This window comes from Anarhichas minor, unplaced genomic scaffold, assembly GCF_050575085.1.
Source record: "Anarhichas minor isolate MPS153535 unplaced genomic scaffold, ASM5057508v1 ptg000049l, whole genome shotgun sequence".
NCBI classification, from domain to species: Eukaryota; Metazoa; Chordata; class Actinopteri; order Perciformes; family Anarhichadidae; genus Anarhichas; species Anarhichas minor.
The window spans coordinates 3655360-3886438 of NW_027466495.1; the positions used below are offsets into that span (position 1 = coordinate 3655360).

The 231079-nt window shown below is 43.6% G+C and overlaps 5 protein-coding genes across 5 annotated transcripts; 4 read left to right on the forward strand and 1 right to left on the reverse strand.

Moving 5' to 3' along the window:
* The first annotated feature begins 2905 nt into the window (after positions 1 to 2905).
* On the forward strand, positions 2906 to 5153 carry LOC142971772 (DNA damage-inducible transcript 4-like protein). The gene is made up of 3 exons (XM_076112431.1): positions 2906 to 3011; positions 3197 to 3347; positions 3883 to 5153. The coding sequence occupies exons 2-3, from the start codon at positions 3257 to 3259 to the stop codon at positions 4371 to 4373; spliced, it is 582 nt and encodes a 193-aa protein (XP_075968546.1). The 5' UTR covers positions 2906 to 3011; positions 3197 to 3256; the 3' UTR covers positions 4374 to 5153.
* Positions 5154 to 10725: 5572 nt separating this feature from the next.
* Positions 10726 to 28251, forward strand: spag17 (sperm associated antigen 17). The gene is made up of 49 exons (XM_076112305.1): positions 10726 to 10821; positions 11157 to 11297; positions 12063 to 12122; positions 12225 to 12353; positions 12517 to 12682; positions 12775 to 12990; positions 13121 to 13305; positions 13500 to 13646; positions 14074 to 14149; positions 14260 to 14378; positions 14498 to 14695; positions 15530 to 15634; positions 15818 to 15968; positions 16070 to 16282; positions 16393 to 16424; positions 16541 to 16657; positions 16808 to 16965; positions 17161 to 17270; positions 17354 to 17424; positions 17777 to 17974; positions 18168 to 18282; positions 18478 to 18618; positions 19205 to 19315; positions 19537 to 19661; positions 19851 to 19971; positions 20249 to 20412; positions 20518 to 20632; positions 20741 to 20895; positions 21110 to 21254; positions 21415 to 21869; positions 21972 to 22157; positions 22298 to 22434; positions 22612 to 22742; positions 22951 to 23084; positions 23177 to 23365; positions 23613 to 23726; positions 23941 to 23992; positions 24444 to 24534; positions 24630 to 24680; positions 25201 to 25294; positions 25467 to 25578; positions 25765 to 25804; positions 25916 to 25980; positions 26326 to 26462; positions 26761 to 26939; positions 27139 to 27199; positions 27319 to 27466; positions 27827 to 28001; positions 28086 to 28251. Exons 1-49 carry the CDS (start codon positions 10726 to 10728, stop codon positions 28093 to 28095), a joined length of 6441 nt encoding a protein of 2146 aa, XP_075968420.1. The 3' UTR covers positions 28096 to 28251.
* A 630-nt stretch (positions 28252 to 28881) lies between these two features.
* On the forward strand, positions 28882 to 42214 carry LOC142971765 (transmembrane protein 151A-like). The gene is made up of 6 exons (XM_076112423.1): positions 28882 to 29162; positions 38400 to 38747; positions 39544 to 39678; positions 40043 to 40182; positions 40291 to 40330; positions 41042 to 42214. Exons 1-6 carry the CDS (start codon positions 29094 to 29096, stop codon positions 42212 to 42214), a joined length of 1905 nt encoding a protein of 634 aa, XP_075968538.1. The 5' UTR covers positions 28882 to 29093.
* A 47414-nt stretch (positions 42215 to 89628) lies between these two features.
* Positions 89629 to 220917, reverse strand: LOC142971688 (pyruvate carboxylase, mitochondrial-like). Its single transcript, XM_076112307.1, has 17 exons — positions 220834 to 220917; positions 219381 to 219563; positions 141845 to 141989; positions 141190 to 141279; positions 135682 to 135903; positions 130247 to 130403; positions 127237 to 127477; positions 124817 to 124984; positions 124310 to 124391; positions 116946 to 117103; positions 116117 to 116203; positions 106250 to 106429; positions 101929 to 102103; positions 100974 to 101047; positions 92883 to 93023; positions 92421 to 92522; positions 89629 to 92254 (listed from the first exon to the last, which is right to left on the reverse strand). Exons 1-17 carry the CDS (start codon positions 220915 to 220917, stop codon positions 92105 to 92107), a joined length of 2439 nt encoding a protein of 812 aa, XP_075968422.1. The 3' UTR covers positions 89629 to 92104.
* Positions 175974 to 193106, forward strand: LOC142971766 (leucine-rich repeat and fibronectin type-III domain-containing protein 4-like). The gene is made up of 6 exons (XM_076112424.1): positions 175974 to 176553; positions 176631 to 176793; positions 178341 to 178511; positions 179741 to 179902; positions 180631 to 181356; positions 191557 to 193106. Exons 1-6 carry the CDS (start codon positions 175974 to 175976, stop codon positions 192869 to 192871), a joined length of 3117 nt encoding a protein of 1038 aa, XP_075968539.1. The 3' UTR covers positions 192872 to 193106.
* Positions 220918 to 231079: the final 10162 nt, after the last annotated feature.

The following is a 231079-nucleotide window of genomic DNA, read 5'->3' on the forward strand; positions in this document are numbered from 1 at the left end:
CTGCCTCAACAGGGGAAACAGGAGTTGGCACGTGGAAGACATTCACGAGCAGATTTCGGGTTGACTCGCCTTAACGATGCGAGAGTGAAGGTCAAAAGCAGAGGTGCTTCACGTTACCTCGTCTGGCCCGGTCTTTGCTCTTTTACACTATATTTTATAGCCATGCTAACGATTTATTGCACTTTTATTAACAACTGAAATCCAACCGAGACCACACGTTCTTCGCCAGTGTGACTGGAGCACAGGGAAACAAAGGCAGATGGGCCTGCAACGTGGAAAAAGCAAAGTTAGAATGGAGGCAGAATGTAATACAGAGGAATGGGAAACATCTTAAAGCACTGGCAACAACAAATGGATTGATCTTCCAGAGAGCTGACAGTTGCTGTTAACGCCGCAGGTCTCCTGAGCTTTTTAGGTGCACAGTTCAGAGATCATCGAGGCTTTCTTTCAGTCGCAACTTTGGGACCTCAGACTTCACTGAGCTGCGCTCTGTATCTTTCTCGTTCTGCACACTTGTGGTTTTCTTTGCCGTATTCTCGAGATATCATGTTGACCTGCTCCCAAGTGATTTTCCTTTCCAATCTGCTGCAGTCTGTCACTTCTTAACATTGGGGAGTAAAGTTGCTCTAAATATGAACATTTATTTGCCCTGAATTTACTGCTTTATATTTAATTGATATGCATCTGCTGCGGACATTGCTGTAATTAATGCAGGACTATATTTTCAGCCAGTTAACCCACATCGTTGCAAGTTATGGCAGCATCTGCAGATAAGTGTTGGACACATATCTGCAAGAAGAGTATTTTCCTCTTCTTAAATGTTTCAGTGAAGCTCCCTCTCAAGATTCTGGATTTTACAGGATATGGAAAATATTTAATCTGACATTATTTTTAGTTCACTGACCTGAATACATGTTATCTTAAACAGTTACCAAGTCTGTTTCTGCTTGTTATGGTACAGTGCAAAATCTGGGCTACCGGGTGCGAAAGATAGCGCTCTCAGCAACTGTAGTGACTTTGTACATTCAACATAAATTTAGGGCCAAACCTCTTTAAAACCACGTGATACTGAGAGCTGATGCTGTGCACTTTTGAACTTTGGTCTCAACGCCTGATTCAGAAGCATGTTCTTTCTTGCGGCTGATGGGTAATCAAGTAGCCAATATTGTTTTATTGATTTTCTTTCAGTGTTTCACTATTTTAGTATTAACACATATTTCAACACAGTTTTAATAACAACATTTTCCAGTATACCTCAACAAACTCTTTCACATTTCATATTTTAAACCTTTGTCCCAAATAAACTGTTAAGATAAAGCAATACATTGCTCAGATTCCCACTCCAATATAAAATGTGTCAAACTAATATCAAAGCCTTTTGCACATAACTTAAACAGAAGCCTTGCTCAACCAGCCCCTTTACACAGTATATGCCTGCATCCACAAAGGTAACACTAGCTAAAGCATGTGACTTTTTTTTCTGAAGCATATCTAGTTCTCCACCATGTGACTGGGGGAAAGCACTCTCTCTTTCTCTCTCTCTCGCTCCCTCATCCACTGGATTCCATTACCCTTTGGCCAGCAGAGCTGCTGGGGGGGGGGGGGGGGGGGGGGGGTGAGAGGGGCAGATCCAGTTACTGGGAGAAAAACTTCTGTGGAGATGAGGGATAATCTGCTGACGAGGTGAACAACTGTGCTCAGTGTTTACCTGCCAAATGTACCGAGGCATACACATACAAATACAGTAAGATGTAAGTGAAGCTGGTCAAGCAGCTGCTTCCTCCTTCCTTATGTAAAAACAGGCTACATATATGTCCTGATTTGTTTCCAGACATTCATTTGGGAAACATTTTTTGCTTATTTTGCACATAATTACGTGCCTGTCTGATGTGAAAGCAAAGTATAGATTTCAATCTCTGGGCTTCTCTACTTTTGGGGTAGTTTTTCACATGGCAACCACTAATAAGGCTTCAGCTTGCTGCCGGCCCCTTTTGGATTGGAGTGTGAGGGTTTCTAAGCTGGAGGTCAAACTCCGTGTTTATGCTTCGGCCCCTTATTTCAACACCAGAACCGTATTTGAATGTGTTACTGAAAATGCCGTAATGCTAAAAAATGCTGTTGATTTCTGTTCTGTCTATGATAAAACCCAACAAGTATCTACTACAATACTTGGTAGTAAGAAATAACTCATCATCTTTTTAACAAAGATTAAAAAGAAAATGTATTATTTCCTAAGCATTTGACAACACCACTATTTTAGCATTCTTGTGTTCAAAGAATATGAACTCTTGCTTGTGCATCTGTATTATTATGACTGCACGGTTGTACTCCCAAGCTTTACTAAAACCAACACCACAAGATTCAAATGTTTCTTTGGCCATCATTCCACAAAATCCCCAAAATATTTAGGTTAATTGTGGCTGAAATAAAGTCTAAGGTGATGTCACTTGTGTCTAAATGCACCGTGTTGAATATTGACAAGGAATACTGACACAAAGACTTTTCATGAAAACCCCTTTGATACAATCATAAAGAGATTGGTTGTCATTCTGTATTTCAGTGTGAAAGTTTCGGTCACTTTTCATCCTGTCAGTATTAAAAATCCTTCACAACAGCTGTTTGGAAATAAAAAGCAGGGTTGAGGCAGATTAATCCCAGAAAAATCCGGATTTCAAAGCAAATACAAAACTTCACTGACCAAACTTCATCTAGAACGATCCCTCGTCCAAGAAGCAACACAGATATTCCCCCCAAGTATTGGTCAATTATTTATTTCAAGAGCTCTTTCGCGGCCAATCAGGGAAGGGCTAGGTTTCACGTCGAGAGGCGTGCTCTGATTGGTCAAACCCTCGGGTCAGCTGACTTGAGCAAGGTATAAATATTCCTCAGAACTTTTGTCAGATGCAGTGTTTGTGTGTCTGAGTGTGTCAGTGTGGGAGAAAAACAGTGTATGCATTTATATATGAGGAAACGTCTAAACTAAATTATCTTTGCACTAAATAATATTTAAGGTAAGTCATTTAGTATATCGGAACAAATGGCTGCGAGCTTGAAATGAACAGCTAAAGTAGTTATGTTTGTTTAGTGGGGGGGCGGTTACGTTGTCTTCTTAGTGGCTGTGTTCACATCATGACGAAGTTAAAAACAACCTGCTTCGACTGTCGCACTGACGCTGCTCCTTTACGTCGCTTTGCAGGCTGCTTTTGCTCAAACCACAGGACAACAGCCCGCTCCTGGAGACGCCGAGACTGTCAGCATGGTCGCCACAAGCACATTAAAGACCAAAAGCAGCGAATGCATTTCCGAACTGGTCGACCGAAGATATGACCAGGCTTTCATTGAGAAAGGTAGGCGCGCGAGCTTTTTCCGTGTTTGTTCTTGTCTGTATAGATAGCCTGCTAGTTGCTGGATACTTGTTGTTTATGCCTGTGTGGTGCATGGCTGCAGCAGGGGAGGGAGGGGAGGGAGGGAAGTCAGTCAACAGAGGATGAAGTCATCCCTTCAGCTCCTCTTCACAACAGCAACCTGTGTGTAATAGCCAGTCCGAACGCATTTATTTCTGTCCAAAGCTGATTTATTGTGTTGTAAAACTCACATTGGGATTGGTTTGGTTCATATCTTCAGGTTTTAGATTGTTTAGCACTCCCTCTGGGATGTATATCCTTTTTGCTCATGTGTTAACTCATAATCTACCCACTGCAACCAGAGGGGATGTAAAAGCAGATCAAATCCCTCATCTCCCATTGTATTTTAGGATTTTAAATAAAAACCTTATGTGATTTATGCATGTTGGCATCGTGAAAGGGCCCTTTATCGACAGGCTCTTAGTATGTTTAAATGATGCATTGGTCCCCAAATGTTAAGGTTGCATTTTTTTCCCAGAGCTGGATTTCTGGGACCACTGCTTGGCTGAACCCCAGAGGAATGCAGATGTCACTGAAGACCAGAGCTGTCAGCAGCTGGCCAAGATGTTTGAAAACTGCCTGTCTCGGGCCAAGAAGACGACGCTCCACTGCTCCACTGTGCTGGTACCGGAGAAGCTCACGCGGAGGATAGCCCGCGAGGTCCTGCGGCTGGCGTCCTGCGAGCCCTGCGGCCTGCGCGGCTGTGTCCTCTACGTGGACCTGGAGCTGGACAAGGGCTGCAAGCGGCTGGAGCGCATCGTGTACGATTCCACCGTGGTGCCCACGTTTGAGCTGACTCTTGTGTTCAAGCAGGACGGCACCGCCTGGCCCAGCCTACGGGACTTCCTGTTTATGGGGACCTGCTTTGCCCCGACTTTCAGGCACGCACTTAAACTGAGTCCGGGTTTCCGGCTGGTCAAGAAAAAGCTGTACTCCTCCTCGGCTGGTACCGTGGTAGAGGAGTGCTGAACTATGGGAGGGGGGAGGAGGAGAGAGAGTGGGGGATCAGGTTTCCTGTGGGTAAACGCACCTCTGCCCAAATGTAAATGACACTCTGGTGGTGTCATATTTTCTACAGTGTTTTTTGTACAATACATATTTGTCAGATTAACTACAAGTAGCCAGTCAGTCCAGTTGGGAACTTGGGATGTAAAGTTAAAAAACCGTATATGCATATTGCCTGCTAGTTCTGTGTCTGGCTTCAGTGTTTCTGAGTCCATTTTTATTTAATTTTTTATCGGCACAATTGTAATATTCTGGCTGGTTTTTGGTTTCCTAACCAGAGCGTTTGTTGCTCGCACACAATTTTAAATTGTACATTTTGCAGATGAATGTGAAACCATGTGCACGTCGACGTGTTTGAGAGGGACACGCTGTGGGTACACTTCAGTTAACGACACTCGCCACTTTGTTGATGCGTTTCCAGATACATTGAATGTGTTCAGCAGCAGGAAACGCACTTGAGCTTGAAGAATACGAGACGGAAATCTAGTCTTTTGGGGGGGGGGGGGGGTCCATATGTAGCTTGTTGTGTAATGCTGTATTTGCTGCTGTCATGGTGTATGCTCCTCACACTATAGGGGAATGCGGATGCCTTAAATGTCATAGAAATGTTCTTTTCTTTTCACTCGGAGCTGTGTGTACGAATGTAAACGTTTTATTGTATTTTTATTTTCATACCCCCTCTCCTTCAAGACTTACTTTCAATGGAGAGCCTTTATAGAATATTAAAAAGATGGTTCACACAAATGTAAAGGCTTGTTTGATTTTATGGAACTTGTTGACTCGGACGTGCAAAGAAATTAGCGGAGGTCCAGCTTATAATTTGAGTTTTGTTTTAAAATACCATTTAAACTTCCTGTTGAAGGAAACTGTCTCGTCTATTAGACAATAAAAAACCGTAACCATATTTTACATTTGAAGACTTGAGTGCAATTTGTTCAAAGTCAGACTGGTTTAGTTCAGTCACACAGTTACTGTGTGTATTCTGGAGCCGTGACCAAACCAGGAGTGGGCAGGCAACAGTGGTACAATGCGGGCTTTCTAAACTGGGACAAATAGATCTGTAAAAGAATGCGTTTGTCATGCATCCTCGTGGCTAGTATGACACAAACAGTCACTGTACGACTTTATAGCCATCATGTTAGTTTCTATGACTTAGTTAAGCAAACAAACACACTTTGGCAATCACTTCAACTTTTCCAGCTGATTCAATTTCTGCTCTTGGCATTATTTTTTTGTATAATTTGAGTATTAATTTATTGATCCCATCTGTTCCTACAGGGCTGTTGAGAAACATTGTCAGGTAAGATTGCACATAGGAAGCCGTTTGTGCACAGCCTCTGCTGTAGCTGTTTGTATAAGCACTTAATCTGCTTGTGGTGCGAACCTGCAGAGTTTGTGTGGCATTTCTCTCGCTGTCTTCAACGGAGGAGTCTCCATAGTGGTTTTGTGAGAGCCTCTCGTTTGTCAGCTGTACAAATGAGATTCTGAAGATTGTGGCACTTGTGTGGGACATTTGTGGTCCTAATGCATGATCTGAGACCAGTAGTGGTGTACAACACGTTGATTTGCATAAAGGTTTTACCAGTTATACGGTCGCGTCATCCACGCACAAACAATTGAACTGGGTCCCCGTGGTTACTGTAGGTTAATGACAGAAGCACATGACCTTGTGCAAGATGCATCGCCGTCATTGTGAAGGGACAAAGCACCAGTGATCATTTACTCGGCGTCACATGTACCCAACATCGCTTGACCCCTTCTCTCTGCTGTGCAAATGTGGGTCAGCAACACGAGTTGGCATTGGGGGGCCCATAGCATGAGTATAAGGTCTGTCTATATGGCGAATCAATGGTAAATATACTACTATACTATACTGGGTATCACAAACTAAGCTATGCAGAATGTGTGTGTGTATATATATATATATAGATATATATGGATATAGATGAGTATTTGTCAGACCACCTTTTAAAAGTACTTCATCAAATTCATAGCCTGTATATCTGCAGCCGGATTAGAAACATTGGTATAGATTCCTTGACACCCACGCTTGGCCTTCTGTCAACTGTTGAATTTGGCAGAAGGATCTTTAATTAGACCATTATTCAAATGTGACATTTACAATATATTACATTTTTGGCTTTTGCTGTGTGTACAAAGAATGGCAGCATATGCTCCGACCGAGACACACACCAACATGAATAATCTACCCTCTCGCCCACCCCCATGGAAAAGTACTGAAGGCTGCTGCAACCAAAAGAATCTGAGCCACTGCACTGGCTGGGCAGCTCATTCACTGAAGCTCGTGAATCCATTGGCAGCACTTGAGATTCTGGGTGTCGACGTGATTCATCTCAAGTCGCACAGCGTAGGTTTCAGTCGTTGCGAAAGGGTCGCTTGCCCGCCACAGCTGCAGAGTCAATCACACTAATCAGAATGATCGTACCTGCCCACTGCCTACACAGCACATTGTGGAGCCTTGACAACCTGCAGACGTTTACCAGCTTTGAGTCCCTCTCCATCCCCAAGGGGGGGTCCATGTCACTGGATAGGCCTGTTTTGTTCCCCCCGACCATCTGGGTGCGATTCCATGTTTCCTTCTGACCCACCAGTGTGATCCAGATATGTTTATCCTTCTTCGTGTTTATATACAATCTGTAAACAATGCTTTTTGGCTTTGCATTATCATGTTTTCTTTCTGTTCATTTACAGGATATTCCCCACCAATCTCATCAGACCTGGCTGTTTTTTGCATACGTACCATATGTACCTTTTCATATATATATATATATATAGTATAGAAATAGATCCTTGTTTACTCATTCACTATTTCCATTTGGCATCAGGTGGCGAATAGGGTCTGATTTTGGACAGTTTATTGCTGCCCTGTGAGACCGTAGGCCAAATGTCCCCACATTACACCAGGGAAAAAAAGGAGGCCAACATTTTTATGTAATTACAGTCAAAATTCAAATGTAATTTTCCTGTCAGGTATGGTCACTATCCAGTGGTCTTGAGCCACTCTGACAAACACACATCCAGAGAACGCTGAACTCCTAAAAAGGTGGGGCCGGTAAACATGACCTTGCTCTTTACTGACATTACATCCCATGATTTCTTGGAATTGAAATTCAAATCTTTCTTATTCTAACACTGCTGCAGTGTGACTTGGCACCATGCAATGTTGGTGAGTGGAATTTTAAATCCACTTTGCATGGCCAAGTGGCGAGCAGAGGTAGTAAACACCTTAGCACTGAGGGCAGTCTGATACAGTAGGAATAGTTCATTGTTCACCGTTATAGGCATCAAGTATTGAATTGAATCCAACAGGAACGGAAAACATTGTAGGATTTCATTCAAGTTTAGATATCTTTTTGGTCATTTTGTTAATGTTAACACGCTTCAGATTGTTATCATAATACACTTCTTAAATACCATGTAATAATAGCATAGCATGTTAGCACGCTTACATTAGCATGGTGGCTAAGGCAGCTAGCATGATGCAATTCCATGAGCCTTGGTCCATGCTATTTTGTTATTGAACAAATGTCTGACGGGGTATGTTCCTACTCTGCTAGCATACTCTCCTAGCAAAGCACAATACTGTACCAAGCCATGAATAACCAGAACAATAAAAACACATGTGTGGTGTAATGCAGTACAAAAGAATCTTAACAGTCATTTACATTTTTGTTTTTGAGATGAATATAGTCTGTGAGTTGACTTGGTTGTGTGGCATTTTCAGTCTGAGGCTGTACTTTGTGCTGGTGTTAAATTGGACTAATACATATTTAGTATTCAATATTTAATATTCATGTAATGGTTTGCATTTAAATGCACAGATAATTCATCTGGTCATTCAGTGTGTTTTCCTCATAGCCTCTTGGCCTTCGCAGTTCTTTCAGCGTTTTATGCTTTACTGTTGATCATCTTGATATTTGAAAGAAGTCCGACTCCCCATCATCTATATCCAGCATTGAAATGTTTGCGAGCACATGATTCAGAATTGATTGCTCAAGTGGTCATAGATACCTTGAGGTCCTGGGAGTTGCATCGTGTAAAGTACGGGCAGTGCCTTCAAGGAATTTGGTGTCTCTTTTTATTTTTTATCTTAGTGACTCATGTGTTTTCCATGTGAGGATGAGCACCTGGATTGATCATTATTCAGCCATTTCTCTTGGGATAAATAGTTGTAAACCTTTTTTCTCCTATCCTATATCTTATAATAACTTGAATAAGACACATTATTTAGAGTAACTACGTAGAAAGGGGATGGAGTTCTTAAATAAACTATCACGACAGAAATGAAACAGAATAGCCACAACAGACACACGATACACATGTTTAACAGCAGTGTATTCCTAAAAAAAACAAAAGATATTTTGAGATGTTGCTATGCTATTTGCAGCAGTGTGCACGGAGTGTTATTTAAGTGTCACTACAGTTTTTTATCTGGCTTATAGTTTGACCTTTGTAGAGCGCTGCCTCTGGAAGGGTTGGAGCTGACAACAACCCAATAACGTGGATCTCTCTGGCATCTTGCAAGTGGGCGTTGTCTCACTTTTGACCTTTAATGGGGAGCTGCTGGAAGTAGCTTGCTGCCTTGATGAAATCACTGTCATGACAATGGCCCCTTGTATTGATGAAACGACTCCAATGGGATTGATTGGAAATCAAATCATGACATGCAGAGATGCTGTGCACGAAATTCTTTATGATACGCTCTGATAAATAGAGCAAAAAGCATTCCACGAATTCAGTGCCAGTGAGTCTTTGTCAACAGAGGCCCAGTGTATTTATTGTATTGAGTCATAAATATTTAATTGGAGCATTTTTCCTTGCTCAAATAGACCTCATTGAGACAGCAGTCCAGAAAAGCTTCTATCAAACAAATGGAATATATTACGTAACTACTGTAGTAAATGTATGTGCCAAGACGAACCCCTCAGGAGAACATAAAATGAGCAGCTAGTTTGACGATTGATGTTAGAGTGCATCTCTGGTGTCAATCTTTCAGCTGGGTTGCAAAGAGACTCTGAAAGTAAAAGAGGAAATGCTTTAGGGTGACTGACCAGGTTTTCTTTTTTTTCTTTTTCCAGTAAAATGTAAAATTAAAGTCTTTCCCAAACACAGTTTTCTTTTCCATTTCAATAACTAAATTATAATTGCAAACCTAATAAATGAAAATACAAATTATGATTAGTAAGATATGTTGTCACTCATTTAATTGTTGCCTGAGTGGTGAGAGTGTGTGGGAGTGGTGAAGTGGCCACGACCCCTTTCACACTTCTCTCTTCATTATCATTAATTTAATACAGTAGCTCTTTATATTCATTCCACTTCAGTATTCACCTAATTAGCATTCAAAATGTTCCTCTCTTTGAATAAAACCTGGTCAAGGTTAAATCTAGTGTCATAATGCATGCATCATTACGGTTCAAAATTGATTTATATTCTACTTAAGATTAACACAGTGTATCAAAGTAGAATTAGAGGCTCTTCTTCTTGGTGTTGCCATGATTTAACCTCCTCCTTCTTGTTTGGCTCATCTTGTGGATCAACACTTTTATCATTCATTATGCAGATGAAATGGCACTGAAGTGTCGGCCTATGTGTTCCAAAATGCCATTCTTAGGATGTTTTCTGTCTTTTTTTTTTCACTTATTCTGGCACCGAAATCAGACCAACTGTCTTTCATAATGTCATTCAAAGTGTTGTGTCTCAAGTGCTTCATTCAATGACTGGAACAAGTAGAAAAGGTTCATTTTTGGATTCCAAATGGTTGCAATGTATTGATTATTCCCTTATGGAATGGCTGCACAGTGTACTATGATATGGATAGACAATAATTACAATTTATATGAAATAGTGAAATAGTGAAATGATGTGCAAACTGTTATTATTTAGGGATAACAGACCGGAGATTACACTGCCATCTAGTGGAGAAAGATAAATACTTAATATGTTGCCTACAAAAATGGATTTATATTTAAACTAAATTATTCAATTGTTGATGAGGGATATTCCGTATCGAAAAAAAGAAAAGAAAAAGTGAAATCATTTTACTATAGATCATTTAAATGTGTTTTACTTTTTTGACAATTTAAAGGGAAATGCTTTTGTTTTGAAAGTTTACAGGACGTCACTTTGGGAAACTTGATGCTGGTGTGGATGCGGTTGCCAGGGGCAACACAAGCACCAGACGATTCACTTGTAGTTTTAACTTCCTTCATTTGGTGTTTGCTCGGATAACTTTAAGAGTATTTTCGCTGTTCTGTGTGTTCTTTTTAATGTAGGCTGTCGTCACTGAGTGTAAATGCCACCAAAAGCAGCTAGAAGGGGCTCAGCCAAGAAGCCCACTGTTTTCAACAAGAACTGGGAGGCTGGTCTCACCAGAGCTCAGTTTGAGGAGGTTTGGTATCTAGCTAACTGACTTCTTTCTTCGGTGTAACTTGATGTTTACTCTTCATTTCAGTTAACGTTAGCGAGAATAAAGTATTTAAAATGGGTAGCATATCCTCCAAACTGCTTTTTAAGACAATTTTAGTACCGTCTACAATGTCACTACCATAATTAGAAGTGTAGAAATTACATTGAAAATGGTAAACAATTGAGCTTTTATTGTGAAGGTAAGAAGTCCGAACCGGAAGTGTTAGTTATTAGGTGGAAATCGATGTGATTATTGACTTGAATGGTGAACGTGTGTTAGTATATTTCATCATTATCCTGGTTTTTAACGCCGTTTAGGAGTCATGGCAGGCCTGTGTGTCTTTGGTGGTTGGGGGACGTCCAGAGGATGAGGAACTGACCCAGGGTCTGTCTTTGGCTGTACACAAACCAACACGCAAACTCTTCAACCTTTTGACCTATGACAGCACCCTTACAAAGGTATTCTGAGTTTGGTTCAAGTTTTTTTTTATTAAAAGTGTCTCCTGTATCTGTATTGAGCGCTACATGCTGTCACTGCGGTACTTAACTTGTTACTAAACTGAAAACTAATGTAGTTTACTAATTCATATGAAATCTTGTGTGAATCTGAATAGCAATGTAACCAAATGTAAGCAGCTATAATCACTATTTTAAAGTGATTAGTGACTCGTCTAGACCATTTAAAAAAGGAATAACTTCAATAGAATCATTCTATACAATGTAGCTTCTTTACATTCTATTAGAATGTAAAGAAGCTACAGTGTTGCCTTTTCTTTTCTTTTCTTCCCACAAGAATGTAATTTTGTCAGGTTGATAAAAAAATGTCACTTTACTTCCTGACATTATTGTTACGTCTAACCCCTTGTGTGTCTATGCAGCTTTCACATCTTTGAGCTCTTGTTTAAACAGAAAATAAATTAAAATTCTCACATTTTCTTCTACAATCATTAGTTCCAAATTCCACTCTACATCTCCACACTATATATTCAGTATTCCACAATTATCTGTTTCAATTAGATCTTAGATTTTATTAAATAATAATCATATTTGGTCGCTCTTCTCACTGTATTGACGATATAATGAATGGCTAATTGAATGAATACTCAATACATCATTTGTAGTCATCTGATCTACTGAATGAGGTACCAAAAATGCTGTTAGTGCAACTCTAACACCTTGTATTTTTTTCAAATGAAAATGTTCTCCTGTCCGACCTCGTTACAGATCAATGAACTGGGGAATCCCAAAGCAAAAAGACCCGATGACATCCCCACGTTCTATGAGGTAGGCTTGTCAATGAGGGTTTCTGATGCGTTGTGTGTCAGTCTGCTCTGATTGTCTATACGAAAGCCTTTGTCCTTCGTGTGCATGTGTGTCTTCGTGTAGGTTACAGAGTCTGCTAAGGTGCTGCTGGATGCAGGAGAGGAAATTGCTTGTGACTTGATGGCAAACATACTGAAGTTCCAGCTGCTACACATCAAAGCCAATGATCAGCAGAGGAGGAGAGCCGAGCAGGTCAGTGATTCTTCATTAAATGTGATTATTTGTGTTCGTTTAGTGACAGTGTTGAACTGGAGCGGATTTCCCCCCCCAGAGCTAAATAGAGGAGAGGTTAATCTGATTTTATCAGGGTTTGCTTTTGTGCAATTTTATTCCTTTTTGTCCACACCTGTTTAAGGCTGAGGAGGAGAAGTCAAAGAGCGGTCGTCAATCTGCCAGCAATAACAAAGGAGGGGCCAAGGTCTCTGACAAAAAGGGAAAGACTCCGCATTCACCTGTGCCACCTTCTAAGGAGAAGACCAAGCTCAAACGCAGGGATGATTTTGACCCACCGAAGTGCATTGGTAAAAAAAACTCAAATTGAAATTGTGTGTTCGTGTGTGAGAGAGAGCAATAACTCACCCTGTGTGTTGTGTTGTGTACGTCTGGGCCACAGATGACGAACCACAGGATGGTCCTCAACACTACATCTTGCTGCTGGGCTTCTACCAGCCCCAGCTGATCGGGGCGCTTGATGCCATCGGTGTACATGTAGCCAATGTCATTAAACTGTGTTCTGAGCACACGCACACGTCTGAGGGACAGCAGCAGGAACAACACCCCTGTGAGGCCGATGGGCAGAGTCGGAGGGCCTCTCTGGCTCTGGATGCAGGTAAAGGGGCCTCAGTATGCGGTCCATCAAAACAATGTAATAGCTTTTACATGTACTCAAACTCCCCGGCATACACTTTATTTATATGTTGTTATCAACATTACAGTATCTTCTCCTTTGTGTGTGTCAGAAGCAGAGGTTCATGGCAGTGTAGAGCAGGCTGAGCAGGCCATGAAGTTGGATCTATTCTGGTCAGGTCTGAGAGCAGTTTTGGACAGCGGGCCACCAAACTCCAAGCTCCATGATGCAGTTCAGCTCAGCTACACCGTCCCAGATCTCGGGCCTCCCCTCCACACACAGGACCCTGAGGCTGAGGTGAGTTGACAGATGTTTTGTCTCGTGGATCTATTCTCATGAAGCCTGCTATTCCCTTTTTTGATCATTCTCAAGGTCCCTCTCTGTCCGTCTTTCTCAAGGTCTCTGCCCTCTTTGTGTTTGCTTATCAGTCAGTTTCACTTTTTCTTTTTTGTGATTTGATTTTGAATATGAATCCTAATCTGTGTGTCCAGCTGGAGATGGGGAGCCGAATCTTTGAGGGCGTTGCCAAGCTCATCTATGACTGTCTGGACTGGCGCAGGCAACATCAGCACTACCTGAACAACATAAATCTCATCAGTGTACCTACTGTTGTTGGGTTGGATCCACAGTCTGCAGAGGTACACATATACACTCATGCATGCAGTAAAACTTAACAACAGGGCTGCAAATAAGGTGTATTTTCATTATTGATTAATCTGCTGGTTATTTTCAGTGTGTTCAAAAGGTCAGCGTTAAGGCCTTTACAGAGTCCTTGAGCGCCCCCTTGTGGACAAATTTAAAGAAATGTAGTCGACTGAGAGATCCTGTGCATCCGAGAGACCACACCACACACACACGTAGTGTACACACACACACTGACACAAATAAACAAACCAATTAAACAGCATGCCCTCTCTGGAGCCTGATTCTTTAACTTGAATCATTCCTTTATTGGCCGCCTCAACCAGCGGAATTTAAAGTGGACCTCCACGGTACCCATTGAACAGTAATTATGTGGCTGGATATCGATGGAAAAAGTATTACTTTGTTGTGTATTTGTGCCAGGTTGTGCCGACCCTTCCGCTCCTGACTCCACGCTCCAAAATAAAACCAGTGTGGGAACAAAGGCCAACAGACCAAGGTATAACCTTCTTTTTTCATGTATCTTTGGCACATGCTTGTGTGTGTTTTTTTTATTTTTTATTAGATATTCAAAGGATGACAAACCTCCCTTCTCTCCTTTGTGGACAGAGGCCCAGCAGCCTCCTCTCTCTACAGATGTGGACATGCGTTACTATTGCAGCCTCCTGGACCTGGTTCCCCCCGAAGCCTGCTCTGTGCCTCTGATCATGCACTGTATGCTGGAACAGGTCTGTGTGTTGTGCAGTGTGTGGTCAGACCATGATTTAATGTTTGAAGGTGGTCCCTCATTATCTGTGTGTGACATGAGCAATCTTCCCCCCCCCCGTCTGTGGATTTGTGTGTTTAGGTGGTGATTTCAACAGAGCCGTCTGTGTCCACCCTGTCCTGCGTGGCTGAGGCCCAACCTCACAACGACCTCGGGTTAGACTATCAGCTGGTCAGCTTCATGCTCCAAAGCTTCCTGCCTCTCGTACACACAAACGCGGAGAGAAGCCACATGTTAAATAGTCTCCTGACAACAACACAGAATGAAGAACACAAGAAGGTACAGTGGACCTATGCAGGTAGACGACCCAAAAAAATACATGTACTAAAAATTAAGTTCAGTTCAGTGGTCAAAGTTTCGCCTTGCAGGGGGGGGGGGGGGTGTAGTACTCGCCTTCATGCACTTGGAGCGAGCATGTGAGAGGAAGTGGGTCGGCTCTGTCTTTGCTTTTTTTATGTTTTATTATACAACACTAGAGGGCAGCAGTAGTCCTTGGAGACTTGGCTTGGTCAGCAGAGGGTCGCCGGTTCAGGTCCCCACAGAGACCAAGTATTGAGCATGGACTGGTAGCTGGAGAGGTGTTAAGTTTAAGTTTGCCTCCTGGGCGCTGCATATGTGCCCTTGAGCAAGGCTCCCCCTCTGCTCCAAATACTGGGATTGAATAAATACAGAGGTTACATTTCACTGTGTGCTCTGAGACAATAGAAGTTGATTTACATTTTACAAATGCTTTAGTTGGTTAGTTAGCAACTTTACCAAGTGAAGTTAAATTTGACAGTCCAATATGAGTGCTGAATATATCAGCACCAACATTATAAGGACATAAAAGTGTCCCTTTGCATTTAATAAAAAGTGATCTGACACCACAGATGTGACAGGAGAGATAAAAAGAAACTTACAATGATGGATTATGACAGAAACTGAAACCTTCTGACTGAGACAACTGCTGTTACTAGGACAAGTTACGTTGTATGATATATTTTCCTTTCTTTCACTCGTCTGTCTTGTCTCCAAAAAGGACGTGTGGTGTGTGTAATGTGTGTGTGCACCTTAATGACTCCGGAGTGTTCGGACACACTCATTTGTCTCTGATCTATTCTCTTTTTTTGTTAGAAGCTAGAGGAGAAGTTTGGAGTAGAGGAGACGCAGATGAAGTCTGAGCACCCTCTGGTCATCAGACACCATGATGAGATGGCAATGCGCTTAAGGGATATCAATGCAAGTAGATTTGTTGTGTATAAATTATTAATTTTTATTGTCCATGTGGAATTTGCCATTATGGTTCCAAATAGTCTGTATAGTTTATGTAGTCTCGGCCTCATTCTGACCTTATTGTTATTAGAAATGTGTTTGTTTGTGTGTGTGTGTGTGTGTGTGTGTGTGTACATGTGTCCCTCATAGGCGGTCCAGGGTTTTGATCCAGCAGAGGTGGAGCTGTCCATGATGAGGAGGTCTCCAGTGTGGGAGCTGATCCAGTCTGTAGCTCGGCCGAGAGACAGCAACTCCTGCTGGATGGCAATCAAACAGCAGCTGCAACACTACTGCACCGATGGTCAGAGAGCAGCTACTCAGGATTTTCATGGCTGATGTCAACGGACTCGTTGTTCTGTCTCTGAGAGTTTTATATTATCATAATGTTATGAAATCCCACAGATATTGTGTCATGGCTGGAGGTGGAGCGTTTGATTCATCAGAGTGTGTTTGAGAGTATGCCTCTGACCAGGCTGGACCCAAACGGTGTACTGCAGAATGCTCCTGGACCACTGGGACCACTGTACCCAGCACAGCAACAGACACCCACAATAATCCCCTGGGACAACCCACTGTCCTACGCTAAACAGCAGCGTGATAACCTACGGAGTAAAGGTCTGTTTCTACCATGATTAATTCAATTACTCTGACTGTCTTTGGCTCGCATATAGTATATTACACAATGAAACTGACTTAAGAAACTTGATCGCTTCTCTCAACTGTAGGGCCGATGTTTCTCACTGAAGATCTCTCAGAGGTATTGTTTGTTCATACTACTGTAACTACTCACATTTCTTTGTGCTCCAATAAAAAGACAATGAACATTTGTTCAGATTCTTCTCCTAATAAGGTTGCATGTTGATTTTTCTCTAGCAGATCAGAGGGAGAGCGTGTTGCCAGCTGGACTTGCATGACATTCAGAGCAGTCGGCTGAGATCTCTGTTTGACTGGCACTACACTGAACACCACAGTGCCTCCATCTTCCCACAGGTGACCTGTCTAATCTTGTCTTTCAAGGTTAAAACACCATGGCAATGTTATTCCACCCAAAAAACGCAATTTGTTGAATTGAAAACCCCCTCGCATTTTTCATGTTCTTTCAATTTTGCACATACAAATTCAATTTTATTTTATTTGCAGGTACTCCAGTTAGCCTCAGAAGAATACCGCTGCTTGGACACTTTCAGAGGAAGTCATAACAACATCCTGTACATCTTTTGTCACAATCCAATGAGCCCTTATCGCCAGTGCAAGGAGTTCTGGGATGTAGCCCGGCTTCACACTGATGTCAAGTTCAGGTCAGAGTGCAAGTCCACATTTTCCGGCGTTTTCTTCTCACAGGACATGAATAGTAATCTACTTTTTTGATATATGAGAAAGCAAAATAAGACTTTTTTTTTTCATCAGTCCGTAGCATATATAATCTGACTAGTGGAATAGTGTATGTGTAGAATGTTACATAGACTTCAAATGTCATTGTTATCTTCGGATAGGAATTACCTGGAGCACGTGGCAGATACCATTTCAGATTGGACTAAAGAGGAAGAATTAAAGAGAGAGGCAATGCAACTCAGAGATCTCAGCCCTGCTGAGGCTCCAAAAGGTAGCTTGTCAACAAAAATCTCTTATCAATGTCACTCGACTTACCGCCATACAGTTACAGTGTTTGTTTTGTTCCTGGACTAGAAGAAAAGGCGACGGATTCTGCAGAGGAGGAGGACATTCTGGAGCCAGTCATCAAAAAAGGCTCCCTTAAAGTCAGTATAACACGTGAACATTTGCCTTCACGGTTTGCTTTGTTCTGGCCTTTCAGCAGTAATGCAGTAACTCTTTAGACCCTTTACAGAAATCTGCTGAGACGGCTAAATTAAACCTGACCCCCTCTTACGTGGTGATTTAGTTTCCTCAAAGAGCTGTGGAGATATTCCTCGTCAGTAGTTACAGAATCTCGTACCTAAGCAGGATTTAAAGAGCTGCATCCAACCATCATCTATAACTACTTATCCTTAGATGGTGGCGGGGGGCTGTAGCTTATCTTAGCTGACCTCGTGCAGGAGGTACACCCAGCGATGGTTCAGTGTGTATATTAACGTGTGCATGATGTTACAGGCCTGGAAGTTGGAGCAAGAGCACCTAAAGGAGGAGATTGCCAAGAAATCAAAGAAGGAGAATGGACCGAAAAGCAAGCAACAAAAGGGGGAGTCTACTTTGTCTTGTGGCAAGAAGAGCAGAACAGAGACTGCCGCAAGCTCAGCACTCCCTGTGGAGGAAAACAAAGACCTGCATCTGACAGAGGAGCCCTTCGATGTGAGGGCATACACACAAAACCATTAATACATTTTATTCTTGCTTTAGTTCTGTCTGACGGTATTTAGTTTCCAATACCACCAATTTGCCTGTCTAAAGGCCCGTGTAGGAGTTAATACCTGCACATCCAATCAAAGAGGGATGCTGAAAAATGATCATACTAACACTTTGTGTGTCTGTGTGCGACGTGAAGGGTTTCACAGGCTACAGCATGGATGGAAGGTTGATCCATGTGTCAGGTCGTTGCCAGTACCTTTTCCCTTCAGACGGAGGACACATCACTGTGGAGAATGTCAGCTATGTTGAAGGTAATTCAGACAAAGATACGGTTGTAGAAAATGATCAAAATCTGCATGTATCTGCTGTGCTGCGTAATTGGGAAAGGCGGTCACTGTAAGTGAGACTGTGCATGAAAAGCAAAGTGCGCCTCAGTTATTCCTCACTGATACCGAGTGGGGATTTTCCCACATAAGCCCATGCATTCTGTACTGTTGTCACTCCAGGTTCCAGCCTAGTGAAAGTGGCGGTGAAGAAGGATGGCCACCATTTCTACACCCACATCAATCACGTTGTTGTTGATCCGGCAAATCCTCTCCCTCAGCCCCAAGACAATGAAACCAATGGTAGAAGAGAAGATTTGAATGGTAACGATGCTACAAGCAACACACTGTAGGGCTCGGCAATATATTGATATAATATAAGAGATGTAAGACTAGATATCTATTGTTTTTTGCTGATGTTAAAGGTTGCATTACAGTAAAGTGATGTAACTGTTCTACCTGCTATGTTATTTGCCTCTACCCACTTATTCATTATATCCACATTACAGATGATTATCTAAAACATTGTGAAATGTTTTGTGAAAGCACCAACAGTCAACCCTACAGTATTGTTGGAATATCGATATCGGGGTGTTTGGTCAAAAATATTGTGATATTTGATTTCCTCCATATTACCCAGCCCAAACACCCTGTGCCCAGAGGGCCTGTTTTGTCATTTTAGTATTCTTTTTATCCATTCTTGCAAATGTTTACGTCATTAAATAGATAATACTTAAAACGAATGAAGAAACAAAGATAACCTGAGACTTCCCTCACGGTTCCGTCTCAGAAAAACACCAAAAAACCTGAGACATGAACCGAACCGTGGATTCTGAGAATCGTTACACCCATACCTGAGAGTGTGTGGTGTGTGTGTGTGTGTGTGCGTATGTGTGTGTGTCCTTTTCAGTGTCGGAGCCTGTGGAGATGAAAAGAGTGAAGCAGGGCTCCCTCTCAGCAGTTTTGGACAATGGAATCCACCTCTCATACAGTTTCTATGGTCCCGCGGGAGAATACAGAGGTTTTGCATTCATACCACATAAGATTTTAGCCTTTGTGAATTTTAATTTGTTTTTAAATCTTTCAATCTTTACTTATATTTGGAAAACAGGTTGAATATGCTTATACACTGTTCCATCTCAGTTCTCTGAATATGCTTCTTCTTATGTGTGGATCAAACAATATTTACATTTCTTCACAGTGCAGGCATCTTTACTTTGGTTCTGTTTTGGGATGTTCTAGTGGGTCCCCAGGAAACAGCGCTAGTGGCCCCAGCCAGCCTCACCAGACCTCCAGAGTCCCAGGTTCCACATACGGACATGGATGCACAAAAGAATGCAGCGGGGGAAACGAATACTCAAGCAAAGGTTTCTCCACCAAGTATTAGACACATTTCAGTAATAATAGTCAATACTTTTTTCCTGTCTTATTCCACTTTATTGCACATCATTTGCTGTATGGATTGGGATGTAGTTTTATCTTCTACTTGTGATGATTATATTACTGTTATTAGTGCATTGCTCATACAGTATGTACATGTTCATTTCTCTGTGTAGGATTGTGTGCAGTCTAAGGTGTGTGAAGGCCAGCCAGCATTGATATCAAGTCCATTCAACAGTCTCAACCTGTCTGTTCCTAATGGCCTGCTGCTGCAATTTCTGAGAGAAGATGCACAAGGTCAGTGATCCGCTTTCTCAGGAATGTATGTACACACTCATCCACAGGTGTGTGTGTGTCTTCCCGAGTGCAGTTTTACAAAGCTTCATGTGCTGCTGTGAAGGGAGAATAACATCTCCCACACTCACAGATTTACCTGCTCACACACTTTGGCAGAAGAGGACTTTGAATGTGCCCTCTTTGATATTTGAGCATGGTATTCCATAACTGCTATATTCCCATGTATGACTCATTCTCAAACATTTATTACGTAAGTTCTGTGTGTTTGTGTGTCCAGGAGTGTCCTCAGAAGAGCAGGGTATGTTGGTGAAACAGGGCTTTCCTCTTCATGGTAGGGGAGCTGTAGGGCAGCTTCAGGACCCTTGGCTCTCCAAGGAACTGTCCCGCATTGTCACATGCCAGGGAGCTGTGATCCGACACATGAGAGACGGGTCCACAGAGGTAAACGTTCTGTCCACACATGTTCATACATAAAGGCTCAGATTCCAGCAAGTTAATGACTTCTTACTCACTCTTACGGCACACAAAATCACACGTGTACTGCAGGTTCTGTTTGCAGATGGCTCGGTCAGTTTCAGCCAGGATTCTGGTCCGGTGTGGGTTCCTGACTCTGAGGTTGAGGAGGAAAACACCTCTCAAGAAACTGAGGACAACAGCAATGGTTAGAGTGCAGCACCAGCGAATACAAAACACCATCTAATGAACACGATGAGCCCCCTGCTGTGAGGACAAGTAAGCATCGCTGTCTTTGTATGTTGTGTCTAAACAGAGCAGAGCTTAGAGAAGGAGCCTGATAATCAGAGCGGGTGTTGGTTAACTACGACTCCATCTGGAGTTCGCATCCACACCGTGGGGACCACACACAAACACATACTCACCACGCCTCTTCTCGTCTTCAAGACTACAGACCCCATCACCCATGAGGTAAGAGCGCAGTATTACTCCTGACAGTCAACGGGTTACCAGTTGTCTCCGCTGTAGTCTTATTCAAGTTGTTTTTCGGTGTTTCACAATGAATTTGACAATGTTATTTTGATGTCAACGTTTCAATAGGTTTGTGATAGAGTCTCAAAAATTGTGCGTGTTATCGCTGGGAGTTAACCAGCCGGCTTTATCTTGGCATGTGTCGCTGTGTCAGGTGATGCTGAGCCGAGAGGATCTGGTGGTTTCTGTCCAGAACACAGACGGATCTCTGAGTGTAGAACATGCAGACGGAACCAGGATCACCAGTTTCTGCAAAGACAGACCACCAAGCACACCGCAACATATACTGCTTCACACAGGTGACCAGCATACAGTGCATACACATTAAATACTTGGCTCCCATGCACATACAGCAATCAGACAGTCCTATCTGAACATGTAGTAATGTAGCGCAAGCATCTTAATCTTTAAATTAAGTTGAATTATTTGATCTGACCTGTGTGTCTGTTAACTTTCCAGGGGAGCAGCCTGAGAGTGTGACCTTTAAATCAACTTCTGAATGTGCGTGCGGCTGCACTGAGTGTGTGTGTGTCACGCGCTGTGCGGACAGCAAGAACGAGGCCGTGCACTTCCGGCATACTTGTGACAGTGGAGAGGAGATTAGCGGGGACAGCGCAGGGAAAGCGCGTGACAACGAGGGTGCTGGACACGCTCGTGCAGAGTTCCGTGAGTGTGAGCATGTGTGCGATGAAAGGGAAAGCGGTGAGAATGGTGAGGAGAGCGTGTTTGCAGAAGAAACTGTGGCTGAGAATGCTGAGAGGAGTGCATGTGCAAGCACATCTGCCAAGGAGCGAGTGGTGTTGGTGGAGAGGGACGGCTTCCCCACAGTGGTGATGTACCCAGAGCGACACACGGCTCACGTCCTTTTAGCTGATGGAACTATCGTCAGTGGGAACAACCAAGGAGCCTATCAGGTGGGTGGTTCACAGCAAAAGTCAGTTTTTTAAGTAATGTGTAGATTAATACAAATGTGTTTGTTTTGCGTGTGTGTGTGTGTGTATCCCTGTGCATCCAAGGTGTTTCCATCTAGTGCGGGGCTCCTACATATCCAAAGTGATGGCAAGTGTGTGTACTCGTCTGACCCACTTGTAACCCCAAGTCCGAAAGGTTGCACTCCCACAAACCGACCAGGAAGCTACACCATGAGTCATGCAGACATAGTGGCCTGTGACGTTACAGACCCCGATGGCAACCACTTCCAGGTTTGAATTATAAGAAGGGTTGGTGTTGTGCGTGTTTGTGGCGAGCACTGAGAAACATCGAGAATTTAAAGAGACAGTCCTTCATAGTCTCAGAGAAGCAAGGCCTCATAGAGACTTTTGTGTGTGTGTGTGTGTCACAGGTGATGGAAGATGGACAGTTATCAGTGTTGAACTGTAGCCCTGCTCCGAGCACTCTTAAACAGGATGAGGAGCAGCCAGAGGAGGAGGACAGAGAAATGGTCAAGATTAATGTAAAACACAGAGAACATTCTCCCAGGTGGGCCATTATTCCACTTTTTATTTCTCTCTTATAGTTGCTGTATGTACAAAATAGAATGTGTTTTGCATGAATACAAAGTCAGCAGTATTGAGACAACATTTAAACATTAACTTTGCATGGCGTTTTTAGCTGGCAACGTCGCAGAAACCCTGTAAACATCATCTTGTGTTCCAGGCTGTTTGTGGTGCATGAGGATGGCTCAGGTACTGAACTACTGAGCTCTCAAACTGTAGAGGAACTGCTTTACCAGGCCTATTCTGACCCGACCATAGCCCTGCTGAAGGAACCACTGCCAGACGCACAAGGTGCACTGTTGAATATCTCCGAAATCAAGAAAAATAATACTCAACCAATAATAATAATAATTACAACAGTTTTATTGTTTGATCGAGCCATATTTCAACTAACAATGTTCCATTTGAGCGCATTGTTCTCTCTCAAATATCTTTCAAAGGAGGAGCAAAGGCAGGGAAAGCCATCTGAATCTCCATGTGACATTTTTGACTGTTTCAGATGAGTTTGGCATCACCATGTTGAAGCCCAGCCACCAGAGCGTGTGGTCCCAGTGGCTGCTGGGGAAGCAGAACCCTGACATTACCCCGTCCAACCTCAGAAACCGCAGCTGGCATGACTTCCCTAGAATAGAGGTACAGGTGTGAACAAATACACATGTCGTACAAGTACACTCGGGGCCAAACGCTGACGTTTTCCTACCCTCTGCACTTTCTCTCTATTCCAGAAGAAGAGCCCAGGTCCTCCGTTTGGTGCTGACATGGGACGAGGTTTGACTCTGAGAGATGGGTCCGCTGCTTCTGCAGCACAGCGGCAACCTCTCAGAAGCTGCCCTAAAGTCCTGGAGATGAGGGAACTGTACCAGCACCGACCATTCACCGCTCCACTCAAAAAGACTGTCGACGCACGACTGAAGGTAAAAACAAACCCACGTTTTACAGCTCTGTTTTTTAAATACTGAAGCAGCCCGTATTTAAAACCAGCACGACATGTAACGAGACCTCAATTGTTGCGGTAATGTGATTGTTGGCCCTGAAACATGTTGCGATACTTCTGCTGTGAAAGGACGATATACTTGTGTCGTGTAGTCTGCTTTTGAGCGTGACATCACATTTTGCAGGATATTGACCAATGTTGAAAGTTGCCTTTTGATTTGATTGCAGGAATACATTGAGAGTTTGATGGTGAGGGAGCAGCGATCAGAGGAGATGGAATTCAAAGACCCTCGCACTGAGGAGGAGACTGTTCATGCCAGTGATCTGCTCAATCTGGTCCTGGTGAGTACACACACACACACACACACACACACAGTATAATGCACAATTGGTATATTACCAGATGCCTTTACTTTGACTGGTATCGTACAACAGACAAGAAGATGTTAATAGAAGGGGCTTTCCCCACTGCATACTGAAATGGAAAACTCTACAAATAACAAATACAATCATTTTGTACAGTATTAATGTTAATTATTAATGTTGTACTTTAAAGTCTTTTGCTGAAGAAGAGGATGCAGGTCACATCTTTGACGAGAGGACTTCAGGTGGGTGACTGCTTTTTGTTGTTTTGTAGGCTGTGTTTGAACAATGTGTCCTGTTACGAGTCTACTGAAATGAAAGTTCCATTTGCAGTTCCCTGGTTTCCTTTATTTCATTTTAACTAATTAAGCACACCTACCTAGTTGTGATTGTTTTTAATTCGTGAAAAAATTCAAATTGAATCAGTTTGTAGGAATGTTTCCAGTCACCTTTTGTGGAAATAAATAATGGTGTGTTGGAGGGCTGGATGAAGTATCAGATACTCAATTAACATGCAATGAATTGGTTGATTTCTGTTTTACTGAATGAAGATATAGTGGAGGTTTAAAGTTAAGTATTTCGTTGTTAGAGTTGAGCACAGTAGTTCATGTCATTTTAGTTTTGGTTTCGTGTTACGGGCTCAGAACACTTCGCCTAAAGTGAATCTCTTCCAATTCCTTCTGTATGCATCCACAGTGGACTTAGCCAATCTGTACAGCCAAGGAGTTGGAGACCCAATTGAGCAGTCGGATGTTTCAGAAGACACAGCCACAGCAGCGAGTGACAGGTTGGGAGATTAAAATGGCATGCATGAACAGATAATGTTAACGCTCTCTAAACACTGTGTCATGTATTTGTATAATACACTATTCTCTTATCCAGTTGTACTAATGGAAAGGAGTCAAGGTGGACTGAAAGGCTGACACAGCACAGGTAAAGGTCTTAATTTATGTAAAGGAAAATACAGAATTCAGGCGACAGGTGATAATTCATGATGGGGGAGGGAATATAATGCAGTAAGGCTCTCAGGCATTCTGTATTGCTTTCATATATTTACTCTCGCGTAGATCAACTTCTCCCTGCTGAGTCAGCACACGTGTAGGCATGATTTACTCTTCTGTTCTCTATTGTGTCTTTTGTTGGGGGGAGTTTATTTACAAATGCATGTCTATTAAATATTGAGGGGGACGTGTTCCCTGCATCCTGACCGAAAACCTACACATTTGTTACTCACATTGGTGTGAGTTAATTGTGTAAATGGCTTTTCGCTGTCATGTCTTTGTATGGATGCAGTGATTCTCGTTTGAATTATTTGGAGTGAAAATACAGCAGCTTCTGCAGTCCGACTAAAAGGTTTGGATAAAGGAGAATAGTGGGAAATGATGGTACTACCACGGCTACCTGTACATTTGCACTAGTAGCCGTCAACTTATCATTTATTTGTGTGCCTCAGACAGGAGAAATGTGAAGAGCAGACTAATAGAGAGGCTCTGAGGAAGAAGTCCGTTGTCCCTTTTTTCCACCCAGAAAATGTTCCATTATACCAGGTACTGTATGTGTTCTCTTCAATTTACTATACATATATTTAGATACATTTTCTTAAATTATTGAGTCAGCATCATTTAAAAAAACAACATTATAACCCACGTTGATTCGCCATTTCTGACATTACATATAAAATGTACAGAAGGAGACACAGCACTGTTGCTTGTTTTCCAGACTCTGCGAGAGCACCAAATGCCAGACATGAGGAGTTTATCCAGGGATCTCCCTCCGTTCCCCAAGTCAGGCAGCACTGAGGCTTTCCTGAAAGATGCCCCACAAGAGAAGAGTAAGTTATTATATTGTCAAGGAAACTCCATTTTAAAGGCGTCCTGTTGGAAATCCGTACTGACAAACCTGGGGACAAATGGACAGGAACTCTTAAAGCAACTGTAGGGGTGCATCAAAACCGCTAACTGTTGATTCAATAACATGCATACTATATAATATACCGTGTTTGTGTTTGCAACTGCAGCCCCACGACCCTTAAACCCAACACCCTCTCAATCGGCAAGGTAATAAAGAGGATGTTAAGAACTATTTATTTGTTTGATTTTGCTTGTCTAAATGATGTTTACATTTGCTCATGCAACCCATCCTGACATCTCCAGTTGTTTTGCTCTTAGCCATGCAGGAAGAAGTGACCGGATGCTTGAAAAAAGGCCGACCAACCCCACGCCTCAGACTGCCGGTTTGTTCCCCACCTTCCTCTGTTGTTTTATATTAAAATGAATTCCCTCATCAGGAACTACATCTGAATATTGCAGGGACATTTTGAGGGCATAGTCTGGTTTCTATTTAAAGCACCATCAGGCAAGTGAGTACATTAACCTGTCCCATTTCTGGGCGGCATGGTGGAAAGACCCACGATACTAAAGAAAACCTACTTTTCTGGCTCGTTTGAGGCTGTATGTGATTCACATTGATTTTTCAGGTAACTTCCAAGTTGGTTGTTATGCCGGTTAAGTCCGCTGAGCACTTTCAACGGCATGAATGGATGAATGACGGTGTCTTTGTGTGTGTATGTCTGTGCCAGGTGAAAGCAGTCTGAGGGGTTCAACTGGGCAATGTAAGTCAGTGCAGGTGGATGTGACTGGAAAGCCCAGGAGGTCTAAAGTCCGACTACCAACCTCGATCCTCGGCTCTAAACCTCGCAGCGTGCCAAATCAGCAGGTAGCCAAACATTCACATCATACTATTATCTAAAAACTTAGATCTATTTGAGCTTTCTGTCTAAAGGTGGTAGTTCTGTATACTGTTGACATTTTCCTTGGTTTGACATGTTATCTATGATTATTAAATAGTGTCCTAAAGTGACATCTAGAGGTGGTGAAATACCACTGTATCCTGTAATCCTGCAATTTAAAAAAAACACGGTTTCCCGTACACATGCTTCTCTCTCTCTACCACTCTATCACACACATTCTGTTCACACATGCATTCATCACTTCGTCTGCGTCGCCTATTCCAGTTCCTGGCAGTGGAAGAGCCGGTGAGGAGGAAGTGTCGAACTATTTCTCTGACTGATCCCAGTGTCATAGCGAGGGGATTCCAGCTGCTCCCGTCCCGTGTTGACTTTGGCACACTGCAGGAGGGCACCTCCTCTGCCATTTCTGTGGTGATGAAGAATGTGGGTGTCGACACCTGCAGGTAAGACACCAGAATGTGGATAGATGAAAGTGTGGGTACATAAATGCACAGGCAAATGTAGGCTTTGAAACCAGGAAATAAGGGAAACAAAGAAAAGAGTTCTGTGGATGTGTGCAGGCGGTTTATGGGTCACCTTCAAGTCCAAAACTATGAGCTGTAACTATTGGTGGTTTGTTTTCGATCTCTCTCTCGCTGCAAGGTTCCTTGTGAAACAGCCTCCTCCTGCTACAGGCCTCCGGGTCATCTACAACCCTGGGCCTGTAAGTTCCCCGCTGGATGAAATAGTTAAATGCATGTTTAAATTCAGTGAGGAGAAGGTATCATCTCCCACGTAAGTGTTGGAAAAACTACATACGCAGTGTGCTGTATGTCTGTCCAGGTGCCTGCAGGCTTGCATGTTGACCTGCAGGTTCAGCTGTTTGCCATGTGTACGGTCCAAGCAGGAGAGGCGGAGCCAAAGACAAACGTCTCCCAGGACATCATCATCCGCACCGAGACAGACATCCTCTACCTGCCTGTCACTGCTAATATCCTTTAAGCTCATCAAGAAGTGTTTTACCCTTGAAGAAACATTTTGATATATAGTCTTAGTTTAGAGAAGCAAGTAATCAAATGTTAGCATATATCAATGTGGTCTGGCTCATTTTCAAGCCTTGTTTTCAGATTTTTTAAAAATAAATCCTCCACTATTTATTTAAAGAATGACCTGTGGCTAAAGACTCCGGCACGTTAACAACTGGTGACATAATAGAGATAATTACATTTCCTCAGCGGAAGGAAACAGTGAATTAATTAATGTGTAATTGAAGACCAAGTGCAGTTGTTTTGAGGCTCAGCCAGGTCTATAAACGGGAACATACAGCGAGGTTGGTCTTTAACAATATCACCCGTCCTTCCTGAGAGGTTATACGACATTTGGCTTCAGGACCACATCGGTACACATAACAAGAAAGGCTCCAGGGTCCGTCAACTTTCTCCTCTCAGCCCACCAGTTGGACGGGGGGACCGCTTATCCCCACGGACGACCCGTTACCCTTCTGACCAGTCCTTCAGCAGGCGAGGGTCAGTATCTTGTACTGTAGAAATTCCACATGTGGATAGAAAGCAATAACAAAATCTGAACCAGTTTGTGTTTGTACGTTTCAGGACATCTTAACCACTCCTCTGTGAGCGACAGGGTACACATCCCATCAGATTTCCCATAATTCAAACCGTCATCCCATCATCATCCGACTGCACTCAACTCTGCACAAAAATGAATAAATGAATTTAAAAAAATGTTTAATGGATATCTCTCTGTTCCAAATAAAACAATTACAACACTGAAATAATTGTGAATTTGCGGCTTTTGTGAAAACATATTTGGTGTGTGCCTTCAAGACATCAAACCAGACTCAATAAATACCAGTTGGAGTTGGATGCCTGCCTGAGTGTGCGTCTATCTCCACAGGGGAGACTCGCGCCTGTGCGTGTGTGCTCAGGTGTATAGATGGGGAGGTGGGTGGGGGATGTTGGTATATGACGTCAACGGAGACCCAATGCAAGGTGCAAACCACGGCCAAACAAAGTTAAATAGTGACGGTCACCCTCGCCGTCCTTGTATTCCGATGTCGTGTATTTGAACCTCGACTACTCTCGCGCAAACCTGATATCACGCGCGTCAGGTCCGCGCTCATTAGCGTCTTCCTCCGTTCGTGTAGCTGCAGCTTGGTCCCGGTTGGCTCCCCCCTGCGCTGTCGGTCACGCGCGCACACGTGCGCATACGCACACTCGCAGCTGAGCATCATTGAGAGGCAGCGGCAGCGAAAACGGTTCGGACGGGGAGGGCGACGAGGCTTTGACTTCGGATTGCTTAGTCACATTTTTACCGTGACCGGAGAGGAAGGATGGCGCGGGTGGACGGGAAACACTGAGCGGCTCGGCCGGAGAAGACGCTGGGGAAGAAAGCAGGAGGGGGGGGTTACCGTAAAAAAACTGGATTAGATGATGCTCATTTGCTGCAGGCCCCGCCATCGTGAAATTGGTTACCGACTTGCGGCGGATGGGGTGACCGAGCTCGCTGCTCCGCCGGGGAGGTCCCAGCCTTCGGACGTTACCCGGGTGGGAGCTGCCTGTGCCCGGTTCTAAGGAAGGAAGGAGTGGCAAGAGGGGAAAATGCAGACGGAGGAGGAGACGGCCACCGCAGAAGAGCCCATTTTGGAGGAAGGGTCAGGACGAGAGCAGGTAAGGACATTTGTGTTTTTTTTCTCCTCCTGGCTCCTTTTCTGCACAGTTGTTAATGCGTGGATACAAAGAGTCCACTTAGCTTAAAGTTGCGCATATTTTGCCCCTTCAAGAACCACCTTCTATTTATTTATTTATTTATTTTTTACATCAGTGCTGCTCGTTCCCAAACAACCCGTGACTTATCCATCATTAATGACCTACTCCAGGCAATGTCGACTCCTGCTCGTTCATTGACAAACGTGTATCTGCTGGTAACGTAAGGAGTCACGTTATATCCTCTGAAGTCCTTCATGCCTTGCACAAGAGCAAGGACACGGGACGGGACCTTGGCTGTGAATGGAGACGAGGCTGTGGTTTAGGTAAACAGAGGGGGGGGGTTCCAAAATCAAACCACATTGTTCTTTTGATACTCTCCTGGGAGAGAAGGTTTAGTTTTTCTAGTAATGTAGAGTATGTTCATTTAGCAGCTGACACTGAAATACAGTAGAGGGTGACATCACAGTTTAGCCACACACACACACACACACACACACACCCTAACCCACACAGACACTTTTCAGCCAAAATAACACTGACACAATGTGAATGGTGAGAACACAGAATAACAGCTCAGAGCAGTAAGCTCATTTTGTTTTCACCAAACAGTGTTTACAGGGCTTTCCTATTTATAATAGCATATACCCACTCAACAGTGTGTTTTCCTGATATTATCCTATACCGACCACCTAAGGAGACATCGCTGTCTTTATACACATCTCCCCAACATCGACTATACCATCTCCTACCTCCTTCCTTACACATGCAGGGAAGTGGCATCTTGTCCAAATATTCCTGTTCACACATACAGTGTGACGCCATGTATCGGTCTCCCTGTTTGAAACACCACCTTGCTTCCCCTCCACCCCGCTCACACACACGCTTCAGTACGTGACCTCTCTTACTCAGCAATTCACCACCTCCTCTACTACTACTCCAAGACGCAGCATCATTTATTGAAACATGTCATCTTTTATAATGAAAATAAAAAAGAGAAATTGACAAAACATTACGCCAAATAGCCGTGGATAACTAAGGATGTGGGCACGCTGTGTTCTCACCACCGTTCGCAGCTGCACTACTCAAGATGATGACAACCTATACCACCAGAGGAAGAGCAGAGTCGTGTATGCATGTGGTCTGATGGGATGAGAATGGCGCTATACTGCAAAGAGGGAAGTGACCAATATCTTGCGAGTGTTTCAACGCAGGTACCAGTGGCGATTGGTTGCAGGTACCTGTTCTGTTGGCTAGGAACCTGGTCACACCTTAACATCTTCTAAATGTGAGCTTTCAGGGCTGCAACTATTGTTTTCATTGTCGTATTATCAGAGTATTTATCATTTCATTACATTTGCCTTAAGCCGCAAGAAGCAGCAAACCCTCACATTGGAAAATGCGGAGCCAGCGAATCATTTTGTTCTGGCAGCCATTCATTCTGTTGATTGAATTGATTGTTTGACAATATTTTTAGCTCGAATGAGCTTTAAATATCTTGCTTGAGTGACCCCAATGGCTATGAAACTCCAATTTTCTTTAACAGACTCTTGCCACTAAGAGGATTTTTTTAATTTTTTTAAAATCTTTACTTTTATTTTTTTTAAATAACATACGACTGGCCTACCCAGGAATGGCTAATAACACATACATAATTAAGCATTAACCAGTAGGTTACTGGTAATTTAAAGAGACTGGCACATAACATGTAGAGTTTAACTGATGCCTTTCACTTTATCCCACCATTCTCGTCCCACCTCCATGCCTGCAGTGCAGACAATGTAATGCAATGAATTCAGTCATCTGTTCTCTGCCTCCATTGATCTCGCTCATCTTGCCCCCTTGGTCTCCTTCCTGTTTTAGATTTGCCTGTCATGGAGTATACGGCTTCATCCCCCCTCTCTCTCTCTCTCTCTCTCTCCCCCTCCCTCTTTGACGCTCCCTCTCTCTCAAACATTTGCACACTCACGTCTCACTTAACTTTATTCACTCCTTGGCCCACATGGGTATGCATGTACACTCACTCAAGCATTATCGCATGAGAAGAAGAGCCGCTTGATTTAATATTAAGATGATTGATTCATATGTACCTACAGGCACGGATTTCCATTAGCAGAGAGGTTCTGTTGCATCAAACCAAGCCATCCTAATTTCTTTGCACGACAATACGGCATTCCTAAGCAAACTGTGCACAGGCAGAGGGAGGAAAAAACAAATCTATCATCAATCTAATGTGTGTGAGATGGAAGTTTTAGAAGAATAACAAGAACAAAATCTGAATTTAAAAAAATAGACATCTGGTGATGGAAGAGGAACTCTCATTCTGACTGAAATATTGTAAATACAAACAACCAAAAAACAAACCAATTGCAGGCTGCAATAACAAGAAATTATAACGGTACATAAAAGCCTGCCTGGCGTCCATCATGAAGCCGGCCAACAATGTGAAGACCAGCCATTAGGCTTAGGGGTTACTAACACAGGGTTTGTGTTCCATGCGATAAACACGGGTTAGATTGCTAAAAAGGAGAAGAGTACAGAACAGCAGACGGGTTATGCAAACCGCTGGTCTCCTTAGGAAAATATGTTTTTAAATGATATTCAAAGCTAAGCTTCAGTATAGCAACACTTGAATGTTGCAATAAATGTGTCACTCTGCTTCACAGATGTTCTGAAATTGAAACTTAATCCACACCTGCTACTCATAAATTAGCAGACTGCACTTTTTGTGCCGTGTCCAATGGATACTAACATGAAAGTATCATCTGACATCAGTATGAGATATGGTTTATTTTCTTGTAATTCTTAAATTTAGCTCCTAATTTTAGCTCTTAAGATGCTCTTGGTTTTTATTTTGCATTCTTATCATACTGTTTATGATACATTGGCAAAACTATGGGCCTCATTCACCATTATCTTCTACGCATTATCAAATATCTAAATTCATTCTTCAGTTTGTTCTTGAGACAGGTTCTAAGAAAAGTCGACGTCAGATTCATGACGTGTAATAAAGTCTTTAGCTTCTCTTCTGTGTCTGAATATTATGTGTAAATATAAGTGATACTGTGGTGTTTATTTATTTATTTATTTATAAAGACCCTAATGCTTTGTAAAATACATTTAATGAAAATAATTATTACAAAAATATTATAAATGAGATAAAAACAAATATTGAAATTTTAATCCTATATTTTATAACTTTAGAAAAACGCAAGAATTCATATGCACAAGCATTTCAAATATTCAGTTTTTACCTTTTAAGCACAAATCGCAAACTAGAAAGCTAGAGTAACTGCCAAAATGCATTTTAAGAAGATATTTCTTCTGAGAACAGTTGGTGAATGAGACCCAACGACAGTTTGTAAAATACTGATCAACCTGATGAACAGTAGAGTAGGAGATACTTCTGTTCACTTTGGCATCTACGGTGAAGTTACTGGCACGAATTAAAGCCGACTGCTGCTTTCAATGATATTTCATTTAGGTGACGCACACCTTACATGCTGATAATTGATGCTGCTGGATAATCGGTCTCAATTGAACACACTCAAACAAATCATTTGTAATGGAGCACTAATGTGTTTAACACAGTGAGAGTATAATGACACACCAGTTTTAAGTGTTGTTGTAGCATAGGTAGCAGAATCCTGACTTTCTAAATTGCTCTCCAGTCGTGTTGAAATGACGCATCATTTTTCACGGTGTTCTGCAGGCATCAACAGCACATTTCCCTGCCCTCACTTCCTTTCTTCATTTGCCACCCACATGCAAGTGTTTCTAATTATAGCTGCTCCAGTCACACCTAACCAGCTCAATCGGTATGAGCAGAGACACGGAGAGGGGGAGGATCAACGAGACACCTCAACACATTCAAAAGGTTTCTGCACAGTGCGCACATGTAGAATTCTCAATGTCATTGTTCCATTTATTAGAAAGCCGAGGTGCAACGGATCATAAAACTCACAGCTCGGATCAGAGTCACGGATCGGATCACAGATCACGTATCGGAGTCACAGATCGGACCAGCACAAAAGAAAAAAGGGAGCAAGTCTAACTTTTAGAGATCCCTGATCATGTTTTTGTGCCGCCGATACTAATTTTCCAATCATTGATGATCCATATTGGCAGATACGGATCCCTTTGTTGTTTTATTATAGCAGCTGGTCTACAAGGCTGTAGATTATTTGTCCAAAAAAATAATTTCAACTGCTCTGAAGTCAGTTTAAACCATCAAATATTCTAAATGTTCTTTTTACCTTTTTACACACAATTTAAATGATAAGCAAATACAATATTGTATTTTTATGGATTAAAACAAACCTTGCCATCAGTAGTTTTAATGATGTATTGTAAGCTGCTTAGAGTTTAGGGTCATACTTCATCTCTATTATCTATTTATGTTGTTGTGAAAACATCTCCTACGAACAACTGTATTTATTCAAGTTTCTCACTGACACTGCATTTGACGAAGTTACATTTGAACACATCATGGTGCACTATAATTTACCTTCGCCCAATACTCATTTTCACTGAACAGAGCCTGAACGCATCATGATGTAACAACAGAACCTTCGTTCTCTTCCTGTCAGTTTAAACACGGATTAGTTGTTTACAATGTAACATCATCAGGGATCGCCGACTAGAGATGCCGATGTCCTGATCGCATATTTTACTGAATATTGCCGGATAAAAAACTTTATTGCACATTGTGACGGTTTACGTTAAACTGTGTGCTGAATGAGGGGGGATCCGTACGGATCACGGACCGACAATGGTCCCTTACACCACTATTAGAAAGTGCTTATAGGTTGGTAGGATGGGTGGGAAGATCATCTTCACATAAGTAGTACTCTAGACAAAACACAGCCTGAGCTATTTCTACTATTTAAGCATAATGTTGACTCCTAAGTCGAATTAAATAGTAAGAGATTTAAGTGTGATGTGTTCAAAGAGCCAGTAACCAAATATGTGTGGAGTTACAGCACCACATTACGGCGAATGCTACAAGACCAGATTATAGAACATTGATTGAATTCAGAGACATTTACTGGCCGAATTAATGACCGAGCTCTGTCAATTGCAGTTTCAGGAGAGGCAGCGAAGACCTACAGCATGCACAGGAGTCCAAGCAATGCTCTGAAATGCCTCTTTAAATACAACAGAGGTGTGCATGATTACATGTCCAAAAGAAATGCCAGCTATGTGGGCTCTTCTTCTAGCGGCTGGCGCTAGTGACTGTGGATGCTAAGGAGTAGCATCCAGCCACAATTTTGTCAAATTCTGATGCGTTTTATGCAAATGCAGGCAAGTTATTAATGAAACATTCATGAAGAATTTGTCATGTAAATACCACCCTGTATAAACCCTCTTCAAAAGAGCTCGCAAGAAAGGGGCAGTGCCAACTTCAAGTACGACAAAAATGAAAGCCGACACCCTCCAGACGTGGCTGTATAGATTCCTTTTCATAATGATTTCAGGGAGAGTGAGCTTTCCCTTTGATCTCTTACAGCCTGACACAAGAGCTGAAGCTCAACGGAGGCAGCTGAAACACAAATTCATCATGACACAACCAAAAAAAAAAAGCTGCAGAGTTTTGCACCGGGAGGGGCGTTGATTTCATTAGAAAGTACTTATTCAGCCCAAAGTGCAGCCCCCATCGATTGGTCGCTACTGCGTGAGGGAGACACGAGCCAGGAACTGAGACGAGTGGGTAACCTTGACAAGAGACTGTTTCTAATGGGATGCGGTTGTGATCCCCCTGTTGATGCTTCAAAACTCACTTAAAATGTGTCAAGACGGAGCCATTTTAGGGTTGTCCATCTCAAGAAGTTTCTTCAAATTTGGCACAAACGTCCACTTGGACTCAAGATTGGACTAATTAGATTTTAGTGATTAAAAGTCAGGGTCACAGTCCCCTCACGTCCGTCCCACCATCGTGAAGGCGATATCTCAGGAACACCTGGAGCAAATCTCTTCAAATTTGTCCCAAACCTCCACCTGGACTTGAGGATGAACCGGTAAGATTTTGGTGGTCAAAGGTCACTGTGACCACACAAAACATGATGATAATGATGACACGATGACATTTTGTACACACGTGGGTATCAACTGCTACTTGACTGGGTTGCGGAGGCATACAACCACCAGGCGCTGGCTCTAGTACTTCCTCACCCGTCCTGTGCTAATTGAGAATACTCGCGCCACGTATTCACCACGTCATGACTAATCCACAGTAAATACAGTTTCTTTGTCAGTTCCTTCATAGAAATTCTGCGCTCGTTCTCATTTACATTCATTCAGTCGGAGCGGGCTGCCAATTCAGGGATTGCTGTTGCACTCGATACTTAAAATTATGCCTTACATAAAAATGATCCCAGTGAGTCACACGAAGTGACGTGTACAGATGTTACATTCTATTAGTTACTGTGCAATAATCAAAATGGCCCCTCTGGTCTCTCTCATCTAGCAAAAGTCTTCTTACTGTAAACTGCCGGCATCATTTAGAGTAGACGATGGACGGAGAGCTGACGTTTCCTCGTACACAACATTAAGGAATAACAGTTTACCCTGTACTTAACTTTACTTTGCTCTACTGTGCGTGGTGTCTCTGTAGTGTATGAGCATCTCCCGGCTCTGTGTCTCACTGACGGAACATTTTAGTCAGGCCTGCTCTTTACCTGTGCGAGAGAGAGAGAGAACTGCTCGTATTGGCAAAGAGTGATTGGCATAAGTGCATCCAGGAATAATTTGACTCCTGTCTAAGGGGTTGCCTTTCCTCTCGCAGGGCACGCACCAGCTGCAGAGACTCTTTTGTTATTGCAAGAAAATCTTCTCTTTTTTGGCAACATTTATTTTCACAAGGTAAGAGGAAAAGGAAAGAGAAGGATGCATTTTGGCAGTGGAGTTCCTTGGAGAAAGGTGCAGTCTGTCACTGCTGCCTTCTCTTTAGTCTCTCTCACTGTCATTTTGCCTCCATTCATACGTGAATTCAGGAAAAGTTCATGACCGCTTCTCCGTCTCTCTCACGCTTCCTCACGCACCCTCTCTCCCTCTCTCTGCACTACTCTTTCATCCCAATCAATCCACTTAGAGACATACTTTCAGAGAGGATGTAACGGAGGAGACGCGAGGACGAAAGACGAGGAGACGGCGAGGTTGGGATTGGGGGAGTGGATGCTTAGGAGGTGGGAGGGAAGATTCGGGGAAGGAGAAATAAGATTACGTAAGGAAAGGAAGGAGGATGTGGTGATAAAAGGCAAACAGAAGGCAATATTTTGGCAGTTGGATGTTTTTTGGGGGCGTTCGCAGAGTGGGGGCTCCCTTCACGCTGCCTTTCACTACTTGCCCTTGACGTACAGTGGTAAAAAGAAAGAAAGTCGGTGTGTGTGTCGCAGCCAGCCGAATAAGCTAGTGGATAGCAAATTACAGCTGCATTGGAGGAGTGAGAGATAAGGTGGGGGGGGAGGTAGCTACGTGCTGACAGGACAGGCAGACTTGGCTGAGAGGAGGAGAGAGGACACTGGTGTCATCCCATCGTCTTTCTTCTTTTTTTGTCATCTGCTTTGTTGCTCTTTTTCCTTGTCGCCTTCAGTGCGAGCCAGAGTATAACAGCATGGAGAGGACACATGCAAGTACAGACGCAAATAAACACGACCAAAAACACATCTCTTTTTATGTTCGTATGATATGCGACATACATAACACACAAGCTTTCTTGTCTTTTGACATAAACCCCTCGATCTCTCTATCCGTCCCTCAGTCACGCACACAAACTGAAGCGGCATGTGTTACGCGGCCGATGTTGGACTGGAGTCGGTAAGCTGGAGAACAGTCTAGAAGTATCGCTCTCATCTAAATTATTCACACGCTCTCCGCTGGCTGCATTACAATGCCGAGCAACGGGCAAAGATTCCGCGTGCGCGGTTAGAGAGAAGAAGAGGGCCACATTAGACCGTCTATGTCTGTGTATCTAATGCATACGTGTATGTTTGAGTGCACTGTAATACGATGTCTTCACAGTGCAAATGAGGCTGTGTCAAAGTGTGCACTTAGAGAGAGGCATAGACTGTGTGTGTGTGTGTGTGTGTGTAATATGCAGCACTTATCCTGTGATGGGTGAGGGTTAGTGTGATGCACTCCTTAGTTCAAGACCTCGGCTTGCTCTGAAGTACAACACTATTTACCAAACGGGAAGATTATGATGATTAAAAACTCACTGGGGGGGGGGGGGGGGTCCCACCAGGTATACCAGATCTGTGTTGCCTCTATGACAAACATTTTCTATCACCCACATAGCTGCACTCGTCTTCACCTGTCAGACATTATTACAGGTCCACTCCGTGGAGCAAGCTGCATTATTTATTGTCGTCTTGACTTTCAAGATGAGGAAGTAGAAATTTGTCACGTCTCGTGGCACAGCTCAGACTGGTTTCACCACGTTTGTGGCTTATTTTAGTGTTTCAAACAGCTTGCCACGGATATTACACATCTCTTACAGCCCGAGGATAGAATTAGTAAGAAGTGACTGTGAATTACATTTAGTCATGGAGCTTAAAACTAATTTTAAAGTAATAAATAGTAATTACCTGTACCCAAGTAACCTAACAAGTACCATTCAAATTGAGGCTAACCGGTAAGTGCACAAAATGTACAAACAGAGTACTTGCTGTTGCACTTGCATCATTTTAGAGACGCAGAATAAACAAGTTTACAGCCATGCGTGCGGCTCTGAAGTTGTACTCGGGCACAGTGATACTTTGAGCTTAATGTTAACATCTGCATCACAATGTTAAGCAGGTGTAATGTTTACCATCTTAGCGCGTGTTAGCATGCTGACATTTTTTAATAGGCACTAAATACAAAGCATAATTAGCCAAGTAGTAGGACAATGGGAATGTCATTAGTTTTGCAGGTGTTTCATATTAATTACTGGACAAATTGATATTTTGACTTAGCTAGACCAAAGTCATCAGGATTCATCCTGTGAGGCACGTGATTGAACCAAATGTCACAGCAATCCATCCAGTATTTGTCAAGACATTTCACGAAAACCCAAAGGCTTGAGGGAAAGTCAGGGGATCAATTAAGTCATTAGGACCTTGAACAATCCATCCAGCGGTGTATATATTTATGAATGGCTTCCTCAGTGTGCGGTCAGTAGCATCTCAACACCTTTTCTCTCCTCTCCGTCTGTTTCCTCAGCAGCGGCCGGTCCAGCAGTCTCTGGCCTCGTCCCTGTGTCGGGAGTCCCATTGGAAGTGCCTCCTCCTGACCCTCCTCATGTACGGCTGCTTCGCCACGCTCGCCTGGTGCGCTCTCTGTCGCGTGCCCGTTCTCGGCTCCTCCTCCTCCTCCTCCGTGCCTCTCGGTGCCGACGACGACGCCACCTCCGCCGCCTACTACAACGACATCCTGCACCTGGAGAGCCCGTGCTCCAGCGGCTACGTCTACATCCCCTTGGCCTTCCTGGCAATGCTGTACGTGGTTTACCTGGTGGAGTGTTGGCACTGCTTCTCCAAGACGGCGATGTTGGCTCATGCTGAATTCCAGGTCCGTGTGAAAACCGGTTTTAGCAAGGGGGTGTAATATCTTGGGGAAAAGGCCTTAACCCAACACCCAACAGACTGTGGAGTCTACTGCTGCAATAGGAGTCTAGAAATGGGTCTCTGACCTTGACTGACCTTGAGCAGAATCTGTTTACTCATTGAAGCTTGTTCAGCATGATGGTGTCAGCAAAATGCTTTTAAATGTAAAGGTTAAATAAATATGATTATGGTGTATTAAATGTCTGCACAGACAGTTTTAATGCAGTTTAATCAGACATTGTAGCATTTCACAAAGAGAGAGAATAGTTTTACTCTGTTTCCTACTTTCCTAAAATAACACTTGCCCGCTCATGTAGAAATGAGCTGACCTGGGGCGTCAGTCTATTCTAGTCTGCTGTGTCTGTTATCAGGAATGCCAGGATGCACATTGCTCCAAATGCACATTACTCTTTGTCTTTGCTTTGTGCCGCTGCCAAAACCAAAATATTGTCTTACATTAGTCCAGACTGTCGGGGGCACATATGCGAAACAAACCTTGGCAGGGTCTGACTTGCACCAGATTGCACGGACTTAACTATACTGTTATAATAAGAAGAAGAAGAACTTCATTGTTCTGCTTGTATCACCATTGCAAGAACTGCTCAGGCAATGTTGCGTCGTTATATTTTAGATTGTTAGTCCTCGTTTTTGACAAGTTTGTTTAGAAAGTCTTTACAAAAAATGAATTAATAAATAAATAAATCTGCAGAAAATTGAATTTCACTTGATTTCTTTTATCATTCCTTCATTCTTTGACACAGGAAGTGTACGAGCGTGTGCAGAGACTTCAGCAGGCCACACCCTGCATTTGGTGGAAGGCCATCAGCTATCACTACGTGAGGAGGACCAGACAGGTGACGAGATACCGCAACGGAGATGCATATACGACCACACAGGTGAGGGGAACTCTCCTCCACATACATCCTTCCACTTTCTGTCCTGTTTGCTCGTTTCTTTTCATGTTGCTCATAGTTGCACTGCAGAACATAAGTTCTCATTCCCTACATTTTTTTAAAATATGCTATGCAAATCTTAATTTCTTCAAGTGAAATATTGCGGGGCTGTGCGCAAACAGCTGTGTGCAGTAAGACAAATACCATTCTATTAAGTAACCGTGCTTTATTGATGATGACACATATATGACATGTCTTAAAAAGTTCAAATGTCTTCCCAATAACTTGATTCTTTCTTTCTCTAACATCCCATCTGTCCTCCTCTCCCGTTTCCCCTCCATCACACTCCCATCTATGCCCTCCTCAGGTCTACCATGAGCGGGTGAACACACACGCCTCCAGTTCAGAGTTCGACTACGCCCGCTATGGTGTCAAAGACGTATCAAAGGAGCTGCTGGACCTGCAGCGGCACCCTGCTGTTCGCCTCCGCTTCACCAAGTGTTTCAGGTTAGACGCCCACCACTGGTCAAAAGACATGGGGGGGTGGGGGGGGGGGGGGGGGTGTAAACATGTTAGTAACATTTCATTTCTTTTTTTTTTTTTTGTGCTCTTTAGCTTCTCAAGTGCACGTGCAGAAGCTGCCTACCTCACCCAGGTAAGATATGATATAAGAAAATGACTATAAATAGTTAATTCTGTTCAATTTGATCAATTCAACTTTTTATCTATAAAATGTAAAAAAAAAAATAAAGACAGATGCCCAACCCAAGTTTCCAGATTACAAGCTGTTATATTCTAATTGATCGTTTTCCCCATTTTTGAAACAATCAGTCCTTGATTTTTGGCAGAGATAGACAAAAGCAGGCTTCTTATTTTGAGCCAGCAACCACTGATTTTTTTTCCGTTTGAAATTACAACCGTCGCCGGAAGATTGAGCTGTAGCTAGCCAGGTAATTAAAAAACATTAGTCCGTTGAAAACGTTGTGTCCAGCAGGTGGCTTTTTAAAGTTACTGTAAGGAACTTTTAACTGGTTATGAAACAGTCCCAATTTAGTACTGAAACATGACCTACATAAGTACTTTAATGTTTACAGCCTATTATTTTTTGGAGAACTCAAAAACCTTGATGGCAGGCAATAGGTTAGCCTCCTCCCCAGCTGATGATTCATTTCGAAGGCATGGAATTAAAGAAACAGCATTGTTCTCTCTTACCAGGTCTGGCAAATCCGTTAATAAAAGCACATAAACAGTAACCCCACAAACTACTTTAGTTAGTTAAAGACGTGCTCCTTGGCTTTGGAAGACCCGCTCTATCAATTGTTCCGTTTCTAATTGATTTACACATTCTCTTTCTGTTATTCCAAAGCGAGCGCGCTTCTTCGGGGAGAACGAGGGGCTTGACGACTACATGGAGGCCAGGGAGGGCATGCACCTGAAGAACGTGGACTTCCGCGAACACATCCTGGCGTTCCCAGATCCCGCTCACCAGCCCTGGTTTTCTCGGCACAGGGTGTTCTGGCTGGCTTCTGCTTTCCTCCTGTCGTGGCCGCTGCGGGTCGTGTCAGAATACCGCATAGCGTATGTACACTACCATGTGGAGAAGCTGTTCGGGGAGGACGAGGATGGTGGAGGAGGGCTAGGTCGAGGGGGAAGGGGGGATGGAGTTGGGACTGGGAATGGAATCCACCCTGGGATTGGTCTAAATGGGACGAGTTACAGAGCCATCTCTCGGGTCAACACGGTGGACATGACAGAATTGGAGTGGCACATTCGCTGTAACCAACAGATGGTCCCGAGCTACTCTGAAGCCCTCCTTATGGACTTGGACATGAATGGGGGGACAAACCCCACCGCCTCGACGCCCATCTCTGGGCCAGCAAGCTCCACCCCCAGCCAGGGGACCAACCCACTTTCTCTTGCTCTGCCTGTTGTGTTCAACTCGGCTTACCTCCTCCAGAGCTGCCCCCGATGCCGGAGGACCACGTCGAGTTCCAGTCTTCCCTCCAGGCTAAGGGCCCCCATGGGAACCACAGCCCTCCTGAACGCTACCGTGGCAGGCATCAGGGCAGCAGGGCAGGGAGGCGGGGCTATCGGGGGCAGGTTGGTGCTCAGTCGGAGTGGATTCTCTCTCGGGAGACTTGGAGGAGGGCGCCAGAACAACCTGTTTCATTCAAGAAGCATGGGAGGGGGGCTGGGAGGAAGTAGGGAAGATGGAGGGGGAGGTAGTGGAGGAGGAGGTGGAGGATTTCTTGGTTTAGGTTCAAGACAGGACAACGAGGAGACAAGAGGAGTGCTTGAGGGAGAAGGGGATGATGACGAGGAAGAGGAGCAGCAGGAGGAGGAGGTGAGGAGAAGGGAACAGGTAAGAGGGAGCAGAGAGGGGGATGAAGAAACAGACCAAGACAGTGGAGGGGGTGGCGAGGTGAGGGAGGGCGACGGGGGAGGGAGGGAGCGTCCTCCATCCTACCAGGACGCGTTCTTCTTTCCCGTCCTCATTATACACGGAGAGGAGAGCTGCCACGCCGGAGATGACATGTGACGATCCGCAAAGCAAACATCAAGAGCACGAAGGTCTGGGCAGAGGACTGAGGGAGATGAAAGAAGACAAAGAAAAGGATGGATCACAGAGGAAGCGGATGAGAGAAAATGAGATACGATGGAAATGAGGGATGAATGAGATGAGAACAGAATGAGGTTGAAAGAAAAGCGTTTGTTGACGGCATACCAACCACAGAAAGATGAACGCATTTAAAAAAAAGAAAGCATGGGAGGTAAGAACAGCTGTGTGATGGACAGGATTACCAAGGAAAGTTTAGTGGTGGTGATAGATGGACGTATGGTAGTCCAAAGGGAAAAGAGGGCATGAGTGCATAACGTAAAAAAACACACTGATGATACGGGTCTGAGAATGTGAGCGAAGTCAAGAAAATCCTTGTAATTGTAGACTTTGGTACACAGAGACTGAGAGAGAGAGGGCGCCGATCGCATGGTTAGGAGGAACGGAAAGACTGAAAACACGGGAATGTCTATTTCCAGATATATCTATGCAAGAGCAGGAGTGGGAGGAGTAACAACTCTAAAGATAGCAGATTGGAGAGCAGTGGAGAGGCTCCAAACCAGCTGAGTGGTAGTGGGTATTTTTTTCAAAAGAAACAGAGGTGGAGGAATGGCAAAAAAAGGATTGTATTTTGAATGCTCGAAGCTTTGGTTTTGATAAAAATCCAAATACATAGAGGAAGACAAAACATACGGATTATTAAAGAGACGAAAGGAGAATTCCTAGATTAGATTTCAAGAAACCGATCAGATCACAAAGGATTACAAAATGCAATGTAGAGAAGTAAAGCGAGAGAAACAAAGACATGCTTTTGGCAAGGTAAAGACAAATAAAAGGAGGAAAATCCCCAAATATTGGAGCACAGAAACAACAGACAAAGAGAAGAAGTAGAATACAAAACTGCCCATGACGGACCAGATTACACTAAATCTTGTCTTCCATCTGACGGAGAATTCATGCAGAAAACAAAACCGAGATCAACTCAAGAGGAGAAGCCTCCCTCAGCAATCCTGACCTTATATCTCATCAGGGAATCAAAAAAACATTCAAATAGTTTCCCAACGTAACTTCTTTTTCAGGGCTGTGAAGAGTTCCGATACAACTCCTCACAGCGTTCGGCCGGCAACCATAACCGTAAAACAGAAAAAGCATATTCATTGATTTCCTTCCTCCTCTTCATGCTGCCTTCCTCCTCACTTCACCATTAGCTTCCGCACCACTCTCTGTCCATTACTGATATGGAGTTGATAGAAAAAAACCCGTAAGATGAAGGGCTTCCTCTCCTTCTCGGGCTCCTCTTTTCCCGATGCTCCCGTCTGCTCTCCTCCCTCCATTTTGTCACCTCCTCTGTTCTTCTCCTCCCTCTCTCACTTCTCTCTGCACTGAAAACCACAAGGCACAGAGGTGTAACTCTGCTTTTTAAAAAGCACTACTATTTAGACGCAACATCTTTTCTTTTTTTTTTGCAATTAGCACATTTTGTGTTATGAGTTAGAGGGCGTTGTACCGAAATAGATTCGCCGCATCCGTCATTAACTTCTCCCTCCTCTATTCCCTCTGCCATCTTCTCTCATCCGCTCCTCCCTCTCCTCCTTTTAAAGTGGTGGTTATGTGATACACCTCTCTCTCTCTGCTCCTCGGACCAGTTTTCATCTCCGCTCACTCCACATAGCTCATCTCCTCTAGACGTGAGGTTTCTCCTCCAGGATCACATTTTATACGTCTGATATTTCCCACGTTACTTCTATGACCTCTCGCTGTGTTTGTGTACTGTATTTATTTACCCGATGCGCATAGGAGCAAAAGATGGAGACAGGATTGGCCTTTTAAAGATTTGGAAAGGTTGCCAACACAAAGTGAGAGTCAAATGTTTAGCTGATTTCCTCCACTTATGCCGGTGTAGTTGCGCTCTAGTTTTAAACATTTGTACCCAAAGATAGGCTTGCACAATACGAAGAAAAAAAAAATAGAATAACCAGTAAACCTCCTCCCTCCAATATCAATATACTATATATCATAATACTGTATGTGTTTAGGCATGAAAAACCACCTCGTTATCTCATTTATGTCCATAATATGGGACTGCATGGGAAGGCAAGCTAGGCTCTGGCATCCTCCTAATAAAGAAAAGCAACACACAAGAAGAAGTCAGACTTTAGATTGCTTTGTGCGGATGATCCCAACGATCGGCCCTGTGGTAGAATACGTCTGGCTGTGATTGTGCCATGCTGCTGCCTCCTCTTGAAGAAATAAGTACCGGTGCTCTCTGAAACATCGCCTCGCCATTTTAAATGCGTAACAGTTAGCCGGCGTAGAGAAGCATGTAACTTTAATAACAGCTGTTGTGCAGGAGCTGTGTAGCAAATATGCAGTGCCAAAAAAAAAAGCGGTGATCCACCATCAATCGACACAGATTTAGATAATTTCGACACATGTAGACAAGAGTCCACAGGGAATAACTCTGCAGGATCAGTCCAGGGAGAGACAATTGGCTTAGACATCGGTGCATATATTTTACAAAGCACACTTAACCTGCTACAGTAGCACGAAGCAGTTACAGTAGTTAGCGGATCTTTTCCTAACCTTTCCTGCACAGCGCCCTCCACTTCAGCCACATGTTGGAATGTTGGAAGGGGTCTCTTCCCCCTCGTGTCTGCTTCACCTCGGACACGATACTGAAAAGCACACTTACTGAATGAGGTCGGGGTAGAAATCTCCTACGTGAGGAGATTCCTGGAAAAATAGAGCAAAAGAAATGATGAGGAGATCCACATGTTGACGGAACGTACACACACAGATATGGATAACGTGACGGGCAACATCCGACCCGGATTCAGCAGAGGCGGCAGGATAAAGTAGAGCATGAGTGCTGACTTGGTTTGGTGGACGGGACACACACGCACACACACACACACACACACCGATTCTGGCTCACGGATCTTCGCTATCTTTGGGGGACAAGCTGAAGTGGGCACGAGCTAACGAATGGACGGAATAATTAATGGTAGAACAGCTGACGGAGAAGATGAACAGCAACAAGGACAAGTGTTTCTATGCGACTGGAGAAGTGGAACATGACTTGCTTAAAACAGCCGACGAAAAGGAAGAAAATGTGAGATTTAAATGACAATTATTTTTACAGCTATTTAATCGTTATCTCAGACTTGTGGATCAAATCGTCTCCATTAATGTCCCTTCACAAAAAGAAGCACTAAAACGCACTGACAGCACTTCTGGGTTCATTTGATTGTGTTGCTTTCACACATTGTCAACCACCGTTTGTTCTCTGTGTATGTTTTGGTCTGCCACTTTGAATTTGAAATCACATGTAGTGAGCTCCAATTTCAAATCTGATTGCTTTTACATTTCTGTCCAAATAGAAATAGAAATGCAGTCTGTTATTTGCTACTTTTATATCATCTGCATACTTGACTTTGTAAGCTTCAGAGATTTCTCACGTCGTAGCTCTTTATTTTTCTTTTTGTTTTTTTCTTTTTTGTAAAACAATGCTCTTGGCTTCCCAATGAGCTTTGATCAGCGAGCCTCCGGTTCTGAGTTGCGTAGGGCGCTTAGACCCATTTTTACTCGCTTGCAAGTCTGGTGTATTTATTTATTTCGACACAGACGAGCGTGTTTCACTCATATGTGATGTCACTGGATATTTATAACTGTTTTATTATCTCAGAGTGTGTCAAAAGTGTGTCCTCAGCCGCTTCAGGTGTGCCAAGAGAACTTTTGTGCCCATGATGTCTTACACAAACACACACACATGCGCGCTTGCATGCTTATTCACAGCAGTAAAGCAGCCATTATAACAGCTTCTTTTAGACTAGACATTTACCCAATACCCATAGTAGCCCCTAACATCCAGAGTCTTAACACAAACATGCACACACACACACGCACTGTAAGCATGGAGCTGTCCTGCTATGTTGCCTTTGTGTCCGACGTTGCCAACTTTTCTGCTCAAAATTTCAGTTTATGCTGCATTCCTGTGTCACCACAAGCTTCTCACACACATAACATCCATCATGCCAAAGCAAAATAATAATAATAAAGCCTGAGCGTACACACATGCACGTAGACAGTAGCAGCTGGGACAGGTTAGTCCACACATTTACACAAGGTGACAAAAGGGGGTGGGTTTACTGAGGAGCAAAAACACGAGGTCGGCAGAATGCACAGGTGCAGCTCGCGTAAATCCACCCAGAATGTGTCTTCTACGTTGTGGCGTGGCTAAACCTTGCAGGCTGGTGTTTTTGTCCACTCGGTTGCGACAAAGCCTTACGGATCGTGACAGCGCAGAGCTGTGTGTGGTGCTGGATTTAGAGGGCAAACTTAACAGTGAATCAAACAGGGGTAGAAAGCAGCTGCAGTCCTCTCTGTGGGGTTTAGCACGTTCCACATCTGCACTGGTCACTGATGGTTTAACGTCATCTGTTCTTTGGCAGCCGATAACAAAAAGCGCCTCCTATGATGTCACTGATGGAGGTAACAAACCCAAAAGTGTAAAAAAAAACAGAGAGCAGTGCAGGTCTATGTGATTGTGCATTTATCGTCACTGATCAATATTATCTTTTCTTTGTCAATGTGACTGAATGTTTCTGCAAAGCAATGTTGCCGATATCCCTGCTTTGTGACTGGACTTTGTAGATGTTCGCTAAGCAGCTTTCTGAACTTTATAACCACGAGCAGCGGGAGCTTCGGGCGTTGAAATGACAGCACTGTTAGAGAAAAGGCGATTTGCATTCTGTGACTGAGCCTCCATTTTCCCTGCAGAACTCATTACCTGGCTGCGTTGCCCTATATGACACGAACCACAGCGGACCGTGTTTGGTTCGTGATCAACATTCGCTATTATGAAAAAAGAGCCCACATGCAGCTTTCTTTGTTTTCAGTGGGCACATATAGTTCTGCTCTCGTTTCCCACCTTTTCATCAACATCATCACCTGACTATCTTATAATAATGCTTATAGCAATTACGACCGATGTATTGTTGTCAATACTGTTACTGTTTCTCTTGTGGTCATGGGATGAGTCGAGCAGTCGTACCGAGTTTGTCAACACTGTACAAATAACATGTTTCGTGTTGGTTTGACGTGAAATCACATGAATTCCAGCGGCATTTTCCAGTTTTGATTTTCAGAAGCACTTGACTGAGTCTAACGTGGATACTACGAACTATCAGGTAACAAATAGATCCATGGACTGTGTGTAACTCACAGTTATTGTAATTGACCAAATGCAGAATTCAGGTTGTTCTTTTGACTTCTGACCTCAGACACTTTAATGTGAATATTTGTGTGCATTGACGAGTCTTCCTCAGAACTGAAAACAGCAGCCGGGATCACAGTCCGGTATCAGCCGCGGGCACGTTAAGTGCTGCGCTTTTATACATCATGAAACGTAGCAGTTTTCCATTGTGCAACACTTGTGTTGTAGCTATACTGAGCCTCGTATCTGTGTGATACATGCATCGCCGCCCTTTTGTTTCTGCACTGGAATCACGAGCAGCTGTGTGCTGTCACGTAATCCTTGATATATGACTGTGTGTGTCAGTAGGAACTCTTCTGAGTCCAAGGCAATACATTAATAACAGTATAATTAGCCTTCTGATATGCAGTGTCTGGGTCAGCACTAATTCTATGATCAGGGTCAAGTTATTTTCTTTGCTTTAATTTGTGCCGTGTCACCTGACTGTTGAGTATCTCCATTGGACAGCAAAAGCTGCATTCATGGTAAAAACCGTGAGCCCTAGAGGTCGCTCAGTTCCGGTGATGATCACGTCACGCGACATTTCCCGGATGCCCATTCTCTTTCCCGCTAAATATCTAAATGCTGCTGGATTACCTGTGAGCTGTCAAAACAAACGAGCTGTCACCACAATTGTAGTTGTTCTGTACATGCAGCCTCTTGTGGAGTTCCAAACAATAATGTCACCTACAACGCGTTATTGTCTTTACGCACAGTCGCGCGTAAAGCCAGGAACGGGCTTTTCCGTTCAAGCACCGTCGAGCAAAAAATGTCTAAGCTAATTAATATGTAACTGATAACGAGATTGTCAATATCACACCGGATTATAGCTGTTGTCACTGGCCTATTTAAGAGAGTGTAATTATTTCATTTTGAGCGGACGATGACAGTGAAGGTAATGGAGCTGGTGGCAATAACACTGTTAACTGATGCGGTCCTGGCGATGATGATGATGGCAATTAATTAACATGGAAGATTCAAATAAAGTCAATCTGCTTGGTATACCAGGGTTTGGTGTTGTGGGATTTCTTTTAACGCATTGTCTACGATTTTGAAGATATGATGTTTATACAGTACATGCAGAATATTCTTCAATAATTCTTACAATAGATATTCTTGTTTTGTCAAAATGATGGTTAACCATTCCATGTGTGATGTATTTGTTGCTTGCTGAAGCAGATGGTTTGCTAATATTTGTTTTAGAAAACAGAATATTAATTGCAGAACAGATCTGCTGTGTTATCCTGCCGTGTGTATTCATGGCAGATGCACTAGACAGCTACTGCAGGCTGATCAATGCCATTTTGGTGTGTGTAAATAATATCATGTGAGATCAAAATAAAAGCAGGGATGGGAAACGGTACCAACAAGCACTGATTCATTAAATAAATCACGATCACAAGTTCACTCGGTACCATTTCAGCCCTGTAAAATCTGACTTGGGACTAAAAACATATCTTGTAGAGTTTAGTAACTTCACACACAAATCACATCTTGGATGTAATTTCTAATATCACTCAAAAGATTTATATTTCTCTATAAAATGTACGACTTATTTCGCCATCATTCACATCTTAGTTCTTGTCATATCACATTGCAACAATAAACAACACTATAAAGCTGCAGCATGGGAAATGATAGGATCCAGGATTTCTTTGGCGCTTGACTTGATAGGTTTGATAATAGATGATTATTAGGTGCTAAAGCTGCTTGCTCAGCCTTTCTCCGTCTAGTGGGTTCATCTGCTGCATAATAAATAATCTGCAAGGCTGTTGTGTGTGCTACTGATGTGCCTGCAGCCCAGTAGTGTGCCATCAGCGTGTCCTTGTTTGTAGTTTTGGGTGTCTGATATATTGTCAGTCATCAATCTCAGATTATACTACTGCACATACAATATTCATAAAGCTTATTATATTGTCTGCCATTCCCAGGCTGTGATATACAGTATATTGTTCATGTATCTGCAGCTGTTTTTCTCGCACTTTTGATCATGTTAAACTGATTTGAGTAGCGTTGTGTCTTCGATTTGTTTGCCCCCTTTTATCATCTTTGTGCACGCTGCTTTAGAACAGCAAGTCAGGAGGGAGAGGAGTTCAAAGCACCATCTGTTTACCCCTAACACTGTACATCTGAGCTCTTCCTGCAAAGCATTTGTCATCTGATTTGTATTCTATAGGTAGCGACAGCAAAGTAGTTCCAACAAAAGCGTATGTCAACTCAGTTATGTGCAGAGTCAGAAGGTAGAAGATGTTTACTCATCCCATGGGACGATCTATAGAAATAATCAAACAATAAAGCCGCTCTGCGTCGTGTCTATTGAAGCCAGGAGGTGAGTCCTAGAGCAGTACTCATCAGACATGACTTGTTTCAGAAATCAATCTGCTGCTTCATGTATAGAGAGGACTGTTGCAGGGACAGTCATCGCATCCGACGTCACAGTGCAGGCTCGTATGTTAGACACTAGAGGGCAGCAGAGCCTGTGCATCGCTGCTTGTTTCTGCATGAGGTGATTTTAAAGTCCCCACTACGTCATAAAAAAACCCAAAGTGTTTTGCTATTTGTTGCTCGACTTGGATGTTGGGCCGTCACTGTGCAGGATAATGCATGTGCATACATTGGAGGTCTGTTTTTCACATTTTTTGACGAAAGGGGGGGGGGAAGAGTTTTTCTGCACCAGCGAGCCAATTGTGACATCACCAACTTCACGCAGTTTGCAAACTTGAAACTTCCTCATCACCATCCACTAAGACGAGGCTTTTCAATTCAAAACATCTCGCGTTTAAACGTTTGGAATAAAACACATTTGAGTTGTAGTTTTATACTGTAAAGCATTTAATTATGTTCAAGTAATGAAATATTATGAGATTTCCTGATAGATCATAATTGGGTTGATGTGTTTTCGGGCCTCAGTTGGAACAGCAGCTTAAATGAGTTTATGAATGCCTTTTGGTTGCTGTTGGTACCAGTCATCTATGCCTGTGACTTATCTGCAGATGAATCATATTTTATACTGTTTATGTGGCATTCATTCATGAACTAATTTGAGAGCATCTATCATTCCAATTCAGTGAATTTAGCTTATGTCCACCTTGCTTACTGCCTGGTTCAAAGTAAAAGCAGCAGTGAAACTCTTCTTTTATATCAAGCTACTCACTGTGATGTTCAAACTGTGTAATTGAATACAAGTCACACAAACGTTGAAGCGAGGAAATCATTGGAAACACATTCTACAGTGTCTCTGGCAAGCTAGCATGCCCAGCAGGGATATTCTGACCAAAAACAATTGAAAGGCAACTGTTAAAATAAGTATGAAGTTGTTTATTTGATCAGAATAATACCATAGCAGCCTCCCTGCACGATTGGCTACAACAGAGGCAGATCTATCTTCCTGCCATCCAACATGGCAGCAGCACAAACAACCATCCACACCCTCTCTTATCGGCGTTGGCTCTGATGTCAGAGTCTGTTTTTCACCGCTATCAGCTGCCGGTGTTGACGGTCTTCCCGGCGCTTGATGTTCCTCCACAGATCGGGCTTTGTTGCCTCTGTCTCGCTGAGCTCCTGGCTACACCTGCGGCCCGTTTACCCTGCTTCTTCTCCTGGACTGTGGGGGAGACACCTGAGGAAACCTGTTTACTGTTGGAAACAGGTGGAGGTAAAGCGTTCTGGAGGGGATGGGATGTGGAAACACAGCACGTGTGGGGAAACAAGGCATGCTTTTCAGGCACAATTCGACTGATTAATCCTAATTTGCTGTCCCCTCTTGTAAAACGTTACATGACATTTACATTGTAATTAGCATTTGAAGGTCTAGTTCTGGTTTACTGTAGAAACATGACAGCCGGCTCTGTGAAGATGCTGCTCCATATGTAGATATAAACGGCTCGTTTTAAGGTCAGAAAAAACACAATTGAAGGAAACATACTTATGAATATTATATTCAATTTCTGCTAATAGATCCCCCTGAATTGTTCACACTGTTCCTTTGTGTGACATTTCTAGTTCTCATAATAAGCATCATGAGCAGGACTCGGCTCACAGAATAAACTTTGCATGATAGTCTAACGTTTTTACCAGCTTGGACTCCTTTGACCACTTGATGGCACAGTTGTTCCACAGCTCTAAACAAAACCCTTCAGACTCAGTTGAAATCAAACCTTAGACAAAAACAAGAAAATCACTGGAGTTCCACTTTAAGGCTACGGCTCTTGATTTCTCAGAAACACCCAAAAGACAAAACGGATTAGTAGACATTTGGAAAAGTTGATTTGAGTAAAGCTCACTTATAATTGGTAAAATTAAGCCTGATTTAACAGGCATGGGTCCATAACAGTACTCAGTAAATGGGGGGGGGGGGCGCAAAATCTCACCTACAGTATCCTCTGTGAATAGTGTAATTTCTATATTTACATATACTGTATATATATATATATATATAATAATATATAATTTATAGTGCAGAGTCTGAAAAAACTGAATTAATTGCATTAAATCTCTTGGTGGTGAATGTTCAAAATTAAATTAAAAAGTAATTGACACAAATGTGTCCTGAATTTAATGCCATGTTGAAAAGACAGTCAAAGTGATTTTCAGACAGATTCAGCTTTGTTGCATGGATACGTTTCTCCTGTTACTTTTGCTCTGAACTTTCATTCAAATGCATTCAAAGCATGAGGGTAGCAGTGGAATTGGTCTGGAGTCAAAGAACAGCAGTCGATTCCTGAAAGAGGAGCGAAACGAGGGGGAGGCAATGGAGGGGAAAAAGGGGGTTGGATGTAGAATTGTACTTTTAGCTTCACAAACACACAGACAGACTGGCGGCAGCAGCAGCAGGCTGTGGAGTCTCTTGCTGAGTGGGGCTGAAGTCAGTGGAGCGAAGGATGAGGTGGAAGGAAGGAGGGAAGGACTGAGCAGGGAGGGAGTGAAAAAGTGAGGAATCCATAACAAATCTGAAATGGCATAAGTGGACATGCTTTGGCTCGCCACGAAAGAACACACTGATCTCTTCCTCCTTTTTATCCCGTCCGTCTGTTACTATATTTTACTCCTCTAGTTTGCTTACAAGTTTGTTTGCTTTCTTGAACCCCAATCTTGCTTAACCTCTTTTTTTCCCTTTCCTTTCCTTTCCTTTCTTAACATTTTTTTTCCTTTACAGAATCGCCATCCAATAGAAGTTTGCATGGAGCCGTACAAGCATTCATGCATTTATCGTCATCCTCAAGCTTGGTAGTGGTACTACCCCCCCCCCACTCCCCTCCAATTCTCTCCTCTCCCCCTCCCTCCTCCTCTTTCCGTTCCTCCCTCAAGCCCCCATTGGTCTACCTCTCCTCTCTGTCTAATAATAGCCATAATGTGTTATGAGTATGCGGTCTGTCTGGCTTGCAGCAGCTCTGCACTCCCCTCTCCATCCCTCCCTCCTTCTCTTTCTCTCTCCCCCCATTTTCACTCCCACAGCTGGTATGCTGACTTTCTCGCCTCCCCTCCATCTCCTGCCTCTCACATTTCTCCTTCCTCTTGTCTTTTTTTACATGTGTTGGTTTCATCGCACCCCCTTTCCCTTTAGTCAACCCCCCCCCCCCCCCATTCCTTCACTCGCTTACCCCCCTCTTCCTCTCTCGCTTCCAAACGTAGCATGGACATTGTGTGAACATATGTCTTCCTCCTCACCCCTCCCACTCTTTGGCGTCTTTTACCTCTTTCACTCTTTCATCCCGATACTTCTTCTCCTGCCTGCGTGGGCTGGCTCTTTTAGCCGTGCGAGTATGTGGTCCTCAACTCCCCACCGAACCTCTATCCATCTATTTTCTCTCTGTTGTTCAGTCTCTATCACACACACACCATCCCTCCCTGTGCACCCCCCGCCTCCCTTTCTTTTGTGGTTTTCTGCAGGAGTGTGTACTATGCAGGCTGTCTATCTTTCCTCCCTCGTGCTTGCCGTCTCTCTCTCTTTCTTGCTCTCGGAGCTTTGCAAGCCTGTCTCATTATATTTCTGCATGTGTTGTATGTGTGTCTATGCATGTATTTGCTGATGTGTGCATTCTTTTTTGGAAGTGTGTGTGTGTGTGTGTGCACATTTACCTTGCCTTAACTTGCCTGCCTGGTTTTTGTGTTTCCATAATGTTAATGTCATTGCACCACTCAACACTGAGAAGTACACATACATATACACAGTAGGTATTAAACCAAAAGCCAGGAGAGGAAATGTCTTCTTTTTGTTCCTTTTACCTATAATCAGCTACACACACACACACACACACACACACACACACACACACACACAGATGAAAGCAAAGACATTTTCTGGGTAAATTCTCAGTGTTACTGTGTGAACCTCATTACTGCACCGAGATAGAATATGAAAGAACAGAGCAGACCCACAAAGGGAAGGGAGGAGGGATGTCTTCCTTTTCACACAGTTAGACAGGCATGCAGACAGACAAATGGGCTCTCAGACAGACACAGACGTGCTGTGACAAATATGACAGTCTGGACCCCCCCCCCCCAAAAAAAACCCCAGTAAGACAGAAAAATGAAGCCATGTGAACCAGTCTGTTCTTAAGACCATAACATTGTTTTTGTAGACTTGTTTGGTAAACTGTGAGCAGCATACATGAGGCTGGGGCCTGCCACTCATCCATAGCTGATGAAATTAGTCTTAACTAAATGCATTTTTTTTAATGATATTTGTGAGAACATGCCATTACCTCGTGACATTTTGGAGATGCAGACCAAACACCAAATATCAGAGCATTTATTCAGATGAAACTGAGCTCCAAATAACCTTTCAAATTAGTGAAATTAGGAGTTGCCAAATTTGCACAATAAACCATGGAGGCTGTTAAAATTGTTTGACAGACAAAGTCATCTTTAATTAACCCCGAACGCGAACCTGTCTTACAATTTATGATGATTAGGGAGAAATTTTAGCTCAGGATCTATTATCCTATTCCCAATTATGAAACTCTAATTTATATTGAAAAGTTATGAAGAACTCAATTAACTCGGACTTTAAGCACACTTTGTAGTACGGCTTATTTTGCGCATAGACTGTGTTGAAGTGGAAAAATAGAGCGCGAGGCGCGTGACATACCTTCCCTTCTGGAACTTATATCCAACGCACCTTTTGTGAGTGGGCGCGGTTTATTCAAATCGTCACAGCGTCTTGTCGCAGCTGCACGGTGTTCACGGTAATCACCTGCCCCCCTCTGCCATTGCTTCACCCCCAGCAGGTAAGAACTGCTTATGCTAACATGCAAATCATAACTGGACGTTTTGGCTCTGTTTCAAAGGGTGCTGGCGGTTTTATTGGTGTCTTGCTTTTGTGCAAACTTTGAGCTACTTTATGCTACTTTATTTTTGGCTCTTACGCGCAGCCAAGTGTATTTTCATAGCTATGGGTTCTTGCAGCGGCTAAGCTATATTACCTTTGGGTGCTGTTAGGAATGTGTGACGCGACGCTTTGGGGATCAATGCACTGTTGAAATATGTTAGGCCTTTGTGTAATGTTGTGTGTTGGATTTTGTGCCATGGCGCATTGTTGCTCTGTTATTATTTGGGTGGTTTGTTCAGGCTTCATATTGTCCCAGAATATTGGCTGCAGGGGGGACAACATGTCGAGCATAGCCCATGTCCCTGTAATATTGGCTTAATGGGGGAACTCGAAGGCTTTTTTTCACATACAATAGTGATATTCAATATTTCTGCACATGACCTCATATTAAGCCAAACATTACAGAATACCTCAGTTTGAACCAATGCGGTACGTCTCTGCTTAGCTCTGGTTGTCTGCGTCATGCTGATCCTGCCATATATGTTTAACCCCACTTATTGTCCAAAGTCATATCCAATGTGTTGATGGTTGTGTGTTTTTATAAAGGCATCTTCTGCTGCAGGATTTTAATTTATCACGTTGAGTGTAAACCAAACGCGTCTCATCTCTGCCTCGTTGTTGTTGTATCAAGTGGATTATTTTCACTCGCGCAAGCAATGCTGTGCTAACCTTGTTGTGTCCTTGAGAGGAGTGATGGGTCCAGAGTGCGCATGAGTGACTAAATTAGTTATAAATTCTGAGTGTTTTCTGCCTGACCTGCTTTGACCCGGTTTAGGCAGTCAACTTGTGCGCACTGCTACATGCATTTATGATGTATGCTGTAGTAACGTGCACACTTGTGTTCTCGCAGGGAGTGTTGAGGTCAGAGTATAGACCCCCCCCCCCCCCCCCCCCCCCCCCTCCCCCCTCACACACACACACACACACACACACATACATACATACACCTTTCTGTCGTTGTGCATGAATGGACATGATGTAAGATGTTTTGTTATTATAATGTTAGCAGTGCACTCGGCAGCAATGATCGCTATGTTTACTTGCTCCTTGTTCTGCGTGACATTTTGTTGTTAATTGGTTGTCATTAATTAGTTGATTAGCACAGTGTGCTAGTGAGACAAAGTTAACTAATGATATAGAGTTAAATTCATTCCTATAAGGCATCATCTAGTTCTACATTCTGAGTGTTTTCTGCATGACCTGCTTTGACCCGGTTAAGGCGGTCCTTTGCCGGTAAGTTGCAGCGTTCAATCAGTTTGTGTCTGTTTGGAACCGGCAGATAACTGGCCAGGCGATGGGCTGTGAACACTGATTGTATTTTGGTATTCTAGAGAGACAGACAGTCACAGACATAAGTAATGTCGAAGTCATTCAGCACTAAAGACATAGGGCCTTCCTTTTCTTAGCAGCTATCTTGTTTGAGTGCATTTGCACGATAACTGTTTGGTTGAGTGGTACTGCGTGTCCATTTACAGCGTATCAATATTTTAGCAGCAGCAAAGGCCGTAACCTCCCACTTACTGAGCTTATTAAAAAATAAATAAATTGAAATGTTTTATATATATTTATTTATTAGTCAGCCAGTTTGAATAGCTGCCGTCCAACCATCTAAAGATACAGAAAACTCAGGCAAGCTGGAGGCTTGTCTCCCCTTTGACGTTTGACAAATAAAGCATCTTTAGGCTGGAAAGCATGAGGTGCTGCTAAGTATTGATTTTATTCAGAGTTAATTCCTAATTGGATATTGGGCAGATTAAACACTCCTTGGTCTTTGCAGTGCTGTTAAATATCCAATTATGTATGTTTTCATTCACTTTCTTATGGAAATTTCCAGGAATGGGCTGGCAATACTAAGCACATAAAACAGCTCTGGTGTGGCCATCATTTTTTTTTATAGAAGCCGTTTTCCCCTAGAGGAATAAGTCGAGTCCTTTCCACCTTTCAAACAGACTTTTCAAAAGAGTTTGCTTTCCACATGGTCTTTCTAACGGGGGGGGGAATGTCAATATAAAGACGCCATGATGGGCTCAGATCAGAAAGAGAGGCTGAAGGGATTCAAACAAATGCTCTGAAGTATTACTAAGGTGACCCACGGTTCCCGTAGCTCACTGGAGTTTTCTGTGCTTTTCTTGTTGATACCAGAGATTGTTTACACAACATTTTAGGATAATGCTGGGGTTGACATTATTTCATAGTTGCATGTATTACACTGATTTGCATTGCAAAAAAGGTCACTGATTTTTTTTTTTTGGTCAAACTCAGAGGTTTGCGGCCATCTAATGTCATAGTGTCAGCATATTATCTCTTGCAATTTCTATGCATCTGTTAACTCTCTGTGATTGATTGCACAGAATACGTCTACCATGTAAAGCATGTTTTTAAGTCACACAAATCCTTGACCGTGCTAAAGGAGAAGCACAAATACGTCATTTAGTGTCAGTGTTGTTGCGGGTCAGGTGTCAGAATTCAGCAGCTTTCCTGCAGGCATAATGGACCAGCAAGGGTTTGCAATCCACACTGACTGCGTCGGTATTCATGCGTAGCGAATAAGAGGGACTCATCGAGTAGAAAAGGATGTACTGGCCTAACCAATCCACGGTACAGACCGAAGCACCATATTCTTTATTCTTTTTCTGACAATGCAATGTGCACAAAGCACATGGATGATCTTTAAATTCCGCTATAGAAATGTAATTAAAAAGAAGACATCACATCTTTATTCAGTCCTTTCTCTTGTATGTTTTCTGTTTGTTTCTTGTATCAGTAATCTGTAGCTGCTCGGCTGCTCTTGTGCTCTTTGCATGTGAATGTTTCATCTTGTTAATCTTCCAAGATCTAGATTTGATTGAGACACATTCGGTCTATTCTCTGTTTATTTAATGCAGCTGTCAAATGGTATCAAAGTAAACCACAATGTTGCTCATAAAATATACAAATCACAAACTTTATGCTCCCGGAAAATGAGATCAAACTGTCACATCAAACCTGCTATAATTACTAAAAGCAGCTTATTCCTCATTAAGGTGTTGCTTCCAGTCTGGTAGCTGCTACAGTCCAACAGCTATGCCTGCTCTATCAAGTGATTTGATTATTCAGTTAGCTGATGGTAATGATAGCTAATAAATTCGAAGTCATAGCCTGGGAGAGTCTTTGATCCAGTCTGATTCAAATCTGTGCATTTCTTGGACGGTCTTAGAAACCCTCGGTAGCACACAGGGAATATCAATCTACGTCTGCTTGATCCTCAGAGAGAACCAGTACAAACACGGCACCAGAGCGCAGCGCCAACCGGCATCAATGCATCCTTGGAGTCCAGCGTCTTGTGTATTACTTCCTATGAAGTTGCTTTACAGAGCAGATGAGTGATTATAAATTCTGTCCACCCCTGCTCAACACAATTGCGTCACTCTCAGCTACGCCTAGCAGACGTCGGGAGAAAACAACGTTAAGTGTTTTGGGGCCATAGTAACCCAAAGCGGTCTGCGGTGCATTTCCATAATGCGGCTCCAATATGTGTGCAAATGCTTCATATTTACATTTGCTAATGTGGCCAATCGGGTGCTGTTCGGATGCATATTCAGATGGATTTTAATTAAAAAATTTTTTTGGGCTTAATCGGACTTGATCCTGCAAATGTAATCTCCAAAACGATGTCACTTTGCTGCTCAACGCTAAATGTCTCCACGTGTCATCGCTCCTTCCTCGATATTTGAATCATTGAACACGCACCTTTTTATACACACGACTGACACATGAGCGTACACCTCAAGGTGCTCGTTGTGTTCTCTTGTGAAGTAACACTCGCCGGAGCGGCATGTCTTCAAGCACAGCCTCGCAGGAAGAAAAGACGAATGGAAAGTGATTAAAAAAAAAACCCAGCAGAGAGTCGAGGAGATAGATAACATGAGAGGCGACAGGATGACAAATGGAAAGCAGAGTGTGTGTGAGAGAGAGCGAGAGTGACCATGTGTCGCCATATAGCTATTCACTGGATTGCACCACAGCCAGAGAGGAAACGAATGCACTGTGTGTGTAACCCTTGAGATTTCCTGTTAACATTGTATTTGTATATTGAAGCTAAAGCTATTCCAGAGCCACTTTTGAACTCCTGAATCTGCCCTGGCCTGTTTGTCCTCTTTCCTGCTCCTCACCTATACCTCTTATGTCCCATCTTATTGACTGCCCCCTCAAGTTTGCTGCAGCTCCACCTCTCTGTCTCCCCCCCCCCCCCCCCTTTTCATTCCTCAACAATGCCGGCCCTCCCACGCACTCTGTATTTGCGATTGAAAACACCTTGCGTATGCCCTTTGGAGAAGTGCACATAGTGTATATGCACGACAGCGTGGACGTGCAGTGTCTTTCTACTTTTTAAACCCAAAATCTGAAGTTAACAAGGACGATGTAGCATCCTATATTGTTTGTGCAATTTCGGATGTTATTTTTCTCTCTCTCAGTTCACTACAAGGAGAGTTTACATGACTTATTTAAAACGGTTTCCACATCAATGTGCACAATGGAGAAAACAAACTGGTACATTTGAACTATTTATATTTTAGAAAGAGTGCAAGAAGAAAAGGGTCCTTTTTAAACCATGTTCTAGGGGTGTGATAGCGAGTGGGATAGAGAGTAGTCACTATTTATGCAACCAGATTACATCTATAATGTTAAACTGAAGATATTTTGATGGTGTAATACTGTTGAGACACACTTTTGCTGTTTGACACGTCTTCCTCCTCTCTGTCTGAGTGTTAGCAGATGTTTTATTAACTTGATCATTTCATCATCCATGGGCACCCAAATGTCAACTTTCATCCAACCCGAGCCTCTCCTGCTAATATTTGTTTTATCACTGCTGCAGTCATTATTTTACTTCTCTTCCACCCTCACTGCTCCCTTCTTCCCCAAGATGAAAAATAGTAAATAAAGGCAAGATTTCATCATTCACAACACAGTATAGATTTACAGATCCTTTGGAGAATATGTGTGTTTGGGTGCATGCCTCCTCCAAAATGTACCATGCAGCATTTATACCATCATTATTAGTTATGGCTTTAGATGAATACAACAAAATTGTAAGTAACTGTGTATAAATGTGAGCTTTATATGTGATTACAGAGTTTGTGTAGGTGGTTCATGAATGTTCAGTTTGCCATTTACTGTGTGTGTGTGTGTGCGTGCATGTATGCATGAATTCTGTGAGCACTAACCAAGTGGAAATGACAGTAATTAACTAAACGAGCTACATCTGCACCTGAGGGAAAATCTGAAGCTGCTTCTGTAAGAGAAGGAAAATGAAGTGAAAGGGTGATATGAATATGAGAGGGATTGTTTTCACGGAAGACTATGGAAAAGATGTCGACGAAGAGACACCAACGTGAGACTGAAGCTGCAGCAAAAACATTAAATACTGCAGAAATGTATATGCTGTCTTCTTCCTTCCATTTACCAAGTGTCCTCCTCCTCTCGTTTCCTCTCTCCTCGCTCTCATGAACCACAAGTGAGGAGAGGGAGGACGGCAGGCCTGATGACACTATAACTCAGAAAGAGTCCTCCCCTCCCCAGGTAAACAGAACTACAGGGGCCCCAAGATCAAGGCCTCACTGCTTCAGGAAAAGCGTAATGTATCACAGCCTTAAGTGACCTAGAAACAAACTCATCAAATGGAAGTAATTCCTCCTCCAGCGCTGTAATGTTTTGTTTCCTGACATGGTAGTCTATGGATTCCAGTGGAGAAATCAGTAATGGAATGCAACATGAATTTATATTTAATCTTAAATCCAGCAGACTCCCCTCTGTTACAAAAGTGCTGCTTCAAAGGCCAGGGTTCGTAGTTCAGCCAACCTGCTGTTACACTAAATAAGCTCGTGTACTCAAGTTAGCATCTGCATAATTAGCAACACAATAAAATGCACAGAAAAGAGGATGTGCCCAATCTCGCATACAGTGTGCTTCTGCGATTTGGGTTGCAGCTGCTGCTCCAGAGGTGAACGCTAAACTTCTGCAGCTTTTTTTTTAGTTGTTTTTTGTACTGCTGATACATTTGAGATTAAGCTTACTTTGTGAAACTGAAGTGCAGCACAAGAGGGGAAAAAAAAAACAAGAGCCCTTAATGAATAATTGACCTTGTAGCAATATTCAGTCATGATGGTGCAACGTAGTGTAACAATGAAAATGAGGAAACGACTTCACCTTTCTCTGTTACACCCCGTCTACACAGGAGGTGTAGTTTGAGCAGCACTTTGGCAGAGCAGCAGCCCCATGTGTGTCTACACGGGATGCGTCAGGTCACCTGTGTTTTGGCAGCGCCTTGTTATGTTGAAAATGTCTATGTCGGACTTATGCTCAGTTTTGGTGGAGGCTGCAAGTGTCCTGATCGGTCTGCATCCACCCTGGCAAGAATACACCGCTGGGGGTAGCACGGAATCGCTGCGATCATTTGGGATTTTGAGCAGAGAAACTGACTAAATTAAAGACGACTATTGGCACAATTCATTATCTCTTCTCCTATTTCTAAATCCCATCAGTGTAACGCTCGTAGAGGCAGTGAGGGCTAGCGAAGCAGATTGATGGTGAGGCATGAATAATGCCTACACATTCCAGAGAAGACAGTTTTTTTTTCTCTGTGTAGAAGTAAAGTAGACAGGTGATAATTGAGCTCATTATTCTAAAACAAACTCCCACACATGCCTTCTTACATGTTTAAATACTAACTTCTCAAAGTGGATCTCCGAAATTGTTGAAATGGTTTGAAATGACCAATAAGTGTTGATAGTTGTATAACGAGCTGTCGATATTCCGACAGAATATTATGTCTGCATGTACATGGGTGGAGACGGGCTCATTTACTACGCTTCCACTAACCCTGTTTCACATGTCAACCCAAGTGGCCATTCAGTTACTGCAGGTTTAAGAGAGCGAGTTCTTGCAGATGCTTATTGTCAGTGAAAGGACCAGTGTTTGCTGGATGCTAATATAATGCGTGCCAGGATGGTGTGGGATTCAGACGATTGCATCCACCTGTTCCCTCCTTTGTCTCTCTCTGTGTGTGTTTGTTTGTGTGAACAGTTGCAGCTGCTGTTTGGACTGCCATGAGATCTATTTGTAAAGTTGTATGATTAGCTGGGACATTTGGAAATGATGATGCCGTGATTACTGCAGTAACAATCCTAAACAAGGTTTACACGAGCTTGTTTTTCTTTTAATTATAGTAATTCATTGTTTGAATGGTTTTATACAATCAATCAAAAATGCATGAATGTATGCCCTAATATACCCTACAAGTTAGTTTGAAGTACTTTGATGCAACCTGGTCTCTGCTTAAAAACCCAGAAAGGTACTGCGGTGAACCTGACAGCTGGCTTGATGAAAACATTTAGGACTTGGCACCCGTGAGCTCAGCCTTCCAGGCAGCACCTCCTTTCAGGTTGTCTATAAATTCCGCCTCGTTAGCAGCTGATCACCAGTCTCGTGGGAGTAGACACGGCCTCAGTGGCACAAGAAAGTCCTTTTATAAACTAGACTATGGTCCAGTTGGTGGATGTGGGACCTTGCACAATGATATGTTATTTTCTTATGTTATTTAGTGACTCGGCTGAGAGCAAAGTGTTGCAGGAAGTGGGTAAATGCAAACTGACCAGACCAAGCTTCTTTTTTTTTTTTTCACTTTACTTTCTGTTTGTCTGCTTCAAGTGGCTTTGTCTTCATCCTTCAATCTTGTGATCCATTTGGGTTGCTGAATGGTTGAGTCAGGCATCCGCTTGTAGTCGAGTCAGTAAAGCGTGAACTCATCGTGATTTTTTTTTTTTTTTATTACCATTGATTCATGTTATCTTTTGCTTGTCATGCCCAAAAAGTGAAGAGATGTAGGTCAGGGCAGAGTGGGAGAAGTCTGGCACCTGATAAGTGTGTATAGAAGTAATCTCCTTTTATGTGTGTGTGTGTGAGGCAGTTTACAGTGCTAGTTGAAGCCTGTGTGTAGCCAGGGTGAATGGCAGTTTTCAATTTTCTTTCAATAAATAAATAGTGTAGTGTGAGTAATATTAGTACAGCAGTCGCTTGGGGAAAATTGTTCAAGGGCATACATGCAATATGCACACATACATGAACACACACACACACTTAAAACAAGACTATAAAGAAAACACACACAGCAAATGAGCCAGAGCAAACATGCTACACTTACAGCAAGTGTATATAAACAGCTACTACAAATACACATAATCAGAAAACATGTAAACACAGTCCCATTATGGCTTTGCTGCTGACAGACATCATAAAGCTGAATCAACACAGATCTGCGATATCGGAGTAATCCAACACACTCACTCACATCAGCAGACATGCACATAAATTAACATGTGCACATCTCACTGAGAGCCCCCCACATTACCACGGAAGTTGTGCACACTCTCACTAACGCACACTGACACACACACACCCTGCAGCTCACTGCACAGTAATACACATGCCAGCAAGCTTATGGGAGTGGAATGGCTTTACTCCATGTCTTATGTGTTGGACTTCGGCCCACGAGTTCCCTTTGATTTGACCCCAGCAGCTTAAGAGTATTGAGAATTTATTCGTACAAATTTAGAAGAATCATCCGGACACTTTATTCCTCAAAAGGCCGCCTTGGAGTCTGCCTGATCAGTGCCATGTTGGCTTGTGCTGCACATCAAGATACATGTTGAATATTGCATAGAGTGTTTTTGTTTGAACTCCTCCACAGATGCACTTGTATTCAGGTTACCGGTCTTAGGAGATGTGCAATGTGTACATAGTCTGGATTTAGTTAGCAACTGGGGCAGAAGCACGGATAATTGGAAGCCTTATGGTTCTCAGAAATAAAACCTTATTTCCCACAAACCCCGTTTTTGTCTGTAACAGCCAGAATTGCGTTCTTTGGCCCATCACCGTGGCTGTTAAAGCACTTTAAGTTGCCAGGAGGTGAAGTAACCGGGAACACTTATGCAAATATGTCAAAGTTTGGGTCATAGCAGGTCATTTCTTTTTCTTTGTCTTAGTTGCAGTTAGGGCTGCCACTAACAATTATTTCCATTATTTATCATTCGTCAATCTTTTTTTGGGATTAATTGATTAATTTAGCCCATAAAATGTCAGAATAGTGACAAATGCCAATCACGGGTTCCCAGGGGTCAAGTTGACATCTTCAAATTGCTTCCTGTCCAAAGAACAGCTCTGACATTGAATTTACAATGACATGAAACAGAGAAAGGTAGCAAGTCTGAACCGTTAAAAAGCTGGAAAAGGAATGACAATGAATGACTTCCACAATTAATGGATTATCGGAATTGTTGTTGACTTTCTGTCAACCTAGCCTAATCCACTAATTGAATCGTTTCATCACCAGATTTGTCTCAGAATAAACATGCCAACGTTTTGTTGATTAAAAACATGCTACATAGAGATATTTTGATATCGGTAATGGATACTTTTGTGTGTGTATGTATATGTATGTATATGTGTATAGTCAAAACTGGCAGCCAAATAGGCTTTATGTTATGGTGCATGTCTGAAGGAGAATGTTACTCTCTTCTCTGTCGCTTTCGTATAAGTGTTTACACCCAAATGCTCTCTCCTCTTCTTGCAGTGCAAACACATCTGAACCATGAAATGTGACTCTGTCTTTTCAGTGTTGGAGGAAAGCGCTGCACGACATCCCATGCTGGGGAACAGACTCCCTAAATTGTTTCTGGCTTACCGGAGAGACTCACTCCTACCTTTCAACCACAGTGCTGGAGGTCCTTATAAAATGATTTGTGCACTCTGCCTCTTTGTTTCACAAAAAGCATAAACGTTGAACCGAGGAACTCTGGGTATATTTCTCTTCGTCAACCCAGCCCGACCTCTCCTCGCTCATTATTTCGACGTCTACCTCTGTATTAATCTTGCTGTCTTTCCCATCACTCCTTATCGTCTCACTCTATCCGTCTGTCGCCTCTCTGCATTCCTCTCTCTTGATCTATCCGTCTGTCAAGGCGACCCTTCCTTTGCGACATCTCTGTTTCTATCCATCTATCTGAATCCCTCCCTCTTCAGGGGACATGGGCCCAGTCAGATCCATCACATCACCCCATCCATGTCCCCCTCGCAACACACAGATCTCTCTCTCTCTCTTTCTCTCTCTCTCTCTCTCCCTCCTCCTTGTACACCTCTGGCTGTATAGACACGACCATCCATCACTCCCTCTCTCTCTCTCTCTCTCTCTCTCTCTGTCTCTCACATACACAAAGACCTTATTTTGACATACAAAGGTGTTCTGCACTGCTTCTGTCCACTTTGTCTCTTCTATCCGTCTTTTGCATCACTCACTTCTTTTCTTTTCTGTCCGTCCGTCTATCTGTCCATCCGTCTGTTTCGGTCCGCCTCAATCCAAACACATCCCCGTGTGCCGATTGTGTTTCCAAGACGATGCCCTAATACAGTTGCGCTCCATCCCTGTTGTCGTGCATGGCAACGCTCCGCTGCTTCATTACCACGGCAACAGGAAACTGTCCCCTTTCATTACAGAGCTTATTAATGCCACGTGCACGTACGAGCGCGCACTTGCACCGAGTCGAAATGGCAGGAACAACATGCACACAAACACAGCCATGGCTACTTGCAGAGGGAGAGAATAGATCATTGGACACACACACACACGCACAGATATAAATTAAAAAACGGACAAAAGAGTGATGCTTAGACTCGAGCATTAATATTAACTTGCTCTATAATTACCTGGCCATATTAAAATTGGGGGCACCTCCTCCAGTATGTTAGACTTTCCCCATACTGCAGGACACGCGCTGCTGGGTTTAACTCAACAGCATTAAGTGCACTTCACTGGCTGACTAGGGCCTCAACACACTGCATGCACTGCTGAGTCTAAACTAAAGGCACAATCCGGTGCCTAACCACAAGCTGAAGCAGCCCTCACACAGCAGGCAAAGCACACGAGAGCATACGACACTCTTTGTTCTTTTTGTTTCAAGCGGCGTAAGAAAACTCGTTAGTCACCGAGAATGATGTGTGTCAGATGTGTGTTTTATTCTGGAGGAGGTGAAACTGCTTCAGGGTGTGTATTAAGTTGATGATGCCACTTTTAGTGAGCGGTCAAGTCAGTTGTCACTTTTTTATGTTCTTGCTTGGCTGGGCAGTATGAGCCCTGCCAACGGAAATTGGCTGCAAACCGTAGCAACAGAGATTACAGGTGTCAAACTACCTCAGCTGGCTGACAACCTGTAACAAGCAGGCTGTCAGGGGGAGCTAAGGCTGCCTTACATCACCCCTCTGCATCTCATTTATGAAGCGTTAGAGTGACTCCCAGGTCCGACAGGACAAACACCAGGCTATACCAAATGTGCAACATACAGACGGGTGGCAAATCATAGCAGCAACCTGAATATATGAATGGAGATGTATACATGCATCCACACGGGGCACAAGTGTGTTGAATAGTGTGTCTGGAGATGGTGTGAGTCGTGTGCTATGGCCTTCAGTCACCAGATCCCAACCTTGGAAGAATGTTGTTCTTCCATCCGATCGAGTTCCACAGACGTTTAGAGTCTGCGCCTGTGTTTTGGAGGCAGGTTTCATACTAACTCGCCAGTGAGGGGAGGTCACTTTGAAGATTAGGTGCTAAGATGAATTTATATATGTGCTTACCACCTCTGTTCTATAGTGTTACGAACACATCTCTTATCTCTCCTCCCCTTTTTTACAATCAACACAAAGCATTGTAGAAAAATCATTATTAGGGAGCTTTTTATCTGCTGCAGGCATTACCCGTCACATTAGCTACAATTGATTCTTGAACGCCTGTCTGGTTAGTGACTGTGCACTCTGCAAGCCTGCGTCTGTATTCATCCAAATAACAAGGAAGAAAAAAAAAAAATTATTAATCCACAACTGCAAGTGATCAGCAAGACCAGCAGGGTCGTGACTCTTCTGGAGAAAACATTTGATGTCATGTCAATTTTAGGAGAATATCCGAGTTAAGCAGTTATGCGTAACAACAATACTTTAAGATCACCAACTTGATAATTCTGCATCCAGCATTTGGATGAAGTAGTTAATGAAAAACAAGATATCAGTGAGTCAGCTGCACGTCTCATTTTCACGTCAACACATTTATGAATTTATAATCTCAAAGAATACCTACAAAGGCCCAATACGCCGTCGTCATTACTACTGTATTTTAGATTTCATAAAGGAACAACTTTCTTTTCCACCCCGTGTATTTCCATCCTTAAGTTGGCTTGCTAATGTTTAGTTTTATGCATCCCAACATCAATGCACCTGCCCGCCAATAGACCTGCACATCAGGGACCAGCTGTTCAAACAGACTCTGATACAAAGGATAACAGCATGTGGTGAAAGGTGCTCTCCTTTCTTTTCAGTGAATGTTTCTCTGGTATAATGCGTTACCTGATACACGGTACAACCTTGAGCTAAAGAATGGCGTTTGAGATTGTCGAGATAAGACATTTTACTTCCTGAAAGAAATTGTAATCGATGCTGACACGGACTGATGGAACCTGTCTGCAAGAAATGAATCCATTTACACCACATCTCTTGGTTTTTAAACTGTGATTAGTAACACTCAGGGGAAAAAAGAAGCTAACTGGCCACTAGCAGCAGTATGGTTTCATGAAACTGAGACCCACTGCGGGGCAGGAGACTTTCCAGGTCGCCGGTTGAAGCATCTGGGTCATGGGCTTAAACCATTCAAGTATCCATGTCAAGAAAAATCCCAGACTGAGGCTTTAATAGTAGCTTTTGTATCACTTCCACCCCAGTGGCCGACCGGGGCTTCATGCCTGCTTCCATTCTAACTGGATGTATTCTGCATCAGTGGATTGCCTGCATTGACAAACATCTAATATGGCTGTTGCATGGCTCCAGCCTGGATTTTTCGGAGGTTTATCTCACATCCTCTCTGCTGTTGTCCTCCCCGCTCTGCGGTTGGAAAGGCACTCGTGCTATGTTTTGTTTTCCAGCTGGGTGTAATTCAACATCGATAGCACTTATCTGTGCTCTGCTGTTATTCCCTGGCACTGGGAAGCCAACGGGATAACCCCTCTCTCGTGTGGCACTTCTTGGCAGGCAAACTTCTGAGCTGATCTCAGGAAGAAGTTTTCAAAGTTTGAGGACACAGACCAGGAAGAAGTGGCAGGGGAAGGTTTGGCCCAGTCCCCAATTAAATCCAGTGAGATTAAGGCTTTTTTTTTGTAGCCGTGTTATTGTTTAAGTATTCCCAAAGCAATGCACCACACGGCAGACTGCATGTTGTTGAGGTGTTGGTGAAATTACTGTACAGTGCCTTCTCATTTGTAATTTCTGTCAAATAAAAGTTTTCTGCTGCGAAGTTAACAGTTACAGCCGCACTGCTTTAAATTGTTGTTAATATTACATGGCAGGTGGGAAGAAACCCACACTAGCCATGAGTTAAAATGAAAGTATAAGACATTGGGATTGCACAATTATGTCTAAAGCACTGCACTACTAGCTTTATTATATCCATGAATCATGTTTATTATCCTGTTACAAACCATATCCTAAAATTTATTTTTGTAGTGCTTTCTCTCTCACACACACACACGCGCGTGCATATTTTCTTTCCTTAGCTGTTGATGCCGTTGGTGATCGTGTTGTATGCGAATGGACATCTGGCTCTAGGAAGGCGTTTTAGGACAGCGGAGAGAGAAAATGTGTGTTTGTGTCTGAGACGGGGGCCTGGTAGGTGGAGGCGTGGGTGCAATGTGCTAGCAGTATAGCCTTGCTAGTTACCGAGGAACAGCTGGCCACGAAAAGGCATTTTGGAGAACATTTCTGGCCGTGCATTATTAAGCAAGAAAAGTGTGTGTGTGCGTTTTGTGTGAGAGAGATGGTAACATCTGAGACGGTCCTGTAACTGTGTCATGTGGGTTTCACCACTGCCCCGCCCCTTTTAGGATGAACTCAGGACCTGCACCTATAGTCTCCTCAAGTGAACGTGAGCACAGATTATAACTATAATTATTTTGCCTCATAGTCGCCAAAGTAAATATTGGACGCATTTTCCGCAAGGCACATATCCTCGGAACATTCAGACACTAAAATGGCATGGGTGTGGTGTGTGTAAACCATTTCACACCATCCTTTGTTATAGAGCATCTTTGTTCTACAGGACAGCCTCAAGATGGCCTCATCAAGTCTCCTCTTCCCACCGCTCATCAATCACACGCTTCATTTCTCACGCCCTAGTCTTCACGTTGTGGTCTCTTTCCCCTCTTTGTCCCTCACACACCCTCACACACTTCCCTTCATCGAGCCCCAGCTCTCCTCTCCACCTCCACGAAACACCCGGCTCTCGTTCCAATCTATCGTCAAGGAGTTGAGAGCATTGTATCCAATACACACATGAGCTGCAGATGGAACAAATAATGAAAGGGAGAATAGTTGGTGGATAAAGAGATGGACAGAGAGAGGTTTAGACGTAGGGATAATTAAAAACAAAGATCAGCTCTGTTTTCGTAAAATCAATTGTTTTTCTTGTTAAGGAATCTTAATTAGATTAGATATATACTAATATCAGAAAGATTATGAACTCTACACAAACTGAAATTAGATTTCTGTTTGTAGCGGCGATGACAAACTTTAGTCTGTTCCAGAGAAGATACTCGATGCTCGTGAAACGGTTGGAACACTTCAATAATTCGGTAGACGTTCGCAGCTGATGTTTTGTTTTGGGTAAGTGCCAGACTCCCCGAGGGACGCGAGCAATCAAAAATGAACATGGCAAAGCAACACTGCTTCAATATTGATGCCGTCTGCTACAGGGCTTCTTAATTCCACAGCAAAATAAATTCACCACTAAATTAAAATGTAATCCTCTAAAATGTAAACGGGTCGTACTATTGAGGAAAATTTAAGATCTGGCATTTGGTTTTCATGTTTTGAAGCAGCATGGAGGGCCCAGGCTAGCACCATGTAACACTGCCACCTTCAATGTCTGAGTACATGATACAGTATTTGAGAAAACTTTGTTCTCTGTTCACTTTCAGAGGTGTTATTTCCCGGAAGGGTTATCTTGAGTGCCACTGTAAATGCTTTTGAATTCAGCCGGTACTTTTCTGTGCATATGTCTTCAATAGTAATACATGTCGGCTTTTTATGACTCACTTTGGCGCTTTAAGATTTGTGGCCTCTTGCACTGCAGTTCAATTGTCCTTGTTTTGACAGTCGGCGCATTTAACAGATGGATTCTCCTTTTCTGTAGCTCATGAGCTATTAAGAGGAGTCTGTGAACCTAGAGAGACATGCTGAATAATGTTTTGATTGGTCGATCATTTCCTATAAACGATACCGGTCACTCTTCCCACGGTTGGAGGTTAGACAGCTTAATGCTTTTTATATCTTATTAAATGCATGTCTCATAAAGGTTTGGGTAAGATTCTGTATCATTTTCTAGGAGAGACTCCTGGCTTCAAATGATGCTGATTTTAATCGAAATAGTAAGCTCCAGAATTGCTTTCATGCGCGTTGGAAAGTGTTGATGACGTCACAGAGCATCGTGCTAACCAAAAATCCAGAGAATATGGCTGGATGATAATAGTTTGATGTGTCATTATTGTGTGCATGCAGAGAAGTTTCTGAGTGGGTGTGGGAAGAGAAGGTCAGATACAGTAAAAAAAAAAATTGAACACGCTGTTTATGACGTGCAGTAAAAATTCAAGTAGTTGTGTGTTTTCCGGCACAGCGGCAGGTTGATGCTTTTTACCGAAAGCCACAGTGACTTCTGGTCATCCAACCAGAAGAGGACCGTTTCTGCGTCAGTCATCAAAAACCTATAAGTCTCAGTCATTTACCTTTTTACGTCTGTCCTGCCAAGAAAATCACAGCATCAGTTGTTTCAGCAAATGCCCCGAAACAACAAATGTTTACGCTCAAGTGACGAAGCCCTCGAGTCGCTATAAAATGTGGCTCCTCAGGAGCGAAGGAGGAAATAGTGCGAGGTTGCTATAGAACAGAAAACACTTCTGTGTCATCTGAATGGAAGTTATGCACGAGTTTACAGTGTTATTGTATAACAAATGTTAATACTGGTAACTTAAATCATTTGCATCTAGCTGCGTTTTGCCATTTCTGAATGCATAAGTGGCAAAACATCAAAGCAAGTCCTCAAATTATGTCAAGTTGTTTTGACATTTTATGCTGGAAATGTCTAATAATGTTTTTTATTTATGGGATTGTTGAGACCGTGTGGTCTATGTGCCAGACAGAAATTCACAACAAAGGGAACCATGTAGCTAAAAGCTGCGTTCAGCTGCAGTTGAGTAGAAAGTAAATAATACAAGTCAACCTTTCACATAACACGGAGCCAGTTTTGTTCATTAATAATGCATCAGCTACTCATTTCGTTTTTTTGCTAGAATGAGATGTTTTGTCTCAGAGTGGGAGTAACACCAGACTGCCTCGTGCACCACACTCACAGACCCTAATGACCTGCACCCTATACCTTTTATTCACTGGTCATGTGGTTATCTTAGTGGGGGGGGGTTAATTCACCAGACTCGACACTAGCCTGCAGCCATCCATGTCTGCATGTGCTGTTGCAAGTAATTGAACATGTGAGCCCGCAACAAGCGTGCGCAGAGGCATCTGTGTGAAATTCCGAGTTAAGTGTGAGCAGAAGGGATTGGCATTTGTTGGCATTCAGAGTCCTCCCAGGTCACGTGAGCTATTGCAGCTAAGCAGTGATGGAAAATCAGAGTTTCAACATTTGACCCTCAACTGGCAAATAAAATAATCTGGCTTTCCACATTTCAACAGAGAAAGCATGAAGCCCTGCTATGAAAAGACTGATCCACCTGAATTCTTCACCCAAAATGCTTAACCACCATGGCTGCAGGTTTTTAACATTTCACATCTCCAGGCATTCAGCCCCTGCAACAGTAGAGAATGATTCACTTCTTAAGAATTGAACGATTTTAAACCAAAGTAAAACCTTTTGTATGCCCTAGAGTAACAATAATGTCAGGAGGTAAAGTGACATTTTTTTATCAACCTGACAAAATTATGTTCTTGTGGAAAGAAAAGAAAAGGCAACACTGTAGCTTCTTTACATTCTATTAGAATGTAAAGAAGCTACATTGTATCAGAATGTAGCTTCTTTACATTCTATTAGAATGTAAAGAAGCTACATTGTATAGAATGATTCTATTGAAGTTATTCCTTTTTAAAATGTTTTAGACGAGTCACTAATCACTTTAAAAGAGTGATTATAGCTGCTTTAACTTACAGACATGAGATTGATCTTCTCATGTCACTCTCTTTATACAATGATATAAATTCATCCCCGTTTTATTGATATCTTACGAAATATTACTCATTTTGCGTGCGTTTTTCCTGTAAAAGTCCAGCAACATGAGTCTGTTTTTGCTTGTTACATGCATACTGTCTTTTCAAAATAAACTTCCATCTTCACAGGAAACAACTAAGGTTTAGGCCAGGCATGTCCAAAGTCCAGTCACACATGAATGCTTACATTTGGTTACATTGCTATTTGCTGTCATTGAAAATAGAATGATTAAATAACAATGTATGTATAGGCTACTTGTATTGTTTAAAATAATGTCAGCAGGGACTGTTGGCCCTTGGGCATTTTCACATTATCAAATCTGGCCCTCTTTGAAAAATGTTTGGACGCCCCTGCCCTAGTCCTACTCTAACGCTATATGTCCTTGTTCAGCGTGCGGGCAGGTAAGGTTGTGTCTGGTGTCAGATTGGGCCGCCACTGGTTGTTAGTGTTAGAACAGATTTTACAGCGTATTCTGAGGCTACATGGTTTTTTGCCCCTGGCTCCATGTCTAGCCCTCTAACCCCCTTCAAGCCAAACAGCACCCTGACATCTTTCATCCACAGTCATGACTGAGGACCGCTCCTGTGAGATGGATTTCTTATTCAGTCCTCCTGAAAGTTATCCTCTCTACGCCATTGGTGGGTTGCATTATCAAAACCCCACATCGTTTAATATCATTGTGAAATGGTGTGTGCTATCTTATTAGTTTGGATAGGATACCATGGCTGGCTTAAGTAATTGTGTGTTGAAGTGTTTCATAATTTGTAGTTTATCACACTTTAAGCTTTCCAATAGGTTCTTAGTGGGTTTTGTTTGAAACGTAATATTCTAAGAGCACGTGTGTTTTCATGCTATTTATTTTGACTCACTGTCTGTGTCGGCATGTTGTTGCTGCTAATAGGACGGGGGGGGGATGACTCACTTTTTTTCCTTTTCCAGTTTTAGCAGCAACTTGTTCCTCTTCAGGCAGTGATACTTGACGTCGAACCTGCTGATCAGAGCTGTCATAGCGTTCCCTTAAAATGAGTGTAACCTTGAGCCATCACTGTGATCATTATTTATCGCCATGCTTGCTACAAGTAGTCACAATATTATTCAGCAGTGCAGCCACTGTGAGGGAAACCATAACGACATTATGCACAACAAGAACTCTTAATTAGATGCAGAGGTGGAGGGATCGGTTTCCACAAAGTCCGAATTCGATTATAAATGTAAAAGCAATCATTTACAGGGCAAGAATCTGGATGTTTCATTGGCTGGCGTTGTGTTGATATGTGTCACAGTTCTCAACATGAATGAGGTGTGGTTACATCATCAAATATTGAGACCCTGCAGGCAGAAGCTTGAAATATGCTGTTGCTATTCTGGATAATCACAGCAGACACCGGTGGCCATACTGTGTGAATAACTGATTGAAATACACATCTGCGTTGTGTGTGTGTGTGTGTATGTGAGTGTGTGTACCTGAAAGACTCGATGTCTCCCTTATCAGGTTAGATCATCAGAACTGTACGACTCTCTTCTGTTAGATTGGACTAAAATCCCATAATCCAATAAAATACAAAGGAACTGTGACTCATTAAGTCACAAAATCTGATTTATCTTAAAATCCTAGAAAACCAGCCACACTTTACACACTTGCTACAGGAAAAGTACGCAGCAATTTCTTATGCCAGACTTTAGCCATGACCCCAAGTCCACGCTAGTAAGGGCAGAGTTTAGGGCACAGAGTTTAAAATGCCCCGCTCCCCTTTAAACGTAGCAGAATGCAATCATAAAACAAACGCGTGTAAAGGGCACAACGATTAATAGTTACTGCAATGAAGGGAAATGTATTGCTGTCAGGCAATGATGAGCCCGCCAGGCAGCCATTAAGATGGAACGTCCCATTCAAATGAAGGTTGTCTTGACAGAGTAGGCCAAACGTTTTTGTCCAGTTCTTTCAGTCAAGTGTAATGTACAAGCAATCTGTGGTGCTGATGAGGCCTTCTTGGGAGGTATTTTGTGATGAAGTGTTTTAATTTCCAGTTATTTTTGGATCCACTTGAGTCTCACCTGCTTCTACTTAAGTTGTTGCTCTCCCGGGATGACTCGTGGCAGCTCTGAGAACAGTTGTGAATGTCTTCTATCCAGCTGTGGATGAATAGAACAGTGATGGCTCAAGAGTTGTTCCAGTCTAAAGAGTTGCAGCACTCAGAACTGGTACTGAAGCTCTTGATTGCTGAATGTCTGTAGAAAAGAAGACCTGGTGCAGTGATTGACGAGGTACTGACACCAAAATCCAGACATTTAATCTGAATGTTTTTCACAGCCGGAAAAAATCTTCTGATGAGAAACGCAACTTTCGCTGTATATGTGTACACATCATGCTGTCAACGGGACAGCACATTTTAAGAGAGCGCTTTAGACCAAATAACGCTTTCAAACGTCTGTCATCATTATATTCTCCCGTGTTGTGACATCATTACCAGAAATGATTAAGTGTTAGTCCTCAGATGCACGGCCAGGTGGAAGGTTTATATACCTGATTGCTGTAGTTCATTGAATGAGGCATTTTTTCCAACCAACAGTCCAAAACTAAATAAATGTAATACAAAAACATCTAAACAATAGTTATTTTTATATAGTTCTGTTCCGTCACCACCGTCCCTCCATAATTACGAACTATCGAGGCTGAACTCACAGTTCCTCATTATAGTTTTGTTTGTGTCGTCCGCTAAGTCCACGCGTATATAAAACAGTGATTTTTTTTATTGCATCTAAACAATGAATGAATATGTATTTCAAGATATAATCACACACTGCTAAATGCTGGATAAGGCTGGTAGGTAGAGCGAGCTAAACGCAGAGTCGTCACAGTGAGGATGTATAACTCCTCTCTTTGTGTGTGATAGAGTCAACTCCAAAGTCTTGTATATAGATGGATGAAGTCTTCTCCGTGTTTTGCCTGAGCTACCACGATGCTCCAGTCAGGGCACCATTTTTGGCTGTTTTCAAAGTTCCAGCTTAGTTGAGCCTTCTGGGCCTTTCAGTCTGCTCGTGTGGGGCTGTGATTGTAGACGCTGATATTTGCCACAGGTGGAGCTCTCAGGCTGCCTGCACAAGTGTGACTTCTCGCACGCTCAGCCTGGATTACCAGGTGGGGCACAGCTACTGTGAATCACTTGTTCTAACGCGGATAAAGACGACGTCTGTGCTCGACTTTAATCGTCTACGCAAGTGACTTTCAGCCCTGGATGTACAACCGTCTTCCTCTACGCTTGTGCGTAAGACAGGAGACGGAAGAAGATTTTGCTCTGACGGTTTTGTTCATTTGAAACATTTTCAATATTGCTTTTGTTCCGAACACGCCTGTTGCCACGGTAACGGTGCAAAAATTCGGACAGCAAAGGTGGTGAATGTATATATGCACGAAAACCCATCTGATGATTGGCACCACGTCTCTGACGCACATGAATAAAAAACAAAAAAAAATCAGTGATTTCGCTCTCCGTCTTTGATCCTCTCCCTCTGTTTGCTTTCTAATTCCTTAATTCCTGTTTCGGCTGTGTGTCGCAGTCTGAGCCCCTCTCCTCCCCTCTCCTCTCCTCTCCTCTCCTCTCCTCTCCGGTAGCTCGCTCTGCCTCTGTCGCATTGAATCCTCCCTGCCTCGCTGTGTGTGTGTGTCTCTGTTTCTGCTCTTCAGCTTCCCTCTTATATTTGCTGCAGTGCTTTGATTCGAGCTGAAATGCTTTAAGCTCACAGTGGCAAGGAGAGGTCACACTTTCAGACAGACACACACACACACACACACACACACACGAACACATGCTTTAAAGCCTCTGTGTGTAAAAAATAAATAAATAAATAGAAGGAGCAAAGTGCCACAGTTGTGTACGTGTGTGTGTGTGTGTGTGTGTTTTGCCCTTTCTGACACCTGGGGCTAAACCAGTTCTGTGGAGCAGTTTTGGTACTTAATGAGATGTCTCATCACATACACACAAGCAGTATAAACACTCTTTATTTCTCTTTTCCTTCACAGTACGTCTCTGAGACACACACCTGCATTATTACAGCGTGTCAGTGGCTGTAGCATTAGAAGGGCTTGGGATAGACTCTGGAGGGGTGATGGGAAATGATCCGCGTCCCGCCTAGCTACCGGCCATCATTTGATGCATTCATTAGAAATTGAATTTGTCAGCACGCAGCATCGATCTGTCTGGTTGATTGATGTGTGAAATGTTTACTCATCACTTGTGCGGTGGCCAGTGGCTTTGCGATGTGCTGCTGTTCTATTAATAGTGTTTACTGATGAAGTTGAATCTGGGGGGGGAGTTTCCTGTTTCTCGCTTCTCGTCATTTAACCGTGTTCATAACACTCGGGCCTCCCGAACGCTTGGTGGCATCATGCGCCCCTGCAAGTTATGAGATCATCGCATTGGAGAAACTGGGCAAAGCCAGATGCTATAGCGTGACACGAGATGCGCCTTCAGGGACATTTCCGTGTGCACATGCAGGGTGGAGGGTTTTACCGCCCTGCAAGCCCCTGGTCTCTGATTCTCAGACAGGTGGGAAATTGTCCCCACAAGCAATCTTTGAATGGGGAGTAATGGAAAAGGAATGGAGACGGCAGTGGACCACATCTGCCGAGCAATCCCTCATTTGAAAGTGATGTGTGTTCGATGCCGTGCTGCTGTATCACTGGGTGTTTTTGACATCGTAGCATGTCCTTTAATTCCTGCTTTTACACCATGATTATCAGTTTCTATTCATTCTTTTCAAACATCTGACGATCGCATTTGCTCAGCATTATTTAGCATCCATTTCATCTCTTATTTTCAACGATTAGAATCATTCAGTTTGATATCTAAAGCATTGTTTGTGGAGAGTCCAGAGACTGATGGATCAGATCCTCCTGGTTGTGCTGATTGAGGGGAAGCTTAGGGAGCGACGGCGCTGTCCATCCCGTCAGTCTGAGACACTTTGTAGACCATCCTCCTCGTTTATTCTCGCTTTATTCAGGCAGGATTACAGCGAAGAAAGCAGCAAAGCAAGCACTGAAGGGCTTATCGAACAGCAGCAGAGGGATTAGAGGGGAACGTTGCACCTCAACCGAGCAGAGAACCCCTGTGGCCCATGGAAGAGACTCGCAGTCACAGGTTAGAAAAAGTTGGCACCTCAGCTTTGCCAGAATTCCAGAGCTTCTTCAGTAGGTGCTTGAAACACAGAGTTGCCAAGACTTCATGTCGCTCCCCAGCGGGTGTTTGCTGTTCATTTGGACAGTGGAAAAGCGGACAAAGGAACGAGCAAAGAGAAAAGCCACAAAGGGGATTTGAACTCTGGCACTCGTATGGATTAGAGGCAGGAGTTATTAAACGGCTTCGGTCTGGGATCCAAATGAGAAATTTGTTGTGTGACCTCGGGACCCGGTGAAATGAACACGTTTGCTTCTGTTGTGATGTTGAGGCTCAATCAAAGTGTGTTCTTGACCTATTTCAGGGCAAACAGTCAGTTGAAGGAGGCAAACGCTACAGAGAAGTCGTGGTTTTATCTGGCAGTGGCCAAATGTTGACACACAACACTGCAAGTCTTTCCTCGGAGTAGCCGGCTGGATTGCGACTTTTAATGTAACTGGATAATCTCGCCGTCACCATGTTGAGAGCCGTTGAGAGGCAATCAGAATGCTCCCACTCTGGAATCCTTCATCTTTATTTGACGTCTACATTTCTGCCACCTGCAGACGGTAATGTAATGTAATTAAAGGTAATGTGTAATCTGCTCCAGTGAAAGAGGATCAAATAGCTATTAACAATGCCTCTGCAAATGATTCAAATCACATTGATGTGGTGATTCACTTACTCATCGGTCAGTTCCGAGGTTGGGAGCTTTTCGATTGCTTCCATTAATGACCGCAGTGCGGAGCGAAGGCCACTGGGGCACGCTCACGTGCACTAACATGCACTAAACGCATGCACGGCCGGCCCGTCTGGTTAAACCAAGTAAGGTGAAGCTCGGAGAACATCATGTGTTCACATAGCAAATAGTTGTTTGCTGCTATATCAATGTTGCCGATGTTAAATACAGCTGCCGTAAGGCATTCATCAAGCAACGATCTCAAAGGTCTCTTCTGCTTTCCTCTGAACTCAATTTCAAATTGGATAAAGCAAATGATTAGTCAATTAATTGATTAGTTCATTGACAAACAACTGTTGCGGGTTTGTTTTTGTACTAGTCAGTTGTTTCGGTTTACAAGCGAGACGTCCTCTAGTTTCATTTTGTCAATTGTTGAAATGTGCTATTTTTCTTTGCCTGAGGTGATCGTGTACTAAATATATTTAGGTTTTGGACTGTTGGTTCGACAAAAAGAGCATTTCAATGTCGACCTGCTCTCTAGGAAATATTGTAGACTAGATGGATGATTCCTCTGATGGAGAAAATAATCAATGCATGCAATGCATTTCATATCTGAAACCATTAATCCATCATAATTCAAAACAGTGAATCAATGGTGGAAATGACTGTTCGTAGACCTTGTTTTGAGGTTGGAAATGCAATAAACCTGCCTGTAATACTTTAATGAAATGTTGACTTAAATAAAAGAGTTTGTTTACTATGAGCGCTCCACAGGGTACCTTTTTAACAAGAGCAGGTGCCATCATTAAGCTGCTAAGCACCCGATTAGGTGCGCCAAAAGGTGATTACTGATGCCTATAGAGGACCAAGCGGCATGCAGCTACAGCGAGAGATAGCTGAGCCTTGTTTTAAAAGCCAATTACAGTCTTCTTAAGATTGTGAATGTCACTTACTTTGAAGTTTTGTCCCACACATCAAGTGATGGAATTAAACAATAACAACAATGAAATGTTCTCCCAATATCACATCCTTTATCGCTCTGTTGGATGGAGACAGACTAATCTGTTGTAGATTAATAAACCTTCCATGTGATCATTACTACAGAATGAAGATAAGGATGCCACCAGAGGCCTCATTAACAAAGAACTGAGGACTCTGTTGTTGTTGAAAGTGTTTTTATTGCACACCAATGTTGGATAGTCTGCATCTTGCACACCGCGCGGCAGCATGTGGAAGAGGAATCCATTGTGTGCTTGGATTTAATATCTCACTTGACTTTTAAGTAATAATTAAAGCGAGGGCACAGAAATAAGTTGTACAATGATTATTTAAAAAAAAAAAAAAAAAACGTTTAGTTGAGGCACTTGAAAAATGTTTTGCTATGTCCGAACAGGAAGCTGTGATATGACTATGAAGTCAAATTACTCTCAAAACGGTCTAAAATGTGGAATGACATTATCTACAAATGACAAATAATCGTTAAAAGTATTGTTGCATTATTTTGTATTTATTTACATATTGTGATGCATTGATTAAATGTGTGCGCATGGATCAGGCACAAATAAATGCTGCGTTTAAGTGCTAGTGGAAACCTGGGACATCTGGGTTTTTAATAAAATTGTGTTTAATTTCAAAGTGAGAAAGAAACTTTTCATCAGCTCTCGATTAGAACAGATATTTACCAACTATATACTTTAAACAGTTGGATATAAATGGAAATCTATTGTTTAAATAAGCTCTAGGTGGTGTACTTGGTCTTCTGCTGGGAAGTCCGGACGAAAAGATGTGAGCTGAACTAAGCCTGAAGCAGCGAGGGTGGGCGCTACGCTACGGTAAACACAATTCAGCTATTGCAACCGGTTTTAACATTTAATAGTTAGACTGGATGTGTATTGCAGATATCCCTTATTAAATTATAAAAAAAGAGCATCTCAGGATTGTTCACAATGACATTCTTCCTTGGACACGTGTCAGTTTTGCCATTGATGTGTATCGGGCTTTCATTTTCAGATATGCACAATTGCATTATTGATATCTAGAATCAACATGTATGCCTGCAATACAATTTTTAGGAAAAACTTACATTTTTATAATCCAACTGTTATTGATTGCATAATTGCAATTTCAGACATCCAAAGTACATTGTGACTCGTAAAAATCTCAGAACTGATATCCACAATTGTTATTTTAAGTAATAAAAATACAATTTCAGATACACACAACGTTATTGTGTGTATCTGTTCCAAAAAGATAATTATATGCCAAAATTGCTTACTTCAGTTGTTGCTAGTAACGGTCGGATTATAGAAAGCCCAATACTCATCCATCTTTCCAGGAACCTTTGCCATTTATATCTGAAATGTTGACTCGGAAGAATAGAATCACTCAATCATTGTTAAAGCAGGGTGCAATAAGCTGAACTGTGTTTCCCGTAGCGTAGTTAAGTTCAGCCGTCATCTGCTTGTTGCCACGTTTACCACCTAGCAGAAGCTTATATATTTACATTTATATTCATAGGCTACTGTGCAGAGTATGTACTGTAGCTGGTAAATGTATGTTCTACTCTGTCTATGTATAAAAACGTTTTTCCACCAGCACTTATACGCAGCATGCATTTGTGCCTGAATCCTGCGTCTCAGGCGATCTGTGCGCACACATTTATCAATCTGTAAATAAATACAAGAGACTCACAACAGTTTTAGACTTTATAATTGCTTGGTATGTGTGTGTAGATCGGAACATGCATCTGTGAATACCTAAAATTACACACAAATCCTATTTTTCATTTGTAGATTATGTAATACCACAGTTGTGACCATTTTGAGACAAACCCCCCCCCCCCCCCCCCCCCCCCCCCCCATTACAATAGCTGTCTTCATTTGAGAAATCTGATTGAAAAGCACATAAACTGAAGAAAACATCAAGTGGGGGATTTGAGGAAATAACCGTGATAATATCCACCAAAATGGTACCTTTTGGATAAAAATTCAGATTTTCACTTGACTAAAATCCTGTTGATTTTTAAAATTATGAATTTAGTGACATATGCCACCATCTGTTTTGTTTCTAAGATCAGCAAACCAATCAAGGTCATAGCAGGCAGACTGTTATCTTCCACTTATCAATTCACACATGCAAATGTGATTGTGTTATTAATAATCAAAGCTGTCACTCAAGTGAGATGACAATTAATTATCAAGCTATTCTTTCATCCCGGCACCACAGCTGCGTCATATTACACAGAATATTCTGTATTTTGTATCTAAAACCGCCCTCATACAACTGGCCACAAAGTCTATTATTGTTGGAGTTGTAGGCAGACACCAACTGAAAACACTCTTTCATACAAGCACCATTGTATTGAAGTTATTAATTAAAGACAAAATACACAGAAACGGCACGGACCATTTATCAATGCAAGTATCCACTTTTTATTTCATACTCCAGGTTGGTTTGAATGTGAGCAACATGGTCAACTCATAATTCATTCTGTTTCCTCATACAGGCTGGCTGGTGTTTACTCAGACCGCAGGAACTACGGAGGAGTCTTCAGGTTTGTCCACACATGCTATTCTCCACTTTCACTATAACGTTTATAAAAGTGTATCATTGTTTTATGGTTTTCACTTAAACTGTCAGTTGTGTTGCATGTTATGACGAGTGCTTTTACTTACTGTCGCATACTTTCAGACATGCAGCCTCAATGGATGACATCTGGCAGTACGAGGAACATTATACAGACCAACTGATGGAACATCTTCTCTGTGCTGGAGCCCTGAGGTACGAATATTCCTTCTCATTTCCAGCTGAGTTGTCTGTAGTGTTGAATATTGGAAGTGTGCAAAATATTGTAATTTCAGTAGCCGCTTTCGCTTCGTATGGACTACTTCAAAATTGATGAATGTGGTCTGTGATGGACATGGACAGTCAGTGAGATTTTACACTTCCTGAGAATATCATTATCGTTGTCCAGTGGCCCTTATTTTTAAATTGTCTTTCAGGATTATGTTCGTTGTATTGGGTTAAATTATAATCTGAAAATTTGGGTATTTCAAAGCCTGAAGATTTGGATTCAGAGTTGGTAATCCAGTCCAACTTTTGGATCAATTTGATGCCAATATTCAGGATTATTTTGATCCCATCTCAGAGGTTGAATTGATATAAAATAGCCTAGGCTTCACTTCTTCCAAATAATGTTACCCAAGATGTTTAATATGCCTTTTAAAAAAAAGTTCAGTTCTAACAGAATAAAGTAATGAAAAATATGATAAGCTACAGAAAACAAGTTTAATAAAACAACCGAAATGTTTCCAAAGACTAGTTTCACTTCAAGATTCTTACTAAATTATTTACACCAAAATATCCAACATGTGTTTTTGTTTGTGGTCACACAGCAGGCTAGCGGAGACAACAGGAATGAGGGGTTCAAACAAGGTTTTAATTCTGCTTTTCATCGTTTAATAAGGCAACACCACCAACAAACAAGTACAACATAAATTGGCCTTTACATCATGGGTGCTGAAGCAGTCTGCTCCTCAGCCAGGAGGATGTTTTGCAGCCATGTCTTTTGTTCTGTTCAGAAATGACAGAAGCTGCTGGAGGAGCAGCAGCAGACTGGATGCAGAACAGGAAGAGGTGGACCCGAGGAACACAGCCACAGTGAAATGACTTCTATATTTGAATGATTGTGTGTTTTTCAGAAGCAGCTCGGCCGCCTCCAAGACCAGCTGTGCATGCTGGATGAACTCGGGGTGAGGGAAAATATTGTCTTGATAACTTTAATGTGACATTTTTCTGAAACAGTCAGTGTGTCTTTAAAAAGGCTGTAGTACTGTAAAACCTAAATTAAAAGCAGAGATCCAATTAGATGCCGGGTCTTACCGAATGTGACTCTTTTTAAACTTTTGAAGCCTTGAATGTTTAACATATTTTATGTTTGGTGCTGTTAGTTTGCAGCAAACTGGAGATCAAACCGTTTTTTGACCTCAGTTAAATATTTCTACAGCCTGCATGTTTAGCCTTTCATAAACAACATTGTCACTAAGTACAAATATTGCACTTTTAACTTCACATATTTAACAATATCGGTTGCTAGTTTGGAGATTCTAAATACAAAATGTAAATCAACTACTACACGATGATGTATATTAAGTTGTTAAAATTAGCTTCACCTTTTCCAGCTGAAACATTTAATCGATGAACACATCAATAATTATGATAAATATATTATTTGAAATGGGCCACTGTGCATACTAAGTATACATTTGGTAAACTATTTTAATTATATTTGACGGCAATACTTTAAACTGTTTATTGAATCCTAAACACAATGGTTGTATAGATATGACTGGTGATGACACTGCAACAAGTCCCACTCACAAAGCATGTTAAACGAGACGGTTGCCGACATCACCACAGCTCAGTTAGCAGGGGGAGGGGGAAGCAGCAAAGGCTGCTGGAAAGCTGGAGTTGCAATCAATTTAATTTTAAAGCCAGTCGTTGCGCCCCGGACAGAAGTGAAACATAGGCAATTGTCACAATATACATGTTTTCCTGTGCATGCCGGCACAGATGTGGGTGGAATTGATGGTGTCTTTTTCCTTCCCAGATGAGCAGTGTGTGATCATCCACTTCTATTATGAGGTTTCAGGACATGCTATACTTTGACTGTTTTCCATTTTTACGACATGTACTATGACTTTTTTCCACATACTATTAATTTCCTAAAAGTTGCAGCGGCCCTTGAGTCAATCGCCTAAGCAGACTTGCCGGACCAAACGCAACCCAACAGCCGAAGGTAGGAGAGCCGAGATGGAAGCTAAGCTAACCCAGCTAGGACCTGTTGCAGGGGTGTCAAACTCGCATCATTGTATGTGGCCCGCAAATCAGCCAGCAACAAGAAAAAAAAAGTTAGACTTGACAATAAAAATATCCCAACAGTCATAGAAGCAGCTCTTTGACATGAAATGTATTGTGAGTACATTGAAGACTACTTTAAACGTGGGATTGTGCAAACGCACCCTTGAAAGGATTTTAAGCATTGAACAAAGATATTGTAATAACATGTTTGATATTTGTCTTTGCTAGAGTAATGTGGGTTTCTTAACCCTAAATTAAAGGGATTTAAGTTATAATAACAAATGTGCTTAAATATATTTTTACATTTATATAACCATGTACAATATTTTCACACTTGAATAAACAATAATCAAATGCAGAGAGCTATTTACCGTTACATTTACAACTGGCCCTTTGAGGGCGACCATGATGCTGATGTGAAAGACTCCCCTGCCCTACGCCTCTACCACCTAAATTACTCTTGGCAGTCTGATGTTCAGTCGCAGGAAAATAAGACTTCAGGCAAACCCAGCGACAGGAGGTTGGTGTCTACTGAGCCCACATCAAGTCTCACTCAATGGGGAACTGCAAAACAAGTCTACGGTGGGACAAGAGGTTGACTGTGTTTACATCAATGGTCAATCATGGTGCTGAAACATATTGTAAAGTTGATGGAAAATGTTTTTCCGATATCGACATTTTAATGTTAAGATACCAGCCATATTATCTGTCCAGAGAATTGTTTTTGTGTTGAAAATGGGCTACAACTGCATTTGATTGTTGCATAATGACAATAAATTATCCTTCAATTCTTGAATATGGCTCTTTTTTCAACGTGCTATACTATGACTTTTTTGACTGTTTTCAACATACTATAACTTCTATTTTTACGACATGCTATACACCGACTGTTTTCGACATGCTATACTATGACGTTTTTCTATTTTTTACGACATGCTATACTATGACTTTTTTGACTGTTTTGACTGTTTTCAACATACTATACTATGACTTTTTTATATTTTTACGACATGCTATACTATGACTTTTTTGACTGTTTTCAGCATGCTATACTATGACTGTTTTGACTGTTTTCAACATACTATACTATGACTTTTTTATATTTTTACGACATGCTATACTATGACTTTTTTGACTGTTTTCAGCATGCTATACTATGACTGTTTTGACTGTTTTCAACATACTATACTATGACTATTTTCTATTTTTACGACATGCTATGCTATGACTTTTTTCCATTTTTTATGACATACTATACTATGACTTTTTTCTATTTTTTACGACATGCTATACTATGACGTTTTTATATTTTTACGACATACTATACTATGACTTTTTTGACTATTTTCAACATACTATAACTTCTATTTTTACGACATGCTATACACCGACTGTTTTCGACATGCTATACTATGACGTTTTTCCATTTTTTATGACATACTATACTATGACTTTTTTCTATTTTTTACGACATGCTATACTATGACTGTTTTGACTGTTTTCAACATGCTATACTATGACTGTTTTGACTGTTATCAACATACTATACTATGACTTTTTTATATTTTTACGACATACTATACTGACTTTTTTGACTATTTTCAACATGCTATACACCGACTGTTTTCGACATGCTATGCTATGACTGTTTACGACATGCTATACTATGACGTTTTTCCATTTTTTATGACATACTATACTATGACTTTTTTCTATTTTTTACGACATGCTATACTATGACTTTTTTGACTGTTTACGACATGCTATACTATGACTGTTTTGACTGTTTTCTATTTTTACGACATGCTATACTATGACTGTTTTGACTGTTTTCAATATACTATACTATGACTGTTATCAACATACTATACTATGACTTTTTTATATTTTTACGACATACTATACTATGACTTTTTTGACTATTTTCAACATACTATAACTTCTATTTTTACGACATGCTATACACCGACTGTTTTCGACATGCTATACTATGACGTTTTTCCATTTTTTATGACATACTATACTATGACTTTTTTCTATTTTTTACGACATGCTATACTATGACTTTTTTGACTGTTTACGACATGCTATACTATGACTTTTTTGACTATTTTCAACATGCTATACTATGACTGTTTTCTATTTTTACGACATGCTATACTATGACTGTTTTGACTGTTTTCAACATACTATACTATGACTTTTATATTTTTTACGACATACTATACTATGACTGTTATCAACATACTATACTATGACTTTTTTATATTTTTACGACATACTATACTATGACTTTTTTGACTATTTTCAACATACTATAACTTCTATTTTTACGACATGCTATACACCGACTGTTTTCGACATGCTATGCTATGACTGTTTACGACATGCTATACTATGACTTTTTTGACTGTTTACGACATGCTATACTATGACTGTTTACGACATGCTATACTATGACGTTTTTCTATTTTTTACGACATACTATACTATGACTTTTTTCTATTTTTTACGACATACTATACTATGACTTTTTTGACTGTTTTCAACATACTATAACTTCTATTTTTACGACATGCTATACACCGACTGTTTTCGACATGCTATGCTATGACTGTTTACGACATGCTATACTATGACGTTTTTCCATTTTTTATGACATACTATACTATGACTTTTTTCTATTTTTTACGACATGCTATACTATGACTTTTTTGACTGTTTACGACATGCTATACTATGACTGTTTGACATGCTATACTATGACGTTTTTCTATTTTTTACGACATACTATACTATGACTTTTTTGACTATTTTCAACATACTATACTATGACTTTTTTCTATTTTTTACGACATACTATACTATGACTTTTTTGACTGTTTTCAGCATGCTATACTATGACTTTTTTGACTATTTTCAACATGCTATACTATGACTTTTTTCTATTTTTTACGACATGCTATACTATGACTTTTTTGACTGTTTACGACATGCTATACTATGACTGTTTGACATGCTATACTATGACGTTTTTCTATTTTTTACGACATACTATACTATGACTTTTTTGACTATTTTCAACATACTATACTATGACTTTTTTCTATTTTTTACGACATACTATACTATGACTTTTTTGACTGTTTTCAGCATGCTATACTATGACTTTTTTGACTATTTTCAACATGCTATACTATGACTGTTTTCTATTTTTTACGACATGCTATACTATGACTTTTTTGACTGTTTTCAGCATGCTATACTATGACTGTTTTGACTGTTTTCAGCATGCTATACTATGACTTTTTTTCGACATGCTATACTATGACTTTGTTCACTCACTCAGCTACACACAGATCCACAAATGATTAATAGGGGATTTGGTATTTGTGTGTAGCAATGTTGTAGTACTCAAGACCGAGGACTCTGGATTTATAGTTCAAGACCGGTCAAAAGCACAACTGAGGGATATCACTAAACTGCCTGTGCATTGTCTGAGTTATTCATTAACATCATTACTGTGATTGCTCATAGAAAACAAAGGAAAATTAATTCATAAAAATCACGTCTGCAATGCCTTTTGATTATTTCATCAACACATTTCTCATGCTACACTTTTAAATACACAGTATAGAGTATATATGGGTGTTTTTATGGGAATATGGACCTTTCAAATCAATGCAATAAACATTTGTGACCATTTTGAGATCAATTTCACTACGTACATAGTACACTCACATTTTTAATGACATTTATATACTATATTTATAATGACGTTTTTATGAAATACTGTATGCTGTAACATTTTTAGAACTTGTTTATGGAATACTTTATTGTAATATTTTTTACATTTTAAGGCTAATACTATAGAATTCTAACTCATTTGTGGCATACTGTACTTTGACTATTTTATGACATACTATATTGTGACATTAGTATGACTTATGACATTTGTATGGCATACTATACTATTATATGTTTTGACATTTTTATGGCATACTATACTATGACTTATATGTATACACACATACACAAAAAACTCTTCTCTCACCCACTTCCAGTACCTCCTACTGGCCTACTTTTCCATCTCCTCCAACCGGCCACAGCTCTCTGATCGCCGCAGGAAGCCGCCGGACAAGCACCAACGCTCCTCCACCAGGTGTTGATCGTGATCTTTCCCCAGAGGGGAGACAGTCTTCATGCTGGCACCTCTCTTAAGTAGTCGTACATCTTAAAACATGATTGTACGCGTCTTTTTACTCGAGAAGCTTGTGTTTTCTCCGGTCTCTCCTCTCCTCTTTTAGCGGAGGCATGGGGCGTTTCGGCCGGGTCCAGCCTCCACAGCTGACACACCTCACAGAACGTTTGTTGGCATTTTCAACTTGTTGTGGTGGTCCCTTTAAAAATATATAAGAATAAAAAGAGACAGATGTGCACTACCCCGCACATGCAACTAACAAACAAACTGCTCACGTGCATGTGTCACACCTGTTCCTGGCCATTCTTCTTCACCACCTGCCTAAACCACCACCGGCCTCACGAGCGCTCCCTATCGACATATGTCGTTAATTCTGCATCTGGACCGGACCTCACAATTCCTGCAATATTGTAATGTCATGACAAACAATACGATAATATTATTCATGACATTTTTATGACATACTACACCATGAATTTTTACATTTTTTTATTATATACTATATTTGAACATTATACTCGCATATTAGACTATGGCATTTTTTTTATATATTTGGACATTATATAACATTTTGACTTTATCATTACACTTTAATGGCATAGTATACATTTGTACATGCGTTACTGTACTGTGACGTTTATATAGCTTACTATATTGTGATTTATTTTTGGCATACTATACTAAGACGTTTTATGGCTTACTACATCAGGGTTTCTTATGTACATTATGACATACTATGCTATGACTTTATGGCTATTTTTTGACTTCTATTGTTGAAATCTAATTACTAATTGGATATATTATTGTGAAAGAGCTGTGGTTTAACGGGCTGATATGAAATATAGATTTTACTGTGGTCAGTACTAAGCTGATTAGTTTGCTTTGTAGTGAGACCTGAACAGACAGGATCTTATACGTCATATGTTGTGCTGGTGACATCTGCTTTTGAAAACCATCAACTTAAGGTGACCTTTATTTGTGGGATTGCTCAGGGTTGATCGGTGTATAATATTGAATACACACCAACACAATGCAGATTCAGCTATAGTTAACTTTATTTGTAAGTACAGATAGAACAAGAACAATTATCGCTTTTATATTATTGGTTTCCCTTTTTTGTGCCCTCCAGCTCATAGTCTTTCCCAGCACTTAAACATACATACTCGGATCTTTACATGTGAATTGCCTTAGTAAATGAAAATGATTAAACAGAAATGTAAATTTCACAACTAGGATGATTTACAAATAAGAAAAGGAAAGAAAACTTTACCACAAGTGAACATTTTGATAGAAATTCCAGGGAGACATTCTGAATCTGCAGTCATGCCTGCTGTACTGAGAGAGTAAATAAACAGTTTGTTTGGTTTCATAAAAACACACAAAAGGACAGCAATTGAATGGAAAAAGAAAGATCCTATTTTTATACTCTGCAATAGTTCACCTCTTGATAGTGTGAGCTCAAGAACAGGTCAATGTTTTATCCCCCTTTCTGAAACAAATAACATTTTCCTGCTATGTTTACTTCTCTCAAATGTATTATGTTTCCTCCCCAGACACTAAACAGCAGTACGTCGTTATAAATCACTGCTGGCTTAGACAGAGAAACACTGCGGTAAAGTCTGCATTATTGCATGAGCTGATGATATCTTACATGTCACTGTCAGTTTACACTGTTGGGAGGGGGGGGGGGGGGGGGGGGAGTGGAAAACATGATAAAGCTGGTTGGATAGAGGGATGAGGCAGGAAAAGCAGACAAACGAGGAGAGTCAGTAAAGAGAGGAGGAGGGAACTTTACATTATTGTGCAACAGCTTGTCGAAAACACTCATTCACACAATCTCACCATTTCATCTCCATCTCTTTCAAAGGATTTCAAATACAGATTGATAAAGCCAGGCGGTGCATTGATGCATGGCAGTGGGCTGGGGAGAGCGAAGAGACATGTAAGCTGCACAGGCCTTGAGGAACAGTGAGTTGCTGTTGGGTCTTTTCTGGCTCGCTGTCTCAAACACTTCATGCTGTGACACTTTTCCGACTGTAATTAATACGTTTTTTCGGTTCACCGTCTACTTTCGCTGGTCGGGGTGAACATTCATAGATCACTTTCAGGTTCAAGACCTTCACAGACATTAGTGGCAAATTGAGTTAAAATCTTGGACGTTTAATTCACCCGCATCATCTGATAGCGGAGTAAGGTTGTTGCTGCATCGCTGTTCAATTTTTAGGATACAGTGTTACTAGACATAGCCACGCCACTGTGAGGTGCACTTGGTTTTCTTTTTATCCAGGCAGCACTCGGGGGGTGGGAGTGTTAACGTGAATATGTTTGCATCAGTGCGTGCGCATGAATATTTCATCCCTTTTAGAATGTGCTTTCAGCTCTGGAGGTGCAACATTATGGGTACTGGTTGACTCTCTTAAAATTTGCACACACACACACACACACACACACACACACACACACACACACACACACACACACACACACACACACACACACACACACACACACACACACACACACACACACACACACACACACACACACACACAATAAAGCCAAGTGCTGCTGCTGGGAGTCTCCAGAGTCTCTTATTAGTCCGGCTAATTTCACATCATTTGACAGAGAATTAATCAGCTGAGACTTAGAAAATAACACCACATGTCTTCATGTAATCCCATTTCCACCTAGCATTAAAATCCCCATGCAGCCAAAAGACCATTCACCAGCGGTGGAGCCGCTGCTCTGACAACTTCTCCATTACATTCCAATATTAAACCAGAGACTAAAGAAAGGCCTCAAATGCCGACTTTAGACCTCTAAAATGATCCAGCAGATAGAGCTCAATTAGTGTTAGTGGGCAGCTGGTTTAGGATTTAAAAAGCCGCATTTCAACCAACCATAACAGAGGTACTTTGTAAAAATCACATCCCTGATCCTATTTGGGTGTTTCCAACATGGCCGACACCTTAACGTCAACCATGTTTCTATAGCATGCTTATGAATTTGGGATTTTAAAGAGATTTTAAGTGTGAATGGGGAAACATTTTCAACACCAGTACAAGATCTTTAAAAAAATAAACCATCTACTGTTACTGATACAGTAACAGAAGACATTTTTCACTTTGGTGCAACATTGGACGTCTCTCTTGCTTTGTTGCACTTCTCTTATTGTGAAAGGGTTTGTCACATGTCTAAAACAGGTTGGACGAATATATTGTGATTTCTTTCCTTCAGTTCTCTTGTAAACCCCCAGTGTGCTTTGTTGTCTTTAAAGTTTATTTAAGTACAAATGCTACCACTCCACGGTGACCAATGTCAGTGAGCAATGATGTCATACAAAGGCAAGCATTCGAAAAAATGATTTGGTAATACCTCCTTAAGTCTATCCTCCTTTGTCTGATCCCCCGCTGAGTACTAGGAAAAACATTTAGTCGTCATTAACATAAAGTCTCACCTATCACTTTGAATATATTAGGCAACATCAACAGCATAGAAATGGAAATTGTGGCATTTAATTGCAAGGAGATGTTCCGACCCTGTTAGTGTTACACATTGTTATTTTGTAGTACATCACATTTAAGACTAGCATTTAAGGAATGGAATGTATCACAATTCATTTGTATGTATTTCAAAAAAAAATCTTATTCTCCACAAGTTGACAGGACATTAAGAGATGTATTGATGCTGATTTTAGACCTAATCACCACACCTACGGGAATAACTTTGCTTTTGGGAGGGTTAGATCATTTGATTAGTGCTACAAATCAATAAGGAATCAAATTAATGTATTATTTAAGATTATCACATTATCTACTATTTACACCCATGCGGTGTTTGGATATGTGTGGAGCTGTGCTTCATTTTCCGTAGTGTAACCATCAGATATGTACAAATCAGGGGCAGAAATGTCCTGCCAGAGATGCAAGTGTTTTCCCCTTCCTCCTTTTCTGTAACCTTCCCTAGTCCTCCACCTCACCATTTCCAGAATCAGATGATTTAACTCCCTCCTACTCCCCCCCCCCCCCTTCCCTCCTTTCTGCCCTCTCACTCTACTCCTCGATTTCCAGTATCAGGTCATCTCCCTCCAGGGAGGAGTCGGTCGTGACATGAACCACCTTAACGGTACCGGCCACCGGGGAGTTGACCACCGTCTCCATCTTCATGGCCGAGAGGACACACAGCGGCTGACCCTTCTCCACCTTTCATGATTGTAGAGAGAGTTCACAGAGCATTAACAACAGGAGTCAAATGTGCAGCTCACTGAACAAGCACTGCAGTCAAAGGATAACCACAAAAAAAATACCGGTCACATAAAAGCAAAGCTATCTGCAGTATAAGGAGAAAAAGGGTCAACAGTAAATTTACCTTGGATCCCACTTCCACTTTGACCTCCAGGACCTTTCCAGGCATGGGTGCTCCCACCTGACCCTTGATAGACTTCAGAGCCTTAGGATGGAACTTCATTTCCTGTGTGGAGGGACAAAGAGACATTTCATGCATCCATCTGTCCATCCAAGCCATCTGCACACGCCTGCCTCCGTTCATCCACTCGTGCAGCCAACGATCCATCCATAGAGCCATTGGACCCATTGAAACCTTCCTCCCTGCTAAGCCTCCATCTACTCCTCTCAGCCATTTGTTTCTATGAATAAATTCCCAAGTGCACATCAGTCACGCTTAGATCCAACATCAGTTTTTATAAGGAACTTTCCCTTTATCCATCCATTCATCATTAACCTGCAGACATGTATCCTCCTCTCAAACCATCCCATCTATCCCTCATCCATCATTTATCTATACCCCGCCCCCCCCATCCCTTCTGTGTACCTTCATGGCAAGAGTGTCTTTAACCAGCACAGATCTCAGCTGTCCGTTCAGCTCAAAGAAGACCTCTCTCTGGCCGGCCTTGTTCAGGTCACCCAGTGCCAGCGCCTTGATGTGCAGGATCTTCCCCCTCTCCAGCTCCACCTGAGATGAAACGAAGCCGGAGACAAGTAGAGGATTGAAGAGAACGAATGAATTGGAGTGAGAGTGTGAAGGAGGTTGGGACAGAAATTAAGATCATGCTAGAAAATAGAAATGAAGACATGGGCGCCTTTAGCTGCACAAGTCCAGCTAAAGCGTGAAAGAAATTTGCAGAGCTTGGTGAAATGTAAAAAAAAAAAGCAAAACTTATTGAAGCGAAAAATGCACAATGTTTGCTTCTATTCCTCGTTTCTTTTTAGCCTCTCGCTGGGCTGGAATTTTTCCAAGCATGCACTTGGTGGAGGGCTGAGACACACGGACAGATTCATGAGAGGAGACTCATTAAGCCTCATTGTAATCAAACAGCTTCATAAATAAATCAAAGAGCGTGGCATCTTATGAATGTTGTATTCTACACTAATGCACGACATTGAATCAGCAACTGTAAGCACTGCACATCTGTGTTTGCAGATCTTATGGTCGTGTAAAGTCTGATATATCAGCGTGTCTCAGTTGTAATTACGACTTGGATATGTTAATATGAACGCTATATAAAAGTCTTTCGACTTGTAAATACAATAACTCTGATATGAACTCAGAATAAACCAGCACGCCAGGATCCTGAAACTGAAGTAGCTAAATGGAATTCAGTAATCATTAATTGATTTCTACTGCAACAACTGATTAAACATGTCATTGTCTCTCACTTACCTTTTATAATAGGACACAAGCCTAAACAAACCAAACTTAAGAGACAAATGCACCAAACAGGTCGGGGGATGAAAGCAGCCTAAGAGTTTTACACCAGCACTCGACCTTTTAAGACACGACTCGAGGGTCTTCAAAGTTCAGCTGAAAGGACATTTGACATGTGTTTATAAGATATTGACCTGTTGAGTGTCATTTTAAGACAAAGACACGACTATCTCTCTTTATCTCCAGACGCACTCCCTCCTTCTCATATCCATTCTGCTCACTGCCGCGTTCTGTCTCGCTCGTCTTTCCCTCGACACCAGCCGCTGCACTTCTTCATTTATCTCACGCCTCTTCTCAAATATCCCATCTCACCGGTCACAATTTTTTCCTTTTTTCCGTCTTTCCATTTGTCCAACTTCCTCCATCTGGCTTTCAATCTCTCTGTTTGTCAGTCCTCCCATGTGTCGCAGCTTTCAATTTTGCATTGTTATTTTTGCAAGCCCATATCTGGGGCCTGGCTCCGTCTCTCATGCCGTTGTTAATTTCCCTCATCTGCCTCTTTTGGCTTCTCTTTACTTTGTCTGTCTTTTCCTCTGCTTTTACTCGACCCTTCCCCTCGCATCCTTTTCTGTTCCTCTCATCACCGTCTCGGCTGTTGAGTCTCCATTGATATTCCAAACTAAGTCAGTCGGAAGACGGAAACACGCGCTGCTGCAGGTATGTATTGATCTCAATTTTACTCTGCGTCTGTCTTTCTCCGACTCTTCATCTGCTTCCCTCGCTCTCTTGCTTGTCCCTGGCACTCAATCTTCACCTCTCCGTTTCTCTCTCCACCCTCCTCTACGCTGAACTTCTCTCCGGCTTGTGCCGTTTTGTCAGGCTCATGGCAGCACTTTGCAAAAAACAAACTGCCGCCTTCCCCTTTCCAACTGTGTGGCTTCAACACTACGCCTCCTCAACTGTTCCCCATGAAAAATACAGTATGCTCACTCTTTGAAGAGTTGCACAAGATTTATGGACTCTTTTGAAGATGATTTTGTCTAAGATGTAACCGTGTGTGTATGCCAAAGTTTTACACAGAGTTAGACTTCAGTGCACTGGGTCGATATATCGAAAAACACCAGAGATGCATTAAGACGTTCACAGATTAATCAGACAAGCTCACACACTCACTGCTTACTCCTACCTGATACACACTGACCTCCCCCCTAACAGTCTGCTTTCATTGTTAAACCAACTCCAGGTCATATACCAGGGCTTATTATCTTCGTGCCCAACACAAATGCATCCCAATTCCACCCTACCACCCCTATCTTTAGACAGTACGGTATGAACTCTATATTCTCATTGTCTATTGTTACATTTAGTGTATAAAAACTTGCACTTTACTGTTTTTGTACTACTGGAAATGATGCAATACATGCACTGTGCTACATTAATCAAAGTGTGACTTTAGATTGCCACTTGTCAATTAAACGTGACAAATAGAGAGCTTGTTCTCAAGAATTTATACTTGTTTTTTGTTCTCAGAGATCTTCCTCAAGCCGTCCCGCCACAATCAACAATGCGATGCATTTATACCAAATCACCGCCTGCTGGAACATCCGTCTATGAGGCATCTACAGTGAGCGCTACGCGTCAACTTGCCGGTGCAATCAGTTTATCGTGTATGTATAAAAGAATACTTTATACAAAAAGAATATGTTTGTTTGAACTCTGAAGTTGTGTCCCCAAAACCCTCAAACACACGACATGAATGGTTTCAAAGTTCTATCAAACCCAACTCCAACCACCCAGCCCGCCCCCTTCTTTTTGTTTCCTATTACCATACATGTGATAGCATCTCTCGTGCATTATGTATGCTCCATATCTCAGTGATGCATCTGCTGTGTTCTCATCTATATGGCCCTCGCATGCATTCAACACAGCACCCTCAAGCACAGAGCTTCTTCTGTCAAATTCAACTGCGTACGCATTCGGTGCTAAAGCATCTCTGACACTGAAACAAGTTTCACAGTCTGCTTCACGTCATGTCTCAGATATGACTTTATTACTGACAGTGACAGTGAATGAGATTACTGCGGCGAACACGGCTCCGTGTGTTGGTGTCTGCGCACATTAGCACTGACCGGGTGTGTGAACGACTGGCTCCGTGTTTGTGCAGATCTGTGTTTATATTCCATCAAACATGATTAATACCACAATGAGTCATCAGCACATGCCAGATAGGTCGAGATCTTTGTTTGTGCTCTACAGCATGCGTGTGTGTGTGTGTGTGGGTGAAGGACATGAGCGACGGGCAGAGCCGTCACCCATGTGTATCTGAGTGTGTATACTATGCGCTCTAAATGGCCTTCAGATGCTGTTCCACAAAGTGGTCATTTGATTTAAAAAAATAAAAGACGATGATGTAGGACTCAAAATATTTACAGAGCATTAAGAAATTATGCAAAATAAAAAAGTGGGGAACAAAGCGTAGTCTTTGTGTCGTCCCACCACGTTCACTGCACAAAGAGAAGTCTTGCCGGCTCGCTGTTCACTTTTTGGCTGATAAAGAGCTCCAACTGGATTCTCAACAGGCTTGAAATGAAGTGCTTAACAATACCAAATGAATACTGTGAAAGACTTAATATCTACTTCGCACAACATCGACAACTCTGGGCTTTAGGTCTAAGTCGGCGCTCAAAGAGATTTGGTGCTTGAATCGGTTTTGATAAAGATTTCCGTTGTGTGCCTCACACACACACACCAGCTGCCAAGAGCTCACAAACAGATGTTGTTCCAAATATACAGGTAACAGTGTGGTGGCCAAAGTTCAGCAGGAGTCCTCTGTGATGGACACTGGCCGTCTGTTGCTGCTGTCCCTGTGGATTCACCACAAATGCCAATAAAAGTCACAACCACAAGCTGAAAGGTTGATGCCTCACAGATAATTTAACATTAAAAAACACATTTTTCTGCAACTATGGCATCCTACTGTATTTGTTGCATCAATCCTGTAGTTTTCTGTTTATTCAGCGCTTTTAACAGGCATATGTCTATATAGTGGCCGCTTATATAACTCTATATACACATGCATTCTGCAAACAAAGGTGTACCAGAGCTTTCTAGCTGGAGGACTGGGCTGGGGTATGCATGCTGGAGTGCATGAGTGCTATTCACCTCAGGGCTCATCTCTGCCTTAACAGTGCCGGCTATAGTTCTACAAAGCAATCAGCATGAGCACAAAAATAGATATGCTTCTTATGAGCACCGACTAATTACCATTTGTGACAGGCTGACACTCTACAACACCCACACTACCTGTCCGTGCGATTGACAACAGCAGTTTCCCTCTTGATTTGTATCTCAAAAGGTTGCAGCAGCAGTCAACCTGCCTCGTTCGTGTATAACACTCGCATCAAACCGGCGTGGGTATCACATGCACACACCTCATATCACCCAAAAAAGTCAACTTGTCAGGAATTGAGGCAACTCAATTTCCCCCAGCGATGTCTATGTTTTAATAACCCAGATATCAAATACAAGGGAGATGTGAGACCCGAGGACAGTGCATCCAACGGTGTGTTCTTATTGTGGGCAGAGGCATTATTAGTTTCAAGATAGCAACACTTCTGAACAATGTCTATACCTACACACAGTGAAGTATTGATTCTGAGACTTTCATCAGACAAACTTTTAAGGCCTCAGCACTGAGGTGTTGTGAGTCTCGATGCTGTGATTATGTGTGGGAGCGTTCCCATATGTCCTGTAGGTCACCTCTCTATTGATACAAAACAAGTGATTACCACAGTACTGTGATATAAATGGATCTGCCTCAGCCTACTTTCATGAACATCACTTCTGAATTGGTTAAATTAAATGGAATAGTAATGACAACAGCGAAATCAATTGTTCCGACAGTAATAGGCCCCGTCCTGTCCCTCTACACATCTGCCTGAGACACGTAATACATAAACACAAAATGCAGCACTAATATTATTATGTGGATGTCACACAAATGTCTTATTAGAAAAACAGTGAAGGAGGCAATCAGTTAGTATCTTGTCTGTCAGAGATAAAGTGCTGGATGCCCCGAAACCTTCTCCAGCTAAATGAAAACAAATCATTTTGGCCATCCAAAGTCTAAACATCTTGGCCTACAAATGTAAAAAAGTAAATCTTGTAGAAATGTCAATCCTGCAGCCAGAAACCTGGGGGTAATATTTGACCTTTCATTTGAAAAAAAAAAAAAAAGTTTAAAAAGTCATTCAAATCATGTTTTAATCAATATGAGTAGCATCTCGAAAATCAGTCTTTTTCTCTCTCAGCCTGATCTCAAGAAGGTCATTCATGCTTTTATATCATCTCGGTTGTGCTTTTGTCATTCATTGTGTTCAGGGTTAAGCCTCAAAGCGCAGCTGCTCAGTTCTTCACAAAAATTCTTTCACAATTGAGTTTTTCCACTTAGAGGGAATAAAGAAAAGTGAGTCACTGAAAGCTAAGACGGGTTAGATACAAGGTTACTCGTTTTAAATACGTGACGGTTAGAAAATCGCTACAACTACCAGATTGGAAGATGGATATTAAATCTATTTATCCTGCTCGACAACTGCAGCCTTTTGTTGGTTATTTAGCCATTTTTGTTGATGAATATTGTAGGAATTAAAAAAAGACCAGCACAGACCAAACGGTGGCTTCTAAACAAATAAACACGCTGAAACAAACTGCTGAAGCTGCCAAGGCTCTTAATCAAAACATCCAAAGGACTTGTTCTAATCAGTGGCTCGTGGTCTGACTCAAGCTTGTCCTGCCACATTTGTGACCATTGCTTCAAATGATACACACCCACGGGTGATTAACGAAGAACGGAGGGTGGGGTGGGGGGGGGGGGGGGGGGTCTGCCTGTCTCGGGGTCAATCCTAGATCAGAACAATCGATGCAGCTCATGAGTCTTTGCTAACAATACAACAGCAGAGCAGCAGTGTTCCCCACGTCCCTCGTAATATAAAAATCAATTAACAACAAGCCTAGAAGCGTTCTGCTGCAGTGAGCTGGAGCAGTAATTAAACGTGTTTGCCTTTGGCCGCTCTGAATCAGTCATTTAAATCTGTGTGTTACTCATAATGAGAGAATCAAGAGAAAGTATTGAAAGGATCAAAAGAAGAGGGACGTAGATGGAAAAGCTGATTTGCAATAGATGAAGTGCATTAGGGTTTCACTGGGGTTATGATTGGAACTGATGGAGAGAGGAGAGTGAATGACGCAGAGTAGGGGTGTCGCAAAATACACTGATATTGACTGTAATTGTGATATTTTAAAATCGAATATTGATACCATGGTAATAGTACACATATGATAATAGCTTGTACATAATCCAGCGACGCTTAAATTAGTTAATTTATACAGTTTGGGTTACAGACTCTCTCTCCACCTCCCTACACTCGTATTGTGAGTGTAAATTATCCGTCAAAAAAGAGACAAAACACACAATAAACAAAGTAAAAGATGAATTTCACTGCTGGCATTATTATTATCTTCTCGCAATAATATCGTTATCCTGAGTTCTTTTGGCCGCCATAACTGTGTAGTAGAAAGTTGATAGTGTGACGTTCCTAATGCAGAGTGTATAGCTTTAGTGAAAATGGTGACCAGATGGCTGGAGGGAATTGAGATGACCTTTAATGTTGTTATACAAATGTTTTATGTCCGAAGAAAAGGGCTCGAGGGGATTACTTAATTGAAGCTATGGAAATACTGAAGATAAATGAAAGCTAAAGGGATATGAAGACGATGAATCAGCTGTCCCTGTGGTAGCACAACACTGATTTCTTTCAATACAGAACTGTAAATGTCATCGTGGAAGTCGATTTTAAAAACACCTTGAACATGTTTTGGTCTTTAAAAAGGTTGAAATTTGTCTAAAAAAAACCTTCTATGGTCCGGAACATTACCACAATCCTTCTGAAACCCTTTATGGACAGTAACCATGAAAGGGTTGTTCTCTTTGGAAAGGAAAACGGTTTCAGGCACCTGATGTACCACAGTTTAAATTTCCATTCTGCACAGGAAACTCTTATGTTGTAATGTTTAAATTTACAATTCAGGTACAAATAAAGCTCAAATCTAACAAAACATGTCTTTACCTGATCACATATAGAGGGACTGTCTCTAGTTCTCTTGTACCAGCACAGCAGACATCTTGAAATATTTCCGCTGACTGTATATTCCCGTACGTTATAGTTGACAGGAAATGGTTTGCTACTTAGATGCCGATATATTACGTGGCAGACAATCATCATATCCTCTCACCGACAGCTTGTTACATTCCCGTGCCTCACTAATTTGATTGCATGCAAAGCAATTCAACTCGTGAGTTTTATTTTCTTCATCGGACGGCATGTTCAGCTGCCTCCCTGTTGGAAGATAAACAGTTGGTACAAGCTTTAGAAATGTGTAACTGTTGTATTTTTGTCTGCGATACGGGCCCTCAGTGCCTTCCACTGGCCCGCTCTCAAACATCATACGACAAAATGAATCTGTTATTTCTGTGCGGGAAGGCCAATACGATGGCCGTAGGGATTAAAATGCAGTTTGTTGTTCCCTTGATATCGTGTTAATATCTCTGTCCTCCCCCACTTCACTGTGACTCTGCACCAAACTGTATCAAACCTCCTCCACCTGCAGTGACGGAGAAATAATTTCCCTTTGATGATGTCTGTTCTTTATGGAACCGCTGTTACATCACAACTAATGAAGCAGCTAAATGGACAATTTAATACGTTATTAATAGTGTGGACTACGTTTTCATAGTATTAGTGACAGTTTGTGACTGATACATACATGTCATCACACCATTGATTGGGATTTTCCCCTATCGTTCCCCTATCGTTTAAGTATTCCTATAGTTCATTTCTTTATCTTAATTTTCATAATTACAAATGCACTATAAAAGTGAAGAGAATCTGTAATAGATGTCTGAATTGTTGGACACTGCTCAATCAGTTTTTCATCCTTCTCGAGCAAAAAAAAAGAAAAATAAATGCTAATGTTAGAATGGCATCAGTACATGCGATTTAGTATTGTACTTTCGTAAAATAGTACGTACAAAAAAGAAAAGGTCAAAACATGTGCCGCAAAGGCCAAGATGCCCTGACTTTTATCACCAAAACACTGCTTCCCACACCTCCCACAATGCAACAGTGACCGTCCATGTCTGGTAGATGCCCACATTATGGTCTAACGATCTTAAACGGTGTGTAATATTTAGGCGCGTACCTCAAACTCCTCGGCGATCTTGGGTCCATCTAGGAACAGCCTGGTGCTGAGACAGTCCACTGGACCAAAGTTAGCTAGAAGAGAAACAGAGCTGGCCTTAATATCAGCAAACATTACTTTATGATTATGACACTGGGCATGCAGACAAAACTACTTCAATACCTGCAGACATCAGGCTATGCCAGCTTTAAAAAGGGAGATCGTTTTGGACCAATATTTATTATCAGAAATAGAATATTCAATAAGACTGAGGGGTAAGTGGATTCAGGGGTCTGTTCACTCTTAAGCTGAAGTAGTGAAGGAACAGCTGTACACAATTAAAGCTCCTCATAAAAAGGGCCCCACCAGTTCAATGCCAACACTTCCTCACTCCTCAAAGCAGCAATTAAGCTCGTGTAAATCCAGGCAGCTGAATGCTACTGTAGCTCCTTTAAACAACTTCCAGTCAAGTTTTAAAATGCGACTGCTCTAGAAAGATTCCTATCAAACGTCCAACATCACAGCCTTCCCCCAGAACCATGCTGCTGCTGACTGCATTTACTTCAAACCTGCTAAAGAAATGCTGTTACTGCTGATGCTGATTTCTCCCTCTGGCACCAGCTCTCGCTGTTCTGGTTTCGTATATGTGCATTATGTAAATTCACCACCCGAGACAGGTGAGTGTGTTGCCCCCTGAACTGCCAAATACAGCAACTGCAAAACTTTTCTACCCGATGGTTGAACTCGCATGTTCTCCGAGTTAAGAATCGGCTGCTAATTTCAAGCCCCAGTAATAATACAAATGAGAATGTGAGCCTGTGTGTGCGAGAACGAGACGAAATGCCATTCGGTACAACAAGATCCAATTTGATCAAACGCACAACAACAACAAAAATTGTAATAAACAATTTATTGATGCCTCTCCGTAATCGAAGTATCTGAATACAAAGATCCATTATGAAGTCGGCCCACTCACCAGTGAACTCCTTGAACTCCTGGAACACCTTCGGGTACATGGCGGCTGACATCACATCCTCAGGGCTGATGTCATCACCGTGGGCAGTTCGGAGCCCCTCCTCCAGGACTTTGAAGTCCATGGGTGGCAGAGAGGCGCCTGGACGACCCTCGATACGTTTGAGGGACTTCAGCACCTGGGAGAGGAGGTTAAAAGAGAAGAGGAAGCGAGGAAGTTAAAGGAGAGTAAACAAGAGAAGAGAAGATAGAAGGTAGGAGGGCGCGAGAGAAAGGGGAAACAAACTGATTGCTAAAAGTTTTATTTAAAGTCATATATTCTTCATGAATGCTTCCCCACACATAGTTTCCCCATGGGAGTCTGAACCATGTGGGATGTATTAAGTGCTGGTAAAACATTCACAACTCTAGGTCTGGATAAAAGCTGCACCCTGTCAAGGCACTGACGTGACAGAGAGACTAAAGGAGGAGGAAGATAGAAACACATGGGGAGCTGTGGTGGGGGGACGGAGAAAGGGAGGGAGAGAAACACTTGAATTGGAGAGAATATCAAACTCAATGCGAGTTATATTTATTTCAAAATTTGCATAAAAGTGACACCGCTCTTGTATTAAGATCTGCAGCGATATCCGCTTTTATGCAACTCAACTTTTCCTCTCCATTCAAGTGTCATCACAGATGACTGCAGTGCTGCCGCACATGTGACACATCATCCTAGTCTTCTTCTTGCAAACGGCAGAGGAGAAAGACGAGAGGAAAGACGGAAAGAAAAGGGAAACTAAAGCACCAATGATAGATATGATATCGTATCTGCCCACACAGGTGTTGGTATCTGACACAACTTGTAGAGACATCGATCGATCTGAGGCCATGATGGTGTCAAGACACAGGCGTTTGACCTAAGGGCTGCGGTTCTGTTTTTATTGTCCCTGGTGTCTTCAGCTTTTGGTGACACAGTCTACATCTACACACACACACACACACACACACACACGCACGCACGCAGAGGGAGGAGACCCTCCATCCACACAATTAGCATATGTAGTCTGCTTCAGCAAGTGTTTCCTAGAAGTATACAAACAGAAAAGGTGAATAGCAGAGCTTCTTGTGCTACCTACCTCTGAGTGTGTGTACCTATATTTATTTCCGCTTAATTCAGATCAAAACAATCATCGCCTAAGCGCTGCATTGGTAATCTGCATGTGTGTTTTCACTCCTCCCAGCACTGTGTGCACCAACTAAACCCTCAGTTGATCATATGTCTCCTGTTTGCATACATACTGTGCATAATGTTATGTTTGCAAATATGTGTGTGTGTGTGTGTGTGTGTGCCCCACCGTATTATAGTCTTTGTGCATGTGTAACATCTCGGCACATTTATGAGTGCATGTGTGTGTGCCTTGCAGGAATCTCCAGACAAAGGGGCCCGGTGCAATGCTATTAGTCACAGAGCTAACAGTTCAAAGATAGCTGACTCACTTGTGTGTGTGTGTGTGTGTGTGTGTGTGTGTGTGTGTGTGTGTGTGTGTGAGAGAGAGAGAGAGAGAGAGAGATAGACTTCAAAGATGGCAGGCCAGCTCATTAACATTGCATCCTCTGAGGATGTCTTACACTTAGACATAGACAAAGAGTGACTGAGTGAGTGAGTGAGTGAGTGAGTGAGAGAGACTGTGTGTGTGTGTGTGTGTGTGTGTGTGTGTCTGCATTAGGAAATGAAGGAAAGACAAACGCTTCGTTCAAGGTTATTTGCTCTTTCTCCACATTTCTCTTAAAACCACTCAAAAACACACTCCCACTCTCTTTTTTATTGTCACAGATTTTTTTTCCCTCTTCTTTTCTTTCCGAGTGCGATGCCTTTGAGGGATGTGCTGGATTTTTTGACAATAATCTTATTTCTTGAATTCACTTTGTGTCTGATGGCCTCCTTATTCTCTCCCTCTAGCCCCATCTCACCATCTAAGCTCCCTCAGTCTCCCTCTTTCCCTCCTTTGCCCTCCTGCCTTTCTTCTTTTCCTCTCCCTTGACCATTCTCTCTGTCCAACCACGCCGCACATGAACTGAGCGGGACAGAACTAAGACGAGGAAAAGTTTTCCCCATGCATACAAATGTGCATTTTTGCAGGATGGGACTGCGATCAATGCACATGAGAGCATGTGATATAATGCATTCACACACAGATATCTCACGGGTCTTGCATGCAGCAATGGAACAGGGTGTATATGTCTATGCTTGCATGCGAGAACATTTACAGCAGCTAACAAATGAGCTAATTACTCAGGAACTTGCAATTATAGCCACATACAGACACAAGCAATCCACCATGAGTAAGATGAACTGAGTCAGTGAAGTAGCAGCAAATTATGGTCAACGCCTGACATAAGACAAACTACTCCAACAAGCAGTTTTAGGAAAATAATTCAATGAATAAGGCAATGTTTTACTTTCTTCCCTTTAAACAACATTTTCTTTATCCAACTCACAGGAGCTCGACACCAATTACTTTGATTTATACTCATAACGTACTGTGAGATATTCAGCGGGTGACAGTGAAATGTATCAGATTCATCTCAAGCTTACAGCTTGCATGTAAACACAGGCGCACACAATAAGCAAGAATAAAGACACTGTGAAAGGAAAGCAAAATTCATTTGGACCAAAGCCGAGCTCTGAATCTAACTGAATTAGAGTGATGGAGAGAACGAGCTCTTCGGTAAGTTGTGTGTGGGAAAAAAAAAGCCTCCCGGTGTTTGTGCAGTAAATATCGAGGGTGGATTGCAGAAGAAACGAGCCTCTCGCTGCATAAAGTATTCCAGTGCCGACTGAAAATAAAAGCAGATCATTAGAATAAACAGACGTTATCCACACTATTGTGTGTTTAATAGGAGCGACTTCCATGCCACAGTTTGGAGATACAGACCGAGATACTGACAGAGAGGCAGCGGTCCCAGCGGCTGTATAGTGTACGTCAAAACTGAAAACTAACTTATTGGCAAGGGTAGGACTGGCTGGGAAGCTAAATGACAAATATTTGATCATATAATCTCCCGCCTGTTCACCAGATTACAGAGACAGGGAGAGAAAGGACGACCTGACGATAAGGGTGACAGGACATCAGGAGGTAAACAAAGAGGAGGAAAGATGTGTGGGAGCAATAGTAACTGGGGAGACGTAATAGAAGGGTTATGAAAGGATCAAATAGCTCAAAATAAAGATGAACTTGACAGGCCAGGAGAAAATCAGCATTAGCTGAATTTAATTAGTTGATCAAAATAATAGGGCAGAAAATAGATACCTAATTACATTTGATCTGTCCGGTAATTATATTTCCGGCTCTGCAAAAAATGTTAACAAATGCTCTGTAGCTGCGTGAGTTCACACACACACGCAGGCACAAAGTGTTACATTCTCAGCCACACATGGTGACATAATGAGTGTCCTGTGGAAAAGTGCAAACAGGGTCTCGCACACAATATTTCACATTTGTGGCGCCAGCCGGCTCACTGATAATACATCATAAAAAATATGTGGCTGCGACTGAGGGGGAAAGAAGTCTCCTTTAATTTTTTTTTCTTCTTTAGGAAAAAAAACAACTTTTGGCAAGAAATGTCAAGTATGCCAATATGTCAGCAGGTTTCTGTGAGAATGTGACAAATTTGCCTTTATTCAAGCGTGTGTGTGTGTGTGTGTTTGTGTGTGTGTGTGTTTGTGCGCCTCTCTCTCGGAGACTTGAATCTGTTGGCCCCTGATGCACATGAGAGTCTCTCCATGCAGACAGGAGACAAGAGAAGTAGACAGAGGTAAAGAAACAGAGGAGGCGAGAGGACAGACCAATATCACGGTTTTCTTCATCGTTTGCAACTGTCAGTTGTAACCAAGCATGTGACAGAATTTGAGTGTGTGCGCGCGCTCACTTGAATACACATGTGCCTTTAATGCTTGTGCCCCTACAGGGACATTGTTGGGCTTTTTGATTTAAAAACAGATCATTTTGGCTGTGGTCATGCATATGGCTTCAACATCAGCTCCTATAATGAGTCTATAATGAACTGTGTAGCCAAAATAGAGGCACTCGGACACTTAAGGACAAAAATGTCCCTATTAAGACCCATCAAAACCCCGTTGATCCCACGGCCACTACAGCATGCATTCTATTATATCAGGGTTCAATCCAGAGCGCTGGCTTCAGAATTGTAGTTTTTTACTATTTTCTAAATGAATGTTGTGGTTGTATTTCCCTTTTGTAGATGTAGTCCTCAGAAATCCAGTTAAACTACAGGAGGACAAGAATGGCATGTATGTGTGTAACGAGGACAAACTACTGTACCTTAGATCTGAACGGCTCTGGGAATCCTCCATGTGGTATCCCGATGTATCCCTGCAGGAACTCGACCACAGACAGGGGGAAGGACAGCTCGTCCGCCCTCTCCTCCACTTCTGCCCGGGTCAGGTTGTTCTGCACCATGAACTGAGCCAAGTCACCCACGATCTTTGAGGACGGAGTCACCTGTGAGAGAAAGAGATAGACGTTTGAGTACCAAACGTGTGTGTTGAATCTCTACTTCTGTTATTAAGGAGAAGAAAGGAAGCGGATGATAAAGAAAAGAGCTAATCTCAGCTCAGTTTAGCCCTCAGTAACTTATTTCTATTTCTCCACGGACTGAGCACAAGATATTAGATATTAAAGTGCACGCAGATGATATCTCAGTTTGCTCGGGCGGAGGATAGGTGATATTATTTCTCTCTGGCCTTTTAATCTAAACCAACATAAAAAAAAAAAACTCACACAGAGAATATATTCAAGATGATATTACAGTTTTTCATGGTGAAATCTTGCTTTTAGTTTGATTCCAAGAAGCAGAAGTCGCAGCAGCTGTTGGTCCGACTGCACCATTTCTCTCTGTAAAGTCCTGCTGTGTGGTTTCCTGTCAGCGGCGAGCAGGTAGGAATGCACATCCGCAGTGATTCCACCAACAGAGACAAGAGGTGACAGAGTCTCTGCTTTATTAATGAAGATGCTGTCTATTAAGATTAAGTACTGAATGACCCCAGAGGGGGGAAAAAGGAGGTGTTTGGACAGCAGAATGAGAAATGAGTAGATGTTTACATCTGTACAGTCTCTTTAATCATTTGATGATGGCAGCCATGAACTGAACCACACAGGTTCTCTCTGTGGAAACAGAGTGAACCGGAAAAATAAAGAGGGAAAAATGCGGAAAACATTTATTTAAGTCACATGTATTTATTCTTTCATTATTTATAATGGCATATCATTATAGTAATAGCGATCCCTATTAGCATAATGGTGATAAGTGGAGTCTGTTTTTGACGGCGAACGGGACACAAATATCAAATTGCACATATTACTCTTCTATCGTAATGAATGGAGACACAGATTTAAGGCTTCCTGTTCCAACTCCATTTGGTATTCAGACCATTAAAGAGAGAGAGGGGTCAAGTAATACGACCCATCGATAAATGAATAAAACGAATAAAACAACGTGAAACCCACCTTTGGGCAACTTTCGGTCTCTCACACAGACATTTCTGTACTTCATTCTAAAATGACACAATGAGATAAAAGAAAGACTAAAGGGAACAGAAAACGCAAACTCTCTGATCTCGGGACCCAGACTCTTCAAATACAAAGCCAGTCTCACATGTCGGAGCCACCAGCAGAGTCCCATGGTCTGTATATTAGACTGACTCGTAGTTAGAAGGAGCTGTAAGCTGAAGCATTGACGTAGAACTAGAGAAAACAAAGAATGGGCCCACAGTCACTACAAGATGCCTATTTATGTGGCAATTAGTGCACTCTGTTGACAGATGGCAGAGAAAGAAAAAGTAACATATAGATCAAATTTACATTCCCCAAAGAATTTCCCAACACAGAACTAGACACTTATTTTTTAAGAGATAAGATGCCAAACTGAAGCACACACACACACGTGTGCTCATTCACAAACACCGCTCTGGGATTACCAAAACCCCCCCGGGCTTATATGTTCGTGAGGCTGATCTCCTGAGATCACTTTAGTCTTTGAACAAGCGCAGTCTAACTTGTGTGTTTTCTGTAGGTGCCTTTGGTCTCTAAAAATAAAAAACACCTTATTCTAACCTCGTTGTAAAAGTGCCAACACATCAGTGTTAATGAACAGAATGCTACGCTGTAAGATAAAGTTTGAATCAAAGCATGTTCTATGTATAATATTGTCATTTGTCCTTAAAGTAAAAGTGTAGCATACTGCCTCGGCACCGAGACTAAAAGAGAACAGTAGCAATTAGTGTCTAAAGTTTATTTTTCTCTTTTTATAATGTAAAATTGAAGCGGCGGTGGCTGTAATATCCTGACGTTCAGTCAATAATATGGATCATCAAGCTCCTAAAAAACAATCAATCCTACACTTCCAATAATGCACCTCGCTAGTGCCCCTGACTTTTCAAACTCCGTGCCCTCATTCTGTAATCAATTCAATTAGTTTCACTTTATTTCACCGAAAAAGATTCCCTCAGTACCAACACTAATTAACAGGAAGTCCTTGGCACATGTAATGTAATTCTATTTGATGACAGTTTCTATTCAAGTCTGAAGAATAATTGTTTAAAATGATCTTGTCATGGCCAACATTGAGACATAATTAATATACTAGGTGCACAGTGAAGAACCGTTACACTTCCTCCTGGTATTGATGTTGGCAGATTAAAACATACCACGGAGGAAAACAGAATACTAGCGCGATTTAAGAATAAATCAATTACGTTTTCCATGAAATGGCTCAACAAAACTGGTGTCTTGTACAGTGTGTGGCTGGACATAGATGTCTGAATGGCACAGTGGTGTACTTGTGTCCCTTTGAAAGGACTGTAGACTAATGTGGTCCCTTGGAGACCTGAGAACAAAGCATTTTTGGATGCAGGGCTTTCCAGATGATGTGACCCCGAACTCTTGGAAGCCTTTGCTGCTAGACCTCGACATTGTGCTCCTTAAAGTCAGCATATTTTATTACTTCCCCTTATTTCGATCATTCTAGATCATTAAACACATGTCACACAAGAATACTTGGACCGGTTCGGTAACATCTTATAGGTTTGTTATTGCCTACAGTTTGAATTATTTTGTTTTCCATACTTAGGCACAGTGGACAGCTGTAAATACTACATTACTAGTGAGCAGTAGGCATTTTGTGAATGTTGGGGGGGGGGGGGGGGGGTGGACTTGGCTCGTTTCCTTCCGCACCTATATAGTTTAGAGAACCAAGACGAAATTGAGAGAAGTGGTCTCAGAAGAAAAAGTCACAATTGCATCCATCTACTACTTCAGCACCACGGACAGCACCACAGATGTATTGATACTCAGCACTGTTAGGCTTCAACCCCTCTGCAAAACACTTTCTCTGCTCCAAGGGGATTAGAGGATGGCAGGTTTATAAGGGGGATGCATTTTGGCTCTTTTACTTACAAGAGGGATGGTGGCCATCCCCCCTCAGATCGCCCATGAACCGTGGCATGAGCATTGCTAGGGAGTAGGGGCCAGTCAGAGGTGTGAATCAGAGCGATAGCGAATATAAAACACGCTGCCATAGTTCTTGCATTCATCTAACATCAAACCAAAAGTAACAACTGAATTGTTTAACCTGTAGATTGTTTTTCACATTTCTCAATATCAGAATTATTAGCTTCCACCTGCCGAAGCTACGATTAAATGTGTCAAAATGCACCTCAGGAGTTGTAGTTAACGTCTCACTTTATGTTTTAATGTATGTGACTGTGCCTTCCATAAAGGCACAGTCTTTATGGATTTCAGAACCATTCAAGCAGGCTTTTAAAAAAAACAGCCCAGGATACGTGTTAGAGTCCACAACCACCGATTTTCAAAGGAGCCTTGCAAGCAAATGAGCACTTTCCCAGCACGATTCAAGAAGGAAATGCTTCCTGCTGATGGAAACAAGTGTGCACTTCCCTTTCAGCATGTCCCTGCTACGACATATAAAGCTCGGTCTGATTGGGTTTGTGGAAAGAGGCGATAATGATCCATTGCTTTAACAGAATGACTGTTTGCAGAAAAGCTTAAGGGATTTGAACGGGCTGTTAGAATCCCTGGAGAGCCCATTAACTTGCTATACAGGTGGAACAAAAGCTCACTGCTGAGTCACTCAAAATCTTAAACACAAGAAAGCAGCATGACTGTGCATTCCTGGTCTGCCTTTAGCCATTCTCCTGTTCTCCATCGTTTCCTCTGTCTCCAGAGGATTATTTTTTTTTTGCTGCAAAGTTAAGAAATTGTTACTCTTCTCTTTATTCCCCGTCTCCATGAACCATCCTTCTTACTCCATCCCACTCTAACTTGTGTAACTACTATCTTCTGTCTTCACACTAACAGCCACAATGCTGAGTCCTCATGAATCACCGCTATCCTGTGACCATCTCTCTTATCTTCCGTCCCTCTGCCAAATATTTACTTTTTTCCTTGATCCACGGTAACATCAAGGTTATATATATATACTCTCATTATCTCAGTTGATGAATCCCCCACCACCAACCTTCTGTGGGTGCCTCACACACAAGAAAAGGAAATCTCATTTCCCACAATGTGTGAGCTGAACATGATGAGTGAGCTTTTCTATATTTCTAGACGAGGAGTGAGGTAAATCACATCCTGGTCGCACGGGGTTAGAAAATCGGATTTCCTCTGTTCCTGTGTGTCGCTGAGCTCAGACTCTTCACTGCTGAGCCCTCGCAGGCTAACGACACCGATAGTGTCATTCTGTCACAAGTTCACACCTTTGTCTTTTAGATACAGGACACACCGTCAACCATGTAATTACACGTTGAAGTTCAGCTTTTGAAATGTGAGATGTAGATGCCTTTTTCTCTCTCCAGCAGCAATGCTTGGACATTTTGGTGCAGCACAAAAAAAAACTGCTTAATTTACTGTGTTTTCATCAGCTTGGACAAAACCAAATCCATCTGATCTTTAGCAGTCACGGTGAAGAGAAACAATTGGCTAGGAGGTTGGTGTCAGAATAAAGGTCTTTGGCAACCTATATCCTTCTGGGTTGTGTTCAGCCTGCTCTCACCCAATGGCATACGAGTAAAACCTCAATTTGTAAGTAAAAAGCCTACATTGTTTAATAACGACATGCAGAAATGAAGTTCTATTTACACGCCATCGGGTTGGGTGTGTTAGGTAGTTAGTTTGCGTGAAGAGCATGTAGGCAGAAAAGTAATCTAACATATAACTTGTTCGATTTCGTATAGGGTGAGCAAAGATGTGAAAAATACAATACTTACAATATTAAACTAGTTACAACATGTATTGAACGGCCTGTCGTATCTGTACAGATCCAATATCAGTGTTTTCATCAATTTAAAGTGACACAAAGTAAAGCTTAGGCTGGGAATGTTCTACGTTTTGCAGATATTTGGTCATGAATTAAAGTAATGTACAACTTGACATTTTGACCTGAAAATAAAATAGAAATGCTTCAGATGACTACGCTGGTGCCGCTACAGGGCACTAGAGGAAAAACCACAAAAGTGAGTAGAGTTCATCCTCTGGGGAACATGACTTTCTGTACCAAACTTTGTGCCAATCCATAGATAAAGAGATATTTGACTGAGAAGACAATCTAGACTCCCTGGTGGGAGGAAAATGAAAGAGGCAGGGGGTCATCAAAGTCATTCGGGCTTGTGTACAAGGCACCCTGGATATCTGTACCAATCCATCCCGTGGTTGTTGACACGTTGTTGCACTGACTTGATATCATCTGTACTGCTGTATAGCTAGAGTGTAAAATCATCTCCAATCATATTTACTGGACAGATATTTTTCAATCTTGTAGAATATCCAAAGCTTTTGAATCTCTGAACAATAAGATTAAACTACCCAGTGTCATTATCCGATTCTCAAACAAGTCTTTGAAGATGACGAAGATACCGAGTAAATGACCAAAATGTCTCTTTTCAACTCCGCTTTACTGATATGACATAATTCACATGACAGAAGCATCTAAAACCTTTTTATATTGGGTGATGTTGCTTGTTCCCCTCAGCATGCAACAGCACTCAGCACTCTGATCCCTCCGTGTCTCTCCCACCACCACTTAAACTCATGTGTGACCTTACGTAGTTCCTCAGACAGGCTCATATTATCACACTTGACACACAAGACCTGTTCCACCCTCGTCCTGCTCCATCTCCCCACTTTGACCGGCTCTTTCTATTCTTACTACCGCCATGCTCCTTAGCTCTCTCACACTACACTTCTTTTGCCTTCTGTCCATCTTTCTCACTTTCACTAATGTTCAGCTTTAGCTAAGTGGTCCTGCATGACTCCACACTCCTTGCAGCAGAAATCTGGTAGAGTGGAGTGTGTGTGTGTGTGTGTGTGTGTGTGTGTGTGTGTGTGTGTGTGTGTGTGTGTGTGTGACAGCATGCCAGTGTTTCTGTGTGTGCTTGTATGCCTGTGTGTGACATCTGTCTGTGTACTTTGCTTGAATTTGTTTTGAAATGCAACTCTATCCAAAACCTGAACTCCCCTAATGGGAAAAAGGATTATATCACCTGGAACAGTGCGTGTGTGCATCTGCGCGAGTGTGTGTGAGAGAAGGCAAATACAATAAAACACACACATGAACACACTCTATAACGCTAGCCAGCAAAGCCGGGAGCCGAGTGAAGAATGGTACCTGTCAGGAGAGGAAGAGACAGGAGAGAGGAGCGATAACAAGAGGCTCAGGGAGGGGGGAGGGGGGGGAGAAAGGATAGAAGATTAGGGATACATGAAGGAAGTCTAATCGAAACGAGGGATGAATGGATGGTGGGGTGGGGGGGGCGATGAAGGAGGAGATGAGACGAAATGAAAGTGGAGAGGGAGAGCAGGGAGAGAAAGCAGACAGGGTGATTAAGAGAAAGACGGGAAGAGTAAGAGAGAATGAGAAAGAAAGGAATGGACAGATGAACCGAGGGGAGGACAGAAAGAGGCGAACAGACAAGAGGAATGGACATCTGCAGCCCCACAGGCAATACAAGGAGGTGCTCCACCTCCAAGTAAGAGACACTGCACGTGTGTGTTTTAGGACTCTGGAGGTGAGCGAATACGTGTCTGTAATTGCAAACGGAAAGTGACAGAGTGGGTTAGGTAATGGAGAAAGACGGAATATACACACAAATACAACTTGTCCTTCTTATATTGAAGAGCATTTTGCGACAGATGTAACTCGACGAGAGAGAAAAGGGGAGGAAAACAGAAAATAGGAGCACGAGATAAATGCAGAGGAAGAGAAGAAAAGAGGCATCGGAGAGCCAGATGAACTTCAGTTCCAGCTGTATGCATGCCCAGGACCGTTTCAGGTCTGTCGTATAACTGAACTGAATTAGACTGGTTCATCATGTCCAAATAAATAGAGATGAATCCAATTAGTTAATCAGTAGAACATTAAATGGAACATTTTGATTAATTTCCAGCTCCTCAAATGTGAATCAGTCTTCAATGAAGATGGATTGAATATCTTTGGATTTTGAGCTGCTGGTGAGACAAAACAAGACATTTAAAATAAATGTGCACCATTTTGAGAAAATGGCTGCAACTCTCATATCTATCCGTGCAACATACATCTGCAGCCAGTTAGCTTAGCTTAGCATAAAGACTGAATAAATGATACAGACATACATACTGAACAGCTAGCTGGCCTCTGTCCAAGGAACCCCCCCCCCCCCTACCAGCACCTCTCAAACTATACAGTGTAATCTACACTTTTTATCTAGTTAGTTTAATTATTAAAAAATACTTTTGTGAAAAGGGAAAAATAACAAATTGTGGTTTTACGGGACCTTAAGTGCTGGACACTTTCTTGACTCGTGTCTTCTCTGGTTGCCTGGCATTCTCACGGCAAAGGCTTCACTTCAGGCACTTCAGAGAGTGGGCTCAATCTCCTCATCTTAATCACAGCATGGTCGCGCTGTATCCCAGAGCTACCCAAAATGTCAAACTGTTCCTTTAAAGATATCAGCAGCAGCTTGCGATAGATATTTTTCACTATTGCTGACATTTTATAGACCCTACGGTGATAAAAAAAATAATCTGTAGACTACCTGAGATTGAAACCGATAATAAAATAGGTAAAATAATCATTGCTTGCGGCACTAAAATAGTATACACACACATAAATATATATATATATAGACTGCTGCAAGCAGGGCTGCAAGGCAAAGCGTGTGGCCATCGAGAGTGGCTGCAGAGGTTTGGTGGAGAGATAGCCATCAAGAACATCACAGAGGGCAGCGGTGAAAGCCTCGAGGTGGATGTGGATCAGGAGAGGAGGTCCATGGGGAGGAACAAATGCCCCCCGAACACAAGTCGTGGTCTGATCAAACATGGCTGGGTCGCCTGGGTGAGGGCGTCTGATGTTGAAAGAGCCGAAGCACTCACTGACCTATAGGTTACGTCACCGACGATGTGTTCAGGAGCGTCGGAGAGATGCATTCTATCAAAAAAATGTTCTGTACGTAGAAAATAAATAAGTCCCTTCAGGATTAGAAGAGATGAATTATTACGATTATCATGTGAAAAAGAGTTGGTCAGATTTGAGGTCGTACTGGTCGGGCGGTATTACAACAGTGTGATCTGTGCAAGAGCACCACTACGTGTCCGGGAGGACGATGAAGGGGAAAAAAGGACTGGCAGGTGTGCATCAGCCGATGGGTACAGAATACATGACGGGGTGTTTCAGAACATTTGTCTGCAGCTCACCACTCAGCTGTGTATCAGTTGTTCTCTTCTAATTTTCAAAGGTTCCTTTACCAGAGAGACTTTTCAATGTTTTCTTGAATTTGCACTCGCTGCTCAGCAATGCAGTGTCCTTCACCCACAGCTCTGAGCTTCAAAGATGCAGCCTTTGGTCAATGTATATACCTCGGTTGCTCTGCTTAGCGCCTGCGCAGTGAGTGGTCCGTCTGCTTTATATCTCTATCTGACAAGCACACCCGCTTCTCCCTTATCGGCGAGCAAACTGTGTGAGAGACGCGGCCATTCTCGAGCTAAAAGGATACAACAGAGAGCATAGCAGGACCCGGAGGCACATTAAGCCAACATTGCCTTGTGCAGCGAAGCCCACCGAGTGAGCGTAAATTGAATTGATAGAGTTTGGGGACAGGAATTGATGAGGAAAACTGAGAGGGGCAAAGAAAATAAGGGGAGAGGGGACCAGAGAAGGAAAATGGGAGAAAGAGACACAGAAAGAATTTAAAAAAGAGAAAGAGAGAGAGAGAAGGAGGAGGTAGAGTAATAGACAATCCCAATCCAGAGAGAGCAAAATAAGAGAAATGTCTGGGGAACAGATGTGTGTAAAGTAGCAGTGGAATGAGAAAGAGAAAGGTGGAAAAGAAGTGCGACAGTGCGGCTTGAGAAAGAAAGAGAATGCAAACTAGGTAACCAAATAATTACAGAGCGAGTGTGAACACGGTGAAAGAGGGATGAATCTATTACTCAGCTGTGGTGGTAAATAATGAAGGGAGAAGAACATGGGAATTAATGAAAGATAATGAAAAACAAAGAAGCAGGATGGAAGTGAATTTGGGCTGAGAGTGAAACTGTTGACCGCAAAATTGGCAATAGAGCTCCCTCTCCACGACTGGGATTAAAGTGTCCTTCAGGAGATCAACCCAGAACTAGTCCACTGGAGTTTCTACACAAATTTACATAGAGCAGGGCAATACAAAGAATACAACTCAGTATCAGTGCTGAATAAAATGATCCTGCTGAAATAAAAGTCAAGTTACAACTCCTAAACCTGACACAAAATATGCCAGTTTACTGTAAAGATGTCTAACGAAAGGGAAAAACTATGAAACGACGGGTAGATAAGAAATCACCCACAGAAGTTGAGGAAGCCAGGGAAGGTCAAACAGACAGTGAGGCTGAAAGTGAATCCAAACTGCACAGAATGGTGGATGTACCAAACCTTAATCTGGGATTGTTTGACTCAGCCAAGCAAAGAAAGAGGGCCAGCTCGGCAGAAACAGTCCGCGTGAGAGCTGCTAATGGAGCAATATCAAATACGTGCTGGATACGTCTCTGTACTGCAGTCTGTGGTTCCTATCGCCAGTGAAGACTGGTAAAAACGGACCGACTAATGTGCAGACCTGGATACACTTCTGAAAATGAAACAAAAGGAGCTCTGTCTTCATGTCTCACCTTGATGAGGTCCCCGAGTAGTTTGTTGGCTTCAACATAGGCCTTCTTCACCAGCTTGAACTTGTTTCCGAGTCCCATGCTGTGAGCCTGCAATCAGCCACAGTGAAAGAAATAACAGTGTAAATTAGAAAATAACTATATTTTTATTACTCCATTAGAGGAAAAAGTCAAGGTATTTTGAGTAAAACCTGTGATTTAAGGCTATAATTATGGTCAAGATGCCAGATGGGCCAGTATGATAAACCACTGAAAACTGTAATTTGGTACATAGCGCATTCGTTCACCACTCGTTAATATAAACGGGTCACAACTGGGGTACGGCATGATGCCTCATCGCTGTGAATTCAGTCACTTTCAAATAGTCTGTGACACATTTCAGAGTGTGACTCTGCACAGTGCAGACACTGTAGAATCTATTTGTACTGAACGTACGATACAGAATTAACAAACACCAAAATAAGTTGTTCACGCTACATTTTTAGTCAGTTTCTGAAACAGTGCCTCTGATGACTGCACTTCCTCGGTTATTAGTCACACTGCTGACATCTGCAGTGGCTTTGAACAACCTAATATAAAACATGTTACTCGTGTCGGAAGTAAGGGAAAATAAGTATTTTTCTCCAGAATATTACTTGTTTTTAAAATTATAAGACTGTACACAAGAAAAATTGGATTGAACCATGTTATTTATGTCAACAGTCCATAGATGAAACAGTCAAATTAGAATAGAGGGTGCGCAGACGCTTTCATCCCTAAGGACCTAAAACGTGGCAAAGAGCGTCACTTACACAAAATACAATAAAAACATGGCCAGAATAGGTAACTGTACCTGGAAGTGAAGGTTGGTGTACTGTCCTCCCGGTATCTCGTTCTCATAGACATCAGCGTTGCCAGATTTCATGGTGGCAGTGCAGTCGAATGGAGCGTACAGGCCTCTGGCTACTTCCCAATACTCGCTGTAGTCGAACACCTTCTCCAGAGCAATGCCTGAAGCAGAGCGGAGCAACATGTCATCAAATCAATGGCCACCACGCACATCTTCTATTCATGAGAATTGACAAAAATGATCTACTGAGCTTGTTATTCGTCTGAAGACAACAATTTAGCAACTAATGCAAGTACATTTTGGTAATATTTGTGTGTCTTTATAGAAATGTAAAGCATGGGATATGGAGAGATGTGGGGGAATTTAATTATATGCTGTATTGGCCACGATTTATGTGTCTCAAAACAAAGACGTTGTGACAGCAGTTTATGCTGTTGATTTTGATGTATGGAAATATAAACATGATGTAAAACTTGTCAGAGTTTTGACATTGTGCTGAGTTTTTTTAAACATACAGTACTTTGTTCAGGAGAACAGGTCCTACCCACCTCGTTTTTATGCTCTAGTATACCACGGTCCTATTTCTCAAACCAGTCAGCAAGAGAAACCAAAATGTCAGCAGAGACATTTATAATCTGCCAGGAGTTCACTTTTTGAGTCAGTATAAATGTGGGACTTAAAATGGGTTACAGGCCGGAAAAGATTTAAAGCTCACTTATTAGCCTGTAAGAGCGCATTTTCATCTTGCCTTTGGCGCTCATTAAATCCTTGTCATATTTTGTGATCCTAAAAACAACAAGAACAGAATATCTGTTGCTCATATTTATGACATTCTGCTACAGCCATGCTAAAGCGCATTACCTTGAAAGGACAAATCTGTTTCAATGCCATGACAGAGATGGCAGTACGCTGAGCTTTTGGCTAATGACAACAAAATCAGCCGCGTTAATGAGACAAACTTAGCTCCCTTACATCCACAACAACAGTGTGACAAGCTTGAATTTCCATGATTCAAAGAAAGTACTCCAAAAAAGTGTTTGTGTGTTTCCACTGTGATCTTGGCGGGGAAATGGAGCTAGTGTGATATTAATGTGAAACTAATGTGCATGTTGTTGCTCTTCAAATTCAGCTGCCTGCCAAAGCCAGGCAGTAATTAGGTCCATTTCCTTCTCTGCTTGAGAACCAATTCTGTAGCTTTCATTTTTGTGTCCATTGTGAAATTACAGCCTCAATTTACAAGGGGAAGTGATGTCGAACGTGACAGCATCCACTGATTCAAATATCAGCTCCGGTGAAGTTTCACCTCTTTCCAGTACCAGCTACTTCTACTCCACTTCCTTTACCAATAGCATATGTAAGAGTATACGCATGTACAATATGTAGTCGCAGCAGTGAGTAAGTTCTCTCAGCTGACAGCCACCGTCACTGACGTGTGAAACAAAACGCTAATGTGGGATTCCTTTGTGATGGATTGGTAAATATTAGGGTAAAATGAAGATTCTTTAAAATAAGACGTACAGTAGCTTTCTGCCAGTAACTGACAGATGAACTCTACTGAGGCTGTGCTGGAAATACCTCAACATGACATAGTACACATTCGGCCTGATATGGTAATCAGGAAAACGCATCAACTTGGCAGAGTGCAGCCAGGGTGCAAATTGTTGTTTTTTTTAGGTGGATTTTACTGAATTTGCAGATACACATTTTCATCATACTGTAAAAATAAAAAATGGTGTATTCTTCAGAAAATGTAAATCTACCCTGGCATAAAAAGGATTTTCAATCATTAAAGGAATAGTCAGACATTGTGGGGTCCTTTATGCTAAGCTAAGCCAACTGGCCCTTCGCTCATACTGAACGGACAGATATTAGACTGGTATTGATCTTCTAATCTCAGGCACCACGAGAAGACAAAAAGGCGAAGTTAACCAAAAAGTGAAACTATTCCTTTAAGTACAAGATTGAAATACTCCTATTTTAATCAAGTATATCTATTTTATGGCAGAAGATTTTACATAAAAAACAATTGATATTATAAAATACAATATATTGCTCAAGATTTAGATTGTCTAGTTAGATAGATAGATAGATATATACTTCATTCATCCCCAGGTTGTATGTTACAGCAGCAAAGATTTCAGAAAACGAAGTAACAGAGTAAAAATATTAAGTATGAATTGAGGCCCCTCGTCATATTTCAGATATCTGCAAGTTGTTAGCAGTTTCATTAAAGAGACATTTCACCACCACATATCTCTGTGATGCATTGGCCCACAGCGCACAGCAATAATAACTGTGACTGTAATTAGACTATGAGATATTACCTTCAGAACGATTTTAGATATCGGTCACAGGGGCCATTTTTCTGCAGTACCTGCTGATGTACTTTTACTTCGGTAACACTTTGAATGCAGGACTTTTTCTTGTAAAGGAGTATATTTAGATTGTCGTATTGATACTTTTACTGATGTGAAGGAGTTGTACACAGGGAATGAAAAGAGCACCTGCTAAACAGAGGGTGAATGCTGGCCGTGGCAGGTAAAACGTCCAGGTCACCGGCCTACATGGCAGATATGTTTTCCTTATATGAAGAATCATTTTCTTTTTGAAAGCAATTTCGAAATGAAAATGAGTCTGGCATTAAGCTTACATGATGTATTCCATATTTGTCCCGTCTGCTACCATAGACTTCAGAAGTGGCAGACAAAAAACTGAGTGGGTGGCAGACATGTTCAGTGACCGGCCACAGTGGCAGGCAAGGAAAAATAACTTTATTTCAGATCCTGCTTGTAAATGTATTCTAGAGTGCGGTTTGAAACCCGGGCCTTTTGGTGCGGAGGCAGCTGACCTACAGCATCTGCCTGAAAAGATGTCCACAAGCAAAAAGGCAAAAATCAGAAAGAGAAGTTGAATCTTCAATTACCAGGAAAGTGCTTCGGCGAGGACTGATGGCAGGAGCGTGTTTCTCAACCAGCCGGAAAACTCAACATAATTAAGCGAGCACAACAATATTGTGTTTTATCTTCATCATTTTCTGCTATTGTGATGACCTAACTTGCCTTCTGGGATGAAAAGGTGTATTTCACCCTGTATTCTATAAATATGAAGCACAGCTACAAACGCTGTGGATTTTGACATTTGCTAAATCACGCTGGAGGGAAATACGGCATTGTTTTCTTCTGGGCTGCTGGTTACATCAATCACTCCACCACTTTACCATGTGTGTATATATACACCACAGACACGCAGGTACACGAGCACATGCAGACACATATGTCATTCAGATGGCTGCTTGGCGGTGACAAAGTGCCATCAATATACAACTCATTAGCAGACATAAACAGACAGAGACGCACACATATGTGCGTTGGTAAGCTTCATACGCGCATTGTTTACACAGACAGATGTAGAAAGACAGCCACACACACACACACACACACACACACACACACACACACACAGACACAGTTTGTGTTTGCTGAGACGATGAGAGCTAACCAAGACGAATAGATGAAGACAGATGAGCATGGGAGAATTCATGGAGAAAAGACGGGAAAATTGAACGCTGACAGATGAAGAAAGAGAGAGATGAGGGAGGTGAACAAGAAGCTTAATGCGCTGGCTCGCCTGCTCCGCCGTCTGGGGTCAGTGCTTGGCGCCTGCGTATAGTAATATCCATGCTTTGTGTGGTTCGTGTACAGCCCTCCGTGTGCCTGATGACCACTGCGTCTCAGACTGCTACATTGTTGTGGCAGCTGAAAATTCCACATCAATAAAATCCACGCATGATGCAGTAAATGCCGCCTCAAATAAACACAAGGACCAATTAAATGTGTGTCATTCAACAGCATGCGTGTTGTTGAATATGTATGGCTTTTGAAATGCACGAGTGTGTGTGCACGCACACCGTGTCTGACTGAATAAATAAAGTGACAGCTTAAAGACAAATGACTTAACGGGAGAAGCGCCGTTTCTTCGGGACAAAGGGGTATTGTGGGAGACGCTGGGGGAGTGGAAGGGAAAGAGCAAAGAGTGAGGGAGTTTTGAGGCATGTAAAGTGCTGTTAATTGCTTTGTCAATGAGTGAGAGGGAGGGAAGAGGGAGGAGGATGGAGAGACAATGTGAGAGAAGCGGGGGTGATAGGAAAAGGCAGAGCAAACTGCACACCACTGATTACTGCTTTGTAACAGATGGGAGAAAGTGGGGAGGGGGTGAGGGAAAGCAGTAAACAGACTAAGGTCAGACTAAGGAAGGTGTGGAAGTATCCAAGTGCTCTGCTTGATTGCAGAAGTAGTGCGATAGAAAGATGGAGGTGGAGGGGGGGGGGGGGGAGCAAAAAGAGAGGCAGAGATGAAAGGAACAGACGAGCACAAAAGTTAAAGGTGGAAAGGAATTTGGAAGGAGTTTGTCGGCATGTGTATGCATAATACATGTACCAAGGCCACATCAGGACACACTATAAGTATGCACACGTGTGTGTGTGTGTGTGGGAGACATCCTCCCGATTTCAGTCTCAAGTGAGTAAAATTGAAATTCCATGAATAAACTGACAAACTTGAAAACCTCTTGCTCTTGATGACCTTGTTTTTCTCTCGCTCTCTCTCTCTCTGCTGTTTTTTTTTCCCCGGGAACTGTAGGCACATAAATTGATATTCCGTCACTAACTTGGACAGTGTTTAAATGATGAGAGAGTTCCTCTCCCTCGGATACTTTTGATGCTTCATAGTTATTTCAGAAATGGCCCACAACAATATCTGCCAGCTCGAGAGAACGGGCGTGCAGCTGCTGCGATCACCTGAGGGTTAAATGTGAAGTCGTTTTCCTTTCAAAGCACAGCTCACACATCACACTCAAAACACAACTTGTCTTGTTGGCCTTCTTGTTGTGTTGCTTTGTGGCCTATTACAGAATTGTCTTGCTCTTCCGTGACACATTTCCCCCCCCCCCTGTATGATTGTTTCTGCAGCAGTATTTAGCAATGAGCCTCGAAAAGAAAACAATTCACTTTGAAGGATGCCCTGAGAGACCATCAACACTGATGTTTACTCTCATCCTCTGCTTTTCCAACACCACTGTAGCTGCACTGCAAAATACAAATGTGACATCCTATTGTCTTTCTGGCCACTCATCCACGGATATTAGGCGCTAGCAACTAAAACTGACCCAGAAATACAAGGAGCATTGCCTGTTTTTTTTAAAGAGAAACACCTGCTGAAAATCTTGTTTTTGTTGACCGGTGGATTAACTGCACACCTCCTGATACCGACCCACCCTTTAACGTCTGGATGAGATGCACCGGGCTCTCAAATAACTCCAATGTAAACCCATCTGCGTCAGCATTAGACCTTCAGAGCAAGTGACGTAGTGTAAAGATTGAGAAGGTCTGCGTCGGGCGGGTGGGAGTGGAAGCTGTACGAGTGTGAAACCAAGACTACATTGATTGATTTTACCTTACTTCTGTTACGTAACCTATGTACGTAACAAGCGTTCTTACTTACATAACAAACAGTTAGCCTTACAGCCTTTAACTTCTGTTACCTAAACCTAACCGAGTAGTTTGTCGCATCAGTAAAAATGAAATACATCCACATTGGAAGTTTATTTTGAAAAGACACTATGCATGCAACGAGCTAACCCAAGCTTCACTATGTTGGACGTGAGGATGTGTTGGCTGCAGTGATGTAGAAGTGTACTCCAGGGTGTGTCAGGACACTATGACATCACTGGTGGGTGTGGTTACAGGTGGTGCAACAGCAGACACTTCTGACCCAATTTCATTACATCAGCCTGGAATTAAAGTTACTATTTAAACCGTTTCAATATTCTGAGGTTCGATGACGACGGATACCAATTTTCCCATTTATTATACCAGGACCGGCAGAAACCACTCCAGACTGTGTGACGTGGTTTCTATGAGAACGCATGAATAAACATGCAGAGGGTGTAAAGAGAATTTGGGAATTAGTTTCCTATAAATATTTTACCATGGGACACAACCAATCATTGACAGGCTTTAGTGAGGGGTGTTCTCTAAAGACAACATGATAATCAAAAACCGAGCTGAAATAATGTCTCTCTGATGGCCAGAGGCAGGAAACTGTCTGAACACAAGGAGGACATCTGCATTTAGATGGTACTAAACAGCTTATAATACAGATAGTGTCCTGCACTACAGCCGTAGACTGTGCATTAGCTGTGTAGTTTGAATGTAGCGTGTAGAGAATTAGCAGGTTGCTATTCCCGCGTAATGGAAATGAGCCGTCAGATCTAGTTAGTAGAGCCGAGTCGGTTTTCCCAAAAGCATTACTCTACATAACTATGTAGCAAACCACACATCAGTTTTAATTCCTTTAGCCTGTTTCGTGTTCCTTTCATTTCTAACAGCGGTTTCTCATCTTGCTGCTTTAATATATTTCGCACCCATTGCTGTGGGAGGCCGAGGTCGCTGAGCCCGGCCGGCTATCAGGAGGTGGGAGAGACAGATCGGGAAAATTACATTGAGCAGAACACACTGGACCACAGCAAACCCAAAGGGGGATGAACATGCTAAATCCATCTCCCACTTCCATCTGTCGACCTCCTAAGAAGGTAGAATAAAGCTGTGGAGGGCCAGAGTGCGAACGAAAGATCTCTGATAGAAGCTGGCAGAATGTGGGTCGGGGAAGCAAATGAATAATCAACAACCATGTCAAGGATGTCTTGGGGAAAAAGCCCCTAAAATGCTCCGTGAAGAACTGCTCGTTAGTCAAAATGCTTTTGAGCATGCCATGATGAATATAAGACCACATTATTCATGGTTACAACCAATATTTCTTTGTTTTGTTTAACAGAGCATCAGGTTTTAGTGCCCACGTCTCCCTTCAGTTTCCATCTTCCTCTCATAATTGGCTGTGTACATTATCACTGAGCCGGGCTTTCTGACTGAGGGCCATAATTAGTGATGTGCTCTGTCATTTATTGATTTGATGATTGATTTTCTTTCCCCCTTTAATGTGAAGCAGGAGAGTCTCAGAAAGACACTAAGAAATCTTCTGAGCGAACCGTGTGATCTAAGAGACGTTCTGTCTCATTAACAGTTCGACACGGCAATAAAAAGCACCGCGCGGTGTTGTGCCAATTGATAAACTTGCATATTGATTCTTCCTTTACTTTCACAGAGGATATATGAAGGTGGTTATTCCAACAAGTCTTTCTAATCGGCTCTTTACAATTTTATTAAAATGAACTAATGAGACGAGAGAAATAACATTTCATAGTGTTCCTATGCCCCCTTTAAGTACCACAAATGTGTATACAATACAAATCCTTTCTTCTATGGGACCCTGTGATACTGTTGGTGCTGGCAGGTTGGTGAACGCGGTGCTTACCGGTGTCAAGATTGGTCCCCTTGGTGCAGGCCACCATGGCTCCCATGCTGGGCTGAGAGGTCATCCCGGCCATAGAGTCGACCTAGAGAGTGATATTCAATATGAATACTGTTTGACTAAGAGCCTTGATCGTTGTAAAAGTCTGCTATGTGGGTCCACGGCTTGGTGGATCAATGCTATATACATGGTTGATGATGATTAATAGGAAGAACGCATGAAAACATCAATTTCCCATCGAAAGAGACAGCGAATGGGGCTGATACACAAATATGTTTTTTAGTGTCTGATCCACGCTCAGTTGTTTCCTTCATAAAATGCTATAAAGAAATGAACAGCAGAATGGCCCAGAACTGCAAATAGCAGCCAATTGTTGTAATGTAGCTCCCAATGCCGGCAGCATGCGTCAGTGAACGCAGTAAGAGTTGTTCCGTCTTTGTCTCACTACATTACACAATGCAAACTGCAGCAAGTGGTAGAAAATGTCTATGTTTATGATGAGTAACTCACCGCCACGTCCACTACGTCGGCTCCAGCCTCAGCACAAGCCAGCATGGCGGCCACGCCGGCTCCAGCTGTGTCGTGTGTGTGCACATGGATGGGTACATCCGGGAAACGGTCTCTCAGAGAGCCAATCAGAAGCCTGCTGGCCTGTGGCTTCAGCAGGCCGGCCATATCCTGGCAATGCAGAGATTGAGAGGGAGACACAACGGGGTAGGGGGTAAAAGGATTGAAGGAAAAAGGAAAGGGGATGTTTGACATGATTTGATATACACATATGCTAGAGGTTCCCATTTATACGTTACCAGGTATTTTCTCTTTCCCATCATTTAAACACTGCTAAAACAGGTTTGCTTGGAATCCCTGACAGGGTATAAACTAACCCAGGAGTAGACCCTTTGCCAGATGTCTTAATCCTGTTTTTAAGTGGCTTTCTGTAACAAATCTCAGTTTTGGATATTGAGTCCTGGACTTGGTTGAACAAGATTGATTTCAACCACCTGTCTTAGTCTGCATTAGTGAGAGAGCGTGCACACAGCACAAGCCTGAGGCTTCTCATGAAAGCTGGAACAGACCACAGAGCGCCCATAATCTGGTGGAAACGGATGAGTAAAAACAGCTCCAAAACAATGGAAGCAGAAAGGAACATGTTCACAAACACAACACCAAAATCATTTAAGTAATGACAACTCATAAAGGACTACTTGCTGTTGAAACTCTCCAAATAATCATTGTGTCTTTGCTGATAAAAAGCTGACTTCTGAAGATAAAACTGCCACTTTTTGGTGTTAATTGAAGCCGTTTAATATGTTTAATCAATTCTACTAAAACGTTACTAACAACTACCTAATATGTACTGAGAAATGATAACTTGGAGCACAATAATGACACATGTGGAGGTTTTAAAGAGACACACTTGTTTGAGGATGATTATAAAAATAAAGCTTAAATGATATTAACAGAAAATTCACAGAGAGAGCTTAGATGTTTAGTTGCGCTCCCTCTGGTGATCATTGCACTCCATGAAGTTATAATTCATGCTCATTTCCTCTTTTAAATGTTAACCTCATTAGCTGTGCAGGCCTTTTATGAGATTGCCACTGCTGTGTGATGGTTCACACTTTAGTAGAGCGGGAGTTTATCATTTCACGTCTGAAAATATTCTGCCATGCATGAATAAAGAAATTAATTCAATGCGAGTATTATCAGTCTATTCATTTAGATAAGAGGCTCAAGCATACACGTTATTTCAATAGGAGCAAGAAACAAAATACTTTAGCGGTGTTCATCCAATGAGCAATGCCAGGTCTGAATTTATTCAATTTAAAATACTCTACTGGAGACCTGTGAGAATAAAAAGGGCAGCACTGAGCCATTCAAACCTCTGCGAGAACAAGGTGATTGTGTCCATATGTTCCTCAATTGTCCTAGCGTAGCCTTATTAGCAGGGTGTCGTGGACAAAAAGCTTGCATATTGGTGTTGGTCTTACCCCTTTGCTCTATGCTTCTTGAATAGCCTAAAAGGACATGAGAGAATGGGTGGGAAGAAAGCTTAAAGGTTGCTCTCACCTCAGCTAAGAGGGTCATACTGAGGCACTCGACATGGGGGAACGACCAGACCTACTCTGAGTGGTTCACAGCCCTATCAGAAACTGCCTCCTATGAAGGGCCATACACACAGTAGATGGGAAAAATGTTGAGGTGCAAGTGCATAATAATGTAATAATTGAATATATAAATAACCTTTCCCTCCTTGTTCAACAGTTAAAACCTGAGGGTTTTTTTATTAATTAAAATGCTTATTAAAATGCATTTATGTGCTTTGTGTAAAAGGGATTTTCTTCATGATACATTGGTGGAGTTGATTATTAAAACGCCAGTGGCTGAATGTCAGCCAACATTCTGGCATTTTAGTAGCAGCAGCACCAAAAGTGACAGTTGAAACATAAAAAGAAGTAGTACTGGTAGTTGTTGCAGAACAAGTGGCCACACTCTGCAGCTCGCTTACGCCATTAAATAACCGTAATCGCATCAGGAATTTCATCAGTCAATTTAAATGTCTTACCTGCCGATGCCGTTTCACCTTAGATTAAACCAACCGCAAACAAGAAAGTGTATGTGTGCTGCATTAGAGTGTAAACAGCCAGTCTGTTAGTGCAGGCCCTGATTATGATGACATACATGTGTAGAGGACTGCGTATACAAGCCTGATCAGAAAAAAAACACTTGCAAAGATAGCTTCCAGCTGGTTGTATGTGATTCTGGTGGCAGATGGGCAGGGATTTCAGAAGCAAACAATAAGTGCCAGACTCTTTAGATTATCACAGGGAAGGAAAAATATTGGCTTTTTTTTTTTTGCAGAACTCGTAGCAGTAAACAACTCTCAGAGCACACACTAAAAACACTAGCTCCTAGCTCTACTTCCTAACCTTGATACAGAGGATGTGGGTTCCGGCTTTGACAAGCTCGTCTGCCAGGTTCACGTAGTAGTCCAGAGAATACTTCTGCCTCATTGGGTCGGAGACGTCGCCCGTGTACGAGATGGCAGCCTCCACTACGCCACCTGCTGCTCCGGCAGCCTCCATGCCCAGCAGCATGTTTGGCAGGTAGTTCAGGGAATCGAACACGCGGAAGATGTCCATGCCGTTCTCCTTGGCCACCTCGCAGAACCTGGAGGAGGGGCGGAAGGATGGCAAAACGATGTGAGCCAAAAGCCCATACAGTCGTGTACATAAAATCCACCCTCAAATCAGAGTCAGAAATAGAATAGAGACTGCTGAGACTGCTCACACTCTCTCTCTTACTCTCACACATATAATGAGTTTGTCTCCATGCACAGTGTATCCCACATAATAGTGCATATCCGGGGTTGGGATAAGCTGTTTATATCCACCTCCGTATCGCCACTCATGAATATCGCTGTACCTGCGTTAATACAACATCCTCGCTATTTCCATGAAAAGTGAGCTAACACAGCCTGCAGGAGCCCACAATGACTGGAGATGAATGTACACCCGCCTCATTATCCAAGCTGCTCGTGGTAAATCCCTCCTATTATTGCCTCGGCCTCGGTATCTTAATCAGGTTTTTCATAACTGGGGCGAGTGCTTACTGTAGCTGTGTTACTGTGAATACAATATTTACCCACACACAGAGCTTTTGTTTTGGCAAATAAACAGACACACTTAATGTTGTGCCACGAGAGGATTACCAGTCCAACGTCTGCGTGTCCGGTGTTTATTTAGCACTACAATGCGAGTGCTCTCTCATGGACGCTGGTTGGCACCAAATCAGAAACACTGTACTGTCCTACATATCTGACTCAGCGCTGATGTAATCATTATGTGAATCATGTTTATCAGAAAGTTGTTTTTCCGTCAAATTAAGTGACAAGAAGATCTAGCTCGCGATCGACCAGCCATTTTAGACATTATAAAATTGTACATCCCCCTTGCTGCAGAGTGTACTGCACTGTGACCCTGTGACATGCACTTTAAATCAATACAAATAAATTAAATGACACTTTGATTTGATTTAGTTGATGAAGACACTTGGGCCACTTGGCAGCGGGGTTCTTGCTGCACTGAAAACGTCGAGGGTGAGAGAGTGACGGAAAGAAGGGAGGAGGGAGAGAGAAAGAGAGAGAGAGAGAGAGAGAGAGAGAGCTGGGCCAGCAGATCAAAGCCATTAATCACAATCATGTGCGCATTTTCGATGGCGCTCCCCCTACGGGACACAGAGTGAGGCGGGGTGGAGAGGGAGACGAAGAGCAGTCGGGATGGAGAGAGGGAGTTAAGAAGAGGGGAGGAAGTGTGTAATGCGGTGAGATGAATGGAGGCATAAAAAGGGAGTTATAAGAGTGGGGATAAATAATGACTATATGATAGGAGAGGGGGAGCAACAAAATAGGGAGGATAGGGGAGGTCTGTGTGCGTGATTCAATGGGAAGGAGGGAGAAGGGGACAGCTGCATTAGTCATAAAGCCACTCCTAATTTATCTGAGGTGAGGGGAATTGCACTGTGCATGTGTGTGTGTGTGTGTGTGTGTGTGTGTGTCCGTGGAACTGCATGCAGGTGTGTGTGTGTGTGCGCTTTTGTATACACGAGTCATCCACATCATCGAGGTAACTTGTGAATTCATTTGGAAAAGTTTTAAAGGCGTGTGTATGCATGTGTGTAGGCAGCGGGGTATTTATGGCCCTAAACACATTTCTAGTGCACATCTGTATCAATGATGTGTGTACGTGTGTGTGTGTGTGCGCGAAATGTGTGGAACTCACCGAGCGTGGTAAGAGGCAACAGGAAAACGTCCACCGAATTGACCTGACTAAATGTGTGTGTGTCACTTGTGTGGTTTGTGGGTAGCTGCTGTTCAGAACATTTAGATATACAGACAAAGCAGCCGTGTGGGCTTCATGTGTGGTATAAATAGAGACCGATAGTTAGAACATAAGTGGAATGAAAGGAGAAGGGGAAATAAGCATTTCATTTATAAGAGTGAATATCAGGATTGATAGATTTCCTACACCACACGGTGTCCAGCACATATGGACTTTCATCACATCACTAGACAACAACAATCACTTTTATGATCATGTAACCGATAATGATGTACACATCCAGCTCTTTCAATGCATTTTGCCAAATCACCTCATCAAAACAACAATTCCACATATTACCTTCGGACAACAGTTATAGTGAGGAACCAATATCTACATTATTGACATCAGGGCTTCATCAAACGTCTTTTGCATTAAATGCTTCTATTGTGGTTTTCGAATGAAGCTTTGAATGTCTGTCATCATATTTCATGACATTATCACCCTAAAACAATGGAGAGAAATATGATTTTGTGTTATTGTGCTTATGTAAATGTCACATATGGTGCTGTTAGGTTGCTGCTAGACTGCCACGGTAATACAGGTGCGTGCGGGAGAGTAAACCATGTGCAGAAGCTGCCTTCAAGACAATGTTATGCAAATTGGTGTTTTACAAAAATTCCATGTTTTCAACACACAAAAATTTGCGGTGTTGTTTTATGTCTCTTGTTTGATCTTTGAAAAATAGGTTTTGAATCTCAATGGTAAATGTTCTAGTAAAATGAATAAATTATTAATAATAAATTATGAAGTTGACTGTATTCTACATACTAAACACTACACTCAGCGTACATAGTATTCAACGCATGCATAGACAATGCAGATGAACCTATTGTGTGCAGTGACCTACATTCACAGCTCTACTTTGTGTGTGTCAGCGTGTTCAGTTCTAGTGGAGAGAATGTATGGATGTGGAAGCAAATACAAAATCAGTTGTACATATTCATGATAAGACTCTCGGTGTTATGCCTGATAGCCCCTTAAACATCTGATTTGTTTCACAACTGGATTAAGATTTTAGAAAATGGAAGTATGAAATGTGCGTGTACGAGTGACTCACTTAAAGACGGCGTTGTCAGGGTAGTTGGTGTAGCCCACAGCGTTGGCCCCACGCAGCAGCATCTGGAAAGGAACGTTTGGTACCAAAGCTCTCAGCTCCTGGAGTCTCTTCCATGGACACTCTGACAGGAAGCGCAGGGCCACATCAAAGGTAGCCCCTACACACACACACACACACACACAGGTAGCAGTATATTATTAGCTGTCATCTGAAGTCTCATCCGTCTTCCGAACTTTGATCTAAATTTTAGACTCCAAAACGAATATTTCAATCTCATCGCGTTACCCACACACACACACACACACACACAAACACACACACACACACACACACACACACACACACACACACACCCAGAGACGGCACACATAATGCACACTAATGGGCGCTCAGATGAAATGTCTGATGACACTTGCACATTCATTGTTCATTCTAGCACTTTCATCATTTCATTCTGAAGTCACTATAAAATCGAAGAAATCTTTCAGTGGGAGAGGCGAAAAAAAACCAGATAGCAATCTCTTATTTCCCTTTCTTGGGGGAGTAGATTAGCGAATCTCATACCCGTTTATCATATCAGCCAGAAATATGGAATCCTCCAGTGATTTTCTGCTGATCCAACACTGTCATCATTAAATTTCATTTGCTGTGCACTCGTACAGTTGGACACAGAGAGAATACTAAGCGCAATTGCTTGCTCCCTGCTCTGGGAGGAGCAGGAATGCCCTGGTCTGGATACCCTCCCCTTAAATCAATTATAATTTCCTCCCCCCCCCGATTTAGATTTCAGGCAGCGTCAGCATCTCTTACACCACTGATTTGGAGCAGAAATGCCTCCAAGCAATCCTATCTGATGTTAAACATAGTAGTACTATAGCATGTGAGATATCAAAAACGTGATGCTGAACAAAGAATTCAGCAGAATTTGCTCTAATAATTTGATAACGGCAATGAGGGCCGACAGCTGGCCCCAAATATCGGAACATTAGGCAGGAGCACCGGGCAGATAGGCAGCCGACAATCTGTCACGAAGATGAGCTGAAATAAATCGGGGAGAAAGACGGTAACAAGCCCGTTACGCAATGCCCACACTTGCAATGAATTCAACACCCCGTGTAATGTTTAACGAAAGAAAAGAGGAAAAACCTGGAAAAGGTGCTGCGGGAATATATACGCCTGTAACATCTTCTGTAGGCATGGTAGGTAAGAGTACACTTTATACAGAACTCAATAATAATAAACACTAAATGCTCTCATATTGACAAACTCTTTACTTCATCCAAATCTCCCCTGGTGGAAAAATAAAGTTCTATAAAACTGCTATCTCTTGAGCCAATAAAGGAAAGCCCATGATAAATAAAAATCATGAACATCTATAATTTAAATCATTGAGTTGCACACACACACACACACTGCAGTTATCAGCATTTTTTGCTTAAGTGTGCAAGTATGGCCCTGATGCATCAGACAGTTTATCTCGTCGGATCAATGTTTATGTCTCTGCGATTCCAGTTAATCGCTCTGGATTGGTTGATTTGCCGTTGCTACCCGTGCTGGTCAGGCTTGGCGTGTTTAGTGTCCACTGCCTGTGCCGTACCAGGAAACAGCTCATATTCCTTAAAACATGCAACGGTTCTGTGAAACACTGATTACACAACGGCAGGGCACACACACACACACACACACACACCAACATGTGATTAGGAATCTGCCGCATTACCATCAGATAAATTTGCCAACTGTGAAATATATGTTAGGAACCATATAGATACACTATGTGACCCAATTAATTTCACTGTATCGTCCATGGTGTAGGGAGGAACACTATATCAGGAAGGGACTTAATCCTAAAAGAGCATTCACAGGCCTAACATCTCCAATGACTCATTCTGCCTCTATAGAAGTGTCATTCTTGCATAGGGGTAACTGTGTTCAATACTCGCATGGTCCTCTCCCTTAGCAATTCACTTCGGGGAAGTGATTCAAGCACAGCCGAGTGTAATGTTCTCTATCTCTGATCACTTTGTACTAAAGGTGTATTGTATAGGGACGTCCTATCAAGAGAGGCATGGTAGTTAATCCTCCTATGGCCGTTGAGTGATTTATGAGGAGCTGTTTAAAGGTATTACAAGCTGTCCTTGTGGGACAGTGTGTACTAGAGCTGAACCTTTCCACTGCAGCGTCATGGTAGTCCGATTCGTGTTTCACAACCTGAATCAATACCGTGCGAGAGCGTGGCTGGCAACTAGTGTGTGTGGGAACGTCGGGGGAGGGAAACAAACGGTCTGATATTCACACATTATACTGACGGGACGGTAAAAGATTACAACGTTGTCTTATCAAAGAGGCACTCCTATAATTTCCCCTCACGAAGTATACGCTCCACAAGGGGAGTAACCACTCATCCTGTGAAAGCAGTATTGTAATGCTCTGGAGGAGCCGTGTGAGAAAATAACACCCGATGGTGTGTCCGATTGGGCCCGACACTTCAAAGAGAAAAAAGGGATGGAAGTAGATAGGAGACTCGTAAAAGGCAATATATAAAACCAAGGGGAAATAAATGCATAACCCACGATGAAATGTATTTCGTGAACACTGGTTTGGCTTCTTTTAGAGTAGAAGAGCTGCTGTAAAAAAATAACACGGATTATGTTTGTGTGTAAGAAAAGCGAAAAACAAGCAACTGAGCTGAACTTCGTGTTAAAAGGCCGGGTGGCAGATGCAGGAGGGATTCAGAGGGATCATATCTCAAGAATGAATTCCGCCTTTAAGTGTTTAGATCATCGTGAACGTACTATTCTGTGCTCTCTGACTCATGATCACATCATGTAGGAGGCACCGACAGCTCAAGAGGATCCACTAGCATATTACATTTCTCTTCGCTGATTCACTCGTTCGCTCTCTTTTTAACATCGGCCCATCACAGAACCATCGTGTCAGGAGGTGTTTAAGCGTCTGACTCCCGTTCCTTCGCGTGATTTCAATGATGTACTATGGCTGTCGTGGTATAAATGGGAGAGAGGCATGCATATATTCACTCGCTCTGACTTTTTTATGAAGACAGAGCACTGTTTGAACTTCAAGAGCTTTCATTGACGGAAGATTTTCGAAACTCGACTCCCACCGCAATACACACATCCACAGCTTTATGAGAGCGTTTAGACGGAAAGACACAAAAGGAAGATGTATTCAGCGCGCTCTCTCTCGTCGTTTTATCATAACTGGATTCGATTCGGGGGCCAGACTGTTCTACGGTGTTTACCTTGAGCTTTCACTGTAGCAAATGCCCACATTAAGAGTCTTTACCATATTGTCAGCTCAGCTTAGAATGATCATGTGCTTGGCAGAATAGTCAGTTGAAGTGAGTGGTGACATTATGGCAAAACCGTATTAAATGTATCTTTGGAATCATTGATGTTGAGGCTTAGTTGAGAAAATCTTACCACACTGCATCTCTCCGGCTTTTGTACAGTTCAATGGGCCATTGGTTTAGGCTTTCAAAGCCCATGAGAGGGCTCGGTTTAGCAAACAGGAAGCTCATACTAAACTAACATCTTGAACGCTCAACCATGAAGCGGTCTCAACGCATGCTTTCTATCAGGTTTGGTTGACAGTTTCCTGTTTCTCACACAGATGAAGAACCTGATGGAAAGCTGAGTTTGTGCTCTTTCATTAGTAAAACATATAGACATGAATTACTGTGCTATGAGATTAACTATCGGCCCCGCTGGACTGTGTGTAGACGCAGGGAGACGCTGTCGGAGAGTGATAGGATCCTCAGGAGCAAAGCCCTCAGAGAGGTGCTGTTATTGCTGCATGACTGTAAATGACGGTAAACAACATTTTAATGTGTGCTGAAAAATGGTGGACGCAAGTCTTTTTTTTAAAGTCTTCAAATATAAGATAACAAACTGTTAAAAAGGAATGTATGTCCCTTAATGGAAGCCCTTTCCCCTTTCAGAACTGGCTCGCACAGTATAATGAGACATGCAGAGAGTAGAGTGGCACCTTTTTAACAATATCCTGCAGAGTGAAGAACCGAGTTCACCGAGAGGTTTTCACGGGCTCTCTTCAAAGATTTACTTTTAATGTAACTCCTCAAACACGGCTAACCTGAACCGGTGTCATCTTTCTCTGGTCAGTCTCGTCAAGACGGCAGTCATATCCAAATATCCTTCTTATCTGTTTAAACATGAGGTGAGTAGAGAGTTACTTGATGTGACTTGTGCTCAATATGCTCTCCCACAGTAATGAACGTGTGTCGTGATCAGCTAAGCAGGAGGAATTCAACCTTCGAAAGCACTGAAAAGGTTTCACTGGAGAGTTTCTCTCCTTGCATTTTTTGTTTTTTTTCTCACTTTGTTTAACCATCTAACGATGAGCACCAGTCACTAGAACAGAAACCCTTTTTACTTCAGGCCTTTGTTGCTCGGTTCTTATGTTTGTTCTTGTGATCCACTGAAAGCACTCCAAGTAAAATAAGCATAATCGCTCTGAGTGGTTTTCTATAATTGAGCATTAAATTAAATGTTTCAACCTCAAGAGGTTCACTGGGCATATCTCTTCCACAAATGTGAGTATCCTAAGGAGAGCTGAATTTACTCTTTGAAACCAGTTCATAACAATTGCACTTCACATCGGACCATTATCAAGAAGTGTTGATAATTGGTCTCGTCGTCGACTGTTCAGACATGAGGCACGTCGTTTTTGTTCTCTGGCCAATTTCAGAGTAATTGCAAATTATGAAGGGACTCTATTGGACTGTTCGTGCCTCACGAGGTTTCAATAACGGGTGATTTTCTCTATTCATTCAAGAGCAAGGCAAGAAGTACTATCATTGTCTGTTGAGGGAACTCGCTGAAGACCGACTTGTGGGAGAGAGGCGATGGAGGCACGAGATATGCTTTCAAATGGCACATGATTTTCACAGCTCAAAGAAGAAAAACAAAGAGGTACAATCACTGTCACAAACGAAACACGGAGCGGATCTACAGCGAGAGTGGGAAGAGAATGGAGAGGACAGGCATCGCTGTTACGAAGCATTAAAACGTGGGAGCACATACAGAAAGAGTTTTAATTAAAATGATAACCATCAGAAAAGGGAAATTCAGGCTTATCATGACTGCTCGTATGAGATCACATATCGTGGGTCTTTCCTCATTACTAGGAATCTTCCGAGTGTCAAATCGTGGTGTTGCTGCAGGTTCTTGTATCTATGTAATTTGATACCACTTTAATGTTTCTACGCTAAGAAATAAAGCTGGAACAAGGTGACAGTTAGCTTAGCCTGAAGACTGGAAGCAGTGGGAAACTGCTGGCCTAGCTCTGCCAACCAGCACCTTCTGCTTAATCGGTACTGAAACAATAACTTGTGGAACTATTTCACAGCGATGAAAAGATTCCATATGTTGTCATTCAGCACAAAAGACACCCACCTCCCCAGTTCTCCACGCTGAAGAGGTTGCTGAAGTTGTGGCTGACGAATGGCGAGATCTTCTTCAGGTCGTGGGTCCGAACCCTGGTGGCCAGGAGCGATTGGTGGGCATCCCTGAAGGTGGTATCCATGAGCAGCAGGCCTTGGTGGGCACGGACAGCCTTGGCGAACCCCTCGGGACCGTCACGCAGCAACACGTCCCGGAAACCTACTGGAGGGTCGCCTATTAGCGAAGGAGGGAGAGAAAGGAGAATTAATGTCGAGAAGAAGGATACAGGGGGAGAATGAAAGGGAAACGGGTTATATGTGAAATAGCAGTTTGTGAGAAATCAAGAGGAAATGTTCAACTAAATTCTACCAGATTTTGTTGATAATTGTTTTGACCAAGTGCACAAGATGTTCGAGTAGCCCGGACGAGCAGGTAAGCCAAGTGATTTACACAGCGTTCTCTTTTAAGTTGTGCTTTTGACAACACTTGACTCAAGTAGATCAACTAGAAAATTAAACGAGAACTCAAGCCCAGCAGCCATCTTATTAGACACACCACCCACCGATTTGTAAAAATGGATTTCTCCTGCTAACAGTGACTCATTCGGCCATGATGTTTCTATTTAAAGTAAGCAGCTACTGTTTAGTGAAACAAAAGATCCCAGTGACTGAGCTCGGTACTCTACGTTTGCCACCCGAAGGCAAACCGGATCCAGAATGGCTGCTATTGCACTTTTCATGCGTCTCTAATTTCTCAGCCTTATCAGGCCTGTGACCCTGTTTTTAGGTCCCAAATTTACACCAGCAATCAGAGAGCTGCTGTCGTGATGACCGTATTTGAGCATGACATACGTTTATGTTCTATTTTCAAGTGTGGAGGCAGCTCCACATGGATTACATTGGAATTCTATATTTTGTACCCTTTAAGAATCCATGTTCTTTGGCATATTGATATGTTTTATATATCCCGATATAAATATATAAAACATGAGTCTTAAAATTGTCCAACGAGTATGTCTGCTGAATATCCCCAGACCCAAAGCCTACAGCCATGCTAGCTCTTAGTCAATGCACACTAACAGCTCCTAATTAGCACTTAACACAAAGTATACATGGGAAGGTCATTCGTTTTGCAGGTACTTGGTATCGCAGAAATAACATTTTGACCTGATGATGGCACAAAGTCATTATGATTCGTCCCGTGGGGAACGCTTGTCTGTACCAAATGTCATGGCAATCCATCCAATCCATCCAATAGTTTCACTGAAAACCACAAAAAGTGAAACTCAAACGATAGCACAAAAAGGACATGTCAGGTAATCACAAAAGTTATTATGATCAATCTTCTGGAGATCCTGGATGTCTGTAAAAAAATGTCTTCCAATCCATCCTGTTGCGATATAATGGAGAAGTGAAAATGTTGACCTGCTGGTGGCGTCTATATAAAATGCCAGGCTTATCCTCTGGAGACCATGAATGCCTTATAAATAATTTCATAGCAATCCATCCTACAGATAATTCAGCCTGGAACAACGTTGATGGATCAACATTGCCATCCATGGAGCCATGCTGCTCTAACAAAAAGACAAGAGCTATGCAAGCTTGTGTATGAGCTAGAAACGGGTACATCACATGAGCAATATTCAATTAGAGTTTTTCAGAAACCTTGTAGCATGCACTCCCCGAGAAACCCAGGATGAAGACTGCCGAACATGTCGGCATAACCGCTATCGGTTGCTAAAAGCTTCCACAAGGAGGAATATAATCCATCGCTGAGGAATCCCCAAGACAAATGCCGTATTTTCCAGTTCATAAAAACTAAGTAGTTCTCAAAACAAACAAATTAAACAGTGTAGAAACCTTTTCCCTACAGGCTCTGCCTGAACCAACCCTCCTATGCTAATCCTGCTCTTTGCCTTGCAATTTAACACAAGCACAACCAGAGGCAATCAAATATTGGAGGTGGAATTGAGATCTATTTTTGCTGCAGTGTGTACAATAATCAATCAATTAGATTAGTAAATCGCGAGGCCTAGATGAGCTCTGTGAAATCACACCGCCGTAGCAAATAGATACAGACACTTTGAACTTATCAAGATCTGCGTATAATACGGCTGAGTGGAGAACACCCCGCACACCTACACAGAAGAAGAGTATTCATTCTCAAAGTCCTCCCATTTCTCACACAAACGTGCTTTCTATGGTTTTTTTTACACCACTCTAACATAATGGATAGTTAATTAGGTCTCGTGTACTGGGACTACTGGGACTAAACAATGGCCTGTGCATGCGATACGTTTCCAAGAGAGAGGCAGTTGCAGCGTTCGAGTGGATTTGTGTGTCGTATCGTGCAGTGCAGAAACAAAAAGTAATAAAGAGATAGAAGTCCCAAGCGGATGCTGTGCTTGACAATTGACCCACTTACGCACACACTTTTCTTTGCATTGAAAACACCCCACTCCCACTACCTAGCTTCTGAGCCCTCACGTCTCCCCCTGTTTATCTCAGGCTGGTGTCAGTTCATACCTCTTCACTCGTTGGGCCCTCTCTTCACACTCAACTCATCCCCGGCTAATGTGACCAGGCAGAGCGATAGCCACAATGCTCAGAGGCACTTCTTTATGTGCAATTTGTGCAGAAGATAATCTCAGAGAAATAACAGCTTGAGTCGTCACCGTCCTGTGCTGGCATCTGCCTCCTGAGAAGACAGGTAAATGTCTTGTATCTTTGTGTTGAGGGAACTTTTAATTGGCACATCCTGGTGGGAGTGCTAATCGATGCTTTATGACAGTCAGGTGTGCTGGAAGAGCCAATCAATTAAGCCGGAACATGTTAAGAGCAGACTTGTTAAAGAGTTGTAAGACTGTGTGCTACAGAAAAGTTTAATCATTTAGAATTCACAAAATATATCCTTTTCTTTATAGCTTTACCAAATATGTATGTTACATTTAGTTATTGTTTGCTATTTGCCACAACTTCTAAAACACTGCCTGCTGGAAAACTTTTGACTGACACCAGCTTCAAGAAAAAGGGGATTTGTTTTCTTCAAAATAGCTGTATTGGAGGTGTGAAACAAACAAATTGAAAGAAATGTTTTAAGAACAAAGAAGAAGAAAAAAAGTTACCTTGCAGTACACACGCACAGTATCTTGAGGATTCAGAAAGCCACATTTAAGACTCTTTATGACTCCTTTTAAGCTACCTGGAAATGAGTTTTGGAGCTAAACAAAAGCAAAACAAAGAAATAAATACAGTCCTTTCTGTTTGAAGATGGCTAATGAAAGCGTCACAAACTAGAAACAGGAAAATTATTCAAGACATTAATTCCATTCGTGCACAGATTTAGCATATTGTGCTACAAACTCCCCTTCTACTGTAACCCGAAGAGTGGAAATACAGCTCACAAATGGGAGGAGGAAAGTAGTCCGTCTTTTTTATTAGTCAGACTTCCTAAAGCTAGCTCACAGGCATCTGGTGATTAACCTCTACATGTCCTCCATTAAATAAATCCAGACAATAATTGGAACAAGGTGTACTTCTACACCATCGATGAAGCACCAGCAATCAGCCTTCACAGGGAAACGATTTAGACCACAAATCCTAATTAGAAAATAATGGCTTTCAGTACTTAACATGTTGTGTCAGGACACCCTCGGCCTGTCTTTCAGGAACACTTTCACTGCCCTCTCTCCTCGCTGTGGAGGGAACTCCGGGATAATAGCCTTTCTCGTCACCCTTCCTCTTTCTCCTTATCTGTAGGTGTGATGTTATGAGATGACAATGTTCTGATCTTTGCTCCTCTCTGTTCACAGTAATACTCCTCATCCTGCCCTCTTTTCTCATGCATCTATCTCCGTCAGTGTATATCTCCCTGCCCGCCACTGTGGCGATTTCCTCCACATATGGGGATTATGCCCGAACCCCCTCCTCTCCTTCCATGCCCCTGTCCCTCCCTCCATCCATCCACAGAGTGTGATAATACAGCCCTAATCCCTCTCTTCTCCCAATCCCTCCGCCGAATGAAAGAAAGGATATAAGCACATTACAAATCTCATTACTAGGCTTTAGGTATGCCTCTGTGCGTGCCTGTGCTGCATACAACTGCTTCATCAGCTGCTTACAGTAAGGGGGGGGGGGTTCTGCCTATAGAGTACCTGCTCAGTACAGTGCATGTGCAAGTGTGTGATTTTCAAGAGTCAATACTGTGTGCCTGCTGCAATAAGAGGGACGGGCAATGATAGCCGTGAACAGAAGATTTCCACAAGAAGACAAGTGGTGGGTAGACGCAGAGACGCACGCTCACTCACTCACAGGCAGACTCACACACGGAAGATTAGATTGTCCTATTCTACTCCATTACGTTCCACTGTGCGTGGTTTTTAGATGTCAGATTTGATTAGTTATGCCCGATTAGGATTCATATTATTCACATTATTTTGTTATAAATTGGTGTTTACTGGGCACGCTGGGGTATGTGCTGAGGCAGAACAGGGTGCTGATGAACATGTCAAATTGATACAGCTCACTATTTTGTTGCTGTCAAAAGAAGCAGCTGCAGAAATCCATGCCAGTCTGCACCAACTCACAAAAAAATACACCTGGGAGCGCAGTGGCAAAATGGCCACAGATAAGACACATTTTCTACATTTCAATACTTAAAAAAAAAGCATATTTAGTTGTAGAAAACGAGCACCTCTAATCGTCATTTCAAAATGAATATTTTTATATTTCAGCCTTAGTTTAACCTTTCAAAACTCACGAAGACACTCTAGTTAGTGAACGGAGCGAAAAAGAAAAAAAAAAAAACCCACAGAGCTCGACTCCAGAGACTCCAAGTGGCTCAACAAGCTCGTCAAAGAGCCCAGCTTGGCCTTGGGCCTTTCCTGAGAGAGTCCAGGGTTGCTGGTGCAGAGCAGGGTGAGAAGCATAGAACTTCTGCCTTCACGAACAATGAACTGCACCCTCTCGTCCCTGTACTCACAGCTCAGCGGAGCACTCTGGGCCAAAACCCTTTTCCTCCCCGAGTGCTAAACTGAGCCATTTAGGAAGGCCTTTCCGCCTACAGCTATCGGCCTGGTCGACAGCCCATTTGTCATTCGGCGGGGGCTTTTATCCAAAGTGCCCCACGGATTACATTTTTAGCATGGGAGTCCCGGGAGAAATGAAACCCCTAACCCTTGCAGTGCCTTGCTAAATTAGTCCAAATGTAATACATGCAATAAGGGTGATGCATTGTGGCATTATTATGGTAACATTGGCCAGTGATGCTTTCAAAAGAATAACGCAAAGACAATATTCAATTATCAGTTGCTGGTCTTGTTGACACGTTGCCCTGCACACAGAGCTACACAGTTTTTTTCATTGCTGAAGCTTTATTGCACAAACTGCTTTAAATGCTTTGGCAGGGTATAACATCTTATTTTGATAGGGGATAAAGGAGGTGACTGGGTTGGCATAATAACGTGTGATAAGAGTGTGAATTCTGCATCGCTATTGGCTGAATTGCATGCGATTGACATACCCATGGTGCCAGGAGGGATGACGGGGTCTATGGACGAAGGCTTGGCCTTGACTGGGATGGGTGTGGTTGGTCCATTTACCATCACATGACCTGAAGTATACAAAAAGAGAATACAAGTCAGATGCAGTTCTGTAGAGCATGACACCTTTTCTTTGTCTGCCAATTGGTGGAACCTTGGATTAAACACCACCGGTTTAAAGTTTGAGTCGTATACAAACCAGCTCGGCACTTCTTCCCTCTCTGGTTTTTATCCTCCAACTGTAATATCCCAGATTTCAGATTTAAATGTTGTTATTGGATCCATTATAAGCATTATAGCCGTCTGTCATTTTTTGTCTGAGCCAGAAAGTCATAATTCTGCACTGACAAAATGTTGTTTTGCATTGGCGGTACGCTCACTGGAATCACCACGATCAGCTCAGCTAATAGTTACTTCCTGATTAAACGCTGGATAAACGACTGTGGAAGCCACAGAAACAATCATGGAATGATAGCTCATAGGATATTTCAGAGCTATAATCCTGGCTGATTAAATATAGGCCGAGTTGAATGTACAGTTTGAAACAGACTGAACTTACCACTAGATATAAGGCAGTCAGAAACACAGCTGTGACGTCGCAGCATTTGAGCGCGTGTGTGCTGCGTATGCACTCACCCAGGTAGTGCAGTAGCTTCTGGGCTCGGTTCTGGGTGGGCTTGAGGTTGAAGAGTTCCTGGTTCTCGTCGATAAACTGGGTGTCCACGGTGGAGTGGAGGAACTGGTGGTTGTTGAACACATTCTGGAGGAACGGGATGTTGGTCTAGAGATGGAGCGACAGGTGGATAAACAAGAGGGGGAGGTTTAGAATCCGTTGCCGTCTTTATTGAGCGTTTTACACAGCGTGCTGAGGTAGCTGCAGCAACAGAATGCATCGTATAGAGAGACAAGACAGTCAAGAAAGCAATCAGTCAGTCCTGTTCTGCAAATGAATCACATGAAAGAAACGAGAGCAGTTCTTTTGAAGACAAGATTTCTCTAAAGAGCCACATTCAAATAACGGAGACCGCTGCACAATCTCAGCTTCAACAGACAAAACACACACACACACACACACACACACACACACACACAATCAGAGCAGAGAGACAAAGTCAACTGTTGAAATTAATTACATTCCGTTTCTATTTTGTTGTTGTTTGTTTGCCTCAAAAGTATTATCACGCCAATTAAGCTCTCTAAATTAACAAAAGGAGGGGGGGGGGGGGGGGTGGATGAGAGAGGAGAGATGTAATTGTTAGGAGTTAATTTCATTACTACATTTGTTGCTTATTTTTTTTAAGGGGGGGGGGGGGGAGATTGACAGAAGAAAAAGGGAGGAGGGGGGAGAGATTAGTAGAAAGGAATGCTAGTTGGAAGGATTCAGTGAAAGGAGGATGTGGTAATATGGTCTTGGAGCGGCTTTAGATGCGTTTGTCGTTGTTTAATGTCCCCAAGGGAAGGTAGCGAGTGAAGGAATGTAAACTGTGTGGAAAGATTATTTCTCTTTTTGTTTGCCAAGAGTGTCTTTGCATATGACCCCAAACATGTCGGAGTCTTAAGCGACATTTAAAAAGAAGCCACTCATGACCCCTGCATTCAAGTATCCTTTTTTTAAACACACGCAACAAGATTCCCCAAGGACCTCCTGGCTATTGGGTTTAATGCAGCTCCTTCTAAGCCCACAAATGCAACATCCGCCTCACTATCTACATATGTACAGCCCACAAACAGATCTCTCTGTCTCACACACACACACACACACACACACGGGCGTAAGGATACAAACGGCTCACATTAAATATAACCCACAGATGGACAGAATTTACAACCACAATTTGGACGTTTAGCTGACCCACGCAGACCCAGAGTGGCTTGAAATAATTGTTGCAGCACAGTCACTCAGGAACCACACTTACACATACCTCATTACTGGCACTGGGAGAGAGAGAGAGAGAGAGAGAGAGAGGGGGAGATGCAGCAGAGAGATCAATGTGCTCGGGTGAATAAAGCGCACCGATACAGGCAGAATGAGATGTATAGTAACAGAGGGCCTGAGTTTCTTTACATCTCCGTCTTTTATTAGGAGCAGAGAGAAGAAAGACACACAGAGCAATATCTATATTTCAGCTGACAAGGAAAAGTCTCATTCCAGAGAGAGGGAGTTAAAGCAGAAGAAAGAGACATCTTCCACTTTGTCAATGTATAGAGCCAATAAAGCACCATTTATAGAGGCGGGTTTCATTCTCTGACGCACACAAAATGACTGCGTATCCTCAGACTCAGAGAGCCGGACAGCAGAAACAGAGGAGAGCCGAGGGATTTGTACAGCTGTACTGCACTGTGCCAGGCCTTGGGCTGCGGACCAAAACAGTAATTGCAATACGACTTCAGAGACCTGTGGTCGTCATATTTTCATCCATTTATAGTCTCTGGCAGGATAACTGCATTACGATATGCTGCTGCCATGCATGCCCTTGTAATTGGGGGAAATAAGCAGCTATGTGAAATCTGGATATTGTCGTATTTTACATTTCTATACAATCAAAATTGAAGCGTCGACTGTAGCCTACTGCAGACTGGTCAAAGCAAGCTGGTTAGGTTTAGCTTAGCATCAAGGCTGGTAACAAGAGGCAACAGCTAGCCTAGCGTCATCCAAAGGTAACAATCTCTGCCTACCAGCAGCAGGTCCAAGCTTACGAATGAACACTATGTCTCGCGCATCCCCATTTCCAGACTTTGTGCTAAGCTAACCAGCTACTGGCAGTGGCATCATATTTACTGTACAGGTTTGAGCGAGGTATCGACCTTCTCATATAACTCTTGGCAAGGAAGGAAAAAAAACAACAAGATGTTGAACTATTTCTCTATATCTCATACGTCTTTACTGACGGATGATATTTTCCCAAATTAGACAAGGTCCAAGGTTGAAAAAGAGCAACAACAAGGAAAGATTTCAGATTTGTATTTGTTATTACCTCCTTTGGAGGAGAGTTCTTTTTCTTTTTTTTTAATTGGCCTTGGAACGTTTTGACATTTAACCTGTTTGGAATTTTTCCTATATATGTGAACTTCATCTATTATTTATACGCGTAAACAAACCTAATGGGAGTGATCAAAAGGTATGAATAAAAAAAAACAACGTGGAGAGGAGCGTGACAGAGAATGACAGACAAACAACACAAACAGGCGCTATTAACGGACGACTCTAAAAACAATGGAGAGGGTTCGCAGACTCCGTTAACACATGGAGGTTTGTCCTTTCCCTCTCTGCTGTAGCAGATCAATGTGTTCATTATCAGGCTGCTCTGTGAGCCTGTGGCTGCCACGCACACCAACACACACATTCCCTTCACTCTTCCTCCATGCTTCCCCCTAATGATGAGAAACACACTCCCTCAAAATGGCCCACCCACACACACAGGTCCCTCTCTTTACCCCGCTCAGTATCTATGTGGCATTTCTTCTTTCACTCTTCATCTGGCTCTCGGCGATATCGCTCACACACGCACACACACACACACACAGAGAGACAGATACTCGACAGAGGCCCTTCCCTGATTTAGATGCCCTGTAACAACCGATTGGCTACAGCTCTCGGAGCGTGTGTGCACAGCATGCAAAGCGCACACGTGCACACAGCATGCAAAGCGCACACGTGCACACAGCATGCAAAGCACACACGTGCACACAGCATGCAAAGCGCACACGTGCACACAGCATGCAAAGCGCACACGTGCACACACGCTTTCTCGCCAGTAATGATTGTGGGCCCCGATGCTGTTCAGACCGCAAACGCCAGCAGCTACACACACCTTTGAGAACTGTGTTAGTTTTAGAGGGAAAGTAAACATGTCTACATGTGAATTCATGCTCGCACAGGCACACGTTTACACACACCCACGCTCTAGCAAGTTAGCGCGCACACAGACACGCACGAGGCTCAGTATCAGAAGTCACTGCCTCCTTTCGGTGCAGAAGAAAATCCTCTGTACTCTTCTTTCTTCACAGAAATGTCACAGGATTCGGATTATCCTCCCTTTTATTCTCGCAGCGTTCCGTTTCTCAACTAGTTAGTCGGTGTTGATGCTACTCCGCTCACAGCCGGTCATTATCGCTCTCGACGCACTCGGCCTCGCTGGTGATTGCCAAAGCAACGTAGTGGGTTAAGTATTAATGTCCCGGGCCGCTGGCCCAAGTCAGCACAACACAACAACACCTTAAAACACTTTGGTTGCAGGGCATTTGGCTTGTTGGCTAAAAGTTCTCTCTTTTTCTTTGTTTTCCCAAAATCAAAGATACGTGTTGTCCCTCTGACCTGTGGTGCTATTGTTTCAATCTAGATTGTTTGGTGTGAGTTTAATCAAATATATTGGGACTGGTGGTGCTCAAAGTGACTAAATTATTTAAGATAATCCACAGACGTAGTTGTGAGCAGTTTCAAGTAAAAACTATGGTTGAAAGCCGAGTTGATTGACAAAATATTAAGAAATAGAACTGCAGTCAAGAGGAACCTATGTATCTTTTGGATTTGGGGGTGAACTGTCCCTTTAAGTTTGACATTAAGAACAAAGCAATGTGCTGCATGGCTAACGTTACTTCTTGCAAATGTTTGCTTCAGAAGGCGTGCCAAAGCTGTCAAGCAACATCCAAATGAATTTACACCTGGCAGTAAAAAGCAGTCTGGGCATCTTGGGGAGGAAAAATAAATAATAATAATAAAAAAAATCACCTATTTTATGTATTCTCGTTGTCTGCAATCTGTGTGCACTGAGATCGGATGTCATTTTTCACTACGCAAAGCAGACGAGTTGGTGGAGTGAACGGAATAAAAACAACAACCGGGTGTTGAAGATGAAGATGAGTCATGCTGGAGCTGCTCTGCATGTGGTCCTCGTACCATGAGCTCTGTCCCCGAGGACACAAGGGGTTCAAACGTGGCTGAATATCAATTAGAATGTGACGTTGGTTGAACAGATCAGATCAAATTCGGACTGTAATGTGTACATTTACACCTGCCATGTTTTTCCTAATAAAGATTTAAAAAACACGATGTTAACAGTCACACGCTACTCTTTGCCTTTGCTTTGAGAGCGCCGATATAAACCTGTTAGATTTCATATTCAAGCCTGAGGTCAAGTCTGCCCCTTTACCGACACTAATCTGTACTCCAGCACTTTATGTTGTGCAATCCCCTTTACTCCTGCAATTTCATACACCAAAATACTTTGAGTAGAGCAACCTGAGGTAGAGGAGCGCTCCATCATTTCAGACATATTTTCCCACACATACTCGCGTATTGTGCTTTTTGTTTTAAGAAACCTCTTTGGGCCGACTCTGGAACTTAAGTACAAGCATGGGATACACGGGTCAGAATCGAGGGCCAAACCCCTGAATCACGTTCATTGCCAAGGGTACGTAAAAGAAGAACATGTGGTGATAGAAGAGATTTTTGTGAACAATGCAGTGCGGAACAGATCACATCTCACTGCCCGGGGCGTGTGGGGCCACATGGATCCAGGGTGGTACCAGAAATAACACATTATCATACATTATCAGTCACATTTGATACTCTAATTCTTTAAAAACAGGGCTCTCCTTGTTATGGAAGACTGACAGTTTGGGAATCCTGTGTTACCTCCTGTGTGTCCAACGAAAGTGGAATTCAAAATGTGGTCTATTTTATCGATGTTGTATTTCTTTATATCTGAAATCATTTTTTAAAGCATATTTAAGTTCGATCTGACTGCTTCACATGCAAAATACTCGTCGACAGTCTTGGAACTAAATAGCTGCCTGCTTAATATTCATATTTCAATGAAACGTGACCCTGGTAATGAGCACATTCGGATTGTTTAAACAACAGTTTGTGGGAACACCATTATAAAATGTGATCCAAACAATCTCTAACACATCATGTTGCCAACACGTCTACCTGTATTGATAAAAAGGTCATTCCCACAGTTGTTGCCCTGGTTACCCAGTGTTTTTGATAGAAACACGCGGCCCTGAGGAGTTATTAGCGGAGAGAGAAGATTTAATTTATAGGACTGTGTGTGTATTGTTTTCAAGGCCTCCGTCACCAACGCACATGTTGCTTTACAGTATAGCAACTGAGGAGCATGAAGCACAGCTGTTTTCTGTGACACTACTGACGTGCGTCACCGTGACTTGGCGGTGTGCAACATCACTCCAATTAGAGACTGCAGATGGATTAGATACCTGCAGCCTCCAGGGTGGCTGTGAAGAGTCACCAGGACAAAGGAATGCCTTCAGTGTGGGCTACTTACTAACTGTCACAGAGCTGGTTAGATCCATCCAATAATGTTCACTATGTCTGGCACAACATGAAAAAGACAACCCCCCGCCCCCCAGTTCCAAGCAACCACCAAAGACAGATTGTTGAATTTGAACAGCTGATGCGTTCATTTGCGTGTTGATTTAAATGCGACAGAGTAGAATGGGACTATGATTGGCTCAGCCCAACATAAACTAAACAAAGTGAGCTAGGATGGCACCGTGCTCCTTCACTCCCTCCTCACATCACCTTTTAAAATCCTGACGCTTGCCTAGAAAGCCAGGAGTACGCTTGGTGAAATCCTGTGTTGGCAGGGTGTCTCTGATCTACAGCTCACCTGGATACACCCGCACCCACAGTCCCGTTGTAAACAAAGTCTGCTCTGTTCTTGCTCCTGGTAGAGATCAGTGGATTTCACCATCTTCAAATGCAGACTATAGCCCCCGCCTCCTCAAAAAAGCATCTGGACTAAATGTGTCATGTTGTCTTAGCATTTCCTAGTCATCAATACCTACAATAGACGTTTTTTGTCAATTTATTTTTGGGGATTTTTGTGCACTAGAGGCAAATATAGAGTTGCTGTATACAAAACAGGAAACAAAAAGCACCAGAGACGGTACGGGTGCATATTTTGAGTTTGGATTTTTGCAAAATTTCAAACGGTGCTCGGCCTTGCACATAAATGCACAACACACACACACGGCTGATCTCCAAACACTGCGTCTCTCTGTCACACAGAACCTCCACGCCACCTAAGTGATTAGGAGTTGAATAGGGGAGCTGTCAGGTCATTCGTCTTTTCCCTCCTCTCCTGTCTCCCCTATCCCCATCCGTCACGCCTTAACCACTGGGCAGGGCACATAAACAAGATCAACACAAACACACACACAGCCGGAGGAGTGAATGTAAACTCGCGTGGACATGTGTGGGCCTACAAATTTACTCAAGCAGACAAGGCAGGCCCCCAAACGCACACACAAGTTAACACACACAAACCTGAGCAAATATTTATAATGGAGGACTCTGAGGAACCTAAGGCCTGAAAGGCAACATGCATAGAGAAACAAGCACACGGTGACAAAAACTGTTACCACTGTTGTCTTTGCCTCCGTATCTGCGCGCGTGAATCCGTCCCTGCGTCCCGAGGAAGAATGAACAGATGAAGGCGACAGCACTGACGATCACGGTCTGCGCTAATGTGACAAAAAAAATAAAACACTGTGACCACTTCTCACCTCTGGGCTTCTTTTCAATTTCCTCTCCTCTTAACTCCGGGGTCATGCTTTAATTCTCTGTGTGGTTCCTTTGCTCACTGATTTGCTCTTTATTTCTCACCTATTCTCCGCTTGCTTGGTAAGCAACCAACTGCTATTCACCATGACAACCATCTTCATCCAATTCTTTACAACCGCGAAATAAGGGAAAATGTTTATTAATACCAAAAGGAAAAGTGCCAGCAGTCCGAGTACCTCTCATCTCGTCTCCCTCCGAAAGCTCCTCAACCGCGTCTCACCACCTGACCCAGATTCAAGCAAGACTATTTCATGGCTGCACCTAAAAATCTGGCATTTGGCATTTAGCAAGGGGCTTCTTCCTCAGTGAAATAAAACCTCTGATTGGTGATCTTCCTGGTAATAACTTCTATCACCGCTCAGTGCTCACCTTGGGGTTCATCAAGGGGAGCTTTGGCCAGACATATTTCCATTAGAAATAAGCTCATAGGGTACGAAGACATCTGCCAACATATTAAAACTTTTTTTTTTTTTTTATTATCTCCTAGCATGAGAGTTTTGCATCGGTGTACCTGAGGTTTCACGAGGACCAGTCCATGCTACAGTCCAGCTATGACCCCTTTCAAAAACAGATGTAAAGGAACAAAAGGAGGACGCTTTGAGAATATGTCAGAGACGGACTTTAAAACTCAGTAACGGGGAGGACTTGCCTAATGTGCTTTCAGCTGCCTCTCCGAGTTGAATAGGGCGCTGTCCATGGTGCTGAACTAGCCAGACATCCTAGACAAAGGATGTCAAGCGGGAAACATAGCAGCTATTGCACTGTTGTCAAGACATGTCTAACATACCTCCGGTGTTCAATAGGAGAACTACATTTTCAGATCGAAAGTATGAACAGTAAACTCACCAATTTGCCCCGATGTTCAACACCTTCGAGAGAGAACGCATTTACAGCTAAAAAGCACCAGTCAATGTGTTAGCGGTCTAAAAAAGCAAATGCTTCGCAGCTACAAAATAGCTTGTTTTGACTGACGTTCTTTTCCTCGAGCTCTCTGAAATGGCTCTAACCACCTCCGTGTCCCGGCCTATTCACAGAGGTTGCCAAGTTCAGACCGTCAGGGGGGGGGGGGGGGGAGACCGCTAAAAGTAATGTCGAGAATTACCCGCTGAAGCAGAAGGAGAAGCAGGGTAAGTGGATACAACAAAGGTGCTTTTCATGCACAAAATATGCCATGTTTGCATGACTACACATAATTGACTTTTAGATGTTCTTGAAACATCGTTGCACGATGACAGTTTCTTTACCACCAGGGGAGATGCATTCACCGGGGATCAAAACCGGCGCGTGATGTGTCATCTTTAAACAGTGTGACTCAGACTGAGCTGAACCGGCTAAGGAGGCCTCTTATAGGGACCCTGAGACGCAGGCTTATTAAAACGGAGAGCTACCTAGTGGTATTTTGGGAATCCTTAAGCGGTAGGCCTGTGACGCATTAAACCGCTCGTGATGAACTCCAAACCCACAGCGTGAGTCGTCTCAGACTGTGTTAGCGGGTGGCTGGTGCTCCGTGTTAATTACACTTGTACTTGTGAATGATCACCTCGCTCTTTGTGTGTCACGATCACTTCTCATTCAGTGCTGAGACCGCACGCGCCAATGCATTTACATCTGATGTTTTAATGTTTTTTTAACTATACAGACAACCAACAAATCGTTTATATTTCTGAAAATCATACAACTCCCCGCCGAAAAAAATACAAACTGAACCAGGGCTCCTGCAGGGAGGTTTGAGATGGCATGAAGCAGCAGGAGATCTTCAACCTTTTGGAGCCTGAAGAAAATATTGGGAATTCATAGTTTCACTGTGGGGTCCCAGCTCAATAAACCCTATTACCACCGCTGCCACATAGACCCCATCCAGGAGTAGAGCTGGGGCCGATTTGGTCGAAATATGATAATATTACTGATATTCTACAATAAAAACAGATGATCCGCCGGACAGATTATCCTTTAACAGGGAGAAGAGCACCTCTCATGCTCCAAACCGTGGGCAGGACGATGGATTTCATTTGGATAATCACACTTTATCGTTTTTAGTCCACTGTTCATCGGCAACAGATGAGCTTCAGGCAGCGGCTTTTGATGACAGGAAGTTGTTACGGCAGCTCTTTTGGTCGACCGTTACTCACATCCGTGGATACTTGTTGACCTGTCAAAAGTGAGCCGTCATTTCTGTTTTACGGTTGATGGGTAGTTTAACATTTTCTCTCCCACCAGCTCCAGCAGCGGGTTGCAGCGACGTGCTATGAATGCTGACTCCCCGACTGGAGTCACTTGGGTATTTATAATGAACAAACTCACAGCAGGATGAAAAAGAAAAAAAGTAAACTCAGGAGCTCATAGTCTTGCTGTGAGACCCCACAGTGTGTGTGTAGACCCAGGGTTGTATATCACCAACATGTAGAACACCACTAATAACATGCAAGCAGTGGTAGTTCTTAATTTAAAGACTAATGTTGGCCTATAATCACGATGTTACAAGATGCACCAACTATAGGATGCAATGGACACTTCAGCCTAAAACCGTACTTTTATCTCACTTCAGGTATAAAATCGACATCATGTCACCATTCATTATCAGACGTCTCATTACTTCTGCTTGGCATCCTCCCAACAATGCCTGTGACTCATTTCGGATCCAGAGACACATTTTAAAGAGATCAAGAGCTGAGGTGTTGTTGTAAATAAACAAAGAAATCAACTGAGGTGTGAAAGAAAAAAAAAAGAAAAGAAAAACAGCGAATGAAAAGTGTATAAACCGTCGAGGTACAGTACAGAAAAAAATTACAGAGTAGAACGAAACTGGGAAAATAAACAGCAAACATGAAGTGAAATAAAGGTATCTATAGTGCTGGCGTTGAGCACGTGCGACCTTCAATTTCAAGTCCTATAGAAAAACTGCAGCACACTGAACAACCCTTTGCCAGTCAAATTAGCGAGTACACACTGCACACTCGAGAACCATATACTGTACCACTTCAAACACATTTTTGTGTCGGGTTTGGGCTGCGAATGTTACAAAATGTCCTCGAAGTATCAGCACTCTCAGTGACAAATGCTTCCCCACACTAGAGCAGATAGGGCTGTTTATAACAACACAGGAAAACACACACTTAGTTCAGCGGCATGACGACGGCAGCTGAATAGGTCAGAGGTCGGGTGGAATATTTTTCTGGTGTAAGCAGTTACGGAACAAATAGAAGAGAGAAAAATCTAGAATCGGATGATATAATTCAAAGATAATTAGAATACATTTCTTTTCCACAGTTAATACCTTCTCATCATTCTCCACATGTTATTGTGCACTTTAAGCACATTTATTGTCATTAAAAATGTCACTTTCCATTCTAAAAAAGGTGTTTCACCAGGTTCTGCTCACGTAACCTCAGGGTTACTTGAGGAGAAAGGCTACGAGGGCACGCAAAACAGGATTCGGTGAATTAGAATGTGAATCGGAGATCAAAGTGAAGCAGCGTGTCTCTCCCCGCATCACATCCAATTCAACCGGTCTCCATTTGCCATCATCATCAAAGCATCTCATCTAATGGGCCTCTCTGTGTCGGAGACTCCTGTCAGAAGTCGGGAGGTGATTCATCCGTGCCGCGCCAATAGATATTGAGGAAAGAAAGCTGGACTCCTGCTTAAAGAGCTAAACCAATATAGAAAATGTTGACTCGACCAACAAGACCATATTTAATCGTTCCCTTCCATCTATGGCGCAGCGTGATGCCTTTAATCCCAAAACATCCATAGTATCTATTTCCAGGGACATGGGGGAGCCCGGGACACTAAATGACTAATATCCGCCTCTTATTTACAGAATGTGCTCAGCACAGAACATCATGCATTATTTATTTGAATGTTTCATAGCCTTATCTTGGTTGCTAGTGATTTTCTCGGCAGTATTTATAGGTGTCCACATGGGCTCCTGCTCCTCCGTACGCGTGTTCTCATCACGAGGCGCTGTCCGCGGTGCTGAAACGGCCGCTCCAATCCAACGCCGTTCCAGTCGGCTGTGCCAAAAAACTGCAGTCATTTCTTAACGTTATTAGTTACACCTGTATTTAACAAGTCAAAGTGTCCCACTGTGAGAAACGTCTATTAGCCGTGTTTACCCGCACAGCCAATAATCCAAATTGGTAATGCGATTACAGTGGCAATGTGACTGAGGTGGCGCCCATGTAAACAGCACGCTCCGACTCCGTTAACGCTATTCTTCTCGTCGTCAGAATGAGCTTAATGACAGAAAGCGCTGTGCAAATTTTAGATGTATTATTTTAAAAAGGGGGCCTTCCAGTCACGTAAACACCTTAATCCAGCCATGACTCTTCTTTTGAGAGTTTGAGGCAGCTTTTTTTTTTTTGCAAAACACACACGGCGCTCCAACTGCTTGATGGCAGATGCCAAAGATGTCAGCTGGTGAGGCACTCTCTAGACTTCGTGTGCAAGTCGCGGCGAACGTGCTCGATAGCGTTAAAAGAACGACTCGAAGAAGAGTTCAACTGCAACGTTCAAACGAAGACAGCCAGGGTAAACACCAAAGCACCACAATGCATTGTAATAAGAACGGCGCATCGCAGCACAGAGACAGCGGTATTAATGGAGCAGTTCAATATGCAAGCCATCAAAGAAGGTTCATCGGAGTAGTTCTTCACGCCGATTATCGGCTATAATCTGATAATTATATGCATGTAAATTCCTCAGTGAACTGACAGCTTCTTTCTGTTATACACACACAGACACACATTGATGCAATCCTACCAGAACTAATGCCAAGAAAGTGCCGCTCGTATGAGGCGAAACAATCAACAAACAAAATCTAATTAAAAAATCTAATATCTTTTCATTTGCACCTCCCAGCTTTCTATTTCGACATTTCACAGCCTTTTTTTTTTTTTTTTTTTTTCTTTCTCCTGCACAGCCCATTGCATTTCTGTATAGATTAGTTTAAGTACCAGCCCCCCCACACACACAAAGAGAACGTTTTATTAGCTTTCTCTTATACATTGTTTGTTATTTCCACTTTATATTCCAGCAGAACACAATGCATGAAAGGAACACATTTGGCTTGCATGCTTGCTTAAGTCATTTCGGCCCTGTGTCTTCACTGTGTGTCTGAGCGTATGCAGTCCAGTTATTAACGCTTAAAGCAATATAGAGAAATGGGGCCGAGCGTGTTTCCCTCGTACCTCATCGACTGCTGCCGACGGCTGTGGAAACGGCCCAGCAGTAAGTGGGAAGTCATTGTGGAAAACACCGACGCAGAGGAAAGAAATAAAAGCACAATAGCATGTAAATGGCGTCAAGAGCAAAATGAGAAGGCGGGGTCGTGTGGCTGTTGTGTGTGTGTGTGTGTGTGTGTGACTGTGCGCGTCTGTCCTTGTCTCGAATTAGCCCAGAGATTGAGACAAATAGCGGGGGACCTGCACTTCTGTCTAAACCTCCACACCATTTACCCCTGACTTCACATCTGACCATGTGTGCGTGTTTCATTTAGCCTTGTAAGAGGCGTGTGCGTCTAACTGCAGGCTGTGCACCTGATTTGTGTGGTGTTATTGCGGGTGCAATCTTGTGCTCCTGCCAATCTCTTGAGTGAGTGAGTGCGTGTGTGTGTGTGTGTGTATGTTCAATCACGGTCTGCGTGTGAGCGCGCTATGCGACGCTCGCAGAGGTATTGTGCGGAATGTATGTCGCATGTGTGTGTGAAGTGGATATGTGTGGGTGGGGGGGGTGTGAATGGAAGCCCTTGACACACCGGTGATTATGTTTGACGAGTGTGCACAGGTCAGGCGCTCCCTCTGAGCGCGTGTTTGTTCTTGTGTGGTCTAGTGCTCATGTTTAGCCACCGTGTCGCACAAACCCAATGCAACTCATATACAGTATACACACACACACACAAAAAAAATGTCCTCACTTGATGGCAAACCAGCCGAAAGGCTCCACATTAAATGGAGGAGAGGTGTAGACTCGCTTCATTTAGGCCGCTTTTGTATCTCAACGCACAGATGTCCGTCTGTCTCTCATACTTATGCTGCTGGCAAGGACACTTTCTTCAGCTCCACAGCTGAGGCCTAACAAATGTGCCGAATGCATTTTCCTTCCTCATAAAACATCTACAAAGAAGATTTATGGAGGTATTTCAAGTCCTGCTTTGTTTACATCCACGTGTACTTGATCACGTCTTCTTTATCTTTGCCTCGGCTGAGTTACTGCCACCTGTGGATCAGTGGAGTCGGGTAACATCACTAATTAGACGGCCAGATGCTGCCAGATTGGGCTGGTTTCTGCCCAGTTGGGGTACTTTCGACTAAGCTGGGCTGGGGAATACAGCATTGGGCGGTTAGATGCAATGCTTATGTCAACATTTGGCAAGGTTTTTTTATGGAAATGGGCGGGTTTTAAGTTGTGATTGGGCCTAAAACTGTCAATCTGATCTGACAACAATGTCACCAGCGTGCAAATGTGCGTGCACGTGGGTCCTTGTTCACATTCACGAGACAAACAGAACGGGGGAAAACTGCTCCATAGCACTACTTGGAGTTACTAAAACTCCTCAAGGATATCTTTAAATAGCTGAATCTCAGCGTTCAGGGTGCTTGAGAGTTTTCCCATCTACAGCATATATTGGGCACATATTCTACGTCAGCACTTAAACCACAAAGCGTGGTCATTGTTTCCTTTCAATTCCACTGTGCCGGAGCAAAGAGCAAAAAAAAAAAAAAAGAAGTGTGGATGTTCAAATACTTGACCATGTCGAGCAAACGTGCACATCTGAGATACCGTGTGGTATCAAAAGCTTGTTATTCAGCAATCAGTGTCAGCATGCACCCGAGTGAGCCACAGGAATATTTGTTTGCCGACACCACCAGCGAGTTGACCGGTGAACCAATTTGCAGCAGAAAATAAAGTCGATGGATTAGTTCAGCCCAGGGTCAGCAGGCCGACTCCCCTGCAACTGTTTTCACTTTGAGGGCTAATTTAGCCTGACCGAACCAGAGCGGGTCTGCCCTCGTTCTGATTAAGGGCAGCAGTGCTCAGGACCAACGAAAAAAAAAGAAGATCCTGCCAGTCTCCCTGTTTAGTTCTCAGTCCAAGCGTTTTAACTTTGTCCGACTTCAACACGACTGATCTGTGGTCACAGGAAATGTTTTCTGAGGACACAAAATCCTTGACACGGTTGTTTAATGTAGCTAAATGTAATCATATTTGCCGGTAAACTTATTAGGAGTTTCCCTGAATTAAAGTGGCTGGACACACTCCTTGAAGGAGCAAGTCAGTGATGACATTTTCTCCTGACTGGTGAACTCACTCCATCCATCACCCAGCAGTAGGTCACGTTTAGTTTATTTCATTCAGCAAGGTCACTCTCACCGACGAGAGGACTTGGTGCCAAACCACTAGACGTTTGATTAATCGTGAAGCAACGATCCGTTAAAGCCGCGCTCCGTTAACGGGATACGTTTGGGCCAAATGATACATCAGACTTCTCTTTACTGGACCTTGCTTTTAGGGAGGTCTGGCCTATAGGTTAAAAGATACGCTGGCCAACAGCAGGGGGGGTAAAGAGGGAGAAAGCAAAGGGATGAAAAATAAATTCAAGAAAGATGCACTGCGATGCGTGACAGTGGGATGAGAGGTAAATGCTTCAGGGAGAGATAAATAGGGAGGGGGAGGCACAGATTGAGAAATATTTAGAAGATCAAGAGGTGATAGAAGGACAAAAATGAACTGCTGGGTGGAAATTGTGACACATGGAAAAACCAATCCATCCATAACACAACCAAATCCCTGCCCTCTCTTCTTACTGATGTTTCATCTCTGGTGTGCGATTGTGTTGACGAAATGGACCCGCACGTATGTGAATGTAGGAAAACGACCTAATTCCAACACCCAATATCTCCGACGTTAGAGGTTCTGCCGCGGATCGCGAGGCGCACGTGCACGCACTCGCTTTCCATTTAACGCCCATTTCCCCAGCAGCCATCGGCGCGGTGGGGAAATCAAGCGCTCGACCACTGTTTGAAGTTGTATCAGCTACACTTTCCCCATCACCATGCTATCACTCCATCCGCTCCTCCCCCTCTATCCCTCACTAACCCCTCTCTTCCTCACTTATCTCCCTCACGCCCCAGAGATCCTCGGCCTCCCCTCTCTCTCTCTCTCTCGCCCCTGCCTCCCGTTCCTCACACGTCGCCACTCATGTGCTCACCCTTTCTTAATCAACCGTCTTTGCGCCCCCGCTCATCCCGGCCTGACCCAGAGTTGCCCGAGGCACCGAGAGCTTCGCTTCCCCTTGTCATACCAGCAGACTTTTATCTCCTCCATCTCTCCTTCCTTCTGCTCCTAACCCCCCCCCCCCCCCCCCCCTCCCAACCCTCCATCTGTGGTGAAGATGTGCTCAGATCCTTTACTCAAGCAAAAGCGCTAATTTCACAGGGTAAGAATACTCTTACAAGTAAAAGTCTGAATTCAAAAGTCAAAGAAAAAGTGTTCTTCATGCATCGAAAGTAGCAGTATTCAATATGCAGAATGGCCCCTTAAAGAGGGTGAAATTATTATCTATCACTTCTCTCTTAAGCTCTTTTCACACAACTCATTTTCACATCCATTTCCATCCACTTATAACCATCGTGGGAACAGCTGACTCAGCAGAGGATTCCAGAAACCCCTCTCTCCTGAAGCAATGTCCAGCTCCTTCTGGGGACACCCTGAGGCGTTCCCAAGCCAGATGAGACGTATAATCTCTCCAGCTTGTTCCCCCAGTGCCTCTTACCAGATGGACGTGCCCGAAAATCTATAAAAAGGTATGCGATCAGGAGGATCCTGATCAGGTGCCTGAACCACCTCCACTGGTCCCTTTGGCTCTACTCTGAGCCCCCTCGGGATGCCTGAGCTCCTCTCCCCGTCACTAATGCTGAACCCAGCCACACCACCGAGGAAGCTACATTTGGCCGCTTGTAACCGCGATGACAGTTATTTTTGGTCACTCCCCAAAGCTCATGAACATGGGTGAGGGTCGGGACTAAATGGACTGGTAAATCGAGAGCTTTGCCTTCCGGCACAGCTCCCTCTTGAACCATAACGGTCCTGCATCCCTGCTGGCGCCGCACCAAAACCGCCTGTCCATCTCCCGCTCCATTTTACAGCCGCCCCTGAACCAGACCCCGAGATACTTGAACTCCTTCGCTTGGGGCAGTAACTCACTCCGAACCCAGAGAGGGGAAAATCCACTGTCCATAGTTGTTCCCACTGTGGGAAAACTCCACGTCTGCGCCTTCACTACTTTGATTTTGGCATTCAACCAAAAGCCAAATTGGCCCTACTGCAGACATCAATCTTTAAAAACTGGTCCAAATGTTTCAGTTTGGAAGTCTGACGAAGGGTAAGTAATTATGTATTTGTATAAAATGGAAATGCTCAAGTAAAATACTTGAGTAAAGAGCTCTCTCCTCCATCCAGTCCCCCCCCCCCCCCCCCCCCCCACCCCCTCCCCTCTCTCTCCGGCTCCTCATCTTCATGACTCCCTCCGTCTCTCTCTTTTCTCTCTCTCTCTCTCCCTCAGTCTGTTTCTTGCCACAGACGGAGCCAGATCACGCACTCTTCTCCACGAGATAAGGACAAAGAAAGCCAAAAGAATCAAGGGAAAAGCAAGAGGATACAATGGATAGATGAAGGGAAGTGACTAGGTGGAGGCAGGACAAGTGAAGGGGGGGAAAAGAAACTGGAGAAAACCACCCTGAAGGAGAGAGGAGATTTCTAAAAATACAAGGCAGCTTACGCCCTGCATTCTGCTATTTTTGCTCTCTCCTTCTCTCTCCCTTCTTTTTTGCAGTGTCCCCTCCTTCATTCAGTACCTGTTCTGTGGGATTAACATGACTTAAAATTCAATCAGCCTACAGCCTGACGGAAGAGCGACAGAGGAGGCAGACAGAGCGCTGCAGCTGTCGAGACCGAGTGAGGGGGATAGACAGTGCGCGATAGAGAGGGAGAGAGAGAGAGAGAGAGAGAGAGAGAGAGAGAGAGAGAGAGATGGGTGTTTTTCCACAGAGCTGAGATAGAGAGAGAGCCGCGTAGACAGGGAGATGTGACGGTTCCAGGACTCGCGATGGAGTGATCTGGAAAACAAGGTTAGTAATTCCACCTTTTCATCTAACGGGGGGGGGAAAAAGATAAAAAAAATGTTAAGTAAGGATGAAAGAACCAGAAGGAGACTTGAAAAAAATGAATAAAAAGACACCGAGAAGCTGTATTGTGCATTTGAAGTGGCAAAGTGAACACCGGAGGAGGAGAGGCAGAGAAGCAGGGATGAACAGATGAAAAATGTAATCACAGATTTTCAGGAAGAAAAAAAAAAATCCGGCTGCATATATGTAGCAGCTGCACTAATGTACACGTACACACTCACAAAGAAACACACACAGACACAGAGTGAGCGCACAGCTTTAGAGCAAGATAATGAGATTGTCTTCTTTAAGGTGTCGGCTATTGGAGTTTGATTGACAGGCAAGCGAGTGCGTGTGTGTGTGTGCATGCATGTGTGTGTTTGACTTTTGAACTGTCTGACATTCATGGCGCTGATCAATAGCCCAGTTGTTTCATTAGACTGTGTGTGTGTGTGTGTGTGTGTGTGTGTGTGTGTGTGTGTGTGTGTGTGGTGGCAGCAACGATGGCGGTGGTGTGTGTTCAAGCACGCGCGAATATGCTGTGTGTGCGTGCGCTTGGTGGTCCTGAGAGTGAGTGTGTGTGTGTGTGTGTGTGTGTGTGTGTGTGTGTGTGTGTGTGAGCATGAAAGACAATTCAGCCTGCTGAGAGGCGTTAAGGGGGTCTCAGAACTATTGATTCTCTTTGACAGACAGGTCAGCGGGAGAGAGGCACGGGGAGACAGAGAGGAGAAAAAGAGTGGGGCGGCAAGGTGTTGTATAAAAAGCCATTTGGGAGGAGTGAACGATACGGGCGAAAGTGGTGGAAAGGGGGATGGATGTAGATATCTGGGGGGGAAGAGAAGGTCAGGGTGGGATGAGGCATAAACGTGATAATGGACTCCATCCGATGTTTGTGTGATTCATGTGAGTGCACACGACGAGGGAGCAGATGGCATTAGTGGGACACATGTACAGTGCAGGCAGTTCATTCTCTTCACACTCGCTATGTTTCTCCTCTTTTGCAGGTTTCTAGCCATCCCTCCAGCTTACTCTACTATAGCTCCCTCTCTGCGCCGCCCTCCAAGGTCATCAATGAACAACTAACTCAATGTGGGAGGACAGACAACGGATCGCATCGTGATCGACAGTGACACACCCTGGAAATCACTCCGGGAAGTCAGGGATGAGAGAGAGAGAGAGAGAGAGAGAGAGAGAGAGAGAGAGAGAGAGAGAGGATGGGGGGGGAAAAAACTGTGTGAAAGAATGAAGCAATAGGGGAGGAAGCCAGACAGCCAGATGAACAAATAAGAAGAGATAGAGCTGTATGAGTGAGGGGGGAGGAACACAAAAAGGAGAGAGGGAGCGAGAGAAGGTGGGGGAAGGAGGTGAGGAGGGGGAGGTGAGGATCACCGCCGACTCCAGGAATCCTATTCTCTGTCGATTTGAACTGCTCCACTTACAGAGAGAGACGTTGAATACAGCCATGTGGAAATCATATCAAAACGCCATAAATAGGACTTCAGGCAAAGTGGATTCTTGGATTCTCCCACTGAGGTCTCTATTGCGGGAGTACCACACCGGGATCGAGCGAGTAATTCTGGATTTTCCAGGTTTTTCTTCATCTATAGGAGCCTAAGAGGATATTGTCGGATTGGGATTTCTGCAACTCTCTGGTTTTCTGACACTGACCTACATCAGTCTCCTTTTGATGATGTGTGGGTTCCTGTGTGTCTGAAAGGGAGTAGGACAGGTTTCAGCACAAACACACAACCCCCCCCCCCCCCCCCCCTCCTCCCAAACACCCTTCTCCTGCTGGGCCAACACAAGGAGGAACACCTGGGGCGAGATCTGTGCTAAGCACTGACACACACAAACGCACCCACACATAAAAACCTGGATAACATGTGGAGCTGATTCGGATTACAGAGCCGCACAGACGGAAAAGGTAACGTCCACGCAGTTCTGACACACACACACACACACACGCACACGCACACGCACACACACGCACACGCACACACACACACGGCATACGTTCGAAAGTAAAGGTGAATCCATGTTTGCATGGTTAGCTCTCTTGTGCTGAATCATTTAGCACATCATTGCGGTGAACACCAGCATTCACTGGACTGAGAACTCTGTGTTCTCTCTCTCTCTCTCTCTCTCACACACACACACACACACACACACACACACACACTCAGTCCTATAAATAATGAACAGATGAGCGTTCATGACAACCAAAACATCGGGGGCAACTGTCAAACTACACACGGAGAAGAACGCACAAACTCAAATCTCCTACATTGTATGCTTTTCTTTTCTCATCCCTCCATTCTAATCCCTCTACACCTCCAAGTCCCCATTTTTCTTTTTGCTCTACATACCGCTACTCCACTGAGAATCTCTCTTCCCGAGTGTGTTTCTGTGTGCGAGTGTCAGCCAGCTGTCCCGTATCAGATTACTCGCGAGGTGCGTTTTAGCTTGGCTTTCATCGCCTCGCCTTTATCTAATCTCACCTGGCGTGTCGCGTGTGTGTGTGTGTGTCTATTTGCGCATCCCGGTGAGAGTGTGTGCGGATACCGGGGCTGCGAGTGTTTGTGTGGTGGCGGCGGATGCATCAGCAGCAGCACAGAATAGTTCTAGCCTCCCTTCGTTTGAGGCTTTTTACATAAGCTGTGTCTGAGCTGAGCGCACACACATACACAGATTTGGCACACTGACACAGGAGATCAGACCGACTGAGTGGATATATGGGAGGATGAGAGGGCGAGGAGAAAGAAATGGAGACGGGAGGAGAGGGAAAGTGCGAGAGGGAGGAAGAGGGAGGAGGAAATGGAAAGGGGAGAAGGGGAGGGATGGGGCGACACAGTTGATGGGCACCGAGTGCTTAGAGAGGTGAGATGAAGGGATTGCAGAGGTGAAGTGAGACGCAGTGATTGACTTCTTCAAGTGACGAGGAAAAACGAGAGACAGGCGAATGGAGGACACAGGGAATAAAGTCGTATAGATTGGGTAAAGGAGGAGAGAAATTACAAAAGGAGCAGGAAATAACACTGAGAAGAAAATAAGAGACTGAAGGATTGATTGATTATAAGATGAAAAGTGAGATAGACAATAAGACTTTAAGAGATCTAGAATGATGAGTGACAAGATGATAACGGTTAGAAAGAGGCTAAGATGATACATGAATGGTGATCTACCGTGGGGAGATAAAAATAGAAAGATAGATGAGGAAGCAATAATTAGAAATGACAGATGGCCATCGTTATGTAGCCTTCTACTATCACCAATGGCTACAATTAGTCTTATATGACCCCAAACAGTCTGTGAAAGATCACCAACACCAGTAATGAGCTATTTAGAGACAGAACTACAAGGGCAGTACGGTGTACTATGGGGCTTTTCCATGTAATAGACATGCCAATTATGAAGCCCAACTTAGGGGAAAAGTGAAATTCTACCTTAGAGGAACATTAATCAGCCCGGAAACGAGAGAGATTCAGCTTAAAAACAATACACCGTTTGAAACTATTTCTATGAACAAGAAGTGTTTTGAAATAACAGACAGGGCTCATTACTAGCGCTGTTAACAGCAGTTTTGACTCTCGCTTTGAACAGGGGCAGCTCAATTCCTGAAAGAAAACAAATGACTTATTTTTTTTTAAAGTGCGACAAAGAGGCCTTTTGAATTCCATTAACCAAATCATGATTCTATAATTGGATTCACTCTCCGGCTAGTGATAGTCAGAAGAATACAGAGCAAGCGAGTGTCACATGGTTCAAAGAGTGAAACAAAAAGGCAGAATAAAAGAACATCCTCTAGTCTACATCATCTCGTTGTTAGCACGCGTGTCTGTCATTCTGAGGCTACAGTGAGGAAGACGCACGAACAGATGGAATGCTCACTGTTCAAAGTAGGAGCCTCGCCAGCATGAGCAGACCGGCAAGTGAATGAAGGACTGGGAAAAAGGCAAGGGAGTAAATGACTGATTGAAAGGGAGTAAAAAAGATTGCAGATCAATGAGTTGACCCTCTGCTAAGCCCCTCCCTCCTCAGTTGCTGTTGCTACCCTTTGCTAAGCTTTCTCTTTTGATTTATCATCGAATTTCTTTGGAAATAATGGGTCCTTAATTCCAGACATAAGCAGGCTTCTCATTTCCACCGCCGGTTTTGCAGCCGTCACAGCCGTCACTGGCCGGTTTCATCAGCTGTTGTTAATGAGCTAATTAAGCTAACGTTAGCTCCCTGAGTCGCTTGAAAACAACCTCTTCAGCAGACTTTTTGATGCTTCCGCCTTTGTTTTAAAAACAGAATCCTGCAGCAGGGATCTTAAATGTGCACTTGATGACTACACACATGGTGCATGGCTGACTTAGCCGAGTTTACGTACTTGGGTGGGTGGGGGGGGGGGGGGATTCCTATTTTCAAACAATACGTTTTCATTTTTAAACGCTACAAGAGAAAAAGGCGTTCAGGATTAAGGACGAGCCCAATGTGTTTTGCGAACGCAGAGCAGGACAGAGCCGCTACTGTGGCTCTAAAGTATGATATCGTGGCATCCAGGCCCGGCTTCTTTGTACACCGCAAAACAATGTGTTACGTAATGCTGCTGGCCTTGGAGGTGATGCTGGTTGCTACCATAATGAGCTAGTTAGTCTGACAAACTAACTTTTCCATCTTACGTTAGAACAGACAAACGTAATCCATTAATCGACTTTTGCTCTTGGGTTAAAAAGAAGGAACACATCATGTAAACTCTAAAAGATGTAGAGTACTGCTCTCACTGGAGGTCCAGCATGCGGAGAAGGAAAAAGCTCGACAGACCTGCTGCACCTACTCACGGTTGCTATGCTGCGATTGACCATTAGCTGTCTCGGCAGGGGTTTAGCGAACGCCAGTTCAGGAATTTAAAGTTTAAATGAACAAATGAGAGAGGCCGATTTATGAAGTGTTCAGAAAATAGTGACCAACCAAATCCCGAGGGCAATAGCTGCAGGGACTGCGGGTGAATGAAACAAGAGGAAGAAAGACACATGAAAAGACATCAAAGCAGTGATAGATGTAGGACGTCACGCACCCTTCCGATTCTCAAACCAGGGGAAGCACAAGATTTGAAACCCAGAAACAAGGTAGACGTGGCCCACTGTCAGAAAGGTGGCATTTGATGGGTGGATGACAAATGGCGGAGGGAGGGAAGCGAAAAAGGATGAGACATCAGCCCGCTGTCAACAGCTGAGGAACCGAATGGTGGGTGATGGAAAGAGAGGTATGGAACGATAGCGTGATGAGGAGTAATTACAAGACTGGCTGCTTAAGATAGGGAGGAACACTCAAGAGGATGGAGAGAGACTGACTAATGAAGAATGAAAAGCCGAGCGATGGCACTTGAGAGGTGGATGATAAGAGGGGGGGGGGGGGGGAATAGAGGAATAACTGTCTGAAAGAGAAAACTATGCTAATAAAGCGGTGGCACGCTGTCGGATAGAGAGATGGATGAATGAATGGAATAAAACTGCAACGCGGTGGAATGTTGAAAAGGGTGAGTAATTAGACAGTCAGTAGTCAGACATGGGAGGAAAAGACGGGACGGGAGAGGAATGAGGATGAGAGGAAGAAAGAGATGAAAGGAGAGATAAAGAGTTTGTCACGGAGGGGAGGAGCGGACTGAGAGGTGGAGGCAACAAGCGCAAGCGTATCGTGCACGGGCATGGATAGATGGAGGGATGAAAGGATGAGTAATTAAACTGTTGACAGTCTGTTTAGGCACAGCGGGCGCCTGATGAGCAGAGCAAACTGTAACCACGGCAACCGCCGGAGACAGACGGAGGGATGGTTTTGGGGGGAGGCAGCAGATACAGGGGGAGGACATGGGGGAGAGCCAACTGTGAAAGTGTGTGTGTGTGTGTGTGTGTGGGAGGCGACAGAGGGGGTGGGGGATTAGAGGGGAGTCACACAACAGAGTGACACAAGTGGGAGAAGAGGGATGAAAGAGCATGAAGAGGAAGAGAGGGATGAGATGAGCAGAGGGAAGATGGAGGTTGAGGTATCTGCTGGTTTAGGAAAAACTCATTTAAGGATTCCTGAGTAGGAAAGCTGCCCACATATCTGTAGAAGATTACTCCGTTCTCCTGGTGATACTGATATGAATCCATAAAACTACATCTCAATAGTAGGTGGGCTGAAAATACCATTCAGCAGTGCAGACGGAGAATTGCTTACGAAATACAAAGTACTTTTTTAAAAGTTATCTGGCTAACTTCCTAATCCTGCTTTGTGAAAAGCCCCTCTGGAGATGGAGAGGGAAAAGAGGGCGCGGATTTACACCAAACTTTGATGCGTTCAGTCGTATCAGAGGAGTGAACACCGACAGCCACGCGTCCCATCCGAGCACGGGCGACAAGCTGCTCAGCTACGCCGCTCTGCGTGTAAAATGCATCATGCAAAGGCTTTACTGTACTCTTTCTGAATCTATTGCCATTATGAATCAATAAAATGTCACAGTATGATGTCTTTATGTTAATATTCAATACAGTCCTGCACAAACATTTTGTTTCTAAATTACATAAAACTGAGAAAAGCAGCAAATACTGCGTCGAGAGAGGTTGGACACGGTAAACGGATTTCTTTAGACGTAAAACCTTCGAGAGTGAGTTACTGAACATTTCAGCGAGGCAGCTTACAAAGGTGGTTTGTAAGAACCCTTGCCACGCACGTTGGCACCAGCTCAACGGCAGCTGTGCGCCGGCACACACAAACCAACCACTTCTGTGACTCGCAGGTGTTTTGTCGGCATTACAACCGTGCTCAACAGATGCGGCGGGTTGTAGACGTTCGAGTGAATCACGATGCGGAATACCGCGTGGGCGATGACTGTCGGAAGACAACCGGCTTGTAGTGCCTCGTCTGCAACATGCATAAGCCTAAAAGTTTGACGGGGGAAAGCACAGAGCGTCCCCGCCTGCATCAGCAGCGCTAAAGCATCAGAATATATGAGATGTAGCAATAAACAAACTCAAGGGAAACCAGTTTCTCCCTGCAGGCTCATTGCGGCGCAGTGTTGTGTAGCTTTTATTAGTGTCTTCACGTCAGGAGGGGGAAAAAAGAAAGCGTTTTGTGGTGAGTTACAGTGCAGTTTGTGATTCATTATGGTTGAGAGTAGCCGCTGTGATCAAACAAGCGTGATACTAATAGGCCTTAACCACGTTATTATCAGTTCTTATCCCTAGCCTATACCCTACGTGGTTGTGTTTCATAGAGGGGGTGAGATAGAGGAACGCATGCAAGAGCAATACAGATACAGTTTGTGTGTGCGTGCATGCTTGTGTAGCATTAATCAATACATCCATCACTTTGACTCAGAGGCCTGGTTGGCATGTCCTTATCCCACTGTGCTGGATGCAGAGCGCTGATTGGCCAACTGCTCTCTTACTCAGGATTCCCCCTTAGAAATCCAGGAACCCTGCTGGGACAACAATCTGCCACTTGCACACACACACACACGTGCACAGAAACACTTTTTGTCATGCCGCATCCTGTCGTGTCAGCCAATCAGGGTCAATATAATTGCTGCCGCAGGGTTTCTGATTGGGCGGGAGCTGTTGACAGCTCAGCAGCGATGTGTTTGTGCGTGGCTCGTTCGACCGGCGTTTGCGGCGGATTGCAATTTTTTTTTTTTTTCGGCGTTGATTGGCCACAGCTATGTAAACACACACAGGTGCACACACCACACACAATGTGTCGACGTTGCAGGAAAGGCTGGTACGGGAGACCGAAGAGGGACGGGGGTGGAACAGACATTATCTTTATAGGGAGGAGGAGGAGAGCGACACACAAAACTGCAAGCGCAGGATGTTCGGGGTGAGTGAGTGGCAGGCCAGTTATTTTGCAACACTTGTGATTGTGCGTTTCATGCAAAGGGAAATGTGCGTGTGTGAGCAGAACTGTGTTTAAGCATCCGTATGTGCGCCCACGTTTGCGAGTGAGGATTAGAAAGGGAAGGAGTTCAAGTCGAAGCCTTTGACCCTTCGCTGACTGCAGAGCACCCACACACAAACAACACCAAACCTTTTCACATTCAACCGACACAAAACCGTAAAGCCTCAAACTGAATAAGAATATTTGGTGGGACTGAACTCAAATAGATTGGATGCTTCATACTCCAAGTGTTTGGATAGGCTAGGGCACATCGCATGTTACGGGACGGGGACATAATTAGAAAGTCTGAGCAGCATTCACTTTCTAATCAGACACGGGCTGATGCAGACAGCGGGAGAGGCACCAGACTCTCACAGGTGGGACTGTCATGAGTTGGACTCGGTCCATAGCCGCTTCCCTTGAAGTCTGACTGGAGTAGTCAACATGCATCTGTAATAAATTGTACGATACACGTCCAATATTCAGCCTCTAAAAATACGAGAGGAAATTGTCTTTGTAGGATCATCACTTGAAGCGACCCCCCCCCCCCCTCTCATCATTTTCGTCTAATGCGTCGGTAAAATACAGATAAAAAAGCTTGCGAGTACATAGAGGATGCCAATACATACAGATGCCAAGGTTACACTCAGCACAGTGTGGAATGTGCATCAAAAGAAGAGCATGTGGCAAACACAAAGACTGTCAACTATTAATTAAATAGTTAGTTAATCAGCCCCCCCCCCCCCCCCCCATCTTAAACCACGTTACTGTGCAATTTAATCAGATGCAACTGTGCTATTGCCATCTGGAGTAAAGGAGCATCAAAACAGAGCAGTATTGAGCCGCCGCTCTGGCACCAACGTGACAGCTCTCCCACCAATGAAAGATGAGCCCAGTCCAAGTATAAAAAGGCATCCCGGTAGAGCGGTGCGACAGCACTTCATGTCCCTCATTTGCTCAGTTGTTCCAGCTGTTCAGCTGGATCCATCTATAAGACTAATGCAGATGTATAGAATGAAAGCACTGCTGTAGTTTACAGACTTTCAAAACAGATAATGTTGACATTGGCAGTGAGGGATTACAAGGTAAAAGGAACAAAAGAATAAAACGCTCCCGTGCAAACCAATGCAGCACAGTATACTTCTATCAACACGTACACAAAACACTGATCTTCCAGCAGTTAAAGACCAAATAGTGGATCACACTTCCAGATTTCACAGAGAGCTTCATAACGGATCACTTTAGGGCCGCTCCCTGGCACAATCTGAGCCAATGAAGCGCCGTGGAAAGAAAATCATTGTCACCTCCATGGTTTGCCAATTCAATTTACCTCCCAGAAAATTTGATCCCCGAGCTGTGCAGCCGTGCGGGATTTCCAAGAAGGGAGGAAACAAAATTACAAAAGCTCAGCAAGGAGCGGAAGATTGGCTGCCACAGATATAACACAAAGGCTGAGGAAGGTTTGTGAGCTGTTCGCTCGTAGAGGGGGTCGAAACATGAGCCTGGCTTGCTTTAGCAATAGTTAGACGGGGTTTTAAGCTTTTGTTGAGTTTTTATTTCTTTCGAAATCTTATTTTAGCTTCGTGATGATAACTGCTAATATAGTGCACAGTCAAATATTAGAAATAAACTCACGATGATGCAAAAACAAGGAAGATGAAACGGAGCCTTTATTGGCTGCGCTTACTTCTTTTCTTCTACGCATCAGAGAGGAGGTTGTGACTTCCAAAACAGGCGTACTTTTTAAAGAATCCACGGTGACATTGGGTTCTTGGGCTTTTTAAACTTCAATTTTGAGTTCAAGTTCATTGAAGACTGGGGTTGCTTATCTGTGCAAAGGAGATAAGTAGGCAGCCTTTTTTAAAGCAGAACTTTAAAGCCTTCGCCAATACTATTTTTATGTTTTTACTCCAAACAGCACCTCCTCTGAAGTACTGCCATGTAAAAAAAAAAAAATAAATAAAAAAATGATAGCTACTTTTAAGAACGCCTTACTTAAGATAAGGTGCTGCACTCGCCTCAATTTCCCTCAGCTCGGATGAAATGCTCGTGTCCCCCCGAAAGGGAATTTTCTGGACACGAGGCGCAAAAACGTTTGATTTTCATACCGCTGAAGAAAATCACCAGAACTTGAGTTTCAACAGTCTCCTTAAGAGCTGTGAAATGTGCATCTGTGAGGCAAAAACAAGGTCTTTATAAAAGCATGTAATTCCTAAACTGATGCAGAGGTGGAACTTCTCCAAAGAAAACAGCCCAAGACAAAAACATCTTTAAAAAATAAAAATATCTGACTGTGCAATGTTCCAGGAATAGAAACAATTATCAAAATCTTCCAAATAGGATTGATTCCAACAGGATTTAGCCAGAGAGGGTGGTGCATACAGATGGGTATACTGTGCTCTCTACACACACACACAGCTTATTTTTCTCTCTCAAAAACAACATAGAGGTTTGGGAGGAATTAGTTGAGTGGAGTATTTCAGAAGGACTATTATTTTGGAGCCCCGCTGTGAGGAGAATGCAGTCCTCTTATTCTAAAGAGAACACACTCCACTTCTTTTTCTATGATTTCCCTTTTCTCCTGCTTCACTCCTACCATTTACCTCAGGGGTTCTGTGGGCTTTTTCCATATCAATACCCCCAACCTATATAGCATGGGGGCTGTGTACAATGAGTCCACAATGAGTGTACAGATTGGAAGAAAAGCACTACACATCAAGCACTTAATGCCTGACATTTGCAGATCTTTTCTTTTTTTTGAGGGGCAAAGACTCGACAAAAAGACGAGGCTCACATGCTATCTGTGCCTGAAAGCTATTGATCTTCAGACATGACTTTTACAGCCAGAGACACAAAACAGACACGACGATTGAATAGTTCTCTTTGCAGACTTCCTGTTTAGATGCTTGTTAGTGCATGAATTATTCAACACAAATTGGCATTGAACATCTGGTTAGATTGTGAGTCTTGTTTACTTGTTCTTTAAACAGCCACATCCTGGTCCAATGCAACATTTCACCAACGCCAGGTTGCAATGTATTTAGGCAATGTTCAATGTTTCTTGTCCTGAAACTCCGGTATTATATTGCCACTAATATTAAGAACTTTCGAATAATACCGTACCTGATGGTCTCATGGACTCCACCCACTTCTTAGCGGTCCAATCACATGCGAAGGATCTGATTTAAATCCCTCTTGCTCAAATGTTCTACTTCCCTGGGGAATACTCACAGCACAGAAGCGAGTGATGCTTTAACTGGGACTTTAAGACATTTAATAAAAATGAAAAATGTCTGACCTCTGATAAGAGTTTAATGCTTTGACGAAAGATTTTCGGCCATTATAGTGGCAATAATGTTTCAGTGTTACGTAATATGTCCCCGGCCAATACTTCAACTTCACTGTCGCTCTCTTGACCGGTGACCTCTTTCTTCCTCCTCTCACTTCTTTTACCTCATCACCTTTTCACTCCCATCCTTCAGCCACGCCAGCGTCTCTCTGCGGCCTTACAACCTCAGTTCAGACACGGCTCTGCCTCTCCCTCATCGAATCCACTCTTCCCTCCCTCATCCCTCTCTCCGACAGTGATGGATGGCGGCCTTCACCCGTTTATCGCCTTTACATATTTCTCTGCCCATCCGCTTAACGACACACATTCATACACACCGACTCTTCATCCCTCCTTCTTTCCATCCTCCTCAAACTCCTCCATCTTCTCTCCCGTCGTCTTCTTCCACTCCTCGCACTGCCCCCCCCCCCTCTCCCCTCCACCATCTTGTGCAGTCTACTCCCATTTGCTGTTCTTTTCCCCTCTCCATGTATTTCACGCAGTTGGCCTATTTCTGCGTCCCTCATTTGTTGTCCGTTTCCATATCCAATGTTGCACCCCTCTCCCTGTGCTTTCTATATTCTGGATGACTGAAGAGGACAGACTGCGACAGAGGAATGACAGAGGAGTGATGGTATCAAAAGGAAGAGTGGGCTTACAGTACACACGACTGCCGCACGGAGCGGCTATGTGGGCGTTCTTTTGTTCCTTGGCTAGAGAGAGAGAGAGAGAGCGGGAGCGAGAGAGAAAGAGAGTATGTGTCGGCCTCCCTATAATTATGATTGTGTGGGAAGACTGTTTTGGTATGCTGGCAGTTGTTTCTGTATGAAAATGCTCACCTAATATCAAGGGCCTGGATTATGAGTAAGAGTGCATACTAGGGAGCCTTAGAGTGATTGAAAGAATATCTGTGTGCGTTTGCGGCTGCCTCTGTATTTGATCCTGGTATTTGTACCAGTACAGCTTGTGTGTATTTCCACATCGCACAATGCAGCGGGGCCAATACGTGTTGTTTCCATTCCATTTCGTTGCTGCCTGCAACTTTGTCCCACCCCAAAGTAGTCGAAGGTTAACCCCTTCATGACGCTGCGGCGACTGGGGCTGGCAGTGATTGTGACGGAGGCCTTGATGTGTGCCTCTTCGCGCTCCAATCAGATGGGCGGATTACTGCGCTTGTGATAAGTGGCTTTTGAGAGCTAATGCAAATCCCCTTGTTTATAAACACTGCAACGTTCCCTAAGTCGATTTAAGTCGATTACGGGCTAATGGCATTCGCACGTGCCGGAGAGGATGCGCAGACGCATACGCCGATATGCAGATTCGGAAATCTACATGCAAACACTCACACACAAACACACAGTATTTATGACCATCGTTGTGGCTGGCATTTAAGAGGCCCTGACATTTAGAATAGTCAACTGCGAATTACAGACTGAGACCAACTCGAAAATTAAGCCTTTGAGTGTCGGTCTTCCACGTGAAATAACAAAGATTCTTCTAAACACATTACAGCTTAGAAGTCACGCCTGAAGCTTCCATTAATTGCGCCGTTTTGGGTTCAAAAAGTAACATTTAGCAGAGTCATATTTAGCAGGGCTCGGCCCTTCTGTGGTGGGCGTTCAAACAGAAACTTTTGCACGTTAAGGGCGAGGTTGGGTCCAGCCCTGCAGCTCCGAGTCGTGCTCCAACACTGGGGCTACGCCGAGCAGCTCCTTCCACGGACGCTTTTAGCTCATGCTCTCTCTGCTCTCTCCAACTGCCTGCTTCTTGCTCTCTGGAGGGTGGAGGGTTCGCGCAGGGTAGCGAAGCAAGCAGCTTCCCAAAATAGAGGGAGCAAAAGGAAGAAATAACAATATTTTTTAAAAACTAAGCGGTTGCCAACACTTGTACGTGACCTGTGCCTAGGAGCGCTCTGAAAACACAAAAACCTAAGCAAATGTACATATATTTTTATGTGATGGGAATTTCTCCCTCCCTCCCTCCCCCCCATTTAATCTGTTCTTTATCTGATCTCTTTTCATGTCATCTTTCATTGACTGTCTCTTTTTATTATTTCAGTCAGACTTGATACCAAAGGGTTTTTGGCATTATTGCTATACGGCTGTGTGTGATGTGATGTGTGTGTGTGTGTGTGTGTGTGTTGATCCCTCTTTATCGCAAATTCAGCAGCAAACTCTTACGAGCAAGTGGAGGCTTCTTAAGTGCAGGAGAAAGTCACATCAATTCTCACACACACACACACCAGACAATGATGGTGGAGCTAACCACACACAGCAGGTGTAGATACTAGCTGATAGTTGACTTACATACTGTACTGCACCTGTATTCTGCATCAGTGCAATGTGTAAGATAAGACTGTATTGATCCCCCAGAGCAGAAATTCAAGCGTTGCAGTAAAACAAGAAACAGATAAGGAAAAGAAAAACTTCAAGATAAAATCAGAATGATAAAGCTACATACAATACCCGATTCTAGAGTACACAATTAGGTAGTGCGGTTCCATTAATGCCTGAGAAAATTGAAAGCAGCAATGTGTCAGTTTTAAGTAATCTGATATGCAGTAATATCCAATATCTAGTATATAAAATAGTCAGTAGAGGAATCTAAAGTGTGAGGATTTGCAAATGTCTTCTGTTTTATATCATGGCTATCATGAATATTTCAAACCAAGACATCTAAAGACATACAGTAACCTTGGACTTTTCTTTTTTTTGACATTTTATAAGATGAAAGATTAATAGAAAACGACCAATACTTTCATCCATTCAAATTGAAAAATGTATATTTGATGTTGAGGTATCTACTGCTGTCACATCCTCTTTAATGTATTTCCATAAAACAAGCCGATTCACATTTTGTTTTTCCACGATTTCAAAATTTGCTTAACATGCACGCTACATTTTATTGGAAGCTACACTGAAACAGCTGTGCAGCTAGCAAGTACATGCCGTTTCCAAACGAGTGGATGCACACACGCACCAAAAGCCTCAGCGTACAAAGTGAACCCCCCCAACAAATCAATTACTCGTATGATTGCCACCTTTAAATGGGAAAGACAAGGAACACAATAGAAAAAGGGCATGAAGACAATGTTTAGAGAAGAGAAAGAGCAAGAGGAGGAGTGTAAATGAAAGGGACAGCGTGCTATCCATATCTCTGGGTCAGATCGATCACCAAGTGGACGGATCGGTTACACACGACTTGTGTGTGTGTGTGTGTGTGTGTGTGTGAGAGCTTCAGTACTGCACTGCTCTAGTTGCAAATGAGATCGGCTCCCTAACAGAGGAAGAGCAAGAGATGAAGGGGAGAGGGAGATGTAGAAGTGGAAAAGAAGAGCAAGGAGGGAGCGTGTCTCTGAGATAGGGCAGAGCACGGCAGAAGATGGAACAAAAACACGTGTGTGGCACGTACGATCTGAGTGTGTGCGTGTGTGTGTGTGTGTGTGTGTGTGTGTGTGTGTGTGTGAGAGAGAGAGGTGAGGCAAGGAGACATGGAGGGCAGCAGAGTCAGCAAACGATAGAGAGACAAGACAAAAAGACAGGCAGAGGAGGTGGAGGAGAGGGGGGGAGAGAAAGGTGGTGGGGTAGAGCTGTGACTGATAACATTGTCGTACTCAGGTTGCCTCAAGGGCAGACAAGACAGAGAGAGAGAGAGAGAGAGAGAAATAGAGGGAATGAGACATAGAGAAAGAAAGAAAACGCGGAACATTTACGGAGCAGCCCGAGGCGGAAAGGGTTATAAGATGGAAGGTGAGCAAAGATGGAGAGGCAGGACGGAAACGGATAGAAAACAGGAAGAGGAGGAGCACGGCAGCCAGAGATAAATGGCAGAGAAACAAAGAGCAATCCCTAGTAATAGAGTCCGAGGATGAAGAGGAGAGGTAAGAGAGCAATGGGGGGGAGGAGGAGGGGATTAAGGCATGACACAAGGAAAAGGATGTGAAGGTTTTCCTGAGGAGAAAGAGAAGAAGAAGGGAGGTAGAGGGAGTTACTAAGAGAGTGAGAAAGCACAAGCGAGACAGGGCAGGAGGGCGGCAGGGTAAAGGAGGGGGAAAAGAGGTAAGAAATGGGGGGTGAAGGAAAGATAAAGGTCAAATGCAGGAGTGGAGAGAGGCGCAGGCCGCGTGAGCGTATTGACATTCAGCTAAAGTATGCTGTCTGAAGAGCGAGCATTAGGAGAGCGGTGGGGGTGGAGCCGGTCGAGCCAGGACCGGGGCGCCCTGCTCGACACCACCTTTTTTTTTTTTTTTTAGGGCCGCAGAGTCGACACATTTTTAAGCGGCATTTCACTTTTTTTCCGGAGCGTTTCCACATTTTAGTATGCACGACTCCACGGGAGCTCAGGAGCAGTCGACTTCCAACCTCGACTGCCCTGGGGACTGGCTGTCACTGCAGGCATTCGTGACTTTGTCTCACACTCACACACACACACACACACACACACACACACACACACACACACACACACACACACACACACCCCCTCTCCTGCTGCAAGCAGTTTTTTGGAACCGATGACACCAGACATAAGGTGTGTGTGTTGGAGTAAGTTTTTTAAGGTTTGGTTTGAAAAGGGCAACAGGTTCCTGGTAGTTATTACAGCTCCCTAGAGTGACTAAACACCACTCGAGTATTAAGAGTTAAGTAGCAAAAATGGACAACTACAGCGGTGTTTCCCAACACGTCAGTCATTGTAGCTTATTAAAGATCATACGAACGGGCACAAACTGGCCATTCTGCCCGTCAAACTTCCTTTCTCTCTTTAAGGTTTCAGAAACTGGGACGTGCAAAATACTGCGCTTTGATATCAACGCCGCTTCGATATCTGAGCTAAATGTTGTAAAATAAAACCTCTTCTAGTTCCACGCTAACACCTAATGGAAGAAACATTGAGCCAGCAATTTGTGTCAACCTGTAAAGTCAGCATGATATACGGTTGTGTCTTGGCGTTACTCAAAGTATTGGGTTGCACACATTATACGTCTCCATATAAATCAGGCTCAAGTTTCCGGAGAGCTTTCCCAAGATACACCGGTCCTTCTCCGACGCCGCTGGTGTCTCTGTCTGTCTGTCTCCGTCTCTCCTCCCTCGTCACCGGGGCTGCGACTGTTATCAACACTCCCTGTCACTCCGCCTGTGTCTAGGTTACAGTTACTATGACAACTACTACGCATGCCAATCAGCGGCAGTGACTCATCTCTATACCTCGCCGACACGGAGCCGTATTCAGGGATGTCCGCGTGCACGAGGCGCGCGTATTTACCGGGAGTCTTGCCGCAGAATGAAGGCCGGTGACCCAGTTTGAGTCTCTGACCCCGCAGTCTTAAGAAGAGGGTTTCGATGACATAACACTAATCCTCTCCTACAGGTTTCTAGGTAACGGTTTCTATGGGGACTGGCTGTGTTCAGTGCTTTGGCATGTTGTTGCTAGGCGATATGCTGCGGTGGTTAAGAGGTTCTTGCGAAAGTGTACATTCAAGAAGGTGTTCTTTGCAGGGGCATCCGCCATTCCTCAATATGGATTATTTTTGTGCTACGAGGCACCAAGTGGGCATTCGTGCAGAGTGGCACTCATTTAAGAGCAGCCCACACAAGCACGTGTGTGTGGAGCAGGCTCTCGCTCCAGCTCTGTCTAGTCAGAGTGGGTGGAAGACAGCAAAGCAGACCCAAAAAACACACTTCAGACATCTCTTTAAAAAAAACTATTTCTGACCAGGTAACGAGTCTTAAACACATTTGTGCTCTTTGTTTTCCTCTCCCTCCAGGTCTGTGGATCGCCAGGCATTCTACCATGCCTGTCCCCCCATTCTTCAATCCCCGCAGACAGAAACACCTGCCCCACACGCACCTCCACCCTGAACAGAGGGCAGAGCGCTCCGCCTCCCCCTTCCCTCCATCCATCCTCTCACTCTCTCTCCTCCCCCCTCTCGTCGTCTCATCTCTGCCCGCCTCATCCCATCTCGTCCACTGCGCCTGCCCCGGGGCCACGAAAAGGACCCTTCCCGACCCCGTCCCTTTCCCGGCCTTTCACTGGCTGACTCTGGTCACATGCTGCCTGCTGCCTTCTCTGATCGGAGCACAGGAGACGTGGGGCATGGTCTCGGCCTGCCCCTTCCACTGCGTGTGTCGGAACCTCTCCGAGGCGCTCAGCACGCTCTGCGCCGACAAGGGCCTCCTGTTTGTGCCGTCGCACGTCGACCGCCGCACCGTGGAGCTGCGACTGGCCGACAACTTCATCACGGAGGTGGGCGGGATCGACTTTGTCAACATGTCGGGATTGGTTGATCTGACTCTGTCGAGGAACACCATCCACCTGATCCGACCGATGACCTTCGGCGACCTGGAGAGTTTGCGCTCGCTGCATCTGGATGGTGAGCCGAACCCATAATCCCATTATTAACACTGAACTTAATCCTTTAAGTAGTATTACTCATATTTGTGTTTCCAGGTAATCGATTGACATCACTTGGACCCAGGGACCTCGCAGGTTTGGTCAATCTGCAACACCTGATCATCAACAACAACCAGCTGGTCAAAGTTTCCGTCCAGGCCTTTGACGACTTCCTGCTCACACTGGAAGACCTCGACATGTCCTACAATAACCTCAGGAAGTAAGCTTTTGCCTCCGTTGTGATCACACAATGCACTCCGTTCTGCTTTGTTCAGTGGAAACATACCGTAACACTCCGCTCAGGTGTCGGTCTCAAGCGTACCCTGCAGACGCACAGCTCAGCTCCCAAAAAAATGTCAAGGTGTGGTGTAAACTGCCGTGTATGATCTCGCAAGAACCAGCTCAAACTGCTGAGGCTGAGAGGAGTCGACTAACGGCTCAGGAAATTGAAAGCAAATCAATTTTGATGAGGTCCTAGTTTTCTTTTAGATTTTGTTAAGATTTGATGAGCGCACGCCTGCGCTCACCCCGCTGTGTAGGAGCGTGCATCGCTTCAGCTACTCTATTAGGTTCCTCCTAATGCACCGTGTGGTATTCCACTCGTCTCTGTCACAATGGAGACGCCATCCCTCTGCACTGAATAATAAGTCAGAACAATGATGATATTCTCTATCGAGCCCCTATTCCCCTCTTCACATTCCCTCGCTGCATTGTTGAATTCAGCAGCTTCTGGCTGTCAGTTCTGATTAGGATGTTTCATTCGTCTCCTCTCCAGGAGCTCTCTGGCCTCTCTCCAACCTCCACCGACCATAAGAAAGGAGTAAAGAGTCTTCATGATGCACACAACAGCAACTGCTGTTTGCCCTTTGTTGTTGAGGAGTCTTTACAGACTGAGATTCAAAGTGAGCCTGCATCACCGATTCTTCCTTATCAAGTTTAAAAAACGCTCAAAACTGGAAACAGGTCATTTAATATCAGGACTCTTCTTGTGCAGCGGAGGAGCTTATCCAGGTGTGGAGGGAACTTGTGGCTGCTTAGCGTCTCTTGCAGCTTAGATTTGTTCAAATACTGCTTTTATGGAGCAACTCTGGAGCCCATGGTGTTAACTTTCTGGGACACTAGTGTTGAGCAATGCGGCAAGGATGGCAACTGCCAACTAGTCTTTCACCTAATTATCGGTTGGCTTCTGCGCTACCTACATGTGACTCCTGTTCTGTATCAAGATCTGTTTGTAAGATGAGTTTAAGGGACACTCCGGTTGACTAGGGTACAAAGTGTAAATACTGTTTTTGGTCGAAACCGACGACTGAGAACCAGCGGCATAGGATAAATGTGCCGCTGGTTCTCAGTCGTCCGGTTTCGACCAAAAACAGTGCTTTAGCGAATGAATGCACGAAAGGAATAGTGAATGACTGCAGCAATGGGTCACAGATGGGACTACTGACACCCAGTAAAAGAGAAAGATTGAGAGGGGAAAATGAGCATCTGCTGTTGTAGGTTTTATCATTGATGTCACCTGTAATTAGTCTTTGCTCATTCCCATTTGCTGCAGAGTAACACGAGAGATGTGCTCAGAACATGGAGAGCAAACTTTGACTGATAATAGTGGCACACAGTGTTTTATTTTTTTAAATTAAGTGTCAATGTATCCACATCACAGCAGGGTGGTGGACCGGTCTCCACAGCAGCCATGAACATCTCATCTTGGCACACAATGTCTTTTTATTCAATGAATCTCGAACAAAATCCTTTATGTCATTGCTGCAGGGTACCATGGGAGTCCATTCAGAACATGGCCAGTCTGCACACTCTCAACCTGGACCATAACTTGATAGAATACATCGCAGAAGGAGTCTTTGGAGAGCTGTACAAGCTTGCGAGGCTGGATATGACCTCCAACAGGCTGCGAACTCTGCCTCCTGATCCACTATTTGCAAGGTAAGCTTCTTCTGTTATGCTTCTCTAAAGACGTGGCTTCGTGGCAAAGGAAGCCACATGGGCAAGTGGCCACTAGGTGAATAAATAAGGCCCTTACATGCCACCACTTGATTGATAGCAAGTAGTAGCAATGAGGGGGGGGCAAAGTAAAGAGTAACTTGTACGGGAAGTGTCGAGAGAATATGTTGTCAAGACCAGCACTACATGATAATGATGTTCAAATCAGGCCTGCTGTCAAAAAAAGTTACAATTATTCTTTGATCCTCTTTGTTTTTTTAACTTTTTTTCCCCCACACAGCTCGATGTATTCAAATTTAAATCCAAAGCTGATTGCTTCTAAAAACAGCGTCTTAAGTACGCCATTCTACAGTTAGGATTGCTTTCTCCTTCTCTCTCGATCTTCTTTTTTTCATTATAGCTCACGCTGACTGCGCTGTAGAGAGCTTCATTAGACACTGTCGTCTAAATTTACCTATGTGCGCTCTTTATCTCCGTTTGTAGCCTTGGAAAGTGCCGTACTGCAGGCTTACACTTCTGCTGTGTTTACCAGCAATGTGCCTTTAGAAAAGCATACAGGTGTTCAAGCTATTAGACAGTGATACTGTATTACCGCACCGGTCTTTAGAAACCTACCGAAGTCAACTTTACTGAGTCCTGTTTTCATCCTTGATTTTGTCAAATTGTTCCATTTTCAATTTGCAGAGGCAAGTAGCTTATAAACAGTACTGCTGCTTAGTACTGCTCCTGGGTAGGATTGGACCGCCTGCTGTGGACCATTTTCTAAATTGTTTGTTTCTCTCATTTTGAGCAACACGCTCTTGTTAACTTGTTAAATCTACGAGCTCACTTCGTGGCATAATTATTTCCTTTCCTTTAAACTTTCCCTTTGAATCCGAAACAATTAAATAGCAATAAAGAGGAAAAACTGATGCAATTTTTCAAATCAAGGGAAAAATTACGAAGAAGCTAAACCTCGACTAGTTGGAAAAGGAAATAATGTTGATTAAAAATGTTAACGAGATATTTCTGCTTTTTGGATTCGGTGCGCAAACGGATTAACATTTTAAATTGTAAAGCATGAGGTGAGATACGCTAATAGAGTTAGTTCAAAATAGATTGGTTTCCCTCTACAAGTCAAACCGACCAAGAGTAAAGCATCTCATTTTGACTTTAACGCTTCCAAATTTGTGAAAGTGAACTGATGGCTCTCTTTCTTCTCTCATCTTCAGGTCCCAGACAGGTGCAATAAGTCCCACCCCCTACAATGCTATCACAAGCTTAAATTTTGGCGGGAACCCGCTGCACTGCAATTGTGAACTGCTGTGGTTACGGCGGCTTATCCGTGGGGACGACATGGAGACGTGTGCCACTCCGCCTCACTTGGCTGCAAGGTAAACATCCTCCTTTCGTCAATGTACTGTCTGTCTAACCTACTCAGTTTTAAAAAAAATAATCCTGATGCGTTTAATCAGTGAGGCCTTCTCCAATGTCAGGGGAAGCAAAAGAACAGTTACAAAATGACGAACTGAACATCACACATCAATGCTTCCCAACCTTGTCTCAAGGCCAATCTGTACTGCAAGTCTGTTTTAGCACAAATCCAATTAAGGGTCTCGCATTGAATGATATCTTAATTGGATCACCATGTGTACAAGAACAGAGCTGGAGATAATTTTAAAAAAACAACCTCACAGGACAGGTAGGCCTCAAGGACTGAGCTCTCTGAACAAAGACTCACACTCTCCGCTCTGCCAGAATTTTCCAGTCTAAACCTGTAACCAACATTGTGGAGTGAAAACAAAGGATTGAGGAGGAAAATGAGCATCTGTCGTCGTCATCTGTCATCGCTGTCAGCATTAATTACTCTTTGCTCAGTCGTCTTTTGTGCGGAGTCGCATTAGGAAATTGTACAGGCTGTTGTGCGCTACTGAACTTTACCCTAAAATTGATAGACAAGACCGCATAGATCTTTAGGTTAATGTACCACATTAATCTGCCAAACCAACCTCGGAGGGATAAAGGAAGACAGATTCCTGTACTTAGCCAGAAAGGTGATTCTGCGCTCTCTCTCTCTCTCTCTCTCTCTTACTCACTGGCTTCATCCCTGTTTGTCTCTCAGATATTTCTGGGCGATTCCTGAGGAGGAGTTCACCTGTGAACCACCTCTCATCACCCGACACACTCACAAGCTGTGGGTGCTGGAGGGCCAGCGGGCCACGCTGAAATGCCGGGCCATTGGCGACCCTGAGCCAGTCATCCACTGGGTTTCACCAGACGACCGCATCGTTGCGAATTCGTCCCGGACCAGCTCCTTCAGCAACGGGACCTTGGATATCTTGGTAACGGTGGCCCGGGACGACGGGGCATACACGTGTATTGCAATGAACGCGGCGGGTGAAGCGACTGCCACTGTGGACCTGAAAATAATCCCCTTGCCTCACCGGGGCGGAGCAGGCGGAAACACAGGGAATAACAACGTGAACGGCAAAAACAACAGGAACGTGACCAATGGGATTTTACGGACCGATCCGGGCTCCTCGGATATCAGCACGGGGAAAAACGGAGGGATTAACAACGGCGCAGGACGTGGAGGAGAGGCGGAGGATGGGAGAAGAGCAGGGGAGGACGATGACGGCGACAGGGCCTCCGAAGGGGCGAGGCCCGATGGAGGGAGCATGGAGGACGACGAGGGGGACGAGGAGGAAGGGAGGATGGTTGGAGTACAAAGCGTTACGTCAACCTCAGCTCAGGTCCGATGGGATTTGGGGCATTTGTCCACAGTTTACGTCGTCTGGATGTATCAGATACAGTACAACTGCACCGTCGACGAGACCCTCATCTACAGGTCAGTTCAACTTTGTAACACACGTCTCTTAATAGGAACCAATGTGATGAAATGCTGCTTTTACAGTAGCCTTGATACTTGCCAGTAAGTAACTGTTCTCATCTCCTCCTTTATGTTCAACCGCAAGTCATTTCCTTTCCTCACTGAAAAGGTGGATATCCTGCTTTTATGCAAAACTCCTTAAATATTTATCCATTACAGCATGAGACTTCAGTAGTGCAACTGTTCCCCATGTCCATGGACGGGTGGGATAGCTCAAGGGAAAGGATGAATGGGGAGACGGATGAAGGGGTAGAGGGGAGTTAATAATTCATCTCCATCTCAGTATGACACTTAAACCCAACAGGTGCGTAGTCAGTGCACATGGGACAACCAGCGGATGAACATTGGGGCGATAGAAGGGATTTTTGCAGTTTGCCCCGGAACACGATCACATGTAGAAAATAGCGTTTGACTCTGAACACAGCAACAGCATTAACGTACACGTCTGTACGTACAGAGGGTCTTGATGGGATGTGTTATTTTTAATTTCAAGCAACGTTTACACCTTCAGTAAGCAATGTCATATTGCATTAAGTATGACATCACTTCACCGTCCGTGTTTACTCACCACGCTCGCGGAGTAAGAAAAACAATCAAACTTTTATGAAGAGCTGAGTGGAGGTTGAGGGCTGCAATGGTGTTCTTGTTCTCACAAATTATTTAGGAGGCCGCTGCCACACCCAGTCTTAGAACTGTGAAAATGAGGTGAACAGAGTTGGCCAAGCTGCCAATCTCCGCTCACTGTTTCTATGCGCTGTGAGCCAATTTGTAAGCAGTGGCTGCAGGCCTGGCGAAAAAGAAAGATGGAGTACTACTGTAGACACTTCCAACAGGCAAAAACAAAAGGGGAGGAGGAGAGACGAGTCAAAGCACAGAGTTCTTTTTAAACGAGTTTCAAAGTTTCTGTGCAAGCAGCGTGACCAGAAACATGGGTAGAGACAGGAAGTACGAACGGAACCGAGGAGTAAATGAGTCCGAGATCGATGGATTCACAAAAAGGAAGTCTTGTTTTTTCCAAAATATGACAGTGTGGCTTGGGTTTTAGTACTTGGTGTACTTGCATGTACAATACTACTACTGCGCTGTTCCCGAATTTTGCTGACATGAATCCAAAGTCAACTGCCTCTCTATTTACCAGTAAAAAGGCCGATGAAACATTTGTGTGTTGGGGAGGTTGCTGCAGCAGAGCAGCGGCTGAAGCAGCGACAGTATGAGGGAATGAGAGAAGGGGAGCAGACGTCGGGGACCGACTGCCATCATGACGTTATTTGCGTTTGTTTTGCACTCCGCAGTAATGCAGGGTCCGAATGTGGTTTCCCCCTCAGATAAGATGGTGTGTTGCTGTAAGTGGTATTGAGAAGGGGTAAAAGGGAGCTAGCCATATGGCAGGAAGACAACAGGGAAGTCAGGCAGATGGAAAGATGATTGGAAATATGAAAAACTGTGTGCGGGTGTAATCTGAAGGATTGAGGAAGATAGCAGCCACAGGTGAATGGGGGGGAGATGGATGGGGAGGAGGAACTAATAGTTCGAGTGATGAATAAAGCCAAAAGGGAGGAACGTTCAAATTTTAAGGTAGGAATGAGGCCTCAGAGAATTTCAGAAGGAAGAAGAAAAGGATTGAGGGAGAAGGGGAAGATGGGAGGCTCTACCCAAATCACCTTGGGAGAGATTGAGATGAAAGGATGGGTGTAAGGTGGGAGAATGACAGATAATAAGGGGGAGACGACAGAGGGGTCGGTTTAAAGGACCCTCGAGGAAAAAGCAATGAAGCAAGGGTGGAGAGAGGGAGGGGAAGTATTTAAATCCATCACTGAAATAGAGTACGAGAGAAAACGAAATACAACCGGGTATGGAAGCGGGAGGACCAACGTAGCGAATGCGAAAGTAGCCCTCAGAAACATTAGGATAAAAGAAAGAGATGGAAAGGATCCCGAAATTAAATTAAAAAAAGAACACAAAGGAAAATAGTGAGAAGAGATGGAGACGGGGCGATGCGGTGTCAAACCGAAATGCAATATCGAAACAGACAAGTGCAGATTGTGTACAGTCCCATGACACATTTATGGCAATTACACACAGAGAACTAATTACAAGATTGAATTGAATGAACCGAATGAGATCTTAGCTCCCTCGCTGATCAGCTGCATTAGCTCCTCTGCGGAAAATACTCTATTATTAGGAGAGCTGTCTTGCTACTTAACAAGTAAAAGGTGTCTCATAGCAGTCAACGCATATGGAGCTCTATAGTGGCCTCACCACAAAATCTGAACATTGAGATTGATAAAAAAGGTAGTATTGGATTGCTGTCAGTTGTACAGCTGTTTATAGTATTACCTCAAATTCCCAGTTGCGTTGGCTGAATTTCGCTCTTGCAAACAAAAAAGGCAACACGGGTAAACTGTCCTTTCTCAGAGGGAACAAACTTTAAAGGAATAGTGAAATCTGTAGAGGTGAGGCCTCAGCTGTGCAGCTCGAGACAAGAAAATGCCTTTAGACACAGCGAGACTCCCAGAGCAGCGAAATAGAGGGGAGATAAGCGTGAATGACTGAGCCAAGGCAAAGCGGCACAGGAGAGACGCTGGAACTCAGCGGGGAGGGAGTAAGCGATCCGAAGTTTGACTAAACCCTAAACAAATCGCGCCACCAAAAAAAAACAGGAGGGAGGGGGATGGCTGTCTCGAAGGAGAGATAGAGAAGTGGCGGCTATCTCAAAAGGTGAAATTGAGATATAAATTTGAACGGATTGGAAAAGAGAAGCAGAAAGGTTGAAAGAAGAGACGAGAAGTCTGATGGCTTTGAGGGAGGAAGCCGGGATATCGGTCTCGGAGGACAGATAAAGAGTAAATGGAAGGGTGGGGGAGCAGCATTTGAAAAGGAGGCCCGCCACTCACTGCAGTCAGGGACTTCCAGTATAGATTCTATCATGCTATCAACGTGCCAGTGGCAGCCGCGGTCTCACGGCAGCTAGCGAGGCTGGGGGAAGAGAGGAGTCCGGCTTACGAATTCAAAAGGAGAGAATGGGCGAGTGAGATGTCATGCTTTCTATCGGGGATTTGTGTCGCTATTTTGTTGTCGTCATTGTTGCTGCCGCTGAATGTTTGTGAAGAAGATGAAAAAGAAAAAAAACACACACGCCAGCCCAGCGGAGTTGAGCTGAGGAAGGGGGACGGAGCGAGACAGAAAGAGTAGAAAGCAGAGAGAGGAGAAAGATAAGCAAGGAAAGGTAGACATCTAAATATATACTACAGAAAGGTAGAGCACATTGGGTGGCTGCCAGATTTAATCATCTTTTTAAAAAAAAGGTCAGTCACAAGCTGTACAACACCAGCCTCCATTTCTTTGCATGGCTTGCCTAATTCTACTGGCATCTGTGTGACAGTGCCAGGTGGGATGCCGTCCATGTGGCGTCCGCTGGGCACCGCTCACCGCGTCACCCCTCGACACCGCCGACTGAGCCGCCTCCACTGGAGCTTTGCCACAATGTTACAGTGGCACACTTTGATTTGATCGCCAAGGAAATGTCCTTGATGGCGTTCAGATATTCTGAGGAGGGCCCGGCAATACAATAACCAAGGATTTAACCACGGTTGCTGGCTGAATGTGGGCAATGATTGAATTGGCATTGTGCTTCTTTTTGCCCACACATGGGTACGGCCAACCTGAAGGACAAAGGACAGGAGAAAGAATGTCCCGTCATGTTAATGAGGCGGCGATTGCGACCTCTGGTACCATCTGTTAGAAAATTCGGTGTCTCTTCGCAGCCAGAGTTCTAGTTACCGTTTTTCAAGTTTTCCCGTTTCAGTTCAGTTGTAAACCAACACACAACATACAGGGGTGGACAATAATCCACGGTAAGTGCAACCGGGATAATCTGACATGATTCTCTGAACTCTACAAGATGCAGTCTGTTGCTCTCTATTGTGCTACCGAACCTTTTCCAATCATTGGCAATCTGTTGGAATAGAAGTTGACAATACCTTATGAATCACCGGTATGTCGGTGGGGGTACTTGTATGCCACTTGTACATGTCAGAGGCAAATGATTGTTTTTAAGTTCAGGAGTGTTTTAAGTGTGCAGGCGGGAGAGTGAGGGCCTTTTGACAATCTTCACAATTCCTGCCCCCAATCACCACAGGCCCAACCGTCGTGCTGGGCACTGTAGAAGTGCCAAGTGTGACGTACAATTTAATGGGAACAGAAAGGATCACAGGGACGGAGAGAGGAGGAAGTCGGATCATGCAGAGCTTAAGAAATAATGAGAATAATGAGAGTAAAAGCCTCAGGAATAACAAGACACACAGTTCAAAAGTGACACCGGGCTGAGAGCGGAAAGGAGCACGCTGAGACACCGACAGACGAGAACACTGTTAATGAGCAACAGAGGGGGGGAGGGGAATGACAATATCTAAGAACGTAGAACCTGGAAACCGCAAAGTGCATGGCATTAACAATCATTTGCTGCCGCTAATTACGCGGTGTGTTCGACTAATGTATCAAAAGGAAAGCAGATCTGGTCTGTAAATATATTTTAAAATACACGGAGACTTGCTGCACTAAACTATGTGATATACTATATAAACTAGTCTCCTCATCTGGAGAAATCAAACATCCAGAGATGCTTTGAGTTTATATCATGCTGCATATGGCTCCTCGTATTGCACACTATGACTGTTACTGAGGAAACAAATATCAGCATCCTATTTTAGCCCTGTGCTATGCCTGATAACCATTACAAGACATCATAGCAGAAAGAAGATAAGTGCATCTGCTGAGGCAGCGATGGATAAGGATGTAAGGAGAGATATAACAGCGGGGCAGCAGGGAGGCACGCAGAGACACAGATGTGGAAAGAGGGGGAAAGAAAGGCAGATAAAGGATAGCCATGAAGATGGAGGCGAGGATAGGGGAGGGATGAAATGGGGTTGAGAGTTGGACCCCCCCAGGGGAAGATGTAATTAAGTGTTAAACTACTGTGTCAATACACGTGTCACCTCGCATCAGAGGCAGAGGAGGGAAGGAAAAGAGAAAGGGTCAGCACTCAATACATATGTCAACTCATATTATACGGCGGGGTCGGAGGAAGGTGGGAGGGTGAGACGGGGAGATAGAAATGAAGGATGTGGACAAATACTGGGGGATTTGTGATGAGAAGGAGTTCATTAAAAAAAATAAGAAATAAAGAAGCGGGAATGAGAGAGAAGAAGGCGGCGCAGGGAAATCAGGCCAAATGAGGGAGAGCCGAGTGAGAAGGATAGATTAAGGAAAGTGAAAAGACAGAAGGAGGGATGAAACAAAAATCCAGGGCGGGGGGGGGGAGAGGTGGATTGACGGAAAGACAGATCAAGAAAAACAGAAGAAGAGATCAGACAGAATTGAGGGAGACAGCCGATGAGACAGTAAACAGTACGACGAATCAAGACCAAAAATGGGAGAAAGGGTGGATGGACATGAGACATGACATGGCAGAGAAAAGGAAATGAGGGCAGCGCAGATGTCAGCCAGAAGAGGAGATAATTGCTTTGTTGTTCCTCCTCGTCTTTCATTCCGTCCCTCTCTCCCCTCCGTCTCTCCGTGCCAATTCTTGTCTGGTGTCAGAGGAGAGAGGGAGGAATAAAACAACGAGAGAAGGAAAGAAGAGGAAGAAAAAGACGAGGAAAGAGGGGACATGATTCTACCACTCCTTTATCCCCTTGCTATCACTCATTTCTTCTTCTCCCTCTCCCGGGTACTAATAATTACTCATTTCTGTGTCACCAGCTTGAACAAAGCACTCCCTCGTCTCTCTCAGACTTCCTCCCTGCATCTGTTTGTGTGCGTGCGCGCCTTTTTGCGGGGTTTACCCGTAATTAGAAGCGCAGAGACGGGCGCGCACACAAACACGCTTGGCACGTCCGGTTACGGAGCACAACGCCGGTGTCTGCGAATACACGGGACTGCGATGAGAACAACAGCCCTGCCTCTTCGACACAGCCATTCAATCAATTCATCTTATTCCAGAGCACTGGTCCAAGTCATAAGGGGAGCACTTTATATTCATGGAACATATCGGTATCAAGAGCACTGGGGGATTTAGGGGAATAGTATTCCATGTGTCCACAAACCGCACATTCGCATGCACATGTGACAACGTGGGATGTAAATATAGTTAAAAATACACAATGCAGCGAGTGAATCAGCATATCAAAGATGCATGCGTTTGTCAATGCCATGTATATTTCAGCGAATTCGCTTGCCTGTTTCTTTTGCAAAAAAAAACAACAACTGGAGAGGTGATTCACAATCTCATAAGAGAAGGGAGAGGTGGTGGGGCGGGGGGGGGGGGGGGGGGGAGGAAGAGTGGTGATACAGGGAGAGGGAGGGAGGATGAGAAATATAAGATGTGGGCAAATGGAGAGGTGACAGCGATGAAGGAATCGAGGAGGGGAGAGGATGAGGAGGCAGGAGGAGCAGAGGCAGCTATAGAGGAAATGTTGAGAGGGGAGAGGAGGAGGAGGAAGAATGACCTTGGATGCTAAATAATGGTACACGGTTATAGCTGTGGCTAATAGAGACATAATACAGTAACTGCAGAAAGGAGAGAGGCTAGGGGGTCAGCTGGAGCCCGGTGAGAATAGCAGAGGGAGAGAAGAGAGAGAAGAGAGGGAGAGAGAGAGAGGAGGGGGAACGAACACAACTAAAAAGGTAAGGTGCCAAGAAAGAGCTTGAAAAAAAAAAAAAGAAAAGGAGTGCACCGACTGCAGATTTAGGTTGAGGGAACGACAGGATGGCCGATTACAATAGCAATGAAAAAGGGCGGAGGATATGGAGAGATAAGAGCGAGGGAACGATCAGCGAAAATGGGGAAATCTGTTCATAAAAGACGGATGGAAAGAGAATAAGGAGGATAGATGGACGGAGGGAGGATCGAAGAGGAGCTGAAAGGACGGATAGAGGGGAGGATGGAGGATATAGGGAATAAAAGAAGCGGTATTTAATAATGGCAGGATTAGGAAAAAATGACTCAACCAATTGAATAGCTCGATGCCGCGCAGCAGTTTATCATACATCCAGAAGAAGTATAGACTAGGGCTGGGCCAGATATCAATATTATATTGATATTGTCTTTGGATATCATAACATGACATAAGTGTCGTCTTTTCCTGGATTTTGAAAGCTGCACTACAGTAAAGTGATGTCATCTTTTGAACTTACCAGGCTGTTCGTATTTGCCTTTATCCACTTAGTTTAATTTATAAAAAAAAAGCGGAAATATCGACATTAAGGTATTTGGTAAACAATATATTGATATTAGATTGTCTCCATATTGCCTGGCCTAGTATAGACTGCAAAGAGTTGTTTGAATCTACATATATATACACACACCAATTCATTTGGTGCAGTACAATTCATAACAAAACCATATATCAGGAAGCCGAAAGGGAATCAGCGCAAATATTGCTTGCATGAGGCTTTGGCAATACAGTTTCTTTTTCAGCACTGAATCCAATAAAGCATGCAACAGCATATCGGTGCTATTAATCAAACTGAGACACTGGGCGTCATGGGCGAAGAGGTGAAAAAAAAGACATGAGAGCGACAGCGAATCAGAACCCATTGTAATGTAACCTTTGTTACAGGAACTCCCCGCAGTGATGGCCGAGTCTCTCCACCGGGTGGGTTCTATCAATTCTGCACAGTAAAGGGCTCTGGGTGAAGTGACACCAGGCCCTTTTTATACGCCGACAATATGACCGGGGCCTTTTATTCAGAAACACAAGTGCTGCTTCCTGCATATTTCATAGCGGGAAATCTGATTGAGGACCAACTGTCTTAGTACGAGGGAGACTTTACCGGGGACAAGCCAATATCTCCCCCATGTGACTGATTGCCCGAGACAGGCTTTCATTTTGGGGGTTTTCATTCCTCAGATATTTAGTTATAATGCTTTGGTTTGATTTCACTTTTCAAGAAAAAGCGCTCACTCAAAAACCTTGTGGGCTAATCTCTTTCCCAATTTCAGTTATTGCTCTGAAGTTTCGCTCTTTGAAAAAGAGTCAGTGTCCATCATTTCACAAGGCTGCGTGAAGAGAAACAGTTCTTCGAGTGAAGACATTAATTGAAGGAGACTTATATATTTAAGCATGGTAAGAATGGATAGCAGCATTCCCACTACTTTTATTGTTCAATTTTGTACTCTTGTTTGGAGTTTGCCGGGACCCAACGAGAGGGTTGGTCATGTCAGTGTTTACTCTTCGAAAACAAAGAGCTGACTGGAAGCAGTCTAGTGTGGATATTGTGAATATTGTGAATATTGCAGGAGGAGATGCTTAGTACTGTTGAGCCAGCCTTTGCCATGGTAAAATCCATCCTAAATTGCTCCAGCGCTCAGAATAAGTTTGAATCGCCAAGCTGTGACAGTGTTTGGAAGCAATCTATAAACACCCAATGATCACTGGATGAGGCCGGTATTAATGAGAACACCCCATGTGTCCGCTCAGAATATATTGGTCCTTGGGAGTGACGGACAGTGCATTGAAATTCCTTATTAAATCATACCGAGCGTCTGCTGGAAATTAGGAGTTTGGAGGTATTTCTCTGGGCCAGTGCTTGCTATTCAAATCATTTCCAGGAGTTTTTCGCGAAGGCAGCACATACCGAGTTCCCAACACACGCTGGTCTTTGCAAAAAAGACAAATCCCTTTTAATCCTGAATCATACCTGTGCAACAGTTACAATTCTGGGCATTTGTTCAGGAAAATTACAATTTCGTTCACGTTGAAGCCTCGAGAAGGCCGTGAAAATACAGTGATCAATATTCCTACTTGGCTGTACCGTAACCCAAATCCAAGGGTCTGGCCCCGGGATTGCCTTGAGTACGCCGCCTCCTTCTTTTCCCAGATAATTTAGCATTATTAAAAGACACATCATCCCATTATTTCTTCAACGGTACTTGCTTAAGAGACAGCAGCTAAATTACCCCCAAGTCAAAACTAAAGAAAACCACAAGTAGGCTGAGTTGTTGCCGTCCTTGGTCTCTTTATCTTGAAACAGATTAAGGTTAGGGACCTTCTGTAGTGGCTCCCCTGGTGTCTGAGTCACACTAGAAGGCATTTATAGGATGTAGCTCAAGACTGAAGGGAGCTGGAACGGTTAGCAACAGACGATACAAATAAGCCCTTTGATGTAGCGAGAGGAGGGAGAGCAGCAGCAGCAGCAACAACAAAATCACTGACAAAATATTCACGGTAGCGACGCAGCGATGCACAAACACACACTTGCCCACACAAGAGGATTGGACGGCAGAGGGCAAAGTCATACCCATCAGCTACAGACACTCGAGCTGTGCTACAGTCTCCCACACACGCACTTCACCCTCGCATGTCACCAACACAAACCCAGGAAAACACACACAGATGTCTTTATTCTAGCGTGTGCTAAATACAAACACATGCACACACTGAGGCGAGCGCATACGAGTTATGTCACTCTATTGTTCACCTCTCCCCTGTTAGTTAGCTGGAGCCGCTGCTCGAACACTTGAAATGAGGACACATTCAAAGCACTCTTTATTATCCCACGCGAGCACTCGCTCATTACAGACGACGCGCGCAGGAACACGTTTGCAGTCAAAATGCAACATCTCACAGCCTCACTTTTCAACACATCTTAGCGAAATTCATCTCTCTAATCAAAACCACAAAATGTCCCAGCTTCAGCGTAGTCCTAGCCCTGAACGTTATAACCTAAAATGGTCTCTTCTTTTTTTAATACATATCTTTTTCAAACGTACGGTCCTACAAAATGGCTCGCCGGTTGCTTCTCGCAGGGATGTATGCACACACACACACACACACACACACACGGAATGACAAGACACAGTTCTCTTTTCATGTTCCCTGGGCTCGCTCTCCATCAATAGCCTCATTTTCCCTCTCTCCCCCTTCCTGCAGTATCCACTCTTGCACTGTTTCTAGTCATCTTTTCACCCCCCCCCCCCCCCTTTCGCTGCTTCTTGTCCAATATTCAACCCCTCCTCCTTAGTTCTGCAGTTGTCAGAATATTCAGGCTAAGCTTTGAGTTCCTATAGATATTTTACATTTCACTGCAAAACCTACGCAGAGTAGGCTGTGTTTATTTAACCGACCTCTACTTTTTTGTCTTTTTATCCCTCTTTAGGATTCTACCATCGACCAGCGACCGCTTCCTGTTGAAGAACTTGGTTTCCGGCGTGGACTATAACCTGTGTGTGCTGGTCATTTTTGATGACTCAATCACGTCGTTGGCGGCAACAAAAGTCCTGGGCTGCGCCACGTTCTCCACCAAGGATGTTTACCCAGCATGCCGCTCTCTCCAAGCCCATTTCCTGGGCGGGACACTCACCATATTGGTGGGCGGTGTCGTGGTCGTCACCCTACTCGTGTTCACCGTGGCGCTCATGGTTCGCCACCGTGTTTGCCATCACGGCGACCACATGATATGCCACAACAGCAACAACGAGGCGGGAAGCGGGGCCTGCTGTCAGGGTGGAGGCGGAGGGGGTGGGGACAAAGGGGGAAACGGCAGCGGGTGCTACCAATCAAATGGTGCCGGGGACGTGATGATGGTGGTCCTGCCCAACGGCCTGTCGTCCAAGAGAGGAGGGGAGAAGGAGAAAGACAAGGAGAAGGATGAAGCCGATCCTGCTTCCTCTTTGCCTCCAAAACTCCCTCCAAAGCCCCGGCCCAAGCCTAAAGTCAACCTGGAGCACTTTCTTTCAGCTGGGGGGGTTGTTTCCACGACAACAGGGTCAGCATGTGAGATGGCATTAGTGGTGAGGCAGAGAAAGTTGGAGAAGGCATTGCAATACACCGCTGAAAGTGACAGAACTCCCCTCTACTACTCCCCTTCATCCACCCTACCCCGTCAGTCACACTCCAGGGACCGCCCGAGACCCCGTCTGGAGCGAGAACTGACCAATTGTGCCAGTTTCTCTCTGGCAGCACCCCTGGGTGACTCAGAGCGGTTGGACTGGAGAATCCCTCCGCGAGGCAGGGACAAATGGAACTCCTCACAGGCTTACCAGAGCCCTCTATCCCCTCTGAGCCCCGCGAGCGGGACCGTTAGCAAACGGCGGCACTCGCTGGACATGAGCTCCTCTGTCGCCCTCGCGACGGACGCAGCCACGACCGTGGCCAAGCGCTACGGTGCCGTCAACTACGCCAAGCGGATGAGCGTGATCTGGACGAGGCGGAGCCAGTCTCTCCACGGCATGCTGGTGCAGTGCGCCTCGACGACGAGCACGACGTCTTCGACGGCCAGCGACGAGGACAGCGGCGGGGTCTTCGGGCCACGCTGCGAGTTCCAACGGGGCTACATCCACGCCTATAACACCACCAACTCCAACTCTAACACCGGGGTCAATACCGGGAAAGCGAGCAGCGTCAAAGACAGGGGGAGGCAAACAAGGAAGGACGGAAGGAGTGCTGAGGAGCTGGAGGAAAGCATTGTGTAGATGGTTCTGGAATGTAATAAAAAAACAAAAAAAACATTTAGAGGGATAAAGGGTCTGTGAGACAGATCTTGGTTTGAGGGGGGCAAAGAGGTGGAATCATGGGAGAAAGTGAGGGAGCAGGACAGGTGAGGTGAAGTGATTGCAGATAAGGAGGGGACGTTGTGAGTTTAGATGAAGAGAGACGAGTGAAATTAAGTCTCACTTGTGTGGCCTCTTGATTTGCCATTGGAGACTTTAAAAAAAAAAAAAAAAAAAAAGAGGGGGAAGTGTACCTGGGGTTAGGGTGAAGACTTTTTAAGAGGCTATTTTAAGATGATCTGAATATTGATGGATGGGGGAAAAACAAGTGGGGAGAGAGATGTGACTAGAAAGAAAGGGAGAAACAGAACGGCTGAGTCTCTCAATACTAAAGGCTGAGCTCAAGCTGTATCATTAAAAATGAAGTGATACAAGATGGGAAAGAAAGCAGGAACACACGAAAACAAAACTTAGAGACAGCTAGATAACAGAGAGTGACAGATGTAAGAACAGACAACGTGAGTGATATATATATATAGTCACAGAGGGAGAGACATAATCCAACAGAGGAACACATCAATAGAGCAACAGAACAGAGGTTATATAGCAGCGACAGAGATGGCGCGAGCTCAGCGTGGATCTCAGTAAAGCCTACACACGAATAGAAACACAGTCTTCAGCTCTCTAGGGCTTCAGCCCCCACACAGCAACACGAGGGTTTACACTGGATCAGAAACAACAACACAACTGGTTAGAAGGGAGAAACAGCAAGAGGGATTTGGACGGCATCGCCCTGTTTTGTCACGTTGTGTTTTTTTTTTGGATTCCAACACTGACGGCCATTTTGAAACTCTTTTCCAAAACACAATGATTGTGACTTTTATGTGTCCTCTGTGGCTGGGGCAATGATTTTTTTGGCTTGCCGTGCCTGCGGATTATGGGAGCATAAATACAGAGCCGGGGAGCATTGGACATGATCAATCGATACTGGCTGGAAAAAAAAAAAAAAAAAGCGTGTGTGCAGCACAGACATTATTAAAAGAAAGACATTGGGATTACAATGGAGTCGATATGGATTACAAAGTGGAGGAGACAGGGGGGTGCAGTGATGGAACATCGGCTCGCGAGCATTTCTGAAAGACAAGATTGTATTGGACGCCGGATGATAATGGACCAAACTAAATGAACAATGCTAATGGGTGCATAAGTATGCATGCATTGACGGGCCAGGGACGGGGATGTGTGTACGTGTGCCTGTGTGTGTGTTCGTGTGCGCACATGTATATGAATGTTTGTGAAGGGGGCAATCCGGTCAACCAGACTCCATTTGTGTTTTAAAAATGTTTAGCGCTTTCTGGTAATGCTGTGAACGGAATAAATGTTTAAAATATATATATATATAAAAATAAAGATTAGCGGCGGTCCGCCCAAAGTGAAGGAAGAGCAAAATGTTTGAAGACGTTTTCAGCAAAACCGGAATAAATCACTATTTCCAGCAATGTAGCATGGTCAGGAAGCGGCAAACGTTAAGGGGGGAGGGGGGGGGGGGGGTAAACTCGTCTTTTGTGACTTCAGACTCCATTGTGCCACATGGATTCACTTTAAATCCAAACAGTGAATGTTTTCAGAAAGGAAGCAGATAAAAATATATATATATAAATGACAGGACCACGGAAGCCACTCATGATATAAACTCTTCTTCAAGACTTTGTGAAACTCATTCTGGGACGACTGAATCAACGGCAGAGACTCTGACAAATGAGAAAACACAAAAAGAGCAAACTTGAAAGTACATATATATATAGTATATATATAAAAACGATGTTACTTGTCGCACCATGTGTTTCTGTTTTTCAAAAGTTTTTTGGGGAATGATGTTAGGATCCAAAACAATAAAATGTGTGATTCTTTTGTTTTAGACAAAAAAACTTCCAGATTAGAACAAAAAAATATATGTTGATTATAACAAGACTGAAAAAGATCTACTGAAGAAGCACACACCGCACAAAACACACAAACTGGCAAGCACAAACACCCAAAAAGACACACACACACACACACACACACACACACACACGCAGATGCCTATAAAACAGAGCCAACTACATAGTTAATAATGACTTAACCATTACTGTTGTTTCCTTTCTGTTTTGATTTCATTTTGCCAAAGTCAATATTGTTCTCTGGACTTGATATAAATAATAAAAATGACATGTATGTAACATTGATGGACTTATTAACACAAGGGAGTACGTTGTGCATCATGTTCGTGTGTTCACAGGCGTACTTAACGGCATTTGGCACTAAAGCACGCCGTGTGTGCATGAAAAGAATCAAAAGTATCACATTACTTGTCCGAGTCATTGTAGTTTAGTTCATCAGCAAGTGGCTAAACCAGATTTTAAGACCGTTAACGTGCTATTTAAATCAGTAATCTACTGGTTTACTTGGATATAGGTGATCAAAAAACAAAAAGCTAGCTCCCTGGTTTGATTTGGAGAGAAATGTGAAGATGACTCAGCAGTGATGAAAATGTTTTTGAGCTCACGGCAAAACTTGTGAGTCAAAGAAGCTTCAGTGCGCGCAATGAAGTTGTTTACTTGTCAGTCAGTGGAGTTGATTAGAAGGTAAGGGTGAAGTAAACCTCCTTGAGGTAATTAAAAACAGCCCAAGAGAGGAAAGATGGCAGCGGAAACAGAAAAGAATAGAGGATAAAGGAGAAGCAAACTGAGGAAAAGGGGGAGATCAATAGTTCCGGGAACAGATGGAAACGCATTTAGAAAGACAAAAAGGCGCGAGTAAACAAAAGACTAAAAACAGAACAGATTTGATATGACACGCGGAATGGGAAAGAGAGCTGAAGTGACAACAAACAGATTGAGAGAGAACTAAAAGCTGTCAGACTAATGGATCGTGATCGTGATGCTTTGTTATTACCGACCATATCTGCTGGTTTCTAATGTAAAACAATACAAGAGCCTTGCAGCCGAGTCAAACTCTAATTTAGCATCACAGCACTGAACGGAGCTTAACTAAACTTCTAAAAACATAGATGAGCAGGAGGAGGGGCAACGGGACATTTAAACTACAGCAGACAAAGACATCCATGCAGTTATTCTTTTTCTTTATCCAGGTCACGGTGGCAACAGGTGAAATGGTCACGGCATCAACCGCGTACGGGGGGGGGGGGGGTGATTCCTAGGATTTTCCACCACTAGAGAGGAAACGTAATCCCACCAGCGTGTTGAGGGTTTGACTCTGGATCCCAGCCCGGTGGGCGCACCGCAGGGAGGAGTCTCGGAGGCAGGAACCCAAAAGTGACGCTGAAAGGGGCTGAATGCTGCAGAGCTGCTGTTCATTCTCAGTGGGATCAGCAGTGTCAGCGTTACAGAGAGTCATTACAGAGAGAGAGAGATGGAAAGATCTCATTCTGTTGTCATCCACCTCTCCTCACGCATGTTTTCATTTCCCATGAAGCGCTTCGCAGGCGCTGCCCAAATTGGAGTGTGTAAAAGATGTGGAGAGAGAGAGAGGCGAATGTGAGAACGCTGACTAGAGATGGACAAATAGACGATGATGAGCAAGGGAGGGAGAGCGGGAGAGAAGTGGAGGAAGGTCATTGTGTTTAGCTTTCAGCGTGTGTGTGTGTGTGTGTGTGTGTGTGTGTGTGTTTTTGTGGCTGAATGCGCTCGCTCTGTGCGTGCGAGTCGGTGATATTTTTGTCACGTAAGTACTTTGCCACAATTTATTACCAGGAAGATACAAGATCCGTTAACCGCGAGAGGATCAAATGAGAGGCGGGGGGGTTGGATGTGCAAAAAGGGTTAACGCGCTCAGCTTCAGCCGCCAGACATCACCTGAGTGGTAGACAGTGTCCTAATTCGAGGCCATCAACGGGGACACCAGAGGAAATAAAGAACAGCGAGGGGGGAGGAGGAGAGGGAAGAGTGAGCGTCCCAGGACATCAGGTTAGAGGACAATTTGATTTGAAGCTAATAAGTGGCCACATTAAAAAAAAGCAGGGCCGAGTCTGTGCTACAGTCACCTTAGAGAATGAGTGTGTGACGGGCAAGAACAACACAGTGCTCTCTCTCTCTCTCTCTCTCTCTCTCTCTCTCTCTCTCTCTCTCTCTCTCTCTCTCTCTCTCTCTCTCTCTCTCTCTCTCTCTCTCTCTCTCTCTCTCTCTCTCTCTCTCTCTCTCTCTCTCTCTCTCTCTCTCTCTCTCTCCCCCTCTCCCTCTCCCTCTCCCTCTCCTCTCTCTCTCTCTCTCTCTCTCTCTCTCTCCCCCTCTCTCTCTCTCTCTCCCTCCCTCTCTCTCCCTCTCTCCCTCCCTCTCTCTCCCTCCCTCTCTACCCAAGGCAAAACCCTGGCCCAATTTGATTAATTAAAAAAATGCTGAGTAACAGGCATACACAAACACGTGTGTGTGTGTGTGTGTGTAAGCAGGAGGAGATAACCTTGTAGCAGTGGTGTTTGCGTGCACACGAGTGTGTGTCCTGAAAGGCCACGGCTGCCTGGAGTCAAACTTGCTCTGACATTTGCAGTTATGATCAAGGTATGATGCATTTCCCCCCCTAGTCATGCTGAGTAAATGCTGACTCAGGGTGCATCGCGACTCAGCCCCCCCCCACCCCACCCCGTGTTGCACTAGAACCCAGTAGGACCAGTTCTGCAGCCTGCTGGTAGAAACAGAGCAGAGTTGCAGGGCAACTATGCAGCAGTGTCGCAAGTATTAGTGGAACTCTTCTGACGAAGCAGCACACTAGATGAAAAATAGAAAAACGGCTGAATAGAGGTCTTAGAGATCATCCCAGAGTTCCTTTTAAAACATGACTCAACCTTTTAGAACTTGGCCGAGGCACAAGCTGATTTAATAAGTGAAGACGTGGGACAAAATTCTGCTGAGAGGAGAGACGAGTATTTACTGTAAAAGACATAATCCCACAAACCAGATTCGTATGAATTAATGTGCATGTATGGTAGAATGAAGAAGATGATATTTAAGCTCTCGTGTGAGATGCTCTGATATCCCACAATTAATACTAGTATGTTGTTAACTTAAATCACCACTTGGATATTTAGCATTGACAGTTTTTTAATAACTTATACATCATCTTGGACAATACTTCGATCTGTCGCTAACTCGCCTGCGTCAACTACCTCAAATAAAGAGGCGTGGGGAATGAACAAATGTGAAGCTAAGAGTTGGCGCTTAGCACTTGGAGTGATTACAACCCCTCCAAAAGACGGAGCGGCAGCGGGAGTCGCACGATGCTTCACGTCTGAATGGCCGCTTCAACCAAAGTTGTCAGCAAGGTTTAGTGAATATGAAGCAGTGTGACGGAGCTAGGTGGCTATTGTCAAATCAACCGCAACAAATGATACACAAACCTTCAGAACAGGTTTTATCCACTTCAGTGAAAAGGTAATGAAGCTATTTCACATCTGACCTTCTGTACCACAACAGACTCCTGATAACACAAGGCGCTCCTCTTACCATATGTGCACGTCGTCTGGCTACGAGTGCGTTACAGCTGCTCCGCTGTCACTGTAAAGGTTTCCTGCCATGTTCCTGAATTCCACACATTCAATTTCAAGACGTCACCTGTGTGATAAAATAACAATGTCGCCATCTTTAACTACGCCGTTCTTTCGGAGTTGACTAATGAAGCATCACGCAGCTCTATTGTTGGATATTCTGATGGCAATGGTGCCATTGTGACAGGATACTTCAACTTAAATACTGATCTTGGAACAGGTAGATCCAGGACTACCCGGACACTAATCACTGTTTCTGTCTTGGATTTCATCTTTTTCTTTTTTCTGTTTGCAATTATGGTTAACCAGGCTCAGGTGACATGAGGTGTGAATGATGACTACAGATTGTATGAACAGCTAATGATGAATATTTAGACATATGGAGCATTAGTTACAATGCCAGTCTATGTGAGAAAGTTATCTCATTAGATTCAATGTGCTAATTCAGAGCAATTTTTCATTTAAAAAGACACACAAAAGCTTTTTCTCTCCCTCAACGCCGCTTCATATCGTATGCCGGCAGTAACTCTTGAACTCGACTCGGCATAGCATGGAGACGATGTGAGAGAGAGAGAAAGAGAGAAAGAGAGTGGGAGGACTGAAAGATGAGGAGATAGAAGTAGAGAGACGGTAGATAAAAGGATTGATTGGACACAGAAGAGCAAAGGAGGAGGAGAGATGGGCGAAAGGTCGATGGAGGAAACGAGGGAGAGAACCGGAGCACGACAGCAGCAGAAGGGAGGGAAACCATCGTTTGCCTCATCTCAATACATGACAACCAGCTTCTTATCTTTGGGGGGGGGGGGGGTTCCCAGAACTGCTGACAGCCTGCGTTCAATTTGTGTAAAATTGAGACCCTCAAGTCAGGGTTCCTTGGAAATGTGCGGACTTTTGATAAACACTAGCACCAGCCACACCGCGGACACGATCGCTCTCGGTGCGTTTAATTACGCCGTGGCGGCGGAGTTAATTAGATGATGACATGCTACGCAGAGCACCTTAGAGAAGGAACAGATGTGAAAGGAGATTGAAGAAAAATAAAGCTGACAAAGAGGGGAAGATGAAGGGGGAGAAACGATGCTCAAAGTGAGCCTCCTTAACGCATCATTTCCTCCCCGTTTCCTTCCATTCACAGTCTAATTCTCTCTCCCCTTCACCTCCACTCACTTCTAGTTCAATCCACAGTTCACTGCATTCGCTCCTAATCTCCACCTCTCCCTGACCTGATCCTTCGCTTGCATCTCTTTTTTTTTTTTTCTGCCAGTTCTCTCGAACCGTCTCTCACTCATTTCATTCTGCTCGTCTGACTGTAGGAAGGTATTGATTGTCTCTCTGCATCATCCTCCCGCTGAAGAATATGAACCTTCTTCTCTTTCTCTTTCTCTCTATAAGGTAATGTCTTTCACTGTCGCCTCCACTTTTTGCTTCCCATATCAGCAGCGCCCCACCGACCCACTCATCCTCTTTAATATTAAAATTCCTCTCTCTCTCCACTTTCGTTGTCTCACCCAAATATATTTTGGCATTTCATCTTTGTCCCTCTGACCTTGTCCTTCATTTCATTCTTTGGTATATTCTCTGCTTTAGCGCCTCTACCTTAGTTCCCCTTTCATTTCTCTCGACCGCGTGTGAAAAAGTTTTGCACCGACTTCCCAGAGTCGGTCTGTAATCAAGGGCGCAGGATTGCATACGAACCTAAGCAGTATTTTGGGAGGACAGAATATGTACCAATATTTGAGTGAACTTCGAGCCACGAGGATCACACGGCCGTGTTCGCTGCAGAGATTTTAGACTAAAATGGTACTTATGATATAACGCGCAGGGTTAGAAGATATTGCTGAAAACCTTTGACGCTCTGTTGTGCCACGCTTTAATGCTGTTTGATCTTATCTTGGATTTCAGATGTTGATCATTTCCACAGATTTGGGGGGACTTCTGTCTTTTTACAATTGAAAAGGTGCTTATGCAAGAGTTATGGCTCTCTAGCACAATTGTGTGCACTATAAGCCACAAAGTGGTGGGATCATAAGTGTTCTCTGTAGATTATTTGCTAAAATAATTACTTAATTTTCATTTCGATTCTGGAAAATATTGAGACTTAAGCCTCGAACACAGTTCTGTGGAAAATGTTATGAATGAGCAGAACGTTTTAAACACATATGAGCTATTAAAGTCCAAAGGTTTATAATTGAATTAAGATGAATAGACGTGACATGCACATTTAAAGAGGTTTCTTCCCCAAAACAAAAGACACAGAGGAGGTAAAAGTAAATCTTGGCTCAGCAGGGAGAACATGAAAAGAGAGAGAAATACATATCAGAAAGCAAGAACAGAATGCCCCAGAGCCTTACTGCAATATATTTTTGTATTTTGAATTGTCAACTGGTACCTGCATTTTATGTTTTCCTTCACCTAAATCAACGTTTCCACCATACACAGGGATCTTTAGTGATTTAGTGTACATTCACTCTGGATTACAAAGCTTCAGAATGTGTACAAAATGCAAAAACACCCGAACGTACAAACCTAATGAGGGGATTTGCTTTCAAACTTCATGCTGAAAGACACGATCTCTTCCATTACAGCAGCTCTCTCCTTCACCTCTGTCCTCACTCTGCACACTTTTCTTTCTTTCCTCTCTCTCTTCAGCCCACTCCTCTTTCAGCCGCTAAGTAAGAGCATTGAGCGACAATGATTATCTTCCCTCCAGCACTCTCTCTCTCTCTCTCTTTGTCTGGTGTTTAAACATGTTTCTGTCATCTGTTTAAGAGGCTTACAAAACTCAAAATGTTCTTTCAGTAAGTTTGCCAGCAAAAAAGGAAGGTTCAGGAACAGAAGATGTGACTTATTTGTTGGTCTCTTTTATCCCAGTGGGAACAGAAGCCCTCCAGCAGTATCAGTGTCACCTTCCCCTTCTACCCAGTGTCAGTAAATGTTTTACCAAGCCAGCGGCTTCAGGTGATAACGCGTCTGAATGGACCGGCTCAGTGGGAGCTGTGGAGTCTACCATTGAAAGACTGTGAATATCTGTGAGAGGGAAGTAGGCGGGTTCAAAACTTTGGGGCCCTCATTGCGTACGTTCAATTCAAGATTCCCATTAAGTGCAATACAAACTAATTATTTTTTTCTTTTGTACAATTTTAAAATGTATGTGACAATAAGGTCCTTGCATCTCGCCAGAAGTCTCATTCTATGACACGCTGGCCTCTCTTGGCCGCCACTCTAAGCCTCCCTCCATCTCGCCGTTTATCCAATTTCCGTCCCATTTAGCTCTTTCACCGGCCGCTCTCTGCGGCCCTGTGATTGTTCGCAGTCGTTTCCTCTCGCTCCCTCCCTCGAGCTCTTTCACCTCTGCAAAACTTCCCTCGTTTTAACTCGTGTCTTCCGTTGCGACGGGGGGGGGGGGGGGGGGGGGCACGTCACTCCGCTGACAGCTTCTCTCAGAAAACTTTCACTCCACCTCTCCATCGCTCGGCGTTTCTTCCGTGCTCCCCATTACCTTTCAGCATGCTCCATTTTTTTCTCCTCTCCCCTCACTTATTTTAGACCTGGCATCTCTGCTTTTCTCGTATGTTGGTCCCAGATGTGATTTTTTGCCTTTTTCCTCTCCTTTTTTTCTTCCTGCTCATCAGTGCCTCTCTCTTACCATTTCCGCCCACTGCCCATCTTCTTCACTCTTCCCCTCCCTGCCCTCATTTTCATCATTCCTCGCTCCTCGTTCTGTCCTCAATGTGGCGATGCTACCACCTACTCCTCCGACTCATCATCCCTGCGGGCTCCCTACAGACCCCTGATCAGAGGGAGAGAGAGTGGGATTTTGTAGCTCTTCTCATCTTGAGACGTTCTGCGGATTCTTTTTCCGGGAGGGCGACGGCAGGAGATCTTGGTGTGTGTGAGAGACGTTGGCAAGGACTTAGAGACGGATACAAAGGGGGCGCCATCTTTCTAGAGAGGAAGCAACAGGGGGAGACAAGAATACGGAGCGAGAGAGGAGAGACGACGTGAAAGAGAAGCAGAAAGCCACATGGCAAACTACAGCAGAGAAGAAGACGTCCATAGGCGCATGGCGTACACCCTCAGCATCTCTAGTGTTCTAGTGTTTACCGACGGCCTCTCCGATGCTTCAACTAATCGCTCAATGCGACGGACGATTGTCACACTCATTAGTAAAAGTAAATATGATCCAGCTGCTGGTCTTACAGTACAACTATGCCCCCGGCCCCATTGCTTGTGATTCAAAACATTGAGCTGCTTTGCCTGAGGAAGACCCGTGTCGGGTTTAAACCTGGTAAATAAAACTTAACAGAGCTCTGATTCCAGTGTCGGTACTCAGACTGCTGGTTGATTCTTTCTTTTTTTTTTTTTTTGCATTTTGGTATCCAGCACTTTATCGCAATGGGGTTTTGTGGACGTGTGCATGAATTGTCGAGCTAAATGGGAGAAGGGATCCCATAAGGTATGTACAGAAACGAGGCAGTCAGAGATGTTTGTTGAGGCAGCTGGCAACAATTAGATCTAATCTAAAACCCAATTTCCATTTGAATCTGCAAGCAGAAAGTGTAATTCATTTAATAATGTCAGACTGCGGGAAAACAAACTATGCAAGTAGACGTTCTACGGCAGAACAACTTTGCAGATGTTTGGGGGGGAAAACGTGTCGCAAAAAGCAAACAGAGAGAGAAGATACAGTTGTTGTCTGACACGACGGGCTGTCACTCGCGTCTCTCGAGGTGAGGGCTGTATACGCAACATCTGCAGCTATGTGGGCCGCATATTGTCATACGTTGCATCTTAAGCCGCAGCTTAGCTGGCGCTTGCTTCAGATCAAGGGGCTGCCAAACATCCGCGGCATCGAGACGACAAGGGGAACAAGCGGAGCTTTAACAACGTCCCTAAACATGCACAATGGCGCCGAGGCGAACGCATTACTTTTACTTCCATGAAAAATTTTGACGAGAGTTTTGACAGCACGCAGAGACGTCGGGCCTCGGCACATTGCTCGGCACTGATCATGGAACTCTTTTTCCAAAGACGCCCACTAAACAGTCAAACAGTGAAAATGGCGGCAGCAGCCTTGGACTACAATTTTTCAATGATGACTCAGCGCAAGTCGCCTGGGCGCTAAAATAATGAGTCAGTCATTCTGCAATGGCTTCGCATGTGATGAAAGACTCCCAACATAATGTCATACACCCAGTGTTTAGGTCAGTCACCTACATCAGCAGCAACTGATTAGTCCCCAAAAATCTATGCCGGGTTCAATGAAAGGTGAGGTGTAATCAGCGTCCTTTTGTGTGCCGCCGCTTGTACAAGAGATGAATTATGAAATATTTACCGCTTAGCTGAAAACGCATGTCACAGCACACTCCGATCTGCGGAAGGCGGGTACCAGCGACTACACAATGAGTCACCTCGGCTGGAAGATGCTCACAGTTTGAAGAGAGACGTCTGCTGTTTGGGATTTTATTTTAAAATATGGCACAAGGCAGTTGGTGGATATTTACCCAAAACATCTGAAAGATCTCAAATGGGTGCCTCAAGAGGGAAGCGAACCCTTAAATACAGCAGTGTTTGTGCCAACAAGTACAAAACGTACTCCATTGCTTTCCATTGTCATATAAAGGCAGCAACTCCTACACACGCACCAGTCAAGAGCTGCATTCACTGAATGGATTCAACACTCGCCTGCTGGTCTTCTGCCAGTAACCCCATAATTAACTAACTTCAAGGAACTGTGGGTCAACAAACATCTGCAGGGTTTTTCATCCAACAAAAAGGACAGCAACAAGGTCCACACACACACACACACACACACTCCCCCTGCGTAACCTCTCAAGCGCTGCTGTACGCCCACAAAGCCATGGACCCTGTCCCCTCCGTGCACCCAGGGGGCCGCTCCAGCACTCGCATCATTGAGTTGTATTGAATATAATTGAACCTCCCGACCACGCAGATCGCCGCCCCCGAAGGCTCAGAAGTGGACGTGCTGCAGCAGCAGCGTGCAATCACTCAGAGCAGTGTAAACGCATGTATCCGTGTACGCGCATAGATGCGTAACGAGACTATCCGCGCATGAGAAGGGATGCAAACGTGTCAAACCACGTTAGCGCACGTCAGCCGCACACGTGAAGGGGTCAGCCGAGATCAGCCTCCCAACTCGCCTGGACAACCACCACACACACACACTAACACACAAACATGGAGGTCTATGGGCATGAAAACACCAGCATCGCTGCTGCGGCTGGTAACCGAGAAAGAGAACAATGCTGGCATTGAGGAACAGAATAAAAGGTGAGGCAAAGAATTAAAAAGAACAAAACAACAAATTAAAACAATAAATAATACCTTGACAGCTTTGCTGGAGAGAGAAAAAAAAGAAGCCAGTGAATGACAGGTCAATAAAATGAGCACAGGAGTAGAAAAGTAAAGCAGCAGAATGACTGTGCCGCCCTTTATCTGCATGCACACAGTCACCATTATGGTGGTTCAAGTGTATTTTAAATAGAATCAACCCCAACGGTATTGGCATCTTAGTGCTGCACACCACCCAAATATCGCCGCTTGACCAATTTCATTACACAGTCCAGCACTACACTGGGACGCTCATTGAAGTCTTTAAAAGTCCTGACTGAACATCGTTTTCCCCTTAAAGAGCCCCGAAGGAAGGAACAAAAAAGGGAACATTTGTACGGAGGACCTTGAGCCGTGTCTGCATTATCCCGCCTCCTCCGAAAACCTTACAGACCACACTGCTGCTTCTGTCTCCGCATTATTCTCTCTGGCACCGACTTTTAGACACATGACAATGTGTCAGTGCAGGCATACAATTACTGCTATGGGCCAAGCGATGGCTGCCAATTGAATCTTTCCAACTGTAGAGCTGGGCATTCATATCCATATTGGGATATAAGAGTCAATATTGTCTGGGATGTGGTTATTGTAATCCTGAGATATATCTTGAATGTTGTCTAGAGAGAGATTAACGATAACCAACCCCTAGACATCATATAGAGACATAAGCACTAATAACACTACAAAAATGTGTCTTAGACCCCTCTGTGGAACCGAACAAAGGCTACAGCCAGTGTTATTCATGGCAGCGATCCCTTTTTAAAGCCACTTGTATCCGACAGCAACTGGACTGAAGGATCACAAAAGCTGGAAAGAAGGCAAGAATGTGGCCTGATAAGCACTCTTTTATCTTCTACCCTTCATCTGGACAGCTACACCGTAAAAGCCCAAATGTCGGACTTAGCACCGTCTTTGAATGGTACACGTGAAAGTCATCCAATTTGTTGTCGGGCGGACGGTAATTCTGAGCTGGATGTTGTCATAATATTAATAACGTTGTAGCACAGTTTATGTGTGATAAATAAAGCAATTCACGCAGGATATTTTAATTTGCTTTACACAAAAATTGAGAGCTTAATCATTAAAATTAGTTCTTTATGTGGCGCTACACTGATCAGTAGCTAAGATAGCAATGCAGATTGGATTCAAATCAAACAAGTAGACGAGAGAAGAGCGAATGAGAAAAGAAGAGTAGAGGCTGCAGTTAACACCCCCCTCCCCCCGCTCTCCTGAGTAGAAAGCATTTGTTTCCTCAGCAGCAGCACCGAGTATTAAGCTCCAATTCATTGTCAACTCAAAATGAGACAAATCCCCTTATTCTCTCACAAAAAACTAAAAGTGCACACAGACGTGGAAGCACACACCGCATTACTCCCATCTTTGGGAACATAAAGTCTGGGTTCTCTGAACAGCACGCCCATCGCTTTGCCATCGATCCGAGCACTGTTTATGCATCCTCTCGTCCGTTCACTCGGCCCCCCCCCCCCCCCCCCCCCACTCCGCTTTCTTCAATAGCGTGCCGCCCGCATTACAGAACCAAAATGCAAACTGCCAATCATGTCACAGAGAAGCACAGATAAGGAAAAGGCCGCTTGGCCTTTAGAGTGTCTTATCCTAAATCCATCTTCAGGTCTTATCAAAACGTTACCACCCGCGCTTCTCTCATTCCGTTTGTGGAACCGACATCAGACGTCTGCGCACAACAAACACTTATTCTACGGGGTTATTTACGTGTTTGCACTGAGAGCCGGCTGAGTATGGGAGCCTGCACCTGATGCGGTTTTAATTGACAATTAATGAATCCAGACATTAGCTGATCCAAACACCTGGCAAAGGGCAAGCCATAATTAAACTCATTAGAATTAGAAGAGAGACTTTTGTTCTCAATCAGCCATTAAAGCGGCTGAAACAGGAGGCGCTGTAGCAAAGTAATTCCTCTCTTTCTCCTCCTCTCTCCTGTTCTTTGAAATATTTAGCCAACCCTCTTCATGGCACTCTTTCCCTTGTTTTCCTCCATCTTTAAACACTTTACTTTCCCACTAATCCTCCATTCTGTTCTTCAACCTCTCTGCTTTTCCCCCCATTGTTCCCTCTGTATTGACCCACGGATTCGTTTTTTTTAAAATGCTGTCCAGGTAGCTCAAACCATTAGCCGGCTTTCCAGAAGTAAACAACTTCACACCCGAAAAACAATTGATCTCGGAAATCGTCGCCGTCTTGGTTTCTAATGCCGGACCCGTTTGGTTTGTTTCTATCCGTTGATCTGAATGGAATTGCATTGTTTGATTTGCTGAGACAGCAGAGAGCCCGATGCAAACCCAATCAACAGACGAGCATTCTTTCCAAAAGAGTCTGGCAAAGAAATCTTTGATTGTTCAGGCAGAACAGTTGATTCCTGATGAATATATCAGACGCGCTGTGTACTTGTTTCCCAAACTGCCACACGCCTGAATCTATTGAATGCTCAGTCAGACACTTCAAGTCCAGCATTGCCACCAGACTCGCCGTGATTTAATGAGATAATATCAACCCATTTAAATTATTATTTCCAGTCCGCTGACAGGAGAGCCAAGTACTTATCCAATTATCTCCGTAAGGATGATTTAAGTCCGTTGACAGACATCTTTGTGACAGCTTTTTTTTTTTTTTAAGTGATATTGCAGAACATTTTCCATTTCATATTTCAGCCATTTACTTGATGCTCTTACCCAGAGCCACTTAGAGTGAAGGCTGTGGTAGAATAAGCTTCAGTTCCTAGATCCCCAACACGACTGGAAAAACTATATTAATAAATATACATTTTAAAAAAATGGAGATAGAAGGGAGAACATTTTAAAAAGTTATGAGCGAATTAGAGTGAGCTGAGGTGGACGCCGTGGAGAGGAAGAGGATTCGGCGTAGAGAAGGTGATTTGAGGTAATTCTTGAAGGAATGGGGGGTTTCAGCTTCTAACTGAGGATGGGGAACGACTCCGCCTTTCTGACCAGTCATTCCACTTTTTTGCTCCGATTCATTGTGGCCCCACGGGCTTCCAGTGTGTAAAAAGCCCTGACATTCATAATTGTAAATAATCCCATGCCAAACCCTGTGCTACAGGGTCACATTTCCTTTAGCGTAGCGCTACTCCTCCGAGGCCCCAGGAAGCAGCTAACTCTTCACCATCCTTTGATTAAGGGGCTGCTGTGTGAGAAGCAGACTGGTACTCGTTTCCTCCCCCTTAAAACAGCACAGGCACAGCAGAAACATAAAAACACAGCAGTGCTGTAGAATATGTTACTGTAGATATTGATTTTTGCTAAAAAAAAAGGACTTTTTTGACCCCGAAATCAGGCCAAGTGATCCACTGGAGAACAAGAAATGTTGAAATTCAACTCATCCAATGGAAGAACTGCAGAGAGATTTGCCGACAGACGACCGTGACATCTGCTCAGCATGTTCCACCTCAACATCGTGAAGTCAGACTCTACATATTCAGCACGAAATTTGGTCAAAAAACAGGAAATTTATCAGCATTTTGTTTGTGCCATCCAACACTTTGACTGGAGGCTCAATGAATAAGGCAGCCTCGAGGGGCCGTTAGCAGAGCTTAAGACTTTTTTTTTAGTCCTGCTTTATTTTTTTTCCCCTCTCTCCATATCGATCTAGCAGTCTAGACTAGAGATGAAATGCCACTCTGAAAGGCTTTGTCCAACACGGCTGTAAACATGTCACCTCTGCCGGCCTTCTGCCTCTGCAGGGCTTCAACGAGGTCTTAGTAAACGTTGAACCTGGAGGGCAGTTACTGTATGTGTTCGTTTTTACAGCCAACGAGAACTCTACTTCGGCTCAAAAACTTACAATCAAGTGCACCTCCACTTCACCCGTCCAACCTATTTATGTCCAGTACGGCTGGAACGCCCTCTAATATACATGTTCACAAGTGCTCATGTGTGCATATACTCACTGTACGGTAATTGTACTGTCGAACTGAGCTCGGCACTTAGCGCCGTCAGGAGTGGAGGCGAGAACAACAGGAAGAACAGGAGAGAGACGGATGAGTGTGGAGAGGCAAATTAATGTATTGATGAACGGTGCTGAAAGCACACCGTTTAGCCTGACGAGCAGAACACAGACACTTCCAGAGCGAGGTGCTGTAAGGTTTATTAGGAAGAGCGCGGTGAGCAGGTCGACCTCAGCCTATGGGAGGAAAACAGAATTAAATAAAACATGAAAACTGTCAGTGCTGCTGGGTTGCCAGATGTTGCAACAGGAAAAAAAAAAAGCAAACCCAGCTGTCAAATAGCCAGCACAACTCAGGAGGAATAATGATGGCATTTTAGTGTAGATAAATAAGACCTCCAGCTCCAGTATTGTTGGTACATAAAAAAAATAAAAAATAGGAAAATTAGCAGATCTGACTGATCGGATTTGCCTCCGAGGTTTTCACGCATTTTTAAAACACTGGGGGGGGGGGGGGGGGGGGGGGAAGAAAAACCCCAAATGCATACACAGGTGTAGTCGTCACATTTTACTGCACGCAACAATAAACCGCCGCTGCATTTAACGCTGCCCTCGAGATGAACTGTTCGGGGAGGCGTTCTGTTCTCCCTCGCGCGTGTGACTGGAATAATGAAGCGAGTTCGCCGCATCGTCGTGACCCGTTCAATTAAGAGTCCAAAATGTCTGAGAGGAGAACGGAGGCCGGCGAGACGGATGCAAGGCCGCCACAGTTCAACTTGTACACCGATGACGCCGTTGCTGTACGAAGCCGGTGAGCACGCCCCCCCCCCCCCCCCCCCCGTCCTCTAAAGACAAACATCCAACACCCAGAGCTCAGATAATAAGCTCCATTTGTTTATTTCCAATGAACGCAATCGACCAGAGCGACCTAAGAAACCATGATGAGGATATTGTGAAAGAACATGAATAGAACCATTTATTCCAACACGCTATATAATGTTGTTTGTTGTTCAACCCATTACATGAGAATAAGCGTGTGTTAATTGTCCCGTAGGCAGATTGTATTAATCTTTGTGTGTGTGTGCGTGCGTGCATGTGTGAGAGTAGTATTAGAACACATCAATTAATCAGCGTGTGTACCGACCCTTAATTAAATCTCCCACCTCCCCCTGGACCCCACTACTGCTGTGTGGAAGTATGTCCGCATTTGTATGCACGTCGCCGCTGCCGAATCTCAATATTCATGACTGTGCACTTGCACAACACCACTTCTCAAACTCAAAGGCACATTTAACCGCGCTATTATTTTCTTTCCTTCCACTTTTTTCAACAAACATGTCCTGCTGTGATGTCAGAAAACAGGTAATCGACTGCTTCCTTGCTGCCCTCGGGTATCTGTAGACGTCGCACTCGCCAGCAAGTGGCAAAACTTAATTAACATGCACGCTGTACTTTTCAAGAGTTCTCCTGACTGTGCCCGAGGTCTCCGTCATTTCCTGGAAGAGTGCACTGGTCATTAACTCTCTATTTTTTTGGGGGGGGGAACATGTTAATGTTGTGCTTCGAGGCAACACGCCAGAGAAGGCTACTACCATGAATGACATGTTTACTGTGTTTCATGTCTACATGGGCTGTGTGCTTCATTTTTTCACGCCTCGCCTACATCGTCCGCAGCTACACGCAGAACTTCAGGAGTAGTTTTTGCTTTTATTCCGTTACAGTCAACTGAGCGCACTCACTCCGCGGTCACATATCGCTGAGTTGGAGGGGAAGTGAACTGCAGGTGACCCAAACCTTAGACACCATGACAGATAGCCCGTCTCTGAGGAAGGTGCATCACTCATCCGACTAATCAGGTTTCGCACCAGCAAGGTCGACGCCTTCTCCTCCCCCCCCCCCCCCTCATCTCCCCCGTCTCCAGCTCTCACTCTGATTATAAATTAATATTCACACAGACGTTCAGGCAGCTACTGGGGGGCTGAGAGACTGTTGTGGCTTTTTTTTAACGTGCACGCGGCTGATCTCAAGCTGCGCATACAGCAGACGAGGTGGCAGATTGAGAGAAAAAGGACGGGGGGGGGGGGGGGGGGGGAGGAGAGGGAGGAAGCTGCTGTGGAAACACAGCGTCTTGTGCTTTTAAGTCGGCTATATGTTTCACTCAGTATGGTGAAAACCTCGCAGAAACAACTGACAAAAAGGACATCTAATCACAGGAAATAACATTTCTGTGATAATTCTGCATATTATATCCTCATCTACAAGGTGTGGTGTCAACTCTGCAGTATACCATGAACTTGATTTTTTTTCTTGGTCTGGCTGCCAAGTGAGAATGAGAAAAACACAATGAGAATGTCAAAAGAAAAGTCAACAACCCGAGCCTGAAAAGGAAATATTACAAAAAGGTTTGGAGTCCCTGAATAATTTACGACACGCTGGATTCAAGGATGGTGGAAAACGTGGCAGAGAGAAACGCCACACGTTCATCTGTATCCAGAGGAGGAGACGAGCACCTTTTCACGGGTGCCAAATCAGACAGGAGGCAACAACGCTCGGCAAGTGTTTGGTTTGTCTTGAGAGGACTGGAATACGAGCAGGTGATGAAAGCAAAACATTCACAGTTAGAGTTCGCAAAGTTTCACTAAGTCCCATTCGGACGGAAACTTCATCTCCTTCCGTCTTTACTTTGGTTCAATTTTCATTCTCCAGCATCGTCCAACATTTCTCCACTTCCTCCCTCTCCTCCATCCCTCTCTCTCTCCCCCCTCCCTCCCCTCCTCCTCCTCCTCCTCCGCTTCGTCACAGCAGATTCCCGGCCCGTTTAATCCTGATTATGGCTTCAAAGTCCCAGTTGACACCAAGCGGCTCAAACTTGCTGTGTGTGTGAACATGTGCGCAACACGGCGGCGAGATGCCGATTCTGGCTATGAGCACATCTGTCGGGTGTCTGTCATTTTTTTCCGTTTTTTTTTGTTGGCTGCGAGACGCCGTGCTTATGTCGACACGTCGCTTTAGCGAGCGTGCGTGTTTGCGACACGATAGCAGACTCTTAAGCTGGAGTGGCAGTTTCAGTCGGTGTAAATCACGTTTGGGTGAATATGCTCGCATGTGTGACATTGTTTCCCCCCATAAAACAGCTGTTTTCTCAGTAAGTGTTTGTGCATCACGTGTATGTGTAGGAGTTAATTGATTAGGGCTGAGTGGCTTTATACTAATGGGCTCAATGCCCGCTGTCATCTTAACAACTTTTTCACAACACTCACCCTTATTATAAAATCCTTTAAGAACACAGCATTATTGCAATTTTTGAGGCGTTTGTCGTCTCCAGGGCTATGAAGTGCTCCGATCGATGGTGCAGAGTGCCGCAGTGGACGTGCGTCTAGCAGCCCGGCTCTCGGGTGTCAGTCAACTGATGCAATGGCAGTGTTTCCTCAAATATGTCCAAACATGTTTTTATCCTCTTTTGAAAAAAAACCTAAAAGCAATCCAATAACGCTCTATGGTAAGTTCTGAAGCAGTGCTTTGTGATATCAACACACTGGATTACTGTACAGACAAACAGCACACCTCAAACTCAAATACAAGACACATTCCGACTGTTCCCAAGTGTTTACAGTTGTCAAAAGTGGTGACGGTGCAAATAGGCGGCAACAAAAAACAAAAAAAAAAAGGACAGAAAACTGCTTATTATAATTGATAATGAAAGATGCGTTTTTCCCATTTTGCACAGCAGCGCATCTACTCTGTGTTGAGCAGTCATGCAGTACATAAACCTGTCAGCGCAGGATGAGAAACAGACTTCTCCCGAGTCTATCTGAAATTCTAATGCCTTCGGGGCCTTAAATTAAGGCATTTTACGTCGGACTTTGTTGGTCTCCTCAGACTTTTTAGGAGTCAGCCCGTCTCTCTGCTCACACCGCTAAACAAGTGGTAAACAAGTCCGCCTGTCATTCCTCTGTTTTTCCTTCCAGTCTTTTTTACGCAACAGCTACTTTCTCCTTTGTCCTTCTCAGTTTTCCGTTCACGCTATAGTGACAACTTCTCGTACTTATTCACTCTGCCCAAACGGATTAGCATGTTCTCGATCTGTTGTTTCATTTCCTGAAATGAGGCTTTTCCAGGACTTCAGCGTACGCACAAAACACGCATGCAATCACTTTACGCACACTGAGATAATTACAAGGCTGTTCCTGTGAATAAGTGCCGTGCAAGTGGTTGTTAGAGGTGTGAAATGAAGAAGAGATAGACAGATAACCCCCCCCCCCTCACTGTGTGTGAGTGACTATATGTGACAAAAAGAGTGTGTGTTGTCAGAGTGTGTCTAAACCCTTTATTCCCCCCACTGATAAGTCAGAGATGAGGCGGATTTCCCTTCTCTCCCCTCCTCTCTGTAAATGCTGAGTGAATCATCCTGGATCAGCGCTTCGGGCTTTTCTCCTGCCTCGAAACATAACGCAAATGTCACACGAGGCCAACTCCAGATCAGAGGCGAGAAGGACTCATCCTTTAACTTCACCCTGTTACCAGCCCCCTGTGTAATTATTTAAGCCGATTGTTATTGTGTGATCAATATATACGATGTTTAAAATGATTTCTTTGTTTTGTTTATTAGACTTTTATTTGTTTCTACCGACTCTTTTGCTTTTGCCCTTAATGATCTCTCCGAGACGTAAATAAATGAAATGAGGTTAACGGCGATATTGCCGTGACGAGAGGGATGGGACTGCTGATTAGGCAAGAAAAGCGAGGCAGAGAGAACCGAGGTAGAAAAAAAGGCTGGATTACCAGCCGGATGAATAAAGTAAAAGGAACAAATAAACTAGCCTTCCACCGCTGCTTCATAGGCTACTTTCTTTGTCCTCGTGCTGCTCGTGTGCGTGGTGTAGTCTGCTCTGAAGTGATTGAGTGCTCTGCAACAACACCCATTCTTCAGAGGAGGCAGCGCGGTGGATGTTGCATTTTAAAAACCTTGAAAAGCCATTTGCAATGCTGTGGCCTTTTGCCATACTCAAACTAATTGCTGTTTGATGCGTACCGCTCTGCACAATTGATCTAATTCAGCCAACATTTCTCTGTGTTTCTCTCACGGTTATTGCAAGAAAATGAGAGAGAAAAGAAATAAGAAAAGCTGGGATTTATGTAATATGTGCTGGATTTATTTGTACTCAAACAATATGTTGGTGATTTACGTTTGAGCTGAATTTGGATGCAAATGAAGCAGTATTCAGTGCGCGGATTAAACAATAACTAACTTCATTTATTAATATGAATAACGGCTTTAAATAAGAGCAAACGTTTGGGATTCTAAAAACAGAACGCAGATATGAAATATTGAGATGATAAAAAAAACATGAAACCAAGTCAGTGAACCGCTGACCGGAGGCTCAGGGATCTGAAAACAAGAGAGAACCAGAAGACAACTTTGCTCATGAACGGAGACAGAGGTCAAACGAGGGAGAACGTAGGAAAGCTTGACAGACAAAAAAAAATAAAATAGGAGAAGAGTTGTTTACTCGGCAGGTAGATAGAGAAATGAAAAGAGTTGGACATGACAGCACGGGCTCTGGGAAACGGAGAGCTCGGCCACACGGACTTGTTCACAAACACACCCCGACACAGGTTAACAAACACGCAGACACACTCGAGACAAGCAAGCAGAAAGTGAGGATGGATAACTGGTGTCCTGACGTCAACACGACACTATCTTAACTGCCACGAGATGAAGGAGAGACAGAGTCCGCTGAATGTCATTGCGTTGAAAAGATATGAGAGTTGATTTATTTGTGTCATTATTCCCCCCCATAGCGAACGACCAGCTCCACAGATCCTTTATCTACAGGGAAATGCAACAATGCTTTATATATATATATATATATATATGATGAATTCAAGCTGTATGTACATGTTTTGCTGCTGGTATTCATGCGATATTAATTCAGACATTTGTCAAGCGTGAATTGAATTGTGAAAAAAGAAAAACAGACACAGGGGAGTAAACGATAGGGATCCATTTAGCAGGAAGCAGTGCAATAAGAACACTTGTTAAATGAACTCATCTCCGGTCCAAAGTGGCCCCGGTGAAATGATGTACGACAGAAGTGCCAAGTCAAATAAATAACAAATAAAAACCTTGAAATGAAGAGAAGCAACAGGAGGAGACGTTTGTGGTGACCTTACGATGGAAACTAGCCTGTGATCTGGCGAGCTATCACGAAGCGAAACATTACAGGTTCTTCAAAGAGCCTCTCTGGATGGGGATCATCGCCCACCTCCACACACACACACACACACACGGGTGGGTCCAACAACCTCAGGTCGCATCAAACTCGCTCACTCCTTCAGATGTGGTGTCACGATAAACAGTGATGAAACCACACTGCCTAAAGCGAAGCCCCCGGTGACTCAAACATGACTTCTGAAGAAATAAACTGTGAAGAGTCTCACATACACACCCTCACAAACCTACACACACACACACACACACACACCAGTTTGTTGAAGTATCCACCAAACTGGACGGAATATTGAGTCTGTAGGTGCCACGAGGAGAAACATCTAACCTGCCACCGTGTCTCTATTTCTGATTTCTTTCATGTTGTCTCTCTCTGTTGGGCTACTTTTTATTTGTCTTTCTCTGTCTCTGCATCAGCTATCCCTCTCTGTCTCACACACACGCACACAAACTTCCAGGAATCAAAATGAACCATCTGATGTTCTGCAGCAGGGGGGTGTTGTCTGCTCTGGAAGCTCATTCGTTATTCAGTCATTAGTTGGTCTCGCATGACAAACCATCATCCTGTGTGATGAGCAATCTGCACAGGACAGATGCTCCCGTACTTGTGTTGCCATGAAGCACTTGTCCAATTCAGTGTGTGTGTGTGTGTGTGTGTGTGTGTAATTTAGAGAGGAGACAAAAGTCCGTGCGTGGTCAAGTGAGAAACTGGTAGCCTACCTTTCATTGTTGTCAGCTGAGAGGACAACTGTCGCTGGCAGATTTGATGAGCTCCAGCGAGCTATAGTTAGTAATGTCAGCTCTATGAGTTGGTTGAAAAGGGAGACTTTGGCTGACTAATTACTGCTTCCAGCTGACTCATTGTAAAATGAGAACCCTAGGGAGTGCTGCAGGGATGACATCATTTTTACCAACAGTTGCAGCTTTTGCTTGATCCATTTCTTACAATTTTGCTGTTTTTTTTTTGGAAATGATATAAATAAATAAATAGAAGGGCACTCGGACGTCAGTCAGACCTCCAACAAAGCCATTTCCTGAGGTGAAAAATAATGTGTGCATCTGCCCCGGCATTCGGCTGCGCTCCAGAACGTAATGGGTCCTTGGCCCGTGCGACACCCTTTCAAGTTTCCTGAAAATCAGGCCTGTAGTTTTTTCCCCCCCTAATCCTGCTGACGAGCAAACTCAACCGAACACTTCCTTGGCGGATGCCATAAAAGAACAGCCTGCACTCTTTAAACGCCGACTATCGCCCTTCCCACAGCCCCGTGCACATTGCTTCAGCATGAGCCTTTGTCTGCCGAGTAACAGCTGCTAACTGATCACGGTAGGCAGGTAGAAATGTAGTCCCTTTTTGTTGAGAGCTTGGCGTTGGGGACAAACTGAGCTCTTGTAATTCATGGCCCCCATGTGAGTTCTCTTAAGATTAGTTTTGTCACTATAAAAGAACACTGCGAACGCATTCAATCCACAACACGTGGACGCATTGCAGACTCAAACACGACAGGTGCATGGGCCGGACCATCTTGTCGTTTTATGTTACACTCTCTCCATCTTCGCCCCCCCCCCCCCCATCTCTTCTATCCATCTCTATTTACCCTCCTGCCACATGTCCCGTCACTCTCCTGCCCATCACTCTGTTCCCTCTCTCTCTCTCTCTCTCTCTCTTATTTTTGCTGCTGGATGTGTGACATTTTAATGCTTAACACACATGGCTCATCCTTCTGCGTGCACACACACACACACACACACACGAACATACACAGAAGCAGGAGATAAACAAAGCTTTCTGAAATGCCAAACATAATTCCACACAACAGAGGAGAGCCAGCATTACAACTTTAGTTGGCGCATTCTGGCTCTCAGTGGAATTTAAAGGTTATACTATACTTAACTGTCTGAGGAATAATCATGCCTATAGGAGCCACCACACTCAAAGAATGACATGAAAAGCATAGGCTCGTCCATCTCAAGATTCCATGTAGTCACATTTTCTTCGCTGGGAGAAAGAAGACGAAGAAAAGCGTTGGAGTTATGAGGATGTCAGCCCTCAGCATTATATCTCTGTGAGCACACCAAAAGCACCAACAGTCCTTGGATTTGTTGCCAACACTCTGCTGCTGTTGATGTGTTGGAATGTCACCAGCAAGAAGCCGCTCTCTCAAGGCCACCGGTCTCAAAGAAACGTCAAACCGCTATTCTTGTTGTGGACATTGTTCATCCGTCCACTTTTGCACCCATGAGAGTGTACTCGTGTGGCATGAGACAGGAGACTCAAGACTCAATTCAGCCAGCTGTGTACGCTGATTCATACGCAAGATATCAGCGAAATTAAATGAATCAAGACAGTTTACAGGCTGGGAATTGGGGAATGACTCACTAATTGACGTAGGGTGCCCACGTCACGCTGACATCACTTCTCAGACTTTTTCAGAGCAGCAGAAAAAGTATCTCCAGGAGTGGATGACGTATTCATTAGTTCTAGTCTATATGCAGGATTCAGTTTGGTGGGGACCAAAGCCCATGTGGTCCCCACTGCAGAAAGCTCATCAGTGACAGATTTGAAACGTGTGCTGCCAGCTGGCTGCCATTAACTAGCTGGTAAGAAAGAAAACCCAAACGCCTCATGCCTTTTGGAAAGGATAGGAAGCACTGTTTTTAACTCTGGGACGTTAAACCACAGCAGAGCTGCCAAGGTTTCCGTCTGCCACCAGTCGTCTATAATTCAGGAGCTTGTGACGGTAAAACAGTGTTCTTCAATGTTCTCCGGCGGTGTAAATGTGCTACGAAGCTTTAGAATGAGATCGCTGGTGCAGAATAGAAACTACTCCATTTCAAGTCTGATCAACACGTATGCACCAAGGCCGCTCACAGCAGCTCGTCTGCTGCACACCGTCTTCATTGGTCCCGGCTAACGTCAAACACGTCTTCGCTCCATCAGAAAGGACAATTGATCCATCACATCTGTGTTGATGGTTTGCAAAGTGCACTCAAAGTCAAATGAGACATTGGAGTTGAAAAGACCAATTTCATCTCATCATGACCAACTCAAACCAGATTGCTGCTAATTACTATGAGCTGAGCTGCTGAGCAACAGGAATCTCTTTATTCTCATGGACCTCACATTCATCGCCCTACAGGCAGGAAACCCTGTATGGAATACAGCAAAGCACATGGTCATGTATCGATTAATTCATCTGAAAAGAGTTTGCTTTAACCACTGCTGACATTCATTCTCAGCTCATTCACAAGAGAAGGACATGAAATGCTTTTCTGATGCTAAACAAGCGCCAGGGCTTCATTTCTGTAAACAGTTATAAAGAAAACCTTTTAAAAAGTCATCGATGACATTTCAAGCTTTGAATCAGACTGAGACTTAATAACTGGAATGTGTCCTCTCACTTAGCTGCAACAGAAATGTTATACACCTCAGAGAGATTTACTTGCCTTGCCATCTTAACAGCACAGAGGACGCGTTGACCGTGATAGACGACTAGGATTGATTCACCTTGAAATGGAACGATTCATTTTCTACATTTAAAGAGTTTTTCTGGACTTTTCTCACAGCTTACAAAGAAGAAACATCAAAGAACGTGGCTACCCAATGCAAATGTACGAATTACTCGTGAGTTAAGTAGCAGAAAGGAGAAATCGAAATGATAACCCCGAGAGAAACATAATGCGTCAGTTCTGTACTTCTTACTTGTCTAATTAGAACAGTTTATATGTAACCCTGTAACTTTCATAAACTGTAGCACGGTTGGTTCGACACGGTGTCACTGTCACGTTAGCGCAAAGCACACAACACCAAATAAAGTAGGATCTTTGTACGGCGCTGACTGCGAGCCGTTTCAGTCTGTTTGTTCAGTACTAATAGTCAAGACTTGAATTTACCAAATAAGCCACTTTAGAAACATTCATGACACCTTTATCTTACTTGTACATGAACAACCCATGCAGCTCATTATTTTGAATAACCTCCATCTTCTCAGTTTTTGCTGATGCTGCTGCCTTGTGTCAACAAGCGTTTGCACCTGCTGATAAAACTAGAGGCCTCATGTGTTTTTGCAGGAATGGATGTAGAAGTAGTTTAAGACACAGAGTGTGTCTCAGTCTGAAAACCAAGACATAAAGAAGACATTGAGCAGGTAACGTGCATGGAGATGCAAGAAGTGTCCGAGAAGGCTGGAGCTACTCTGGAGCTGATTCAGCACAGTTCCTTCTCTCACTCTTCTAGTTTTCACTGCATCACACCATTAACCTCACTCAACCGGCTTAAAGAGTTTGAGATGAGCTCTTATGAATCCATTCACAGCAGACCAATATAATGAAACCATCAACTTTACGGGCTGAAGAGGTCGTCGTTTTCTCTCGGCAACAGTATAAAAAGGCACATAGCAGCAGCTCCGTCACGCACATGCGGCCGAGTGTCCTACCTTGACCCCTCGCACTCTGAACTCGGCCAGGGCTCGGCTCATCTTGGAAGCTGCCGTCTGCAGGTCCTTCCCACTGGCGATGACTTTCACCAACAGGGAGTCGTAGTGGGGCGAGATGACAGCGCCCTGGAAGGCCGAGGCGCTGTCCAGACGGATGCCCATGCCCTCGCCGCTTCGGAAGACCTGGAAGGAACGGAGCAGACGAGGGGAGAGTGAAGGACTTCATATGAGAAACAATATATAGACAGATGAACTGCAAAGAAATATATATATATATATATATATTAAAAATACTAAAAGTCTTACTTAACATTCTGAACAGAAAGTCTGCAAATTGCAATGAATAAATGTTGCAGTACTTAGGACGCAATAACGGTACAAGTCATTGCAACCCACTGCCTGAGCAACACGGAGGGTATAAGATCAACTGTCCAGTCCATGCACCCATCGCTTCAGAGGTCAAAAGAGACAGAGGAAAGAAGACACACCAGCCAAACACCAAAAGTGAATATCAGTGGATCCTTGTGGCTCAATGTGTCGAGGTTGGAATGCAGCTCTGTCACATGTTTCTCAGGCTTTCCTATCACCCACCACAGTGTCAAAGAAAGAGCTGAAAACGCCAAAAGCTACCTAAAATAAACTGGCATCCTTCTCAAAACATGCAGAGTCAAATGGTTTTCTTTGCTCCCGTCAGTGCTACATTTCTCTGCAACGGTGCAGGATTTTCATTCCTTACTAATTCTAATATCTCCACACCATGCACAGGATGTGTTAATGGCTTGTTAGTGCATTGTAATAATGCGAAATAAGGAGATGAGAGGAGAGAAGACGAGCACGAGATGAGTTAGAAACGGAGAGGCTGGACGGTTCCAAACCACTTGGCAAGAGAGCAGAGAGAGGGAGGAATGGACTGTCCAAAGCTGCAACATATGGACTCCCTCGAGGGCTGGAGGAGAGAGACGAGTAGAAATTATAATTCTAACAATATTGTGCCACACTGATGATATGCTGGTGATATTCTCAGACAATGTAGATATGCTGAGCTGCCAACCATTATGACTAACGTTTTTCTGTTTTGTAAACTTGAACTCGGAAACATCGAACATTGCTTTAGAGCCGTATTGGGGCACTTTGTTTCCACAGTGTACTGAAGCAGTTGCCAACCCTCCAATGTGCTAATGCCCCTGGGAAAATCGACACTCTTTATTCATTAAATCGTTCCTTTCTGTGAACAAACCATATTGTTTCACAATGGCTCTCCGTCTCCAGTTAACACAGCAGGCCCGAGCATACCGCGTACACAAGACCGATGCAGCGGTTAGCATTGACCGCTGTGTTAAAGTGACGGAGTGGCTGCCCGGGGTTTCTTTGCACATTATTGTGTTTAATATCTAACTGCTAGACCCCCCCCGAGGGAGGGGGAATATATGGTAAAACACCAAACACTGCTCACATTGAGACTGATGCTGCTCCACTCAGCCTTTTCATCCACACAAGTAGACTGAGCATCACGGCGATAAGCACACAGTTTAGGCATTTGGCGAACACTTTTATCCAGAAGAACTTGCAGTGATAAAAAAAAAAAAGGGATAGACGGAGGATCAGCGAGTCGCTCAAAGGCACTTCTGCTCCCAGTAAAGCAGCCGCAAAGTTTTTGAAATCATGATTTCAATTTAGCATCTGGGCGCTCCGTGCCAACTAGGGATGTGTGGACTGATTGGCTGCCAATCCGTGTCGGCCAAAATGAATCAAAACGAATGTGATTGGTGTTCTTGAAATTGTTTCTTTAAAGCCCAACAGGGTGATTGTGCTTCATACGCTGTCAGCTGTGATTACATGCAACAAACTTAACAGCCGAACAAAAACCAAAAAAAAAAAAAAACAGGCGTTTGCAAGCAAGCGTGTCAGAATCGGATTTTGAGAGGTTGATCGTTGCACGGCCACTCATCCACTTTTGTGATCGCATAAAAACTACTGAGGGCTTGTAATCTGGCTGCGGCCATGTGGCGAGGCCAGATGGCCAGTGACAAGGACAGTTGCCATTTGGTGGCCCGGTAGGCATTCATTTTAGTGAGTGTTAGGGTGAAATGTGTTTCCAATCGAATTGTTTAAACCGCACACCAGAGGAATTTAAGACGTATCAAAAATTCAACAGGTAAGATGTAATGAATCACCTCTTTAATAGGTAGTCATAGAGGTAAGTTGTGGGTCTTCTATGTGTAATCTTAAGTAGCTAATAGGAAACAATCTGTGATCTTGGATCAGATGATCGCACTGGCACTAAACCAGTGAATGTGATAAATCGGAAGATGAGTTCATGCGATGTGTGTGTTCTAATACCGCCCATGTGTATCCGTGTATAGAAGACAGAAGACACGCGGAGGAACGTGTTGTAACATTGTGTCCTACTGTTGCGTTTAAAACAGTAGCACAATGAATGTACATCTCTTCAAATGCACTAGTGGGACAGCGATGAGGCGGGCAGACGTGCGGTAGCTATTACGCGTGCACAGACAACACGTTGCCCTGAAATATCGAATTCTCGACTGTGAAACAATCCTGTCAGGAGACCAATCAAACATGCAGCAAGACAGATGTTTGCCATTACACTTTACTGCACAAACATGTATAAATGGGATATGTGTTCGAACTGGAAACCCCCCCCACAACTAGCACGGTGGAGCCTCGGTTATTGGAACCACTCATATGGAGGTTGTTTTGCAGGAATAAACAAATATTAAAACTGATGAATTTTATTGCAGAGGGCTTTCAGTGTGTCCTGCGTGGCCTTAACGGTTGTGGTTAAACTGAAACTCACTAGATGTACCGTGTGAGAGAACGTTTAAATCTAATAAACTAAATATGATTTGCTCATCGAGTATGTGTGGAAGCATTTCCATATTTGCTTTTCTCAACAGTGTGCTAATGAGGGGACAATGCACATTTAAGCTCTGCCATTGTGCACGGGCCTTTGTGAATATTAAGCATATTCATTTTTGGCCTCGGGGGGGGGGGGGGGGGGTATACATAGATGAGATGAATGGTGCCACAACACCACCCCACAGAGAGGAGAAAGTGCCTTCATCTCTCACCGGAGCAGTGCCCCCAAGATCTGAGACACAGATATAGACAGAGAGAGAGAGAGAGAGAGAAAGAGACAGAGACAGACAGAGAGAGAGAGACAGAGACAGACACAGACAGAGAGAGAGAGAGTGTAACTGTACAGGCAGAATTGAATGAAAAGCCAAATACCCTGTTAATAATTAAAGTCAAGGTGTCAGCTTCATTCAGCCCAGGGCGCTGTCTAGCATGAAAACCTCGCTTTCTTCTCTCACTCTCGCTCCGTGTCAGTGTCTCTCGCCGTCTTAGCTCCCGTTCTCTGGATAGCCACGGACACTAATAATTCAAAAGCACTGAAATGGTCTCGCTGACACATGTGTGCACTGATTTGGCCAACTAACGTCCTGCACACGCTGCTGCTGCTGCTGCTGCTGCTGCTGCCCTGCTCTTCGTGTAACTATAATTTGCATAGCACTTCAATGTACCAGTGTTGACATTTTATACTTTTCACTTGTCCATTTCTCACAGCGTATTGAGAGTGTTCATTGTAAGTCATTCTTGCTCCTGCTGTTTATTTATCCATCACCGTCACGCTGTCTAAAACCTCCTTCCTTCTCTCAGAACTCGATCACTCAGAAGGTCAGCGGTGTATTTCTCTGACGTGGTATGAAAGAGCGCTGGGCTGCCATGGGCACATTACAAATTCTCCCCTGCGCCGCCTGCTATTGCGGTGTTAAAAAAAATATATACATACATCTCACATAAAGAAAAATATATGTACCTTTGTTTTCAGGAATTCAGACAACTAAATCCATTTGCCTCAGGATGCCCAATGTATTTTACAAAATGTCAACATGGCTGCTGGATGGCCCACAGAGGCCCGAGTCATAAAAGTGTGTGGCGGAAAGTGAAAAATTGAAACAAAAAGAAAAATGCCAACAGCATGAAATGTGGAGTTATACTGATATGATGCCTTATAAGGCAAAATAACATTTGAAAAAAATAAGTGTTGGTGCCCTTGAAGTGTATTCAAACGTTTATTCTAGATAAGAGCGACGGTGTTATTCTGATGTCAGAACATTTGACACGTTGGGAACAATTGGGAGAGAACTAGATGTGTAAAATGTGTTTGCCTTGCCATCTATCACGGAGATAGATATCACACTCGTCATTGTGAATCACATGAACAAAGACAAATGGCTGCCTTTAGCTAGAATTTCATTCCACTGCATTTATCCGAGGGCTCAACACCTGAAACTACTTCAATAACAGCTCATGACTTCCTTACACAGGAACGGTTGCGTACAGTATACGAGACTGTCGCCACATTTATGCCAAAAGATGAAAGCCTCCCTTGACATATAAAGTGGCTGTGGCTAACACGTTAGCAAACAAAGGGCTAGTTACACACCCAGCAGACATTAGCATTCATCTGGAGTCATGCTGGAGGAGGGAGCCGGAGGGTAATTCTCTGTGGGTCCGTCACAATGAGAGACCTCTTTCTATCTATTGTCAGTGTGTCAATATTGATCCGTGCCGCTTTAAGGCGACTGAATTGCGTTGTTGATCCGAGGCATCGACTGAAAATCAACTCTTGGGACTCCGCTATACATCCTGAGTCTCTCTTTGGTTCCGGTCGCATTAGCTTCTGTGAGTAAATACTGCGTTTGTTCCAATTTATCTCAAAGGCTCGGAATAAAACTCTCAAGCTCAGCTTTTACAGCGAGATTTAAGTTTGGAAACATCCAATTGAAAATTGATTCCGCCCTGGCAGGTCTGTACTGGACCAATCAGTGGATGTTTGGATGACGAATGACTCGCTGCTGTGGATATAAAGTGTGTTTTTAAATGTTTCACTACATTGCTGCTTGCTTATCTACTCAATAAAATAACTTGGAGAAATGGCGAGGTGAACTAACCTTGAATATGGGTCTTAGGTGGTTTCCAGCAACCACCGAACAAGATCTTTGTTACTTTCTAAACCCATACAGGAGCCGTAACGTGGTAATGGCCCTAATCCTCCAGCACGTTAAGTGGACCCCAGATCAGATTTCACAGTTAGTTTACGTTTCGTAATAACACTGAAATAACTCTCAAAGACACTCTCCGAGCCATTTACCATCCAGTTCATTTCTCCTATCCCCTTTGCTCTGTATGTCCACTTTACAGACTCCGGCACCAAGCCTCATTTATCTCTCTCCATCCCTAAGCTCTCTTTCTCACTGGCTTTCACCCAACTCTCAGTCCCGCCGCTGCAGACTTTCATTTTACCTTTTTGTTTTTGTTGTCAGGTGTTGTTTACGTACAGAGCTGAAACACAAAGCAGGCATACACTTGATGCTAACGTATGGAGAGGAAGGAGCGAGACAGAGCGCGCTGCCTGTATGAAGCACGGAGACAGAAAGTGACAGCGGTGTTGGAGCTCCGACTGATAGCGTACCAATTAGAGAGGCAGAGGAGGCGGCAGAGAGGCAGAGGCAGGGAGAGGTAAAGAGAGTAATAAAGGGAAGGAGATAGACGAACACAGCGAGATGAGGGGAGAAGATGAGTGCCATGTTAATGTTTGAAGGCGAGCTGTGTCGGTGGCGAGTCGAGGCGGGGAGAGCGATTGTGAGGTGAGACGGGGGGGGGGGGGGACAGACGTGGGGACGGAAAGAATGACGTTTGTTTGCTGGTAATTGTTTTTTCTGGGAAGCAAAACCTCGAAAAACAAGTGCTTGAGAATCGTCATCATGGAAACTTTATGCTGTTTGGTCTTCGGGGTTGAAAAGCAGCACACCAGTTTGACACAGAAAACTGTTGCAAACTTGGTCCCGAGCTTTTTAGTCGTCTCAGTAGCATCTTCCTACTTTTTCCTTCCGCGGCTAAATGCAGAAGTGGGTTGACTCCCAGGGAATTTGGTGACAGTTTATGGGCAGCCCCTGAAAAATGTGCCCATCTCCAGAATTAAATGACTTATGTCCTTCAAAACTGGGTGTTCAGTCTCAGTTGACGAGGAAGGTTCGTCTGCATGTAACTGCAACGTGCCGAACGAAAATGGTGGTGTGCTGCCCGCCAGCCCCCTGAACCACACAGTGTGCTCACCGCAATTTCAATCAGGAAATTGATATTCTATTTAATTTCATCCGGGATTAACAAAGGTATGAACAGGACTGATGTTTTATTATTTGGCCCTGATGACGAATTGCAACTTATTGTCTGCCAAAATAAAATCCTACAGCTTCCAATGGAGTGGGAAGGTAAAAATGACCCGAGGGGTCAAGGAAATCTGTGGTCGTGTGAGGAGAAGCAGGAATGTTTGTATGCAGCCCAGGGAGCAGAGAGAATGGCTGAACAGGCTGATGTTTTTAGAAGAACCGTCTGTGACCTCTGCTTTTCACGCTCTCACAGCTACTCAGAACACGCACCAAAGTGCTTTGCAAAACCAACGCAATACTAACTCAATTTTCCTGAACGTATGTGAAAAGACAACCTTGATATTGAGGAAAAAAAAACCTAAAGTGGATCCGTGCACAACACAGCTGCCGAGGAAAAACGGCTAGTTACACATCATTTCTGTACAGCCAGCTTTCTTCTGCTGGATAGTGCAATTACTCTGGATTTTATACAACAAATAGAGATCCGCAACGCAGCTTGAGTGAAACAATCTGACAACACTGAACGCTACGTTTCAAAATCACTGATTGCTTTCCCAGCAATTTGGTGTTTGTGTGATTGTTGTTGACTGGAAGCATTTCTACAGCGCTGCAAGTCCTTGTGAAACATATTAACTACTTTTTGGACTCGGCACCTGGACAGGAAAAAAAAATAAAAAATAATAAGTGTGCGTGTATTTTACACACTGATCGCTTGTGGAATAAGGACTCATTTTGCAGCCATTGAGAATTCACGTGTTACTGAAGCAGCCCACGCACACAAGTGTCCTGTGGAATCCACAAAGTCGATTGTTGTCAGAGGCTGAGATTAACTGGTTGGATGTCGGCAATTTAGTTTGGCATTATCGTTGGCTTGGCCCCACCCATGAGACTGTAAATCTAACCGATAGATGGGAGGAGAATGTTGACCATCAGCTGGTGTCGGGTGAAGTAGGGAGAATGCTAGAGATGTGTACAAAGTGTAAATAGACAGTCATTTATACACACGCCCGTGCGTTTTCATCAGTGCTTCATGTTGATCATCTGTCCCTTCCTAGTGGATTATTCAGGACACCAAAAGGTCACCCGAGTGCTACTATTGAATCAGAGCCAGGGGAGGCTCACATTGATCCGCTTTTATATTGAACGCCCCATTACATTGATTGGAGGGCCGATGCCAGTGGTGGATCGTTACAGTGACCTGGTCACGCTGTCACCAACGCACAGCCAGAGCGCGGATACCCCTTTGCTTTGAATCGTTACGGAGGACCCCCCCCTGTGAATTAACGGCGGCGCCGGCCTGATGAACAATCTCTTCAGCCGTCCAGACTGGTGACCGATATGTTGGCAGCCAGGCTTATTGGTCTCGCTTTCATTTAAAGTCACTCCCCCATCTTCTCCAACCCCGTCCCAAGTCACTCCCAAAGCTAGAACCAAGGGAGCCGTGACCAATCCAATTTCATTATCTGGAGGTGTGTTGCATTAGTGGTGTGTGAAAGGATGTTTTAGCCTTTTTAGCTAAAATAGTTCTATTTTGTCATATTTTTCTGTCCTTGGTTTTATTATGGAAAAGAAAGCCAACCATGACATCTATACTCTCTCTACACATGGTCAAATACACTTCCGGACTGCACTGCTCCTGTTGTCACCACCTCTCGGGTTCTGCTGACTCCTTATTCTCTGCGGCTGTACTCGACGTGTGCTTGTCCGAAGCTTGCCCGGCAGTCCACAATCGTCGCTCGAGTACCTGAATCCAAAATACAACCACTCCACCCTCTCTCCCTCCATTTCAATTTTCCTCCTATCTCTTCAATTTCACCTTCATTTCCTGTCTCTGTACAGGCTACTTTTTTTTTTTTGTCTTCATCTCAGAAAACCATTATCTACCTCACTCTCCTTCCTCCTGCTCCCTAGGGCACCCCTGGCTTTATTTATCCTTTCATTCTTACTTCATATGAAACCATTTCCTTCCCTGTTCTGACTGAGTGTTTGCGTTTCCTTCTGTCCTCATTATTCCTCTCATCGTTATCTTTTTTTTTGGCAACTTAGACCACCAGCAGCGCAATTACAGGCCAAGGCCCTGAATATGTTTGCAAGTGCGTGTCCTTCATAACAAAACCATATCCATGACTGAGTAACAACTACTTTGCCACTCCAAGGGGGATAACTAACTCTCTCACACACACACACACACACACACACACACACACACACACACACACACACACACACACACACACACACACGCACATTTTTTGATACCCGACTAAATTGGCTTCTCCTTTTAATCCTCAGTGTGTGTGTGTGCGCTCCAGCCGGAGGTATAATGACCCTAATGAGCGATAGAGGATCTCCGCTGCTCTCCGGTTTTTCCTCCTTTTCATTCCCCCCCCCCCTTTACTCTCTCTCTGAATATTCTATCAATTATCATTAATTCTGCCTTGCCTCCACTCCTTCTCTGAACACTAATTTCCCCCTCCGTGCACACTCCCCTTGCTTATCCTCTCGTTTGCACTCTTTCCCTCCATCTCCTTTCATTTCCACTCCCGTTCCCTTCCTCTCACGTCTCCCCCCCCCTTCCATTCCTCCTCACATCGCCATGCTTTTCACCTGCCATCGCTTCAAACCTCCCTTTTCCTTCACAAATCTAAATTCTTTCCCCATTTTACACATTCCCTTCTAATTTCCGTCTTACATATCTTCTCCCCTCCCTCGTGTTCCTAATTAAGTGAAGAGAAGAAAAAACAAAAACATCTGTAAGTGCCCAGCTGCTAAAAGGAGGTTACTCTGAGATCTTCATGTTTTGTCTAGCACACTAAGCAGAGATGCAAACACAGACTTTTACTGACATGCAGTACACACAGTGGCTGTTATCTCTCATACAGTATCAAACATCAGTGCAACCATTAGAGTCGGTGGAAACCAGATGTCTGTGACCGCACTACAAGCTGTTTGGGGCTTTTGGAGGTGGGATGGGTGAGCGCACACACACGAACACATAACCGATGAACAAGCTGTCCAAATTCAAAATGGACCTCCAGCCGTGCCACGTACCGGCTGATTCAAGGTGAGATACACACTCGTGCTATGAATCTACAAAACGTCTCGATACGGATGGATGGGCACAAACAAATCCCGATCACGGACATCCCGACAGTTTGAAAGCACACTCATCTACCAGACGTCTGAGCCGCCGCGGGTCAGAATACAACCAGTGATGTCTCAACAGTGTAAATAGAGCCCGAGTACGGTCGGGAGAGGACAACCTCAAACATGACAGCGCCCCATCCAGGAAAGGTCTCAGAGCTCCATCACCTCGGGGTCAGTGCTGAATTTTAACTGCTGTCGCAATCTTTAAAAAGCTTGATCCGCATAGAGCATGACAAACCTGAGAGGTTCTGTGATGTCCACATACGACCTTCATAACTTTATAAACTTGTGCATTTAACTCATAAAGTCCACAGCGGCAATATAACCTCGGAGCATAATTCAAACAACTTTATTGCGGGACATACTCACAGCTGTTACATGACAGTTTCATGCTGAACTAGCCAGTAGGTCGACGGTCCGTTATCCACCACTGAAATATCTCATCAGCTATTGAGATACTCATGGTCCCCAGAGGATGAATCCTACCGAGGCTGGTAAATTCCCTGACTTAACGTCTAGCCCTTCCATGAGGCTGAACTTTGTGGTTTTGAGGGAATTGCGTCGCCAACCACTCAATGGATTGCCATAAAAGTTAGTAGAGACATTCATGTTCTCCACAAAATGAATTGTAATCATTTTGGCGATCTCCCCCGACTATTATCCAGCTCCATTACCGGATGGAAATCTTCATATGCCCAATAATTTGCTTTATACCTGCATATCTAAGCATTGCCGTCGTGTGCATATACTGTGTGGTCAAATCGCCACAGTGCTATGTCATACTCTGACAGAAGCTCTCGCATGGCTGTAGATTCCTAGACTAACTGTGTGACATTAATCTCTGTCCTCCACGTCACACGTCAGAGGCCGTCATTTGGGCTTTCTAGCCGTGTGGCATACTTTTTACTGCTAGTGCGATATTAAAGAAATGTATTTTTGGACACATTTTCTTTTTCCTTTCTGCACCTGGCATTTATTGCCCTGCGGCGGATACCTTTGCCATTCCTCTGGCTCGTCTCCTCTCGCTCTCCCTTCTGGCTCACCCGGAAAGTTCAAACCATCTTCCAACTTTCATCAGCGCTGCCAAGTCACTCGCCATCTTCCTCACTGTGACGCAAAACATTTCTTGAGGCTACCGCTATTCCTCGCCTTACCCCAGAAGTGCTTCCTCTTTAATTCCACCACGGTTTTTTTCTTCCTCTCAGCTCTTTGAACTACCTGTTGCTTCCATGTCTTGGATATTGCAACATGTGGGTCCAGCATTAAAGACTTGTGATGATGAATAGAGCTGCAGTGGTTAATTACCAGCCCACACAACAACACCCACACCTCCACAATCAATATTCATGTGTTAAACCATTTAGGGTATTCATGGAATGACTGTTTAACATAAGGAATAATTACCTCCCCATGTTGCTCTTCATATCAATCATCTATAATAACCCTTGTGTTTGTGTATGTATGATGTAGTTGTAAATGCAATAAGCTTATTAAAAGCAATGGCATGTTGTTGTTGGTATAAAATAACAAAATATAACAGAGCAGGGCTAAAGGTCAATAGAATAAAAGCCAATTTAAGCCATTTCTCCTTAATTTGTAACTCGCATTGCTTAATGGTCCGACCCCAACAGCCAACATTCATAACACCATTAAAAAGTTCACATTATATTTGAGCATTTAATTACCATAAACAATGAGTTTTCATGATTCGACATACAATTTTGCAACGGCAAACTATGAAGTAAAATATGGTTTCAAGGATTGGACATTGTGTCGTTTTTTTGTTATACAACTGCATTGTGTGTTAGCAGTTTAAAATACGTTCTGTGCAAACACTTATTGCTTGATGGATGTTGCTGGGATTGGATTTTCAGAATTCATACATGTTATTCCTATGGGCCATGGTAGTTGCTAAACATGACAAACCTTTTACGGAAGGTGAGTTTATCAAAGACTGTGTTATGAAAATAGCAGAAAACATAATTGCCCCGAGAAGAAGACCGAGTTTGCTAATGTTTGCCTGGCTCGTAACACTGAAGAGCTATCATCACATACTAAGAGACAACTTGATTTGTTTCGTTAGCCTGTTTCATGTGTGTTGAACTTAAATGTGAGACAACTTTTCATTACCCTCACTAAGTCATATTTAAGATCTTGAGGTGAGAATATTGATCGGTTTCTATGTAATTAGCTTTTAGATGGCTTGTTCTTTGTGTTATCTGACTTTCAAGATGTGAAAGAAAGGCAGAATAGTTGTTGAGATGTGTTCACACATGAATGCTTACATTTGGTTACATTGCTATTTGCTGTCATTGAAAATAAAATGATTAAATAACAATGTATGTATAGGCTACT

What these genes read in the sequence shown, in the direction of transcription:
- LOC142971772 (XM_076112431.1), top strand. Translation starts at nt 3,257, where the DNA reads ATGGTCGCCACAAGCACATTAAAGACCAAAAGCAGCGAATGCATTTCC. An exon ending in CCAGGCTTTCATTGAGAAAG is followed by an intron (nt 3,348 to 3,882) that starts GTAGGCGCGCGA and finishes TTTTTTTCCCAG; the next exon opens with AGCTGGATTTCTGGGACCAC.
- spag17 (XM_076112305.1), top strand. Translation starts at nt 10,726, where the DNA reads ATGCCACCAAAAGCAGCTAGAAGGGGCTCAGCCAAGAAGCCCACTGTT. An exon ending in TGACAGAGGAGCCCTTCGAT is followed by an intron (nt 17,975 to 18,167) that starts GTGAGGGCATAC and finishes TGCGACGTGAAG; the next exon opens with GGTTTCACAGGCTACAGCAT. An exon ending in ATGACTTCCCTAGAATAGAG is followed by an intron (nt 23,085 to 23,176) that starts GTACAGGTGTGA and finishes TCTCTATTCCAG; the next exon opens with AAGAAGAGCCCAGGTCCTCC.
- LOC142971766 (XM_076112424.1), top strand. Translation starts at nt 175,974, where the DNA reads ATGCCTGTCCCCCCATTCTTCAATCCCCGCAGACAGAAACACCTGCCC. An exon ending in CCGCCTCACTTGGCTGCAAG is followed by an intron (nt 179,903 to 180,630) that starts GTAAACATCCTC and finishes TTTGTCTCTCAG; the next exon opens with ATATTTCTGGGCGATTCCTG. An exon ending in GACGAGACCCTCATCTACAG is followed by an intron (nt 181,357 to 191,556) that starts GTCAGTTCAACT and finishes ATCCCTCTTTAG; the next exon opens with GATTCTACCATCGACCAGCG.
- LOC142971765 (XM_076112423.1), top strand. Translation starts at nt 29,094, where the DNA reads ATGCAGACGGAGGAGGAGACGGCCACCGCAGAAGAGCCCATTTTGGAG. An exon ending in TGGCTCATGCTGAATTCCAG is followed by an intron (nt 38,748 to 39,543) that starts GTCCGTGTGAAA and finishes TCTTTGACACAG; the next exon opens with GAAGTGTACGAGCGTGTGCA. An exon ending in ATGCATATACGACCACACAG is followed by an intron (nt 39,679 to 40,042) that starts GTGAGGGGAACT and finishes TGCCCTCCTCAG; the next exon opens with GTCTACCATGAGCGGGTGAA.
- LOC142971688 (XM_076112307.1), bottom strand. Translation starts at nt 220,917, where the DNA reads ATGCCTAAACTGTGTGCTTATCGCCGTGATGCTCAGTCTACTTGTGTG. An exon ending in AGATCGCCGAGGAGTTTGAG is followed by an intron (nt 93,024 to 100,973) that starts GTACGCGCCTAA and finishes GTTTCATCTCAG; the next exon opens with GTGGAGCTGGAGAGGGGGAA. An exon ending in AAGTGGAAGTGGGATCCAAG is followed by an intron (nt 92,255 to 92,420) that starts GTAAATTTACTG and finishes CAATCATGAAAG; the next exon opens with GTGGAGAAGGGTCAGCCGCT.